At 38.5% G+C, this 284,120-nt stretch overlaps 2 protein-coding genes across 2 annotated transcripts; one reads left to right on the top strand and one right to left on the bottom strand.

The window, feature by feature from the left end:
* Positions 1-20,802: 20,802 nt before the first annotated feature.
* Positions 20,803-40,427, top strand: SEC22A (SEC22 homolog A, vesicle trafficking protein). Its single transcript, XM_026707944.2, has 7 exons — positions 20,803-20,864; positions 27,066-27,269; positions 29,216-29,379; positions 32,170-32,364; positions 36,607-36,725; positions 38,902-38,967; positions 39,733-40,427. The coding sequence occupies exons 2-7, from the start codon at positions 27,088-27,090 to the stop codon at positions 39,931-39,933; spliced, it is 927 nt and encodes a 308-aa protein (XP_026563729.1). The 5' UTR covers positions 20,803-20,864; positions 27,066-27,087; the 3' UTR covers positions 39,934-40,427.
* Positions 40,428-47,883: 7,456 nt separating this feature from the next.
* On the bottom strand, positions 47,884-268,538 carry ADCY5 (adenylate cyclase 5). The gene is made up of 21 exons (XM_026707994.2): positions 266,561-268,538; positions 117,471-117,620; positions 114,106-114,227; positions 103,433-103,544; positions 103,163-103,290; positions 96,884-97,042; positions 96,223-96,364; positions 90,649-90,789; positions 86,228-86,250; positions 81,772-81,916; positions 79,582-79,679; positions 73,572-73,659; positions 68,501-68,617; positions 67,752-67,910; positions 65,083-65,258; positions 58,478-58,510; positions 56,454-56,586; positions 55,462-55,725; positions 54,253-54,457; positions 52,775-52,899; positions 47,884-50,705 (listed from the first exon to the last, which is right to left on the bottom strand). The coding sequence occupies exons 1-21, from the start codon at positions 267,569-267,571 to the stop codon at positions 50,577-50,579; spliced, it is 3,660 nt and encodes a 1,219-aa protein (XP_026563779.1). The 5' UTR covers positions 267,572-268,538; the 3' UTR covers positions 47,884-50,576.
* Between the last annotated feature and the right edge of the window lie 15,582 nt (positions 268,539-284,120).

Here is a 284,120-nt window from a genome sequence, read left to right as displayed (position 1 = left end):
TGGTTTGGTTGCCTTTAATCTGCTGTGCAGAAAAAAAGAGGTATCACTACACTGTTAAAATATGGGCCAATAGGCACACGTTAGACTGCTTGCATAATTCTGTATTTATTATTTTGGATTCGATACAGAATTCATGAGGGTTTTTTTTTTAATGTTTCTTTGCTGTGACTGATGAGGATGTGAAGTGATTCCAAACATTTACAAATGTGTTGTTGTATTCTTTTATTTGTTCAAAGAATAAAAAAATAGTTGTGCTGTGTTTTTAAATGAACAGAAGTACAGGAACAATGCCAGATGGAAAAAAAAGTCTGGAGTTAATCAAAGAATGAGATGGAGCTTTGCAATGGATATTCTTTCACAAGAAAGTAGTATTTTCCGTTAAATGCTAAATAAAGGGATGTGGACTTGTTTTTGAAATTCACATGTTTAAATACAATTTTAATTTTGGATTTCTGAGATATACTTTATTTTCTTCTTAGATGTGCCTTCCTTGGTATAGGTGGTATTTTCACTGCAAGTTTCTCTACGAACATCAAACTACTTGACTATAAATCATTTACAGGGAAAAATATTTAGAATAGCTTTTCTCATTTACTTTAATTGGTTAATTAACACCTAATTACATTGGGGAGAGAGAGCACTCAGGAATGGATGTGTTGAAATGAGTTTTTCTCTCTTCAAAGATAGACAAAGGAGTGTACACAAAATCTGAAAACATGTTCTACTACAATAACAGAAAATTCAACAAGACTACACAGTAACTATCATAGCAGCATTGCTGGTACATAGAAAGAAAAGTTGGGGATGTGAAATCTCTCCCAGAAACCTATTGCATCAACACATCTCGATTCTGCCTCCTAGCTCCTGCCATCAACTTTCTTTCAGGGGATGGCTCAACTAATGTCCAACCCCATTATGTGAGAGAAAGGAGCTCCCACAACCTACTATGCCTTTCTGGCATGTACTAGAATGGAAAACAGAAATAATGAAATTATTTCTATAGCATATGCTTCTGGTCTTGTAAGAGACTAGTGTTTCATCCCTCCCTCCAATTTGAGGCAAATCAATCTCATAAAATGTAAACAAAATTAAACTTTACTTGACAACATGAGCCCCTTGGGGTCATCATTTAGATATATTTCCTAAATGGAGAAACAGAATGACCATGGATGAGCAAAAATGGCAGTACGATCAGGGGCAACTTCTAACTTCCTTGAGTTTTCTTGTGGGAAGCTGCCATGTAATCGATAATTCACCTTTCCTCCCTCCCCTCCATCTTTCCCTGCCTCTCTCTCTCTCTCTCTCTCTCTTTCTCTTTCTCTCTCCCCCTCCCCCCTCCCCCCTTCCTTCCCTCCCTGTCATCCTGTCATTTCTTTCCTTCCTTCCTATGTTCCTTCCTTTCTTCCCTCCCCTCCCTCCCAGATTAAAGTTCCTGCCAGCTTCCTCATTTAATTTTCTTGTGAGAAGTTTACAGGAAGAAAGTCAATGGAGAAGTCAGTAGGACATTTTAAATCCGATTTGGGGTTGCCCAAGAGATGCTGCATGACCCATGGAAGGTGCATGGGAGGGGCGTGGGTTGAAGAGACACCCTCTTCAAGGGGGCAGTGAGGGGCAGTCAAGAGGTACTGTGTGGGTCAGGGAATGGGTGCATGGGGAGGTACAGACTAGAGCATGTGGGGCAGTGGCATGGGTCAGGAGGGGTGCGCAAGGGTTTCTTCCTCTCTGTTCCTCCCTTCCTCCCCACTTCCCTTCCAACCATAACCTGAACCTAAAGTCTCCAGATTAAACACAGAAATTTTTTGTTCGGTATCCCAAGAGTTGGACTTTTCTTTTCTTAAAAAAAAACCAAACCCTTTATCTCTGGAAAAGGTACAGCTGAAATCATTTGCTTAGCAGCCCATACCTGAGGGAAGGTGTGTGTTCAAACTTAAGTTCTTTCTACTATTTAGATTGGCAGGAAAGCTGCACTTTTGTAAATATTGGCTGGCCATTTGCAAAAGTTATGAATTGTATTAATATGGCTTAAGATTTGATTTCTTTAACTGGGCAAAATAGTCACGCATCAGTGCTACAGCTGTATTGTGGTGTGATATGAGAGATTGTGGAGGGGCTAGAAAAGCAGGATCAAATCAGTTGTTAAGATTATCTCATAAATCGAACATCAGCCCAAGTAGGGAGACATCTGGGAAAGACCATTTTGAGGAGACTCCACCTTTGTTAATTGACTATAAATTGGAAATTCCTATTACGGTTTCCAGAATGTTGTATTTATCCCAGGCAAGTATTTAAAAAATATTGAAATCTGTCTTGTTCTTACTTCACAGGTCTCACCAGCGAGGTAGGGCTTGACACCTGCTTATCACTACAAGACAGATTTGCTTTGCTTGGCTAAAAGCCCATGTGGCCATGACACCAATAATGAAACGGTACCACTAGTACATCAATCTGACAAGAGTTGTGAGTTCCTTAAAAGCAAACACCATTTCTGTCTGCAGCACAGTTCAGCTGGAAAATAGTAAGAGGCTTTTATGGGCAGAGATTTTTGTCTCTGGATCCTCTGAGTATCTGTCTTCTAATTTCGAGAGCTTTAGAGAATAAGTTGGGATCATAGCCTCCTATTCTCCTTAGCAATGAGGTTCTCAAATGTCTACCCACCCCTGGTAAATCTTTCTTTAAATGCAGTAGGAAAAAAGGGGAAGAAGCGATTTTTACAGTTTACCACAGGAAGGATTTATTTTGTGGCTTCTCTCACCCTCCATTTTATTCCACACACAAGTTTTGTATTAAGTGCCTCTGTCCTATCCCAAATGGAAGTTAGCTTGTGGGGATGGTTCACATCTATTGGCTGGCTTGAAACAAAGAAAAAAGTGGTGTGTTTCCATGTAAAGTGTCATTTTCTTTCAAAAGATTGATGGGATAGTATCCACTTAGATGACAGTGATCACATGTGGCCTACACATGCATCCATCTCTTGAGTAGTCCCTAAACTATCTGCGTTATTTGTAAGCTGGCTGCCTCATTCTGCCAAATAGTTGAAACAGTGATAGTGGGGTTTTGGGTGTTTTTTTTTTTTTTTTTTGACAGACTGAAAAGGCATGAATTAGAAATCTTCCTGAAGCTTAGCAGGTCCAACTTTGGTCAATAATTGCTTCAAAAGAAATCTGACACAAGAAAAATATGGTGATGATAAAACAGGAGTTAAAAAGCAAAACATTAAAAATGTATCAAGCTTGAGACCTAGCTTTCATCTTTAGGAATAAGCAGTTAACTAATACATATGGTCCAGATCTACCATATGTATCAAATGCGCAACTGTACCTTCCTCAGTGGTTACTAAAGAGCCAGATTGGTCTAGTGGTAAAAGTGCTGGACTAGATTTAGGGAGATGTGAGTTTGCATTCTGCTTTAGATAGAGGAACCAACTGGATGACTTTGTTCTGTTTCTTATCTGTAGGTAGGAAGCAAGAAAACTGCATGGACTTATTGGCACATTTACCAGGAGTCAAGACTGATTCAATGTGCCGCACACCAATACTTAGGGAATTGTTTTGAGTTGTAGCCCCTAAACCCACCATCAATATATCACAGTCTCCTTTCAGTTAAGAGCAAAAGACCATTTTAAGAGACTCTTCTCAATCAGGCTTTATGTTGGGTAATATTAACATAAACTAGTGGACCTGCTCTGATTTTCATGTTCAGAAAGCAGTATCTGATTGTAGCCCTTGAGTTTGCTGCCCTCCATTTTCTTTCTCATCCCAGTCCTCTTTCTCTGTGTCTCACTTTCATACACAAATGTAATAAATGTAAGTTGTTTTTTTTAAAGGGGGGAGGAATATTGTTCAAATTCTAAGTATCAAAACCAAATGCTTTTAGGGAATACTATGTATAGAATTATCTTTAAGTACTTTGTGCGTATCTTACATTGACCGTCATAATTTTTCTATAATGTTTCACGGAACATCATGGAAGTGGAAAATAGTCTTCATCAAAATGATCATAAGAGTTGCTATTTTAATAGCTCTAGAGATTCTATCAAAATTAATGAAGACATGTGTTAGAGTTCCAAGTAACAACCTCCAAGAACAAAGAGTCCCAGGCTAGCATTTCCTCAAAGTTTCATTTTATTAGAGATGTCATATTGGCAGACCTGGAAAAACCCGAACCTGAGAATTTTGGGGTCAAGAATCCATCCCCTGCACCCACAAGAACATCACATGGTCCAATCATATCTTCATCCCAACTGGAGACTATCCACAGACACTCCCCTCCAGGTGGAGGGCAATCGTCCTTGACTCCCAGAGAAAGGAATGTTGTTGGGGCTAATCTTCCATCGCTCCCTTCCCTCTTTCCCTGTGTCAGCCTCGAAGCTCCAAGGAAAAAAATGGCTTCCAAGGCTGACAACATGATAATTCAAAACATTCTTAAAAGCCAGCCCTATCTATTAAGCGTTTTGGATTTTACATAAAAACAAAACAAAGCTTTGAGTTTTGAAAAACACTCAAGCTTAAAATACAATTGCACAATAGTTGATTGAAATAAAAACATTGCCAGATAGGGCTCTTCAAATACCGGAATGTTTACCATGAGCACTTTTTGTACAGTGTAATAAACATGCTACAGCTATTTAGCAATGCTCTTGTCAAATGAAGACATTGCACTTCATAACTTCACTGCATTTGTTTTGTAAGAAACTGTGATTTCCCCCATCCTTAATCCTGGCAGCAACTGTGTTCATACCACAGGTGGTCCTTGCTTAATGATAATTTGTTCAGTGGCAGTAATTACAACAGTGCTGAACAAATGGTAGTTGTGACCTGTAACCAAGTTTCAACCATTGTGGTGCTCCCATGGTCACATAATCAAAATTAAGGGCTTGGTAGTCCACCTGTATTTATGACCGCAAAGTGCACTTCATTTCTCTCTTCACCCACCTAACTCTATTCTTTTGGCCAATCCCTGATGACATTTGTCATCTTCTTTTTTCTCCTACTGACAAGGTGTATCTATCCAAGACAACTTCTGGCCCCGCAGGGGCCTCAGCTTCCTCCTATAGCTGACAAGGAAGATGGCAACAGTCAGCTAGGGATGATATGAGAAGGGGCAGTGGCAGAGTTCAGGATGGCCAAAATGGGATAGGCGGAGGTGAGGGTGGCAGGGCATAGCAACCCCAAAAGGCCATCACTTAACAATCACAAACAGAGCTACCACAGGGGTGCTTTTCTACCGGTTCAGCCTGGTTCTGGTGTACCAGTAGTGCTGAAGATCGGAGGAGACCAAAATGGTTCTCTCAGCCACTCTACTGTTGGGCCCACCTGCCCGCCTGGGCTCCCATACTGGCATTTATTCCCTGCTTTTGAAGCGCAGCTGCTTTGCGCAGCAGAACAGATTGCCGCGGGTCAGCTGCTGAAGCTACAGGGAGAGTGCAGGATCGCAGGAGGTGAGTAGGAAAGCCTCTGCGCATGCACAAAGTGTGCATTTGGCACAGTGGCGGGATTCAAATGTGTTTACTACTGGTTCTGTGGGCGTGGCTTGGTGGCGTGGCAGGGGAAGGATACTGTAAAATCTCCAGTAAGAGGTGGTATTTGCTGGTTCTCCGAACTACTCAAAATTTATGCGACCGGTTCTCCAGAACGGGTTAGAACCTGCTGAATACCATCTTTGGTTTGGCATGCACACCCACACAACGTGTGTGCGCACACGCAAAGTGTGCCCACCAAGCCACACCCACTGGGCTACCAGAACCACAGTCACTAAGTGATCTGATAATATATTTTGCCTAATGATCACTTTACTTATCAATGGAAATTAGGGGCCAAATTAGGGTCTTTAAGCAAGGATTAAAGGATTAGTAGTATTGAGTAATATTACCTAAGATATTGAATACAAGTTATTTCAATTTCAGTTGAAATATAACCGTCCTAGAGAAATACAGTATTATTATATTTAATCTTCCCTCATACCATGGAACATTAGTCTACAGCAGGATTTGTCTGTCAGGATTCCATGGAAACTTAGGGCCTATGAGATATTGTGAAAGAAAAAAGAAAGAATCAGCCACTACTTAGTGCTGTACTTGCAATAGCTGAAATTTTTATGTGCCACTGGCCTACTGCTCTGTTGTTGTAAACATTGTAAAATGCAGATTGTGCAGATTAGAAGTGAATTGTATTTTGAAATTTTTTCTTTTTCTTTTCTTTTTTTTACAGTTTTTATGCAGGTGTTCCCTGAGACCTGAACATTATTTCAAGGATTCCTGCAATGTAAAAAAAAGTTGAGAAACACTGCTCTACAGTAAGAATCCCTAAAAATGCAGAATTCCAGAAAGCAATTGAGGCATATTATAACTATTTAAAAGGAAATCACTCCGGCACACATGATATAGACTATAACCAATACTGAAGCATCTGGATGTTTTCTCTATAGTTGTGTGAAGAGATGTACATTCACAAAAACACAGATTGTCAACACTGAATTTAAGCTAGTCTAATTAATTTCACAGATAACTGTCACCATTTCCAAATATTCGTACAGGTAGTCCTTGATTTATGACCACAATTGAACCCAAAAATTCTGCTGCTAAGGAAGATTGATTGTTAAGTGAATTTTGCCCCCTTTTATCATTTTTCTTGCCCCAGTTGTTAAGTGAATCACTGCAATTTTAAGTTAGTAACATAGTTGTTAAATGAGTCTGGCTTCCTCATTGACTTTGCTTGTCAGAAGGTCACAAAAGGTGACCCCCAGGACACTGCAAAAGAAATGAATGCCGGTTGCTAAGTGTCCAAATTTGATCACATGGGGAAAAGCGCTCCTAAGATACTTTTATAACTGTTATAAACTTCAAACTGTTTAATTTCAAACAGTCACTAAACAAATGGGTGTAGGTTAAGGACTATCTGTATATACAGTATTATCGTACATCTCTGTTGACCTCAAGGCTTAGGGTGTTTAGTAACAAGCCACCTAAAAGCACTGCTTTGCAGATGCCAGGAGCTGGCTTCCCAGGAACCAGTAAGGTATGTTGGTCCATCAGTGTTAACGATCGATCAAATAAAAGTATGTTCTGTTTCTGTATGTTTTTTGATTGAGTTCTTGTGTTCTTCAATGCGTGCACGTGGAGGCCACACACACTACTGAGTCTCATTTTGATTTGTTTTAAGGACATTACATCAAAGTTGGATCAGCCTATAGTGGTTTTTTTTCCACTTTAATTTTGAGTGTAAGTCTAAATCCAGACCTCCATGGGTTATGAAATTTGATCTCCATTGATAATTTTTGTGTGATTTAGTTGTCAGCACATTCAACTATGTCAAGAACGAAGTATTTAATAAGAATATTTCATTCATTCAGATCTAGAATGTCTTATTTCTGTGTTCCCTTTATTTTTTTGAGCAGTGTATGTATCGATATATATATACATATATGTATATGTACATATATATGTGTGTGTGTGTGTGTGTGTGTGTGTGTATCTTTGGTTATTCGGGTTTTCTCCCGCGTAAGATTAATCCCGCGTAATCTTACGTGGGAGAAAACCGTAACAAAGATCCCATACTAAATACCCGAGAACCTCAGAAAACAAATATATATATATATATATATATATATATATATATATATATATATATATATATATATATATATATATATTTTCTGAGGTTCTCTGGGTATTTGTATGTGGATCTTTGGTTGTTCGGGTTTTCTCCCGCGTAAGATTAAGTATCTAGGCAACGTTTCGATGAAGCAAACTGACACCCACTATGAAGATGCAGCACGACCACGAACTCGAAGCCAAACAGCAAGATCACAGCTCACCAGCTCAAATCCCCCAGCAACTAAGACTAACCTGAGCACAACCAAGCCCCAACCTGAACAGAACACGCCTCCAACCAATCAGAACACTGCTAACCCCCCAACCAATCAGAACACAGCCAAACCCCCTACCAATGAGAACACACCCCCACCCAATCAGAACACAGCCAAGCCCCCACCCAATCAAGTCCCACCCCTACTGGCAGTTAAAAGGAGGAAGCAGCTGCAATCTCCATTACTCTGAGAAGCACAGAGCCGGAGACAGAAGCCTGAAGATGATGAATGAGATGATGATACTATTCGTGGAAAACCGAACAACAAGATATATATATATATATATATATATATATATATATATATATATATATATATATATATATAATGAGACTTCATCTATATATATATCTATATATATGTCTAGGTGTGTTCGGGTCTTTTCCTGTGTAAGATTAAGAGTATCTTGGTGACGTCCCGGTGAGGTCCCATTCGCCATCCTCAGGTTGGTGCTTTCAGCTTCGTGCCAGTGCAAGCACTGTACCCGTGAAAATCTGTACCCGTGAAAATCTACAAATATATATATATATATATTTGTTTTATATATATATATATATGTTGTGACTCGGAGGTTTGAGCCTGCTCTGTTAGAAGACACAGACTTGAGCAATGAGGAAGAGGAGGATTTGGCCTTGAGGTTTGAGCCTGCTTTGCTGGAGGACACAGACTTGAGCCAGGAGGAAGAGGAGGATTTGGCTCTGAGGTTTGAGCCTGCTTTGCTGGAGAATTTGGAATTGCCTTCCTCCCCAGGACCTTCCTCCCTGGTTGTGCCTCAGGTGTCGGCAGATAATCAGGAGAGCGTGCCGGAGTACTTGGTTGAGGATCAAGCTGAGGAATGCTGGTTTGATGCAAGGCAAAGACGCAGGCAGAAGCGTAAAATGCAACATAAAAAGAAAGAACAAATCAGAGACTGAGATGAGAGACTGACAACGCCCCACAGGGAATAAAAGTGGGTGTGTTAGCTCTGATTCCTTGTTCAGTACAAGTTGTTGATTTATGAGAAGAAGCTTCTGCATATTTTCCTGTGTGGCGTTGGCAGATAGCTGGCGTGAGACTGCCAAGTATGTTTTAGGATTAAGGAAGTTAACCCTGCAATTACCGGACTTGCCTGTTTATTTGTGTTTCACCTGGAAATTTGGACTTATTACTTTGTTTATCCAGGTGAGACATAACATTTATATATGTGTGTGTGTGTGTGTGTGTTTGTGGTATTCAGCTTTGCTCAAGTATTTTCCCACATCATTATAATTGTTATTATATTATAATTATAATTATAAAAGCACAACTATAATGACGTGGGAAAATACCCGTGAAAACTTAAGAAAACATATATATATATGGATCTTTGGTTGTTCGGGTTTTCTCCCGCGTAAGATTCGAAGTATCTAGGCAACGTTTCAATGAAGTCTCATTCATCATCTTCAGGCTTCTGTCTCCGGCTCTGTGCTTCTCAGAGTAATGGAGATTGCAGCTGCTTCCTCCTTTTAACTGCCAGTGGGGGTAGCACTTGATTGGGTGGGGGCTTGGCTGTGTTCTGATTGGGTGGGGGTGTGTTCTTATTGGTAGGGGGTTTGGCTGTGTTCTGATTGGCTGGGGGGTTAGCCGTGTTCTGATTGGTTGGAGGCGTGTTCTGTTCAGGTGGGGCCTTGGTTGTGCTCAGGTTAGTCTTAGTTGCTGGGGGATTTGAGCTGGTGAGCTGTGATCTTGCTGTTTGGCTTCGAGTTCGTGGTCGTGCTGCATCTTCATAGTGGGTGTCGGTTTGCTTCATGTATGGCTCGGAGGGGTTTGAAGTGGGTAGTGATGCAGCTGCAGTGCAGCTTCTGGTCCATGGTCGTGTCTCATCTTCTGAGTGGGTGTGAGTCTGTTTTCTACATGGAAGTGTGGTGGTGGCATCTTGTGTGGCTCTCATGGGTGTGGGTCTGGTGTCCTTCTTCATGTTAGGTACTCGTCTGTTCATGAGGGTGGGTTTCCAAATGGCTGGAAGGCGGGAGGTGTCATCTCGTTTGTTCATGCTGTGTGGGCGTTTTTCTATCTATATGGCTTCTCTGATTATTCTGCTGTTGAAGTGTTCGGTTTTGGCGATGGTTCTGGTATTTTTAAAATCAATTGCATGTCCTGTGGCTTTGAGGTGTTGGACCAGGGAAGAGGTCGTTTCTTCTTTTTTGATTGAGTTCTTATGTTCTTCAATGCGTGCACTTATTCTTCTGTTAGTTTGTCCAATGTATGTGGTAGGGCAGGCAGTGCAGGGGATTTCGTATACTCCTTGGTTTTCTAATTCGATTTTGTCTTTGGGGTTTCTTAGGATGGTGGATATTTTTCTGTTTGTGCAGAATGCTGTTTTGATGTTGTGTTTTTGGAGGATCTTGCTAATTTTGTCTGTAGTGCCTTTTATATATGGGAGGAGGGAGGAGGACATATATAAAAGGCACTACATATATATATATGCTATTTGTTACTTCATGAACCTGGCTTGGGAAAGAGAAAATAGGAGATTGGTATGAATGTCGCAAAATTTATTGGGTCAGTTTTCGTTCTACAAACAGGTGGCAACCTCTGCTTAACTTTGCATAAAGTAGCTTTCCACACTATACAAGCTAGGAGAGATAAATGTAAAGATCATTAGCAGAAGGATTCCATTTGGTTATCTCCTTTCCTTGTCCAAAAATGTACTTTGTAAATCTCCTATTGGTTAGACTATATCCCAGTGGGGTTTTTAAAAAATTCATCTCTCAGTTCAGCCTTCTCTCTCTCTTGTGAGTAAACTTGTGCAGTTCAGATATTTATTTCATTTCCCTGTCTGTCTCTCTAGAGCAGAAACCCAGAATACCATTTTTTTGTTACAAAACTTACACTGCAAATTCTAGTGTTGCCCCCCCCCGCCCAATTCTTTCTCCTGTATAAAGCTACCTATTGTCCCCTCCCCATATTTCTGCCAATTTTTTTTAAAAAAACTAAGCTTTTCCGCCTTCCCTCTCAGGCAACTACAGTAGTAACTAATTGGGAGTTTCTGCTCTTGATACCTGTTCCAGCTCTTAATTCCAGCAGTCAGCCTAGCTATGCAAGTGATTCCAGCTTTTAGATCTTTAATATAACCATCAACTACCCATGTTTCATCTTCCATTTAAATAAATTCAAGTACGTGGTCAAACAGTAATTTAGGCAGAAGGAGAAATTAAGCTTGCTGTGGAGAAAGCACAGAAGCAAGATGAGACATAATGGATGAAAGTTTATTTGGTATAACAGAGCACAGAGAAGTGGCAAACCAAATGAAAATGGGAGGGTAAAATCCTTTCAACACACTTCAGAAAGCAGAGCTTTCAGATAAACATGAAATTCATCAGGGAACTAGGTAATTGGATATTGAAAATCTTTGTTCAAAGTTGTCAATTCAAATCAAGTGCAGTTAAGTTATGATGCAGCGTTACTAAGATTTGAAATTTGTTTGTTGGCCTTTGTGAGATTTATTAGGTAGTCAAACTCTACACACTTGGGATAGTTGTATATAGGAGAAAAAACAACAACTTAATAGCTATTACTGATTTCCAGGCTTCTTTTCCAAAAAATAATTATACAAACATTTAGGTAATATTTAAAGATGAATTATTCTAGGCATTTAAAAAGAAGCAAACAGCTCCATTCATCCAACATTTATATCAGGGGTCAACGCTGAACCATACTGTTCTTTAATGAGATTAGTTTTATTCCTATTAGATTTAGTTCATAATGCCTGGCGCAAAGTCACTTGTTTATTAGAGAGTAGGTTGTTTGTCTCTAAGTGGAGGATGATGGATTGGTTAATAATTGATTCCATGACTTTACAAGTGACGCAGCATAAGGAGATTGGTCTGTAATTTTCAACTAGGCTGGGGTCTCCCTTTTTGAAGATGGGGATGACCATGGCTTGTGACCATAGTTTTGGCAAGGAGATGGTCCTGAAAGATTTTTCAAAGATTATGCTTAGAGGTTCGACTATGGTGGTGGATAGCTTTTTAAAGAAGTAGGCACATATTCCGTCTGGTCCAATAGATAGGGATGGTTTTAGATTGCGCTGTGCTTTTTCAACAATGTTTTCTGTAAAATCGATATGTATTAGATCATTATAGTTTTCTGTGGTTCAACTAGGAAATACTGGGCATGATCCATTGCTGTTTACAAATACTGAGCCAAAGAATGGGTTAAAGAGGTTGGCTTTGATGGTGTCGTCGTTGCAGTCTTGTAAAGCTTTACTCATTCTTTTAAAAATATATTTAACCCCTTAAAAAAGTTGCTGAAGTAATTTGTTTTCAAAGTAAAAGTCCTTCAGAACTTTGTGAACCACAGTAAAATGTACGGTAAAATCCCATTGAAAATGAAAATGAAATTAGGGTCTGTTTAGACTCAGAATCAAAAACTAGTATGGGGTGTGGGGGAAGATTGGTAGCGCTTCTCTAAGGATAGGGGAGGTGACATCTTTAAATTGGCACATTTTTGTGTACCACAATAAAATTCATGGTAAAATCCCATTGGCAATTAATATTAAATTAGAATAGGGTTGAGGTTAGGGTTAGTTATGTTTAGACTGTTAGGGTTACTTTAAGGATAAGGAAGGTGACAGATTTTTGTTCAAATCCTTACCCAGCACCAGTTTTTAACCTTGAAACTGAACTGAGCTAACCCTGACCTTAATTTAATTTTTGTTGCCAATGGGTTACCAAGAATTTTAATTGTGATGCACAAAGATGACCGAACAAAAAGGTGCCACCTGCACTAATCTTCGACAAACTGTAAGAATCTTTATCCCACATCAGAGATATTCTAAGAATATTTAGCACCAGTTTCTGGCCCTGAGTCTAACTACAGCTAACCTTAATCCCCCATTTAATTTTAATTGCCATTGGAATTTTACCATGAATTTTACTGTGATACAGAAACATGTCTGAATGAAAAGCTGTCACCTACGCAATCCTTAGGGAAGCTGTAAGAATCTTTTCCCCACACCAATTTTTCCTTCTAAGTCTAAACAGAGCTCACCCTCACCCTAATTTAATTTTAATTGCCAATTTGGGTTAGGGTGAGCACTGCTTAGACCAGGGGTGTTAAACTCATGGCCCATGGGCCAGATCCAAATACTGGCCCGGAGTGCCTCTGGCAGCTAAAATGGACTGTGTAAAGATGTGAACGAAAAGCTGTCACCTGCCCTATCCTTAGAAATTGTGACAGAGGTGACCCTAACCCTAATATAATTTTAATAGACAATGGGATTTTGCCATGTATTTCACTGTTATGTACACTGAAGTCCAAACGAAAAGCTGTCACCTGCCTTATTCTCACAAAACCTCCAAGAATCTTTCCCCCACACCAGTTTTTGGCCCCGAGTCTAAATAGTGCTCGCTCTAACCCTAACTCTAACTTAATTTTAATTGACAATAGGGTTAGGGTTAGCTCTGTTTACACTCAAGGCCAAAAACTAATGTGGGGAAAACATTCATAGGGGTTCTCTAAGGATAGGGCAGGCTAGGACTTCTATCTGCACCACAGTAAAATATATGGTAAAATCCCATGGTGTATTAAAATTAAATTAGGGTTAGCTCTGTTTACACTCAGGGCCAAAAAATGGTGTGGGGATAGATTCTTAGAGATTCTCTGAGGATAGGACAGGTAACAGCTTTTCATTTGGAGTTCTTTCTGCACCACAGTAAAATACATCAATTGGCTATTAAAATTAAACCAGGGTTAGGGATGGGATCAGCTCTAGTTGGACTCTGGGACAAAAACTGGTGCTCAGATAAGATTCTTAGACCATTTCTAAGGATAGGGCAGATTATAGCTTTTCATTTAAATCTTTCTCCCACATGGGTTTTTGGCCCTGAGTATGATTTGATTGCTTATTGTAGCCTATGACTATCATTAAGTGTTGTACCTTATGATTCTTGACTCTTGACGAATGTATTTGCACCAAGACAAATTCCTTGTGTATCCAATCATACTTGGCCAATAAAGAATAAAGTAGGAAAGAATAAAGAAGAAGGAGAAAGAGAGAGAGGGGAGGAAAGACAAGAAAGAAAAGAAAGAAAAGGGAAAGAAAGAAAAAGGGAGAAAGGAAGAAAGGGATAGACAAAGAAAAGGGGAATGGAAGGAAGGGAAAGAAAGAAAGAAGAAAGAAAGAAAGAAAGAAAAGAAAGAAAGAAAGAAAGAAAGAAAGAAAGAAAGAAAGAAAGAAAGAAAGAAGAGAAAGTGAATGAGATATATGAATGGATAGACAGATACGTGGAAGGAGGGAGTGAGGGAGAGAGAAAAAAAGGAGAGGAAGGAAGGACACAAACCCTGGCTGCAGAAGATTCTTTGAATCAGCACAGCAATCTAGGGCAATCTTGGGCTGGCCTGCAAGGGATCTCGGAGGTCATCTTCTAGTCCAATGAACTGCTCCAGCAGGGTTAGAAGGGAGTGTATGTGTAAGGCCATTATAGCAGACCTCTCACACCCTGGCAATTATCTTTTTGACCTGCTGCCGTCTGGACGGAGTTTTAGGTCAATAAAATCCCACACCACTAAACTAACAAATAGTTTCTTTCCCTGGGCCATCCAAACCGCAAATAAACACAAAGTCACTACCTTATTAAGATGTGAAAAGATGTGAAATCTCAATACCCCATTCAGATGTATAATAACATATTACAGTACAATCCATCTCTTGTGTATTATACTCAGCTAAGTGTTACAGTCAGTGTTGGATGTATATTTTGTGTATATTCGTAGATATTGTACTCTCAAATTGCAAATGGAGATGTGGGTACTCTATTTCTCTTACCTTCATTTTCAAGTGCTTTGGTTTTATTGTATTGCGAACAGCTGCTGGGGTGCATCCACAGTTTTGTTGTACTTGTACAATGACAATAAAGTTCTTCTAATTCTAATTCTAATGTGTGTACATGGCTGTCAAAACTCCAAAAACAGGTCAAGTAGCTCTGGGGAGATTAGTCATAAATAGAACACTTGCTAAGCAACCGGTCATTAAGCGAGGACCACTAGTATTTGATTTGCCAGTCACATGGCCACCTGGCCACACCCACCCAGCCAAATGACCACCAAGCCACACCCAGCCAATCATGTGACTACCAAGCCACACCCAGCCGATCATGTGACCACCAAGCCACACCCAGCTGATCATGTGACTACCAAGCCACACCCAGCCAGCCACATGACCAAGCCACACCCACAATTTAAGCCACACCCACAGAAATGGTTGTTAAAAAATTTGAATCCCACCCCTGACTGTTTACCAATTCCCCAACATATAACTGACAACCAAAGGGAACCTTGGGGGTTAAAATTTTGCATACGTGTTTGGTAATTTCACAAGCTACTATAACTCATGTTCCACTGATATAATTGGCACACTTTCCCACTTTATTTTATTGAACTTTTTTAGCCTACAATGCGATTTTTCCACATTTCATTAGCTTTTTTCCAGAAAAATTCTCCACAATTTTCCTCTTCTGATTATAATTAGAAAGTAGGGTTGTACCTTAGGCATTTATCTTTTATCCAATCTAATTTGTGTAAGATTTACATTTGGAGTTGGCAGTAAATCACAGCTTTCCAACATTTATCCTCCATTCAGCTTTTGGCTTGACTTTGGCTTGACTTTCTTGACCATATTAGAATGCCGTTGATGTATTTGAAGCTTTATTTTAACAAGAATTCAATCTGTGCATAAGTACAGGTGAAACTCAAAAAATTAGAATACTGTGCAAAAGTTCATTTATTTCAGTAATGCAACTTAAAATGTGAACCTAATATATGAGATAGACTCATTACATGCAAAGCAAGATAGTTCAAGCCATGATGTGTCATAATTGAGATAATGATGGCTTACAGCTCAGGAAAACCCCAAATCCACAATCTCAGAAAATTAGAGTATTGTGAGAAGGTTCAATATTCTAGGCTTAAAGTGTCCCACTCTAATCAGCTAATTAAGCCATAACATCTGCAAAGGGTTCCTGGGCTTTTAAATGGTCTCTCAGTCTGGTTCAGTAGGAATCACAATTATGGGAAAAACTGCTGACCTGACAGTTGGGCAGAAAACCATCATTGACACCCTCCATAAGGAGGGAAAGCCTCAAAAGGTAATTGCAAAAGAAGTTGGATGCTCCCGAAGTGCTGTATCAAAGCACATTAATAGAAAGTTATGTGGAAGGAGAAAGTGTGGAAGAAAAAGGTGTACAAGCAGCAGGGATGACCGCAGCCTGGAGAGGATTGTCAGGAAAAGGCCATTCAAAAGTGTTGGGGACTTTCACAAGGAGTAGACTGAGGCTGGAGTCAGTGCATCAAGAGCCACCACACACAGACGGATCCTGGACAAGGGCTTCAAATGTCATATTCCTCTTGTCAAGCTACTCCTGAACAACAAACGTCAGAAGCATCTTACCTGGGCTAAAGAAAAACAGAACTGGTCTGTTGCTCAGTGGTCCAAAGTCCTCTTTTCTGATGAGAGCAATTTTTGCATCTCATTTGGAAAGCAAGGACCCAGAGTCTGGAGGAAGAATGGAGAGGCACACACTGCAAGATGCTTGAAGTCCAGTGTGAAGTTTCCACAGTGTGTTGATTTGGGGAGCCATGTCATCTGCTGGTGTTGGTCCACTGTGCTTCATTAGGTCCAGGGTCAATGCAGCCGTCTACCAGGAGATTTTGGAGCACTTCATGTTTCTTTCCGCAGACGAGCTTTATGGGGATGCTGACTTCATTTTCCAGCAGGACTTGGCACCTGCCCACACTGCCAAAAGCACCAAACCTGATTCAATGACCATGGGATTACTGTGCTTGATTGGCCAGCAAACTTGCCTGACCTGAACCCCATAGAGAATCTATGGGGCATTGCCAAGAGAAAGATGAGAGACATGAGACCGAACAATGCAGAAGAGCTGAAGGCCACTGTTAGGAATAACATAGGTTACCTAACGTAGTTTGGGTAAAATAATATATATAAACTATGATTGTAAGTTTAAGTGTGTGTCACTTTAAAACTGCAAAGCATGTAATTTTGGGTGCGGTGTGAAACCACCATAAGAGGGAGCAAGAGAACCTGATTGATTGCTGACAATTACTGGATTGCATGGATTGATGTTTTGTTAACTGCGTGTTTCCCCTACTGCTGAGTTGCTGAAGGAAGAGAGGAGTTTTGACTTCTTCATATCTCTACTGCGAGGAGATATATTACTGGACTGATATTTGTAAGTTTACTGACCTCTCTTTTTCGACACTGGAATTTGCAACTGAATAATCCCTGGACGGACTGAATTAGTGAATGATATATGGACTGTTTTGACTATGCTATAACTCATACTGGAATAAACTATTTAATTAGCACTGTGTATCTGTTTTACTGAGTGTAAGCTACAAAAATGTTTATTTCACATATTTTGCCTGCCTGCCTGACTGCTGTGCAGATTCTGCTAGGGTGTATCCCTAACAGCCACTATTGAAGCATCCTGGTCTTCCATAACACCTCAGCAGTGCCACAGGCTGATAGCTTCCATGCCACACCGCATTGAGGCAGTAATTGCTGCGAAAGGGGCCCAGACCAAGTACTGAGTACATATGCATGCTTCTACTTTTCAGAGGTCCAATATTGGTCTATGTACAATCCTTGTTTTATTGATTGCATGTAATATTCTAATTTTCTGAGATTGTGGATTTGGGGTTTTCCTGAGCTGTAAGCCATCATCATCACAATTATGACAAATCACGGCTTGAACTATCCTGCTTTGCATGTAATGAGTCTTTTTCATATACTAGTTTCACCTTTTAAGGTACATTACTGAAATAAATGATCTTTTGCACAATATTCTAATTTTTCGAGTTTTACCTGTATACGCTCTGGCGTTTTAAGTTCTCAGCTGTTTCTTCCTGTCTTTTCAAGTTAATGGATATTTGTTGGTTAACTTGGATGGCTGAGATAGGTTTATATATCAAATCTTTCTGTCCATTGGGAACCATTTATTCTTACTCTATCATCTTTAGCTCTTAGCATTTCCACTTTTCATTGAAATTAGATATTCTGGAATTTCATTCCAAGCTTGCTACTCAGATAGAAAATGTGTTATATTCCCTGGATTTTCATTGGGCAATAGTATCTCATTAAAAGTCTTTTTCTAAAGCTAAGCATTTGTGTTTATATTACAAAGTCTCAAACTATAAAATGGTTGGTCATAATGTTTATCAAGTATATATTTGACTAATGGCAAATTTAAATGTTTTGCCCTTATCTAGAAGTATACCCCAGTAGTATATTCATTTGATGCTTATTTTCTGGAAAATATGTTTATTTTAATTATGTTTAATTGTCAGGCATATATAGTCACATATCTATATTTTTGGTTATATGTTCACATATCTGAATAATTTGTTAATAACATGGTAAGTCTTTTTAGACGAGGACAAAAAATTCAGCTACTCTATTTAAAAAACAGAGAAACCTGTATCTAAGGTTTATTATACCCAGTATAGTAAACAAGGAAAAACTTATCTCTGACAATTATCCATCTGAGATAGATACATTTTAATTTGAAAAAAAAAACTTGCATGCAACAAGTGACTAGCTTCTACTATAGCTTTCTTTTCAAGAATGACTCAAGTGTTACATAGATCTGAAACTGATTCTTAGAAAATAAACAAACAAGATTAATAATATACCTGTTTAAAATATGCATATATATGTCCAGAAAAAAAGACGAAGTTGCACACCTGAAATTTCCCAAGATTTAGATGGGTTGGTAAGAAGCAACTTCAATAATTTCCCTTCTGGTAAATGGGTATTTATTGAGCAGGGGGTTGGAGTAGAAGACCTTTAAGGTCCCTTCCAGCTCTATTCTGATTGATTGATTGAGTGGTCTTATTCTCCATACCGGCCATTTTATTAATGAGCAAAGCTAGGACTATCGTATCTTGACTTTTATAATCTGGACTGAGTGGCAGTAAAAATTACTTTTTTGGTCATCTGGATTTCTGCAATAAAGTAATGATGACTCTACCATATCTCCTTCCACAGTGACCATTTTGTGCACTACATGCTTTAACATTCCAAAAACCGTGATCCAAAAAAATTACCTATCATTTCATGCCTTAAAGAATAAGCTCAAATATGGGCTCTGGCATTTGCTTGAGTGAAGCTATCATCCCATTATAGGGAGTCTGGGTCTTATAAATAGAGGATTATAAATTGTTCTTTCTCCTCAAAGGCTAGGAAATCATATGACTCTAATAACAACTATCATACAATACTGATCGACAGTCGTTTTGCATTAAAAAGCTGTTCTTTCATCTGAAGCCATCCCACTCTTCTAATACATGACTAAATAATATAATTATTCCAGCATTACTGAGAATGTCTTACCTTTTCCACAGATTTCAAATGGAAAACATGCTTTCTTCTCATTTCTACCTAACAGAAGTCTGAAAACATTTAGAGCTCACCCATTTATTCATGTGAATTCACAGCAGTTGACTCACAATGTCAATAAACAAGTTAAAGGATGTATTTATGTCATCCAAAACTAAACCATTTGGTTGAAGAGGAAATATATACTTTAATTTTACTTCCATGATACATGTCTTCTTAATATCTTTGTATCTGAAATTACTTCTGTACTGATCTATTACTGTTGTACTGATTGGAAACTGGGACCTGCAACCTATGAAAAAATTTGGAAAGATGGTTAGTTTTTTTGGAAGTTACAAAGAGATTGCTTTGAGGTTTAGATAACAAGACTACAACATTTGGTTAATGAGCTCTGGGAGTAAAATGGTGGCACGGACATGCTCCTTAAATGAATTTTCTGACTGTGTTGCGCAACTTTTTATCCAGTTTCTAATAAAACACTGAATGGGGCTGATACTCAGCAACCCTAAAACCACAGCCATGAATCTATTGTTTACTCATTTTCATTCCAGTAATTGTTTCAAAATAACATGGAGCAAAGGATTTAATCCAGATTTTAAAGATCTTTCTGAATAAGCCGATTATATTTTATTCCTTCTTGCCCAACAAATTTGTGGAAATACTGTCATCCAGAAGCCAAAATATTTCTTTCTTTGCTATTCCAGTATAAATATTCCTAATTAAATCCCAAACCCACTTTGCAATGTCAGCTCTCCGTGATCCTAGATATTACGAGTAATCCTTGATTTATGATCACAATTGAGTCCAGAATTTATGTTGCTAAGTGAGAACTTTATTAAGTCAGTTTTGCCCCATTTTACAACTTTTCTTGCCACATTTGTTAAGTGAATCACTGCAGTTGTTAAATTAGTAACACGGTTAAGCGAAACTGGTGTCCCCATTGATTTTGCTGGTCAGGTCACAAAAGATGATCCCATGACCCCGGGACACCGCAACTGTCATAAATATGAGCCAGTTGTCAAGCTGCCAAATGTAAATCACACGACCATGGGGGAAATGCAGCAACCGTCATGAAATGTGAAAAAGAGTCCTAAGTGACTTTTTTCCGTGCATTCTAACTTCGGTCACTAAAGGAACTGTTGTAAGTCGAGGACTGCCTGCCTATCAGGTCGAGATGTGGCTGGAAGTTGCTCATCAACCTGGCCCAGACCTGGATAAGGCAAAGGCTCTTTGACACCAAGATGGACTCGAAAGTATATAACAGGGATCCCCAAACTTGGCAACTTTAAGACGTGTGGACTTCAACTCCCAGAATTCTCCAGCCAGTTGCCAAGTTTGGATACCTCTGATCTAGAATAAGGGGTTGGGATCTCTGTACGCCAACGGTTAAAATCCGTTCCCCACTCACGGGCCGATTATCGGCCTGTAGACCCAGCGGCCGCTCTTCTCGTCAGAGCAACGCGGCCCGCGGAGATCACCGGGCGCCATTAAGGCGACGTCAGGTGACGTCCACTTCAACGGGCCAGCGCGAGGAGTGTGACGTGTCAGAGTCCCAGAATTCCGCACGGGAGGCTTTATACCCGTGGCGGTTCGGCGGCCGGTGGTGCCGAGTCGACGAAGCCAGGTAATTCCGCCTCCTCGCGCTCCCTCGCCCCTCCAGCCTTTTTTTTTTCAGTTGCCTAGCAACCGAGGCAGCCGCCAGGCGAAGCGCGGGCCCTCAGTTAGCGCAGGCCTGGGCCAAGGGTGTAGTGGTGTGGACGCGGTGGCACGCTTGGGTGAATGTCGCCTTCCTGGATGACAGCTGTCGTTAGTGCCATTTAACTTCTACGCCCGGAGAGCCGGGATGTCGTAAGCGCTCGCCTCTGCGGATGGGATGAGACCTGTCGCAATCACGGCAACAAAGCCCTGCTTGCCGTTTGTGTCTTCGTGCACTTTCTGGGCTTCGCAAATTCTTCCGACCAGGTTCACGAGAAAAACGGGTCCTCGTCAGCTTAGCATGTCACCTAACCCGAGGAAAAATCCCCGATTTCTCTTTCTAAGCGGAGACACCACCTCACCATCCCGCGAAGTGTATATGGGGGTGAACCGCGTGCTTGGCTAACCTTTCGGAGAAAAAAGGCTGTAGGAAGAATCTTGAAAAATTAAATAAGTTCATTTTACAAACAGTCGGATAAAGCCTGCTTCTTAAACTCGGTGCTGGTGAACTGTGAGAGGGCCTGTTAATAGCTGTGTGGAAAAACTGGTTCTCTCCCCCCACCCCAATTAAATTGGATATTAAGCGAGAAAGGGTGAGAAGCTTGTGGACATCCTTCTAATCTTGAGCTACCCAATTTGGGGTTCAATCATCTAGACAACCACTAGATCATGGATCTTCAGACTTGACAGCTTTAAGACTTGTGGACTTCAACTCCCAGAATTCCTGAGCTAACATGACCGGAAGAGGAATTCTGGGAGTTGTAGTCCACAAGTCTTAAACTTGCCAAGTTTGAAGACCCCTGCACTAGATGAGGACAGAGGTGGGGGTCTATATCCTTTTGCTGCCATCTCATGATTCGGTGGCTTTTTACAGCCCGGATATAGTAGCTCAATTTTTCTGCCAAGAAAGGCATTGCTTTCTTGTTAGTGAAATGTATCTTGCAGCAACCAGGATGCCCAATGGAGAGTGAAGCTGGGAATTTAATTCAACGTATGAGGAAAAAAAAGTTACCAACTTTCTCTTACTCAGGGCAGCTCTTCAGGCATTGCAACTGAAAGTTACTGTTGCACAGATTAGTAAAGATAGTGGTGTAGGTAAGACTGTCTTGCTCACAATGGTGTCTTCCAGATGTGTTGACTGCAATTCTCATCAACCTGAAATAATATTTAATGGGAATTTTGTAATCTTGTACGTTTGAAGACCGCCACATTGTGGAAGAAATTATCTACTTTAGCATTCAATTGAGGTTGAATGACGTATTATTCAGGAGTTCTTTATTCTTTTGTATATCATCTAGTATTGGAAGTTTTCTAAACAGGTGTAAAGCAAGATGAAAAACCAACGTACATCTACTCATAAGTACTATTGAATATATAAAATTGTATATGATTGCTGCTTTTAAAGCTTTCAGAGGACTCATCTAACAAAACTGCTTGTATTGTTTTAACATCAGTTTCAATAATCAAACAATAAAGTAAACAATAAAATATTAGAATATGCTTTCCTTTAACTGAGTCAGTTACAGTATTACATTTTTGAAACATTTGGAATGTATCTGTATGAATATGTATATTAATGGTTGGCTGATTTTTGGTTGGTTGATTTTTCACATTGTTTTGTTATTACTTATTACATTACTTATATTTACTATTGACATTTAATATATGTGTTCATTTACTGCTGGGAGTCCTCTTAGTAAATTACAGGTAGTCATTTAATGACCACTCATTCAGCAGCCATTCAAACTTAAATGACAGGACTGAACCACTGGAACTACAACCAGTATTAATATATATATATATATATATATATACTGGTAGAGATAGAGACAGAGAGAGTTGGCTTTATGTTACCAAGATCCCTATCCACATCATAGGCATTATCAATTGAAATTGATTTCAGATCTGGGTTTGATAATGAGGCAAGTTTGATTGCTTTGGTGAATGATCTTATTAAATGGAAGAGTACATTTCTGTTGCTTTTCCCCAACCTTTCAGTTGTGTCCAGTTGGGTCAACCATAGTATCCTCCTGGACTACATGACAGAGGAGATTTTAAAAGGGGAGTTCTACCGGTATCTAAAGATCAAGATAATGACAAGTTGATAAAAAAATCTGATACTTCTTCAGGTGTCTACCATCTCTAAGTTATTAAGGCCTTGAGACAACTGTAGCATCTTGAAGTATATCCAGAAGCAAATAAATAATTAGTATAGTGCTTTTAGAATAGGCACAAAAGTAATCATATTCTATTTACTGTTCTGTTTACTTAATGATTTTTTTGTCATTTTCAACAGAACTGTAAAATCTGAGACTAGCAACAAAACTAGAAATACAAACTTGGAAATCACTTGGTAAAATTTATTCACAAAATAGTGAACTTAGTGTAGACTTCAATAAGGGAAGAGTTGACAAAAGGGAGAATATCTTTTAAGTAATGAATTGTGTCAGTTGCGATATACTCTATATCACGGGTGTCAAACTTGATTGTATCATGTAACATATGAATTTTTGGCCTTTACGGAGCCGGGGTGGACATAGTCAGTTGGTGATGCATCTGGCCCATGGACCTCCAGTTTGACAGGCCTGGTCTATATAAAGCATGTAGGATTAGGTAATATTAGACACCTGTGACCTATGGGTCATCATTTCAGAGATATTTCCTTACCAAAAACCTCACCCCCTTCAAGAATGGTAGTTTCTAATATACTTGAAAAGCTCTTAAAAATCAGGAAGGTATTTAGAGATAGATCTGTTTTAAAAATAGTCCATGTTGAACTATATAGCACACTCAAATATCAAAAGTTGATCAAAGGAAATGTTTTCTGACATTTTGTATTAATGTCATAAAATACTTTATGATAATGTTTATGTCATCAATTCCACAGGACTTCATTTTGGACTCATTTTGTAAGTTTGCCCATAACTTGGTTCAAAAATTGTTGCCCTATGATGCACTGTTTTGCCTGGTCATAGATTACACACAAACAAACAGAGTTTTAGTAGTCTATATAGACAGATGTGATTGAGTAGGCATAGCTCAGAGTTTAATGCAAACTGAGCAAACATGTAATGCCATAATGATTTTGGGGGGTAAAACTACTGGTAGTCCTCAACTTGCGATCACAATTGAGTCCAAAATTTCCATTGCTAAGCAAGTCAGTTGTTAAATGAGTTTTGCTCCCTTCTATGACCATAGTTGGTGATTTGCCATAGTTAAGCAAATCACTGCAGTCATTAAGTGAATTTGGCTTCCTCCATTGACTTTTCTTGTCGGAAACTGACTAGGAAGGTTACCAACGATCACATGATCCCAGGACAGTGTGATTATCATAAGTACCTACCATTGCCAAGCACCCAAATTTTGATTACAGGACTGTGGGAATGCTGGAAACTGGTCGTAAGTCACTTTTTTCAGTGCCACTGTAACTTCCAACTTTAGCAACAGCAATACCACTTAGGCTTATATACCGCTTCACAGTGCTTCTCAGCCCTCTCTAAGAAGTTTACAAAGTCAGCTTATTGCCCCCAACAATCTGGGTCCTCATTTTACCCACCTCGAAAGGATGGAAGGCTGAGTCAACCTTGAGCCTGGTGAGACCCGAACTGCCAAACTGCTGGCAGCCAGTGATCCGCAGAAGTAGCCTGCAGTACTGCATTCTTGTAATCACTGCGCCATTGCAGCTCTTCAGCACCACAGTAACTAAACAAAGGGTTATAGATCGAGAATTACCTGTATATTATATTTTTCAGCATGCTTAATTTGATATCTAAATGAAACATCAAGAGGTGGAAAAATCTGTGTCTGAAGTGATTGCGTGAATATCATATACTCAAGAGGCTATAATGGTTGAATAGACAACCACCTAGACATGTAATAGGTCCTTATTTGTCTGGTTTTTCTTCTCAATATAAAGAAGATCCTAACTTGGTACTATTTATTAAAGTCGTCCCAAATATTTTCAGATAGCAGCATCTGATCATCTTCAGAACCACTCTTCTTACTCTGTAGAAGTAAAGTTGTCTTGTCATGGAAACATGCAACACTGGCTCAATAAGGCAAGGATCTGTAGGCATGTCATCATTATACTAGTAAATAATCTGCAGTCTTCATTCCAACTTTGGAATTGAAAAGAATTATGTGGCTGCTAAGATGTTCCAGGCCTAAACATTGTAGTATTAAAGTAAAGAGAAAATTTAATTATTCATCAGATGGAAGCTGTAACTTTACGTGAGAACTGCAATTGTTTGAAATAACAGATATGGACTCTACCCAGGGAGATAATGTATTTTTTTAGTGTACTTTATTGTCATTGCACCTCGTACAACTAAATCAAATACCATCTTCAGTGCACATCATGACCATGACCATGAAAATAAACACAAACACACATCCTTCACACTCCACACATTGAACCAAAACCCCCGACACCACACCAATACTGCACTATACAGCAGAATTCAAAAGAGCTACTGTCCTGGGATAGAAGCTGTTTTTCAGCCTATTTGTCCTTGTTTTTATTATTCTGTACCATCTGCCAGATGTTAATAGTTGAAAAAAAGGGTTCCCAAGATGAGATGGATCTTTGAGAATGTTTTGAATTTTCTTAAGGCAGTGGGAGCTATAAAGCTCTTCCAAACAGGGAAGAGGGCAACCAATGATCTTCTGGGCAATGACTTAACCCTCTGGAGTGCTTTCCTATCTGCCACTGTATGAGGTGCAGAGGTGCAGTATGTTAAAATGCTCTCTATGGTGCAGCGGTAGAAGGTCAGCAGCAGTTTATCATTCAGTTGTTGTTTTCTGAGAAGTCTCAGGTAGTATAATCTCTGCTGGGCCTTTTTGACCAGGGCTGCAATGTGGGCACCTCAGGTCAGGTCCTCTTTTATGGTAACACCCAGAAACTTAAAACTGGCCACTTGCTCCACTCCGTCTCCATTGATAAGCAAGGGCTGGATGTCTGATCTGTTCCTTCTATAATCCACTATAAGCTCCTTGGTCTTATTGGTGTTGATACTGTCTCCACACCACGAAAGCAACTGGCCCACCTCATCTCGGTAGGCAGACTCATCCCCCGCCTGGAGATAAGTCCCACCACTGTTGTTTGTTTATTACAATTGTTTGTTTGTTGGAATTATTTCCATTAAGCTCCATTCCAAAATGATCCCTGGTGAGTAGTATGTTACTCTGGTGGTTTCCAGTAGTGTTAAAAAAAATCATAAAAAGGCAATTAAAACTCAATTAAAATATCCAATTAACAGCATCACCTCTCAGCAACCAATCTCAATCATCTCCTTTTATAAATTCTGTAAATTGAGACTTGAATGTTTCTTAATTACATTTTGTGTATTTTACCAAATGCTGCCTACAATGCAATTTAGATTTCTATTATGAATTATTACTAGCGATACCTTTTGCATTATGAATGTTTTAATAAACTCTGTTTTCAGCATTATAAAGTATAATATATTTAATGACTTGGAACAATATCTCAAACTAAGTCATCTGATATGTAGCATAGTGCTGATCATCATATAGAGAAAACAGGAGTGGGGACACTTAGATACATTTGTACGGAGTTCCCCTCTCCCACTAAAATCCCTAAAGTGAGGCAAACTCCCCAAACAGCCCAGTATGGGAGACTATGGAATCTTGGTGGATAGAAAAAGGATAGAAAATAGAAAATATGGTAATAGTAGAATGCAGTACCTTGGAAACAAATATTACTGCCTAAAACACTTAGCTGGAACATTCCTGGTATCATGTATCTGTATGTTAGTCTTCTCTTTGTGTTTGGGTCCAGTTAAAACTTCTTAATGGAACAATTCTAGCGAATATATGCTGTTTCTAATTTAACCCAGACTGGCAAACTGCCAGTTAGGTAGTCATCCAGGTGAGAAAGAATAAGCTCCAGGCAACCAGTTTTTGAAAGCTAGAGAAGAACTCACATGCAAATAGTTTTGATAACTATATGAAAAAGAGTGGATTAGTACAGGTATTTTTGTAGCTTGCTCATGTTAAATATTGTGAAACTAACTCAGTCTTCTCAGTCATCCAATAATGATAAATCCAAATGGTGTTATGAACGAAGGGAAAAAAATAAATATAATCTTATTTGTGTGCTCTGTTCTAGATTTTACTTTTTATTGTTGGCGATGTCCATTATCTTGTCTGCCTCAGTGGTCCGTGTGAGAGATGGACTCCCTTTATCTGCTTCTACTGATTATGAGCAAAACACAGCTGTACAGGAATGCCGAAAGTACTTTAAAGGTCTTGCAAAGAGACTCACAGAGCTTCCAGACCGATGCACCTTACAAGCAGGAAAGTATAACATAAAGTAAGTTTTCTCTGGCCTGTGTATTCTTTCTGCAACATTGTTCTTTAATGTTTCATATAACCTAGATACAGTAGTTGCTCTAAATAACAATGAAGAAGGCATCTTTTTGCCACAGTGACATTTAGAAATTACATTCTTCTTAAGAAGCATTCCTCCTCAAATCTGCAAATCTATTATGCTTACCTGCAGAATAAGGTAAGCATAATTTTTAACTTCTGCTAGAACAAGGAGCTAAAGAGGCAGGGCAATCCTTTTGAGGAATGTTACTTATCACAGATTGAATTGCCCTGATGATTTCTGTAGAATCATTTTAAGCAAGATTCTTCTGGGCCCATCTCTTATGTCTCACATATTGAATCTTTGGACAATACAGGACCCGACATAAAAAACTGCTTCATTGCATGCTAACTTTGTTAACTGCAGTGTTATCTATAGCAGTTCTTATTGTAGACTCGATTGTATCTTTTACATTATTTAAAGAAAATAACTCTCTTACACATCTTAACCTTATGTTTTATTGTACCAATATTATATTTTGAAATGTTTATTTATAAAGAAAAACCAAGGGAATTTTATAAAGGCTTTGTGTTCCTAAAAGGCATCTTCTTTATTATTTATAAGAAGAATACACTGGGTATTCCAATCTCCCCATTTTTCTGTACTATTTTTGTAATTCTTTAAAGATGGGAGGGGCAGATAGTATATTTTTATAAGATGTGCTACATATTTTTAAGATGAAGTGTCCCCTAGGTTAGATTTTTTCAACAAAATAAATGGGAAAATCTGTGTAATTCTGTGCAAAGGAATGTAAATTGCCTCTATAGAATATCTCATTTACATGCAAAGATAGAATATCTCATTTACATTCATAACTCTGCATTTGATTGATTCAACCTTAATACAATATATAAATTTCCTAAGATACTTCTGATAAATTCTTGATGTTTCAGAAATAAAACATAATTATTTCAGCAATGTTTAATATATGGCATATACATAAAATTGTCTTAGAATTGCTGTTTTGGGTGCATAAGAAAATGATGGATTAATGGATTATTGTAATGGAATTTTTAATAAATGAAGAGCATAAACAAATGCTAAATTTTAATTAGAAGGCAGATTTTTACATTTTATAATAAGTTTACTTAATGTCTTTGCTGGATTCTGATGAAGAGGCATCCTTGCTAGAAAAATATTTCACTCTCTCTCACTCAGTAAAATAATTCTGTTGACCTTTTTTTGTTATGGAATGAAATAGATACGTAGTTAAGAATAACTGATAAATAAAATATTTTGAAGACCATAGCCTTTATCTATTTCCTCTCTTCCTCTCTGAAGGGAAAACACCCATCTTCATTCTTCTGATGTCTTAAAGTATATTTGTATATGAGAGAGCAAGTGAGATACATATCATGCTACAGCCATACTTATCCACCATCCCCTGCCCTCTTTTTAAATATTTATATTAACTATTGATAGGCAATAGCAAAACATTAAACCCAAGTAAAACTTCATCGTTCTGTGAAAATAGCATTATAGTTAGAGACGTAGAACATTATATTCCCCTTAGGGGGGTGGGGGGAATATATGCTGGGGCGAGTTTAGTGGCCTCTGGGGGTATATTCTCTGAATCAGAAATAGTCTGGATCCAATATATGTCCGGCATCCTTTAAATTGCTTCTGGTTCAAAAGATTTACCTCTGGGAATCGCTTCCAGAACAGCATGATCCAAGAGGAGGTTCAGCAAGATCACATTCGGTTTCTGATTCAGTGAATTTTGTATGCCCTTAATTTATTTTCTCATGAATAGTATTACTTTCGTTAGACTCATCATGATTTCTCTTGTTGTAGTTATGTGTAAAGCCTACCTAAGCTAATCTGTGAATACATTATTTTAATTTTAAATGTTAAAAAAGACACGTTTTCCCTCCCCCACCAAAACACAGCTTTATTAGTTCCCTGGGAGTGAGTTACATGATGCTCTGCACTGAAAATTACCCCAACGTCCTTGCCTTCTGCTTCCTGGATGAGCTTCAAAAGGAGTTCATTACTACATACAACATGATGAAGACAAATACGGCCGTCAGACCTTACTGCTTCATTGAATTTGGTAAGGGTTCATTACTTTCTTCAAGAACTGCCTTGGTTTTGGGCTTCTAAACGTGTCTAATACATTTGCTTCAGCATGGTTTACAAACTGTAGTATTTTGCATTCTTTTTATTTATGACATAAAAGAACCCAACTTGGCATTAAAATATTCATTCAATCATTGTTTGATTCACAAACAGTGTACAGTGATCTAAAAATAACTTCCAAATGCCTGACAACAATATTATTTCATAGGGATTTGGAGCAGCCCAATGGATCTGTTTTATTCAGGAGTAATTCTCCTGCAGAGATGGAATCCAGATCTTCTACATTTATGAACAAGGAGGAAAAGGTGCTTTAGAATATCTAGGAGGTTTAGATTTTTGCTGCCTCTTGCAACTTACCATGAATATGTATTACTAATACTTGGTGTATATATTGACCTGTCAGTTTCATTAGGGGGTTACTTTCTGCCTAATGTTTAAATAATTCTTGTTAAATGTTTACCATGGGCATGCTCTCTTTTTTGCACTCTGGCATCATCTTCTGCAGCCTGTTAATACCAATTTAAGATGCCAGTGGTTTATTGTTGATTGAGTGCATGGTTTTATAAATATCCTGCCTTTGTATGGATTCTCAAGGCAATGTTTGTGGGAGTATCCTATCATGTTACCTTCAAAACAGAAAGCTTATGAAATAGGTAAAAACCAGTGAGTGGTGAGGGCAATTTTAATATAATTAGTGTGTCATTAAATTATCTTGGAAATGCATTTAATTTCATTATTTGTGTTTGTAAATCTACAGACCATGATCTTACAGAAGCTTTGTAGTCCTAAAAATTCTATTAATGGGATCTGCCATTTATATGGAATAACCCAAAAAGCAGCTTTACTTTAAAAAAATCAAACTCTAATCTAACAGAGGTAGAGAGCAGAGCCATATTTTCTATTTTTTTCAGAGATCCAAGGCTTAACTTTCATTGAATTTGTAATATTAGAAATATATTATAACAGTATATACACCCTTGGAAACCAGAATAGTGCTTACTACTCAGAATTGTAGTAAACTTTAACATGGACAAATGTCTGGAATACTGGTACTAGTTCATATTACAAAGCCTTAGAAATTGGTGTAGTCCACAGTTTTCAGAAACCAGAGGAATGTACATTGAGACATGGGATGACTGTATTTCACACAGCTTGATGTCTCTTATGGCCCTGTGTTTTGCTTATTTTATGACCATCTCACTTAATGCCTACTGTTTCCATGGGGATGTAGTAAAATTTATTTATTTCTGTCATATAGTACAATAAGATTCTGCATAGATTCCTGGTGGTTCGCAAGAAAATAATATTGAAACCAAGGCAACAATATAGTAATAATGTTTTGCAGTAATACAGATGGCATGAATTCCTCATTCCCCAAATACTGTCTGGAAAAGCTTTGATTTTAATAGCTTCTGGAAGGCTGTTAGAATGGGTGCTGATCTGAACTCAGTGGGGAAGCTGTTTCTATAAAATAAAGACTGCAGCAGAAAAACATGGCCTCTGAGCCCTTCTTCGTTAACCGCTGTTAATAGGAAGCAATTAACATATTTTTGGAGGGAAGCATCCCAGTTATCCCCTCAGATCCTGTTCATTCTGGCAGGGTGTGTGTGTTCCTGGGGTGGATGAGCAAAGAACATCTGGAATATCTCCCAGCAGGTTCCCCCAAGGCCTAAAATCCATCCCAGTCACTAGCTAAAGAAGTAAAAATTATCAAAAGAAGAAAAGGAACCCAAACCAAGAAAGACAAAGATCTCAGGAAGGAACTTAACCAAAACTTTCACAGAGCTGTTAGAAAGATACAAGAAGTATTACAACAACTTCTGTAAAGACGTTGAAAGCAGACAGGAGTTCAAAAAGATCTCTGAACTCAGATTTCATCCTCCAATTTGCATGTCAAAAATGCCAGTAGATAGACAATGCTATGCAGCTCCTGGGTAGTCTTCAGATGCTGCTCCATGTAAAGTACATTGCAGTAATCTAGTCAACTGGGAATAAGTACTTAAATCACATTGCCAGTAACAGTGAAATAGTGCATTTAACTTCTCAGCTTTATAATAATATCTTCATTTAAAAAAATTTTTAATTGATAATAAAGGGTACAAATCTAAATGAGATTACACTGGGGTAAGCTTGTAAGAATTAAATGGAATATACTTTTAAGTCACTGTGTATAATGGCGCATCAGATTTGATAAGCACAGTGATAGGCTGAGTATAAATAGGATGTGTATAAATAGAAATTTTTTAAAACCCACCATTTCACCACTCTTGCACTCACTGTACTGTGTATTTTGCTAACTATTAATTTGTAATTGTTATGCTATGCTTACATTCTATGGGAAAGTATTTCATGCTATAGGAGATGGCATTCTAAATATTATGAATATAATGTTATAATTCAGAAAACTGCCTGGAGCTCAGAACAAATGCTTATTTTTCCTAAGAAAGTTTTCTGAATTACAAGAAAAACTAAATCAAATGTAATTAATTAATTATATTAGTTGCACTTTCAGGCTTGCCAATGCATGCAACATTAGTTTATTCATAGTTAAAATTGTAGCGTTTAATCTCCTGGTGTTGCAAAATTAATTAGCCCATGATATAGTAGGTAGAAAGCAGCAGCAAAATTTTCCATAGTGAATCTAAGAAATTTAAATAATGAATTTAAATGTGTGCATCTGAGATGTATGTTGCCCATAAAGCTATGGGGTCCTCAGTGATGTTTTCATCAAAAATCTAAAGGGGATTGCTTTAATTTTATACAGATAATTTTATTCAGAGGACCAAACAAAGATACAACAATCCACGCTCTCTGTCTACAAGGATAAATCTTGCTGACATGCAAACAGAAATTAGACTGAGACCACCTTACCAGATTTCCCTGTCAGAACTCTGTTCAGCCAATGGATATCCATACGGATCCCTGCAAGAAAGCAAAGATACAAGAAAATTGTCTCCAGGTGAGATGATGGATTTAAATTTACTTATTTTGGGATAAAGGTAGAGATTGATCTGCTTGGTTTACTGCATTCCTTTTGTAAATTTCATGGCCAGCTGCAACATGAGGACTTTGGTAATGTTGCATTTTGAATGACTTACTCAAGTCAGATTGGGGGGGAGGGATCCTGAACTAGTTTATCAGTGCAGTGTGAAGAACTTTTTTTCCTTGGTGTCCCGATGAAAAGTTATTGTTCACAAGGATAGTTTCATCACATCTTGAATGATGTGTGTGTGTGTGAGAGAGAGAGAGACAGAGAGAGAGAAAGAATTAGGGACCTTGACCAAGAAAAAGATCAAAATGCTGTCTCCCAGGAAACCATAGTTCTGACCAGTCATTATTCTCCCTAAAAATCAGAAGACGAGATTGAATGATAATGAATACCCAATCCCTTGCCAATTGTTTCAGTGACATAATAAAATTCTAGATTAAAAACAATTCTAGAACTTGATCAGTCAGTCTACAGTATAGCGGTCATCTATAAGAATTCCGTGTTGTAAAGGGGATTGAGAACTAATTTCAAAGCCTGTTTTATTACGATGGTTTTGACAAGTTGAGTTTAGATATATGTTTCAATGAGTTGCTGTATTTAAAACTGTTCTTCTATCCCAGCAGCTTCTCCCCCAATTTCATGTTAAGCTGTCCACAACTTAGTTCTTGGCAAAACAAAAAGGCTTTTTGCCTTATCAAGTTTGGAAAGAGCACTGGTCAGACAGAAGCAGCCCTCCTCTTCTCTAGAGAAATCACCTTTGTCATTTGTGAGCATTTTCTGACTTTATGAACTACTTTGGAGAGCCTTTTCTGTTGCAGCTGTTCAGTGCGCACCAGGTAGAATGGCACCCCTCTTTCTATCAATGTTCCAGCTCATTAACTTCATTGTTGGCACCTTTACACTTCGCTGATTTAGACAGAATGATTTACATATGGTTCATTCACCTTATTGTCCCTCTCTCTATGTTGCCTAGACTACGGGGGTGTGTGTTGCCCTGTGTGTTTCCCCCCTACATTCCGTTTCTGTCACTTGTAGAATCTCATAATAACACTTGTACACACATTCAGTATGAATTGGCAATCATTTGTGCATATAGTTGGCATTTCGTGGAAGAGATGAGTATCAGCAAAGGTGCTTACAGTCTATATTCTCTTTATTTTTGCCCTAGAGATCATGGAGAGAATAGCAAATTTGGAGCTCTTTTGTATCCAAGGAAAATAAAATGCCTACTAGAGTGTGGGGTCCTTGGGGCTTCCCTGAGCTTGGTGGTTTTCTTGTAGACATTTCGTTACCAAAGTAGGTAACATCTTCAGTGGTTTTATTGGTAGTGACATGTCTTCAAGAAAACCACCAAACTCAGAGAGACTCAAGGATCCCACACTTCAGAGCTGCAAATATTCTCTTCTATTGAAATGTAAGTGTTTCAAAAATTGTCATGTATCTTTTAGCTTTCCTCTGATTCATTTCACGATGTTCTGTTTAACAGAGGCCTAAAACCACACCCATGTTGCAGAACCCCTTTAGGATCAGCATGGCCTGTCATTAGATGGAGATATCCATATAGTTGACCAAGGAAATATTGACTATATGTGCATAGTAAGTTCATTGGGGGGAAAAAGTAGGAAATGAGTCTGATAGTACTCCGTATCTTTGGAAATAAAGAAAAATATATGCATATGTGGTGTTTGTAATCTTCTGTACCTCTTTCAGGAGCAATTCTCATTGGTATATCGATGCCCTCTGAATAAGTGTATTTAGCATGGGCTTTAATCACTCTTTAGACCTGTAACATGCTTTAACAAAGAAAAACACTGAAATGTGAAAAAGTATAATTTTAAAAGCCTGATTTACTTAGTCATTGGCTAATTGTTAAAGTAACTTTATGTCTAAGTTTTTATTTTGTTAATATGCTGCCTAGCTTAGGTACATTAGTTTGATACTGATAGTTCTTGACTTAAAATCATTCGTTTAGTGACCATTTGAAGTTACAACGGCTCTGAAAAAAGTGACTTATGACCATTTTTCACACAACTTGTAGCATGTCTGGGGTCATGTGATCAAAATTTGAATGCATGCAATTGGCATGTATATACACTGCTCAAAAAAAATAAAGGGAACACTTAAACAACACAATGTAACTCCAAGTCAATCACACTTCTGTGAAATCAAACTGTTCACTTAGGTAGCAACACTGATTGACAATCCATTTCACATGCTGTTGTGCAAATGGAATAGACAACAGGTGGAAAGCATAGGCAGTTAGCAAGACATCCCCAATAAAGGAGTTGGTCTGCAGGTGGTGACCACAGACCACTTCTCAGTTCCTATGCTTTCTGGCTGATGGTTTGGTCATTTTTGAATGCTGGCGCTGCTTTCACTCTAGTGGTAGCATGAGACAGAGTCTACAACCCACACAAGTGGCTCAGGTAGTGCAGCTCATTGAGGCTGGCACATCAATGCGATCTGTGGCAAGAAGGTTTGCTGTGTCTGTCAGCATAGTGTCCAGAGCATGGAGGCGCTAACAGGAGACAGGCCAGTACATCAGGAGACGTGGAGGAGGCCATAGGAGGGCAACAACCTAGCATCAGGACCGCTACCTCCGCCTTTGTGCAAGGAGGGACAGGAGGAGCACTGCCAGAGCCCTGCAAAATGACCTCCAGTGGGCCACAAATGTGCATGTGGCTGCTCAAACTGTCAGAAACAGACTCCATGAGGGTGGTATGAGGGCCCGAGGTCCACAGTTGGGGGTTGTGCTTACAGCCCAACACCATGCAGGACGTTTGGCATTTGCCAGAGAACACCAAATTTGGCAAACTCACCATTGGCACCCTGTGCTCTTCACAGATGAAAGCAGGTTCACACTGAGCACATGTAACAGATGTGACAGGGTCTGGAGATGCCATGGAGAATGTTCTGCTGCCTGCAATATCCTCCAGCATGACTGGTTTGGCAGTGGGTCAGTAATGGTGCAGGGTGGCATTTCTTTAGGGAGGTGCACAGCCCTCTATGTGCTCGCCAGAAGTAGCCTGACTGCCATTCGGTACCAAGATGAGATCCTCAGACCCCTTGTGAGACCATATGCTGGTGCGGTTGGCCCTGGGTTCCTCCTAATGCAAGACAATGCTAGACCTCATGTGGCTGGAGTGTGTCAACAGTTCCTGCAAGATGAAGGTATTGACGCTATGGACTGGCCCGCCCGTTCCCCAGACCTGAATCCAATTGAGCACATCTGGGACATCATTTCTCGCTCCATCTACCAACGCCACATTGCACCACAGACTGTCCAGGGGTTGGGGGATGCTTTAGTCCAGGTGTGGGAGGAGATCCCTCAGGAGACCATCCGCCACCTCATCAGGAGCATGCCCAGGCGTTGTAAGGAGGTCATACAGGCATGTGGAGGCCACACACACACTACTGAGCCTCATTTTGACTTATTTTAAGGACATTACATCAAAGTTGGATCAGCCTGTAGTGTCTTTTTCCACTTTAATTTTGAGTGTAACTCCAAATCGAGACCTCCATGGGTTGCTAAATTTGATTTCCATTGATAATTTTTGTGTGATTTTGTTGTCAGCACATTCAACTATGTAATGAACAAAGTATTTCATAAGAATATTTCATTCATTCAGATCTAGGATGTCTTATTTTTGTGTTCCCTTTATTTTTTTGAGCAGTGTATCATGGTTGCAGTGTCCCAGGGTCCCATGATCACCTTTTGGGACCTTCTGACTAGCATAATCAAAGGAAAAGCCAGATTCACTTTACAACCGTGTTACTAACCTGATAACCACAGTGATTCACTTAACAACTGTGGCAAGAAAGGTTGTAAAATGAGGCAAAATTCACTTAACAACTGTCTCATTTAGTAATAGAAATGTTGAGTTCGGTTGTGGTCATAAGTCGAGAACTACCTGTATGTTATTACATCTTGGAGAAATGAAGTTCCTACACAAGCAAAAAATATATATCTTTCTGTTGGGGAGAGGCTGCATTGTAATCTGCACCAAAATACAGCAATTTCTAATGTGCATTCCTAAGTAAATATAAAAGTTGCAAATTGACCACTCATGCCCTCAATTAGCTGTGTTTCTTCATTTAAAGTATTTTGTCTAGAACAAAACAAAAACTGAGAAAAATAACCTTAGCAGGTTTTGTTCAAACATTAAAGAAAGCTTTTAAAATATTTATAGTGTTTCTTCTCTCTGCTACCAGCCCCTCACCAACGACTGGAACCTGTGACACTACCGGGAATTGTTTCCTTTCTTCTTAGCCTTTTATGTGCTGCTTTGAATTTAATTCGTGGTTTTCATGCTATAGAGAGTCTTCTACAGGTACCGTTGTTACATTCATAACTTTGAAACCGGAAAAAATATTTTGAAGATTAAGAGAGTAAATTTATTTTTTTCAAATTATTTAGCAGTGTTTAACAGAGTCAGATCACTCTGGAATAGTAATTGGATAAGAACATTGTCTTTCCCTATCAGGCTGAGTTTGCATCCCTGAGCTGAAGTGTTTGCCATCTCATTTTCCTGGTTTGGTGAAAGAGCAAGAGAGATTTTTGATGCAGACATGTTACAGGCAGAATTCTCTTTCTCTCTCCTCCCCGTCCTCATTCCCTCCCTCCCTCTTCACCCAGCTTTCTTAAAAGGATATAAAGGCCACAGAGAAATCTGGAATGAACTATGTTTAAATGTCTAAGAGCTGCATTCCTTGTTAAATTGTCGAGGGGAGTGGGAACCTGGGTTGGTGGTCTATGTGTCTCACATAAAATAGGGTGAAGCTGATATGTTTTAAGTTTTGTCCTAGTGCATGCTAATATAGGCTGCTGATTAAAAGGGAATTCAGGATGCATTAATCCAGACAGATGAGATATTTCAGACAATTCCTTATGAAGGGGTAGAATCACTATAACCATGGTGAGACTGGGTTCAAAGCCTCTTGCACTCAAACATCACATTTGCGCGCTCTCTCTCCTTCTCCCTCTCCCGCCCTCTCCCCCCCACATCATTCTCTCATTCTGCCTCTCTCGTTCAACTCTCCCTCTTTTAGAATGCAGACATGCTACAAAAACCGTGTACTTTTGAAGATGATAATGTGTACATATTGTCCACCTATTAACAAAGGCTATACCAAGATTGCCTTAGTCTTTCCTTATCCTATTCTATCACGCATATTAAAAAGTTAAAAAGTTTGATTTTCAAAACCGTATTTTATCAATTGAGTTAAATTTCTGCCTTTTGTATTACCATTAATGAACAGTACACGCTCTGGGCACCATTCCAGTCTTCCTCTGCATTTTTCTCCCTCCCCTGAAACTTCTCCTGAAAAACCTTCTCTCTCTCACCCTTTCATAAGGAAGAACTCCTTTTTCTGGGAAGTAGGCCAACTGTAAACAATTATATATAATCCATTTGTACTGTGTGGTCATATAAAACACATATGGTGGGAAGGCAGGAATTTTGTTCTGGGTTAAACAGTCAGGTCCATTGCAAAACAAATGGAATTCGGATCTTCTGGGTCCAAATCCCCTGCCCAGCCTCTTGAGGTATTCCAAATGACAGAAAAGTGCTGTGTTATTCTTAGCTCTCTTGCCAAAATAATCGAATTTATTCTTTGGGTTCTATGGCTTTTTAGTTTAAAATTTTACTTTGTGAGAGCATAGCACCATCTGCTGGCTATGTTCTATTTTACAGGATTCTCATGTAAACTGCTCTGGTTTAAGGCCAAACTAAACATAAAAACAGCTGATCAACTTATTTAAAGGCAATAGGCAGAAATTACTTAAAGCGGTAGCAGGGCTTGTGTCCAGTTCTAAGATTAAAAGGTTAAAAATCAGGCAAACTGCTAAATTTCCCATCTCAACCCGGTCTAGACTTTACAGAATCTGTCATGGAAACTTTACTTTCCTCCCAGGCTGATGATGGAACAGTTTACAGGGCTTCAGGGAGAGGAGCCATGGATGGGAAACCAATTGACCCTTCTCACCCAAATGCCTCAAACAGATCTGGCTGCTGCTAGAGAAGATTTATAAAGAAGGGGCTACCATACTTTATTTTGTCCCCTGGAAGTTCTTTTTATTGACCCATCAGTAAATCCCCAAGAGCTGTCAATAAATAGAAAAGAGAACACAGGTCACTCCTAATTATTTGCCTAACCCCGGTAATATGGTCAGCTGAGCAGATATCAGGACCCCTTGAATTTCAGTTTCTAATTATAAGGATCCTCACGTGTCTGTTAAAATGAAGGTGGATGGCATCCAATTCATGCTTGGGGTTCCTGATTAGGGAAGGAAACTGCTACTACTGATGATGATGATGATGTGCAAGCAATATTGATACAATTGACCATAGAAGACTGCAAACTTCTAGTCTCAATACAGGAAAAACTTGATTGAGTTCTGGAAAAAAGCTTCCAGAATTCCAGTATTTAAGTATGTGGTAGTCTGTCTTCTTTGCCTACCATAAAATGCGTTGATTTAAGAATGCTTTATTGTGTCCATTTTTTCAGAATGAAGAAGATGACTTCAGTTTTGTTATTGCCTTTTTCCTCGGCACAGCAGCTTGTTTATATCAGGTATGTCCTTAAGTATTTTTAAATGTTATTAGTTTTGTCACTAGTCACAGCCCAAAACATGGTTTAGGTTGTAAGTACTCTTAGGACTCCACTGGATTTGGTCATTCTGCCCAGATGCTTGATTAATAAAAAAATGGACCAAATTGAATATATTCTAAGGGGAATAACTTGCAAAAATTATTTTGGTGGGTTTGTACAATAAAATACAAACTTTAAAAGTTTGTTGGTTTTATATGGTTGATTTAAAATGATGCAAGGTGTGAGACTTATTGTTTTCTGTTGCAAAGTAAAACTCTTTGAGTCCCGGAAGAGCATTCAGAGAGAAAAGAGATATCTTCTTTATCTTTAGAACACACCTTCTTTTGTATTATGTGTGATATTTGATAGAATTGCAATTCAAGTCAGTATAAACATTCCAGTCAGTATAAAACACATTTTGCCTGAACTCTCTAGTTGCCTAGAACATCCAGATTCTAATAGTCAACCAAGAGCACTGTTTTCATCGCTATATGGCTTCGCAAGGCAGACTTGAGTGACAAATTTTAGTTTTCTGATGTGAGAATTTCTGAAAACTCTTCAAAGTCATAGGAAAGCAAACAGGTCTTTTCTTCCCTAAAAGAATAACAGTAATATTGAAAGAGGTTTTTTTCCCCCCTTTATGTTGGGTAGAGGATTTTTTTTCCCCCTTTGATTTCTTTGTGCTACAGAATCGAGTAAAGTCCTACAAGCTGTCATTTAACTATGATCGTTATTTTTTCTTTGCAGTGCTATCTGTTTGCATATTGCACGAGCTGGCGGAACATCAAATCTTTCCTAACGTTTGGCTTAATCTGTTTGTGTAATATGTACCTTTACGAATTGCGCAATCTCTGGCAGATCTTTTTTCATGTGACTGTGGGTGCTTTTTTAACGTTACAAATCCGGCTAAGGCAGCCACAAGGGAAAGCTCCTGATTACAATGTGTGATGGATGTCCTCTGATAGTTTTACGGCAAACTTCATCCGAACAGTATCCTTCTCAGGAATGAAAAGCTTTGCTGTACGAAGAGAAGTTCCATGTACTTTAAGGCACTAATAAGTCGGCAGTGAAATTCTTCCTCAAACAATTAAAAAAAAAAAAAAAGGTTCAGGAACTAATTGAGGTACAAACGCAATCCAATGCTGGAGAATATACCCCAAGGATAAATGAGAATTTGGAGGGTAGCATGAAAAGCTCCATATTCAGAACTCTGACAACGACAAGCATCTGTATTGGACCTGCTCGGCATATTAAGTGATTTCTCCAGTCCCAAACCAGTTTTGCCTTTTGTGAGGCAAGAGAAAAGGCTGAAATAAAGGGATGGTATTGCATATTAACAAACAGTTCGGTATGAATGAATTCCTAAATGTCAGATTATTGGATTGCACATAAATTTAATGGTGTGTGTCTGCATTTTCCTTAATTAAAACCTAACCCGGAAACCATCTGTTCCTGGGGATTAGTTCTTGAGCCCCAAAGGCCTGCCATCTAATGCTGAGTTAATTATGAACTGCATTAGTACTTCTGTTCCTTCTGCCTTCTTTCATGGGCTTTGAGAGAGAGTTAGAAAATGATCTTATCTGCCCCAATGCATCAATAACATCATCACATTTTCTCTTTGGCTCCTTATCTAAAATTTGAAGATTAAAAAAAAAAATCACTTTGTGATGATATAGTGGGAGGAGACAGACATTTTCTCTATATAATATAAAATCAGAAAATGAATTAAAACAGTTGTCTAGATGGGATGCAGGCTAATTTTTAACCATTTCTCTATCTTATGAAAGTATTTGGAGTGGAAGAAACAGCTTTGGATCATTGCAATTTATTTATTTATGTTATAACAGACTATAACATTGACAGGGCTCTAGGCAGTGCGTTAATCCACCTTTCTCATGAATTGCATGGCTTGGTCAGAGAGAGCATGGCTTGTCCAATGTCACCCAGATGATTGCTGAGCCTAAAGATGGACTAACATCTGGTCTTCTTGCTAGATCACTGTGGCTATCATTGCCAACGTATAAACTGCAAGGGGAACCCCCTGTGCTAATTAACTTGTGCATTCCCTATAGAGAGGGTACAAATAATACGATAAGATGGAGGCTACAGCTATTTTTTCCCCAAACACAGAGTTTAGGCAAAAAGTAGGCCTTGGCATTTAAAAAGATGAGTGCTAAGAGCTGAATTCCAGATGAAATTAGAAATCATTAAAGTTCACTGAAATCAATAGAGGACCTTAAAGTTCATTTGAGATATTATCTCTGACATGCGGGAATGCAAGAACTGTTCAGATTTCTTAGCCTCTGAGTGATACTAATTTCTTAGTTTCTCTGGTTGAATTCTGTTGCAGAATAGAGTAAGACAGTGGTTCTCCACCTGTGGTCCGCGGACCGTTGGAGGGTCACGATGCCATCAAGGGGGAGTCCCCAAAGCCTTGAAGGAATATTACAATTTAAATCTTGAATTAAGTGTTGGGGGATACGTGGCCACAAAAGATACTTTAAGGAGATCCATGGTGAAGAAAAGGTTGAGAATCACTGGAGTAAAATCATATTGTCAACATTGGAAGAGCTGGACAAAATTTGGTTCCAGCTAAAACTATTATTAAACATTCCTCCTTGCATTATTAAATTCAAATTTCTTACATTTGATTTTAAGGAAGAATTATATTGAAGCAGGTGTGCTAAAAGATAATTGGAAAATTTTCTAAAAAGATTTCAAAAGAGGTGGATTTGTTTTTGGAGTACCTGATCCCCACTAATAGCCTATTTGTCTCTTGGCTTGAATTGCATGTCATCTGCAAGTAGTGATAATTGTACACTGATTCAGTGGAGGAAAAAGTCTTTGCTTGGGCTCGCATAGTACATTAAGCCATGATTTGCTTAATCACAATTCTAATAAGCCATAATTGCTCTGGTTAATATAATACAAAGCCAAAAAAGTAAATCTTCCTTTGTGGCTTGGGTTTATACAAGCCCAATTTCTGAATTTTTGCCCACAATATGCGATAATTTTCAGTGTTTCATATATTAGATTCTTTTCTATGGTAATGTGATTACGAGACTTTGCGGGACTGCACTAAGCCAGCAATGAAAAGCCAGTGTTTTAATGCCTTAATTAAATTTATGGTGTGTATCCATGTTCTACTGGAATAAGAAAGTGTAAAACAGCTCATGATAAATATTTCATTGAGGACCAAATGATAACTGTGTGCATGTTCCTGAAACTTTAGATGTAGAAAAATTTCATATATATATATCATTGTTCCTACATTGCTAATTTTCCATTTTTCCAGAAAGGATATATCACCAAAAATGTCTCCTGCTTTTTTTAAATATAAATTTGCCTGAAGCTATTGTTACCAGTTGTAGATTTATTCAGATAGATGCCGAAGAGTTATTTTCAGTTAAGTATTGGGCAACTTTCATGAGTTTTAATTTCTAGTGCCTCCCCCAAGTATGAATGCCATGTACTTCTGGTCAAAGATGAATGCCACTGTATTCAACTATCTTCCCACAAAGCTTGGTAGTAGATTTTTTTTGCTTGGACTTCAAAACTGTAGCTAGAAATGCTACTGCCATGCATGCTTTATGATTTTTTTAGGTATCCAGGGTAGAAACATATCATCTGTTGCTGATGTCAAGCCTATCAAATACAGAAAGAAATTCTCTGATGGCAATACAGCCATTCTGTGTTGTACATGCAGAATGTTGTATTTTTGTAGTTGTCCAATTAGTGATCATTGGTCTGAGCTATTCAGCTTTAGCTACCAGCCCAGGCAAGTCTAACATCATGATCACTAGTTCCAACCAGCTATTTCCTGGAAATTTTGGAAACCTAGTTTATAACATTTCCTGTGAAAGAGAATTGTTTACTGCTTGCACACAGACTTGATTTAAAAAGACAAATTTAAGGCTAAGTTTATTCCTTCTAGGCTGCTTAGAATGTTCTCTAATGTATAAGCTATTTGTGTTTTTTTGCTCTGTAGATAAGAGCAGGAGAACAACTTAATAAGAAAATGTTTTCTCCGTTGGATTCCATATTTCTTTTAACACCATTCCACGTGCCTCTTAATTTCTTAATTTCTTCACTCCCCCTTCCCCATTCTATTCATTTATTATCCAGCCTTCAATGTTCTCTTTGTGGAGAAGGTTGTGAAAAAGGTATATAGCAGCTACATAGGATTTTGGAATAAATTGTTTATCTGGACCTATTCCAGTTGGAATTCAGACCAGGGTACAGTATCAGGAAAACAGGGTCACACTTGTTGATTACCTTTGGCAGTTGGCAGAAATTGAGATTGTGCATGCATTCTTGTGCAACTTGACTTCTCAGGTTTTCAATATCAGTGACAGTGTCCATTTGGATTGGTTATAGAAGATGAGAGTGGGAGGAACTATATTGCAACCTCAGCCTCCATTGATGGGGATATATTGTTTTTGCCCCTGGCCTCTCATTTTGGGATGCCTCCAGGCTCAACATTCCACCCCGCTCTCCTTTTTACATGATATCATTGGGTGAGGTCATTTGTCAGTTCAACATCTAGTATCAGTAAGCCAGAGATACCCAGTTTTATATCTCAACCCCGACTGCAAATGAAGCTGGTGATGTGTAGCTCCAATGTCTGGAGGCCATTTGAGTCTGGCTGTGGTGGAACAGGCTTTGCCTTAATCCTGGCAAGGTTGACTAGGTATGGCTGTGTGACACCAGGTTCGGAGACGATTTCATTGTTCTTGGCTGGGGGAGCAGCAGCAGCAGCACTACCACCCCTTTGGTGTGGAACTTCCTGTTTTCCCAAAAATACTGGAAGTGGCAAAACGGGGTGAGTTTTCGGCCTGCAAAGCCTGCAGAAGCCTGCAGAGAAGCCTTCTTCAAGCCTTTGGGAGGCCAAAAAAGGCCTCAAACCCACCGAAAATGAGCTGTGAGGCGTGCGCATGCCTGGTGAGGTAAGTTTGTCTGCAGCTCACGTGCCAGCACAAATGGCTCTGCATGCCATAGGTTCGCCATCACGGCTATAACCATTATAAATACCTGCCAGTTGCCCAGTGTATGAATTTTGATCACATAACTAAGGGGATGCTGCAGTGGGTGAAAAACAGTCATGTCACATTTTTCAGTACCATTATAATATTTGAGGGGTCACTAAATTAATGATTGTTAGTCGAGGACTACCAGTATTACTGTCATCTTAAGAGATTGAGGAAGTGTGTCTTCTCTGCCATGGCCCCTACCCTTGGAAGAGGATCCCCCCCACCTCCTCAAGAGATTTGAACAACACCATCTCTGTAGCATACGCAAAAGTCCTTGAGACCTGGCCTCGGTCCCAATCTTGTAGTTCAAATATTTGTCAGTCCCCATTTGTGGGGTCAGATATTTGTCATATGGCTATTACTATTTTGACAGTTTCAGTCTGCACTGTGTTGTTTTATGATTTTAACTATTTTTACTGTTTTGAATTTTGTAAGCCATCCAGAGTAAGCATCTGTAATAAATTTAAATAAATAACAACCAAGAACAGCACAGGAAATAGCAGACCAGCAACAGAGGTAATGATAATGACTTCAATATGCTAGAAGGATAAACATTCATCTGAAGCTCACTATTTTTTTTTTATTGAGAAAGGAGATTGCTGCTTAATCAGTTATCTAAAAAGTAGCTTTAGGCATCTGTATCTTTTCAGAGCATGAACCAAACTTAAATAATATGCTTAGTTCAAGATGTTTACAAGTACAGTTGAGTCCTATAGTGATAAATGGAAGAGATATGCAGTCATCTGAATAAGTTAAGTGCACTCCATTAAAAGTATTGATATTTTCAACACATTTCAGCATAGAAATGTGACCTTCATTTCAACAATCTTTATTTGTTTAGCATATGGAGACTACAATGCTAATATAGACTAGTAGTTTGGCTGCCAATTTACTAGCTATGTTGTGCTACACATTCATGCATTTGCCAAGGTGCGCCTGCAGTGTCATCCAAGATCCTCTCCCTCGCAAATGTGCATCACAACCAGGAAGGTTCAGAACCAGTCGCATCTGACTGCCTGCATGAAACACCAGCTCGTCTCCCCACTGAAGTGGTACACACTTATCTCCTCGCATAGAATATACTTTTTGTATGTTCTATGCGAGGAGCTAAATGAGCAACGGTGGCTCAGTGGGTTAGAGTGCAGTCCTGCAGGTTACTTCTGCTGACTACTGGCTGCCTGCAAATTGTCAGTTCAAATCTCAGCAGGCTCAAGGTTGATTCAGCCTTCCACCCTTCCAGAGATTGGGAGAGAGTTCTAAAAAAATACCTCCTTGAAGATGTTTCTGCCAATGCGGACCCAGATTGCTGGGGGCAATATGCTGACTCTATAAACGGCTTAGAGAGGCCTGTAAAGCATTGTGAAGTATATAAGTAAGTGCTATTGCTATACTTTTCGAACCGCTAGGTGGGTAGAAGCTGGGGCAAGTGACAGGACTTCTGGAAAAATGAGCATTAGATAGACAAGGCAAAGCTAGAGTTACTGGGCCCTAGAATTAGAAGACATGTATAGCAAAACCCAAACACAGCATTTCACCATAATCTTATCCAACTGTAAAGCACTAAAGAGTAATGTGAGACCATCTATCAGAAGATTGCACTTGAACAGAAACTGGACCTTGCAACATGACAATAACCCTAAGCATTCCAATAAATCAACCAAGGAATAGCTGGGGGGTGGGGGTGGAGAAAGATTCTAGAATGGCTGAATCAAAACCCAGATCTAAATTCCATCAAGATCTAAATTCCATCAAAATGCTGTGAGGCGATTTGAAACTGGCTGTGCATACGAGAACCTTTGGAAGATTTAACAGCTTGGGGAAAAAAAAATCTGCATGGATGATGGGAAAAAATTCCAGTCAATATCAGAGATTGGGAGAGAGTTCTAAAAAAAATGCCTCCTTGAAGATGTTTCTGCCAAAAGGGACAATAACAACTATTAGAGCTAAAGGTAATACCTTTTCAACAGAAAGGAAGGGCATCTTTTTAGTCAAGTGATCGCAAAGTCAACTTTTCAGTTGTTTTGTCCAATTACATCAGTTTTGGAATGAAGATAAAGTATTTCTACAATGTTAAAACATTTTCTTTTTACACAGTGTACTTTTTTGCATGACTTTAGAGTGTGGTGGTATCTGGCACTGAATTGCAAGAGCGAAAGGCTCTTTCCCAAGGGTCTACAATAGACAAATTAGCACCGGGTCAATTTTATGCAGACCCAGAAGGGGTATCCTCCCTAAACCTTCACAGGATTTGTCTGGTGGTTACACAGCGTGCTTTAGTCTGGGCTAGTTTCTTGTGTCTATAGGCAAACAGCACTAAATAAACTACTCTGAGTAATACATTGCGTCACACAGGGCTCTCTTGCCAGACAAAAGCACACCCTGAATAACTATCAGATAAATCCTGTGAAGCTTTAGGGAGGATTCCTTCTAGATCTCTGCAGACTGAGGACTCAATGTTGGTTTGACTTGTCTCTTGCTTCCTTGGGAAAGGGAACTTCGCTCTTGCAATTCAATGCAGTGGTGGGATTCAATTTTTTTTTATTACCAGTTCTGTGGGCGTGGCTTGGTGGGCGTGGCAGGGGAAGGATACTGTAAAATCCCCATGCCCTCCCCACCTGACTAACCTGCTTTCCAGCTCCATTCTCCTGTGCAGGGCAACAAAAGAAGACCCAGCCGATCAGCTGAGACTCGGGAGGCAGAGAATAGATGTAGGCGGAGCCAGTCAGAGTTGGTATTTGCTGGTTCTCCAAACTGTTCAAAATTTCCACTACCGGTTCTCTAGAACTGGTTAGAACCTGCTGAATACCACCTCTGAATTCAACAGATTTCAACAACTAGAATCAGCAAAGAACAATCTTATACAGGTAGTCCTTGACTTACAACCACAATTGGGATCAGAATTTCTATTGCTAAGCAAGGCAGCTGTTAAATAAATTATGCCCAACCTTATGACTTTTTTTTTTTGCCATAGCTGTAAGGTGAATCATTGCAGACATTAAGTGAATCCAGTTCTCCCGCTGATTTTACTTGTCGGAAGCTGACTGAGAAGGTTGCAAATGACAGTCACATGATTCCAGGGCGCTGCAACTATCATGAAATACATGATAGTTGCCAACCACCTCAATTCTAATCATGTGACCGTGGGGATGCTATGACAGTTGTGTGAGGTTGGGTTGTAAGTTACTTTTTCAGTGCCGTTTTCACTTTGAATGGTCACTAACCGAATGGCTGCAAGTATGGAATTTATTTATATGTGTACTCAAAATGAGATTTTGTTTTAGCTAGGGATGCAGAGGTGGTATTCAGCAGGTTCTGACCAGTTCTGAAGAACCGGTAGCGGAAATTTTGAGCAGTTCGGAGAATGGCAAATACCACCTCTGACTGGAGATTTTACAGTGTCCTTCCCCTGCCATGCCCACCAAGCCACGCCCACAGAACCAGTAGTAAAAAAAATTGAATCCTACCACTGTAGGGATGCCATTTAATGCAAAGTGCATTGCATTTATATACAGGAAGGGCTACTGGCCTGTCCTCCCACGATACTAGTCCCCCTTTTAAGTTCCTATAAAGTTCAGTTTCAGGCTTTGATTTCTTTGTCCCAGAGACGAATAGCCATTGCTTCCATGTCCACCTGATGGGTATGGCAATGTTTTTGTTACGATCTTTTGCATGAATCTTTTGCCTAAACACTCTTTCTACTCCAAAAGCATACTTGGGTATCATGCATTTCTGTCTAGTTCACTATATCACCTTGTAAAAATATTTGGGAGATCATCAAACTAAAGTCCAGTTGTCATTTTAACGCATCGTGACAAACTTCTTTGTTTCTTATGAGCCAATAATAAATAAATAAAAACTCAGAAAAGACTGACAAGTGAAACAGTGTTTAATATAGTTGTTAAATTAAACAGATTGCAATTTCCATGGGAAATCCTAACTGTATTCATCTTGCAAGAGCCAGAATAAAGAGTGCATACCCCTTGAAATGATCATGACACAGTCAACAATCACAGTCAGAGATACAGGCGACTGAAAATTTCATTGACAACACAATTGCGCAAGGCGGTCTGCTCAAATGTTAATGCACACTTCAAAGCAGGAGGCCAACTTAAAAAATGATCCTATATTGTGCTATTAATTAAATTTTGGAAGTGGTAAATGATGCCAGAAAGAAAGGGTGGAAGATAATGAACAAGCTGCAGTACCATGTAAATTAAAGACCTTTGGAAATCAGATTTTGTTTAAAGGTTAAAAAAACATATAGTACAAGGACAAACTTGGCAGTTTTCTAGAATCGGGCTGTATTATGTTCCAGGATGTGCCTTACTGGAAGGGAAACCTACATACCCAAGAGAAATAAGATACTACTAGGTTCTTGTTTAAAAGAGCTCCACTTAAGAATTATGTTAAGCAATTTAATAAATTAAGAACGTGGATTATATTTAATTTCTTGATCAAAGATCAGAGCCCCTTCTCTCATGTCATAGGCATACAGTTTATTAATGTTACTACAAATCTATTTTGTAAAATGGAAAAAAATCTGTCAAAAGTTTTTAATCATTTTGGAGATAGGCTTAATATAAATTCCTTTCCTACACTGAAATATAAAAATATATGCTTTCTATACTTTTAATATTTTAATAAAATGCATGGGCATTGAAAATTCATGATGAACTCATTTATAAATGCGTATCAGTCACTCCTTTTCTTAAAAATTGTTAGATCATCCCAGCATCCGCAGTCAATTTTGTTTGGTTACAGGAAAAAAACAAACCCAACCAAACCTTCCCAAGCCTTTTTTTAACTAAATGCCATGTACAATGAATTGAAAGTAGAATTTAATTTCCCACCTCTTCACGATAGCAACATTTCTCGATTCCACAGCAATTCGACATTCCACAGCAATTTGATACACATTAATTGAACAAACCATTAAATATTTTAATATTTGTTCTTTCGGTTCTTTGAACATTGGAAATTGTTTTTATCCCAAAGTATTTCAAAAGCTACTTCAAAATTGGGGATACATTTTATCTTAAATTTTATCTGGGCTAGTTCCTGCTTTTCTTTGTTTTTGTTTTTGAGCCTAAGTTTCATCACCTTCATCTATTTTTATTTTTAATTTTTATCCTGGAGCCCCTTTTAAGCTTCTGCTTGCTTCCTGGACTGTACAGAAATTGAAAACTGCCAAGTCTGCAACTCTGAAAAGAACAAAAAGAACACCCACATTTTTATAACTTATGTACACCTCCCAAGATGCACAGTTTCGACTCTTGTGCGCATCCAGCAAGAGGCTTCCCCTGGTCAGCTGAGTTAAGAAAGAGAACAGGGGAAAGATTTCTCACTGATCAGCTCTCTTGCAGACTGAAGAGGCCCAACCTGGACTTCCCGTTCCCCCATCTCCTCCCAGGCAGATTATGACAGAGAAGGGAATGTATGTCAGGTGTGCATGAATGGATCAAGATTGCTTCACCCCAAAAATAAAAGCAGCTGTACCAGGTGTTCAGTGCTTGCTTAAGTGCTGCATGTGAGTCTCCCCTCTTGCTACCTTTTCACATAGTGGTCATGTGTACTGCATTACAGCGGGTACACAACTGATCACGATTGCACAATTGGGATGAAATTTTAATACATAAAATCCTCAAAATATAGAATTTTGGTATATTTGTTAGTGTCAGTGTCTCCCATATTACAAAATACAAAACCTCCCCAAATAATCCCACACATATCAGAGAAATCTCCCTGACCAACAGGAAGATTTAACAGCTAAGTCTTTCGCCTGTGAACCAAAATGCACTCAGTAGGAGTTAGGTCTTTTCCTTTAATAAATACATATGAAAAAATTCTTTTTCCTCGCTTTAAACAATTACTCTCCCTCCTCTCTTGCTAAAATGAGGAAGCCTCACATTTGTGTAAGGGTAGGGATAGCAAGAGTACATAACAAGGCAACTTTTTTCCATTTAAAAATATTACCGATGGCATAATAAAAAAGGCCCTTTATAAAGAGTTACAGTGAGAGCAACATCTTTAATTTTAAAAGCCCACTCAAACAGCTAATATAAGAACAGTGGCACATTCAGGGAGCTGACAGCACAGACCAGAAATAGTATGGGAGTGCACAGCCTTTCCAAAATAATGCTGTTCGTTTTAGTTTTCCTTTTGTTGATGAATCATACTTTCCTTCCACCAAGTAAAAACACTGTGTTACTTCAAATAAATACTTAAATAGTTTTAAGTCCTGCGTAGCAGCCACAAACGAAGATCTCAAATCCACCTCTTCGTCTCCGCATTTCTATGAAGCATAAATCTTTGGTCAATTCACTTAACGTTCATCTTCGGAAAAAAGGTCTGCAGCAGTGCTAGGTGACTTCTGAAGTGTGTGCTAGGCAGCCCAAGCTGTGTTTCTTTTCTTTTTTTTCACCCTTCGCACACAATCCTACTAAAAAGGCATCCCATGAAATATTCAACCGTGCCTTGGGATCAGATTCACTGTGAAACAGTGACGTTTTCTCCAACGTGCTATTGTGTTTGAATCAATGGAGTCATCCTTGCCCACTGTCGTTAACTTGCTGGCGGGCCTTCATTTAAGAAGTAGGTGGTCATTTCTCCTTTACCTTTGACTTTCACAACCCCTCGGCATTCTAGTTGGTAGTTGTTGATGGTTAAAACCTGATACATGTCCGTAGTAACCTGTAGAGTATTCAAAAAGAAGAATCAGCGTTTAGGCCCCCCTCTCTTGTTGAAGTTATCAATTGAACATTTGCAGAAGGCATATTAAAAGTTTTATCTAGGATTACTGGAGAGAAAACTTTGCACTCCGATTGTGTTCACAGTACAGAGGCCTTTGCATTCACTGAAGCATCAGAGGAAATGAGGGAGCTTTTAAAAAGGCCTTTAATTCTGCTGAAACCATGTTCTGTTTCCATATAGAAGCAGAGATTGAAGACCTGATACTAGGCAAGTGTACCAGATTGAGTAGATTACTTGATTATACTCAAGAAGTCTTATTAGCAAATGCCAGGCATAAGCATTCAGCCTCTAAACACAGAGTGCTGGTTCTGTTAAAAGGAGGGTACAGAGTACAGAGTGGAAAGGCTGTTGCATTAAATACACTGCTCAAAAAAATAAAGGGAACACAAAAATAAGACATCCTAGATTTGAATGAATGAAATATTCTTATTAAATACGTTGTTCATTACATAGTTGAATGTGCTGACAACAAAATCACACAAAAATTATCAATGGAAATCAAATTTAGAAATGCATGGAGGTCTGAATTTGGAGTTACACGCAAAATTAAAGTGGAAAAAAACACTACAGGATGATCCAACTTTGATGTAATGTCCTTAAAACAAGTCAAAATGAGCCTCAGTAGTGTGTGCCTGTATGACCTCCCTACAACGCCTGGGCATGCTCCTGATGAGGTGGTGGATGTTCTCCTGAGGGATCTCCTCCCACACTTGGACTAGAGCATCCCCCAACTCCTGGACAGTGTGTGGTGCAACATGGCGTTGGTGGACAGAGCGAGACATGTCCCAGATGTGCTCAATTGGATTCAGGTCTGGGGAACGGGCAGGCCAGTCCATAGCATCAATACCTTCATCTTGAAGGAACTGCTGACACACTCCAGCCACGAGGTCTAGCATTGTCCTGCATTAGGAGGAACCCAGGGCCGACCCTACCAGCATATGGTCTCACAAGGGGTCTGAGGATCTCATCTCGATACCTAATGGCAGTCAGGCTACCTCTGGTGAGCACATGGAGGGCTGTGCGGCCCCCTAAAGAAATGCCACCCCAAACCATTACTGACCCACTGACAAACCAGTCATGCTGGAGGATGTTGCAGGCAGAATGTTCTCCACGGAGTCTCCAGACCATGTCACGTCTGTCACATGTACTCAGTGTGAACCTGCTTTCATCTGTGAAGAGCACAGGGAGCCAGTGGCAAATTTGCCAATCTTAGTGTTCTCTGGGAAATGCCAAACATCCTGCATGGTGTTGGGCTGTAAGCACAACCCCCACCTGTGGACCTCGGGCCCTCATACCACCCTCATGGAGTCTGTTTCTGACTGAGCAGTCACATGCACATTTGTGGCCCACTGGAGGTCATTTTGCAGGGCTCTGGCAGTGCTCCTCCTGTCCCTCCTTGCACAAAGGTGGAGGTAGCAGTCCTGATGCTGGGTTGTTGCCCTCCTATGGCCTCCTCCATGTCTCTTGATGCACTGGCCTGTCTCCTGGTAGCGCCTCCATGCTCTGGACACTACGCTGACAGACACAGCAAACCTTCTTGCCACAGCTCGCATTGATGTGCCAGCCTCAATAAGCTGCACTACCTGAGCCACTTGTGTGGGTTGTAGACTCCATCTCATGCTACCACTAGAGTGAAAGCACCGCCAGCATTCAAAAGTGACCAAACCATCAGCCAGAAAGCATAGGAACTGAGAAGTGGTCTGTGGTCACCACCTGCAGACCAACTCCTTTATTGGGGATGTCTTGCTAACTGCCTATGCTTTCCACCTGTTGTCTATTCCATTTGCACAACAGCAAGTGAAATTGATTGTCAATCAGTGTTGCTACCTAAGCGGACAGTTTGATTTCACAGAAGTGTGATTGACTTGGAGTTACACTGTGTTGTTTAAGTGTTCCCTTTATTTTTTTTGAGCAGTGTATATCTTCTCCTCTTTCACTATTACAAGTTATGTAAGTGCTGCTGCAAGCAGAGTTTGGGAAGGCAAGAAAAAGGTGTGAAGAAGACTCACCTGAATCCTATCAGGGACTCCTGTACTGTCCATTCGACTAGCTACATTCACAGTGTTGCCCCAAATATCATACTGGGGCTTACGTGCACCTATGACCCCTGCTACTACGGGACCAATATTGAGCCCTAGAAACAAAGCGGGAAGGAATTAAGACTTCCAAAAATAAATTGCTGCTTATTAGTTTTCATCTGTAAATCCCTTGCAGAAACAACACATCCACCAGATTCATCCCCAGGCCTCATTCATCCCTACTAGGTTCGAAGAAATTACCTTTTAGCTTTGTATAAATAAAAGGAGGAAAGGAAGCTTTTTGCTGCACACCCTTATTTCATTTATTTATTTAGCTGTTAACTAGTGTAATTTATACCAGAATCGTGGTTTTTTAGATAGGCCATATAAATATAATAAATAAATTATTTTTAGATTCATATTTTCCCACAAATATTATTTAAAAACAATATTTTAACATTTTTTAAAAATGAACAAAGAAAGAGAAGGGAGAGACAGAGGGAGCGTGCACGCAGGGGAAGAGGGAGAGAGAAAAGAAACGATGCATCGTTTGCACAAGTTTGCAATTAAAAAATTATAAGCATTTGGAAACCAAAGTGACAATTTGCTCCCACTGACTTCAGTGGAAACATTCAGAATTTTCTTAAATCTTTTCCATCAAAATCAATGAGGATTTGATTTGATCACAACCCTATTAAGGTGTTTCTGAAGCTACTGAATTTAATGCCAGAAGGAATATTAAATATGGAGATTACTGTCTTGCTCTTTAGCCTTCTGCGCCTCCTACAGGTCAAATGTGAAAGAAGTATTTTGTTGGAACATCTGAACTGAAGAACCATTATTTTTCTTCCCTCCAGTATGTGCCCCAACGAGAGTGAGAGCAAACCACGCCTGCTCTGGATATTACCAGTATTTTTTTCTTTCCAGTACGTCAGTGTGAAGGAAATTGTATCAAGAGAGAAATCAAAAATGATGATGATGACAACGACAATGATATCGCTCCCATATTTGCATTTTGGGTCCTAGTGAAATGTAGGCCTATTAGGATGCAGTTACAAACCTACTTACTGGAAAGATTGCATTGCTACTAGTGTGTATGTATGGGTGAAATTCTGGAAGCTGAAAAGATCACCGATTACTTGCCTATCTTATTGTATGCTTATTCTTAGATATATTTTTGTATCCAGAATGATTTATGCTTGTAGCTACCGTACTGCAAAGAGCAAAAATACTTTGTGATGCAGGGGTGTATATTGAGTTTCCCATTATCAGTAGGACATGTTATATAATTTGTATAAGCCATAATTGGCACTGCCAAATGAATACTAGTCAAAAGAAACCACACCCAGGATTACTTGCAATCAGTGGCTTCATGAAAAATATGGCATTTGATTCTTTTTTTTTTTAATCATAGAGAGTGGATTCACAGGGTGAATTTCTGGAGCCTAAAGTACAACCGCAATATTTACCTATTTTCATTTGGAAATTGTTGAATGAATGCTCGTTGATGTATTTCATTTGATCCATTAACCTCATTGCAAAGTCCGCCAGGGCCTTGATATGTGTTTTGCCCACCTTGTCATAGGTGGAATCATTAAGACCCGAAGCAGCCATATATGTGCTCCCTATTGTTTTGATCTTTTCCAGCTGTCGAAATTGGTCTTCACTGATTATCTACAAATCCAAGGAAGGAAAAGGACATACATGTAAATAAATCCATGCTCTGTAAGTGGTCTGTGCACAGCCCTAGGCCCTACATGCATTAACCCACAGCGGGAACAATCCAGCTTGATTCATATATGAAAAGAAAATAGATGAGCTATTCGGATCCTGAGTACAAACATAGACATTGAAGTCCTATATTAGCTATTTCAAAATAATTTGAAAACAGTTATGGTTGTGCTTTGAATTATTAAGTCCTAGATCTGATGCAATATTCTAGTCTGGTATAATATATCATAATATAATATAATTATAATATGAATACATTCCTGTCTGTCCAAATTCTTGTGTCGCTAGTATTACAAATGACATGTGTCAGTGCTTGCTATCAACACAGGTAATTGAATTACACTATTTGCACTTTTAATAATATGGCAGAGTTTATTCCCTTATAACAGGAGTGGGAAACAATGACCCTTTTATGACATGTAGACTTCAACTCCCAGTATTCCTGAGTCAGTCATGCTGGCTCAGGAATTCTGGGAGTTGAAGTCCACAAGTCATAAAAAGGCCATAGTTTCCCATCTCTGCCTTATGATGTAATTCCTTCTTTGCAACAAAAAAGATTCAAGAAAATCCATGCTAAGTATAACGAATAAATCTCCTAGCAAGTGCACATGCTTATTTCAGCTGTCTTGGCAAAATTCCTACTTGTCCCACCCACTCTAAGGCACCAGGGACCAAAAGACTAAATAGGTGACCAGGACATGCAATCACTCAACTGGGATAGGATAACTAGTTCCATGGAGTTTTGAGGGACTATAATTGTAGAGAAGGTTCAACTAAATTTTTGCATTAATCTCTAGTATTGCAGAAAGTTTTTAAAAAAAGACACTTAAACCCCCTGAACCTACACACCCCAAAGTGTCAAAGACAATATTGTGTGGAACAGGGTATTTACATAGTGATCGGTCCTCAGCATGGAAGAGACCATTGCTCTCCTTGAATTTGCTCACCTCGTCGAAGTCAGCAATGATTTCATTGAGGAGCCTCAAGCACTCCACCCCTTCATTGTTGGCCTCTAACTCCACGTAGAATTCTGAGAAGTTGCTGATGGAAGCAAACATGACAGCAACACATTCACAGGACTGGTAATACAGTTCATCGTTTCTCCGTTCCTGTGCAAGGAAGTGGGCTGCTACATCCTTTGGCAAGATATTATGGAGAAGCCGTCTGTTGTAGGCCTGCAGCTCCTCCATCTCCTCCTTTTCTTCAGTAGCCTGAAGAGAGAGACAAGGAGGTGGTTGCAAGTTAACTTCATTTATAAGGGAAATGGGCTGGAAATAAATATGCATTAATAGACTGGTATCAACAGAATTACATTTTACACTTCATTGGGTTCTAGTTTTAAGCATACATAGAAGGCCTATTACTGAAATTATTAATTCTGTCCTCAAAATTGAACTCTCAAATATCGGTGGAAGCTTCGTTTTAAGTTCTGATTCAGTTTGGTGAGCAGATCAATAGGAGCAGAATTCTATGAAGAATAAATAATCAACAGATGTTCGTAAAAGCAGAAAAATTTCCAAAATTGTTATCCTTGAGATGTAATTTCATCGAGTAAAAGTAATTCGTTTTTGAAAAGGACTCCCACTGAATTACAAAACTCTTTCTTTACTCAATTTACAATATTCGTGTAACACTTTTTCCCACACAAACGTTCTGTGTGGAATATGCTTGTCAGTATTGCTTAACTAAGCTATAAGCTGATGTCAATCAGCCCCCTGTAGATTAAATATTACAAAGCAAGATATCTGTGATCATGAAATGTAAAAAAAAATATCCTGCATAAGTTTCCTCTGATCTGAGAATTCTAGTTCTGATTTATGAGCACAGTAGCCCAACAAAATAACAGCGTGAGCAGCAATCACATACTGATCGTAAGAAGGTATTCTAATATAATATTAAAGACAGGCATGGAAGAATAAGCACCTGCGGACATACGCACCTGAAGCTTCCAAAGGAAATCCAACCTCGCTGTGGATTCCACCTGCTGTGCATGTAGATAGACCGCCAAGACAAAAACAGTGATGACAACAGGGGTTACAATCTTCAAAGCAACCCTGGACACATGGGAAGGACTATACAGGAAACAAAATGCACAAATCTGAAAATTATAATGCAACAGTGACTCAAGCATAAAGAACATAATGCTTCGCATGTTGTCAAATCAAACCTTCCAGTCTTTCTCATCCCTAGAAATGCTGCCAGAGGGCTTGGAGTTCAATTTCTCCGTGTCCTGAGTGTCCCTTGTTGTGTGTTATTATTTATGCATTTGTTTATTTACTTATTTAATTTATTTGCTGCCCATCTCATAACAAAACGACTCTGGGTGGCTTCCAGCATTAAAATCCTAACAAATAAATATTGTTAAAAGAATAAAAAAAAAGAAAAGAAATCCCAATTAAGATAAAATATAGCTAAAAGATGAATGGGAGGGGGGAATGGGATTGCCTCTTAATTCAACAACCACCTTCTAAGTGATGCTCCACCCATTGGGACCCCAAGCCACCTGGCAGATCCAGGTCTTCAGGCTGCTGAGGAAGGACTGAAGGGTAGGAGCCAATCTCACCTCAGGGGGTAAGATCAGGGGTGGGATTCTACCAGTTCGCACCTATTCGCTAGAACCAGTTGTTAACATTCTAAGCAGTTTGGAGAACCGGTTGTTAGAAGAAATTACTGGCCTAATCCTGTAAGGAAGGCAGGAAGGAAACATTCTGGTGTTGCTTACAGAAACTGCCTCTCCGTTAACCCTTATTACGTTCTTGGCAGGACTAGACTTCCTGTCTCAGGAACTTCTCTGGAGTTTTTTTCCCCTCCTTTACTGCTTGTGTGGAGTGAGCATTGAAAAAAGTGACTCATGACCATTTTTTACACTTAACAACTGTTGCAGCTTCCCCACAGTCACGAGAGGCCAGGTGAGGAGATGCGTGTCTCAATGTGAGTGATGTTGAGTTGGCCATGTCCATCCAGTCACATGACCACCAAGCCATGCCCACCACCTAAGCCATGCCCACAGAACCAGTTGTTAAAAAATTTGAAACCCACTCCTGGGTAAGATGGACTAAAGGGCAGGAGCCACAGGAGAGAAGGCCCTAGAATTCCTTCACCAAACAGGGTCTGCAGCAGGTCTCCTATGTTGGTGTGGGTGAGTGGGCCAGTCCCAGTGGGGTAAGGCAGCTCCTCAAGTAACCCATGAACCCATGTCATGCAGGGCTTTAAAGGTAATAACCAAAACCTTGAACCGCAGCCAGTGCAGCTTGTGGAGCAGCGGTGTAACATGGGTCATCCTAGGGACCCCAAGAATTGCCAGTGTTGCCATACTTTGCAGCAGTTGACGCTTCCAAATGCTCTTCAAGGGTAGCACCATGTAGAGCACATTGCAATTGTCTAGATCAGAGGTGGCATTCAGCAAGTTCTGACCAGCGGAAATTTTGAATAGTTTGGAGAACTGGCAAACACCATCTCTGACTGGCCCCACCCCCATCTATTCTCTGCCTCTTGAGTCCCAGTTGATTGTCTGGGTCTTCTTTTGTTGCCCTGCACAGGAGAACAGAGCTGGAAAGCAGGTTAGTGGGGTGGGGAGGGAATGGAGATTTTGCAATAATCTTCCCCCAGGAGTGTGGTAGGAATGGAGATTTTATAGTATCCTTCCCCTGCCACACCCACCAAGCCACACTACGCCTAGCAAGCCACACCCACAAAACTGGTAGTAAGAAAATTTGAATCCCACCAGTGGTCTAGATGTGAGATGACCAGGACTCGAACGACTGAGTGCAAGGACTCCTGATCCAGGAAAAGATCAGGTGTGTCCTGGGTAAAAGCGTGAATGCAACCAGCTGCAGTCCAAGTGCAGCATCTTGACCCAAGACCACCCTCCCTCCTTCTGCCACAGATCTGTACCAATACAAGCTTCCACAGAGTCTAGATGAATTGTTGAAAATGCAATAACATCGCCCTTCATTAACTCACCATATCCCATTCTCAGTCTCATTGGAAAACACACTGAAAGAACAAGAGGGACATACTTTAGGCAAAACAAAGAGATCTTTCATTTCTTTTAAACATCATTAGCCTGTGGAGATTCTCAGTCATCAGGTCAAAGTTGTCTCAAAGGTGCTTTATCAAAAGGCAATGTGAATGAATCGCAACGGATGAAGCTTCTTGGATGAGAAGCAAAAGGTTTGCTTCTTCTTCCTCAAGGAAAAACACTCAAGTTGCTTTTCAAAAAAGCACCTTTGAGGTGATCATTAGAGTGATCATCATCACTTGCATTGATAAGCTTTTGCGTTCTGAGCCATGTTAGCCTCATATCTTCTTTCACTAAACTGCTGTAGGCCACACAAGGAATAAGGGATGGAAACTGAACAAGGAGAGATTTAACCTGGAAATAAGAAGGAACTTTCTGACAATGAGAACACTCAGCCAATGGAACAGCTTGCCCTCGGAAGTTGTGGGAGCGCCATCACTCAAGACTTTCAAGAAGAGATTGGACTGCCGTTTGTCAGAAATGATGCAGGGTCTCCCGCTTGGGCGGGGGGTTCGACTAGATGACCTACAAGGTCCCTTCTAACTCTGATTATCTGTTAAATATGTATCTTATCCTTGTCTCCCCACTGGCAGAATGGGATACACACATTGCCCTGTTGTGAAGTGGGAAAGAAATTTAAACAAAAGGAAGTACAAAAATTGTTCTGGGCTACATGTTCCCTTTTTTCACCCAATGAAAACATTTATCTTGCATCCAATAAATGACTATAGCCCGATTCCTTATGAACACTGCATTTATTTCCTAGCTGGAGGGGTGCAGGCACACATGAGCACACATCTCTCATGTCTGAGATTCAAACTGCCAAACTGCAGGCAGCTGGCAAGAATAGAATATAACTTTCTTTATTAGACCAGCAATAGACATCACTATTTACAATATATATAAAAAAGTACTGACACATTATAATACATTAATAGTGGATAAAAACATCCCTGTTAAGAAAATACATGTTCTCAAACAGTTGGGGGCACTTCCTAGTTAATATGAATGGAGAGCCAATACGTATGTGTGTAAATATCATTTTCCAAAGATTGTTCTATCCCCTTCATGTCTGGAATGTAACCAGTTCAGTCAACAAAACTGCATTCTTTCCCAAGCCCCATCCATCATACATAAAGCCATTTGCAAATTCAACCTACTAACCATCTGGTTGAAACACAGACATCCTATGCAATATGAAAAATATAAGAACATCCCTATGAGAGATGCATTTAGGCAGCAGCATAGAACGTTAGGGACTTCTTCCTCCTAAGCCTCACCCCTTTCTCACCCCCCCGCAAATTTGTCAATGACCCAGAGTGAAATGTTCACAACCCACCATCAGCTTCCCAGAGGACATTTAAACATACATGCACACCAATGCACAAAAGAAAATAGTGACACTTCTTATGATCATGGTTGATAAAGAGGTTGAAAATAATTTCAGAAATGTTCCCTGACCTTGTTCAAAGAAATGTTCCCTGACCATTCGGTTCAATATGCTAATAAATTAAAGAAGCATACATTTAGGACAGAGATTTTTAATGTGCAAATGCTCCATGATAACATTCTTTCAGTTTTTCACTTTGGACACTATGGGGAGCCATAACCACTTTGAAAGAATGTGTTCGATGAGTATGGTTAACACAAGAGGTTTAATGTGGACTTTTTGGATTTAATTTTGGTTGAAGGGAAGGATTTACCGGGAAGGATTAGAAGGGAAATTATAGAGTTAGACAAGACATTGTATATCTGCTTAGAAGTTAAGCAAATAATTCCAGTGATGTGTAAATCTAAAGATATCTATACCCAAATGGGCATAATGTATTGGTTGTGAAATATTACATTGACAAAATCCCTTTTAAGGCCAAAGTATTTCACTGAATTATGTGGAAAATGTGATTCTTCATATCTACCAAATTGTATTGGAAGCCTGGAAGCCTGGCACTCTGACAAATCAGCCATCAATAGACACATAGACATCAACAACATCTATAGACTATGAAGAGAGACAATTAACCAGCCCAAAAGAGACCAAAAGACTCCAGCACCTCTCCATCAGGAATCAGCACCCAGATCAGCATAGATTAATTCCAAGGTTAACTTCAGACCAACAATCAAATAAGCAACACCCTAATCAAGAAACTGCCAAAGAGCCATCAGTAAACAGCCCAGTCAAAGAATCTCTAAGATTGCCCACACCCACACAGACAGTCAAGTCAGCAGAATAGAAACTGACAGTAAACAGCACTCCTTACTAGCACTAATCATGTTACCTAATTAGGATTATGAAATGTCTGCAAGAAACAAGCAAGCTCAGAGAGCACCAAGGAACCCTCGTTTCAACTCTGAACTACACGTATTCTCCTTTATTGACATGATTTCATTCAATGGAAGAATATCTTACAATTACAATTTTCTTCATATTTCAGGAGGAGGAGTGTGTACCTTCCTGGAAATTTTATTTATATCTTGTCACAGATTTAAGATTTCATTATAGTAGAATCAAATTGTTACGTCAGCCTCAGCAAAGGAAATGTGTCATCAAATTAATGCCGTTGTTTTCCTTTCTTGCGGTTCAAATTAATTTTTCAAATTAAACATATTTCAATTAAAGTATGTTTAAAATTTCTATTTAGCTAACATCAAGCTGTCTGTGTATGTAGCCATGCCTTTGACTATCAGCTGCTGGGTCTGCCCCGCCCCGGCTCTATTCTTACCTTTATTTCCAGGTTTTCAAATGTTGAGTACCACCCAGGAAAGCGGCTGAAATCAACAGTTCCTTAGGTACCAACGCGCTTCAGCATCACGACATCTGTTGGCGACATGCTGCCTGCCCCCCTGCCTCACTTACCTTTTTGCTGAGCTGCTTCACGCGGCACAGTGGATTGCCATGCGCCAGCTGTTTTACACACAGGGTTTGCAGCAGAAGATGAGTTGCAAATGCTGCCTGTGCACCAAGCATGCATTTGGTGTGTGCATGTGCGAAGAGCACGTGTGCACGCAATGTGCGCACCCACACCCTGTAGGAAATTTTTTTTGAAACCCACCAATGTGAAGTACCACAGTAGTTTGGTGGATCGGGAATGCATATTAATTCAATTAATTCCACTTCCTTGTTTTCCACATAATCATCCTCCTCTATAAGGATAATTGTAGCAACTTCTTTTGTGGTAAGATCTCTTTTCTCAAATCTCTGTGAGGGAGGGAATGATTAGCCCAAAATCACCAAGGAAGCTTCTGTAGTTGAGAGAGTACAATGTGCCATTCCTAGTACACCTTAACGACTACACCACACTGGATCTTAATAGAAGAATTGGGCTCCCTGGGTCTGGAAGCAGGTGCACATAAGCTGTGCTTGGCTGTCCTAAAAGTTTCCCACCAGCCATAAATAGTATGCCAAGTAGTGAGTCCTAGCTATTATGAAGACCCAGATTCTTGGGGGCAATATGCTGACTCTTTAAACCACTTAGAGAGGGCCGTAAAGCACTGAGAAGCCATATATATGTCTAAGTACTCTTGCTATTAAAAGAACTTTCAGAACAAAAGTTAATACATAGCAAAATGCAGCTCCAACATTTATTTCTTGAAAAAGATGGGCTTATTTACTTCATCTTATTCCTGACATCTTGATTGTGAGGTGATGCAAGTAATTGCTTCAAAGTGCTCTAATTTAGCCTGCTCAAAATTCCTGGCACTGTAAAATGTCTAAAAGAGGGTTTGTTTTCAGGTTACTCCTTGCTTCTAATTTGCCATCAATTTTCTCTTATAGGAAGAGAAAAATTATGTTCAGGTGGATTATCTCAGCAAAGCAATTAAAAATATGATTCCCCCTCCCTTTCTGTGAATCAGACTGAGAAAGTTTTTACTTTCTTATCTTTTTTTGATGCATTACTCATTTATCGAGTTCAATCAAAATGGCTATTCAGGGTATTTTAAGGGCATTATGAAAATAATAAAACATCACTGGACTAAATAATATGAGAGCAGCGAGGTAGCTAATCACCAAAGGAATCAAAATGTTGCAGAGCAGGAAGCCAGCTCTAATGAGTCACTAGTCAAATTAATGAGTCATCAACACATCCAGGCAACACAATCCAGGGTGTGTGCTATTTGAAAATAAAGCCCCTCTATGTCGAAGGAGGCTTATTCCCAAGAACTGCACATTTAGAAGGCATCTTTGCGATCACTTAATGTCAATTTTAAAGAAATCCTGCAAGCCCAGAGTCACCCACAGAATTCAATTTTCCACCTCTAGTATCTATGCTGAATTCTTGTATGCCTGGCATGGGAGATTTTGGCTGGTCTGAGTAAGATTTATGGGAACAGGTCTTGTATATGGTGCCCTATATGGTTATATGGTGCGTAGGCAAGACCCAGTCCTGCCTACGCAGAGCTGGTTTGAGAGTGGAATGAGATAGATTCCACTAATCAGCCTCAATAACTTCCGGTTGATATTGTAGGGAGTAATGGAAATGCAACCATTTTGCAGGGATTCTACACCATTGCTGCTACAGCACCATTAGACATCAGTTTCTGAATTGGATGCTGGATGCAGCTGTGTCAGCTTCATCAAATGACAGACATGGAGCCGCTGTACTCAATTGTCTCTATATTGGCAAAAACTTCACCTTACGACCTGCAGCCATGAAGGTCAAGCAGTATTTAAAAACGTAGACAACTTAACCATGAATAGTTCATCTTTTGGAGCTTAACTTGAGAATCCTTCCTTCCTTCCTTCTTCCCTCCCTCCCTCCCTCCCTCCCCACTATCAAAATAGATATCACTGGCTGGCCATCAAGTTGCCACCAGCCTTGTCACGCTGCTTAAATTTAAATGGGAAGAAATTAATCCTCACATGAGAAAACAAGCCTTTTGTAGCTAAGCGCTGGAAGCTATCCCATGCACCAACCTTTTGTCACTTCACTGAGAGAAGAATGGAAAGAGTGACCCTTATTTTTCACCACAAATTCTAATAACTTGATTCCTGGAGGCATTTCAATCCCAAGGGAGGTTCCCTTTCTGATATCATAGCGGTTCTCAACCTTTACTTGACCCCAGATCCTTTTAAATATCTTTTGTGGCCACAGACCATGGCCACAGATCCCCAAGACTTAACTCAAGATTAAAAGCATTAGACTGCATCAAATATTTATGGGCCCCCTGTGACCACATCGCAAATGCCCAGGAGTCCGTGAATCAAAAGTTAGAACCACTGCAATATAACATACAAGATGGGAAAGGGATTTGTGGCAGGGATTTAAGGCTAGAAAATAATTACTTCTCCTGTTCTGCATCTCTTACATTCATGTTTTTCTCTTCACTATCAGTGCCTCCCCTTGATACTATGTCTACATAAGGACATTGATGACATTCCCCATGGGTCAAGGGGCTTCCCATCCTTGGGGGGCAAGCATTCTAAGAATCCTTCTGGAGCAGTGCATGATATGATCTCTCATATATATTGCCCTATCCCCACACTTAGTTGGTCTTGGTTTATTGATCTGCATGGGATGTGGCCTCCCATACATTTTGCCCTACGTGCAATGGGAGAACCACCTGCAACAACCTATTCAGGTGGCTGCTGGGATCTCCTTGACCACTTGGAGTTGGCCTATAGCTACTGCAGATTTGCTTGAAAAGCTGTACCTGGCATTTGCCTGTAGATGGGTGAGATACACCTTTGAAAGCCAACTGATAAGGTTATAGCCTGCCTGCAATCCATACAGCAGCACAGAGCTCTTCCCTTAGCAAATACCGCACAGCTTTTCCAACAGCTCCCCAAGCCAATGATAGCCATAACTTCAAAAAAACAAGGAGCTAGGCTACCACAACATCCACCTTTTGCTAGCCCAATGAGAACGCCATTCTCCTACAGCCAGCTGCAGTTGTATCACTCTTGATTCTAGGATATTTAGGATTTCCCTCTATACTTTCCATGTTCCCTTCCTTTGCCTCTACTCCTCAGATGGAAGTGGCAAGCAAAGGGTGCCCCAAAATCCTGGAGATTCTCAGCATGGTGTGAGGCAAATCAACATTTAACTCCAGGCTGACTATTATTTTTTTGTATTCTCCTTACTGCCTGTGAAAACTTGGAGATATATTTGTATTTATTTGTATCCTGCTTTTATCATTATTATTTTTTTTATAAATAACTCAAGGCAGCAAATATACCCAACATACCTTCCCCTCCTACTATTTTCCCCAAAACAATCCTGTGAGGTGGTTTGGGCTAAGACACTGCTGAAATATATTGGGTAATGGCACCAATTTGGCATGTGAAGTGATAAACCTGGTTCTGGACTATTCCATTTCATTTGGTAACACTTCTTGATACGTTAAAAAAAATTGTAATAATTTTCTAAGCTATGTGGATTTTTATACACATTTTGTTTTTAAAAATGGAAAGTGTTCAGTCATACATGTCAAATGAAGTGGCCCAATCCAGATAAAAATATATCAATTTACAATGGTTCTTCAGGAAAATTTCACACCACCAACCATGGCCGCCTTCCCCTCCCCTCCTGGACTCTTTATGTTTACCTACATGGCGTTGGCTGTAACCAGAAGGTCTGCATTATCGAAGAGAGTAAGGCCTGGCACTTCCACAATGAGGACATATATAAATTCAATAATCAACATCAAAATGAGTTTCCCGATGCAGCTGATCTGAAGGAACACGGAGCAGGCCAGAAGGGTCAGTAAAACACTGTAGGTAAAGTACTGGGAGGGCGCGGGTGAGGAAAAAGGGAATGAAAACAAGAAGAGAAAAAAAATCAATAAACTAAAGGTCATCTTAGCAGATTTACAAAACATGGTTAAAAAGGAATAATGTGTTAGTTGCAAATTAAGACTTGTCAGTTTCAAGGGTCTCCATCCTGAGGGCAGCACAGGCTAACTAACTTTCTTTCCAGGAGACCCGTGCAACCTCTGACCAAATGGGAGTTCACTGGACTTGTAAGATGCTTCCCTGACAACTCAGTGGTCATGGAGCTCATTCTCCCCACCTGCCCCCATGCCCCATTCTATAAACAGCTGGCAGGGCATCAACCTCCAGCATATTCAGTTGGATAGTTGACAAACGGTGCTGATAGTACACAGAATATGGAGCCTTTTTCTTTTTTCCATTGCTAATGGAGGAACCAAGATTATTTTTGAAATGATTTCTAAAACTAAATTGAATTTTACAACTGCAAATTACCACACAGGCTAATAGAACATAAGCATATTTTAGGCCTAGGAAAAAAAAGGTAATGAGTTTAGAGGTTTATTTAATCTTTTTTTTTCCAGGCCAAACTACTCTCCAATAATATGCAGTATTAGGCCAAATTCCCAGTGATCTAAAGAAATATTAGATACATTCTTCACTGTCAAAAAGAGGCATTTCTTTGAAAAGCTTACCCTCCAGCTCTGTGTGATGTGTATGTATGTCAGTACACAGATGCATGTACATGTATAAACTTTGCAGCATGCAGGAACAGAAATGTGCCTGCAGCTCCTGAAAGCAGGCTGTTGGGATTTGAAGGTAAAAGTTGCTTTGCATTGCCTGTAGATGCAAATATGGCACCTTTATGAAACACCTTGAAGCAACTATGAGTTCTGCAGGGGTTATAGAGCAATTGCAGAAGGCCCACCTACAGTCCCCAGAAAAGATGTAGTTGTGCTACATGTTTGCCTCTCCATGCTTTGAAGCAACTGCTCTGGAATTCCTTCAATAACATTTTCTAGGATTGTGCAAGGTCCCTAAAATACCCTCACAAGCATGGAATAGACTGGAGTCTTTTTAAGTTGGCAAATTTAGGCTGCAATTCTGTATATATCTTTGCATACATATCCTTATTCTTTTTGGTGGGACTAATGTCCAAGTGTTTGGAGAGCTGCAAGCTTTTTATCATCGGAGGGGGTCAACAGAGGCCTTGCTGAATCTCCCCTCCCATGATGAGCTCCTCCCTCTGTCCCCAACTACAATTTCTGCAGGCTAAGATACATAGAAAAACCTCTATGTCATGCCCCTGTTGGAGTCTGAATCTGAGGAGAAAGATACACAGCTGACAGGGAATGGAAGTGTGGCTCCATTGGCTGTGGAGGAAACTGCGGAAGGGCAAAGTCAGGCTGGGCAGAGCAGGGAAGAAGTAGAACAAGGGAGAGGGAGTTCAGAGGAAGACCCAGGCTCACCCCTTCTTCATCCTAGAGCACACAGGGAAGAATGGAGAAGAGAGCAACGCAGGTTGCATGGCTTACAGGGGAGGAAAGGACCCTGATTCCCTTCACTAGGCACACCTGGGAAGAGAGTTTAAAGGAGAGGCAGCTAAGTGCTGCGTTTGCCAGGAACAAACGTGAGTTTATCTTGTGTTGACTGTGGCTCTCTGCGTTCCTGGCATCTTCCCAACTGGGTTGATTTACTGCCGTGTTATTGCACTTCTGGAACTCCTTATGCTGCCCTGCCGAATTAATTACCTCATATTGCCTTGTTTGGACTTATAGTTAAAGTTTTCTGTTGACAACATTTTGGACTTGAACAGCTCTGAAGAGTTTTTCTCCAGACCAGAAGGTAACCAGAACCTTGGGGGCAAAGTTTGGAGCTAATAAAGGGATTCCTACTTATTATCTGGCTGTGTTGCCTTTGTGCCATGTCCTGGGCCATCACATTCTACACAGTTCAATTGGAAAAGCATATTGCTTTAAGGGTGTGGGCTCCGGAATGGGACTGCCTAGTGATTGTGTTCTTGAAAGTTATTCAATAAGCTCATCTTGCAATATGAATGCATTTAATTTTATATAAAAGTGCATGCGTCCCAGCACTTAGAAAGCTCCCAATTCATTGCCTAGAAAATGGCAATTCAGAAGGGAGCTACGCTAACGCTTATCCTGTGGTGTCCTAATTTTACAAGGCAAAGTCTGATTACACACAGGAACATTCTGAAATAAAATTATTCACTCCTCAGCCTGAAGGAGTTTTCATTACTTCATTGTATGGAACATGAAGAATTTTTCTTAAAGATCATACGGAGGGATTAAGAGTTGAGTGGCAAATGAAAGTACAAAAACCCAAGCCCTGTTTCAATAAAGGATTCTAAGGAGCAGATGATGCCATTTTAGTAGACTATATTGATAAAAGCTGAGAGAAAAACCAATATAATAATGAAGACCCCAATAGGATGTTACACCATTTTTACCCAAAACAAAGGCACCCACATTACAGCACAAAGCAAATACCTCTGGAAAGTTACAGTTTGGCTGGGAAGTAGCACAGAATCCTTCTGTGGTTTCCAGGCTATAATTGGAATAGCCAACATGGCACGAATTCACCTGAGGGGGAGTGAGATTATACTCTGCAGCTATACAGTCACGAAGGTCCACAGTACTACAGGTGAACTGGTAGAAAAAGAAGAGATAAACATCAAACAAAGACAAATCCAAGGAGAAAACTAACCAAAGCGGCATTCTTTGTGCCTCATAGTGTATACATGTCTTCGGCGGTAGTTCTTTATACCAATGCACACAAGATGGAGACTTTTCCTACAGTATTAAAATCTAGGGTCTTCCATTGAAGATAAATTGTGGAGAGCTTACGAACAAACAAAAGGAAATATTTCCTTCCACACCATATGGTCAGATGGTACATAAAAGTGACACTTTATATGATTTTAATCAGGGGCTGAGAAGTTTATAGAGGATTGATACATATCCACAAGTTTATAAGGAAATATTCTTCTAAAATCAAATTACATGCCAATTACAAAAGAGACAGAATAGCAAAGAAAGGAGATATGTAGAAAGTAAAATTTAATAGTTTTTCGTAATTTATATTAAATCTAATCAAATTGAATACACTGTGTATGATTATTCTATACGTTTATATTAATAATTACCAATCCACAGCAACATTTTGGCCTTGCTCTTCAGCTTCTGCAGCACTAATAATTCACACTAAAACTTAATCGTAAAAGGGAAATGTAGCATACCATATTGACAAAGGCCGAGAGGAAAACTAATACAACAGTGAAGACTCCGACTAGGGTGTTATTGGTCTTGCACTGAACAATTTTCCGTGAAAGAGTCTGGAGTGGACCTGGAAACAGCTGAATAGAAGGAGAAAATAAGATATTTAAAAGTATGATTTTGTACAAATCTATGGCATGCTGAAATGCTACAGGCATTAATATTTAATTGCCCAAGAATGAATGAATGGCCAACTGTCTCTCCCCACATCCATGTAATTTTTGCAGTGGGAATATACAATTGCTGAATAACTTATTATATTGACTTCATTCTCCCTGGTAGTTATAATAGATTTTAGGTGAAAATCAGAGAATGGCATCCAAAATTAGGAATGTTTTATGATCAGATCCACACTTGTTTTCACTGTGTGATCAAAGCCTAATTTGGGAAAGATGTATCAACTTGAATATGCTTACAAAAATCTTCAGCATTCTGTTCTGTTTCTAAATTGTAAACTATTTAGACTTTTCTAATATAAAAAGGGTTAAGGGAAATCAAGGTTAGGTGGACAACAAAGGCAAACAAAATAGTCAACTGATGATATCGATGCTGACAAATAAAAATGCCCTGAAACCTCAGAAATTTTATGTACTACGCTGACCTAAGCATAGTACATAAAATTATCTATTGCAATGTCCTACCTGTCAATGACTACTTCAGCTTCAACCACAACAATACACGAGCACACAATAGATACAAACTTAAGGTAAACCGCGCCAACTCTGTAATACGACTTCAGCAACAGAGTGGTCAATACCTGGAATACACTACTGACTCCGTGGTTTCTTCCCCAACCTCCCAAAACTTTAACCTTAGACTGTCTACTGTTGACCTCACCCCATTCCTAAGCAGTCTGTAAGGGGCGTGCATAAGCGCACCAGCGTGCCTACCGTCCTGTCCAAATGTACCCTTTTATTTGTATATGTTTGGCGTAGAACAAGCAAACTACAATTAAATCTGATCATCCTAAAAATTGATGGAAATGCTACCAAAGATACCAAAAGTGGCCTGATAGTTACCAATATTACCTTGAATAAATAAAGTCCAAAGAATGTTGACACATGAATTTGGGCTCCCTGAAGTGTATGTGTGCTGAAGTTTTTATCCTGGCTAGAGAGTCCTTTTTTCCTTTGTTTCTTCCTCTTCTTCTCCCCCACTTTTCTCCTTCTCTTACTATTACTAGGTTTTTGTTTGGTGTTAAGTGTTTTTTTCCCCTTCCAACTCCCCCACACGCATTTTTAATGTCACAAATCCATGGAGACCAAACAGATACTTTAGGCTCAGAATGCAAATGCAGAAATTCTATAGAAGTTAAAGGCCTCCCTGCTGGGTGTTAATTTCAGCTCATCATAGTCCTCTCCACTGCCATTCCTAGAGAAAAACCCAGAAACAAAAGAGAAATAACAGCTCCCATATCCATCACTATTATTTCATCAACTAGCTTCTAAGCATTTTTTTTAAAGGGGGGGGGGGAACCCAATTAGTCTTTTAGCAATGACTAACCCATCAACCTCCCCCTTTTGCACTTAGAGAAGGACTTTCACTTCCTTCAAACACAAACATAATTATGAAATTATTTGATGATAGGAAACATGGATTTGCTGGCAAAAGAAAGAGGGGAACAATCCACATAAATGTGGATTGTTTTTAAGTTGCTACTCTCCCTGACATTGAATATAAAGATTTTTTTCTGTGTTTTCTAGAATAGGCAAAGGAATGGATTGGAAAGGAGGAGACATATAAGAACGTGACATAAGACACAGCAAAATGCAGTATCATATTGCTAGTGGTGAAGATGAAGATGATATGAAAATAATGGAATGTGCAGAAATGAGTAAATTGACATTAGCAATTAGACAGCAAGAAGATAAAGAGTATTATAAAATTTGGGATTTATTTCATCAATGGTTAGAAAAGAGAATAGGGAAATAGGATATAATACAATATAAATACAATGATAGAATAAAGATAAGACAATGTAATATGTTATAATGGATTATAATGAAATGAATATTATGAATTGAGATATCTTAAAAATTAAAATTTGCTCAAAAAGGATGATATAGTTTAAAAGTAAAGTCCAATAAGTAGTTAATAACAATATAATATAATATGCATATTCATGTAAAATAAATTTTAATAATGTAGTTAGAAGGGAAGGACTATTGATATTGTGCACAAGAAGATTTGTAACGGCCAACACACTGTACAATGAAAAGAAGGTTTTATGTTTTGTGTTTATGTTTGTTTGTTTGTTGTTAAAAAATAAAAAAATCTTTATAAACAAAAAGAAGATGAAGATGATGATACTAGAAACAGCAACAACATTTGACAATACTCTTGTGGTTAAACTAAGAGTGTAGCACACCAGCAGCTCTTACTGTTATGGATGAATCACAGTGAAATACCACGCCATTTTATATTGGCAGAAATAAATTATGCACCAAACCGAGAACAAAATTACAGGCAATCCTTGACATATAACCATTTGTTTAGAAACCATTCAAAGTTAAGGCAGGGCTAAAAAAAGTCGCTTCCTCGCACTTGTGACCATTACCCTCCCCCGTATTCATGTGATCCCAGTTTGGGCAAGCAACTCAAATGTATGACCCACTGCAATGTCCTGTGGTCAACCAATCGTGATTTGTGACTTTGTTGCTGTTTATTTCTGGCAAAAAGTTGCCATTTGGAAGGATGAGTTTGCATTTACAACCCATTCAGACCCATACAAAGGAGTTTGCTTAATGACTTTGGTGAGTGATTCACTTAGCAACCATCGTAAAAAAGGTCGTAAAATTGTGTCTGATTTGATTTATATCTGCAATGATCTATGATGGAAATTCTGGTTCCCACCTGTAGTCATAAGTTAAGGACCACTTGTATTATCAGCACTACTTATAAGTACTGATACCTCCCTTAAATCCAAGAGTATTTTTTAAAGCCGCATAGGTAAGTCCTCTCCAATCTGGATGCCTCTAGATGTATTGGACTTCTGTGTCAGCACTCCCAAACTGCATGATGTGAAAAGGACTGCTCTTTAGACTACCAACAAACCTGAAAACAGCCTGAAAATGGCCACAAAAAACAGCCTGAAAATGGCTCAAAAACCAGGCCGCTTGGGGGGCATTTTCAGGCTGTTTTGGGGACATTTTGGGGCCATTTTCGGTCATTTTCCAGGCCAAAATCGGCCCCAAAAACGGGCGTGTGAGGGGCCAGCCAGTGGTGGGATTTGCCGGTTGGCCGAACTGTACCTGATCTTAACTACCAGTTCACTAGAATCGGTGCGAACCGGCAGCAGTCCACCTCTGCTTTAAACCGGGAAAAGAGATCACTCTTTGTATTTGTCCAAGAACCTACATGCCTGTCATTTGATCATTTGGTAATATTTTTTTCAAAACTGCATAACTGAGCAAAATAGCCCATATAAGGAAGTATAAAAACAAAGTCTTCATATCAATGAAGGAGAAATATAATTTCATGAAGCAGTAGACTTTGCAGAGAACAATAATAATTTAGGATGGAAATGTTTAATGGTTAAAAGGCCAACAATGCATCCCAAGATTTGACATTGATGGTTTCAAAGATATGGAAAAATATGCAAGAAGGAAGGAAAGCAAAGGACCATGAAGGTGGTAAACCACGAGTTTTGCAAAAATGGGGCAGGGAAAATGGGTGGTTGTTTCAGAAATGCAGGAGTTGCTTCAGAGTACCATCAGAACTGTCTACATCAAAATGCTTTTGAATAACAGTTCAGAGTCTAAGCATTTAAGTTAACATGCCAAGGAGCTGGAAAGTTCATAATTTCAACTCCTAGATTTGTCCCCGAGTCTTTCATTAGCCAATGTTAGCCAAAGTTAACAGTTTCTTACTGACTTTTTTCTCCTTGTAAAGAAAATCAGAGAATCAGAAGAAAATCAGAATATTTGTGTTCTGGCTGTGTTTGTACAGCAGACAAAAGGGGAAGGGACTGATGAGGCCAGTCAAGGATATATGGCGCCCCAGGCTATATTGACTGAGTATCATCAGATGGAAAGATTTGTATTTTTGGAATGCTTTGGAAGGAATGGTAGCTTTAGTGACCTTCAAACTGAAGTCAACTGCCTACTTGGCTTTAGCCTGAAGTCTGTCATGTTGCTGGATGATATATATATGTATCTATTTATTGCTTGTATAAACATAAAATTTTGTGCTTTATCAAACCAACTGTTGCATACAACAATGATAATAATGTGATATAAAATTTTAAAGACCTGGAAATCTACAGTATATTATACATAAAACAATTCCCTACCCCTAACCTCTGATTTTGACCAAATTGCTTTATTAAGCCTTATTTCTGGAAGTTCAGTTAAAAAAAGGTCAAATGTTGGTAAACAATGCATATTAGCAATGGTGCAAACCAGAAGTTTATCTTTCCAATACTGTATATTTATGTTGGCCATTCCCCATGCATGGTTTTAAGCATCCTGATAAATGCCAAAAGAAAACAAGAAAAAGAAATTATTGAAACACAATCTTTCCTCTGAAGTTATGTTAAAAATCCTATGGATTTCAGCCCTAAATATTTCAGTAGTAGAATACCAAACCATGTGAATTGATGTACCAATAGGATGGGCATTGCTTCTAACCTATCATATATTCACTGAAAAAATACTGTTCTCATATTTGAGGAATTGTAGTTTCTATGGTCTTCATCTCATTTTAAGATCAAAAGAAATTTCCAATTTTAAAATCAACCTTCTACTAATTTACAAGTATGGGACATATAATCTCCTATCACTTTAATATTTTCTTGTTTCAGAACATAACTTTCAACCCACAAAAGTCATCGGAAAAACTGCTGCTGAGTTGTGATGGGAAAATGTATTAAGTATTTAGGGAGATCAAAATTTAACTCTTGACTTTCTTCACCATTTTCCTCTTGTTTGAAATATGGTTCCTACTATGTTACTTGCCATGCCCTTTTCCATCCAAACTCTTGTTTTAGTGTTTTAAGATTAATTAATTAAAACAGTACATCAGGAATCAACTTACCTTTACACAGGAGTAAATGACTGAAACAAACACTAGTGTGGTCAATATCACAAAACAGGATAGGTAAAACGCCAGCATGAACACTGAGCTGAAACCAGAAAACAAAGTCAGGTGAGTCTACAGCTTGCATTATCCATAAATCATACAAAATCTCTATTATCATCCTAGATCAGCATAAGGTAGGTAAGGTGCAATCAATTAAATAGCGCAGAAGATACATTAGAGACCAAAATGAGAAAAAAAATCAATAAAAATACAAAAAATCAAAACGTATTAAAACAGAAAGCGTATGTATACATGTTTGTCTAAAAAGTATCTAAAAGGAGGGGTAGGAGCATTAGAAGGGTAAGGAAGCATAAAAAGTTCAAATTACTCTAATAGGCACACTAGATGCTCATTAAATTTAATTGATGGCACAGGTCACCATCCAATGAACTTTGAGCACTGCTGTGCAGAACCTGGCAACAATGCCTGTGAGCAGCAGGGAGATGTGAATTGTCCTGGGTGCCCTGGATATTTATGCAATAATGGTGAGATGAGACTAGTATGGCTATCTCTATAATATAAGCACTGGAGAAGCATATGCTCTGTTGTTTCTGTGTTTTCCGAATCACAAGGGCATTGCCTCTTCAGGTAAGGAATTTTCTTGTATCAGCCTTCGTACCAGGGTACCAGTCCTCCAGCATTTAGGGATTTCCAGTTTAGATATATAGAGTCCCTCTTGGATTCCCTGGCAATAAAGGTTAGTCCAATTGGCACTCTGAATCTGCTACATACTCTGGTATCCTCCACTTCCTTGAGATACAGATCACAACTTTATAATGTAGATATTAGCTGCACCTTCAAGACAACTTCTCTAGCACAGGTCAGCTAGGTGCAGCAATCTTCAGTTTAAAAGAGAAACAAAGAGATGGTAAGGGAAAGACTTTCACATAAATTCTATAATGTAATTAAGAGAATGGGAAAACTCATTTGCTGGCTTTCTTAATCAGCAAGAATCAGGTTGGGAACATCAATACCATTCCCCTTGGTATTTTATATAAGCTTTCCATTACAGAGGTGTCTGCAGCAATAAGCAAACCAGTGGTACAAGGCCCTTCAGTTGCTGCTGGACTATAATGACCCATAAACCCCAGGTGCTGATAAATGTCAGGGGATACTGAAGATACTAATTCAACAGCACATTTTGAAATATCGTAGAGGCAAGAAACTTGCCTTTATATATCCCATTTGACAAGACTTTATTGCAATATCTTGTTGGTATCACGTACGAATTCTTTATAGCACATGCAATATTGGGTAAGCTGTCAATATTCCTATTTCTCCATCATTCTTCTTTGTCTCCCCTACTCTGAAAAAATGCCTGTAGAAAGACAAAAGGACACCAGAGCAAAGGCACAACATGGTTGCGTGCCACCAGCAATGCTGCTGCCTTCAGAGGCATTTCTAATGACCACTGGAGCTAAACTATATTTAGATCTTTATTTAGTGTTATCTGCCATTTCAGTTTTGAACCTCATTACCATATATGAGTGTACATTTTATCTTGACAATTTTTCTGACTTATTATGTATGCAATCCACAAACCGAGCAGGCTTGCATTCCTTCTGCCATGCAACTTCATCCATAATTAAAACTACAATGATTATCAAGCTCAGGAACATTAAGGCTAACCTCGTGAAAGCCAGCAGGGTTTCAAATTCGTTTTTGACTACAAAGAGCACTTCCACTTGCTAATTTATTCACCTCTTTCCTGGCATTCCTGCTGATTATAATGGAAGGATCACGGCAAAATTTTCAAGAAAACAAAATACCCCACTGAATTTCAAAGACCCCTTCAAAGCATATTCAGTGTCATAAAGCATCTATTCCCCCTATCAGATGAGCAACACAATCAATCCTATAAACCATTTTGGGAGCAGTGCATTTTGTGCCTACAATCCCCTCCTTATTCCTTCACTACTTGGAGAACATCAGAGTTTCTAAAAACAAGATTTTATGTTGCATCTGACCTGATATTTTATGGCTGAAATATTACTTGCAATAAAGATATAAAGCCAGGGATTTTCCCCTAAGAATATAAAGCTGACAAAAGGGAAAATGTAGGTTAAAAAATCTGTCTGAAAAACGACTTGATTGGGCAGAGACTCTTTGTCTAAACAGGGCTCTTACAAAATATGATAATGTTGTCGTTCTGATCTGCTTTTAGAGACCTTTTGTATTCATTGAATGATAATACATAACCTACTTGTTTTGGGGAGTGTAGCTCATAAAACATAGAAAATAGAGTTGGAGGGGCCTCAGAGATCTTCTAGTCCAACCCACTGCTCAAGGAGGAGACCCTGTATCATTTCAGGCAAATGGTTGTCCAGTCTCTTTTTGAAAGCCTTCAGTGATGGAACACCCACAACCATTGAAGGCAAGCAGTTCCACTGGTTGATTGCTCTCACCGTTAGAAAATTTCTCTTTAGTTCTAAGTTGCTCCTCTCCTTGGTTAGTTTCCAACTGTTGTTTCTTGTCTTGCCTTTTGGTGCTTTGGAAAATAGTTTGACCTCCCTCATCTTTGTAGGAGCCCCTCAAATATTGGAATATGCTATCATGCCACCCCAGTCCTTCTTTATCAAGTTCCATCAAGCTCTATCAAGAAGAACATTTGCCAGTGCCTGTAACAAACCACAGCTCCTAGACATGGCAAGTAGAAATCAAGATGGCATCATGGGTGTAAAAACAACACCGCTTTCTATGGTAGAATGCAGCGGAAGAATCTTTTCCAGTGTGTTAACATTCCCCAAATTCTTAGTCAACTTAGCCAGCACTTTGTACTACTTGAAGGTTGGGAGAAGTCTACTTATGCCTTCCTGCCTGCTTGTCTGTCTCTAAAATCTCTTTGAGTTCTAGTACCTATCTTTTATCAGGGTTAAATCACATAATGATCAGCTGTAAGCTGAGGGCATATACTGGTCCAGTGTCTGATTTTTTTAAAATATAAATGATGTTCTTGAACATAGAACTTTTTAACATTTATATTTTATTGCGTTTTACTATTCCTAATGTAATGTTAATATATATTGCTAGACCATGTAAGTATGCTAAATGAAATAAATAAGGGTTAAATTTCAATTCCTTCAAAATAACTATTGATATTGTTAAAGTATGGCTCTGTTTTAAACCATCTTTTGTTTCTGTTGTTGTTCAGCCAGTCAGCTGAAGTCCTGCTCTAATGGACCTGCTTGAAGATTGCAGAAAAAGAGCTGGTTTGGGTTTGCAGTGCTGTAGATAGTGAATCTAAACAGCTTCCCTGATCCAATGCTTAATAAAATGCCCTACATCTCTTGTAAATTCCACCCAACTTCACTGATGCAGTTCCAACTCTTGATACCTTTTTTTAGGAAACAGGGACAACTCATATAGCGAGTTTTTAAGTAGGTTGCCCTTGCCTCCTCCCTAGGGCTGAGAGAGAATGATTGGCTCAAGGCTATCTAAAGTGGAACTGAACTCAGTCTTCCAGTTTATAGCCTACTTTCTTAACCACGACATCAAACTGGTTCTTAATTACCACGATTACTTCCATTTTTAAAATATTTTTCTTCATCTAGAAAAGGGGAGTCAAGCTCGTGTTGTCATGGCAGTGTCACGTGACATATCGGGACTTTTTCCCCCTTCACTAAACCGGGCGTAGGCGTGGCCAGCATTTGATGCATCCGGCCCACAGCCGAGAGTTGACAGCCCTGATCTAGATTAAAACCATGGGTTGTAGGCAACTTTTATATGGCTCAGAGTTGTTGGGTTATATAGAATATATAATCTTCTGCATAACCATATGCAGGTACAGCTTCAAGTCCAACTCCCACTTCATCCATTTAAATATATTCTTTTTTTATCACAACATCCCTTCAACATGGTTTTGTTACCTATTAATAAATATATACTTATTCTATTTCTATGAATATGCCTTGTATCTTAATAATTATATAAATTACTGTATCAGTTTACAACTGTAATCTGCAATCTTGTACTTTTATGAAACATCTTGTGATTTAATTTATTGTCTGAGATAAAATGGCTGTCAAGTGCTTCTGTTATATTTATTTATAAAAAATGTATTGACTGCCCATCTTATCACAGAATAAGATGCTATTTTACACAAGAATTAATATTAATACATTAACATTCAGAAACACATAAAATGGGGATTACAAACACATTTCTACTTTGTTTTTTGTTTTTTTGACAAAATGGGTTCTCCAGACCTTATCTCAGCAATAGATGCCCAGGACATATTTCTAGCGCTGCACAATATGGTTGGGAACAATCAGAAGCAAAATAGTAAATGTTCTTGTTTTTGTGATTGCTGGGGCAGTTTTTATTAAAGTGGCAAATCCCGTGAAAATCCTCATTCAATGAAAATTATATATCTGCATATAAAGATTCCAAGATGCTAAACTCATCTAGAAGGAAACACTTTAATCCCTTTTAATCATATATTCAGTGCAGAGATCAGGCTGATTGTAGGTGCAAGTTTCATGTGGATTTCTGTTAAGTTTTCCTAGATGAAGCCCTCTAAAATGTAAATGATACAGCTTTGATTACTGCTGCTTTTTGAACCAGCTCTGCCTTTTGTGCTCTAGCACAAGAGTTCACAGTGGTAGTTAAAGACCGGGGAAGTTTCATGAGTAAGGTAGAGCAGGCATTCTTGAAGAGCATTAGCTGAAGTGGACTGCATTTAACCGAATAACAGAGTTGGAAGGGACCTTGGAAGTTTTCTAGTCTAACTCCCTGCTCAATGGTATAGGAGACCCTATACTATTCCAGACAGGTGGCTGCCCAGTCTCTTCTTAAAAGCCTCCAGTGATGGAGCACCCACAACTTCTGAAGACAAGCCATTCGACTTTCATGGCAACCACTCTTCTTCCCATCTCTTTTCTTCTTAAACATCTCTCCCTTCCCTTCCCTTCCCTTCCCACATATTCTCCTTCACCAAACATCTCCTGCCTCCTTTGATGGAGAGAGGCAGATGGGAGAAAGGCTGGAATTATCACACCTGATGCTTAGATCCCCCTTTGGAAAAGGAAGGAGACTCTTTGACATACTCATTTCTCTTCCTTTGACATACTCATTTCTCTTCCTTCCAACCAGCTTGGAAGGTATCAATTCCATTCAACAGCATGCTTTCTTCTGAAATGTTTTTCAACTTTTGATCCAGCCTACAGTCCTGGGGCTACAGTCCTACAGTCCTGTTCTGAGTACTAATCAGGTCAAAGTTGGCGAAGATGCTATCCCTCACCATTAACATTTTTCTTCATTTCGGATCCTACTTTCCTACTGCCCTAGCTTAAAAAGTCACTACAATGTTGGTGTAACCTTGCATGTTCCCTAATTCTTGACTCCTTGTTTCCAGAAGCCCTTCTTTGCTTTTCAGTTTGAAGTACAAAACATCTCCCTTATTTGTAGCAGTTCCACCCAAACTGAAGTTCTCAAGATTCTTTGTCTGCAGTTGAGGTGATTTAAGCACAGCTTCTTCTGCCATATGTATTCAAAATATGGAGATCAAAGTGTACAGAAGGCTTCTTGACAATATACAGTATCTTGCATAGTTAACAGGAGTGAAACTGTTCGGAGCAAAAGTTCCAAAGTTCAACTTTTAAAAACTCTTTTGTATCAATTAAACATTTCCAAATGGGAAGGTTCCTAAAGATTCTACCTATCTACGATCTATTCCTACTTCTATAATTCTTATAATTTATCATTTATAATTCTTGTTTTAAAATGAAAGCTTCCCTTCTGTGTGCATATTAAATGCTAAAATGGTGAGATACTGTGCTGCTCATTTTGGACAATTGTGCCATTGAGATTTAGTACAAAAGGCAATGGAGGTTTCAAGAACCATAAAAAGCATTTATGGGCCACCAGTTGCTACCCGATTTTGCTTTAGTGCAATAAAGCTAAACACAGACAGACAGAGAGACAGTAGATAGATATTAAATAACCAAATGTACAAAGATCTACTTACTGCGGCACTATTGTGATCTGAACAAAGCAAATGAAGAGGAAGACTAGGGAAGCACAAGCCACATATGCACCAAATCGATCATCCACCTGTTTGGAATACTGCAATGAAAGAAACCATTCCATGTTTTTAAAAAAACCCTGAAAACTCCGAGTCATAGGCAACAATTTATGATCTACTAGATGTTGTTGAAACTCAGCCCCACCATCTGTGGTAGATCAATAGCCAAGGATTTTATAAAGTATAACCTAGCAATTTTAAGAGAGCCACTAGTTGCCTTCTACCTACAAGCCCTTCTTAGCAATTTTGGCTTATATTGACTGAGCTGTAAGATTCCCTGGACACTGACAAAAAGATTTTCAGATTGATAGCAGGGATTTCTGAAACAATCATCTTTATAGGTATCTGAACTGCTTGGAAAGAAGGCAAAAGATCATAAGCCAATTATATTCAATGCAAGACCACTTCTTTCAAAAACTTTTTGAACATTACCTTTCCTGGAAAGAGACTGCAACATAAACTTGTTGCCAATATGAAAAAATAACTTTTTTCTAGTTGCTGCGGCAAATTCTAAAAAGAAAATCTTTGAATGAAGGCCTAAATAGATGTGAAAAGAACAAACCCAAGTCCTGAAACACATGTCTCCCTAAATCTTATGGAAGGTCATGACAACCAGATTTCCAGGTGCGGTTCTATGGCAGACGACTTGCGTCCAAAATCGCAGAGATGGCACTGCAAACTATGGCCAGTGATGATTTTTGCCTTGCAAAAGTCTTTCTGGATAAAAGAGAAGCAAAGACCTCTTTTCATGTTCCTGTACCATTCGACATTAAACTAATCACTTTGGGATGAACACCCTTCAAATGGTGGTGAGTATGAACAGATTTCCAGAAAAAAAATGGCTGACTACAGGATGCAGGTGACTCTGAGAGCACAGATAAACCTCCAAGTGGCCTCAATGACTCTCAGAAAGAAGGCTAACAACCAGATGACAGTAAGGAATATAAATCCATCCATTCTCCACCATTCAGTCAGAACTGGAGAAGTTCTTGAATAAGAAGCAAAACGTCTTCAAGCAAAACAAGAAAATCCAGTTGTCTTTTGAACATTGCGTTAGAATATTAGAATACTGAGAGCATTGTAGATATAAACATTCTATGGCCAAAAATGCCTTTTATGAGTTTTAGCACCAAAGCATTTTATAGGGAAAAAAACATGGGGAAATTATTTTTATATATGATCCCTGCTGCGAAACAACTAAGGGGTGTGCATAAGTCTACCATCGTGCCTCCCATCCCTGTCCTATTGTCCCCATTTAATCATACCTATTTTTTGTATTCTTACTCATGTTTACACTTATACCTATTATTTTGTAAGCGACTGACAAATCAAATAAATCAAATAAAAATAAATAAATAAACTATATACCCCAAAATAGAAAGATTCTAAAATACCCACAATGGAAGCATGGTTGATGAAAATAACAGAACAGAGATGGCAAAATTAACTTGTTTGCTTAGAGAAAGATCAATTATTAAATTTATTAGTTATCAGAAACTCCATATAGACTTTTTGCTGGAAAAAGAAAAGACACGAATAGGTAGATTATAGAAAGGAAAATTTTATATCTTCAGACAGAGAAAGTAAAATATAAATATATTTATGAGTGCTGTTAAGAAGACTGGACCTACTTCTTGATTTTTCTTTTTTTTCTTTTTCCTTCTTTTCTCTTTTCTTAATTTCTTTTTAACTTTTCTCTTCTTTACTTCTCTTATCTTTAACTTAAAGTTTGATATTGTTTTTGTTTTGTGGAAAAACTTACTTAATAATACATACAATACTTACATATACATACATACATACATACATACATACATACATACATATATGCAGTGCATGATGGCCAAGTAAAGAATTGTTATTTACAGTATAATTGCCTAATTTAATGCCCAATTTTCCATCCATTTGTCTACTGAAAATGGGTTTTTGAGGGGGGGAAATCAACAGAATTACTGAGGTAAAACTATGTTTTCAAATGGAAGGAGGTTCTAAAAAATTCCATGAGGTACTTTTTCTGGACATTCATATGAATTTTTACACAGAACTATGATTAAACACACCAATTTGCTGCCCTGATATCTAGTTTGCTCTTGCTAGTATTTAACAGACCCATACATTCTTATGGAAGTTTACCTTTTTCTCCAAATCAAGTTCCCTGAACGTTAACAGAAACTTGCGAACATGTTCTGAACGTAACCGATCAATACTTCTTGCATCAATTGCACGACCCAGAAACTCATCTACCTCATCTTCTGGATTCATGTTTTCCTGGATATTCCTGAAACAACAGAATAAAGTAGAGGCCAATTAAGTGGTGTTTATGCAAAAAACGTTTTTTAAAGTTGCTACTTAACTGACTAGAACTTTCCAGATGTAAGATCCCACTCTAAGGAACACCTCTGCTATGTCCCATTCTACAGTTCTTTGGCTCCTTTTTCTATAGCAGACACAATGCGCCTATCTCATCCAGGGGGTTGACAAAAATGTGGTGGAAATTAATACAACCATATTTATAACCACAATATGTAATTTAGCCTCTCACTCCTTTATTCAAACTTTTCTTCTCTTGAGTTCTTTTTTGGGGTTTGTCATTCCAAAACTGACAATGGAGGCATCTCCTCCCCCAGGTAGTAATATCATTTCCTCCCCTAGGCCTGCCTCTGGAACAAGTGAAAGAAAGATAGAATACTTGACCTATGATGGCAATTGGAACCGGAATTTCTGTCACAAAGCATGGCCACAATCACTTTGCAATGACACTCCCTGGCTGTCCTGGTTGTTACTCTAACCAGGTTGATAGGTGAGACTGCAAGGGTCAGGGAGGATGCATGACGGAGGTGTAATGAGGGTAAGGGAGTGTGCATGAGAGTGTGTGTGGGGGGAGCTACTCAAGGCATATTGAGGCATATTGAGGAAGGTGTATGAGGGAGCAAAGGAGGTGCAGAAAGGCTCAGAGAGTGTTGAGCAGAGCTGCACAAGTGATGAGGGAGGCTCGGGGTTATTTGGAAAGATGCACAGGTGTGTGTGAGTGGCCAGCACAGCCCAAGTGGAAAGGGGCTGGGATGAGGGTGACTTTTCAGAGTGATTTGTAACTTCCCTGCAGGCTTCCCAATTGACTTTCTGAAGAAGTCAGCAGAGAATATTGCAAATTGCAATCACGTGATAGTGAAATGCTGCACCCAGTCATAAATGCCAGCTGGTTTTCAAATGCCCAGATTGCAATTAAGTGACCTTGAGATGCTGGGATGCGTAAAACACCAAGGATTGGACATAACAGCATTCATTGAGTACCATCGTAACTTTGAACAGTTGCTGAATGAATGGTCATAAGTCCAGAACTACCTGTGCAATGAATCTTCACCCCCTTCAGTCATACTCTCCTTCAGGATACTATAAACTGTAAAGGACACAAGCAGATCAAGGCACTCCAGTACTCATGCGCACTTAAATCACCTAATTAAAGATTTCTAAAACTATTTTTATTCTGAAGACATATTTTATTCTGAAGACATATTTTGTCAGAAAGGACAAAGAGATTTGTAGTCTACATTCATCACTGGTTGGCATGTAATGGAAAATATTAAAAGGCATAGCCATTGCACACCATACAGAATTCAAAATATTCTGCCGTAACCTTCTGCGAAACCTCTAAAAGCTATTTTATTCCTAAGAAGGTAGTAATTTAGTATAAACCACAAGATGTTTTAATAAATGGTAGTCTGGCCCAGTTCTTCAATTATTCACTGCAGATTTTCAGAGCCAATGTAGCACTCATTACATTTTCTTTGGCATCATCACAATTAAAAAAAAATACTATCAAATATCTTTAATTAGGCAGTCACTCGTCTGATTATTTTGGAGTTCTGTCTCTCTGCCATTTTTCGCCTATGCTAGATAACTGCTTTCCGAAATTTGCCAGCTGTCATTGCAAATTTAGTTGGCACCCATAATATAGGCAACAGCAACCCAAACATGCTCTTTGTTTATTAAAATCAGTCTTATTTTCATAAATATGGATGATGCAGGTTGACAGAGAAGTAATATCAGGTAGAGCATTCTCTTGGGTAACATGAAAAAAAAAATTAAAATATGCCTTACTTTTTATTAAGCAAGAATTTTAATTAAAATAAAAAATAATGTTCATTTCAAAAGAAAGAGTTTTGGTCTAAAAACACTGAATTGGATTCAATGTAGAAGTAGACTCTGATTTTTGGAAGGCAATAAGAAGGGGAAATCTAAAAATATCACTTCTTTCTGCCAACATAATTGGTCTATTTAGTCAGACACCTTCTGCAATCCAAAGGAACTGTTCCATCTGTAAATGTAAGACCCTACTTTTAAGCCAATTTTTTTTTTCAAAACAGAAAAGACTGTTACATTAAGGCAGTCTAAATTGGCATCAATCCCAATTCATCAATTTTTTAGAAAAATTTCTCTTGTTAATGGTAAATTAGCAACAGAAGGGTATGCTTCTGAAAATGTTTCCTAATTAAACTCCCTGCAGTGTTAGTTACCATACTATTCACATACCTTTTATTATGAAACTAAAACAAATGGAGAATTATGAAGGGTAGGGATAAATGGGATTTTTAATTATAAAAAATGTATTTAAAATATATTAAAAGGAAGAAATTAGATTCACATTATATTTATCCCGAATAAATACTTTTAACATCTCTCTTTAATGCCATAATTTTGAACACTTTAATGTGATTGTCAAGAGCTAGTTTGCTGTATGGATTAAAGCACCAGAAACCAGAGTCCTACCCTGAGGTGGTATTCAGCAGGTTCTGACCAGTTCTGGGGAACTGGTAGCAGAAATTTTGAATAGTTCGGAGAACTGGCAAATACTACCTCTGACTGGCCCTGCCCCCATCTATTCTCTGCCTCCCAAGTCCCAGCTGATTGGCTGGATCTTATTTTGTTGCCCTGCACAGGAGAACAGAGCTGGGAAGAAGAGAGCGGGGTGGGGAGAGAATGGCGATTTTACAGTATCCTTCCCCTGCCATGCCCACCAAGCCACGCCCACAGAACCAATAGAAATTTTTTTTGAATCCCACCAATGGTTAGCTGGGTTACCTTGGGCCAGTCCCTCTCTCTCAAACCTAGAAAAAAGTACAGGTGTTGCCTGTGCAATCGATAGGAATCAACTGGCTCAAAGTTATAAAATATTGTATTACTGTTTTCCTTCATAAATTAAATTGATTATCTCATGTAATACATCTCTATAGTTCCTTATGTGAACCGTGAGTCCTTTTTTCTTCTATGGGTAAGCAAGTGCATATATACTCTTATAATATGTCATAATTATTCAACCAGCGGTTTTCAAACTTATCCAACAATATGATGATACATTTTGTATTCTAGGTTTTACCAGCATGTCTTTTCAATTATAATTTTGTCAGAGTGCCAAGGATATTTTTGCTTTCAAATTTCTTTAGGCTTTCTCCTTCCAAAACTACATGGCAAGAAAGAAAGAAAGAAAGAAAGAAAGAAAGAAAGAAAGAAAGAAAGAAAGAAAGAAAGAAAGAAAGAAAGAAAGAAAGAAAGAAAGAAAGAAAGAAAGAAAGAAAGAAAGAAAGAAAGAAAAAGAGAAAGAAAAAGATGCTCAGGTCTTCTGGTGTAAATATGTCCCTTGACATTCATGGAAATTGGTATCTTGGTAGACAAAATAATAAGAAAGGAAGATCTGTTTAATGTTTTTTATCACCCTTATTCTCATATTCATATAATTCTAGGATCTGGTGAACTATATATCTCTTCTACTTTGATTAGAAATAGCTAATTTACTACCAGCTCAACATACTATCTCCAATAAATTACATTTTACAGATGAATCTAAAAACTATTGTACAAATTGAAAACGTCAAACTTTAACTTTCTAAGATGTAGGAGGCATTTTCCACAGTCTTCTATAGACTATAATCAGCAGTCAACAAGGAAGATGACCAAACATATAGGGATATACAGAGATGAGTTAAAGGGTTCCTATATCTTTCCTGCTCAGTCATCCATTTTTATGCAATTTGAAATGACTTCTCTAGATGTGTCACAAAGGAGGGATGGAATGAAATCAACTGCTTGCTTATCATCCTAAGAAATGGCCTCTAAGTACACAAAATTAATTACAAAAATCTTGCTGTTTTTTGAAAACCAAACCATCTTTTTAAAATCAAGATTTACTGAACAAATACTATATAGGTCTAGTTTAATGTTTTTTTTTAAAAAAGGATTAAATAATAGTATTTGCAAGTTGGTACTTTGTCCAAGGCAAATTCTTTACCACAACTACCCTTCACTCTTCCTCATTTATAAAAAACATTTTAAAGTTATCATCCCTTCTTTTGATTTTTTGTGTGTATTTTAAATAAATTAAGATTCTGTATGATTAATTATTAAAGCTTACATTAAAAAAATAAAAAAGATACAATCCGTAGCACAGTGATATGATGTATTCTAACCTCTAACAAGTATTTATGGAGAAAATTACAGCAAAAAAAGCACCAAAATAAGATTGTACTCTATTTTGTACAGTGACAAACTTCACATATTTCAATAAAAAAGAATAATTAATGTTTCCTTTTCTTACTTGTCTTTTGGATCTTCAAAACCCTGAAAAGAAGAGAAAGAAATGCTAATTAGCCAAACAAAATGACACTGAATACATTAGAGTTAATGCAAAAACACTTAGGGGACATCCATTTGTAATATCATGCTGATAAGTGTCTTGCCAAGAGTATGGAGCATTATCTATTCCAGGTCAGGGCACCGAACATTTTGCAAACTTGAACTTAATGGAACAGAGTTACTATCTCAGTCAGCTGCTATGTGCAACATCTGCATTTATTCTAAGAGTATCTTCTTTTCTCAGAAACGCCATGCTTCCTTTTTTTGTGCTCTGTATAGTTAACGTGTATAGTTAATGTGCCTAATATTAAATAGATAGCGTATGGATAATCCCTTAAAAAACATGAAATAATCACTAACACGTCAGTCAACACACACTGTTTACATCTGGCTTATGTACTTAAGACAGGAAAGTGTAATTGTGGTATACACAGCTAGGTGACAGTATTTCTCTAATATTTGCTTATCTCAAAAAATAAAAACATTGTAAGTATTTGGACAAGAAACTACTAATTCCTAGAACTGTAGACTGGAGAACAAGAGACAAAAATCTCGGAGGAACATACATAATGGTAATTCATTTCCATAATTTTGCAAAGAAAAATCATATGCATGTCATCAGGAACTAAACTTGAATGCTCAGAGGCATTAAACATGTTACAATCATGAATATACAGAAAACATATTAATACCTATAATACAGTGGAATGGTTGAGATCATGTATTCTTAACTTTGAGCTGAGAGGACTCAGTCTCACAATTGCAGAGCACAATTTTCCTTCAGGAAAGTGTTTCCCACGCTTTTAATGCACATGGAGTTGGTGCAGTTCTAGAGGTATGAAAGGGTAAATCGACAATTTTCTCAGAGTGCAGGGCCTTATGAAGCAAGTACCTTGTTTTTTTGTTTTTGTTTTAAATAAAAGATACTCTGAACTGGACTTACTGCTATTCCATTCCACTGTTTTCAAAACATTTATCTGACTTCAGATAGCTTTCACGTTTATTTATTGAGACATACAGGTAAACCACAACTTACAACAGTTAAATTAGTGACCATTCAAACTTACAACAGCACTGAAAAAAGTGACCTACGATTGTTTTTCACATTTATGACCGTTGCAGCAATTCTTTCCCTATGGTCACATGATCAAAATTAATATGCTTGGCAACTGATTCATATTTATGACGGTTGCAGTCTCCCAGGGAGTCAAATGATCCCCTTTTGTGACCTTCTGATAAGCAAAGTCAATGAGGAAACCAGATTCACTTAACAACTGTTGCTACCAACTGAACAACTGCAGAGATTCACTCATGAAATGGGGCAAAATTCACTTAACTGTTTCGCTTAGCAACAGGAATTTCAGCTCAATTCTGTTCGTAAGTCAAGGGCTACCTGTACATGTGTTGCTGATTGGTTTCTGTTCTTAAAACGTTTGGAGCTTTTGATTACACTTTCCAACATTGGACTGCCAAAGTCATCTACAAATTCTCTAAAATCTGAAACCTGTGTGATTTATAATCTAGTTTCCAAAGAATTTATTTTTTAACATTTTATTCTTCCTGAGAAACACCAGGTCCCCAAGATTCTTAAGCCTCTTTTTGTGTGTGTGTTTGTGTGTGTGTGTATACATCTTTCTTTGGTATGATTTTTAGTGCTGAATTTTAACATTTCAATCTTAACTTCATTTGTATTTTATCAATAATATTTTCATACTATTTTTGATTGAAATAACTAATAGTACTGAAAAATACCCAAAGAAACAGTGAAGTGGAAAGGTGGAGGTAAAAGTAAGAGTTTGATAATACTGGAATAAAATTTAAAATTCCAACAATAAAATTTCAAAATAAAATTTAAAATTCCATAAATGAAATTCCAGAATAAAATTTAAAATTGCATAAATAAAATTCCAGAATAAAACTGAAAATTCCATACATAAAATTCCAACCAGTGCTCTTATTGGAATATAACTGACTCAGCAGTCCTTCTTTCTCTGGCTGGAAGAAGATTCCAGAATGTGTTTTCCTCTTACTTTTGCAGTGTGAGAACTAATGAACAGTGTCAGGTGCCTTTCTAGATGTTGTTATATGCAAACATGTATTTCTTTTGTTTATAATAATTCAATTAGTAATTCTTATACATTATATAAATACATAGGCTATAACTTGCTAATTTAGATTGTACAATTGAATGGAATTATGGTATTCAGTTTACTTTACTTTTTAGCTTCTTGCAGTAGTTGAATTCTTTCCATTGCTAATTGGGCAATAGCTATATTATTTAAAATTGGGAAATTGTTAATGTCAGAAAGAGATAATAATAATTTTTAACTCATTAGTTTACATCTACTTTAAATAAATGCTTTCTTTTCCTTAAAGCAGAATGGGGGAACTTATGACCTCTAGATTTTGAATTTCCATAGTCACTTAAACACTAACTAGGCTAAGGCTGCTAGGAATGGCACAGCAGTAACAACTGGAAGGCAAATGTTTCCTTATGCCTCTTTTGCAGATTGTCAAGGAAACAAAGAAAATCAGAAAAGATGCTTTTAATTTTTTTAAAGATAATTTTAACAAGATACTCTTGAACAATCAGGTTGTTGAACAGAACTGTTTGGGAAAGGAAAACTGAATTTAGAACGCTATAAGAGCCCTTTGTTGAAAAAGAATCATGATGTTTCTCCTATTCTAAAAGCAAACTCTCATTGTATATTGTGCAAATCAGTTTGTTGGGTGCAGCATAGTGGCCACATTTCTGATTAGGCTCTAAGTTTGTAGTTGAACATCCAAAATTTCTAGTCTCTAAGTTACATTGGAAAAAGCAATTGCTCGTCATTGAAAGATAATCCTTTTAAGTGTCTGGGTCTCCTCAATTATCCAGAACTTAAATGGACGCTAATAAATATGCTATCTGTAGAATACTAATTGTCAAAACTGCCAATGGATCCTGCTCTAGTTCCCGGATTACTATCAGTATTGAAATGGGGTTTGGGTTATTTTCAGTCTATATTCTTTTTTAAATATATAGTTAACACTATTTGCTAAGGCAGATATTAGTTATTTGCAAGTATTTTGGAATAAACATTTTGTACATTCCATACTGATAAGTCAATGGCTAAATGAATGTCTATTACTCTCTAAAAAGAACCAGTGTTACAAGTAATTAAAACTTTTGCATCATGTGCAGAAAGAAATGCAATTACAAAGTGTTTACAATGTTCAGCTTAAACATATAGCATTTCATACCTGCAAAAAGTTAATGACATAATTTGCATTTCCCTACTGAATATCTGCTTTTAAAATTAGATCTGTTGCAAGGTGCAGTGAATACATATCCTGTAAAGTCGTTTTCTAACCAAATTTCAAAGATACATTATTAAAAGGAAAATCGATTTATTGGGTATTTTGTTAATGCATAGTTAATATGCCAAACAAAACGGAGCTTATGCGAAATAATTGAATTTCATAACCAATGCAGGCTCTTGTGAAGCATTTTAAATTGAACAGACACTTCTTTTTAAAGACTGCATTTATGGAGATAAAGCACCTTTTGTATACAATAACCTGTGGATTTACTCTCCTATTTGTATCTCTAAAGATAACAAAGAATGATAACATATTAATATTTTGTGAATTGGGGCTTCAGAAGATGGTTTTAACAATGATTCCTGATATCCATAAGCATATTACATGCTTTCAAAATCAAACAAGAAGTTATCACCCATAAAGGCCTAGCTTATGACTAAAGTATGTCTAGCAAATCCCCACAACACCATTTTTTCTTTAATTTGGATGGTTTCTCTCTCTCCGTGAGGAGCTGATCTATAAGTTATGATCTGTGTAGTATCAGCTACAGGACAAGATACGCATACTGAATAATGAATGCTTGCCTCTTTTAGTTTTTTTACGGTACACTGTTAAAGTTTTCTCCCATTGTTTCTTCCGATGCTTTTTTCCTAAATATGGCTATTCAAATCATGAACTATATTGCTAGATGCAATTTACATCTCAGAAATTATTTCATGCAGTGAATCTAAGTAAATCTCTCTCAGTCTTAGTCACCCATTTGTAATAGGTGTGACAAGCGAGAACTAGTGTGGTTGTGGCAATTTCTAAACTTCAATCTTTAATTAATTTTCACAAAGCAACTCATTTCAGTATAAAGACAGAGATATTATACATATATGAGGGGAAGGGGAATCACCAGAAGCTCTTTCTGGCAACTTGCAACAACGCATAATGGTCAGAATAATAAAATAGAAATTACTTTCATGAGTAAGGACAATTCAGGGAAACAGAATATCAAGGAAATTGAGGAATCCATATGTACACTTCATACATTTGCCAACAATGGCAGTAATATTCCATAGATCTGAACATCCTTACCATTCTTTTCATCTCTTTAGAAACTTGACTGGTGCTTAAGTGGTTATAAAAAGAGCGATCTACTCCCCAGTGAGGTGGGTTGTGACCAATAGAATTAGTACGCTGGCGATTCATTTTTGCTATTGTTGCTTTCTCATCTTTCTAGAAAAAGGAAACGAGATAAAGAATAAAATTTTCAACCATTACACTGTAGAAATGAAATTCAGCATACAAACAGGGATTAATCTGGGAAAAAACTTAAATTTTGCTTCCTAATTTGTCTTTAATCCCCTCCGCCACTATAATAGCCAATTAATTTTTTGTTAATTTTGCCTATCTAGACATTCCTTCATTTATGATTTTCTTGGAAAATAGAGTTTTTGTTTTGTTTTCACCATAATTATACTGCTGTTTTTATCATTATTAATTATTTTAAAAACTCTTTTCTTGGGATACCCAAAACATTTTCAGTTTGCAAAGGTCAAAATGACCTTGTTTCAAAGTCATAATCAGGCCATGAAAAGGTTGCCACAACCAGCTCAAAATAGGGTACTTCAAGCTCAAAATATTTCCAATGTAAAATGTTTTATAAATTCCTATCCTTTCTACTAGACCAGAAAAATCATTGTACTCATCTGTATGTGTGCATGAGAGGAAGACTAGAAAAACTGTAAGTACAGAAAAGGGACAGCAGGCAAAGAAGTAAGGCAAACTTTTCCTTTGTTCTCTGTGCAAAAGTACAGTTTTTACAGCCATTTCAAGTTTAAAACAAAACTTAAATATACACACAGTTAGTTAATTCTCAGTTTGCATTAGACTATACAATATACACAATAGTTGGATTAATTGTGGTATACAGCATATTCTTTACATTTCTAGAGAACAGATTTTCGCTTTTAATTCATAAAAACAATTACATTTTAAATTTGCATCTTTGGGGCTGTATTCTCTCTCCGAATCCTGTAATACTGAAATGTATTACCCATAGTTCTCTACTTCAGGGACACTTATCTTGGCCATGGCTGGTTACAGCAGGATACATGGAAAAGGCCATCTAAATCAGCACAGTCCTACTGCTAGTTTTTGAGATACACAGTTTGGGAAGCTTTTTCTTAGAGTACAGTTTCTTAGTCAAAGATACTCAGGAAAATGGAAAACTTAATATAATGCAGACTTATCCATACTTGTATCTCTGTGGAGTCCTAACCAATTGGGGTGGTGTGGTGTGGAGACTATATAATATTTATATATTAAATAGGTAAAGAGACTTTATAATGGACTATCAAATTTGGTACCTCGAATGTTTCAGGTGATAATTCTCTGCATATTGGTTTAGGATACTTGGGGATAAACAACCCCTTTAGAGTAAACTTATGTAAGAGTATATAAAGTAACAATTAACCAATCTGGGTAATGATCAGAGATGGGATTCCACCAGTATAACAACCGGTTTGGTGATTCGTACGCTCCACATTTTAAAAAGGCAAGCCCATATTTACCTTCAACTGCCGCCTCTGTGAACAAAACAGCTGAGGCGCAGCAAACCTTTCTGCTGCGCGAATCAGCTGTGTTCTAAACAAAGGCATAAAGCAAAGGAAAGAGCAGAGGCGGGCGGGCAGGCCCCCTTCCTTGTCACAGTGAACTGGTTCAGAGCAAGCTGAACATGGGAACAAGGGGTTCTCCTGATCCGGTCCGAACCGGTAGAATCCCACCCCTGGTAATGATCCAATTTTCAAGCTCCTGTTCGCTCAGATGGAAATATGCATAAGGGAGAGAAAAGCATTGATGTGTGGAAGAAATGCCACACAGAGCTAGAATATCTGCATCTCCTGCACCCATTACCTTATGAACCCACCCTTGTAGATCAGTCAAGCCAGTCCTTCAGAAAGGAGCTCAGCTGTGCAGGAATCATTGACATTGAAAGAGAGGATCAAGAAGACACAGAAAGAAGAAAGCAGAGTAGCTTTAGATGTAGCTAAGAAGTAAGCTAAGGCAGAACACAGTACAGATTATAGGATTTAGGAGACAGAATACAGAAGGAGGTTTGGAATTAGTAGTAAAAGACTCTTAACAACATAATAGGTAAGATCTAGTAGTACTGCAAGTTTAAGAATCTTGTGTCCTTACTAATGACCAATGAGAAGAAAAACAACAGCTCCCAAAAGAAACCAGCATGGCTGCATAAAGAACTCTCTGATAAACTGAAGGACAAAAAGGACAAGTATAAAAAGTGAAAAGAGGGGCACACAACTAAGGCAGAGTATCAGCAAATAGCCCGAGCCTGCAAAGATGAAGTGAGGAAAGCTAAGGTTTGTGACAAAAGTAAAAAAAAAACCCAAGAAAAGCTTCTTCCAATATGTTAAAGACAAGAAAAAAGTTGAGGAAACAATTGGTTCATTGCTGGGAGAAAGTGGTAAGAAGGTGACAAGCAACAGGGGGAAAGCAGAACTACTTAACTTGTGTTTTTTGCATCTATCTTTAGACAAAGGGGAAAAAACAGTCCAACCTATCAAAAACAGCACCACAAAAAAACAGATTAGGAACACAAGTTAAAATAGTGAAGAAAATGATCCTAATTTTTCTGATTTAGGTGAAATAAAATCCTTCCAAATCTATGGAAAGATGGATTTCTGATGTTTCATGTTAGCATATAATTCAGGGCAACATAAATTATTGGTGCAAAGGTACACCAATTAAATACTGAGGTATTTAGAAGGGACAGGTCCAGAGATGGGATTCTACCAGTTCTGTCAGGCTTTGTAGAATCAGTAGCTCTGAAGAGCAGCAGACATAGAACCAGTTCTATGTCTGATGATGTTTTTGCCCACCCGCCTACCCGGGCTCTTACCTGATCTTTATTTCCTGATTTTTCAACTTCAGCTGCCGTGCGAGGCACAGCTGCAGTTAAAAAAGCAGGAAAAGAGGGCTGTTTCAAAGGCTGCTTCTCTGCACGCAGCGTGTTGATGACGATTTACAAGCGCACGCGCACAGTGAAGCACATCATAAATCACTGAACCTCGGCGGTAATTAACTTTGTCGTATCCCACCCCTGGACAGGTCCTTATATGTTGATGTGTTACTTATACAGATGATGATTATGATGATTTTCTTTGAAACTACTGTATAAGAAAAAAACGCCAGAATGATTTCACCCATAGTGAATGTTTATTCAAATAATCTAAACATGACCACAATAAAACAGGAAAATTCCAAAAACCAATTCATGGAAAATCTTATTCATGCTCTTTACTTCTATATAGCTATATTAGAAGCACTGTGTACTCTATAACAGCTCCAGCTATAGACCTTTTGTGCCAGAAAATAAGAAAAACATTGGATAACCACCAACACAGAGGTTTGGAGATTCTAAAAATACAATAACATGAAATCATTTTTAGATTATGTATTTGGTTAATTTTTTTTTACATTTTGAAATAGCCACAGTGATTTATTTTATATGCCTAGCCCATCTGCTGCCCTCCAGCTAAAACTGATTCTAAATCTACACATTTCAAAAAATATATCTCATTAGATGCCAAAAAAGGAAGCAAAAACAAAACATTATTCTATGGCAAATACTATTCTGCAAACATTATTTATCTAAAAATATTTGAAGTTTAAACACTACTGATGGCTTGCTTTATGAAATGAGTAATGGAAAACAATAGGTTCATGTCAGAAAAGGAAAAATCCCTTACTGCAAATGAATGTTTATCGATTGTTCTTATATGGAATGAAACTAAGAAAAGACAAGGGAGGGGCATGGGGGGAAAGGCTCATTATGTTGCTATGGCAAAAACGAGAATAACTATTCAAGCTAATAAGAAAAACTTCTGCATATTCTGGGTCATGAACAGATCCTGCCATGCTGCTTGCTTCCATTCAGTCAATACACTATGGGAAAATGTGTGCACTTTTTGCAGGTCAAGCAGCTTGCACCAAATAAAGCTCACTCTGCATACTTGCCAGTGTTGCTGGGAATTGTAAAACTTCTCTGCAAAAGCCTTCCCAAATTCAGATTGCTGGCAAGTGTGTTCATAGTTCTCTTGAAAAATGTAGCCCTTGTAGCAACTCATTTTGTCTGGCATTAAGAATTAGAAACTGAAAACTTACTTACTCCACTCCTAAGACTGATCTCAACTATCTTTCAAAAAGTTGAGAAGTGAGTTCGGAAAATGGTAGTTTCATTCTGGACTTAGGGCAATGATTACAAAGAAGCACAATTAAATAAACCAGGTTTATCATGAAGAAGTATCTGTTTAAGAACCTCAAGTCTTCCAACATAATAATGCAATATTTATAAAAGTCACAACGTTCAAGTAGATTTTTCTCCTTTATAAATAGGAAAAGAGGAATTCAAAAATTCTAAATAATTTGTGTGGCGACATATAGGTGCCCAGACTATTTATGGGAGTAAACCTAGAATGCCATCTAAGAAATATTGCATTATTCAGAAGCAAACATGGTTGAAAGAAAAGCACTTTTACCAGGGGTCAGAAATTAAGTAATGCCCTCACCGGTTATAAATCTATACCATAAGGAAAACAGCTGAAGTCATGCTTGAGGCTATTTATAGAACTTCCTTTTCTTTCTCCGTGTGCCTTTTGCTCTACTGTGGGAGATTTATTATATTATAAAGTCAAATTCTAGTAGTATAAGTGACCTTCAGAGTAGCCAGTAGCTATTTTCTTTTCCAGAAGAGACTATGTATGTACATGAAACTAAATAAGGTCATCACTTTAGAAAAAGAAATATTTATATATTATGAAGCAATGTGCACACTGAACAACTAAACACCACAGAATTACAGACCAGAAGATTAGCAAGTTAAAAACTCTAATGGAGGGGATAATGGAAGCTAGAGTTGCTGGTACAATTTACATTGGCACTCAGTTCATGTAAATATGCAAAAGAATTTTCCTCTATTGTCTCGCAGCAGAAGAAAAAAAAGGAAACGTAGCAACATTTTATTTATAACATTTTATTTATAAAACTAAACAAAAATGCCTCACAAAATTTATGTTAACCAAATAGGGATGGGGTGCTTTGTAAATACCCCGAGAATGTGAATTTCCCCAACAATGAGTAACAATAAAGGAATATATTTTAAAAAGTCTAATAAATATTGACTCATTTTTATTGGTGGATAATTTTTATAATTTTGTGCTAAATTTATAAACCTACAACTTTCAATATTAGACTTTCTGAAATCAGAATGATTTGAGTTTCAGAAGAGATGGTTAAAACAGTAATGAAAGCCTTAACATTTCATTATATAGATGTCACATGTTCAGAATAATTTAAAGTATGGCAGAGCTTTCTGATTGGAGAAGGAAATCTCTATAAAATAATTCAAATATTAGTTCCCCAATCTTCTATGGAAAAGTAGAGATTGAGGAGCTGAAATAGAAATTTCCTGCACTGGATGGGATTTGTCAATATCCTTTTCATCCTAGGGGCAAACATTTCAGACAGAATGCAAACAGAATAAAAAGACTATGAATGTATACAAACTTATTATAATGACTCATCAGCTGTAACACTCTGCTATATGCCATTTCAGTAATGATTACTTCAATCCTATTTGGTTCTTACCCGTTTTTGGCTGCATTGGACAATGAGGAAAGTCTCTATACTATGCTCCTTGAGGTAAGCATTGCGTTCCCCTCCAAAGCCCAACTCCACTTCATAATCACCATTCAGGTAGTTTAGCGTAGCTTTTGTTATGTGGATTCGCCTTGATCACAGACAAAAGACAATCAAATTGTAATATTCATTTGTTAGTAACAGGAATCAAGTAGTAAAAATTTTAGAATGGGTTAGATTGCACTGCATTGCTACCCTACAACTACATTTTTTTTTCCATGATAATTTTTTTCTCCACTGTGCAGGGCAAAAGTCCTTATATGGGCAATTTAAAAGAAAACATCTATTTGTGTTGGTGAAGTTTTCTTCATGGAAAAATACACGTATTTCACCAATTTTGTCTCTCTTTTCTAAGAGGGATACCTGAATGTGAAAACATAGCACAAATCTATGTTTCATGGAATATTTCTCCAATCAAAGGAACTGCCTGAATCGCTGGTTTATAAAGAGCAACTCAGAGAGATGTGTTTCAGTCTCCTTAATTTAGTAAGAACATGTGAAAGCACTATGTGGCTCTAGCAATTCTTTGGAGTTTGCCAAGTGTTCCTCTCTGATATAGAGACAGATGGAAATATTTCCACTGATCTGCATTCTGACTGAGAGCTCTTACCCTGCTTTGCCACCGGCTTCCATGTGATTGGCTAACGTGACATCATTTGACCACACATCAAACTGCCATTTCCTGAGGCCCAAAACTCCGCAGTGGACTCTCCCGCTGTGGATTCCAACTCGCATATTCACATTGACACCCGTCACTTCTCGTACTAATCTGAGGAAAGACATAGGGATAAAGAAAGACCATTCCCAGACAAATAAAACTAAAGGAATGTAAACATTTATAATAGCCGATTTTGCCTAAATATACGTAAAGATTGCAATTCAACTCAATCAGACAGAAAAAAAATGGCAGGCTAGCTAGACAAGCGGGTCAGAGGTGTTCTCAGAAGATGAAGTCAGTGAGCTTTCAAGTGGCAAAGACAAAACAAAAAGCATACACAACCCTCTGGTTTCCATTTCAAAGCCAGCCATAACTTGCCGATTCTAATGAACTTTAATAGCCATGTTGCAAAGACAGAAGGGAAAGTGATTACAGAGCCCCATTTGTTCATACTACCCCAGCATCAAACTTCCCACATATGAAACACAATACATATGTGAAACAACTGCTTCAGTGTGATATATCTAGAGTTCTGTTATAATTGACCAACAGTTATTTCTTCTTTAGTTGTTCCAACAGGGTCCAATGTTTTTTAAAAGATTGCTCCCAAAATTATCATGTGTAACCTTTGTGGAATTTTGATTTCGAGAACAAATGTTTATTAGGAGGAACACAACAATTTGAAAGCAGATTATATCTCAGGATTAGGGAGAAATCTGTTAAGATTACTCTTGCCCTTGGAAGACCTTAAATGATTAGTTGAAAATGTTGCTATAGCTGCTTAGTATTGTATTGGCCAGGATTAGTATTGTTGTACAACCTGGGGTTTAACAGTCCTTTTCAAAGGACAAAACATATCTCGTAGGGCAGATTCTTTCTCATATCAAGTATATAACTTTGTGACCATAATCTGTATCCTTAGATTCTCTCCAGGTCCTGCCACCTTCTTGCAAAATGCAATTTATTGATAGAGCAGATCATTACAGACTACTGTAATGTTCCAATTCTTAAGCCACAAATGGAAAACTTATAGCCCTCAGGAAACATATGACCCTCATATTTTCTTTTTACAGACATAGACATACACACACATTTTAAAGGATTTTTAAACACTACCCCCCCTCCCAAAAAAAATCCTTGAAAAAAATCCTTAACTACAGAAAGATTCTGTGGTCATGCCTTAAGCATTTCTTACATAAGAATTTTATGCAATATACTGGCTAAAACAGATCTTCATACAAATTCAGTAAAGTTGACCATGTCTATTTTGCAATAGCAACAAGACTTATATACCATTTTATAGTGTTTTACAGCCTTCTCTAGGCAGTTTTACAGAATCAACATGCTGCCCCCAGCCATCTGGGTCCTCATTTTACCCATCTCAGAAGGATGGAAGGCTGAGTCAACCTTGAGCCTGGTGGGATTTGAACAGCCAATAGTCAGCAGAAGTGGCCTGCAGTACAGCACTAACCACTGTACCACCAAGGCTCTTTATATATTTCAAACATAATGGGGACATTAGAGGATAACACCAGCTTCCTCAGATCCTAACAATCTATCAGTTATCTCTGCAAATGCATTAGTAAAATGCACAAGTCCTTACACAGTGATAGAATTAAAGGAACTGATGGCATCTATCTTTGTCTTTCTAAGTTCTCAAAGAAGATGAAAGACAAATATATAAAACAAGAATTTGCAGTAGATCCCTCAAACACAGCTTAGTCCTTCCCTTTCACAATTGTACTATTTAAAAGATAGATATATACACTGGTGACAGCTGGATTAATTGTTAGCTTCATGCATTGGACAGAGGATCATTACTCATTACTGCATTATTAACTTATATAATTTTGCAGATAATTCCTTAGTGGCCAATCACTGCTATACACTGGTCTCTCCTATGCAGTCGCAATACCCAGGATGTGGATGTAAAAAGGAAATATATGGATGAACTCTATGGAGGAAAGGAAATCTAATTTGAAAAGGAGATCTATGGAATCTATGGGTGCTACTTGCTTATCTGCATGAGCATAGACTATTGTCATTTTTATCATTATTAATTTATCCCAGACCTTTTGCATGAACGAAAACAACAGTACTGAGAATAAGTAGAAAAATCAGGGAAAGTAATTATGGGCCACTTGCTAGAAACATGTGCAACTAAGTAAAATAATGCCCTTAAGAAGGGATTCTTTGAAAACAATTTACAGCTATTATGGCAAATTAATCCCATTTAACTTCTTGAATGTTATTTTAAAATGTGCTTTGTAGTTGTGGCTAATGAGCAGATTTTGTTTAAAGCAACAAATCTTTAAGAATTAGCAAATGTGTTGCCAGGTTATTTAATTGCATTCCAAACACTACAGGAAATCTGGAAGGGTCGTGGGTCACATAGAAAACAATACACTGATATAAAAATTATATGGAGAAAGTTATACCTTTGAGAATAATACAAACTTTTTATGAAATTAAAGATCTGCCAGGTACTGTATACATCACTATAATTTTGAAAGGTGGCGAAGATCCACTGCACATCTAGAATCTCTGTTAGCTGTTTGACACTAAGATTTGTGGAGTTATGTTAGAAAGATTACAGAAGGTATTCCCTCTAACAATTCATCCTAAACAGTCAGTCTCAAAAAAAAGCATTGTGTCTCAGTCAATACAAGACTTGAGGTTTCTGTAATAGCTTTGCATGCAAATAAACATCAACCATTTGGGCTGACCTCACTCTATGCAGGCTTTGATTTGATTCAAATCTAATTCTGGGTTCAAATTAACAATGTATTATTATAATTCATCTGTTTATGTAATTACTAATAAGTACATCTGGCTAGTGATTAAACTATATCAAATATGTCCTAATAGGTACATCTGGCTAGTGATTAAACTATATCAAATATGTTCTTTATCTCCTCTAATTTTAATTTGATGCTGGAATTGTTGGCATGTCTAATAAAACAAACTGGTGAAATTCAGGGAGTCTTAAATTTAAATATAAGATATTATATGCAATTTTTTTCCAATGATGATTAAGAAAACTTTTATTTCAATCTGAAAGTATTATACTGCGTAAATAGTAACGCTGAATAAATGAAATATTATCCTAGTCAACAAGACATTTCTGAGCAAATAGTTGTTGTTTATTGTCCAGAATCTCTTACCATATATACCTGGAAATTATTGCCTCCTGGAAAATATCCTGTTTAAGGCATAAGAATATTTCAATAGTAATACTCAGATGAATTAGGATATTAAAAGATAGATGAATATCTAATGGTTTGTGGGGAAGTATTAATATTGTAAAATTAATTTTGCACCAAAATTGATATATTAATACAGAAATGCCTACTTTCCACTTAAATATTTTAAATATATTAATACATTAATGACCATTTCTTTATGAAAGTAAAAAATTCTGTTCAAGTACAGCTCCCTTATGATCAGGGTTTTAATTTTCTAGCTTTAAATAATGCCAAAAGCATATTTGTTAACCACAATCAAGTCCTGGAATAAAAATGATATCATCTATTTATAACTGTGGGCTCAGCTTCAGAGTTAATATTGAGCGCCCATATGATCCTGGAAAGTTTTTGGTACTAATCATAGCAGAAATTTGGTTACTCTTCAGTGGTCAATTTCATTCAATTGGACAAAAAAAATTTAATTTGATTTTTTTTCTTGTGAGAATATAATACTTTGAAGCAATTGTTATTAAAAATAAACGGTAACTTTTTTGCCTAAAAAAAAAAAAGAACCATCTTTTAGTAACAGTATTTTTAAAATGTGAGGCTTTACAAAAAGAATACAATTTATCCAATGGAATAGAATGATAATGAACACGGATGAAATGTTTAAGGTTAATCATTAACAGGTTCTCACAAAGTAGCATTCTAACATCTCATCCAGTTCTGTTCCTTTGATGTGTATGTGATGGTATATATAGAAAAGGGCCTGTCACACAATCCAGAGGTCTAAATGGAGTTTAGTGAGGTTGTTAATAAAGTATGTGGCATTTGCAAAGACTTGCACTATGTTTACAACAAGAGTTGGAAATAGGTGTGGAGGAGTACTCCATTCTTTGTTTACAAATTGTCCCTTGTCAGCTTTCAAAAAACCTGGTTCCTGTTTTGTGTGGGATTAAAATTATTTAACAATCTTTACCTCATTCTAAATCTGGAGTGAGAGACTTTCTGTTCTCACTACTCCTCCGTCTTCCCTGATGAAGAGAAAATGCTTTTCAGATAAATGAAAGTAATAAAGATTAAAAAGCTGAACTGTGAGGCATTATAATTGCTGGACCGTTCAGGAAGCTCTTTTGATAATTTAACACAGCTTTTTTTGCCTTGCAAACTTTTAGCAATTAGTTGATAAAAAGAGTAAGAATTTAGAAAGTTATTAAATTCTTTACCTTTGAACAGAAATCTACAAGTTTCCCTGAAATAATAGGTGAAATTTAGAAAAAGTAGGGTGCCTCTACATTCTATTAAAATTAATGGAAGTAAACAATCAATCAAATACTTGTGTTACATTAATTTTAAGGTACCTTTTGGTATCCAATAACATAATAGGTCAAAACAACTCTAGTGTCTTTCCCAGATGATGGGATTGCAATTTCCGGACTCTGTGTGTGTGCGCGTGCACACACACAAACACACACACACATGCCTTTTGAGATTTGGCATGCCCTGGAATCAATCTAGCCTTGAGGGAATTTAACTGGGGTGGGCATAGCCTATTATTATGGCTTACATGGAAGCCAACCTACCTGCAGATTTTCTGACTCTGTGTTCATATAGAATAGATGCCAGAAAATGTTTTTAGCATGGTTTATGCTATGTGAAGCAAATTGTTAGCTAAGCAAAACCCCTCACAGCTCCAGTTGGTACAATTTTAGCTATGTATCAGAGTATAGGTAGTCCTTGACTTATAACCATTCATTTAGTGACTGAATGGCACTGAAAAATGGCACTGAATGGCACTGAAAAAAGTGACTTATCATTGATTTGCACACGTACGACCACTGCAACATCCTGATGGTCACATGATCAAAATTTGGTTGCTTGTCAACTGGCATTGAATTAATGACAGTTATACTGTTCTGGGGTCATGTGATCTTCCCAACTGGCTTCTACCAATGAGGAAACCAGATTTGCTTAATGACTGATGATTCATTTAAAAACTGCAGTGATATGCACAACTGTGGCAAAATAGGCTGTAAAATGCAACTGATTTTTAGGCTCAATTGTGGTCATAAGTCGAGGATTACCTGTAGAGGGGAAATGTGGATATTGATGTGGAGCAAGATTTCAATCTAAGTGTCATCCAGATTCAGACTGGGCCTCTAAATAATATCTACTTCAGGTCAAAAGCTTCTATTGACAAAGTTGTCATCAATGTAACATTTTGAAGAACTGGATATGAAACAAGTTCATGATTATTACTGATATTAGGATTTATTTTTTATATTTTTATCTTGCCTTTACTCTAAGGAACCCATAAGCACTCACTCCTTTTTAAAAATTTTCATTATAATAACCTTTGGAGCAGCGATGCATTCAGCAGATTGTTCTGGAAAACCAGTAGTGGAAATTTTGAGTAGTTTGGAGAACTGGCAAATACCACCTCTGACTGGCCCCTGCCTCCCAAGTCCCAGCTGATTGGCTGGGTCTTCTTTTGTTGCCCTGCACAGGAGAACGGAGCTGGAAAGCAGGTTAGTGGGGTGGGGTGGGAATGGAGATTTTACAGTATCCTTCCCCTGCCATGCCTAAGCCACACCCACAAAGCCACACCACGCCCACCAAGCCACACCATGCCCACACCAAGCCACGCCCACAGAACTGGTAGTAAAAAATTTTGAATCCCACCACTGCTTTGGAGGTAGGCCAGACTGAGCTCCAAGTTATCTACTAATCTCCATGTTTAAACAAGGTTTCTACAGCATCAATCCATCCCTTTAATTGCTACGTCACATCACCATACAACATTATGGAAAATGGTGCCAGTATACATTTGCATTGTTACTGAATGAGCATTCCAACTGAGGGTGTTATTAAACATCAGTCTATATCTAACCTCTCCAATCTGGTGCCTTATCATGTGGCACCACTACAAAACCTAGAATTCCTATCAGACTGCTGACTGGGAATTTCAGAAACCAAAGTTTTAAAGCATTTGGAATAATCATTTGATATATGGTCATTGCTCCACCTTGGGGATATGTATACTTACGAAATGGCTTCTATCATATCCATTCCCATTTCAACACAGCAGTGTGCATGATCTGCTCTGGCCTCAGGTAATCCAGATACACAGTAATAGCAGTCACCTAAGATTTTTATACGTAAACAGTGATTCTCCTGCAAAACAAGCGGGGGGGAATGTACTTTTATTTCACGATCCAGGATTTTGACATGTTGCCTTTGAAGGCAATGGACAATTTGCAATAGACCAAATACAACACCACCATAATTGAGGAAGCAAAGGATGAACCCTACTTACAGCAGCAAGCTTATCAAATCTGGCGAAGAGTTCATTCAGTGTCATGACCAACTCCTGAGCAGTACACTGGGAAGCGAGACTGGTAAAACCCTCAATGTCTGCGAAGAGGATGCTGTGGGAGAGAGAGTAGGAAAAAGAAGAGGAGAGGCAGACAGAGTTCAATAAAAGATACACTTCAACTCATTTTAATAGATTCTACTTTATCTCCAAATGTGCAGATAGTTCAGGAAGGGTGTTTATAATGAACATGAGCAACCTGGTCAAGGCATACGTTATATCTACTGCAAAAGTCTTGTGATAGTCAACAATTAGCAGACACTTGTTTGATTGTTTGCTCTTTGCTGTACAAGTTCCAGCCTAAAACAGAGCAGGGGTGCTCAGGTTTTTCTAGAAGAGAGCCCTTCTTAGCCTTGGAATGCATTTGAGTGAATTCTCCAAAAATAGTTTTTTAGAGTATTAATTTGAGTATTAACACATACACACACACACACACACACACACACACATTATCCATTCATAATTGTTTTTGCCTTCTTCTGTCACATTAACAGTTACAATTAGTTAGCAATTCTAGAGCTTTCTCATTACTGCACCCAGGGTTTTCATGTGTGACTTTAATCTCTGACTATATAGTATATACATAGTATATGCATAATATATAGTACATACATAGTATATACATAATATATCATAGTATGTATGTATGTATGTATGTATGTATGTATGTATGTATGTATGGTATTCAGCTTTGTTAGGGTATTTTCCCACATCATTATATTGCATTATACATTATAATGACGCCGGAAAATACCTGAACAAAACTGAATACCATACATGTAAGTACCCGCAAAAACTTAAGAATATATATATATATAGTATATAGCTTCAAGACAATATTTTACATATTCTAAGAAATTACAATTCTCATATTTTTAAGAATTATATCCAAATTCTTCAACTTATATGAAATATACCGTATACCTTCATATATAACATAATGTCACACCCATATACCATTCGTGGATAAGTAAAGTAAAAGTAAAGGAGTCCCTCAGGATTTTACTTCGCTAGTTGTTGCTGACTCTGGGGGCAGTGCTCACCTCTGTTTCAAGGCCATTGAGCCAACACTGTCTGAAGACATTTCTACGGTCATGTGACCAGCATGACATCATGGGGAGTGGGTACCTTCCCACCGAAGTGGTACCTATTTATGTACTTGTAATTGCATGCTTTAGAACTGCTCAATTGGCAAGAGCTAGGCTGAGGATAAAAGCTCACCCCACCATGTGGCGCTCAGGCTTTGAACCTGGTTTACTAGCTTTCCAATTGACAAGCCCAGCACCCTAACTGTTGAACTACCATATTGCCATTCATGAATAAGCTGCCCCTCATGTATACTACAGCAACGTAATATATTTGATATCTAATTTAATAACATTAACTCAAATATTATGTACAGCTACATTAATCTGGATAATATCGAAGGTCAGAACATAAAACTCATCCACTTTCCATTTGTGACTCACCTAACTGCCCACCACTGAATGCTTCAATACCCTTTCCACTTATCACTTGAGTCTGCAGCGTGAAGTGACACTTAAACTTCAATTCAAGGTTAATGGATAAATATATAAAATAATTCCACTCATTCTTTTCAAAATTGTGATTATTTCCAGTGAAGTAATTCTCAGAAGGCTGTGGGTAGAGTTTATCCACAGAGCAACAGCAATGTAGTTTCTCCTGTCCTTGAGATGGGAGGAAAATATACCAATATGAAAAACACTGTCCCAAAGTTTATTTTTATTGCATGGCAGCAACAAGGCTGATCAACGCAATCTGGAAGTATCATCAGAACAAAGACTGGTAAACCCCTTTCTCTTCTTATACAACATCACATATTGACAGGAAACTCAACCATTGACACTAGTCTTAATACATAGTAGGGCAGATTTTTAGACTGAGCAAACATGTTTATTTGTAGAGATTTCTTGTTAATGTTTCATAACATCCTTATCATGGGCAGAAGTCAGGTCACAGGGCCTTTTTAGAAACTAACTTTGGGAGAGCCAAAGCGATTAAAAATAAAGATTTCTGCACAACACAATCATTCAGCAGTAGACTTCTTAAAATATGGCAGCTACCAATCTTACGCATGGGGACTAGACAAATTCTCAAAGTGTATAACTATCAGTTATACTAGCATGTGGGTATCAGTTATTTATTTGTATCCTGCCTTTATTATATTTACAAATAACTCAAGGTGCCAAATATATTCAATGCACATTTTTCCTCCTGTTTTCGCCACAACAGCAACCCTCTGAGGTGAACTGAGCTGAGAGCAAGTGATTGGCCCAACATTACCCAGCTGGCTTTCATGGCTAAGGTGAGTCTTAAACTTACAGTCTCCTGCTTTCTAGCCTGGTGCTTTAACCACTAAACCAAACTGATTATACTAGTATGTTCATAAGAATTGTTGGGGGAAATGAGAAGATATTACTACCCCATGCCTCACTTGTGGGCTTCCCAGGTATTTGATTGGCTTTAGTCTGATCTATCCGAATTTGACATTCTCACATGGGTAAGGGTTGTTGTCATTTCTCAATTCCTATGTGGCTGATTTTATTTTTTGCCAGAACAACACATTAGAACTCAACTGACCCCTGGCTTCCCACTCTATCCTGTCAGTTCTGAGAAATAAGATATCAGCTGTTAAATAAGTTTGCCATCTAAAAGTCTGATTCTATCAAATCCTATTGAAACCAGATTTTGCCACATACCGCCTGTCCCATTCAAGTAAAATGTAACTGAAATACCGTGAAAGGAGCAAAGGAACAACATCACTTCAAGGAAAGAAAGAGTGCCACAGACCAAATAATTCTGACTAAATAACTGGCCTAGTTTCCCGAATAATACCCTGAACAAAAATAGAAACCAATTGACATACTAAAGCTAAGAGCTTTATTTAAAGTGCTGGGGAACACTGCCGATTCAGCCTTAGTTAAAAGCAGCTGAGTATTGTGGAAGCACCTTACAACTTTCTTATTCCTAGTCCTGACAGGAATAGCGTCAGCAATTTCTGCTCTCCCTTTTTTAAAACCCTGCAGCAGAAAACTAAAAAAAGACTTTTAAACAAAGCAGGGACTTCCAGATTGGGTGGCCTGAATCCTCGGAAGAGCCGTGGATGTAAAATCAATCAAACAAATAAGAATAGGGCCTTAGGTGCTCAACATTAAAGGAACTGGGGGTGGGGAGGAGGGCAGGTAGAAGACAAAAATAGACAACATCTTCCCCCATCTTTATTTTCCATTTTTTCTGAACAAGTGGTTAACTTGTTCAGTTTTGACTTTGCACTAGGGCAGGGGTGTCAAACTCACAGCTTGCGGGCCGAATGCATTACATGCTGGCCCCTGCCCAGTTTAGCGAAGGGGACAAAAGTACCCATACGTCATGTGACGACGGTGTGATGATGCGAGTTTAACACCCCTGCACTACGGTTTCATACTAGGGACTGTATTACGCAAATACTCTGCATTTCAGATAATTTGTATCAGGAAGAATGAGAATGATGAATGCAGGGGCTCAGAGTTCAGCTAATGATTCAAGATGCTCCTCATAATTAAGATGCAAGGGGAAAAATATGTTCTTTATCCAGGCCTCACTTCCATTTCCAGGCCAAGCCTGAAAGGTCACCTCCAGTCACTCACTCTGAAATCTTCTCTTAAGGACAGAAGGTTGTCTTAAATGTTGCAATTGATATTGTTAAGATTATTCTTTCCAGCCAAAGCGGTTTCAACAAGAAAAATGCCAGAAAGAAAAGGTCCAAGACAAATGTCATCTTAATAAGGGACTCCAAGGACAGCAGGAAATCCACCTTATCTGAGATCGCCAAGGAGGATCCCAGCAGAACCTTTTCTCTTACTGGTTCAAAGAAGCACCTCTTACCGGGTTCAACTTCCTTTTCAGGTAATGGTGGACCAAGTGCAGCCTATACTCTTCAAAACAATTGCCAAAAGTACTCCTGCTTTACTGCTATTTTAAGGATGCCCCAACACCTGCCAACTCCAAAGCCCCTCTTTTCTCTGATCGATAACGTGTTAGTAAGACTGTAAGAGAGTGCATTATGAATTTGTTCTCCTCCATAGCCATTCTTGTAAGATGGTGCAGGGTACTACATGAGGCGATCCACAGAGGGCAAAATATAATCTATTTAGTTGTAGAATTATAATGATGCCTGATATTCATAATAGCTTTTCTGAGTGGCTGAAGAGCTGATTCACACATTAAATTATCATATAAGAAAGACATGAAAAGTTGACAAGAATAAGAAATACATATTCTGTTCTCTATGGTTGCAGAAGATATAAAATCAGAATATAAGGTTTATCTTGAGACCTTCTGCATTTGAGCCTAAAGGAATTTTATGGAACAACTCAGATATTCTTTCCACTCAAAATGTCACACTGAGTTAGGATTTAATTTTGTTGGTTCCTTTGTGCAAGTATCTGCTTAGAAACAAATTATTTCAAAATATAAGCTTTTGAAAAATATCTGCTCACATTTTATTTGATTCATCTTGGTCTTTCTGTTCTTCAAGAGGAGCATTTGACATTTAAAAGTCTACAAAATTCACCAAATGCTACTGTCCTTTTTCAGCTTAAACCAAGACCATCATCATTCTGGAGTCAGGAGCCCCTTCTGAATCTTAATGATCTCAAATCTGACAAATTCTCTCCCCCCACCACACACCCAACAATTCTTTGCTACCATTCATAGTTAATTTACAGGTAGAAGTGAAAGAAGGGCTATATCAGTGAAAGCCAGAGCTCCTTTATTTCTGCAGCAGGGATCACGTAAAAAATAAAGCAATTCTGATTGGCATAATACCAATCCTCTTGTTAACTGATTATTTCTCCTGTTCATAGCTTGTCACATCTAATCCTTCAGTTCAGTCATCCCAATATTTTTCTGTCTTGCTGCTTATCCTTCCCCACCCCAGTCTTTTTTCATTATTATTTTTAGGTGTATAAGAACCACTGCAATCATTGGTATGTTTCCAATGCCATATTACTTGGTCAAAAGACCTATGTCACCCAGCAAGGAACAACATATTGATTCACCATCTGGGGAAGCTTATGTTGGCATAATAGAAACAGACATCTCTCATTTTCCAGTATTACCACCTTTTATCTTCAAAATACTTATTTTATGTTTATTATTAATACTCGCACTTATTATTGTGACATTCATAAACTTCACAGAACATTATGGATGAGGGCTATTGTGTGAAGGACAGTGGGGTTTCCCCTCCCTCTTCTGTTCAATTATGTCTGATTCTCAGAAATTGCCTGGATAAGTCTCTGCTTTGCAAGTTTTCTTGGCAAAGTTTTTCAGAAGTGGTTTGCCACTGCCTCCTTTCTAGGGCTGAGTGAAAGTGACTGGTCTAAGGTCACCCAGCTGACTTTGTGCCCAAGGCAGGGCTAGAATGCACAATCTCCATTTCTAGCCTGATGCTTTGACCGTTACACCAAATTGGTTCTGAGGGACAGCAAGTGCAGATTAAATTCACATAGCCTGCTTTAAAAGCTACTAGAGTCTGCAGCAAGACCACCCAGCTCTGACGATATCATCACTTTGCACTTGCTGATGCTATCTTTGTTATGCTGATGCTATCCAACATTCTTTTTTTATTTTCTGGAACATACAATTGTCCCTTGCTTACTTGAAGAATTTAGACATCTTTATTTGTTTCCCTTACTTGAACTTTTTCTCTTTTCTTTCTTTCTTTCTTTCTTTCTTTCTTTCTTTCTTTCTTTCTTTCTTTCTTTCTTTCTTTCTTTCTTTCTTTTCTTTCTTTCTTTTTCTTTCCTCCTTTCCTTTCTCTACTTACCTACCTATGCATGCCACACATCTCCCTACAAGGTGAAAAACTATTAGAAGCAAAATCATGAAGACAAAAATGCTCATATATCCAAATGCTCAGCAATACATACAGAGAAGAAATTTCAACACCAGTTTCTATAAAGAGGCATGTGTGTGGAAGATAAAGTTCAGTTTGGATATTGCTATTGGGACTAGGTCTATCTTATCAAAACACATGCCTCTACTGCCTGGATAGGTTCACTCTGGCATGTCCACAGGATGTTGGAAAGACTATTGTTGATTCTTAGATCTTTTAAGTGAGATGATAAGGTCCAGCCAAGAGGATTGTGTGGCTACATTATAGGAATACAGTCTTCTTTGGGGAAAAGATCCAACACTGTATGAACCTTCTTAAAATCTATATTTACAGCAGGTTTAGATTCGATCAAGATTTAGTTATATTTAGAATACAGGAAGTCCTAAGTCAACGACTGCCCTATTTAGCTGCTAGTTTAACTTACAACAGTGCTTTAAAAAGTACTTGAGCTTACAATAGTCACAGTGTTCCCATGGTCATGTAATCCCGATTTGGGCTTTTGGCAACTGATGCACATTTACAACAACTGCAGAGTCCCAAGGTCATGTGATTATCATTTGCAACCTGCACAAACTGGTTTCAGATAAGCAAATTGAATGAGGAAGCTGGCAATAAGTTGCAAGCCGCAGTCACATGAAGTCTCACTTAATGACCATGAATGATTTGTTGAACAATTGTAGTGGAATTTATGTCGTAAGTTGGGTGTGGTTATGTGAGGTTTCATTTAACAACTGTGTTGCTTAGTGATGGAGTTCCAACTGCAGTTGTTAAATAAGGGCTACTTGTATATTCATTGTCATGACTAAAACTTAAGCCTGTCAAGAATAATATACAATCCATTAATTTAAATAGATTTACTCTGTTTAGATATATCTCAGTTCTAGGGGACAATTGATACTTGTAGATGATAGAAAACAATTAGGATAACGATTCATCCATTCTAGTTATTTTTTCATATTATTTTTTCAAATATGATTGTAGTTTTCTTTCGTGCACTTTTGAATACACGTTGATCATCAATAGACTATTCTATGTTCACTTCTTAGGAAACCACAATGATCCAAGGCCCTTTTCTTCTATTCTGGTTGAAGGGTAGTCAGTCGGTATTCTTTCAGGAGAAACTTCATTTTTTTCCCCTCCAAAGATATTTCACACTTCTTCACAAATGACCTTTCTGCTTATAAATGCTTTCTATAAAGTCATGTAAACTCAAGAAGAAAAACTTTGGCACCAGCAATACTCTAAAAATATTTCCTTTAATAGCAGATGATTCTTCATCTTCTTTTAATATACTGTACTTTTGAAGCTACTTTCAAATCTATTATAAAGATTGCTGTTAGGTGCAGACGCCCTTTTAAGCCATTTTCTCTCAAAACTATTCAATGTTTTCCTCCATCCCTCTAATGGGGAAACGGGGAGCAGAACTAGTGATTTCAGCAGAGACTACCAGGCAGGCTATGGCCTACAATTTAAGGTCATAATTACATCTCTAGCAACAGATTACTGCCATAGAATGGTAATCATTATAAAAATGTTAAGGTTCCTTTAACTTCCCTTTTGAATCTGCCTGGAATTTTAAGTTCAGTGCTGGAGATCCTCCTTCAGGCATCTTCTTTGGCAAAATTAAGATAACTGACACCCAAAAAGGGGTCTTTTCACTGAACAGTGTGTTAGTCGAGAACATGAGGCTGTGATGTACCACTTAAAGTCCCCTCACTTAAGGCTGGATATAGCCCAGAGCTCAGTGATGGGATTCAAAAATTTTTACTACTGGTTCTGTGGGCATGGCTTGGTGGGTGTGGCAGGGGAAGGATACTGTAAAATCTTCAGTCAGAGGTGGTATTTGCTGGTTCTCCGGACTACTCAACATTTCCGCTACCGGTTCTCCAGAACTGGACACAACCTGCTGAATACCACCGCTGCCAGAGCTCCTACACTGGTTTTGCTCTTGTTCTACTTCTGAATAGGAATCCCTGTTGTATAAAATCAATGGGCAGAGACACTTACACTGTGTTGCATCAAGTTTTCTCCAAAAATGCCTTTTCATACAGACATTTTAATTGTTTCATTTTGTAATTCACAGAAGAGGCTGTGGAATTATGTCTGAGGAAAGCAAAACTGGAGCAGGACTATGGATGTCCTGAGTGGACAGTTCAATTGTTATGTAGTATTTGTTTTGGGATGTTATGTGCCAGGACCATTCCTCATACAGACATGGGTTTCACAGCATTGCCATGAAAAGTAAATGCACATATTTAGCTTGTCATTATCTTCCCAAAGTTCACATTACAATGATTTCACAGAAAGAAGAACTGACATATATTTGGCTTCTGGACTTTTACTCAAGATGGCACTTTTTTTCCAAATTAATGAAAAGTTATTACTCTAACAATTCAAAGTTTTTCTGTGAATAAAAAACTAAAACCTTTTCTTCCGCAAAAAATAAACTGAACATTAAATAAATTGTTAGGGTGATTGAATCTAAGCTAGGTCAGCTACTTCAACCTAAGCTTACTTAAAGTACTGAATGATGTATTAAAAATCACATAACCTTCATTATTTGCATAGGTGACCATACATCAACAGTTTTGTTTGTACTAGACAAACTTAATTTCTGAAGAATCATTTATATCTCAGTGCAATGAAACCTACTGAAATTGCAAGTTCTTAAAAGCCCATATTTGTTCTTTGGGTTACATCAAAACTTGTCAGAGGAGGAGGATGAAATTAGAATTTTCCACTTATATCCTTAATTGCCTTAGAAGATATCTTAGTCACCAAAAGCAATTGGTCACATGCAGATCTGCATAGGTAGACTAAGATAAGCACAGTATGAGCAAGAATCGTGTGTGTATGGGTGTGTGTGTGTGCGTGTGTATGTTTTCTTATGTTTTCACGGGTATTTATATGTATGGTATTTAGGTTTCTTCGGATATTTTCCCACATCTTAATAGTTGTGCTTTTAAAGTACATATATATGTATGTGTGTGTATGTATGTACTGTGTGTATGTGTATATATATAAATATATATATATACACACACACACTTACTTTATATATGTGTATAAAGTGTATGTACTTTATATGTGTGTATACACACATACACATACATTATTTGAATTGTAAATTTTATCTTTGGATGGTTAAGAGTCAAATACTTTGTAAGAGCTATTGTTTTATTGTTAACACAATTATCTAAATATAATAAATGATTTCATCAGTGTATATTGAAGCCTTTGTTCTGGCTTATATTATCTTTCTCAGCTATTTTTGTTTCCAATGGCCTATGAACGACCATGTATTCATCTCCCTGCTTTGCAGCAAATTCCCCTTTTTAAATGCAGTTGTCTGCTTCTCTGGTATCCATAAATATGACTTAAAGGCAGTGATGGTGCTGTCTAAAGGCTCTGATGTTGGTGGTCTAATTCCAAACCCAGCATAAAAGCCCCAAACAGTTGCCAATCTGGCATTAACCACACCAATTAGGGCAGGCTATTTCTAATTCAAAAGCGTAAACAGTAACGCATTGATGAGCCATGCTGTGCTATTTTGACTTCAACTGATTTCTTTTCAGACAGTTTGATGAGACTAAATTCAAGCATTTCTATTTGTGTGCTGGTACAGAACTTCTTCATCTGCCTCTTTGGAATCTGGCCAGTTAAAACCAAACATTCTAGTTTTAGTGTTTTACAAATTAAGATACTCAGATGGATAAATGATACAATCACTGCTTGCTAAGCAAGAAAAATACCTCCCGCTTACCACTCAAATAAAGGAGATTCAAACCTTTAAAAGTAAAACTAACTATAGAGCCAGGCTTTCCCTTTCTACTTCTTTCATAGAGAAATCCATCAGCATTTCACATCCTAAATTCTATGGATTTTGCTGGTTAAATATATAAGATAAATAAAGATCTATAAACCACCCAAATGTAGCTATATGAAATATGCACAAAATATGCACACCCTGCCCCTGAATGATCTTTTACATAAAAGTGATAGCAACAAAAAAATCTGCCCTTCCTCCAATTTCTACAGGCCATGAATTCGGGAAAGAGAAAACCGGTAAATACAATACCAATTCATTCAACTCCAAGCTATCAAAACCAGAAGTTTATAGCTCAGTTCAGTTTTAGCTTAGTAAACTGCATCATATGAATTCAGCCCCTGTGGTTTGGAAACTATAATTTATGGCTTAATATCATATTTGAGCAAAACTAACTAATACTGCTCTGGTCTTCCCATGCAATTTTTCCATGCAAGAGATATCTAGGTGTTCTGAACTGGGAAGATATACCAAACAAAGAGGAACTCTTGAAACAATGCCTAATTGCTACTTTGGAATAAAAAAGTATAGCCTGGGAATATGTAACCTAAAGTGCCAGGACCTCAGGTAGTCTTCCAAAGTCTTGGCTATCCAAAATCCCTTCAAAATTCCTAACCAACTTGTAATATTTAATGTGGCAGAAGACGGAAAATATTAAACACATAGGAAATAATCACATTCAATGTACTTCATGTGCTTATCTTTCCTTTATCTACTTTGGCTCTGGTATGCCATTCAAACTCACAAGCAGACACTCTTTGTGCACCTCTGGCATGGGAATACAAAAACTCAAGCAGAGGACATGCATATCTCATGTCCTATTTCCTTCCTTTTTACAAAATTGCTATGCTGAATTATGGACGCACCCCACTCCTTTCCCTCAGTACATACCTGACATTGTCATGTTTCTGGATATAAATTTTATGAAACATCATATCTTCTTTTTTGGCATTAATGTCAGCTTTCATCTCCATGGCAACATGGCGAGGCAGTACAGAAAGCAGGAGACGCTCCTGTGGAATCAGACAGATAAACCAATTAAGACACCTGCTCTTGTTTCAATTTACAACACAAACATGTTTCTCTTTGAAGATCATGGTAGCAAAATTAAAGTGTTATTTCATTATGGAAACATAGAACCAAACGTATTTCCCATAAAGCCTGCCCTTATCAAGTCATCTATGATTCCGTTCCACTTAGTCAAATAAGAAAATCAGGGATATCATCCAGAAAGGGATTTTCTCCAGTTACAGCTGTCCATAGTCCCCAACTCAGTTGTGAAATTCAACTTTCTTATATTTGCTAGGTTTTGTCTATATAGCCATAAGAAGATAGGCAAGAGCAAGTATTATAAAGGAGAAACAAGTCATTACTTGAATTTTTTTTCTTTGTATGCTATAACAGAGAGATCCCCAAACCCCTGGTCCATGGACTGGCACTGGGCGCAGCATGAAAGAAACTAAGCTGCGCAAACAAGCAAAGCACCATCTATGGGGTGCAGGCAGCACACAAAACTACATCCCATCCGGCCCATGGAACGACCTCTCTCCATGGAACCGGTCCTTGATGCTCAAAAGATTGGGGGCCACTGCTACAACATATAGTCACCTTCAAAAGTGTAGGCACTCTTTGTGAAATGTTATGTTCCAATAGCTGAACAGAAACTGTCACAACCTCCTCAAAGTTAAATGCAGCAAATTTCTACAAATCTGGATATTGATATTACAGAATCAAAGTAAAAAATAACAAATATGGCAGGTTCAAACGTTTCAACACCCTTACAAGTCAGAATTTTTTTTTCCACAATGGAATTAAGCAAAGATGATTCGGACTATTATGCGGCTTGGAATAGATAGGTGGTACAAATGGGTGGAGGATAGAAATAAGAGTTGGTGTTTATGTATAAAAGGAGATGTATGTATTAATAACGAGACAAACACTGTTAATGTGAATAGAGATTTGTATTTTTGTTTTTTAAAAATAAAATAATAATAATAATAAAAAACAAGTCAGTATTTTTTATGAAGCTCGTTTGGCAGGAATAACAGCTTTCAAAATAAAGAGTTTCTTTTCACCAGTTTAGAATCTTTCTATTCTTGATTTTGAAAGCTTTTCCCACTCTCCCTTGCAGTCCCCCCCTCCCCCTCCAACTCTCCCTTGCTAGCTTAGTATCATTCCCTGGCCTTCTTGCATGCATCTTTTCAAGAATGCTCAAGTCTGGGAATTGGGAAAGTCATTATCTTTCTTTTCTATAAGGACGATTGGAAAGTGCATTTTGGATTGTTGGCTTGTTGAAATATCCAATCTCTTTTCCATTTCAGATTCTTCACTGACTGTGGCAGTGTTGGTATAGTAAAAAAAAAAAAAAAAAGCCTCCAATGATCAGCTGAGAGGAAAAATATCCTCCACAATCAGCTGAGAGGAGAAAGAAGAAAAGTGCAGGATTGGCCCTTCCCCCCCACCCCTGCATTTTTCTCTTCTTTATCCTGTCAGCTGATTGGCATTGCAGGCCTCAGCTGGTATGGGGAAAGCTGCGCGCGTGCGATCACCAAGCCAGTAGTGGAACAAGGTAGGATCCTACTGTTGGACTGTGGGATCTTTACTTCTGGGACACATTGATAATTTGTCTCCAAAACATCATTGAAACCATTTTTCCTTCCAATATTTCCTGTGTCACTGGCTGCCAGAACACCCCACAATATAACAGAGCCCCTCCCCAAACGACAACCTTTTAATAAGTGCAAGTTTTATTGTCTTGAAATGTACCATCCTTTTTTCTCCAAATGCATCTTGGATGGCTGTGGACAAACCCAATTTTATTTCATAAGTTCAAAACACTTTTTCCAAAATATTTCAGGTTTATCAAGGTTTTCTTTTGCACGCTTTAAACAATGGCTTTTGGGGTGAGATAAGTGGAAAGGTTTCCTTTTGTCAACTCTCTTATACAGTTCAGTGTTTCATAAGCAAAACTGTACCGCAGACCCACGGACGGCTCTTTTAGTGTTAACTAAACCTCACAGCAGCTTCTCTGTAGTCAATTTGCAGATCTGATCACTTTTTCCTAATTCTCCAGATTTGGCCTTGATTTCAACAGTTCTGTATGCCTAGCATTTCTTAACAGTGTTTCTCAAAACCAAAATTGCTAGTTGGAAGTGTTTAGACATTTTTACAGTCTTCCCTGGCTTTGTAAGAGTGAATTATTTTCAAATGCTCAGACAGCTGCTTAGAGAAGCCCATGACTGTTGAAAGCAGACAGAAAACAACACTCAGACTTGAGAGGTGAGAAGGGTCACAGTATTTGTTTATCTATGAAATTGTTCTTGTGTGGCATCTTATGCTCTATGATAGCTTGTTCCAACTCACAAAAACTGATTGTTAAAAGTTTCTGGAATTTTTGCAAGCTGGTTTGAGAGCACAGATGCCACAACATTTAAGGCTGAGCAGTGCTTCGGTCGTAATGAAACCAGTCGTTACACTTTCCAGCACATTACTGTAATATGTTTTGGTTATTCACCCAGTGCAAGATGGTAGGTACAACATTTTGATCGAAGACTCACCATTTTTGTACATGCATGCCACACCAGTGCATGTGCAAGAATCGCTATGTCATGCCCATCACTGTTGCAGTTTGACACCTCTGCACCCTATGGATTCACCCAAAGTTGAAGTCAAGTTTCACACTGGCCACAGATAATGGACTTTTCTAATCTGATAGGGATATTAAATAGGGGTGGGATTCAAAAATCCCAACAACTAGTTCTCTGCCTGGTTGCTGGTGGGTGTGGCCATGGTGGGTGTGGCCTGCCAGAACTACTGGAAGGACCATTTTTTGCCTTCCCCAGAGTCCGGAGGCTTCCCTTGGGCCGCTGGGAGAGCGAAAACAGCCTCCCCCAGGGTCTGGAGGCCCTCCAGAAGCCAGAAACAGGGCCATTTCCAAACTTCCAAGGGGGCCATTTTTTGCCTTCTCAGAGCCTCCATGTGTATCCTGCACACACCTGAATCCAAAACGGGCCACATGGAGATTCCTGGGAGAGGCGGGGTGGATGGGGCCAGCCGGTCAGTTCAACTACTGGTTCAGCGAATCAGATGTAAATTTAACATCTGCTTTGCCTGAACTGCACCAAACCGGCTGAATCCCACCCCTGATATTAAAGCTTCGAGACCTATTGGGCTTTGCCCATGGAGCCTGAAAAGTCAGAGGCAGGCTTTAGAAATGTTACATTTTCATTGTCAAATTAAATTAAATTATCATTTACCTGTTGCTGGTTTTCTCTCTGAGAATGTAGGCGAGCTTGAATGCATTCCCTTGTTTCCTGAAAGGCCTGTCTTTGGGACACCTCAGCTGGATAGTGTGTACACACCCCTACAATGTTTGTGCAGATGAAGATGAGGATGTTGGACACCAGCTGCAAGGGTCATATGGGTAGGAGAGAAAGACAAAACAGGGTATGTTTCATAAATATGTTCTAAGAATAGACATATAACAACTATATCTCTTTGCTCTGAGAGCATAAAGGAAGATGTATACACCATTCTAGCAGCATCTATATAAGCTCTTCTTTAAAACCACTGACTTCTAGGACTCAAGTAGTGATTAAAGCTCATGTACTGTCATCCAAGTGCAAAAGTCTGTGAGTTCAATTCCTAGTAGAGTACGAACCCTGTAGAACAGCATCTGGCTATTCATGTAAAGTTGGCAATGCAATCTCTTCTTTTGATAATTGTTGCTGTTATTACATACTGCTTATAATTTATAAATAATTACCTACCTGCCAATCAACCAACTTTTAGTGTTATTATATCTTTTTCTGAATCTTTATGAATCAAATTATTTTTTTCAAGTCAGCAATAAAATATGGTAATTATGAGTGTCCCAGAATGTAGATGGAACAATGGTTAAAGATTTTTATCTGCTTTTCCTCATCTACAGAGAATCTGGCAAATCCTTTATTATGATACATTATTGCTTAATCAGGCACTAGGGCCTTGTACTTGAATTGTTCCAGTAAAATATAGGGCTACATGGATGCCCTCTTAGACAGAGTCTCATGCCACAGAGATAGTGCCTTTGTTGAAACAACATTTTAATTCAATGTTTCTTTGCTGATCCTTATAAATATATTGAACACAGTATCGTAAATGTACAGTATATGCTTATAATGCATTTCTAAATACCATTGCTACATGTCGTTTTCAGGAAATAGTTCCAATCCTGGCCCGCCTATCAAACATACATTTGACCACTAATGTGTCTTAGACTCTATACATATTTCTACATGATGACTTGTGGAAGTAAACACACTAAGTTTTTGATGAATTACTCCAACTAGTAAGCACTGATAAGCATCTCTATATATGGCACCAAGGTTATAAATGGATCACATCTTCCTTTTCGCATATGCCTTACATTTCATGATAGGGTTTAACTTTTGTGAAGAGTTCTAAATTTAATTTCAAATAAATAAGCAGAAAGTTGTGTTACTGTGAGTCAGCTACTCAATCACATTAACACTGACCACAGATTGACCATTGTGTACGTAAAATCAGTCACTGTGGTTTTAAATAATAATTTATAATTCTGTATGCTACATAAACCTGAGCAAATATGATTTGTTTTAGTAAGCCATAATAAAGTATGGCTTTAGATAGCCAGTTAACCCAGTCTTCTGAAATCGAATTAACTACTTGAAGATGTTAAAATGGGACTGATACATTTAAAATAATTTTGCAGATTGTATTGCTACAATCAATTTTCTGAGGAAACATTATTTCAACTTATGGCAATCATTTATCAGGTTGCAATAGTTATAGATAAAGTCTACATCTTATTTTTATCTTCTGCAAATAAAAAAAAGACAAAGATGGACATAGAGATATGGTTGTTACTGCAATATAGTTTTTTAATGCTTAAAACTTAAATGTTCAAATTTGAAACTTTCCTGGCCTAGTAGAATTGTTGGGATTATTCTCTAAATTGTTTATTTTAGATAATAACAGACAACGCTAATGTAAAACTGTATTTGATATTGTATATTTTTAACAGCTTTGTACATTACCCATGGAAATATGCTATCAAGGCAGTTTAGAAATATAATTAATAAACAGACGCTTACAAAATTAATAGGTGTTATTTATAGCAGCTGTGAATGCTTAGTTTTATTTAGGCCACGAACAACTCATTGTACTTGGAATCTGGCTGCAAATCCCTGCTCATTTATCTGGGTATAATCCTGCTAACCTCACCATTGCTTACTGTATGTATAAGAAGAATTGTTCTGTAAGTAAAATTTCAATCAAGGCTGATGCCTTCTGAATTTATAATCATTTCAATGTTGTTCTCTTGGCAACAATACTAAAATGGCTCGCCATTGTTTCTTTTGAGATGTTTTGTTGATTTTCCAGTCTCTTCCAAGTACTAAGATTCCTGGTGGTCTCCTGCCCAAATATTAATTAACACCAGGGCTAAACGTTGACACTTAGCAGATGGAAGCTTCAAGTACCTTTCTTAGATAGCAACATCTGAGCCCTCTCGCTCCACTAGAGACATCTGCGCTCCACAAAAGTCTCTCTAGATCAGGGGTGTCTAACTCATGGCCCGCTGGCCGGATGCATCACATGCTGGCCCTGCTCCCACCCAGTGTAGCGAAGGGAGAAAAAGTCCTGATACATCACATGACGATGCTGTGATGCCATGAGTTTGGCACTCCTCCTCTAGATCTTTGGGAGTCTTCCCGAATAACTTGAGAGGTGAGCGAGTGGGCTGTTGGGAGAGGAAGAATATAGGATCTTATGGATCCCAACTATTAAGTACACACAACTATTATGGCCACATTTGAATCCAAAATTTATGTTGTTAAGTGAGACATTTGTTACGTGAGTTTTGTCCCATTTTACAATCTTTCTAGCCACAGTTGTTAAGTAAATCACTACAGTTGTTTATGTCAATTGCATGGTGAATTTGGTTTCCCCATTTGCTTGTCAGAAGATTGCAAAAGCTGTTCACAAGACCCCAGGACACTGAAACTGTCATAAATATGAATCCGCTACCAAGCATTTGAATTTTGATCACGGGACCATGGGGATACTGCAACAATGGTAAGTGTGAAAAATGGTGATAAGTCACTTTTTTCAATGCTGTTGTAACTTTGAATGGTCATAAACAAACTGTTGTAAGTCAAGAACTACCTGTACTTATTAAATATATGGACATTTTCATTTAATGACTCCATAATCCCTTGCGGGGTGGAGTCCGGGCTAGTGAATGGAGCTAGTAGAGTGTTTTAATGGCTGGATGCCCTTCCTGTTGCCAATCCGGAGTTACATTCAGCCAATACATTCTCAATGTCCCCAGAGAAAGAAATATCTGCCTCTAACTAGGATCGAACTCACAGCCTCCTGATTGTGAGACGAGAGCTCCACCTCTATTATTAAATATATGGGCATTCCAAGAAAATTTGAATACTATTTTGCTTTAAAGATCTGCAGCAAGCAGTGGCCTTATATGGTCATAATTAAAGTTAAATGAGGTAGAATGCTTTCTGAACTGTTAACGAGGAGTAAGCCTTTGAAAACAAGGAAGCAAAGTCTGAAATGTACAAGATAACAGAACAAATTACTGACTGCATTGCCTCCTTCTGTGATGATTAATAGCAAATGGTGCACTACTGTCTTTTTTTAAGCTGACAAAAAACATTATGTATGTTCACCCTAAATCTAAATGAAACGGCTTGCTCTTTGTAGTTTTTCCAGTTGATGGATTTATTCTCTGGAGTCCATGTATTGAAGGAATCAGGGAGTAATTCCATAATGTGTGAGAGTGCTGGCAAACCATCTCATCAACTCAGCAGTCAATTAGAGTGAATTCTTCCTGGTTTTAAGAACATCAGTGAAAAACCACCCATTCAGGCCTCCAGAGCTTTTTATGTACCAATGAGAGCAGCAATTATACCAATTACCCTGTTTCAAATCTCCATAAAGTCGAGGTGATGAGTTATCCCAAAATAAATAGGAGTCTTGGTTGAAACTATATTTCATGCATGGCTTACCTAATATGAGACAAGAATTAAACTTTTAAAATGAGATTTCTGCACCCTACTCCTACCCTGAAAGCAAGCACAACTCATAACTATAAAGGGATGGAATTCAAATAAGACACTAAAAAATGAGCTTCAAATTGATTTCTAAGTCATGACTAACATTACTACGATTGAACATGTTCCAGACTACCTGGCTATCACACAGAAGCTACTTCTTATGTAGAAGAAAACAGAATAAAAATTAATTTTAGAAGCATATCTAAAAATCACCTAGCTGATATTATTCATATCATAACTATAATATTGCACATAAATTATTACAGAATTTAATCCTGCCACTCTTCTACCTGTAATTCTCCATCTTCCAGTTCTTCTGTTTATTTTGCTGTCCAAATATCTCCTGATCCCTGATACAGTTCTTTCTTCGTTGCTCAACCTTCATGCTGGAACTACCTCCCAGAACAAATTGTAGAAAAAAGTTTTCTTTCTTCTTTCATTTCACTACACCTCTGGAACAAACCTCCAAAATAACCAGCATGTGACTATCAAACTGAGGTAGAAAATATCATGAGGGGGAAGTTCTAAAGAGTGTTTGGAAATGATTTACAACAGCGTTTCTCAACCTTGGTTATCTTGAACATGGGTGGACTTCAGCTCCCAAAATTCCCCAGCCGGCCAGTAATGTCTGGGAGTTGAAGTTCACCCATCTTCAAAATGCCAAGGTTGAGAAACACTGATATACAATATTGTGAACCATAGATGATTTTTAACGTATTTATCAGTAGGATACAAAATAAGATTCTTTTCTCATTTCCATGACTTTTTAAAAATGTATTAGTTGAACACCACATCATTATCACTGCAGCCCTTCTCTCCCTCTCTCTCTAATTATGCTAATTAAATTACATCCAGACACACATGCCTAACCATAGTAATTCATTAAAAGTGAAAAGGAAAAATATAAGCTTGTGTTTCTCTAATTTTATCTTTCATCAAGTAGAAAAAGAGATCATGAAAAGGAGAATTGTTTGACTTGTAGATCTAGAACCCAAAATTATTAATAAATTTAGAATGTAGTCACTTCAAGAAGGTGAAGAAACAATGTTTGGTTGAAACCTAGATCTGAATACATATAACTGTATATATATCAATGGCGTGGCCAAAAAAAGTGATGGCCAAAAAAGTTTTTGCCACAATTGCCACAATGCAAGCAAAGCTCTACTCTTTTATGTGAGCAGGGCTTTGATCACACCGCAGTAACCTCTGTCTTGCAATATTTCCTCCAGAAGCCACTGGCAGTAGTATCAATGGGGGAAAGGGATCAAACAGGCCTGATCTGTGAAAGCAGTACTGTGCTACTAGCCCTGCTGCTTTTGTAAGTGTATCATAATGTCACACATTTGTACCCAAAATGGCAGAATTTTGTAGAGTGAAGGTGTGATCATTTTCAGAAAAGCAGTGGGACCCCATGGACACCTTTGATGATTACTACTGTACGACTAATCTTTTCTCAGTAAAACCATTCTTACCTCTACTTTACCAATTAAGTCTACAAGATATATCTACTGCAGAACACAATATTCTACAGAAAGGCTTTAACTTCCACACAGATGATCCCAATCAGCTAGAATTCTTTGCAGCCCTAGAAGGAGCTTTTAAAACCACAGGACCTCCCACAGATCCAAAAAAGCATAAGACAATCATATCAAGAACAGAACCAACTCAGAGGGAAAAACAGCCCTCAAAAATCTAAAGAAGGACCAATCTATCATCATCCTACCGGCAGACAAAAGTCAAACCACAGTTCTCATGGACTTATCACAATACATACAAAAAGTCAAAAATTACTGGAAGACAAGGAAACTTAACACCCCAGTGAATACCAATCCAATACAGAAACTAGACAACCAGATCAAGAGAATGCTCAGTGACCTTACCAAGAAAGGTCAAATCACTAACTGATTCCCCACTAGTCATTCCCCACCAATCCCTCACTCACTCCCCATCAGTCAGTTAGAACTCAAGAAACTTTTTGGATGAGATTCAAAATATTTTCAAAGAAAAAAAACAAGGAAGTTCAGTTGCCTTTTGGAAAAAAAAACCCTTTGGGATAAAGTTAATGTTACCTAGCTGGGTTATGTAATGTCTGCAAGAAAACCACCAAGCTTAAAGCGCACCAACAGTCCATTCCTGAGCTACAAATATTCCCCTATACAAATAGGGAGAGATAGCACATTAGAGCTTTGTAATTGTCATGACGGATTCCAAGGAAATAAAAGATACTCTGGAACATGCAAGAGCACCGTTACTGGAGCCCCTGTTTGCATTGGCTTGACCCAGGTTAAAAGAACACCCTCAGCAATGGAAATCTACTGGCTACCTTTGAGCCAGAAATTCTTCTCATCTCAGCTAACTTCATAGGATTATTGTCTGAGAAACTACAGCACTACATTTGTCTTCTTCAGCTCTTGAAGAAAAGGTGGGAAATAAATTCAACAAAGAAACAAGCCAATAAATATATTCCTTAAACCAGTGGTCGCCAACCAGTGGGGCAGAGACCACTGGTGGTCCACGAGAAAATGTTGGTGGTCCGCAGAGAAATGTCACCCCCAAAGCAATTAATCCAGGCTATGCGGGAACACAAGGCTGCGCTGCCCACATGGCCAGAGAGAAAAGAAGACTTGCATCCCTTGATTGCGAATAACACGTAGTGAGGGGAGGGGGGAAAGAGCAGAGGGGGGGAACTTGCCCCACTCGCCCCATGTGCCACCAGGCTGCTTCTTTCCACCTCTTTCTTCTGCTTGTGGATGCACACAAGGAAAGCAGCAAAAGTCTTTCCTTCTCTCCCCCAAACTCTGCCAGAAATGAGTCTTTGGGACCCTGCAAGGCATCCTGCTCCAAGAGGCTTCGCCGGCAAAGACTCATTTCTGGCAGAGTTTGGGGGAGAGAAAGAAAGACTTCTGCTGCTTCTGCTGCTTTCCTTGCATGAAGCCAAAAGTCTCTCTCTCTCTCTCTCTCCCCCTGAGAACGGAGCTGGAGATGGTATCCTGCGATCCCAAATAAAGAATAATTATTTGGTGGGAAAACGGGATGGGGAATTTTCCTGCAGACTTTTTTGGGGGGATTTTCCCAGGGTCTCTGGTCCGTGGAATTTAAAATTATGAGTTTGGTGGTCCCTGAGGTCCAAAAGGTTGGCAACCCCTGCTTTAAACCAGGCAGGCAGTTGCAGACAGGATATAGATGGAGATGCTTTAATATCTGGATTCTGAAAATTATTCTTTTTTTTTTAAAGAAATAACCTTCTGCTAATTTCCATACCAAAAACCAAACAAGGCCACTGAAAATTCTTAATTGTTGAATAGATTCACACAGACCCACAGAGACACTCATTCATACATACATAATTGCATCTTTCAGCGATAAGTTAACACGAGAGTGATTGAGCAGCCTGACATCTAATACTAAGTAGATTTACACAATCTATTAGACTTGGTGAAGAGAAGGTTGTCTGGTGTCTAGACTGTATATTGTTTGAAAATGAACAATTGTTTCGGTCTGTTTGAATAAATCAGGTTGTTACATTAAATCAACATGTAGTTTATTGGTTTTGACATTTCATGTCATGTCAACAGAACAATTGTGGTTTGTTAATTCAAGTTTAAGGTTTAGCTTTCCTCAGACTTCATCACAGGAACACACTGGTTCTCTGACTGATCTTTGTAGAGAACTGATTGTATTGTTTTTGCAGTGGATGAATCACTGAAGGAACATTTATATGCTGTTTAGTTTAGTGAGCATTTTTTCCACTTCAAAACTAGAACTATCTTTAGTATTGTCTGTCACTTAAAATCCTGAAGGGCCTGGGTAGTAGCTTTGTACTGTAATTATTCAAAGGGAAGCCTGGTTCAGCCACCACAAACAGAGTGACAGACCAGCTTGTGTCAATATGCTGCTCCCCTCTGTTGCATTTGTATTTGATTATTCAGACACCAGATGCCATTCAACAGGCAATTATGGGCAGAAATCATGGTAAAAGAGAGATGCTGTTAGGATAACCTCTGATATTTCCTAATAATGCAAATCTTCAATTGGATAAAACTAATAGAAGCAAATATTACTTTATTTTTAGAGTGGTAGACTATTTCCTGTATCTGAACCACAGGCAACTGTTTACTTCACTTCATTTGTTTCTTCTTAAGGGAAACAAACATATAGACAGAGGGAGGAATGGAGGGTGAAATCCTCATCCAATACTAATACTAATTCTGAGAACGGACTGAAATAAGTAGCCACTTTGTAGCTATTCAAAACTTAGGAAAGAGAATGACTGTTTGCAATCAGCAACGATAAAGCAATGTTCCCCAATCACAATCAGTACCATAATGAGTTATAATTGTTGGAACATATTGTTGGAGACCTATTCTCTCTGCATGAAAACTTTTTCCACAGTATAAATTACACTTAAAATATGTCTCCTCATGCCTCAGGTGTTTAATATCCAGTTCTCTTCAGGCTGTTCTGTTCTAGCTTTCCCAGTATGACACCCGTAATTGGTGGCAAATCCAAGATGGCTGGATTTTTTTTAGACATTATACTTCCATATATATCTTAAGGGAATCCAATTGAGCTTGGTTGTGCTCATCTTGTACAGCAGTGGTCCCCAACCTTTTTTGTGCCACGGCCCGGTACCGGCATCACAAAATCATCCGCAGCCCAGTACCGGCATTAGCATGCATGGCAAGGCAAGCCGAGCGACCGGCCAGCCAGCCATCCCCTGCTTCTCCCCGCCACCTTCAACTTCTCCTTTGTACCTGTGTCGATGGGCTTCACGACAGCTTTGGGACGGTCGCTCGGCTCGCCTTGCCATGCGTGCTGAAAGAATCCTCGCACCTTAGTTTTGTTTGAAGCCGCCCCCCCCCCTCGATGAAACTAAGGCGCGAAGATTCTTTCAGCACCCAAACGCCGCTTTCTACCTGGAAAAGCTCACCGTAAGCACTTTTTCATCAAAACCAAATGGCGGCGCCCAGCAAACCGGCGGCCCGGTAGAAATTGTTCCACGGACCGGTACCGGTCCGGGGACCGGTGGTTGGGGACCCCTGTTGTACAGTACAACCTATTATCTAGGAGTGAGAAATTTATTTCTTATCAGTAACAGGATTACTTGTAGCATAGTGAATGGAAATCTATGGCCCCGTGAGTGAAAGCTTTTTTGTCTCATGATTCTCAGCCCTCTGGAAAGACTGCTGTCAGTAAGATGCTTTCAAACCAGTTCCTCACTGGGCAGTCTAAGATGCTTATACTTGGCTGCTCTGACTCTAAGCCCTGTAAAACCCCAGGATTTACAGCCTAGGAGATAATAGTAGAATATTTTAAAAAGTGCTCTCTGTGAAAGTTATCACCTATAGTACAAAGTCCTTGCTAAGGAATCCCAAATGAACAGTTGAGAAGTCAACACTGCTCTTTGGAGATAATCACAGAGCAGCAACGGTTATAGTATAGACACTCAACAGAGACTGATAGGAGAACTGATTAACATTAATCTACAAAGCCTATTTAAATTCAGGCACACTTACAATCTGTAGGTTCTCAGCCATGTTCATTGATATTGCTGAACTCAACGGCTGCTTATGATACAACCCAGCTAATTAGAAATACACATCAAAGCACTTTCCTTCCAGAGCTGGATGTGCAGAGACTGTTCAAAATAATCATCTTGGATGATGTTGCTAACAAGGATTCATACAAATTGCTTTGCAAGAGTTAATGGTTTTACAAATTTCATGCCCTTGAGGATTTCCATTAGGGAGACGCTTGTTGCAATTACGAATTCCACAGGATTTCTTTTCATACCACAAGGGCACAGAGGTCTAATGCCTAATAATACTTTTCTTGCTTCATATAGAAGCTCAGAATTTATCAGCTATAAGCAGTATATCTCCAACTGAAATGGGGAGAAGAGGACTGATAGAAATGACTGGACCTTATCGACACAGACAAAAATCTGTGCTCACCTCAAATTGGAACTAACCTATATTGCCCATCCTATGTACTAAAACATGGCCTAACACATAATTGCCTGATTTTATTTAAAAGCAAACGATTGTGAGAAGAAAGAACATGTCACAGCATGAAGGCTATTTATCAACATTTCCAAAAATGAAAATAGAAATATAAGGGTGGAATGTACAGGTGAAACTCAAAAAATTAGAATATCGTGCAAAAGTTTATTTATTTCAGTAATGCAACTTAAAAGGTGAAACTAATATATGAGATAGACTCATTACATGCAAAGCAAGATAGTTCAAGCCGTGAGTTGTCATAACTGAGATGATTATGGCTTACAGCTCAGGAAAACCCCAAATCCACAATCTCAGAAAATTAGAGTATTGTGAAAAGGTTCAATATTCTAGGCTCAAAGTGTCCCACTCTAATCATCTAATTAAGCCTTAACACCTGCAAAGGGTTCCTGAGACTTTAAATGGTCTCAGTCTGGTTCAGTAGGAATCACAATCATAGGAGAGACTGCTGACCTGACAGATGTGCAGAAAACCATCATTGATACCCTCCATAAGGAGGGAAAGCCTCAAAAGGTAATTGCAAAAGAAGTTGGATGTTCCCAAAGTGCTATATCAAAACACAGTAATAGAAAGTTATGTGGAAGGGAAAAGTGTAGAAGAAAAAGGTGCACAAGCAGCAGGGATGACCGCAGCCTGGAGAAGATTGTCAGGAAAAGGCCATTCAAAAGTGTTGGGGACTTTCACAAGGAGTGGACTGAGGCTAGAGTCAGTGCATCAAGAGCCACCACGCACAGACAGATCCTGGACATGGGCTTCAAATGTCATATTCCTCTTGTCAAGCCACTCCTGAACAACAAACAACTTCAGAAGCATCTTACCTGGGCTAAAGAAAAACAGAACTGGTCTGTTGCTCAGTGGTCCAAAGTCCTCTTTTCCGATGAGAGCAACTTTTGCATCTCATTTGGAAACCAAGGACCCAGAGTCTGGAGGAAGAATGGAGAGGCACACACTGCAAGATGCTTGAAGTCCAGTGTGAAGTTTCCACAGTCTGTGTTGATTTGGGGAGCCATGTCATCTGCTGGTGTTGGTCCACTGTGCTTCATTAAGCCCAGGGTCAATGCAGCCATCTGCCAGGAGATTTTGGAGCACTTCATGCTTCCTTCCACAGATGAGCTTTATGGGGATGCTGACTTCATTTTCCAGCAGGACGTGGCACCTACCCACACTGCCAAAAGCACCAAAACCTGGTTCAATGACCGTGGGATTACTGTGCTTGATTGGCCAGCAAACTCGCCTGACCTGAACCTCATAGAGAATCTATGGGCATTGCCAAGAGAAAGATGAGAGACATGAGACCGAACAATGCAGAAGAGCTGAAGGCCACTATTGAAGCATCCTGGTCTTCCATAACACCTCAGCAGTGCCACAGGCTGATAGCTTCCATGCCACGCTGCATTGAGACAGTAATTGCTGCAAAAGGGGCCCAAACCAAGTCCTGAGTCCACATGCATGCTTATACTTTTCAGAAGTCCGATATTGTTCTATGTACAATCCTTGTTTTATTTATTGCATGTAATATTCTAATTTTCTGAGATTGTGGATTTGGGGTTTTCCTGAGCTGTAAGCCATAATCATCACAATTGTGACAAATCACAGCTTGAACTATCTTGCTTTGCATGTAATGAGTCTATCTCATATATTAGTTTCGCCTTTTAAGTTGCATTACTGAAATAAATGAACTTTTGCACAATATTCTAATTTTTCGAGTTTCACCTGTACTTGAAACAAAAAAGAGATACAGAACTTGATTTCTGCCATTTTCTCCTACCTCTTAAAAGCCGCTCCAGTTGAGATCATATGACCAGAAGGGAGGCAGCTTAAAAACAGCACTTTAAATAATATTCTGAACCACTTACCAATGACCTCTCCCATAGGGATGCATAGGGTTTTTTTTCTTTCTTTGCAGCCCCTGACCGGATCTTTTCAAACTCAACTTTTCTTTTCCTGTTTCCCCTTTGCACACCAAATTTGGTAACATTCCATTCTGTTTTTGGAAAGTCATCCTATTGATGGAGAGTTGACAAGACTCTCAAGGCCCTTTACGTAATTCTCTTCCAATATTCTGTAGAGCTGGAAATATTTTAAAAGGAGGATAGTCACTGTTCAAAAGCATTTCTGCCTTCAGGAGGCCTTAGAATAAGGGCCACAAGCAGCTCTCAGCCAAATTCAAAAACTCTCAGCCATGTCATCAGTTCACACCAATGGAAAAGAATAATGTGTCTTTTCTAAGAAGACCAGTGGTTGAGAAGACAGCATGGGAGCAGTGAGGTGCTGGGAAAGAGCTCCTCTGGCTAAGGATCACTGTCCTCGATGTGTCCATTACCCACAATGATGCCAACATGTTGAAGTATGAGCTGTGGCATCATCACTAAACAAGTTTTGTATCTATGATGTGATATTATTTATCAATGTCCCCCTTGCCTGTCTCCATCTATGCGCAGGGTGTGGTTTCCCCCATATCCCAATATCAGCTTAGTTACTTGTTCTTTCAATATCTATCAGACAAAACAAAAAAACAACAACCCCCAAACAGGATCATTTCCTTTTTTCTATCTTTCAAAATAATAGCATAATTGTGTTATAGTATATTGTAATAAAATAATAGTAGCAACAATAAAATAGGACATCCGATTTCTGGGCTAACAGCTCTTACAAAAGAAAGAAAATAACTTAAATTGTCCTCTTCCGTCCTCAACAAATAGTAGAAACTCACAGCTTTTCTTCTTCCTTTTATTGCAATACGTTTTATCCTGGGTTTATGACTGTATAGAGTTTTGGTTTTGTACTCACCATTTTGATTCTCTTTATATGAAATTGGCAAGCATGTCTATAATTTGTCCAGCCTTTTATGTGTAAGGAAATATTTAAAAGTATTTAAAGTAGTCTAGCTATTTCTTGCTCTTAAAATTGAAGAATTCCGGTTTTGGTTGGATGTTTGGATGGTGGTGTCAGGATTCCAGCGGTCGCCCTAATGAAATCATGAGCCTTGAGCCAAACTTCAAAAAGCTTCAAAGATTTCATTAGGAGCAGCATATTGGCATGACCGGTATGTAGCCGATTCTGAGACACGTAATTCACTGTCACCCTTGACCCTGGTTTTCCCCCATCCCTCTGGGTGTATCATAATTCATATTCTCCAATGAAACACCTCTATAGCCAAGAGTCATCAATCATGTTCTCCAATTAGAGATTTGCATGGCAGAAACTCCAGTCGCTTAGTTACAATGTTTGCAAGGTATGCATGGAATGCACTTTCGCTTCCAAACTGCTGCATTGCTCTTTCAAACTCCTTTCGGTTGGCAACTATGAAATGGGCATAGAAAACATTTTATGAGTTGACAGGTGGTACTCTAAGTCCCTAGAATGAACTACCCACATTCACATATTGTTATCCCAGATTTAAAAAATGATTCGCCATTATGACTTTTTGCTAAGATTCCTAGAAATAGAAAAATAGTTGACAACAATGATACATTTTTCATTATCAATAATGTTCTCCTTTCTTTTTTAATTCTTTTGCAAATTTGCTAATAGAAGAATTTCTCATTATGCCAAAAATCTTTCAATCTGAAACTTTTTCTTGGTTGTCAGGAGCTCCAATTAAAAGCTCAAATATGCAAATGCCTGCAATTAATAATGTAAAAGGCAGCCTCAAGCTCTCTTTTGTCTTAAATCCATTTTCCAAAATGCCCATTTATACACTCAATCTACACTAAAAGTCTCTACTCATTGTGCAAGATGATCTCAATACTCTTGCCTATTTAGTAATATATGAGGGTCACTTCAAGATCGCCTTTTCATTTTCTTGCTGATGTCTTAATCAGTTTAATAGAAAAATATACTCCTACTCCCGTTCGCTTTTCAAGGGAAAAGTATACTGAAAGCAGATGGATGAGGCATCTTATTTCAAATGTTCTCCAAAAAGCCAGTATCTGAAGGCTGCTATCCATGGAATTAAGGAAAAAAAATGCTAGCAACAGATGAGAGCTGAAATAGAATTGGGGCAGGTGATCTGATAGATAGGAAGAAACAAAAGAGTGTATTATGTATTTGCTAGTAGAATGCTCAAGATAGCAGAGCAAATAAGGTTGTACATACAAAGCAACAGCATTGCTTATGATCAATGTTGTCTCCTCTGAATGGCTGAGATTCTCCAGAAACTTTGACTGGGAGGTGTCAAGAGGTAAGGTCTCATGCAGTACAAGTGTTCTACTAATATAAGGATGGGTAACTATGGCCCCTTTATGACCTGTGGACTTCAACTCCCAGAATTCCTGAGCCAACACTCTTAGTTTAGGAATTCTGGAAGTTGAAGTCTACAAGTTGTAAAGGGCCCATTGTTGCACACACCCGTACTAAAGTTATGGTTTCTAAGTGTTCCATCAATCTCCTTGTTTCATCACAGCAATATGTTACAAAATGAATCAAGTAATTTAATTTAATTTTTTTTGCATAAATTGGATCTAAACTAAATGAGATACTATAAATCTGTGATTGTTTTAATCTTTCTTTACAAATTTGCATAAGGCAACTCTGGAGAGCCAAAAGCATATCCAGTCTAGAGTGTAGATCAGAGACTTCACTTCTCCTCTTACATCCCAGTCTAAACCACTTTTTACTATTGGTGATATTTGCTTATTAGTTGTTGTTGCTCTTGTTAATCATGAAGTCATGACCAACCCATCACGACCCCATGGACAACGTTCCTCCAGACCTTCCTGTCCTCTACCATCCCCCGGAGACCATTTAAGCTCATGCCGACGGCTTCAGTGACTCCATCCAGCCACCTCATTCTCTGTCATCCCCGTCTTCTTTTGCCCTCAATCGTTCCCAGCATTAGGCTCTTCTCCAGTGAGTCCTTCCTTCTCGTTAGGTGGCCAAAGTATTTGAGTTTCATCTTCAGGATCTGGCCTTCTAAAGAGCAGTCAGGGTTGATCTCTAGGACTGACTGGTTTGATCGCCTTGCAGTCCAAGGGACTCGCAGGAGTCTTCTCCAGCACCATAGTTCAAAGGCCTCAATTCTTTGGCGCTCAGCCTTCTTTATGGTCCAACTTTCACAGCCATACATTGCAACTGGGAAAACCACAGCCTTTACTATACACACTTTTGTTGGCAGGGTGATGTTTCTGCTTTTTAGTATGCTCTTTAGATTTGCCATAGCTTTCCTCCCCAGGAGCAACCGTCTTTTAATTTCTTGGCCGCAGTCCCCAACTGCGGGGATCTTGGAGCCCAGGAAAATAAAATCTGTCACTACCTCCATTTCTTCCCCATCTATATGCTTATTAGTACATATCCTTTCAAATCTATAACCTATGCAGGTAAACCTCAATGTATGACCACAACTGAGACCAAAATTTCTGTTACTAAGCAAGACCATAATTGTGAATTTTGCCCCATTTTACAGCCATTCTTGCCATGGTTGTTAAGTGAATCACTATAGTTGTTGAGTGAATCTGGTTTCCCCATTGACTTTTCTTGTCAGGATCATATGACCCTGGGACACTGCAGCCATCATAAAAACATGCCAGCTGTCAAGCATCCAAATTATGGTCACATGACATAGGGATGCTGCAACAGTTGTAAGTGTGGAAAATTGTCTTCTTTTTTCAGTATTGTTGTAACTTGAAATGGTCCTTGAATGAATGGTTGTAAATTGAGGACTACCCGTATTAGGATTAGAGCCTGGGTAAGGAAATACACATATACATACATAAACAAATGTGTTTGGGGTAACTGCTTTGAACACATTATTTTTGTCAATTTCCTTGGATATAAAATAGATGAATAATTTTACAACATCAATAAACTGAACAAAGCGCAGGCAAAATCATGAAAAATCCTGCCTAAATCCAAGTTCCTGTGTTTTCTGGAAAGTAGAACTCTTCAGAAAACATAGTAAAAAATCATCAATGATGACCATAACGGTAGATGGGTGTGATATTGGGGAGCAGAAGGAAGACCTGTAGCCTTAGGCAGGCCCAATAAGAAGCAATTCAATCTGCAGGTGGGGAGAAAAGCATGGGAAGCAGGTCAAAAGGGAGCCTTCCTCGTTTTCCAGAGACTGAAAAGAAAGGAGAGAAATATGTCCATCTTGTAAGGTTCTGCTATTGTAACCTTATAATAAAGTAGGATTATAGGATCCAATCTGGGTCGGTCACCTGAACCAGAGATTTAGTCTTCTGAATTTTCAGACTCGTGCTGGAGCCAGAGGTGTAATCAGCCAGTTCTGACAGGTTCTGGAGAACCAGTAGCGGAAATTTTGAGTAGTTTAGAGAACTGGCAAATACTACCTCTGACTGGCCCTGCCCCCATCTATTCACTGCCTCCCAAGTCCCAGCTGATCGGCTGGGTCTTCTTTTGTTGCCCTGCACAGGAGAACGGAGCTGGAAAACAGGTTAGTGGGGTGGGGAGGGAATGTGGATTTTCCAGTATATTCTTCCCCTAGAGTGGGGTGGAAATGGAGATTTTACAGGGGATTTTCCTTCCCCTGCCATGCCCACCAAGCTATGCCCACCAAGCCACGCCACACCCACCAAGCCACGCCCACAAAACCAGTAGTAAAAAAAAAATTGAATACCACCACTAGCTGGAGCCCAACTGCAGAGAACTTCTCTCTAGCAGTGTGCCTCTGTAGGATTAGTTCAACGATGTATGCGTCTTGTTTGGATGCCACTGCAGGATTGACAGTAGCCAATGAACTGCTACTGTTCAAAAGGCAGTAATCATTGCCTTTACAGAGCTGCATTATCTATGACAGCTTTTAATAAAGTTGAAGAGAAAATGGCAGAGGCTTAAATTGCCTGTGATTTATTTTGTAGGAGTGGGAGAAGGCAAGATTAGTAATTTGACCTCTTATACTGATGAAATGCTTTCCATCAATGGGTGGGGTCTGATCTCTCCCACCTCTTGCAAGCTTCAAAATCTGTCAGAGAGACTGTGGACTCTCTAGCTCACATCTGGGGTGGTAGAAAACATGAAGGGGAGAAGAAAGCCTAGTTGTAAAAACTGAAGGCATAGGATGCTGAATTTTGTTCCTTTTTAGCTGAAGACATTTTCCAGGACATTTAAGAGTCACCAAGATGACCTTCAATCACTTCAACAGATAAAATAACATTGTTTTATATAGTTCTCCACATATTCTTCACCACAGTGACAATGCTCAATGTTCAGTTTTTATTCTGGCTGAAGATATTTAAAAAAAATATGATTGCACCCAGAATTTAAATATGACAAATATAGGGTCCATTGAGCCATAAGCCTCTCTTTTTAACCATTAGTCAAAATTATGATCTTCTGTTCCAACCTTAGGCACGCTTTAGTTGAGACAATAATAAAAAAATTCAAACAGTAAAAACTGTTTATAAGCTTTGAATTCCATAATGCAAAAATGTTCTATAATTTCTAAGGCCTTAGCTCCAGCAGAAATTTCTATTAATGAAAGGTAGAGAGAAAAATTTTTCTGCTAACTCTCTTCCTCTTTGCCTTTTCTGCTGTAGGACTTCTACGTGTTTAATGAAAATAATTTTTGCAGCAGGACACCGAGAGCCAAATAGGTAGAAAGAATCAGTTAGACGTCCATTGACGGGAGTCTAAGCTCCATCATTCTGTTCTTTAGAGCAGCAAAATTTAAATGAATGTTTGAAAAGGTTGGCACTTGACAGGAGCTATTCATGAATATATGCCACTCTGAAATGAAATTTACCTGATGATTAATACATTAAAAGGTTAAGACTGCAATTTATGAATCCATCATAGCAGACGCCGCAAAGCAGAAGAAATTCCAGTATTTCCTTCTTTATCAGCATGTTACAGAATTTAAAATGGTGTTGCTGCAACATGAAAGCTTTTCAGAATCAAAGGGTATTCCAAACTGTTATGTTTAAACAGGCCACTGAATCTTTCAATAAGTATGACTTTCTTGCATGGTCATAAAGGAAATGATTAAATTTATTCTACAATCAGAGTGTCTTTTCATCACACAATACTCTCACAGATGTACCCAACCTCACTTCTTTTTCAGACTATCTTGTAAAGAAAGAAATATGCAGCAAGATCTTAATTTAGTCTTTTCTTTGAATTTTCAATATCAGGGTTTGGGGACTACAGTTGTCAGAGCCCCCAATAATCATTTGGCTAAAAGTTTTACACGTCCCAGTCCCAGACTCTTTGGAGAATGAGAATAGCAGGGTGACCTTGGGCCTGTTCTCTCTCAGCATAAGTCACCTCAAATGGCTATTATTGTGGGGAAAATCTGCTGCCCCGAATGTAACAATAATAAAGGTGAGAGATAGATATGAGAGAGAGAGAGAGAGAGAGAGAGAGTGGATGGATGAACAGACGGAGTACTTGAGCAGGATAAGCTAAAATGAAAAAAAGTCAACATTAAGAAAATGTAGTGGAAGGAATTTCTTATAGAAGCTAAGAGCTATACAAGGTTTCTTCCTCATCTCAAATGGCATCTAGCCACTCGCCACCCAGATACTTTGAAAGTGACTGCACATACAAATGGCATTTGCAAAACAAATGTTATTTGCAAACCCTGGATAGTTGTTATTCCTGTTAAAAGTATTTTTTCACTAGAACAACCTCCGGTTTGTGGACCTGCACCAGTTCATGACATGCCAAAAACCAGGCTGTGCAAACAAGCAAAGCCCCTCTATGTAGCATGGCCCCTCCAGTTCACAGAAAAACCTCTCTCCGCAGAACCGATCCCTGGTGTCCAAAAGATTGGGGGCCGCTACACTAGAATATAGTCCCGTCTCTCTCATTCGCGCTCTCTGACTCTCTTTCCACAATTTGCTAGAGACTTTATTCAGGAACCAGTCATGATTGCTGTAACTATAGCTGGTGACAGTAGCAGGTATACTGTAATCTAGTACTCATTTTTGTTTTCTCAATCAGGTTCAGATCTGACAATATTTATGGTTTCATTTGAATCTATCATACAACATGATTTCTTATACTCCTTCCATGTAAGGAAGTATACCACCTAGCTATACTTATGGGAATACATATTTTTGACAGTAGTATTTCTAGGAAAAATATGTGACTTGAGTAAAGGAGGTTGAGAAAGACAGTAAAGAAACAGTTCTAGGAGAAGATTGGTGATTTTTTTTTTCCATTGAAGAAAACAGATATTTCTCCAGAAGCAAGCAGAATGATCGAAAGCAAACAAAAGTGATTGATTAATGAAATGAATAATATAAAAGCAGAGTGTGAGCCAAATCAAGGCAGGTATATAAGACATACCAAGAAAGGGTGTGTGACTTATTTCCCCCCCACACTTCTACTGGTTCTGTAGACCTTCATCTCACTTCTAACAGCTGATGCTCACCATATAGCTCAAGCCTGCTTTAATTTAGCAGCAACGCTTCATAGCAAAGGAAATTAAATGCTAATCATAAAATGGTGTTATTGAAATAGTGACAGAGTTGGCTTTCTATGTATAAATACTAATCATATTACCAAAAGGACAAAGACCTCAACATCCACAAACGCTTCCAGCTGAATGAAGTTCAAAAAGTCTCAGAAAATGCCATCTTGTCTATCCTTGTCTCAACCTAGAAAGGTCTTTGTCCTTTGTTCTAGGTTGAGACAAGGATAGACAAGATGGCATTTTCTGAGACTTTTTGAACTTCATTCAGCTGGAAGCGTTTGTGGATGTTGTAATCCCCCCAAAAATGGAAGGCTGGAAAATGCCCACTGAAGCATCAAGTTATTTAGTCCAAATGCTTAGCAGGGGAATAAAATGCTGGAATACTCAGAGATTTCCAAGTGCAATCTATTTACAGGGCTAGAAACCTGTTCTGCGAGAGTGAATTTTTGACCTACTATGGTAAGGTTACATACATCTGAAAGATTGGGAAGACTAAAATAAATGTTATGCTTGTAATGATTAGAAACTACAAATCTGATATTTCATTACCATCTCAAGAGATTGTAGAGAAGGGATGAACAAGTTGGCTTTGTGTGGCTGGCTGCTTTTTTCATTTCAGTCACATATAAAAAAAGCTAACATTGCTATTAGCATCTGTTATCTTGGGTAACACTGGAAACTCTGAAGATCCAAAAATGGCAGGGCAAGACCAAAGGAATGCAGTGCTGAAGATCCTTTTGCTCTAAAAATATTCACCAGCAAATTGCTTTTTTGGCTTGCATGATTGTTCTTGGAGTGACAGGCACTTTCCAATGGACACATTGTGTATTTGTTAAAGGTTTTTTCTCTCTTAAAAACAAAAAAACTTGCAAAATCCATTATTTATTTTCAAAATGAACACAGGGATGTTCATGTGTCTTCCCAGAAAGATAAAAAAATTGTACAAAGGGTGTTATGTCAATAAAAGAGATTTTTGTAGGTTAGGGTTGAACTGGGAGGGATGGTGCTTGGTGCTCTCTGAGCTTCGTTGCTTTCTTGCAGATATTTCATTACCCAACAAGGTAACATCATCAGTACTCTACACTCAGTGGGCACCATGGACTCCACAGGGGTTATGGTCTATTTACCATACATACATCTCACTTTAAGTACACAGTTCAGATATACTTGTAAGCCCTCAACTTACAATCACAATTGAGCTCAAAATTCCCATTGTCTAGCAAGACAGGTATTACCCAAGTTTTACCCCATTTTACAACCTTTCTTGCCATAGTTGTTAAATGAATCACTGCAATTAAATTAGTAACATGGTTGTTAAGTGAATCTGGCTTCCCCATAGACTTTGCTTGCCAGAAGGTCGCAAATAGTGATCACATGACCCTGAGACACTGCAACCATCATAAATACAAGTGTCTAAATTGCTGATCATGTGATCTTGGGGCTGCTGCAATGGTTGTGTGAAAAACAGTCATGAGTCACTTTTTTTTCAGTGCCATTGGAACTTCAGACACTCAGTACATGAATGGTTGTGCATGTTTTCTTTTGGTAAACTTGTTGGTTATAAGGGGAGACAATGAATATACTTTCACCCAAATAATGCAAGGGCAGGGAAGAAGTTGCAAACCTACAGAATCTTTCCTGAACAAAGATCCTATATAACAGTTGTAGGTATAGTGTGGTCCTGATTTCCCAGTTTACAGCCAATGGAGAAAAACTGCTAGTTTCCACCCTGTTACAGAACAAGTTCTTGCCAGCAATTTCCACTAGTTTTGGCAACCTTCCAGAAGATTGTAGTTTCTCTGGTCTTTGTGTTATTTACTGATGTGTCTATGAGTATACAATCCATGAACAAGAATCAGATGTAGACCTCAGAAGTTTATCCACATAGCAATACCAAAGGGACAATCTTTGAATTTCACTCTATTGCATAATGGTTAAAAATACAGAGATAGTGTCAAAGAATCCTATTTTCTTAAAAGTAAAATTTATAACTGTAGCCCAAAGCAGCACTAGAAAGAATAAAAAAATATAAATATGTACACATATAGAACAAAACATCATTATATACAAAAGCCACGAGTGGCACAAAGTCATGGAAAGCTACAGGCTCGGCATTACAAGACAAGACATAAAGATCTGCACATGGATTAGAGAACAAACAAAAGTATACAATATCATCAAGAGAGTAAAAGAATTGAAATGGAAATGGGTTGGTCCCATAGGAAGAAGAACTGATGGCAGGTGGACCAAGGCAGTCCTAGAAAGGATCCCACGGTAAAAAGTGTCCACGAAAGAGACCTAAAACAAAACGGTTCAAGTATATCAGCAAGTTTTGCGGGTCCAATTGGTGAAAGAAAGCTCAGATCATATAGGTTGTAAACATGCACAAGAAGCCTTCATCCTGCAGTGAATAGACAATGGCTAAAATGATAATGATAACAAACATACCCAAACATAGAAATAAAGGTCTTCAAAGTTAAATAAGTATTGACTTCTTTGGTACAAATGTTTTATCGTAATAACATTTCTGTCCAGAAATCAATATATTTGTAATGATTCTGCATACTGAATATTATTTTGTAAATGAACAAACGCACCGAATATTGTTGTTAATGTAAAGTATCTGGTATCTCAGATTCAATCTGAAATTATGTATGGCGTAATTTAGGTAGCTGAGTCCATGCAGCCATGATATTTTATCAAGTGGATTTGATTTGACAATATGTGACCCTACCATTTATAATCTGTAAACCATGGTCTATAGCTTAATGTTATTGAATATATATTTATGACACTGTATTTAGTTACAATGATTTTTGAAGCTGTCAATAAATCCCTATGGAGGGAAGATATAATTGATTGTAGATGTGATAGCAAAAGTTAACACAAACATGGTTGATTGGGAATGATGACAGCAGTAGTTCAATATACCTTGGAAGGTTTACATAGGAGAGGTCTGTTTTAAAGAAACAAAAATATCACACAAATATCATATCTACATAAAGTAGTAGATGTAATGAATAGTATGAAATATACTGCAAAAGTGACAACAATAAAACTATATACACATCAAAATAAACGAGGTTTATAAAAAAGAGAGAAAATTGTATTAAGTATTAGTTGGTATATTCTATGAAAAGTATCATTTCTCAATAAGTGTCAGTTTTACTGTATTTGTTTCAGAAGCTTTTTAACTAAAAGTTCATCTCACTGAGACCAACATGATTGTTAAGTGAATCTGGTCTCCCTTTGCTTGTCAGAAGGTCACAAAAGGTGATCACATGTCCCTGGGGACACTGCAACCGTCATAAATATGAGTCAGTTGCCAAGGGTCTGAATTTTGATCACACAACCATGGGGATCCAGCAATGATCATATGTGTGAAAAATGGTCATAAATCACTTTTTTCAATGCTGTTGTAACTTTGAACAGTCACTAAATGAACTTATGTTGAGGACTACCTGTATAGTATGACAATAACATTTACTTGAAAGCATACGAAACTCTGGGTCCAGTTTTGGTCCATATTTAAAAAAAAATATTTGAAAGGAAATGACATGGCTCAATCCTTCTAAAGGTATTTTAAAACTTTCTCTCTGTGATAATTCAACGCAAGCCATTAAAAGCTTTTAAAAACTATTTTTGTCCCATCAAATAACTTTAAATCATTAGGCTTTCCCCAGAGAAATGACACCCTGCTTTTTGTTCAGAAAATAAATTAAACCAGACCAAACTACTCTATGGTAACTTGACTTTTTAAAAGTAATAACAATAACTACTGTACATTCTCTCCCAGAGATTTCAATGGTTGTTTTTTTTCTAGAAGAAACTAACACTAGCATTTTTTGCTTGAGTATATGTTATTTTGCATCATAGGGGTAAAACAGTCACTCTCTCACACATTAATTTTCACCCTCTCACATTAAGCAAAATATTTAATCTGAAGTTTTTTGAAGAGTTGATGTTCGCCCTCTAAAATCATTGCTACCACATGATCATATTAAACAGACTGTCCTCATCATATATTATGAAAGTCTATTTTCTGATGAAATGTTTTTTTAAAGTCTATTTACTTATTAAGCTGAATTATATTAACTAAACAGAATTATCTTTAAAAACAAATAAATCTGTAAATGGAATCAATATTTTTGTTGAAAAAGGATTGTGGTACTTTGACTACAACAAGTGCTTTTTAATCCCAGAAAGTAAAGAAATGGCAAGAAATTATTAGATTATATGCAAATACCTTCCCTTATCTTTGCCTAATGAAATGTTTACGTTCAGTTTTGTTGATCTGAAATCATTCATAAATATGTATAATGGGTTGTATCCAGACTAACTTAGTCACCTTTCAGTATCACTGGAAATTTTATATTCTAAGGCTTTTCTACATCCAAGAAAATAGACAGCCGTCTGTTTTGGGACTTCAATGCTCTGCTGAAACAACAGAACAGCTGCACTAATAGTATTCAGAAGAGCCTTGACATCATACGCTTTCATGTCATACAGTAGCATAAGATTAAATCCAGACTCTTAATTGGGACTGAATTTAAAAGAATATTTCAGGCTGTGACATCAAAGAACTTCCGTTAGCTTCCCTCCCACCTCCCCCCCCAAAATAGGGTGCTTCAAAATGGTCTTTGAAAATACTATGAGGCTAAGACACATGGCAGAAAATGAATGACTCAATGTTCATTCGTATTGTTAGAAATTATATTTGGCTTACCATTCCTCAATCTTCCTTTCTAATCTACTTTAATGCAAAAATATGACAAAAAAGAAAAGGATTTTAAATCCCCAAATATTGTATAAGATCTTTTTTTTTTTTTTTTGAGGGGTGTGTGTCTCTTTTTCTTCTATTAGGAAAGCACCCATCTTAATTACCCAAATTTCCATCTTCCTAAATTAGTTCAACAGCACATCAATTTTATGTTGATGATGTGTTCATTTTGTCCGTAAGTTTTGGTGACTTTCCATAAGTGCAAGTTTGCGTGTTCTTTAATTTCACTGCAAAAATGAAGAATTGGTCAAAAATTATTCTAAGATCATTTTATTTTCCAAATGTCCCAAGCCACACAATTGGCAAATAGAAGGATACACTGTCAAGCAAATTAAAATATCCAAATGTTTAGAGATGTTTCTCCAACCTCCAGAGCCCCCAAAAGGTCTACTGGGACTATAAGGACACAAGCTCAGCCTCAATTATACAACCTTTTCTTTGTAACTGAGGCATATAGGTCATCCCAGCTGCTGTTAAGTTATTTACAGCCAAGGCTTGTGCTCAGTTACTGTACAGGATTCAAATAGGCCCATGCAGTGATAGCAATATTAAAGAAAATTTAATCTAAATCTTTGATTATTTTTCAGGTCTCTTTTTCTGTCCTAAATATTGCAATTTGTCAAGAAGCTAGAGAAACTAAAGTCAAATACATTTAACTTTGGTTGTAATTATTACATTGCTCAGCTGGATTGTCCCTTTAACCATATTAAATTATTTTGAACCCTCCTGGAAAAAAATCCATTTTTAATAAATTACACTTTATGGTTTTTCCCAGAGCATTGGGAAAAAGCAAACTAGTTCAACTGTGAAACAAAAGATTCTAGATGTGGAAGGCCAATTACATTGTGCAGATTGTTCCATAATGTATTTAATAAACAGTGTTCAAATTTTAATTGGCCAGTTATCTGGACTAGACCACTGTTGTGAAATTTAGAAGAGTCCAAACGTTGGCCTATTTTAATGCTTTTCCTACAACAGTGTTGAAAGAGAAATCCTTGTTGCCAATAAATGGTGTCCCTATGATGGAAATATGATAGAAACTACAGTCCCTGTTTTGCTATTCTTCCAATTCTACAAGGACTTGGTTTGCTGTGATTTCCCCTCTCCTTTATAAATTCCCATTCTGCTTTATTTTACTTATATTAGTTATTAGACAAAAAACAATTTAAATGTTGCTAAATTCCTGTTACACTGTTTGAAAATTTTGCCCTATTATGGGCTGTGATTTTGTTTGTCTTCTTTTTCTGGTCACCGAACCTCATGAAGTTTGTCTAAAATTTATCTATTTTAAGGCATGCAGAAAACAGCTCCACTTTTAAACGGTCATCAGCTTTAAATTTCCCATTCCTCCTCCTACTAAAACCAGGCTAACAAGCAACACTTTTCAACTGAACGTGAAACACCATTATTCCTAAAATTTAAAAGATTATTTAAAAGTCTAAATGGCTTTCAAAACCATGCATGTATTGCTGTCCTTTGTTCTCAGACATTGAGTGAACTAGAAAGTTAATTTTGTACCCTCAAGAACAGCGCTGACAATCACATGTTGTCCTACTTGCTCATTAATTTGTCAAATTTTGCATAATAAATCTTTTAGGGATTTATCATATGCACAAAAGAGTTATCAAAGAAGGAATGGGAAGAATATGACAATTATCATAACATGCTACAAATAACATTCCAGCTCTTTTGTATAAAAGGCACTAATCTCCACCCAGAAATGTTCTTTTATGTGTGTGTGTGGAGTGTGCCTGACTAGTCTGTACATCTTTTCATTAAAGTCAACTCCTGAACATTATGCCTGCTGCAATTTCTACCTTAGAGGGCAGGATCACTCTAGAAGTTGATAACAATAGCAATAGCATTTAGACTTATATACAGCTCCATAGTGCTTCACAGCATATTGTAAGTAGTTTACAGAGCCAGCATATTGTCCTCAATAATCTGGGTCCTCATTTTACCAATCTCGGAAAGATGAAAGGCTGAGTCAACCTTGAGCCGGTCCTGATCAAACTCTTGGCAGTGGACAGAGTTAGCCTGCAATACTGCATTCTAGCCACTGCGCCACCACAGGTTGGATCTTATAAGGTAGATTTTTGAATGGTGCCTTTTCACTTTAATACATAGATGATATAGGTAATACACAGATAACCCCCAACAGACAATGTGCTGATCCACTGCTTTACACTAATTTTTAATTGCCTAGATTCTTTTGAATGCAGGTCTTCTAGAAGAGGAAGTACAGAGAAGTCCAGTATAATCCAATTATTACCAATTCAACTAGCTATAGGAATTGATGTACAGAAATATGGCAACAACTATTTCATGTCCGACTCAAGGGGGCAGTATCCACCTCCTTTTCTTAGCTGAGGGAGTCAGCATTGTCCAAAGAACTTCTATGGACATGTATAGGTGCTCAGACAGTTGCGCACAGAGCATTGTTACCTTTCCATCAAAGTGGTACCTATTTATCTATTGCATTTGCATGCTTTCAAATTGCTAGGTAGACAGGAGCTAAAGTAAATAATGGGAGCTCACTCCATTGTGCGGCGCTTGGGCCTCGAACCCGGCCTATCAGCTTTCTAGGCATCATGCCCCTTATATGATATGTAAGCTTTACAAACATGGGAGGCGGGCACAAATAATTATAATGAACTGCAGTTTTCAATATACAATAAAAAGGCCATTTGCACCTAAGCTGGGGCTTAAACATGTAGAATAAAATACATGTAGATATTCACATAGCTGGAGCGGAATCTGTCCAAATATAGGGTAAGTACAGTTGTATTTTTAGGACAGGCTTTTAGGGAACAGATAAGTAATACATGGTGAGAGACACATATTCAGGAGAGCTGAGTTCACATACTTCTTGAATTATTTAAGAAGCTTATCATCATTTCAAAAATAAGATGGAGTGGTCTAGAAAGAATCCCCAAATAGTAAAGCCAGCATTTCTTTGGAAAAGGAATAACAGCCTCAGCGTGTGCCAAAGGACAACTCTGCTGTTTTTAATCTGCTCAGTTGACTCCCTCTAACTCAATTTATCTACAGCAAGGATGTGTTAACGTTATCTGACAGTTACTATTAAAGTATCACAGGCCCCTGTCTTGTTTATACAGCAACTTTACTGACTCTTTGTGTTACATCAGTCATTTTAAGCAAAACACCCAGAAAAGAACACGTTGTAATCAAGTATCACGCTGAATACGGTATTGTAAAGATCCTTATGTAGTAACTCAATACCCCATTACACATACGAGAGATATCTAAGCAGCATTATGAGATTACCAAGGTTTACAGAAATAGGAGAATACTGTGAAGTATACATTGAAAAAATAATTAAGAATTATATCCACCCCACAAAATTTTTACAAGGAGTAAGCATGCTCAAGCCTGACAGAAATTGACTGGCAGAATTATAAAATAAAATAAAAAAATGAAGTAGAATAGAATAGAATAGAATAGAATAGAATAGAATAGAATAGAATAGAATAGAACTCTTTCTTGGCCAAGTGTGATTGGACACACAGTGTACATAAAAGAAAGATACATTCGTCAAGAGTCAAGAATCATAAGGTACAACACTTAATGATAGTCAAAGGTACAATAAGCAATCAAATCATCCTAGGAAACAGCCAATATAAATCGTAAGGATCCAAGTGACAAAGTTACAATCATACAATCACAAATGGGAGGGGATGGGTGATAAGGTGTGATGAGAAGGTTAATAGTAATTGTAGTACAGACTTTGTAAATAGTTGGACAGTGTTGAGGAAATTATTTGTTTAGCAGAGTGATGGCATTCGGGGAAAATCCTGTCCTTGTGACTACTTGTTCTGGTGTACAGTGCTCTATAGCATCATTTTGAGGGAAGGAGTTGAAACAGTTCATGTCCGGGATGTGAGGGGTCTGAAAATATTTTCACAGGAACGGAGAAAAATTGAGAAATATTTTGAAAGAATATTTTGAAATACATTTGGCTGGCCCTGATTACAAAGCAGGAAATAAAAGTCCTCTCCTTCCTTAAATCTGATTAAATCTGGTTTGCAAAATAATTTAACATTATTTATAAATTTCCTCAACAACTGTTGTGGTGATATGGTTATGTAATGCTTAGAGCAATTTTACCTAATGTAGTGTCTTCCAACATGTCAGACTTCATTGTGACACTGACTAGTCTATTGAAATGATGGCACTTGCTTCATGGTATAGTTCATGACCACAATTGAGCCCAAAATATCTGTTGCTAAATGAGACAATTGTTAAGTGAATTTTGTGCCATTTTACGACCTTTCTTGCCACAGTTGTTAAGTGAAACACTGTAGTTGTTAAATCAGTAAAATGGTTGTTAAATGAATCTGGCTTCTCCATTGCTTGTCAGAAGGTCACAAACCTTGGGACACTGCAACCATCATAAATATGAGTCAGTTGCCAAGCAGCCAATTTTTTTATCACATGATCATGGAGATGCTGCAATAGTCGTAAGTGTGAAAAATGGTCAAAAGTCACTTTTTTCAGTGCTGTTGTAACTTTGAACAGTCACTAAATGAACTGTTGTAAGTCGAGGACTACTTGTATATGTAGACCAGTGTTTCTTAACCTAGGCAACTTGAAGATGTGTAGACTTCAACTCTTAGAATTCTCCAGCCAAATTTACACATCTTCAAGTTGCCCAGATGAAAAAATACTGATTTAGAGAATAATTTTCTGTGAAGGCCAGGTAAGAGATTTGCACTGGGAAAACTCTCTAAAACTGAAGTTGCTGTAGAAGTGGTTTGGCATTGCCTTCTTTCCTGATTTTTAAAAACCATTTAGTCTAGTTTCTTAGGATTTGCTAATGGTCTAAAATCTTATTATTGGGCATTTCTATTAATTATACACAGTATATTTGAATAGAAGACAGCAATGCATGTAAATCAGGATTAAGGCAAATCTCATGCCTGATTTTGAAGTTCCAATGTCAAGAGTTTTAAAGAAGCAGAAAATGAAAGAAATTTTCTTGAAAAAAATTAGATATGGTAAAGAACATCAGTAGTGTAGGAGCCCAGTTTATTAACCCCAATCTTAATTCATTCAAACCATGAAATGTATGTTTTATAAAGGGTTTGGGACTACTATATAATAAGAATGAAGTGCAATCATAAATAATGTCTCATCCTCCACTAAGAACCTCTGGGATATGTTTTGTATAAATTCAAAGAATAAATCACCCAGAATAGGGTCTAATTGCAATCTTAACATTTTTAATTGGGTTGGAGACCACTTCAAAGACAGATATTCTCCACACAATCATACCAGGGCTGTGCTTCTACTGGGATCATAAATAAGTGTTTTTCACATGATCCAGCTTCTCGTGTATCATAGTTTAACATTTTTATTGAGTTATAAGATAAAATAAGATACAAAATATGAAAATAAATAGGAAAGCAGTGGAGAGGAAGAGGAGGAAGAGAAGTGAAGAAGGATTAGGAAAAGGAAAAAGAAGAATTGACTTCCAACTCTTTTGCAGTAAAATAAGGCATTAACATCAAATCACAACTTTTTGTTTTTTCATAATAATATAAACTAGCCATTTCTATAAGGATCTAACAGTCTACTCGGTAAAACCAAAAATCAAAGTTTCATTCTTTTCCACTTCCAGCACAAAGTTCAGAAGCGATCTCCATATGAAAACAAAAATACTTATAGTACTTTTAAAGTACTTAGTCTTTTCTTTAATCAAAATAGTCAATTTTGCCATTTCAGCCAACTCCATCAACTTCTGCAACCATTCATCCATGATTCCATGGTAGAAATCAGAGTGTCCTGCCATTTTTGTGCATACGATAGTCTTGCTGCTGTCAACATATACAGTAACAAAATTCCTTTTTTTTTTTTTGCTTTTCATTTATCTAACCTGTAAAATCATTTTGAGGGGATGACAGTAAGTATTTGAAAGAAGATGTCTTAAAATGATTAGGTTATCAATCACAAACTTTCCTGACCCTGTTAGCCCAGGTTACAAACCTCCTTCATTACAGTAATGGGGCTGCCTTGAAAACTATATGAAAATTGTAGCTGGTGTGGCCACCCGTTCAAAGTTAAAGGGTTTATATGCAAAGGTGGTATTCATCAGGTTCTGACCATTTCTGGAGAACCGGTAGCAGAAATTTTGAGTAGTTCGGAGAACTGGCAAATACCATCTCTGACTGAACCCACCCCCATCTATTCTCTGCCTCCCAAGTCCCAGCTAATCAGCTGGGTCTTCTTTTGTTGCCCTGCACAGGAGAACGGAGCTGGAAAGCAGATTAGTGGGATGGGGAAGGAATAGGATTTTACCTTCCACCAGGAGTGCGGATGGAATGGGCGTTGGTAGAAGTTACCCTGAATGCCCTTTCTATCTATGCTGCGAGAGAGACCAGGATGGGTTGACTCCTTCCTATGATGTCATTTAGCTGAGTCTGTACTAAGATATAAAAGCCAGCCCCTGGGAGAGACCCCAGCTTTGGCAAAGATACTTGACAGACTGAAAGGTGTCTCTGAAAGCACAAAATGAATACAGAAATATGACTTACCCTCTCTGGACGAATCAAGGGAGGGGCTGGGCTCTCTCGCAGCATAGAGAGAAAGGGCGTTCAGGGTAACTTCTACCAACGCCCTTTCTCCTCCATGGTGCATCGAGAGCCCAAGATGGGACATACCAAACCTTGCATGTCCACGGGCGGGTCCTCGTCCGGTTCATCACACTGACTGTTAAACCACTCGTTGAAGCACCCGTCTGCAGAAGGCTGCAGTCGCCGAGGCAAAGGCATCCAGACGGTAGTATCTGATGAAAGGAGATGGAGATGTCCACATGGCCGCACGACAGATCTCCTCCAAGGGTGCTTGGGTCGCCCAGGCAGCAGAAGTGGCTGCGCTTCTGGTAGAGTGCACCATCAGACCTCGAGGAACCGGAAGGGCCGCATCTTTGTACGCCTGCTCAATGTAAGATCTGACCCACCTGCTAATAGTAGGAGAAGAGGCCTTGTGCCCCAAGTGAGAAGGGAAAAGGAAACAAACATGGCTTCCGACTTCCTGAAGAAGGAAGTGTGCTTAATGTATATTCTAAGAGCTCTTCTTACGTCTAGCCTGTGCCACTGCTGCTCTAAGTCATGGTGCGGGAGGGGGCAGAAGCCAGGCAACATAATGTCCTGGGACCTGTGAAACCAGGTGTTAACCTTTGGAATAAATGAGGGGTCCAGATGGAGAACAACCCTATCATCATGAAAGGAACAAAGGTCCTATCTGATGGAAAGAGCAGCAAGCTCGGATACCCACCTGGCTGAAGTGATGGAAACGAGGAACACTACCTTCAGAGTCAGAAAACGGAGAGACACTGTTCTAGGGGGTTCAAAAGGGGGGTTCATAAAGGCATTAAGGACCACATGAAGATCCCAGGAAGGATACCTGTGAACCACTGGTGGGTGCAGGTTGGAAGCCCCTTTCAAAAACCTCCTGATTGAAGGGTGATGGGATAAGGAAGCAAACCCCATGAAAGAACCGAGGAGAGGGCCTCAACCTACCTGCGTAAGGTGTTGGGGGCCAAACCTTTCTCCAGATCATGCTGAAGGAATCTAAGAACCTCTGTCAACTCGGCTGAAGCAGGAGAGAGACCCACCCAAGGCACCATCAGGAAAGGGCCTTTCAGGTGGCATCATAGATGTGCCTTGTAGAAGGTTTACAAGATGCCAGGATAGTGATGATAACTTTTTCTGGAAGATCAGCCTCCTCTAGCCGCTGCCGCTCAAGTGCCACACAGTCAGCTTGAGCCACTGGGGCTCTGGATGGAGCAGAATCCCCTGATGAAGGGAGATGAGATGGTCTGGGATCCTCCAAGGAGAAGCCACCGATAGGTTGACCAGGTCCACAAACCAGGGCCTCCTTGGCCAATAGGGAGCCAGGAGGAGGAGCTCCGCTCGTTCCTCCAACATCTTCCGAATTACTGCCAGAACGATGGGAAGAGGGGGAAAGGCATAGAGGAGACCTTTGGGCCATCTGCACCGAAGAGCATTGGTCCCCTCCGCTCCCTGGCAAGGAAACCTGGTAAAGAATCTGGTGACCTGGGCGTTTTGAGGAGTGGAGAAGAGATCCACCTCCGGCATTCGAAATCTTAGGGAAAGGTCCCTGAATAGAGTCGGAGGAATGGACCATTCTGCCTGGTTGACTAGGCTCCTGCTGAGCCAGTTGGCCTGGGAGTTGTCGACCCTGGATATGTGGTCTGCCGAGATCGACAACAGGTGTTTCTCTGCCCATTATTCCTACCGTAGAGCCTCTCCCAAGTGGGATCTGGACCTCGTCCCCCCTTGCTGGTTGACATGAGCCATTGTGGCCATGTTTTCCAAAGGACTAGAACATGAAATGCTTGAGAGCTAGAAAAATGGCTCTGAGCTCTAGCCAATTTATGGGAAGGGTCTGCTCTGACCTGGACCAAACGCCCTGAGCTATCTGGCCCTGCATATGGGAACCCTAACCAAGGAGGCTGCCAACAGTGGTTATCACTAGCCTGTCTGGGACCCTGAACAAAAGTCCCTTCCAGATTAACGGGGAATGCCACCAATTGAGAGATCTCCATATTTGTGGTGGGAGTGGGACCTTGATGGATGAGTGGGTGGTTCCTGCTGGTTGGTAGGGAAGCAGGAACCATTGGAGTGGACAGGAGTGGAAAGATCCATGGCTCTGGAGGTATGACATGTCCTGATGGGCTGCATCGGTGGAGGAGGACAGAATCAAAATGTTGTCCAAGTAGCACTGGATCCTCACTGGAACAGAACACAGTGATGCCATCAATGCTGCCAGAACGTTCGTGAAGACCCTTAAAGCCAATGGAGGCCAAAGGGAAGTACTCGATACTGGTAATGGGTATTCTGATAACAGAAACGGAGAAACTGGCGATGATGAGGCCAAATGGGGATGTGGAGGAGAGCCTCCATGAGATCAATGGAAGAAAGGAGATCGCCCTCCTGAACGCTCTCTTAAAATAGAATGCAGAGTCTGCATTTTAAGTCGCCTGTATTTTACAAATTGGTTGAGAAATTTTAGATCAAGGATGGCTCGCCACCCCCCTGAGGCTTTGGTAACGATGAAAAGGCGAGAGTAAAGCCCCCGTCCTCGTTGAGAGGGGGGAACAGGTTGAATAGCTCTGATTTCAAGAAGGTACTGAATGGCCTGATTTATGAGGGCTTGCCTTGACATGTCCCAAGAAACAGGACAGATCAAAAAAATTGGGGGGATGGGGGGTGGCATTAGGAAGTCCAATTGTAACCCAGACCTAATAGTGCTGAGCCCCCAGGTGTCCGTCGTTGACTCCTTCTATTTGAAAAGGCGAGACTAAAGCCCCTGTCCTCGTTGAGAGGGGGGAACAGGTTGAATAGCTCTCATTTCAAGAAAATGCTGAATGACCTGATTTATGCGGGCTTGCCTTGACATGTCCCGAGAGACAGGACAGATCAAAAAAAATTGGGGGGGTGTGTGGCGTTAGGAAGTCCAATTGTAACCCAGACCTAATAGTGCTGAGCACTCAAGCGTCCATTGTTGACTCCTCCCATTTGGAGGCAAAGAAGGCTAGGCGACCTCCGATGGGTGGGGAGAACGAGGGATTACTTAAAGTGGCGGAACCCCCTTCCCCCCGAAAGGGCCGTTTACCAGTAGAAGGTTGTTGCCTGCCAGATGCTCCACACTTCCACATATTGGCTTTGGCATTGGGAGTACGGCCTCTGAAAGTGGGGGAAGCGAGATGAGGTCTCCGCTCGAAAGGCAGGAGGGCGATAAGGAGCTGGGCGATAATCGGATTTCTCCCCAGAGGAAGAGAGAATTTTACGTTTATCTCTGGTTTTGATGAGATAAAGTCCCAGAGCATCGCCCAAAAGCTTATCGCCTGCGAATGGAACTGAAGCCAGCTATCTAACAGAACGCTTTCAGAGACACAGCTACTGACTGAAAGGAGCTGAGACAAAAGCCGGGGTCTGTCCCGGGGGCTGGCTTTTATATCTTAGTACAGACTCAGCTAAATGACATCATAAGAAGGAGTCAACCCATCCTGGGCTCTTGATGCAGCATGGAGGAGAATGGAGATTTTACAGTATCCTTCCCCTGCCATGCCCACCAAGCCACACCACGCCCACAGAACCATAGTAAAAAATGTGAATCCCACCACTGGTTATACGCTATTTATAATGAAATATCTGAACTGCCTGCCAATTTGCTTTGGGGGCATAATTTAAAAGACTGGTGTTGAACTTTAAAGCCATGAACAACTTAGGCCTCCACCTCCTAAGCCAAGCTACTTAGATCAACAAGAGAACCTTTTGCCAGAAGTGCAGCTGTCTGTTCTGGGGAAAAGTATCTTTGGCTTAGACTTTGCCAGTAGGAAAACAGCAAAGACCCGTCTTTTTTCACCAGGTTTTAATTCTCTTAATTGATTTTTATGGCATTGATTTTATTGTCATTGTTCACATTATGCATTTAGTTTTAATTGTTCTAATTACTTTAAGCTGCTGCCTTGAGTGCATGCATAAGCAGAAAGACAAGGCGTAAATCCAAATAAATGAAAACAAACAAATTAAAAAAAACAACATTGCCAATAGAAGGCTTCAATCAGTGGAAAGGGGAAAGGAGCATTTTCCGCCTCTCCTCTAAAAACATCTATGCTTCTCTTTGAAGCAGAAAGGGGATGAAGGATACCTACTGTACTACAGTGGAAGAAAAAGAAGCAACAACACCCACATGCACGTGCAATATTAAGATTTACCTTTAATGATCTATGTTTCATGCACCAGCTGAACAAGTCTTCCCCAACTTCAGTCTCTTTCTGAAGACTGAATAATAATAATAATAATACGATTGTATTATTACTTAGATCATCCCCAATCAATACATAGATAAAATGGAGACTACCAGGTTGGGGGAAGCTGAGCGAATGGATAGGCCATTAAAAACAGCAGAGCCATTAATGCTTTTGGTGAAAGCTAACTTAATATTTAAAAAGTGCTCTAAAACATGAATAAAAATATATCATTTGGTTTAGTGGTTTAGAAAAATTTATGTGGAATTTTATTAAGTACTTTATGCAGGCAATATTTTCAGAACACTTGAGATATATGGCCCACAATATTCCCATGTTAGAGTAATTCTATAATAGGCAATTTTCAACAAATAAAATATATTACTAATTAAACAAGCAGGAAGCCGAGTCCTGCAATATGAACTATGGATATTAATAATGGTAGCTCCTGAATTCTGTTAATAATGCTACTTTTGTTTTGTTGTGTACATTTTAATTAATTTCATTAATTAATATGAAAAATAAAAACAGAGGAAATCAGCTCAGATTTTGGATTCCACTCTAAACTGAGTAATATTGTTTTATATGTGTGCTCAGTTAGATAATTATAGTTCAACGATGATCAACCCTTTCGACCAGAACATTGGGTTTCATTTTTAAAATAAATTACCTACATTGTTAACAGAGAACCCCAATGTTATTCGACTGGGCTGTTTAAAAGAGAGTGTGGAACATGTGAATATAGAATTTAAACTGATTGTATCATGAAGGATTAAAAAAGGGTATTCCATAAAAATGAAAAATAACAGCACTACATTCATCTATGAATTAATACAAGCTTTATATTGCTTATTTCATTAACACATTCTGTAAGAGGCCAATGGAATTCAGACAAAGGTTATGCAAAAGTATTCTTTACTAATAGGGTTTAATCCCTTGCATCTATTTTTATTAAAGTTACGATGGTCATGCCAAAGATGCTTTTCAAAAGGCAATTGGACATTCTTGGGTTTTTTCCTTGAAAACATTTCGTTTCTCATCCAAGAAACTTCTTCAGTTCTGCCTGAATGGTGAGGAATGGAAGGATTTATATTCCTTAGCGGTTACCTGGTCATTAGCACTCTGAAGGATAGTCATTAACTCTCTAAGAATTGTTTAGATGCCTCAATGATCAAATTATTGCTAAGGAATATAAATTCTGCCATTCTTCACCATTCAGCCAGAACTGAAGAAGCTTCTTGGAGGAGAAGCAAAAAGTATTCAAGGAAAAAAAAAACCTCTAAGAAAGTCCAGTTGCCTTTTGAAAAGCATCTTTGGGACAAGCATGACTTGAATTATTGAGAATCTCCATAGACATTATGATGGTGGGTTTATGCTTTTTAAAAATTTCTCTCACTCATACTTTTTATCAAAGAAAAAAGAACGACTACATTTATAAAAATTAGACATTGATTAAATAATTTACAGTTGAGTAAATTTGACTGTTTGATCAATTTAATATAAATGTGTAAATTATTCAAACCTTAATTTAAGTGTTCTGAGATTCCAGAATATAAAAATAGTATATATAATTGTAAAAATAAGAAATACTGAGAACAGTTCATCATCAACATCTGCTTTTTAAAACTCCTTTTACAGTAACATACTAAAACTAAGAACATCTCTCAAATTGTAAAGTACCGCAAAAGTCAGCACAAATTAAATTCACAATCTCTCAACAACTAAATTGGTCCCTAGCAATTTATCAAGAAAACCTCCCCTGCTACCAGCTTACTAGAGAAGGAAAGGTAAAAGATGATTGCTGAGAATTCATTTCATGCATAAATCTGAACTCTTAACTTTTGCAGAACAAACTAAACCTTTCTTCTACAGAAGATTAGGAACCCTTTCTGTGACTTAGTTAGAAATTCATCAGGAAAAATAATACATTTAAAAACAAGAGGAAAAACAAGCAAAACTAAATCAGGGAGAACAACAATATATTTATACAAGAAAATATTTTCCTTGAAAGTCTGGAGGGAAAAATGTGAATAATACCCAATTCTGGTAGTAGCCAAATTGTGTCTCTCCAGATTTCTGATCACGATCCTGCATGCATATAAATTTCACTGAATTCAACAGTATTTGACACCTAAACAGGCCAGATAGACCATAACTTTCACACTTGTACATGGAAATAAAAGTAAGCACTTGTAAACATACAAACTCGTCATGCCACAGTACTACACAGTCCAGATTTCTAAAGCAAGTTAACATATGCTTCTTCCCCCATAACCTCTCTTTTCCCTGAGCCAAACTTAACTTTCCCCCTTCATCTCTTCAACCTCAATGAAAGAGTTGAACAAGAATTTGAACATGCTTCAAACGAGTTAACCTTCACTGAGTTAAATATTGCTGCCAATTAGTTATTTCATCACCATTTGGAGGAAATTTGCTGGCAGTGGAGCAGTCTGAAGAAGCAGGCTGCAAATTGGTTAGTGTAACTTAATAAAGAGTATTATAATTGTCCCTGTCATGAATCCTTAGCAAAGATATGATGAGCTCTATTTTCTGTTAGAGATTTTACACATTGATTTATTTACTTCCTACATGAACAATCTAGTCCAGGGGTGTCAAACTTGATTTCATTGAGGGCCGCGTCAGGGTTGTGTTTGATTTTTGGGGGCTGGGGTGGGCGTGGCCAAGGTGGGGGTGGCCAAGGTGGAGGTGGTCACTCATGTCAGGGGGGGTGCCTGTGGTGGCCCGAGCACTCTGCCAGCGAAAATGGGCTCCCAAGCTCCATTTTCAGCTGTGACTGTCTTCTGCAGCTCCGTGACAGCAAAAATGGAGCGTGGGGGCCTGCCTTGAACTCCATTTCTACTGGCAGGAGGCTGCCATGGCTGAAAATGAGTCTGGGGGGACCTGCATGGCCCTCCTGAGCTCCATTTTCGCTGGCAGAGGCACTGCAGGCCAGTCCTTCACTGTTTCCAGGGCGGCCCCATGGGCCAGATCTAAGCACACCATGGGCCGGATCTGGCTCGCGGGCATTGAATTGACATGCCTGGTCTAGTCAGTTTAGATCAGTGTTTCTCAACCTTGGCAACAGACTTCAATTCCCAACATTCAGGCTCAAGAATTCTGGGAGTTGAAGCCCAGGTATCTTAAAGTTACTAAGGTTGAGAAACATTGGTTTAAATGTCTTAAAATGTTTCTTCAAATCTTCCTGTATTTTTCTATATGTAAGAATTTAGATGAAGATGGAAAGAAAGGAATGATGAAAAATGTATAGATAATACAATGGGTTTTTTTAAAAACCACAGAAAACTAAAATAAAATTCTAAGCTTTGACACATTGGCAAAATGGATTGTAAATAACAAATAAATGAAATTTAGCAAGGAGAAATACAAAGTTCTTAAGAAATAAACATAAAATATGCAAGTTAAGAATGGGTGACACTGTTACTATTTGGTAGTAGCACTTGTCAAAAAGATCTTGGAAAGTGGTGGACTGGAAACAGAGTAACGGCCAAAAGAATGATTTGGATCTGAATGACGTTTAGGCTGAATAAAAAGAAATGTAATTTTCAAAAAAATAATAATGTAAGGTTCAGGTCACGGAAAGCAAATTTTTCTGCTCTTTTGTGATTTGGGCAGACATCCCATTGAGTACTATCACTTTAAGAAGAATTCAGCAAAATTGGAATGGGTTCAGAAAAGGACAATAAAGATGGACTATCCTAGGGAAGAGGACATGATTTATTCCCCATAGCACTTGAGGGCATGACAAGATGTCATAGGCGAAAGCTCACCAGAGGGAGATCCAACGCGGAACTATGGAGAAATTACCTGACTAAGAAAACAATTAATCAACTGAACAGCTTGCCACCCAGAGTTGTGAGTATTTTATCACTGGATGTTTTCAAGGCAAGATTGGACAACCATTTGTCCATGATGGACAAGGCAGAGGTCTTCAAACTTGGCAAGCTTAAGGCTTGTGGACTTGTGGACTTGAACTCCCAACATTCTCTAGCATAGCTGGCTGGAGAATGCTGGGAGTTGAAGTCCATAAGTCTTAAAGTTGCCAACTTTGGGGACCCCTGGTATAAGGATTCCTGCTTTGGGCCGGAAGTTAGACTAGAAAACCTTCAAGGTCCTTTCCAGCCCTATGATTCTATGATGATCTTAGGACTTGAAACTAAGCCCTATGAGAGGAAAAATAAAGAGCTAGGTATGTTTAATCTTGAGAAGAGCTGAATAAAGGGGACACAATCACATTTCCAAATATCTGAAAGGACATCACAGAGAAGAAGCCCATTATCTCTCATGCCAACGTGCAAGACATGGAATAATGGGTTTAAGTCACAGGAAGACAGATTGCCATTGAATGTTTCTGAGCAGTTGGATAGTCAAATCAATTATCCAGACAGGTGCTCGGCTCTCCACTGGAGGTGTTCAAACGGAGGCTAGACAGCCATTTGTCTGGGATGTTTTAATTTGGATTCTTGCACTGAGCAGAGGCTTGGAGTCCATGATTAAATGGCCTCTTCCAACTTTTAAGTTTCTGTGATTTTTACAGCTTCTGCATACCAGTGGTGATATTCAGCCAGTTCACCCATCTGAACTGACATTTACAAGAAGCGAAATTAATTCTGTGAATTTGGACCTGAAGAATTCATTGCCTACATACATTACATATTGTTCCAGGGCACAGAAATAAATTACTTACTTAATAAGAGCACATAACACTCTTTTTTCATACGCTGGCTTTTAAGGTTGAAAGCAAAATGGCTGATAGCTAAATATCAATCATGGAACCCAAAGAACTTTATTACTAGGCAGATTCTCTTCTACAATGGAATTCACCCAGTACAAGGTATTCTCGGATTTCTTGTTTGTTGTGTTCTTGTAAAGTATAAATACACAAAATGACTTTCAGGTCTCGCCCTGTGTGTTCTGAACCCATCAGCTGTACCGAGCTTCATCTGGTGCCTGTGGAGAACAGAAACAATCCCAGGGCCAGGATTTCTTGAAGAAAGGGAGGGAGTCGGCATGCATGAGAGAGGGAAAAACAAAAATGTTGACTCTAAAATGCTAAAACATTGATGGAGTTCATTCCTAGATTTGGCTCAATAAACAAACACATTGAAATGCACTCTCTTAAAATAATGGAATTTAGTACTCTAACAGCACCCTCTGGGGAAAAAAATGCAAAGAGAAGCCCAAGAGTTAAGATGTTAGCTAGGAAACAAATGATCTCAGTCTGGATGTTTGGCACTATCTTTGCACGTGTTCATATACTCGGAGCCCAGTTTTGCACATGTCAGCTCCCATGTACACAATATGGCCCTGGGAAAAAGGAGGATTAAATCCAAAGATATCTGTAAAGAAAATGGAACATTCTGCGGTTCACCAAGCAGAGCCAAGGGAAGACAATTGACACAAGATCCTTCTGTTAAGGCAGGGACTCCAGGGAGGAACTAGGAGTCCCAGTTCTGTGTTCCTAGATGCCTTAGAATCAAGCAATCAACATCCAATTGTAAATCAGTTTCTCAGACATGGTCTGTACTTTTGTTCTTCCAAGTGAATTATCTCTTTTAGGGTTCAGATGCCTACCTTTCTGAAATAAAAAACCATCTCTCCCAATTCCTAGCTCTTCCCCTTCAGAACAGACTGAAATGTCAGACCCTTAATTTCTATGGTATCATCACATAGTTGCAAGGTTCCAATTGAATTTGAAGACCAATTAACAAAAAGATCACACATATCAACTCCCTATCCTGTTTCCTGACCATACAGCATACCTGGAGTCTTGCTGAGAGATTTTCATATAATTGATAACGCACTAATTTTGTGATCTGGCAACTCTAATGAGAACCATTTATTTCTTCTTTTTATCCTACTGTCACAGGGTCTTTTTACTGACCCTTTGATAAAGCTTGACCCCAATTTAGTTGATGGGGAACACTGAACAGAGATTTGCAGAGAACAGAGAAGTGGCAGCATGGTAGGTAAAATCAGTGACAAAACATTAATTAGATGAAGGGTAAGGTTGCTTCCCCACCACTTTAGCTTTTAGCTTCTTGGCATGCTTCCTAAGTAAATATTGGGTTGCAATATTGTCCCATTTTTGTTTTCTATGATTATTCAGGTGGTCTTTGTGTGGCCCTAAAGCATTCAGCGATGTAAAGGTAATATTGGAAAAAAGATGCTTTGATTTATTGTTTATTGTTCTTCAATTTATTGTTCATATTACTGATTTAAAACAACCTTAAAAATGTAAAAGCCAGGAGGAGGGGGAAGGATTTGGTTAAGTGCTGAAGACAGTATCTATGCTTGGATGACGGTGATGGACGAGCAAAGGAAAAACAACCAATGAAATGTATGTATGTCACATGTCATATATTTGCATCCAATGTCAGAATTCAAATACAAAAGGCCAGAGTTTGTCTGTGATGCACAACTTGTCAGGTTTTCTAAACTTATTGGTTTGTAGAAGATGCCTACGGGTATGCAGGTATAATGCCTATCCCCGAGTTGAAACATTATCTACTAAATGCCACAGGAAAAGGGAGGAAAAGTGAACTGAAAAGCAAATTCCGAGAAGATGCCAAAATGATAAAAAGCTTCAACATTAAGAAAAATATGTTCAAAAACAGGCACAGTTCTTAAGGAAGGCCTATTAACTTGTTGTGGAGAAACATATGGAATACTGTTTTGCATTAGAAATAGTCAAAGCAAGCAGATACCTGATATGGGAGTATTTAGACACAAGGGTTCAGATTTACCTGAAGCTTAATCAAATTAATTCTTTGAGAATGTAAAGACTACTGTAGTGCAAAATACACAGGTTGCTAACTGGGCTGTGAAAGTTTACACACAATCTAAATATAGTTTGCACTTGTGAAATCATCAGCGCATACATATTAATCAAGCATTGTAAATATAGTATTTCGGCAAAGATATTCTTGGCTCGTATTAACAAACAAGAACAGTGCCAAGAAGGTGTGTGAGGTAGAGTGCACAGCTTAATTTAAGACCCAAGTCCTATTCTGTTTGCCTTATATGTGAGAATAAAAAGATAGAGATCCAGGATTCTTTTTATGAGGAACCTATGAAGGTTTGCCAATAAATTTTAAATAAATATACCAAAGACAAAAATAGCATGAATAAAAAAAACATTTCCTCCCTGAAACTGAAGAAAGAGGAGGATGCGTTTTTTTAAAAAAGGTGCAGTAACAATTAGGATGACCAACCAAATGCAACCATCTTTGGATGGTTATCCTGTCTTATTCTGAAAATTAGGCTTAGTGGCTTCCTGAGTGAGAAACCATTTGGAAGTGTGGAAAGTGCATTTCCCTAAAGTAGAAATACAGCAGAAAAATCCTCACTCCTTTAGAAAAGGCTGGGCTATTTAGAGACATCTAAAGGGATAAGCCAGCTGAGATCTAGTAAGGCACTTAAAGTGGGTGCCATTCCTCCCTGAATAAGTGATGAGCCCCAATCCTGGCCTCACTTTTTACATAAGCCGGCAGCTGAACTAACTTCCTGAAAGTTAGGTCCCAGAGATAAGTGTTTTTATTTTTCAGAGGCAACAGATTCCCTGCCAATTATAACCAATGGTGCCATCACTAAAATCTAGGCTGAACATCAATGGACTTAGAAAGGATCCTGCCAGAAAACCAAGCTGCATTAATAGCTGTCATAGAATAGAATAGAATAGAATAGAATAGAATAGAATAGAATAGAATAGAATAGAATAGAATAGTTGGAAGGGACCTTGGAGGTCTTCTAGTCCAACCCTGTTCAGACAGGAAACCCTATATCATTTCAGACAAACGGTTGACCAATCTCTTCTTAAAAACTTACAGTGTTGGAGAATTCACAACTTCTAAAGGCAAGTTGTTCCACTGGTTAATTGTTTGTTAACTGTTAATTGTTTGTTAACAATTGTTAATTGTTAACTGTCTTCTTAGTTCTAAGTTGCTCCTCTCCTTGATTAGTTTTCATCCACTGCATCTTATCCTGCCCTCAGGTGCTTTGGAGAATAGCTTAAAATAGTTTTAAGTCATTAGAATTGATTGGTAACTAATATTAAGTCCTCCAATGAAAAAGCATACTGAAAAGCTCTGATCTGATCTATATGTAGCTTTTGTCAATATCAATCAATCAATACCATATATAAATTAAAAGATAAAGTTGCTTCCTGTAATTTTAACATTAAATTACTTTGAAATTTAATTAAAAATTATATTATTAATTATAATTGTTCAGTCGCACAGTCAGCCAGAAGTTCAGACCGGATTTGACATTTTTATCCACCCATTGAGTTCTTCCCAAAGACCTGGGATAGGCAGATGTTGATGTTGTGAGGTATTTTCTCAGGATGTAAGGATTAAGTATAATTTATATATTTATTTTAAATTGAGAATACTGTGAGAATATCTGTAATATATAATTCAGCAGATAAGAAAGAGTTCAGTGAGGATATATGCTTGCCCTACATCTATGTGAATTTTATATTAAATGTTAATATCATAGTCATGCATGTCCATGTGGGAAGCCAGAGGGTCAGTGATAAAACATTTACAATAACATCATTGTTTATATGTACTATAGATCTTAAGTTATTGTTTAGAGAACAATTGCTTCAAATAAATATTAACAAAATATAAGTTATCATGTTATTTATAATATGAAAAAAAGCTTGTCTAAATGTTAATGATCTGCATATACAGCAGGTGCTGTGCTTTAAACAACTGAGGGTGATTTTACATCCAATGGCTGAACATGAAACTCACAAAATTTATGTGACTCAGAATGCCCCAAAGAGCTCTGCAACTAACATGTCATATTTTTAGCATACTGATTCCAGTGGCAAATCAGTTTTTTTGCTATGTAAGAAACTCAAAATTTATATTGTGCAGAACAGCATATTAGCTATCAGACTTACTGATCAAAATTTTTGGGGGGAAATGGTTTCAGATGACCTACCTATGTCCCCACTGTCACCCTGTGAATAAAAGTGGATTTACTAACAGTAGAGACAGAAATATGATTTAGTAGTTTTAATACATGATTGAATTGGAATCCTCGGTTCCAATTCCTTTCCTATTTGCTGATGATTTTACCTCCCGATGGAAATATGAGAGCAAATGAAAAATGGGTCAGTAAAGGTGTGTCCCCCCCCTCCCCCAATTGGTTGTGTTAATTTGTCCATGTGCAAGAAAAGGTTGCATGAAAACAAGAGAGTGGTACAGATTAACAATCTATGATATTGAGGAGTAGCAGATGGCAGAAGTGCTTAAAAGGAGACAAGGGAACATTTATGGAGGAAAAAAAGGATTCTGAGATTTTAGCTTGTAAATCTGTGTCTGATGAAACCATCTAATGATATAAATTATAAGAGGTTATTTGCAGAGTTTTTTTCCCCAGCCAAATCACAGCAGATAATGGCAGTGTCAATATGAAAGACTGCGAAAAACACCATACATGTAGCCTTCAACTTACAAACATTTGTTTAGTGACTACTCTCAAAGTTATAATGGCACTGGGAAAAAAAGACTTATGATCACAGTTTTTACCCTTAAAACCAGTTGTAGCCTCCTTATGTTCATATGACCAAAATTTGGGCACTTAGCAACTGGCATGCATTTGTGACAGTTGTATTCTTCCAGGATCATGTGATCACCATTTGTAACTTTCCCAGCTGATTTACAATAAGCAAAGTCAATAGGGGGAAGCCAGATTCATTTAACAATGGTATGATTCACTTAACAGCTGCAGTGATTCGCTTAACAGCAGTAGCAAAAAAAAAATCATTAAATGGGGTGCAACACACTTAAAAACCGTCCTGCTTAGCCACAGAAATTTTGCTCTCAATTGTGGTCATAAGCTGAAGACTACCTGTGCTTTACAAATGGACGTAAACCCATCTACCTATCTACACAAATGCCACAGGAAAAATTGATTTTCTTGCGGTTGTGACATAGGCAGAGAAAGTCACCATTGTTTTTCAGCAGTAGCAATCTTGCGAAAACTATGTTTGGAGGAAACAGAAACATTTCTTCACCTTTCTCTGCTATGTCCCTCAGTGTTGGGACTGAAAAATGAAGGCTTAAGGCTGTTAGTTAATTTGTGGCTGTTACTGCTTGAGGTAAATGTTCATTCATGAAAGAAGAAATCAAAATACCAGAGGGGAAAACTATTTAGCAAAATGGTAAAACACATATCTCATTAAGACGTAATGGTTAATTATTTAAGATTTATTTTAATTCAGATATATTTTATAGTTGTTTTATAGTTCATAATGTCAACAGAAGAGAATATATGTAGCTCAAGGTAAATCTATGGTCTCCTTGGTGTTTTGGTTGTTTTCCTGCAGACATTTCATGATATTAACTAGACATAAAGACAGTTTTCCCTGAATACCACCACTCTGCTAAACAAATAATTCCCTCAACACTGTCCAACTATTTACAAAGTCTGCACTACTATTACTATTAACCTTCTCATCACATCTTATCACCCATCCCCTCCTACTTGTGGCTGTATGACTGAAACTTTGTCACTTGTATCCTTATGATTTATATTGTGACTCTTGATGAATGTATCTTTTCTTGTATGTACGCTGAGAGCATTTGCACCAAGACAAATTCCTTGTGTGTCCAATCACGCTTGGCCAAGAAAGAATTCTATTCTATTCTATTCTATTCTATTCTATTCTATTCTATTCTATTCTATTCTATTCTATTCTATTCCTATTTCTATTTCTATTCTATTCCCCAACTAGTTAACATCATCAGTGCAAATGAATGTGGAGTATGCTGCCTGGTAATAATTGTAATTTACTCTGCTAGTTTTGGGGGGCAAGTGTTTTCCTCCTTGGTTGTTCATTGATTTGGACACTTTTTTATGTTTGATTCTTCCTCTGGTGTTAATCCCTGCTCATCTGGGTATTGGCTGCTGGAGAAAATGTATTCTGGTCTTTTTCTTTCCTTTTTAGATGTTATTGTTTCGGTCAATCAGAATGTAAATATTTAGTTCTATGTATTTATTGATAGCTGATTTCTCCGAATGCCAAGTTTCCAGGAATTCCCTAGCATTTTTTGGATTTAGCTTGATCTAGAGAAGGCTCACAGATTTCCAGCTGAAACTGTAGTTGAGTCTTTCAATGTATTGTGAAGTAAGGAGTTTTTAGGGCATCTTCTGATTGGTAATTAGTGTTCATAACTGACACAACCATAGCACACAAACCAACTAAACCCTTCCAAATCATCTTAAATAAACCAAGAAAAGAAAATCACCTACAACATGCAACATTAGAACTGTGACGACCTCAATGTAGAACAGACAGGCAATAAACTAACACAGCATATCCATGAACACCATGAACATGAAATATATTCACCTATGCAGGGGGCAAAAAAACCCCAAAGATGTATCCTATTCCCAAGGACAACCTCAATAGCGTCTTTGATGTGTTGTCCACACTTATGCAGACCTTGATAGTCGCACTGTCAAAGCATCTAAGAATTTCTAAAAATTCGAAATATATTCAGCTTCAGAGGGTGTCTAAGCCTGAATTATAAGGCAGATCTGCAGCATAATCACAAAACCACCATTTTTAGCAACTCCAAACAAGTATAAAATAAAAGCTTGCTGTCAAGCTTCCATTAATCAAAACACTCTCTTAGACAACATATGAAAATACATTACAAAGTTTCCTTACAGTCCTGTTCTGAAATCAATACATGAATGTTGCAGGAAGAGGGAAAAAATCCCAAATTTTTCTTTGTTGTCTTGAATTTGATTTTTGAAAAATAATTATCCCCACAATTTTGGAGTCATTATTTCATTTCATTTTTAATATACAGCTTAAAATATAAATGTTGTATAAGACTGAAAAATTTAAACTAAGCAGAAAGAAAGGGAGACACAAGTCTGCCATGTAGAAGTAACTATGGGTTTTTCTTCCTTTTTTTGGCCAAGAAATAATTGGCTGGATTTTATTATCATAGGCCAACATTTATTCACAGATTTTTAGTTTCTGGAGTTACATAACACATTGTCAAGATGTTCGTAGGATTTTGCCTCCAGAAAAGCGTAGTTAAGTAAATTTCATCAACTCAGTGCTCCAAATAATTCTTCCAAATCAAGAAAATTAATTTTGTCACAAGCCTAAGGAAGGAGATTCAACTTCAAACTTTTTTCTGATTATAAAATTATATTGCCACTAATGTCTCCATACTGAGATGAGCTGCCAATAATGTGACAAATAAACGGCAAATGCAATTAAAAAAAAATTAATGGGCAGGCCAAGATTACACAGAAATAGCATACATATTGCTTAGCTTTGTGGATCTTTGTGCCTGCAAAAATGGGTGCCAATAAAAACAGAACTCTATATGGAGAACTGTAATATACATTAAGTATTTCTCACTCACTGCAACAGTAAAATTGGGACTGGAATTTCTGTTGCTAAGTGACACAATCACAAAGCACAATGTCCTGTAACTGTGCTGTAGCAATTCCAGAACTTCTGATTGTCATCATTAAGCAAAACACAGTGGATTGTTAAGTGAGGACTTAAAATGGCTGCCATTTGCAGCCTCCTGTTGGCATCCCCACTGATTTGCAGGGGACTGGCAAAATGATGTTCATGTGACTGCAGGAAGTTGCAACAACATAACTGCTGGGAGAGAGGTCATAAGTAATAGTACAACACCATCATAAGTTTGAATGGTCACTGAATGAATGGTCGTTAAGCAAGGACCATCTGTAGCAAGAGAAATATCTAAAGCAGGGGTTCCCAACCCCTGAGCCATGGATTGGTACCGGTCCTTGACCTGTTAGGAATTGGGCCGTGCAAACGGCAAGCAAGCAAGCACACGCGTGGGATGTAAGTTGCATGGGAAACTATCCCCCTGTCCTCCCCCCAGATTTTCTTCCAAAACTGGTTCCTCATGCCAGAAAGATTGGGGGGGTCACTGATCTAAATATGATTTTAAAAAAACAACAACATCAAGATGATAGCCATGACAGTGTGATTGAAACCGCCCATTTTTCCTGTGCGACCCTGATTCATATTTTGATGTGTGGATTGAAGATTTCCTATGAGTGGTGCGGTGGCCTAGAGATGGAGCTCTTGCCTCACAATCAGGAGGCTGTGAGTTTGATCCTCGGTAGAGGCAGCTATTTTTATTGTGGCCTTCCAGCTGTAAGCGGAGTTGGCGACAGAATCAAATGATGAGGAACTTGGGGAGGAACTTGGGCCGGTTCTGGAGTCTGGAGAAAGCTCTGATGGAGGCTCTGCATCGGACACAGAGATAATAGAGCCAGAGCCGTCCAACATTTCCCAGCCAACAAAGACGCAGCTGCCTTTGGAAGCTGATATAGCGTGAGGAAGAAAAACAGCTGAGGCCTGTTCCAGATGCACATATGCGCAGAGCTGTTAGGAGAGGGAAACAGTGAAGATTAAGGAGTCAATTCAGGAAGCAAAGCACACATGGACACTGAATGGCCCCTCCCTGGCTGGGGAATAAATAGAAGGAAAGGGGAGTGGTTATTATAGGAGACAACAGTATTGCTGAAGAGTTTGCTCATTGTATTTCGTGCCACAGAGACTTCTGCTGGGAGCTCAGGGCCTTGTAATTATTGCAAGGAACTGATAAGGTCTATTACTGCAGTTAACTCTTTGAAGGGCTATTGCCTGGACTTTTCAGTGGGTGTATGCCATTAATTCACAAAAGGGAAATAATGAGGGGCTTTTCATGATAAGGAGTATGTTTCTTGCTTCTGCTAAGGCTAGGTCAGAACAATTTCTCTGTCTGGGCACAATGAGAATATATCTGCTGAACAAAACTCCACACTGGCGACAGGAAGGGTATCTAGCCAGTAAACACTCTGCTAGCTCCATTCAGTTGCCCAGGCTCCACCCCACAAGAGGGTTAAAAGATTATGATGGTGATTGAAGATTTCCTTCTGCAGTTTCTAATCCTTCCAAACCCCACTAATTTACTTTTCCTTTCCTTCAAATAAGAAGCAAACAGGACATTCCCTGGCTGGATTCCTTTCTGTGCAGCTACATGCAATGTATGAATCTGGCTAGGAGAATTTAGAAGTCCAGCTAGTCCTCAACTTACGACCACAATGGAACTCAATTTTTCTGTTGCTAAGCAACACAGTTGTTAAGTGAGGCTTGCCCCATTTTACAACCGCTCTTGCCACAATTGTTAAGCGAATCACTGCAGTTAAGTTAGTAACACAGTTGTTCATTGAATCTGTTTCCCCCATTGACTTTGCTTGTCAGAAGGTTGCAAAAGGTGATCACACAACCCTGAAACACTACAATCATCTTGAATATCGGACAGTTGCCAAGCGTCTGAATTTTGATCACGTGACCATGGGAATGTTGCAATAGTTGTAAAATGGACACTTTTTTTCAGTGCTGTTGTAACTTTGAACAGTCACTGAACAAACTGTGGTAAGTCAAGGACCACCTGCCCTCTTAAAAAAAAGAAATAACGGCTTAGACTAGACAGATGAAGCAAGTCAGTTATACCAGGAATCCTTAATTTTGCTCTTTGCCCTTGTGCGTCCCATCATCTGCATTAAAAACAAAAACAAAAATACACAGAGAAAATGACATGCTGTAATGGAAAGAAGAGAACTTTTCAAATTAATTGACAGCCTAATCCCTGGTTCTGTTTTTTCCACAAACGAGAGCTATCTACAAATTTGGCACCCAACTGATGTGTTCAGAGGGCAGATCTCAGAATCTGAATCTACAGATCAGACAAGGCCAGTCAGGATCCATCTTTATTGGGGTAATTAATCAGGACAAAGCAGCAAAGCAACCTGAGAGAAACTCTAAAGGTAAAGGGTTAGAGTGATAGGCAGTAAGTATACAACAGTAATGTTAACTAAAAGAACATGCTAAAAAGCTTCATTTAAACAATAGGATAAAACTGGAAGTATTAGAATAACTGACAGTGGATAAATAAAGCACTAATTTTAATTCAAATAACTTTAAAGAAAAAAGCATCACAAAGAATCCATGCATCTGTGTGAAAGACAAAAAAGGGACGAGAAACATTCTCCTTTTAACAAGCCACTTTAAGGACAATCTTATCAACATGAGGGACAATTCGAGCATTTTACAACCTCAGCTTATCCAGATTCTAAATAGCTAAATCTATTGTGAATTTTATTGCACTGCATTTTTTAAAAACATTTGCAACAGATTACATGTTTTGTAATCTGTCTTTAGCTTGGTATAGAATTTGATAGGATATTGTCACAGTCCAAATAAAATAAGACTTACAGAATTTGTGTGGCTAACTAACTTCAATGTGGTAAGACTGTGTCTATCTTTCAGAGTTAATTTTCCATAGGCATCTATAAAAGCAACCCCAGCCGATTCTTCCTATTTTATATAATTACAGACAGCACAAAGTCATCTTTAATTCAACCAGAATGCTGCTGGAATGCTTCCAGAATGTTAATTCAGTTACAGTCTGTAACCTTATGCTTTGGTCTGAAAAAGCACAAGTTAAAAAAACAAATCCTAAAATTCTCATAAGTCATTATCAAAAATCCGGCAGTAAAGGGTCTTATCAGGAACTATCTAGAGTTGAGCACCAATAGTTGAATTCCATATATTTCTATATATTACCAGAGATAAAATAGCTTTATTATAATCATTATTCTTAATTTGTAGTTACTCTTCTGTGCAGTTATTGGAAAACTCTTCTGTGCAGTTATTGGAAAACCTTTAAGAATTAATTAACGGTAAGTAAAACCTTTTCTTTATAGATTAAGAACGGGAGTAAAAAAGTATTCTGACCAGGTAATTACTGAACACACCATATATGCTGATAGCATCGTATGGACATAGAGAGATACAAATGAATAAAATAAAAGCCTATATAACCTGACCATTATCAAACAAACAATAAATTTACTGCTCCATCAGATCACCATAATTAGTTCCATAAACCTTCAGATCCTATGGGATTTCAGCTTTCCTGGGAATGATGGGAACAAACCCAATCTATCTGGAACCTTAATAAGCAATGTGGATTCTCAAAGGTGTTTGCTGATTTCATTAGTGATGTTTTGATAGGCAAAGGAAATATATGATACAGTACCTGTTCTGCAAGATGCACACTCAGAGCTGCAAATTCTTACAATAGAAGGTGGAGGCCCTAATTTTCTATCAAAAACTCTTGACAGTTTTGAATTCCAATGTTTAAATATAAAACTTACTTTTGATATAAAATCAATACTGAAATTTTTATTCCAAAATTTTATTTTATTCCAAGATACATGAGAGACAAATCCATATTTCTAGATTTCACATGCATAGTTTCCCAATAAAGAATCTATCATTCTTGTACAACAGTTGGCTTCTAATCTGATATTTTAGAATTATTTTTGAGAAAGATAAAGAAAGATCTTTGTATATCCCTAAGACATCACTGGCCTTTTGGAAAGTCATTTTTAATTCCTACTGTGACAGACAAGCTTTCAAGCAGAGAAATGCCAGATGGAAAATTTGTATCTGCTTATTAAATATTTTTAGAGGATGTGAAACAATGCTTTCGTCTTTAAAACATGCTATTTAATATTTCCGCACATGAATCATGTCTTCTTTGAATAACAATTCCAATTATAAACTGGAAGTAAACTTAAAAAAAAAAATCTGCACAAGTTGGAAGGCACTGCAAGATGAAAAAGGGTGCCATTCAAATATTCAGGAGCCCAGAAAGTTTTGCATTTTTGCTGGGATGTCTAGATTTTGATCAGGGGGGGAAATGTGTAGTTCCATATGAATTTCTGCCTGCTATTACAACAGATACTTCACTAGGCACTCTCCCAACCCACCTTACAGAGTTGTTGTGCAGAAGCTAGTAGGAGAAAGGTGTGCTGGCTGTTTGCAACTTTGCATTATTTGTAAAAATAATAAAGGTGGGATGTGAATGAATGAATGAATGAATGAATGAATGAATGATCTGTGATCACTAAACAAACAAAATGATGAAATTATCACAGTCTTTTGGCCACTCTGAGAATCCCCTGATGGATTCTCGTCAGTTGTGAGAAATAGTGAAAAATTAAGTCGGGAGCTTATAAACCAGAGCTTTTGTCTACTTGCGCCATAAATAAATAAAAACTTCCCACTGATGTCATCAGGATCCAATTTCATTCATATATTTCAGTGTATTTCTTCATTTGGTGCAGGGGGTATTTCACCTATTTCTATAATAAGCTGTTCACTCCAGTCCACTGTAACTACATACCCAAAAAGGCATTAAGAGTTGTTAATCTAATCCTACGTAGCTTTTTCTTTGGTAATATCACACTACTAACTAGAGCATACAAAACATTTGCTAGACCAATACTCAAATACAGCTCATCAGTCTGGAACCCATAGCATGTATCTGACATTAACACAATTGAAAAAGTCCAGAAATATTTCACAAGAAGAGTTCTCCACTCCTCTCCTCATTGTAGAATACCTTATGCCACCAGACTTGAAATTCTAGACCTAGAAAACCTTGAATTACGCCGTCTTTGGTCTGATCTAAGTATGGTATATAAAATCATACATTGCAGTGTCCTTCCTGTCAATGAATACTTCAGCTTCAACCAAAACAATACAAGAGCACACAATAGATACAAACTCAAGGTTAACCGCACCAAACTTGATTGCAGGTAATACAACTTCAGCAACAGAGTGGTCAATGTCTGGAATACTCTACCTGACTCTGTGGTTTCTTCCCCAAACCGCAAAAACTTTAATCTTAGACTGTCTACTATTGACCTCACCCCTTTTCTAAGAGGTCTGTAGGGAGCGTGCATAAGCGCACCAATGTGCCTACCTTCCCTGTCCTATTGTTTCTTTTATTTTCCTTATATGTACCCATTTCATGTATTCATAACTATGTATATATAGACCTATTATCTTCTAAGCGATTGACAAATCAAAATAAATAAAATAAATAAATTATACAGTAACCGTAGAGTACCAACAGTTATTTTGTCAAATAGACAATGGTGTATGGAATGAATAGAAGGCATAATTAGGAGAATTCATCCAACCAATCCAATAAAGGAATTGAGAAAAGCCTAACTGAAATGTATTTAGGTATTATTAGGTAAAAGAGGTCCAGATTTGCCAAATTAAATGAATTTCATTTCCTGAAAATGGAAGAAAAGGTAAAACATACGTCTGTGTGTGCTTGAGCATACAAAGGGGTTGGTAGTACTGTTTTAAGAAAGTCAATAAATTAGTTTTTGGTACAGCAAAATCCAGCTAAAAATAATTATTCTATTCATGCATGGTAGTTTATCTTCCTTTAGAGTGTGAAACTTCATGAAATATTGGGGAAAATACCTCCAAAATTACAGCTTTGTTTGAATGAATGTCTTGTGCTAGTTTCTAGCATTTCTAGTTTCAAAAGGCACTAATATTATTATGGAAATGATGTAGATATCAGAAGCAAAGGAAGTACATTATTTCATTTGTTTTTACAGCACTGAGTTCTTGGTCAGGGTACTAGAATCTCAGTTTTCTTAACAGCCTTTCTGAGCACTGAAATTGCTAAAACACCTAAGAAAGACTTCTAGACAGATAATACTATTGCAGTAGATTGTACAATTATTCAAAGTTGGAATGCAACAGACGTTACTGATTCAGAAATAGAAAGGAAATAAAGATCTGCTTCTCCCAGCATTTCAAAAAATATAATTCTGTTTGAACAATTCTACTTCTAAATGAATCTGGACACAAACTATAAATGCTATTTATGACCTCTACAAATATTAGTGTATTTTGCAAATTAAAAATCACTGTAAACATTGGCAAGATTTGGATAATTCTACACACATTGATTCTTTGATAACTAAAGTTTCAAAAGACTTTCCCTCTAAGTTTTCAGGTTTATTATACTTAACAGCTGGAATGTGGCTTTATTTAATAGAAAGGATGGTAAAATTGGTACTCTGTAACCATTTTTATACATCTTTAATAAGTTCACCTATGCACTAATTGCATTTTCATAAAGCAGACTTTAAAAAAGCTTGTTATATACCAAACATTTTAGCATGATATTAAAATAGAAGGAAAAATATCCATAAAATAGCCACTCTAGAATTTTTTTTTTATGGAAAACAAAGATAATTTTCAAAAGTGTTGATACGTAGTCACTGCTAAATTACAGGTAGAACTAGCTCTACTATTTGATAACTTAAGTCCATATCAGGTGGCAAAATCTGGTGTACACAGTGAAAGACTTCAAAGTAAACCTTTAGGTGGTTTTTTTAATGTAATACGTTTCAGAACAAATTCACCTAGCTCCGGTCACAGTAGTAATTTTAAACTGGTTCATACAGTCCTTGAAAACTACAGTATTAACCAGAATTGCACACACACACCCCAAATAACTGTCCAAACGAAAGCAAAATGCCCTGGTCTATTTCTGATTTAATCAAGTACAGATAGACCTATGACCACAACTGAGCCCATGATCATGGGGATGGTGCAGTGGCCATAAGTGTGAAAAAATGGTCATAAGTCACTTTTCTCAGTGCCGTTGTAACTTTAAAAGGTCATTAAATGAACTGCTGTAAGTCAAAGACTACCTGTACACAATTGCAAAGCAATAAGAAGATCTTTCTTAATATTGCTAGAATAATTCAAGGCATCCTTGGTATAATGTAGAAGCTATTTTAATTATACTCTCCCAATTCTTTGAAAATAAAACATACTTCAGTGGAGAGCTGATTCATGTTATCATTATCTTGTACAAAGTCTTTAGACAATAATAGGCTGAACACTTGTTAAGCTATTTTTTTAGGTTGTTGCAGTTGGAGTATAGCATGATTATATAACTGGAGGAGCATGACACATTTTTATTGTTTTCAGAGGATGGAGTGTATCCCTCTCTTTTATAGAAAGACTATGCCTATCTGCTGAAATCTTAAATCATCATTTCAGAAACAATAAGGACCATATCCACAGCCCTTACCTTGGCCCCTGCTGCATATTTCTGTGTTAAGTACAAAGATTGCAGATGACATAGAGAATGGCTTTGAGGGAGAGGAGGAAGAGATACTGGCAAAGGTACCAGTCACTTAAAAGAAATCTGAGGCAGAACAGACATACGTTAACAGTAGCATACACTAACATCTGTAATAAGCCCCTCCTTAGTTCACATGAAGATAAAAGGAAGGGAGTGGGGAGGCTCATTCAGGCTTACAAGATTCTATTATCATAACTTTACAATAACAATAGCTAGCACAGGTCTATATGAACTTGGTTTCCTAGTCTGCTCTAGGAAGGGCTGACAAAGATAGTTGCAGAATTACCATCTCAGGCATCTCTTGCTCACATGAAATTCAAGACCTCACCCAATTATTCTTCCCACATCTCAACATTTTGTCTTGCAGAAGAAAAATCAGTGCAGCAAACACACAGGGCAAGGAAGGATAACAAGTAAAAAAAAGAAGAAGTGGAGTATATTGTAGATTGCAGTATGCTCTGAGAAATAGCCAAAGTGTTTCAGTTAATAGCAGAAGCCTGGAATGTACTTAGAAGCCAGAATGCTAAATATAGTTCTCTGGGCCCCAAGATAAACCTCTCAGACGGACCCCACCTGGTGATCCTGACCAATAGTGAGAGAGTCCTGATGCATCTGGGGTGGAAGGAGAAAAGGAGGAAACTCACATGGATGCTTCTTCTCTGGTGCTGCTGAAATATTCTTCAGACATCTGAAGGTCTCCACTCACTTCTCAGTTATTTCCAAATCCCATTCTCCACTCCTGACAGTAGAGACTCCTCATATGCCTGCCTGAAATCCTTTCCTTTTCAGGCATACCTTATGTGGGCTGAAAAGATCCCAGTGGTCACTAGATGACAGCAAAGACTTGTCTTGAGTCTTTCTGAATCTCTGCTGCCATCTAGTGGAATCCTGTAGTCCATGCTGTCACCAATGGATGACTCAGGAGTCCTGGCAGAGGAGAAAATCAATAGTAATGGATTTTCCCTCACCTCTTTCCTTCTATCATCACTTTTCCTCTAGGACTCCTATTGGGTCTTTGTGCTTAGACAACTGTGCTTAGGCTCCAGAAATGTGAATGATCCCTAAACCTAGCAGCCTGATACATTCTTTGGACGTAGACCTTTTTCAGGCCAGATATAGTGCCCCACAATCAAGTTTGTGAAAGGCGGAAATCAAGGAGGAGTCCCCCTTATGCCATGGGCCACAAGATGGCTACCTCTTCTATCTTTACAATATTTGCTGCACTGAATATCTAAGGAAGCCAGCTATGGATAGTTGGGTACTGGACCTGTTGGCTACCAATCTATATATCAAAAATGTGTATGAATTAAAGTCCAAACATTTGAGATCTGTTTGTTGAGGAGTGAATGACAGTGGCATAAAATATAGCCCAAGGGATTAATTTTATAACTATTACAGTAGTTTGTTTGGGCTTTTAACATCAACAACTCGGCTGATTTGTAAAATTATAGTTTTCTTTTTCCTTGTGGAATAAATGCTTCCTTTTTTTCTGTGGATAAAATAAAATTCATACAGAATTTTTCTCCAATGCGCATAATAGGAGAATCAAATATTCTGCATACAAAAAAGGCTTGGCAGATAATAAAAGGCCTTGTAGCCAGTATCTTTCATAATAGCTCTCTGAGGTTGCCTGATGAAAACTGATAGAAAGAAAGGGTTTCCCCGCCTTTGAAGCTCAGTTCTTTATGCCAGAATGAGAGAATTGTTCCAGCTCTTTAATCATGTTGATTGTTGTTTCCCAACAACATCTTTTGTGAGATATCAAGTCCAGAAGTACAATAGATTGCAAAGGAAACATAGGTATGAAAATATTAGTACTGAAGACATTATTGCTATGACAGCTTTTGCTTCAATTTTTTTCCTAGCTACCACAAATGTAGAATGTGGATGAGGCTCTCAAGACTTAACAATAATTTACAAACCTTCCACCCCACACAAATTTACTCCCCTTAGTTTGGTTATCTAACAGAAAGCTCCCAAACTCAGCTCAGCTAAGTAAAATTTTTAACTAGGGACAAAAATAAAACCATTTAAAATAATTGAGAGCTCACTGCTAGTGAAAAGATATAAAATGACTTTTAGAACCTTGGCATTTTTAAGTTGTTCTTTCACCCTTTTGCCTTTCAGACAAATTAAGAGGCTCCCCATGGGACACAGTGCCCTTGAAACCAATCAATTATTAACTGTTTACCCATCAGGCCTCTGTGGTCTAAAACCTACTGGTCCCATATAAGCTTTCACAGATTTTTGCCTTTCTCACTGTCTCCTGTTTATCAAACTAGAAGTGAATAGTTGCTTCCTGCTTGAATTTTAGCAAAAGCATTGCCTCTCTAAAACTGCTTTTTGAATATCAAGATAAGCATCCTCTAGTCTAGCACTAATAGAGACAGAAATAGAGACAGAATTTGAAAAAGAGACAGAATTTCCCAAGTGCAACTACTGACCTAAAACAAATCCAGGGATATTAGACTTATTTTTGAAAATGACTTGATTCCTGAAATGCTCGTTTCTATTAATTCAGCAAGGAGTGAGAAGTATTATCTCTGATGAATTCCTTACCAACAATTTCCATTAGTGTTCTAATAGCTAAAAGGCTGCCTCAAAGAAGAAGGGTTCAACCTATTCTTCAAAGCAAGACAAGAAGCAATGGGTGGAAACTAATTAAGGAGAAGTAACCTAGAACCAAGGAGAAATTTCCTGACAGTAACAACAATTAATTAGTGAAATAGCTTCCCTTCAGAATCTGTGGTTGTTCCAACACAGCAGATTTTAAGATGAGGCAACCATTTGTCTAGAATACTATAGACTAGACGACTTCCACAGTCCCTTCCAACTCTGTATTGTATTATTCTATTAACATGATTATATCAACCTGAGTTATTGAAAAAAATGTTGAACTGATTCAGAATAAAACATTGAAATTTCCATAGTCTTATGGCAGCCATACTCAAAGAAAAATTAAGACAGGTGAGGAAGAGTTAGATTTTAGGTATATTACTAGTTTCCTTCTGCTGGTTGAGTGGCAGCTGGTTAAAATGTTACCAAGATGAAGCATGAACAACTCAACTTTGCTTTCTGTAAGTTCCACTATAGAATTAAGGGTATCAGATGGGATTTCTAAACTCTGAAATTTCCATAAAGAGCAGAAAAAATGTACAAGATTCAAAGCTGCTCTGAGAGATGCTCTTTCATTTGCATTTAAACTAACCAAATATATATATTTACAACTGTAGATTGCTTTACACATACAGGTAGACTGCAACTTAATAGAGCCTGCCCATCACGGTCATAAGTCATGATGGTCATAAAATGAGTCCACATGTGATCCAATTTTACAACCTTTTTGTGGTGATCATTAAGGAAATACCATGGCCATTAACTGAACCTATTATTTGCTATGGGGAGTTTTTGCCCCAAACTGGTTTTCAATAAAGATGTCAAAAATCATGACTGTGTGACCACAAATGGCTGAAAATATGAGCCAGATGCTAAGTACCCAAAATGCAGGGGGTGAGACAGGACAATCGCCAGAACAACAGACCTGGGTCAAAGTTCCTTTTGATCAGTGGTGGGATTCCAATTTTTTATTACCGGCTCTGTGGGCGTGGCTTGGTGGGTGTGGCAGGGAAAGGATACTATCAAATCTCCATTCCCGCCCCACTCCAGGGGAAGGATACTGCAAAATTCTCATTCCCTCCCCACCCTACTAACCTACTTTCCAGCTCTGTTCTCCTGTGCAGGGCAACAAAAGAAGACGCAGCTGATCAGCTGGGACTCTGGAGGCAGAGAAGAGATGGGGGCAGGGACAGTCAGAGGTGGTATTTGCCGGTTCTCCGAACTACTCAAAATTTCCGCTACCGGTTCTCCAGAACTGGTCAGAACTTGCTGAATACCACCTCTGCTTTTGGTACTGGGGGTGGGGTGTCTGTTGTAACTTTGAATGGTTGCTAAGCAAACAGTTGTAAAACAAGGACTGTCTGCATATTATACAGGCTATGTCAGGAACCCCAGACAGATATATGTTTCCTTTCCTTTGGACATACAGTACCATATCCAGTAAGGTTTCCATTCAAGTGTTATAACTTTAAAAGCAGCTATTTATGAATGTTACATACAAACATATATAAAGTTAGAATAATCTCACATTTGAACTAAGGTACTAAGAGTAATAATTATTATTATTACTTCTATGTGGCTAATACCGAGACAATCAAAGCTTTGAGATAGGTCAAATGGAAAGAAAAGGTAATTCAGAACAGTAGTATTCCAAAGAATCTGTACATTTCCTGCAATAAAATGAATTTAGTGTGTGCAAAATCTGTGCAGAATCAAAAGCTAAGAAACAAGTGTTTCCTTAACAGTGCTTAGTCAAAAACCATTGTTTGAAATGTGCTTTTCATCTTCATCACACCTGTTCCATCTGTCTTAGCTGCCTAAATAGGTCTCTTGTAAAACTTTTCTTTCAAACAATACACATTTCCAGAACATGGCAGGAAGTTATGCAATAAATGTTTTTGCTACGAAATATTTCTAAAACACAGGTGGGGCAGCTGGGATTCATGAACTTTGTGGAATTGTGTATAAATCAATGGACACAGGAGGGAGGAACTCTATACTATCTAGCCAATTCACAACAATCATTGATACTAGGATTGTGATTATTAACACTATGCCTGACCATGGTTCCGACCTTTCAAAATCACAGCTGTGTATCTTTTATTCTGGTTTTCTTGTCCTGTCTCAGGACAGATTGCCAGGTCACTGTAAGGAGGATGCCCTGCATTTCTTCATTATCCACACTCAGGACTGAGTACCAAAGAAAAAAATTGTCTCAGTATTCAAATTGCTTCTTGATATGATGGATCAAAGCAAAAGTCTACCACCCAGCCACATACAGTACCCCTTGCATGATTTTGCTATGCATCTATTCCAGGGCTAGGTAGATAACTAAGCATAATCCAACGGCATTATGTGTCTGTTGTAATGACACAAGAGAGAAAGTACATCAGCAGTTCAATGTTTCTGATTACAACCTTCCTTGGGGAGGGGAGCAGGTGTGGAGATCCACAAGAGGTTGGAAGGGGTGCAAGGGTGTAAGTGGGTACACAAGAGGTACAACACAAGGACTGAGGGGACACAAGTGTTAGGTAAGAAACTCTCTCTGGAACAATGACGCCACAGGTTTTAATATTGACTATTAAATATTAAAAATGTAAAGATTTATTTTGGAAATGCGTACTGAAATTTAATTGCAAGTGTGTTAAAATTTTAAATTATACTTTACAGAGATTTTAAATTAGGCATGGCTAATTTGAATTTTAATACTGAAGTTGAATTTTCTCCCCTGACTGTAGTTATATGATAATCACATACTGCATTCAAGTTAGAATTTCAGTACAAAATACCTAAAACCAGGCTTCTTTTTATATTGATACCCAATTGAGACATAGCTGCATTTTGTTTGAATATTTAGGGTTTTTTTTTCTGATTCAAAAGCTACTTCTATCTATAAGTTGTTTCTACCTGTGGTGAAATGTCTAAACATTTACACTCTTATGAAGAAATATGTCAGTAGAAATATATCAGTAGAGCATGCTACAAAAGAAAAACATTAATAGCAATTAATTGAAATGGCATATTTTGGATAACAAGGAATTCAGACTTCATTTTATACATACCAGAAATGTTCTGGATTTATATCTATTATCAACCCAGACTTCTTAAAAATGAGTTCCTCTTTTATACAGTCTTCCTTGTTTAGGAGTTTTTCAGACAGCAGTTTTCAACTGCTTGTCTCAGGTACATAAATGGATAAGAAATGAAGCCAGCTTAAAAAGTCCCTTTCTGAATTTCAGCCACTTCCTCTGCTTTGGTCCCAGTGACAGCCTCAGGTTTTATCTGGGCCATATTTACTAGTGGAATTCCTCTAATTCTTTATTCCTCCTAGACGGTTTTACAATTTTTTTCTTCCATTTGGGCTAGAAAAGGAAAGTGGCAGAATTACCCATTTCACCTGGTTAAAAAAAAGCCCCGCCCCCATGGTTTCACTGTTGTAACAGGAACATCTAAATAATAATAATTATGAAAGGCAACACCGGTGACTAGAGAGGAGACAGTATTCTTGCCATAATGTGCCACAGTCAACTGGCATGGAGAACTTGGCTTACAATAAGATGAAGTACAGCAGATGAAACAGGCAGTATCACGTGTGCCTGCAGAAAACACTACTTTTTATGTGTAGCGGGAAAAGGAAGGGTGTGAAGATTGCCTTCCTAGAGAGTCTGGATACAGGTAGAGCATAACATTGGCCCATTTTTTTCTGGTTTCGAAACTGGCCATGGGACAAGCTGATCATATATCAGCCCTTCTTCATAAAATGATTCATGGTGAGAAGACAGTAAAGCTCTAAAAAAAGAATCTGTCTATATATCTGTGTCTCAACCTAGCACAGCAGTCCCTTGCTAAAAAATTTGAAAATTGATTGAAAACTTCTCATCTTGCAGCCTAACAAAATAAGAAGAATTCTGTTGATTCAAAGCTCCCAGAGCAACCTAATACCACGTTTCTCCAACAATACAACCTCCCTGAATAGGAAGACCCAGCATGTTTTCTAGGCATAAAATCAAATTAAGCCCCTCCCCCCAAATTTAGGCCTATTTTAAAACATGCAAAATGGGGGGAAGGGTGGGGGGACTTGCCATTAGGAGCGCCCCACGGGCAGCAATTCTTTGCCACCAGCTGCTCCTAATGGGCGATCATGGCAGAGCGCGGAGAGCTCCCTACTCCTGCCAAGCACCTTTGCGGCAGACCCAAGACCTTCAGCGCCCACCACTGCTGATTTCCCTTCTGCCCATGCCGCCGCCGCGTTTGGAGCTGCCACTTCCATGTTTGGAGCACCACTGCTGTTTGGAGCACCACTGCTGTTTGGAGCACCGCTGCTGTTTGGAGCTGTCGCTTCTGCATTTGGAGCTGCCACTTCTGCATTTGGAGCTGCCGCTTCTGCATTTGGAGCTGCCACTTCCACATTTGGAGTGCTGCCACTGTTTGAAGCACTGCTGCTGTTTGGAGCTGCCGCTTCCGCATTTGGAGCTGCCGCCGCATTTGGAGCTGCCGCTATTTGGAGCACCACTGCCATTTGGAGCGCCGCCACACTCCAAACACGGCGGCAGCTCCAAACGCGGAAGTGGCAGCTCCAAACAGGACGGCGGTGCTCCAAATGGCAGCGGCACTCCAAATGGCAGCGGCACTCCAAACATGGAAGCGGCAGCTCCAAACGTGGTAGCGGAATGGGCAGAAGGGAAAGCAACAGCGGCGGGTGCCAAAGGTCTTGGGTCTGCAGCAAAGGTGTTTGGTGGGAGTAGGGAGTTCTCTGCGCTTCGCCATGATCACCTGTTAGGAGCGGCTGGTGGCGAGGCTGCCCGCGGGGCGCTCTAGATGAGGATGCAAGGGGAGGAATTAAGTCACCCCCGAAAAGACGGCCTAGCCGTATTTCGGGGCTTAAAAAAATATAAGACCTGGCCTTATTTTATGAGAAACATGGTAGATAATGTGAAAAGTACACAGGCAGGAGACGAGGGCAATAAACCCTCTTGTGTTTCTCAGCAACATTATATTAAGAAGGTTGTTGATACAAGCAGAATGCTATTTTGATGTAGAAGATATCATCATAGTATCCATCAATAGCTTTCTGTAATTCCTTTTAAAGTTGTTCAAGTCAGTGACCATCACTTCCTGTTATGGTATAGCTTTCTTAAATTTAATTATGTGGTATGTCAAGAAATATTTATCTATCCTCAATATTCCCTCATTTGGCTTCACTGGAGACCTAACTCTATACTGTAAAGAAAGTCAAACCACTGCCTATTGACTTTTAGCATAACATATACTTATGATATATGATATATTCTGATCAGTCTGTCTCTTCATCACTTGCCTTCAAAGTTTAAAAGCCCCAAACAGTGTAGGAACTGCTTACTTAACAATTAAAAAGATAAAATTCTTAGCTGAGGGAGCCAGCATTGTCTGAAGACACTTCCCGTGGTCATGTGGCTGGCAAGATTATATGTCAAAGGCATAGAACACTGTTACCTTCCCACCAAAGTGGTACCTATTTATCTACTTGCATTTATATGTTTTCAAACTGCTAGGTTGGCAGGAACAGGAGCTCACCTTGTCACACAATACTTGGGTCTCGAACGGCCAAGCACCTTTTTGTTTAGAGTTAATGAATGCTTATCTATAGGTTCATGCACATCTGCAGTGTGCCATGTTAAGAGAGAAACTTTTGTAGGATCCTTGCCTCTTAATGCCTGAGTTTTGAAATCCCCACAATTTAAGTAAGTAAATTAAGTAAATTAAACCAACTAGTGGTACCTGAACCCCCTTGTAAGTGGATCATAAGCTTCCTAACAGACAGGAAACAGCAGGTGAAGCTAGGCAAAATCACATCTGGGAGCCCTCAAGGCTGTGTGCTTTCTCCACTTCTCTTTTCCTTATATATCAATGACTGCATCTGAAACGATCCATCTGTTAAAATGTTGAAGTTTGCTGATGACACAACAGTGATTGGTCTCATTCGAGACAACGACGAATCCTCATACAGACAGGAAGTTATACAACTTGCTTCATGGTGTAACCAGAACAATCTGGAACTGAACACACTCAAAATCATAGAAATGGTGGTAGACTTTAGAAGAAATCCTCCCATACTACCACCTCTTATAATATTAGACAACACAGTATCAACAGTAGAGACCTTCAAGGTTCTACTATATCACATGACCTAAAATGGACACCTAACATAAAAAATGTCATCAAAAAAGCACAACAAAGAATGTTCTTTCTGTGCCAACTCAGGAAGCTCAAACTGCCCAAGAAGCTGCTGATCCAGTTCTACAGAGGAATTATTGAGTCTATCATCTGTACTTCTGTAGCTGTTTGGTTTGGTTCTACAGGACAGACACAGACTTCAGAGGATAATTAGGACTGTAGAAAAAACAATTACTATGAACCTGCCTTCAGTTGAGGACCTGTATACTGCACTAGTTAAAAAGAGGGCTGTGAAAATATTTACAGACCCCTCACATCCTGGGCATAAACTGTTTCAACTCCTCCCCTCAAAATGACGCTATAGAGCACTGCACACCAGAACAACTAGACACAAGGACATTTCCCCCCCTGAAAGCCATCACTCTGCTAAACAAATAATTCCATCAACACTGTTCAACTATTACAAAATCTGCACTACTATTACTGTTAATCTTCTCATCACTCCTTATCACCCATCCCCTCCCACTTGTGACTGTATGACTGTAACTTTGTCGTTTGTATCCTTACGATTTATATTGACTGTTTCCTTGTATGATTTGATTGCTTATTGTACCCTATGACTATTATTAAGTGTTGTACCTTGTGATTCTTGACTCTTGATGAATGTATCTTTTCTTGTATGTACACTGAGAGTATTTGCACCAAGACAAATTCCTTGTGTGTCCAATCACACTTGGCCAATAAAGAATTCTATTCTATTTATCTGTCAGGTGATCCGCAAAAGGATCCACCTGAAGCACATAAGTGTAAATTCAAATGAGCATCTGAAAAACTTGAATTTTTCTTCATTATCCTGTTTGCATGACATGAACAGCTAATTCATTTACTTTAAAGCTGAGAGTTCAACTGAACAGGAAATCAAGGAAGCAAAAAAAATATTTGATTAAAGGTTGCATCTCCCCTAGAGTGTCTTTTAAAAACAGATGATATGTTCTGATCGCCCTTCGCATATTTCTGTGTGAAAACATGATGAAATGCAACAGGCTAAAGATGGCTGTGGTGGAATACCTTCCGATGACATCAGGTCAAGAAAGATTGGCTAATCGGGAGTTGAGTGTGACAAAGGCTCAACCAGAATAACAAAGAGATTTTACTGGGAAGTGCTAATGATAGCAAATGAAGAGGTGGGAAGTTTAGCACCTGGAATACAGTAGGGCTTGGAAGATAATTTGAGAAGAAAGAAAAGTTGATTCATCCAATTTTTTTAAAAAAAAATCTATACCTGGTGCAATATATTTCTCATTTTTGATTGCACTGGGAGACAATAGGGAAGGTAATCCCATTAACCAAAGATAATAGGAAGACTTGATGTAGTGAACTATTTTCCTTTGTGCTTGGCCTAATGAACTTGTCTTTTGATACATATGCACATATGTATCTAGAGGTAGCCCTCGTTTCAAGGATTGTCTCATTTAGCAGTCAGTTGCAGTTAAGATGGCAATAAAAAAAACTTTGCAACCAATCTTTACATTTGCGCCCTCTGCAATTATGTAAAGCAAAACAAAGCTGATGTAAAATCATAAGAACAGTTGTGGTTTTGCATAGTGACTGCTTTGCTTAATGGCCAAATTGCCAGTCCCAAATGTGAGGACTACCTTTATTGCTTTTATACCTTTGACTTGATTATTCAATTCAAATGTTTCTTTTCTTCTAAAAATCCCTTAGACTAAACAAGGTGTTCTTCAGAAGTTCAAAAGATAAAACACAGAATGTACTATAGGATATGACAGGTTATTGTTTTTTTAACTTGTCCCAAAGTTCTCATTTTGGATAGAATTTATGTTTACTTTCATAAAGTTTATTTCTCCCATCAAATTACAAATTCCCCATTTAGCTAAGTCAGTTCGTTTTGTCCTCCAAATCAGATTAACAATACATCATGATCATTGCAGCAGTCCAGTCTGACAACTGGTTTAACAATATAAAATCGCAGGGGGTGGGGGTGGGGGGAATGAGGGAAGACAGTTTGTGCTTTTGGCACAGGCAAGCTTGGTTTAATAGATTCAGACAAAAATGCAGTCTCTTTGATTTTCTTACACTAAACATTACTTGTGTTGCAAAGCAGGCTCTTTTTCCCCACTGACATACGGATCAGTTGCACTTCTAACACACACTGGTGCACATTCGTTTTTGAAAAAAATGACCTAATGAGCTGACAGCCGCACTGCATGCAAACTGCATTTTCTAAGCTAAAGATACTGACGTGTGGGAGTGAATTGAGGCCTAGGTCAGAGCTTAGACACGAACTAGAGTGCTCTGTAAATGTGATGCATCTTCAACTTTTCCTTTTATTCAGTTGTGTCTGATTCTCAGAGACTGCCTGGATAAGTCCCTGCAGTTTTCTTGGCAAGGTTATTCAGAACTCGTTTGCCACTCCTTCTTGCTAGGGCTGAGAGAAAGTGACTGGCTCAAGGTCACCCAACCAGATTTGTGCCCAAGATAGGACTAGAACTCACACTATCCTGTTTCTAGCCTGCTGCTTTAACCTTTACAGCAAACGGCCTCTATCTTCAACTTACAGAACTGTATACATCACATATAAACATTCTCCTGAAAATAGGGTGGATATGGATGTAGAGCAGCCAGTGGGTGGGGGAAGAGATAGATGAATATCTGACAGCTGCATTTTCAGGATAATGTCCTCTAAATGTCCCTGGGAAACACATTTGTTATCTGTCTGGAGAGTGCAGTTAGTTCCATTAGAAGTGGATTGATTCTTATGTTTGCCAATTAGCTAATGGAAAAGTATTTCACTCATCTTATAAAAGTAAGGTTCTTTCTAGGGAAGATAGTAAAAGAGGGTGAGAGGGAGGGAGGGAAGGAAGGAAAGAAAGAAGAAAGGAGGGAGGGAGGTGGGTGGATAGTGAATATTAAGAGATGGGGGCATGCTATTCATTTCATGATCCAGAGATCATTAAAATTAATGGAAGCTTTGACAGAAGTGAATGACAACCCACAAAACATTATTTTTAAAGCTCAAATTTGTGCATCTCCTGAGGAACTGGCTCACAGGACTCAGATCAAGGAAACTTCTAAAACCTTAAAAACTCATTGTTTGCAAAACATTAAAACTAAAAGGGATGCCTCTGGAGTTTGAATGGTGGCATATTATCATTGCAACATTCCAAACCGAAGACACGATACAAGGGTTTCTAGGTAACCCACGACAATTATTAAGTGAAGCAGATGGACAGCAACAACTGCCACCAGGTGAGCTGGGAGAGCTCTGGTTTGGTTTATCCTTTGAATGTCAGAATTTACTCAGCCAAGGGGATTACTTTTGTCCAGCATCTGCTTGCAGGAGAAGATAGGCAAATGTATTCGAGAACTTTCAAGGAAGGCTGGGCAAGAACGGCTCTGGTATTTTGGCCTTTTGAACAAGATATATTGTTCAATGCATTAGAAATTCCATCTCCAACGCTCCTTTATTCAGTGTCTCACAGGTAGACTACTTCCACTATAAAATGCTAAGTTTGGGATGAGGTGACAGAAACGTGTCAGCTTTTCTGCTTCAGATGACGTTAATCTGCTTGAGTGATCAGATGGCACCTTTGGCAAAATCCAGAGAGATTTTCTGGTTCTCATTGAGATATGTTCTCTAATGTCAGGTAAAAAGCTTCCATATGCCTTATTTTATAGCTTCAGAGAACTGTTTCAGATGATACGAATAAGGAAAAGCATCCTGCTTTAGGAGAAAGAACTAGATTATTTCTCGAATTTATCTAATCCAGCTCAGGCTGAATGAGGCAGTTTCTCTGACCCTTCTGGCAAAGGTAAACAAGGTTACAGAGAAGACTGTCGCAGTGATGTTTTTAGCCACATAAACTCAAGAGGTACCCCAAGGTGAATAATTCCACAGTTGTTGTGTTCACTAAAATCTCATCCGTGCCCATTCCTTGGACTAAGTTGGGAGGTGATCTGTTTACCAAGTCATGCCCTCACATATGAGACTTCATTTTGGAGCCTGCGAGGCTGAAACCAGATCAAGATACTGTGGCAGGATAGTATTTTCCATCAGAAAATCTGACATACCTTGATTATGAAGATATACTGATTCATATAGGAAATAAGCCTGAAGCAGATTGGAAATCTATAGGGTTTCAATTGATATGTAGCAGAATCATCCCCTCCCATCAGGCCAAAGGCTCCATAGCCATTTCTGCTTTGTGACTCCATAGCCATTTCTGCTTTGGCTGCCAAAAATAATACGTCTCACTTGTCGGTCAATTGCATCTTTTGAGTCAATGGAATATCATCCTCATAGAAAACGTTCTGTGAAATCAATATTTCCATTTCTGCCCCCTCATAAATATTTATGGTACTGGCTGCCCTAAATGGGTGGTGAGAGAGATGGGTAGGCATGAGGTCTCTTCCCCTAGCTCCATGATGGTGAATCTATGGGACGCGTGCCACAGGTGGCATGCAGAGCCATTTGTGCGGGCATGTGAGACCCAGCCAAACTTATCTGCACTGTGCAGGTGCACGCCTCCCAGCTGATTTTTGAGCCGTTTGAGGCCATTTTCACCCTCCTGGAGGCTTGAGGGAAGCCTCTGCAGCCTTGGGAGGCCGAAAAATGGGCCTTCCGGAAATACCGGAAGTGCCAAAACGGCCCTGTTTTCAGCCTCCCAAGTCTGCAGAGGCTTCCCTCAAACCTCCGGGAAGGCAAAAACGGCCTCAAATGGGATGAAAATCAGCTGGGAGGCATGCACATGTGCAGTGCAGTTAGGGGGGGCGGGCCATTGCACGTGCATGCGCAGGGGTGGGGTGCATTGTATTGTGGGTGCCAGCACATGCGCACTTTGGCACACCACAACAAAAAGGTTCGCCATCACTGCCCTAGCTATCAAAAGTAGTTGATTGCTTTCCTATATTGCTGCTTGGGCTTGAAAAGGCAAGACTGTGGCAACTTGGAGAGTTTTCCCCATACCAGACAAGTTCATGAAGCCAAAGACTTAGCAGCACATGTGGTAGTTTGTAAACGATCCATCATATAAAATAGCTTTCCATAATGGCAATTTTGGATACAGCCAACTGGAGCAACTGTCCAGCCTGTTTCTCTAAAGCAGAACTTCATCCTCACTTCTTGGGGAATATAATTTAAAGTATTCATTTACAAAAATAAAAGAACAATTATGGTATTTACAAACTGGAATGGAAGGAAGAAATATTATCAGACTTTCTCACAATTAGTGAGGTATTATTTTTTAAAAATAATCACCGTACTCCCAAAGACCAAGTGATATCCAAGACTGCTTCATGATCTGCATTCAAGCCCTGGAGCAGTCTTCTTTGCCTTCTAGGTTATTAATGGCAAAATCAGTTGGAGGGTAGAACTAATTTGTAGCTCACTGGCATGACATTTTAATGCCACTTTTTAAAAATAAATGTCAGGAAAACTGCCAAATCTAAAATGGAACGCATCATCAGCGTAGCAGTAGTTTTGCTGGTAATCTATGTTGACTCAAACTGTGAAGTTGAAACTTCTGCCTTTCTCATTGAGCACCAACTATAAAAAGTTCAGTCAGTGTAGAGTTGTCTATGGAAAACAACAAGCTTATGTTCTCATCCCTCTGTTTGAGGAAAACTTCAAATTATTCATCAATGTATGGTAATTCTGAGCCTTAGCCGAGAATTCATTCACGTGAATGAATCAGATACTCTTTGCTAAACAATAAAATTTCAGATGTGTTTTTAAAGCATTCTTACCTGTCTCTTTTTGGGCCTGACACAAAAGTTATAAGGAAGATTATTCAAGCTTAGAGAATGAACCACTGACGCCTACTATTATTGATTTTACATTTCCCTATTGATTTGCTACTTTGACAGATGAAAGCAGGGAATCTTAAATAGAAACCTTTCAACAATGAAAATTATCATTGTTTACATTACAGGTAGTCCTTGACTTCTGACCGCAATTGAGCCCAAAATTTCTGTTGCTCAATGAGACAGTTGTTAAATGAGTTTTGCCTCAATTTGTGACCTTTCTTGCCACAGTTGTTAAGTGAATCACTGCAGTTGTTAAGTCAGTAAGTGAATCTGGCTTCCCCATTGATTTTGCTTATCAGAAGATCATAAAAGGTGATCGCACGACCGTAGGATAATCCAACTATCATACATATGAGCCAATTGCCAAGCATCCAAATTTTGATCACATAACCCCAGGGATGCTGCAATATTTGTAAGTGTCAAAAACGGTGATAAGTGACTTTTTCAGTGGTGGTGTAACTCTGAATGGTTACTAAGCAAATAGCTGTATATCAAGGACTACCTATAATTTTATGCAATTTGGTTTCCCAGAGATGATTTGCAATCCATAAAATACAAGAAACCGAGACTAACCAATGTTTGTGGCAGTAGCCAAGCAACCTTTTTTTTCTACAACCAAAAGAGACACATTTCCTATATTTCTTTGCAGAATGTAATATCAAGGTGAAGGAGTAGCAGGAGAAGAACTAATACACTGCTGGCCATGCACCTGGAATACAATTCTGAAATGTTTCTTATAAACTGAGACCAGTCTCAACATAAATGCTTGCTCAATCGATCTCTCATTCCTTAGTTTGAGGAAAATAGTATTTTAATCACTGTTTTCTTTGCTGTATAAAATGAGGTGAAACTACTGTAAACATACCTATTCTGATCATTGTTCCATACTATTCCACCCTCCTATTTCTAGAGATATTTTAGAATGTTTTAGTTATCCTGACTCAAAAATAACGAAGTGTAAGCTCAGCCACATGCAACATTAATACAATTGAGTGAGTCCAGAAGTATTTCACGAGAAGAGTACTACACTCCCCTGCTCGCAACAGAATATCCTATATCACCAGGCTTGAAATATTGGGCTTGGACAACTGTGAACTATGCCGCCTATGGTTGGATTTAAACATAGTACACAAAATTATCTGCTACAATGTCCTCCCAGTCAATGACTACTTCAGCTTCAACCACAACAATACAAGAGCACACAATAGATACAAACTCAATGTAAACCGCTCCAAACTTGATTTCAGAAAGTACAGCTTCAGCAACAGAGTAGTCAATGCCTGGAATGCACTACTTGACTCTGTTGTTACATCCTCTAACCCAGTGGTCCCCAACCTTTTTTGCGCCATGGCCCGGTACCGGCATCACAAAATGATCCGCAGCCCGGTACTGGCATCAGCACGCATGACAAGGCAAGGCGAGCTGAGCGACCGGCCAGCCATCCCCCGCTTCTCCCTGCCACCTTCAACTCCTCCTTTGTACCTTTGTCGATGGACTTCACTTCGGGACGGCTTCGGGACAGTCGCTCGGCTCGCCTTGCCTTGGGTGCTGAAAGAATCCTCACACCTTAGTTTCGTTTGAAGCCCCCCCCTTCGATGAAACTAAGGCGCGAGGATTCCTTCAGGACCCAAACGCCACTTTCCAACCGGAAAAGCTCACCCGGAAGCACTTTCTTGTCAAACAAGATGGCGGCGCCCAGCAAACCGGCGGCCCAGTAGGAAATGTTCCACGGACCGGTACCGGTCCGCGGCCCGGTGGTTGGGGACCTCTGCTCTAACCCACACTCTTTTAACCTTAAACTATCCACCATTGACCTCACCCCATTCCTAAGAGGTCTGTAAGGGGTATGCATAAGTGCACAATCTTGCCTATCGTCCCTATCCTATTGTCCCCATTTATTCGTACCTATTTCCTGTATTCTTACTCATGTTTATATCTATTATCTTGTAAATGATTGACAAATAAAATAAATAAATAAATAGTTTTCAAGAAGAGCTTCCTGCCATCTTTTCACACAGCTCTTCTTGAGAAATGCTACAAGGTTGAAGGTGAAAGAGAAGAACTCAGCCAAATCATTTCAGGAAAGGCAGTGCTTAGTCACAACATGGAAAGCAAGGTTTTAAATGAAGATTTGGCATAGGTACTGACTTGGAGCCTCATTATGGTTCAGACAAAGCCACGGGAAGCAAGCTAAAACTTCACCTGCAGCACTGCCAAGATTGAGATTTTACACATGCAAGCTGTTGGAGAACAGAATGGAAACAGAATTATTAGGTAACACAGCAGGCAAATTTAAAGAGAAGGTGCTTTTTTCCTCTTCAGGTGTTCAGAAAAGCAGGTAAAAGTGTCAAGAAAGAATTGCATTCCAACAACGCAGGGCAGAAACTGTAAGCAAAGAGAGGCTGATGTATCCAGGTGATTATGCTGCATCCAGCATTTTGTCAGCTAGGAGACAAAGCAGCCTAGCAACCAAGACATGTCCTACATCTGCTTGGACATTTATCTCCAACACAATTAGAAGGTGGCTTGCATGGCTGAGTTCTACTCAACATGTACACACAGAGTATTTCCCACTTAAAGAGCAGGTCAATTAAAAAACATGAATCATAACAGGAAAGGAGGGGAAAAAAATCTCCAAAGATTTCACCAGGCCCATGCTCCCTTGCCATTTTACTTATTTTTCTTCTGCCTTCCAGGAGAATGTAGAAAAATGTAAAACTGCAGTTTCCTTTATCTTAGAACAGAGCATGAATATTCTTGCCTTGGCTACCAAAGTTTTCAAGTAATTAAGGAAAGCTTGGAGGAAGTACAATAAATATGAATACATTTTAATGTTAACTAAATCAATTATTGTGGTTAGGAAACAAGATTTCACCATAACTACCACATTCTTCCTGAAGACATCCCCAGAAGTTTTTCTGATCATTTAATGTCTATGGAGATTTTCAATCGTCCAGGACATGGTTGTTCTGAAAGTGATTTTCAAAAGACAACTGAACTTTCTGGGTTTTTTCCCCCTGAAAACATTTTGTTTGTCATCCAAGAAGCTGAACTGAACTGAAGAAGCTTCTTGGATAACAAGAGAAATGTTTTCAAGGAAAAAGACCCAAGAAAATCCAGTTGCCTTTTGAAAAGCACCTTTGGGTCAGATCTTTTAAAATCTGGGCTAAGTGGTAATGTTGAAGAATTACAGTAGATTAATGTTCTCATAGATTTAGTAGACAAAATGTGTATAGTGAGATCCCCTGTGTCTTGTATTCAAGCCAATTTGGTCTAGTGGTGAAGACATCAGGATAGAAACCAGGAAATGGAATTCTAGTCCTGCCTTAGAGATGAAAGCCAGCTGGGTAACTTTTGGTCAGTCATGCTTCCTCAACCCAACTCATCTCACAGGGCTGTTGTTGTGGGGAAAATAGGAGGACAAAGGAATATTATGTATGTTCAGTGCCTTCAGTTACTTATAAAGTAATAAAGGCAAAAAAAATCAAATAATAAAATAAAAAATAGAATAGAGTAGAGTAGAGTAGAGTAGAGTAGAGTAGAGTAGAGTAGAGTAGAATAGAAGAGAAGAGTTGGAAAGGACCTTGGAGGTCTTCTAGTCCAACCCCCTGCTTAGGCAGGAAACCCTACACCATTTCAGACAAATGGTTATCTAATTTCTTCTTCAAAACTTCCAGTGTTGGAGCATTCACAACCTCTGGAGGCAAGTTGTTCCACTGATTAATTGCCCTGTCAGGAAATTTTTCTTAGGTTGCTTCTCTCCTTGATTAATTTCCAACCATTATTTTCTGTCCTGCCCTCAAGTGCTTTGGAGAATAGCTTGACTCTGTCTTCTTTGTGGCAATATTGGAACACTGCTATCATGTCACCCCTAATCCTTCTTTTCATTAAACTAGAGATAACCAATTCGAGCAACCATTTTTGATACGTTTTAGTCTCCAGTCCCCTGATGCTGATGCCCAAAGAAAGCTTTATTGACTTTACTTTCTTCAATTATTGTGATACCTATTCTGTGGACTCTTTTAAAGATGGTATTGGTGTATTTCAAAGCCTTCTTTTTCTCCTATTTTATGAAGATATTTTGGAAAAACGATTTATGGCTGTTATAAGACAGGATCCAGACAAGGAATCTACGGTATTTCCTAATTTATATCAGCCCAAAGGTCCAGCAGGAAAGAAAAATTCTATGCAATCAGTTGTCCTACATGTTACATATACAATTTCTACATTTCAGATACCCAACTTTTGGTAAATTATTCTGTTCCCTATCTTTGGTTTTGAGTTCTAAAATACATATATCAGTGTGATATTTTTTACAGTATTTTATATTCTGGTCTTTGTTTCAACTAGCTATCTTTTTTATTTGTGGTAGAACAACAACTAACTTATTTGTAAAGTTAATGCCAATTTTATTTGCAGGACTCAGTAAATATATATATATATATCTCACAGTTTCAAGAACTCAGCACCTGGGACTCTTCTCAGCTTGACAGCACATTATTGTTTTGTTCTCAAATTGTTTATTAAATATTTCCTACATAAACACACACACAAAGTAATGGAAGATAGTAATTCAAACCTGGTGCTTAATGACTGCCAACATTTACAGATAAAACAATTGTATATAGGGCCATGTAGCAAATGTCAGAAATCTGTGATCATAACCTTTCTTTCTGTCTTTAATAGTCATGGCATACTAAATGTCGGGTAACTGTAAATGAAGTAGACATTTCCATATTTGCTGAGTACCTTCAGTTAGCCTTGACATTTTTACTGATAAATTTCTTTCAGCAGAGCAGATGGATGGATGGAAAGTAGCTGCTACCAAAATGGATGAATGTATATTGCCCACATAGATTCCTTCTCATCCATCAGAAGGAAGGGAAATAAAGAACTCTTATATCGCATGATGTGCCAACAACGTTTAGCACGTCTACTAAAATGTGTGGTGAACTGGAGCAACATGTTCTATATAATTAAAGCAAAATCAGCCACTCTTCTGATGGCTGGAAGCAATATTTCTTTGTGGGAAAGCTGAGGGCAGCAGAAGTAAAATGAAGGCAGTCACAAAAGACTGCAGAAAAAGGGCTTAGAGGATACAGACTGTCTAACCGCTCACTAAATCATGGCTAAGCACTATATGTACAAGTTAAAACAAAACTTGGATTCATGCATTTCCCCCCATCCCCTTTCTGTGCTGCTCTGCAGCTGGGAATAAACCAAGATTGAGGGTGTTTTTTTTAACCCCTTGATCCATTGTTAGAAGCAAAGCAATAGGCTCTGCTTAGCAACCAACTGATGTTTATTTTAATGAAATGAAAACTCCTTATTATTTAACAGGATTCCAAGTTATAGGAGCATCTGCAAGTGGGGGACCCGGGAGGACAAATGATGAAACATGCTTGACCTATCATCACATAAATGCTACAATTTACGTACTTGCATTCAGACGTCAGGACACATGCATATACTGACGACATTTGTGTGATGTCATTGATTGTGCATCAACGGGTTGGCATAGCAATTTATTGCAGAAGCTGCTGCTGGATTTGCATACCATGATATTATAATGCAAATTGGCTAAGGCAACACTGTTTTAGTTAATTACTCCTCCCTTTGTATAGAACGGGGAGACGCTAGAGATCATCTGTCTTCTCAAACTCATATGAATTAGTGTTACGAAGAAACATAGAAAACACCTGTATTTATATTGATATGTAAGTACATAACATCCTTAATTTTTCCAAATTTAAAACTCCAAACCAGAATAGCAATAGCACTTAGACTTATATACCGCTTCATAGTGCTTTACAGCCCACTCTAAGCAGTTTTACAGAGTCAGTGTATTGCCGCCAATAATCCGGGTTCTCATTTTACCGACCTCACGAGGATAGAAGGCTGAGTCAAACTTGAGCCAATGAGAATCGAACTGGTAGCAGTTGGCAGAATTAGCCTACAATACTGCATTCTAACCACTGCGCCACCACGGTGCATGTCATTTATGTCATTTACTTATTATATGGCTTTAAAAGTTTTATTGCAGCTAGTTTTAAAACAAAACACATAACTTTGGGCCAGGTAAATATAACTAGCAAATAAAGTTTATGACTCGATCTAATTCAGCAACCATCTACCTAATGGAACATAAGAGCAGCTGGCAAATTATGAGAAATTCATATTTTAAAACATATTTCCCAGACATTCCTTATTGCAAAATGCTTTATTTTACATTAAATCCTTGGTTTTTCTGGTTGTACTTCAAGAAAGCAGTCAAAAATCACTTAACTACTATTAACATCCACCCCCCAATCTACCCAGATGGTTCATAGTCAATAGGAATCAAACTTGAATCAGCCTGGTTTTTAAGCCACCTCTGCACATCCATGCACCTCTGCATGGATCCTAACCGTGACATAAATATATTTGTGCAACATTTTTTTTTCTTCCATGTCCACATTACATCACCAACCCAAGAACAACACAGGATTAAGACTTCCTTTGCTGTAATGCTGTTAAACAGTTAAAGTATAATTCCTCCCTTTCTTATGAAGATGCACCTTATGCGTGTAGAACTGATACACACACACACACACACACACACACACACACTTTCTCTACCCTACATTTATTAACAATGATTCACAAAACTGCAATAGTAACCCCTCAGTAATTATGCTCAAAGACTACTCGGATTTTGATTACATTTTTCTGCTTAGTTAAAACACTTAGAGAAAAGTGTTTTCTCCTATTACTCCAAATAAGTATGACATTCATTACTACCTCGCCTTAACATTTCCCGAACTCTATAGCAAGCTGTTAGCTGCTATGTACTACAGTACAGATGAAGTGGGTGAAATGAATCATGCTTTATTTATAGATCTGTGGTCTGTATTTTTTCACTACTATTTCTTTTAAAATTGACTCAATCTGTGCACTTAATATGCTAAATGCTGATAAGAATTTCTGCTTTACATTCTACTACTTTTTACATTTATCCATTAAGTGTTTTATAACATTAAGTGTTCTTCAACAAACCTATATCAAAAGGAGGGTGGATGGGAGAGAGGGAAACTAGGCTTAATTCAAAGGAGTATAATTTTAATGTCCCTTGTTTGTCATACCTGACACAGGCAGATCCCTTTATGATGCAGCAGTTGTGGTTCACAATTTCATTTAAATGTATACCTGTCCCTTTTCAATATGTTTTTAAGGGCACTCTGCAAGCAATAAGTAACGATACAAAAATAAGTTCCAATGTTTTCTCTCAGATTCAGGCTGTTATTTCCTTGCCAAAATGTCCTTCCTAAGAAAAAAAATTCATAGGTTTTCAGTATAACATATTCTAGAAAAACATGGCAACCTAAGTTTTTATTTTCAGGAGAAAAAGAATAACCAATGATAACAACAAGGTTCTTTTTACCCCTGATGCCCCCCCCCCCAAATGATTATATATGGTTAATCACTAATCAGTTAACATTTATATCTTGATCACATAGAAAAATACTAGGATCACATTTAAAAAAATATTGTCCTTACCTAAAAGGAAAACTAGTTTTTTCCCCGTCCTGAATAATTTACGTTTAAAATAGAAGGATTGTATTGGATATGCTAAGAACATAGTAAAGGAAGTAACTCAATTTTTTTAAAATCTAATCTTCAGTAGGTTTAGCTAAAATTTGGATTGTTTGCCTTTTTGGTAAATATAATGCATTTCAATTCCAAGATACAATAACGTGTGGATTCATTTAGCCATTCTTCATGCAATTATTTTCCTCAGGCTTTATGTTTTAAACAAACAGATGTTTTAACAGATATGGGGAAGGTCTTTTTATTTCTTTGCTTTCTTGAACTATTTTTTCTTTTTTCTTATTTTTTTAATAGTTGTTTCTAAAACCTTTAATAAGATTTTTATTTAAAACAAACAAATGTTTTACTGAGTTATGCTGGTATGAGGTAGCTTGGAACTCATAATGAATTGAATTAGTAAGAGTCCCAGAGCAATGGGTACAATAAAACGCTTGAAATCTTGTGAATGATTTCACTCAACATTTCATGCCGTTTCAGATAGGAATTGGAAAGTCAATGAGATATTATTCATTTGTATATAATTATTTTTATTACCAGATCATCATGTAAAATAGTTGTTGAAATAAAGGCCAACTTTCATTATAAACAAATAATCCCTCAATGGCTTTACTTCCCAAATTAATATTTTAAAACTTTTGAGAAGATCCACTAATGTTATTTCCCTTGTGGGCTTATGTTCAGGCTATGTTCTTCCTTTCTTTCTTTTTCAGTTCATAACTGAGAAATATACCCCCCCACCCCCCATTTTACTTAAACTGTTCTCCCTCAAAATGCAATCAACATTTTATGAGCTTCTATATTTGTCCCAAGTTTTACTACTCCTGAGAATGGCTGGGATTAATCAGAAGCTGCCCGAGAGCAACACCCTCTGCTGTACTTCCCAATTTTTTCCCTATTTTCTATGATTGCCAAATGAAAAGTCCTAACTTAAGATTTTGATTTGTTTCACTTTCAAATTCTGTGAAAGATCCGAAATAAATGTCACCTCCTACAATGGGCTAAATGGCTTGCTATTTACCTTCCTTAGGATTAAGCAGAAATATGCAAGTTCTTTTATTCTGCAAATAATATATTTATATAGTCGAGGAAAAAACGAAGTTGAGGGCACTTTAGAACAGCAGAGCTTGTCAGATAGGTTTACTCCAGGAAAAAAAAAAAATCAGAAATGATACTAGGAAAACCAAAAGACCTTTCCATCTCATAAGATGAATAAAGTAACAGCTTCCTTATTGGTTGCATTGGTTAGCTCCTACTTATTGAAAAAAGGCCTCTCAATAAAGCAATTATGAAAAGCACTGAAAGAAGCACAGAGACGGTGAAAGCTAATATTTGTTTGGTACCAAAGAATTAATGGCCACATTCTTCTTACAGAAGGAGTAGATGTCTCTACAACTGTCTTGCCAGTGGTACTTTGGATTTCAAAACAACCTCTTATAAACTACATTTGTAAGCTATGATTTAAAAAAAAAACATTAAAACACATTTTCTTATAAACAATTGGAATCCAAGCTACTGCTTGAGGTCAGAGCAAGGAAAACAGTTGTTACATTTCTGTTCAAATATTACCTTCAAAGAAGTTGCTTTAAAAGTGATAAATAAATCTCATTCATAGAGACCTGCTTTAGAGGAGTAAAATAAAGCAAAAATTCCAGGGTATTTGATGGTTTTTTTTACAGATATGATTGGTCCTTTATGACTGAGCATAAAGAATTTGAATTATGCTCTTTCTTGATTTTTAGATTGCATTACCTTTGTACTACTTTTTATCATTTTATTTATTTCTGCAGTCCTCAACATACAACCATAATTGAGCCGGGCAATTAAAGTTGAAAGTTGTGATAGACATAACGTGAGTCATTACATGACCAATTACATGATTACATCATTTTACATTTTTTGCAGCAGTCATAAAGCAAACGCCACAGTCATTAAGTCGCTACAGATTGGTTTTGTCTGAAACCAGAATTAAATGCCAGTTTCTGGCAAAAAATTTGTAAACCAGAATTTACATTACCAAGGGATGCTGCAAAGTTTCTGAGAGCCCAAATGTGGACCTGTGACGGAAGGGGACAACAGCCAATGGAACTTCGGAACTGGGTTCTAAATGGCTCTGGGGAATCCACTGTAACTTTGAACAGTTGCATAATTTGAGGATTACATATATCTTACTTTTGGGTTCTTTAAATAAATACTTACTAAATTAATATCACCTAGTAAACCTAGTTCAGAAAGCTTAAAGTGATTGCCTTTCTAGCAAGAACAGAAATAAACACTATGCACCCTAATTGGAATGAAAACACCTCAGGTAAGAAACAGAATAGCCAAAAAGAGAATTAGCCTGTATTTACTTTGGTTTTTTTACAATGAAAATAATGTAAAGGTATATTTAATTCCTTCTTTCATCCTAAAATAAATACAGTTATAGACTGTTTTTCATTACCTTTGTATTATCATATTAGATGTTTTCCCTTGTAAAATACCTTGTAAAATACAACAGCAATAGCACTTAGACTTATATACCACTTTACAATGCTTTACAATCTTCTTTAGGTGGTTTACCGAATCAGCCTATTGCACCCAACTATTTGGGTCCTCATTTTATCCACCTCAGAAGGATGGAAGGCTGAGCCAACCTTGAGCCTGGTGAGATTTGAACTGCCAAATTGCAAGCAGTCAACAGAAGTAGCCTGCAGTACTGCACTCTAACTACTGCACCATCGCAGCTCATATTTGCATGATTGTGCAGTTAAAATAATCCAACAAACGAATAATTGATTAATTCCCAGAACCTTTTTAACCCATTTTTTCTAGTAGAGATACATAATAGGAAGAAAAAATCCTTCTGGTTCTGTCGGACTGGACATTCTTGGTAAAATTGGAGGGGGGAAATCTGCATTTCCAGCTAACCTCTGCACAAGAATAGGCAACCTATCATTTCAAGAGAATAGGAACTAATGACATTGTCCTTGGATTGCCCCAAACCTACTTGGAAAGCTACCTCCATCCACGTTTCCTTGCTTCACAGTGAAAATACTGATTTTCCTCTTTCAATTGGAACATCTGGTAAACATCTCTCCCCCAGTCACTATTCTGTACCTTCAATGGCCATTTCATATTTAGCCCTGTTGTGAAAGACCACATCTTTGCACTCCCCACTCTACCCCAAATAGTGAATAGTAAAATGGTGACGATTTTCTTTTACTTTTTGATGGGTTCAGCAAAAGAACATACTTTCACACTCTCTCTCACACACACACCCTTTTAACTGGGTGAAATTGACAAGAGTTGTGCTCTACAGTATCAAGTTTCCCTTTTTAGTCCAAATCTGAGTTTGAGGGAGGTTAAAAAAGGGGGAGGGGCAGAGGAATCCACCTCTCAGCTTAACTGCCATCCAACAGAAGAAACAGAATATCTTAAAACGCATTTCCGAAACCAGCTTCTTTTCCAGCTAGTTTATGCATGTGAGATAAGCAAGGTGAAGGTTGCCATGTGGAAAAGCTCTTAAGATAATTAATGTAAACACAGAAAAGCGAAATACTTTGGAGTGTATTTACTCAAAGTAAAGCTTTATGGAAATATAGACATGCATGGTCTACCGTAGAATAAAAATATGAAAGCTAATTCTTTGTTAAAATAGGAAGAGAGTGAAAATAAATGCAATAGTAAAATCTGCATATAGAACTGGGGAGGGCAGGGGAGAGCTGAAATGCTAGGATTTTATAATCTGCTGAATATGGATAGAACTGTTCAGAACAAAGCGCAACATGGAAATCTAGTGTATTTTGTCGTGTAGTTCATTTGCAATGCTTCTAATCATTTCACATTCTGCTCTGTTGCAATCAGCTCTCACTTGCAGAACAGCAAAGCTATTAGCAATGTTCAACACAGCATTACATTTGGAAACTCACTATACCTGTTCAGGTAAGAGCAGGGATGTGGAAAAAAGCAGGCCACAGGATGCACACAAGTCCAATATCCCATATGTGGTCCTCCCCATGCCCAGGATCCTGAAATTGTGCCACTGACATTCCAAATAGCACAGTATAGCAGCAGAAAATTGTCTTTTTAAAAATTCAAGGTAAAAAAAAGAAACCCAGCATTTTTGTGATTTTGAGGGGCTTAAAAATGGGAAGCCATTGGAAAGTAAACCACTCCCATTCTCACTTTTAACTCTACCCCAAACACAGGACATGTGGACCAAAAACAGGATTCCAGACCTAGAGTTAGAGTTTAAGGATGGGAATTGATGTGTTTTGATTCCCAAAACCCCCCTACTTGCAAATACAACAGTAAAAATAGGGGAGATTTTCATATAATCCCTTCTGGAAGTGTCATTATTGTCATTGGATGGCCTCCTGTGGCCTTCCAGAAGGCTGGGAGGTTGAATCATAGCCTCCATTTCTCAAGCATTACTCATCCATGTTTGAAGGAGATGCTGTGATTTTGAATCAGAGAATGATGGCATAAACCTTTTATGAATCTGCATAGGCTAGAAATGAAATTCATTATTTATTCAGTGCAAACTGGCCTGTTTCTTCATTTTCCTCATTGTGAATGTTCCGTTGCATTATAGTACCCATAAAATCAAAAGATAACAATTGAAACAATGTATATATGAAGGCTTTGCTCTGCTCTCAAAGTACATCATGTTGGCTAGATATTGGATGAAATTTGAACAAATAACAGCAATTGGTACATGCCGAGATCCAAGAGGGGAAACATTTTGTTTTATTTCACTTTATTTCCTTTCATTTTATTTTATTCAAAAATAAATAGACTCTAAGAAATTTACATTTACTTGTACATTTGGCCCTTTAAACCTTGATTAAACATTTACGCCATTTTTAGCCATTTGCCAAAGTAAAAATCAGAATTTGGGGTTTTTCCCCAGGCTTTTACTGAGTTGTTTATTAGGCTATGAGTTCCCATTATATAATTTTTCAATATTTGGGGGGAATGTTTGGTTCTTGAGGTCTCCACAGAAACTCAGCTTTACATATGTGTTCCTCAGAAGCAGGGAAAAAACTAGTTGTGCTGAAGCCATGCCGTTGGTAGCTAGAGGAAATGCCATTTCTAAACCCATAATAGCATTACAGGCTCAGCAAAGTCTTTACAGCTTATGTTATAAGGTTATTAAGGTTATTAATTTCCAATCTGCTGGCTTTTTGAAGCATGAGTGGAATTGCAATGAGTTTAATTCTATCATTTAACCTGAAATTTTTTTCTCCCATATAATAAATATATGAGTAACTAAAGCTATGTGTGAATTTAAAGTCCTCCAAATTAGAATACTTGTTTGCTTGTACAAGTTATTTCTCACTTCTGGATAAAATAGCAATAACAAACAAAGCAATCAAGGAAGAAGGACAGACTACAATATAAGTTTACTTGTAATGAGCATGTATGAAATACTAGAGCAATTTTTTTGCATAATCTGCTGCAAAGGGTTACATAATTATGAACCACAGTATTAGGGTAATGACAACCCATCAGATTATGAATTTCTCTGAATATAGTGATGCAGCTCACAGTACTCAACCAATATATACTTTTATGTTGATAATTTTTTCCAAAGAAAGTCTCTACTTAGGATAAATGAATATTTGGAGAAGGTTTTCTTTTAATTCAGAATTAATGCAGGAATGGGATAGGTTGGAATGGGATGTGATGGGAATAAAACTTTCTGATAGTGATACAATGGGAAAATCTACCTATCTCATATATCCTGAAAATGTCCTTTGAAAATAATGTCTGCCATGTATGTATGTATCTCGAACTGAATAGCCAGAGAAACATTATAAGTCGTCCTCGACTTATGACCATGGTTGCTAAGCAAAACAGCTGTAAAGCGAGTTTTAACCCACTTTGTCTTTCTTGCCACAGTTATTAGGTGAATCACTACAGTTGTTAAGTTAGCAATACGGTTGTTAAGTGAATCTACTTCCCCATTATTGACTTTACTTATCAGAAGATCATAAAGGTGATTACATGACCTTGAGAGATTGTAACCATCATAAATGAGTCAGTTGCCAAGTAGCCATATTTTGATCACATGACCACAGGCAACCTGCAATGGTCATAAGTTCCTTTTTTTCAGTGCCGCTGTAACTTTGAACAGCCACTAAATGAACAACTGTAAGTCAAGGACTACCTGTACTTTGGTTTAAAAAAAAACCCAATTTCTACCCTTAATATTTCTAGACTGAGGATATTTTATATGCCAGCATATCAGGCCATTTGAACAGTAGACCATTTACAAGGAGAAAGTTCCCAGAAGAAACATTTGGCTGTCACTATAGTAATGAATTAGCAGCCAGAGGTACACCTGTCTTCAAATGCAAACATAAATATCTGTACAAATATACAGCATGTCAAGTGAGAAAATAGATCAGGTGTATATACTAAATCCAAAGGCAAACAGAAAGCTATTGAAAGCAGCAGAAATGGTCTACTATCCTTCACACCCCTATTATTAGATCAACCTAGTGGAAAGGTTGGTGGCCCACAACAGATGTAAGACAACAGGCATAATAAAGAAGAATTCATAAATGTTAGCTTCTTTGATTATAAATGAGACAATTGCCAACCTGATCCCTGTGCATTCTTTTGACTCTGTGGCTTAAATAATCTGAAGACCTCGTTCTCTGCTAGGAGCCAGTTTCTTCGCTATGTTGAGGTCTTTTAATGATTTGCCAGTTGCTCTCTGCTTTATTTCTCATTTGTGTGTGTGTGTTATATATATATGTGTGTGTGTGTGTTTTCTGAGGTTTTTGCGGGTATTTGTATGTGGATCTATCTATCTATCTCCATCCATATATTATCCATCCATCCATCCCTAATATATGCATTTATCAAACAATTTCTCAACTACCAAGATCTGGAAAAAATGGCATCCAAAGGATAATTGCATAATAGTTCAAACAACAAGAAATTGATCAGTTCACTTGATAGAAACTAACTAAAGTAAATTTTCAGGCAAATCTATCCTTGTACAACACATAAGAAAAAATATTAAGAAAATATTAGCAGATTTGGATTTGCAGAAAATAGATTTATTATTTTAAGCTTAATTTTAAGAAGTGGGAAAGAGAATAAGCCAGTGAAAATGAACAAACTATTAGTCAAGAATACTGATAATCTTTTTATTACAGAAAACTGTAGGAGATGGAAGTCACAAGAATGAGAAAGCTGTGGTTATTGGCTGGAAACTAAAACAGAAACAAGTTATTCTGCAAGTCACAGATCCCACATATATTTAATTTTGAGGTCCAATTTGTGAATAAGCTATGCGCACTAATTTGGAACTTAAGGTACAAAATATGTGTCTGTCAGCTCTGACACTAATTTAATATTTGCAAGGAATACCAAAAAATGAAAATGATAATACACTACATGGATCTTTGTACTCTTATTAAATCATGGTTCAAATTATAGCAGTATGATTCCCAAGAGTTGCCCAGACAATTAACTAGACAGTATTTTGAAATCTGTGTTATAAGCATTGTACTCAGTGGAGGGATTCAATTTTTTTTACTTCCAGTTCTGTGGGTGTGGCTTGGTGGGCATGGCAGATAAAGGATACTGTAAAATCTCCAGTCAGAGGTGGTATTTGCTGGTTCTCTGAACTACTCAAAATTTCCGCAACCGGTTCTCCAGAACTGGTCAGAACCTTCTGAATACCACCTCTGATTGTATCTGCAGTAGAACAGCAGAGGCGGAGCTACACATGTAGTCTGTGACATACCAGAGCTTGAACACCAGAGAAGTAAACAAGTCAAAGCTCTAAGTGCAGAGCAAGAAGCAAGAATGATAGAAATACATGTGTGGTGTTGGAAAATTGTTTCTCAGAGAGATGCAAGGACAAAGCTGCTTTTATATAGCTCAGGTATTGGTGTTAATGGAATATTGCCGCTCTTCCTTCTGAAGGAGGTGAGCTGATCACATTTGTTATGCTCCTTTTGGCTGGTGGTTAGGCATCCCAATCCTCATACTCTGAATCAAGTCCCACCTAATCAAGCTGAGAATTCCTAGGGTTCCTAGAGGTGCCTGTCTATTGGCTTTTCAGGCTGGGAGTCTATCTGGCTTGCCTGTTCGGCCTTTGACTAAGAGGATTCAGAGGAGGCCATGTAATCGTCAGTAAATATGCTTCCTGAAGATCATGGGTTGTAGCCCAATATATTTGGAAGCTTCCATTTTGAGAAAGGCAGATCTATAGTATTGCATGCATGTTAGGCTTCTCTAGTGAGCACAACCCCACCAAGAGGACCAACAGGTGCCAGAAGAACATGGTTTCTTTCATTCTTTCTTACTTGGATGCCTCCTTCTCCAAATTTCCTCCATTGGAATCAATATATCATCATAAAGAAGATTATTTTCTGTTTGTAGTCATTGTATCTAAAAGCAACATGGAATGAATTTTGACTTTTAGAAAACAATGTTCAACTGAGAAGAATGAATGCTGCACATTCACATTCACTTTTACCCTGAATGATTTTTATATGTCTTTATTTTTAAATTTGATGATTATCTGAATTTTCATTTTCGTTAATGAAATTCCTTGTTTGGTTGAAGACGAAGAAATTCATTGACAAGCAGATTGTCTCTCTTCTGTTTTCAAAAGGCACATGGGAAAAGTTTTGATTCAGGTGGGTAGATAGCTTTTCAAAACATACATATTTAATGCTAACTTTTTTTTCAGAATGAGCAAGTTTCTTTTTTGAAAATCAAATTATCTTGTTGCCCACTTATTTTCTGCCATAATCTGCAAAATGCTGCAATGTAAATTATCACTCACAGAAACAAGAAACAAATGCTTTCACAACTCAACTGAAATTTTGATATGTACACTGCTCAAAAAAATAAAGCGAACATAAAAATAAGACAACCTAGATCTGAATGAATGAAATATTCTTATTAAATACTTCGTTCATTACATAGTTAAATGTGCTGACAACAAAATCACACAAAAATTATCAACGGAAATCAAATTTAGCAACCCATGGAGGTCTGGATTTGGAGTTACACTTAAAATTAAAGTGGAAAAAAACTTTGATGTAATGTCCTTAAAACAAGTCAAAATGAGGCTCAGTAGTGTGTGTGGCCTCCACGTGCCTGTATGGCCTCTCTACAATGCCTGGGCATGCTCCTGATGAGGTGGCGGATGGTCTCCTGAGGGATCTCCTCCCACACCTGGACTAAAGCATCCCCCAACTCTTGGACAGTCTGTGGTGCAAAGTGGCATTGGTGGATGGAGCGATACAGGATGTCCCAGATGTGCTCAACTGGATTCAGGTCTGGGGAACGGGCGGGCCAGTCCATAGCATCAATGCCTTCGTCTTGCAGGAACTGCTGACACACTCCAGCCACATGAGATATAGCATTGTCGTGCATTAGGAGGAACCTAGGGCCAATCGCACCAGCATATGGTCTCACAAGAGGTGTGAGGATCTCATCTCGGTACCTAATGGGAGTCAGGCTACCTCTGGTGAGCACATGGAGGGCTGTGCGGCCCCCTAAAGAAATGCTACCCCACACCATTACTGACCCACTGCCAAACTGGTCATGCTGGAGGATGTTGCAGGCAGCAGAACATTCTCCACGGTGTCTCCAGACCCTGTCACGTCTGTCACATGTGCTCAGTGTGAACCTGCTTTCATCTGTGAAGAGCCACAGGGCGCCAGTGGCAAATTTGCCAATCTTGGTGTTCTCTGGCAAATGCCAAACGTCCTGCACAGTGTTGGGCTGTAAGCACAACCCCCAACTGTGGACGTTGGGCCCTCATACCACCCTCATGGAGTCTGTTTCTGACCGTTTGAGCAGCCACATGCACATTTGTGGCCCGCTGGAGGTCATTTGGCAGGGCTCTGGCAGTGCTCCTCCTGTCTCTCCTTGCACAAAAGCAGAGGTAGTGGTCCTGATGCTGGGTTGTTGCCCTCCTATGGCCTCCTCCATGTCTCCTGATGTACTGGCCTGTCTCCTGGTAGTGCCTCCATGCTCTGGACACTATGCTGACAGACACAGCAAACCTTCTTGCCACAGCTCGCATTGATGTGCCATCCTGGGTGAGCTGCACTACCTGAACCACTTGTGTAGGTTGTACACTCCGTCTCATGCTACCAGTAGAGTGAAAGCACCACTAGCATTCAAAAATGACCAAACCATCAGCCAGAAAGCATAGGAACTGAGAAGTGGTCTGTGGTCACCACCTGCAGAACCACTCCTTTATTGGGGATGTCTTGCTAACTGCCTCTGCTTTCCACCTGTTGTCTATTCCATTTGCACAACAGCATGTGAAATTGATTGTCAATCAGTGTTTCTACCTAAGTGGACAATTTGATTTCATAGAACTGTGATTGACTTGGAGTTCCATTGTGTTGTTTAAGTGTTTCCTTTATTTTTTTGAGCAGTGTATTATTTCTTTATTGGCTTCAGTACACGAAGTGTTTATTTTACAAAGCAAAATCAAACACAAGTATTCCAGAATAATTATTTCCAGCTTCAGAGTCAACAATTAGATGAACTTGTTATATTTGTACACTTTTATCTTCTTCCCAAAACCCTCTTGAATAAGAACAAATACACGGATATTACTAACTCCTCAGATCATAATGGCTGTTATTCTTAAAAGTATCACAAGTCTGGAGAAAAACTTTTCAGATGAAGAAGAGATGTGTATTTTTCTCTGGACATTTTGCTGATGAAACCAAATCTTTCTAGGTTCTTTAAGAATTTTGCAAACAAATTCCTAGAACAGGACTCTTCATTATGCACAAAAGCAAGTTCTCATTAATATTACTACTTAAAAATAATTACTGACTTATTACAATTGAACCAGCATGCTAGGAGTCAAAGTGATTTAATAGTTAGGGCAATAGATGAGCAAAAAGAAAACCACAGGAAATTATTCCACATAAGATCTAGTATTTTGGGTCATGTCATCTTTCAGCCCACTGTTTTGGGGGCATAGGCAAAATTAAAATTAAATATATGCCATCTTAACTTCCATTGGAAATGCTAGTTATAAATGGAGTGATAATAAATACTGTTTATTTCAATAGAAGTCAAAAACAGTTCCCTACCCACTCTGTCAAAGTTATGGTTCAAGGGTCTTCAAACTTGGCAAACTTAAGACTAGTGGACTTCAACTCCCAGAATATCTGAGCTAACATGACTGGAACAGAAATTCTAGGGTTTGAAGTCCACAAGTCTTAAAACTGTCAAGTTTGAAGATCCCTGCTGTGGATACATCCTTCAAACCCCTTCCAATAGTTACTGCTAAATTATTAATTGAGGGGGGAACTTATTCAACTGCCTTTAATGCATTTAATTAACAAAACAGAATGAACACACATAAATCAGATCAACGTTTCAAAATCCATTGGAAATGTCCATTCATTTTACTTTCAGAATAAAAATTTGTTTTTGTAAAACATGAAGAATCATTCCTGATGGGAGGAAGGAAACTCCTGATGGGAGGGAGAATGGAACTATTGTAAAACAGAATTCGAATGTTGGTGGGAAATGCTTAATAGTTGTATATGTGATTTATCATCAGTAATTCAATCACAAGCATTTTTAAATAAAGTACTTGAAAAATCTGAAGAGCAAGAAAAAAGTGTTATTAATCTTCTTGAGCATGGTGCCTACAGATATACTACAGATTGGGTAACGTACCAAAGATACACACACACAAGGGCTGTGAAAAGATTCAAAATCTAATTTGAAAGACATTTAATTAAATTTGCATACTGCAGTGATTTTCTGAATAGGATCTCTCAGATCAAATGGTCTAACTGAACTTCTTGTCGATGACCTTAACTATCTTTTGCATATCTAAAGTATGTTTTATATTTCATTAATTCCAGTCAAAATTCCAAAAAGTTGCTGTTTAAATCTGATTCAATCTGTATGCTCATTCTAGTATATGTTCAAGTCTTGATTATTTCAAGGTTCCACATTCCTTTGAAGATACCACTGGAATTTATTTTTATCTTAGAGGCAATGTTTCTAGAAATTACCAGGGAGAAGGAAACTACCCTTAAAAAAACCTGCCATAAAACTTTCAATCAGCTACATTGAACAATCATCCCATTTTGTTTCCTGACTTTTTAAAAGGTCATTGAAATGCATTGCATGCTGACATGGCCAATTACCAGAATCAGTTTCATTTGTTCATGAAAGTATTAAGCAGTTAAACTGAGAAGAATGAGAATTCATTCTTCATTTTCCAATTCAAAATAAATCCTTTTTTTAAAATTACAAGAAAATATGTTAAGGTTTTTGGATTGGTTTTAGACAGACAGAAATAAATGGGTATAAGAACATTTTTAAAAAATTACAAAAACAGGAACTTCATAGTATGGTTTTAATGTTTTGTGTTTTAATATGTTTGGAGTCATTTTGAAAGGCAGCATTTGAAATTAGATTGTTTTCAATTTAAGGACACATTTTGCTTCCCTTCTATCTTCCCTGCCTTCCAAAAATTGCAATACTTTCACCTGTATGCAAAAAACGAAAATGTTCTGCTTAAATTTTTTGGTAATATCACCAATGGTTACCAGGCAACCACTTTCCCTGCTCTGTTACCATCTAACTTCCACGATAATTTCAACTTGTTTACTTAAAATCCATTAGAAAGGAGGAGGAGTGGAAGAGACAAAACTACCGGTGTCCGGCTTTCACACCATCTGGGAAAATGCATGGCCAATTAATAAGTTTGCTTGCTCTCACCATATACACAAACTTTTAAAAAGCTGGGATTTTAATTCACAGGTATCATAAAACAGCTGGCATATTATTTCATCAAGAGCTTCATCAAGGATTGGCAAAACTTTTTAAATGAAGGTAAAGGAAATCCAAGCGAATATCTCTTTAACTTTAGAAATGTTGAAGATGACGATGATGAAGAGGAAGAACATGGTATTTTTTTTCAGAATATGAGGCAGAATTAATGAAGCAATTCACAACTTACACCTATATCTGTATACCAAAACTAAGTCCCAATGAGTACCATGAAATTTACATTGTTCAAAACTGCAGCCTTATTTCAGCTTTTTCAAAATCCTTCTGGGAACAGCAATCAGAAAAACAAAATAATCCTTTCAATTATTGTTCTTGTGCTTCTCCCTAGGCTTCCTTACTGAAGCATAACTTTGGTATTTTATGCACCAGCTCTTTGCCTTTCTATCACATCAACCATCTCTAAGGACTGAAAAAGAAGATGTTAGAAGCGATGCAGAAACAGACCCAACCTTGATTTCGTCTTCATTTCTTAGTGCATTTTAACATTGTATGTGCTGGGCCCATAACTGTGATTGTAAAATATATGTATTACCCCATAATAATTTTACAGGTTACCAAAATCTGGTAATAAATTAGGATATAATCACCATTAAGAATTTCTCAGCAGAAATAGCAGATGTCAAAAGAAGAATAAATCCCTTAAAATGCCATCAATGTCAGAAACACATTACAAAACAAATATTCCTGATGTCAGAAAATAAACCCCTTAACCTAACTACCATTGTAACCTCTCCCTAGTGTCCGGCATATATGTCTGAGAATTAAGATACCTCTGATCATGACTGCACAGCCTTGAATGAAGTATTTTGATCAAAGGATCTGCAAAAATTGCCTCATATATTCAAATTATGTTAATACATGCAGTGAGCAGAGAAGGATTGCTATATTGCTAAAATCATCTCCTGTATGATCTTCCTGAAATCACACACAGCCTTCTTTGCCTTGCCTGGACTTCCATTCTGCCCATGACTGTTTGCAAATGTACTGATGTCCCACAAGCTGAAATCATAATTATTAATCCAAAATACTGTCTTACAATCTCCTCAAAAGTGTACCATTCTCCCCCACCCTACCCCTCATGTAGCATTTAACTGCAATGGAAAAAGGGAGAAAATGCAGAAGCTTTCTTTATTTTCTCAGATTGCCCTACCATGCCTACGTTTTCATACCTAACACTCTCATTCCCGAGGTATGTGGAAATTTAGTGCTTCTGTCACATAAAAAGTGACAATACAGCTGCAACTTTTAATGAGGCTCTCAAGATTACCACCAAACCACATGAGCACGGAAATGGTGCATCTGGTGCTATTCTGTCACCGAGGCTATAACAAGAATAGATGCAGGGAAGGGATTTCCACCATTGCACAAATAACGGTGCAATGTTTCATCTGTTTCAACAAACATTAAAACAATGCTTATTAGTAATAGGTAAAATTAAGACATAGTATTAATGTGCACTGAAGTTGGAATTCCACAGAACCTTTACGAAGCAGAAGCTTCATGTAGATGGACAGCACATCTCATTGCCCAACCCCACTTTCTAGTAAGTGTACATTTTCACACTGAATCTAGCTCTTGCTTCTATCAGCCATGGTGGCACAGTGATTAGAATGCAGTACTGCAGGCTACCTGCAATTTGGCAGTTTGAGTCTCACCAGGCTCAAGGCTGATTCAGCCTTCCATCCTTTCGAGGTCAATAAAATGAGGACCCAGATTGTTGGGGTCAATATGCTGACTCTGTAAACCGCTTAGAGAGGGCTGTAAAAGCACTGTAAAGCGGTATATAAGTCTAAGTGTTATTGCTATTAAGTATATATACCAATGTAAACCCTGCACCGTCCAGAGTTTCATTCTCATTACCATTGCCTCTTCCCTGCTTTCACGATCTATCTTTATTCCAATCTGAGCGCTTTCGATTTTGTTCAACCTCAGGTTTTCTCAATCATTGATGAGAGATGACCACTCTGGTTTATTAATACAAACTTAGAGTTATATTTATGGACAGAAAAAGTTGTATAGGCAGAGGATAATGAATGGAATAACATACGTCCCCTTCTTCATTTTATTCTGGAATGCTGCCGACATGTGCTACAGTTCTATAAGTAGAGTTTTGAATAAGAAAGTACCAGATTTTTTCATAATAATTTCCCTCTCTAGAATGCTGACACCCTTCCACATATAGGCAATATTACAGGAACAGAATGTGAAGCCACTCCATATATGTGCATAGAAATGGATCCACACCAAAAGCAATTTAAAAATCAAGAGAAAAGTAACTCTCAGGCATCCAAAGTTTGAGGCTCAAGAACTCATTTTAATGGTCACCAAACCTCCACACTGTAGAAAGTATCAAGCAATCCATTAAAAAGGCACTCAAAGGAATTAAAATGGCCTTAGTCTGGCATTTTGGAATGCTGCTGCCAATCAAACTGGGTCAGAAAAGCCAAAAAGTGAACATGTTGCAAAATGGTTATAATTCAACTGTGATTTTGCACCTACCAAATGCAAGGCCTCTCTTTTTAGCTGCACTTCTAGGAGGAAGGGCCGCTACTACTGTACTGTATTCAAAATCAGCAGAGCCAGGAAAAAGTGATTACTTTTTTAAATGTTCTGCAGTCTTTCAAAACAAAGCTATTTTTGCCATGGCCCTAAAAGTGGGATCTTATGAGTAGCTCCCAATCTTTTCCAAAATAGTGATAGGCCTTGAATCTCCCATAGGAGATTCTAAATATATACTCTCAAAGAAGTGAGCAGGACCACATGCTCACTTTCTATTATTAGCAAAATTATTTTTTGCTTTCTGCATTTATGATTTTGCTGGGATTTAACAGAGGAAAAGACTGGGAGGGGAGAAAAGCTCTCTTGCTTCTCATGCAACTCCAGATGTAAAGTGAAATGCAGAAAAAGTCACTGCATAAGCTGTACATTAGTACACAGGAGCGTAACCCTCCACATTCTAACATTTACTCTACAGACACAAGAGGAACATTTGATATTTGTACAGCCAATAAAATCAACATAAAACAATGTGACTGATTGTAACTTAAATCTCTCTCGGAGCCTCAGTGTTCTGCTAAAGAGAAATTTCCTAATGGTGAGAGCAATCAACCAGTGGAATAGCTTGCCTTCAGAAGTTGTGGGTGCTCCATCACTGGAGGTTTTGAAAGAGACTGGACAGCCATTTGTCTGAAATCATATAGGATCTCCTGTTCAAGCAGGGGGTTGGCTAGAAGACATCCTAGGCCCCTCCCAACTCTATTATTCTATGATTCTATTCTATGATTTCACATTACAATACTGAGGAGATGTTAGAATCCTACAAAAAGGCCGTTGGTACTTACCTGATATGCCCGTTCTCTGTGAAGAGCATCCAGAAGTGGGAGGTGCTTCAGTTTCTTCTGGAAAGGCTGGGTTTAAAACTCTGGGACGCTCCTCCTCCACAGGACACCTCCACAGCGTCCCGCAGTTTTGCGAAGACTGAATGCCAAAGTCCAGGAATCATCACCTAATCTAGATCCCTGACTGGAACGGAACCCCACCAGATGGAAAGAAATGGGTGGGGCTGGATGCTCTTCACAGCTCACAGAGAACAGGCGTATCAGGTAAGTACCAACGCCCTTTCTCCCATGAGCTGTTCAGAGCATCCAGAAGTGGGACATACCAAAGCTTGGCCTGTCCTTAGGGAGGGACTCAGTCTGGATCGAAATCCACTCCTAAACTCTGTGGACCCTCTACAGGACTCTTCTGCCAAATGAAGCATCCGCTGAGGTATAAACATCAATTTTACAATTTCTGACAAAGGGAGATGGTGAAGGCCAAGTTGCCACTCTGCAAATTTCATCTGTGGAAGCCCGTGTGGCCCATGCTGCTGATGTTGCCGCACTCCTTGTTGAGTGGGCCGCAATGCCCTTAGGAACTGAGATGGACTGGCATTTGTAACTTTTAGCTATGGTGGCTCTCAACCATCTACCGATGGTCGTCGACGACACCTTTTTCCCTAAAGTAGATGGGTTGAAGCATAGGAATAGAGCCTCAGATTTTCGAAATGCCGCCGTGCGGTCTAGATAGATGCTTAAGGCCGTTCGAACTTCAAGTCAATGCCATTGATGCTCCAGTCTATGAGATGGTTTCAGACAAAAATTTGGAAGCACCAACTCCTGCACTCTCTGGAAGGCTGAATTTACTTTAGGAGTGAACGATGGATCCAATCGGAGAATCACTCTGTCCACATGAAACACGCACAGGTCCTTTCTCATTGACAATGTCGCCAATTCGGAAATCCTCCTTGCTGATGTGATTGCAATTAGGAAGGCCATCTTATATGTCAGGAATTTAAGACTATCGGTTCTTAAAGGCTCGAACGGGCCAGTTGTAAGTGTGGTTAACACCTTATTGAGGTCCCAGGTGGGATAGCGGTGAATTACAGGAGGTCGTAAGTTTGCAGCACCCTTAAGAAAGCTGCAAACATGCGCTATGGACCGGAGGTCACCCCAGGCTATCACTGAGGCTAAAGCCACCACCTGTCTGCGTAAAGTATTTGGAGATAGGCCCTTGGTCAACCCCTCCTGTAAAAAGGCCAATAACTGTCGTATTGATGGGGCAGTTGGATCGATCTAAGACCCCTGGCACCAGCGACAGAAGGCGGACCAGGTGGCCTTGTATATACGATTTGTTGAGGACCATCTGGATGCTTGAATGGTGGCAATAGCATCCTCTGAAATCTGTTGGGCCCTTAAGTGGCTCCGCTCAACCTCCATACGGTTAGACTGAGCCATTGTGGGTCCAGGTGAAGTATCAGCCCTTAGGAGAGGAAAACCTTCAATGGTGGAATTTCTCGACAGGTCCTGTAAGTCTGCGAACCATGTTCGCTTGGACCCATAAGGGGCGACCAATATCAATTCCACTCGTTCCTCCAATAATTTCTGGATCAACCTGGGTATTACTGGGAGTGGAGGAAACACATATAGAAGTCCGGGAGGCCACTGACAGCGCAGGGCATTGACGGCCTCTGCCCCATGAGTCAGGTACCTTGAAATATACCAGGGCAATTGGGCGTTGAAAGGTGAGGCAAATAGATCAATCACCAGTTGCCCAAACCTCCACACTGCTTCCTGGAAGACAGACGGGTATAGGCGCCACTCTGCCTGATCTATCGAGGCCCTGCTGAGCCAGTCCGCTTGTGTGTTTAAGGCCCCTGCTATGTGTTCTGCCTTGAGCGAAAACAGACTGGCCTCAGCCCACTTGAACAACTTAACTTGGCTGTCTCCAGCATCAGAAGTTTGGAATGGGTACCCCCCTCTGTTTATGTGGGCCTTGGTTGTGATATTGTCTGTCACAACCAGAATGTGGCATGATTGGAAAAGGGGTAGAAAACTGCATAATGCCAGATGAACTGCTCGCAGCTCCAACAGGTTGATGCTTTGTGATTGTTTGGAAATAGTCCAAATTCCCTGCGCAGTGTGGGATTGGAAGTGAGCTCCCCAGCCTACCAGGCTAGCATCGGTTGTGATCATTGCCCTGTAAGGTTCCTTGAAAGGACACCCCTTGTTTATCGTTTTTTCCAACCAGCAGCGGAGCGATCGGAGAACATTGTGTGGTACCTTTATCCGGACGTTGGAAGTGGCTCTTCCGGGTCACTGGAAAGGTAGGAGGAACCATTGCAGCTCTCTAGAATGCAATTGAGCCCAAGGCACAATGGAAATACAGTTTCCAAGAAATCAGTTTCCCTAACAGTTGAGACAGAACTGCCAGGGAAACCCTCCCTAAGGCTCTGATCTTTCTGGCCAAAGACTGGATACTGTATCTATCACTGCCCCTAAATGAACTAACCTAGTTGAGGGGATCAAATGGTTTTATCCCAATTTATGGAAAAGCCATGACCCTGAAGGGTCTCCAGAGTAATCTTGGTATCCAATTTTGCTTGATGTCTGGAAGATGACAAAATTAAAATATCATCCAGATAACATTGTAAGTGAACAGATTTGATCCTGAGTGAGGCAGCCAAGGCCGTGAGGACCTTGGTAAAAGTCCTAGGGGCTGAAGCCAGACCGAATGGTAGGGCGATATATTCGTAGTGCCGATCACAATAGCAGAATATAAGATATTTGTAGTGAGCAGGTCTAATTGGTATATGTAGATAAGCCTCTGTGAGAACTATAGAGGTCAGAACATCATTCTCTCTGATGCTGAGCAGAATGGACTGGAGAGTAGTCATCTTGAATTTTCGATAAACCAATGATCTGTTCAGATGTTTGAGGTCCAGAATTGCCCTCCAGCCTCCCAAACTCTTTGGGACCACAAACAATAGAGAGTAACAGCTGTGACCCCACTGTTCAGATGGGACCTCTCTAATGGTCCGAATATGTAGATGATTGATAGCCTCCTGCATCAATGCCCTCTTAATGAGGTCCGTGGACCTAGGGCCCCTAATGAAAAAGTTCGGGGGGGAGGATTGAAACTCTAGCGCCAAACCAAACCTAATAGTGTCCTTGACCCACGCATCAGAGGTGGAGCTGTCCCATTAATCAGCAAACAATTTTAGCCGCCCTCCAATGGGAACTGCTGTCAAGGACTCACTTGGGGCGATGAAAAAAATGGCCTCCAGTGCCTCTGGAGTTTCTTCTGTTTTGGCCTCCCCACTGACCTCTATCGGAAGATTCAGACCTATCCTGTCTAAAACTGGGTCTGTAGCCTGATGTTCTCTGAGATCTGGGAACGTATGGGCCTTGATAGTAGGGCCAAAAGGAACCCCTTCGAAATGACTGGGGTGTTCTGTTTTCAGACCTCCGAAAGAGAGGGGGAAGCACTTTTTTCTCAATATGGAGGGGCTCCAAGACACTGCCAAATAATTTATCCCCCGATATTGGGGCTGATGCCAACTTGCATTTATGCTTGGTATCCGCCTGCCAATGTCTGAGCATAGCAGTCTCCGTGCTGATACGTGAGATGCTATGGCCCTAGACAAGAATTTGACTGCATTAAATGTGGCGTCGGATGAGAATTCTGCTGGTGCAATAATTTTAACTATGTCCTGGTGGGCTCTGACATTTGACGCTGGCAATATATCCCTCAAGTGGAAGAGCCTTCATAGGGAGGCCTGTGTAAAAAAGGACACCGCTGTAGCTGCCCTAATGGCCTGGGCATCAGAAACGTGCACCCTACAGAGTGCCAACTCTGCTCTCTTTTCTTCCGGTCTCAGGGCTTCCTCGGCCTCGTTGGGAAAGGTTGAGGAAGAGGCCAGTGCCACAATGAGCTCATCCACCTCCGACGTTTTGAGAAAATTTCAAAACTCTGGTGCCAAATTATAATATTGTTTATCGTACCCTGTTAGGGCTGGGTATGATGCTGCCGATGCCCATTGATTTTGTACTAATTCAGCAAACATATGAGGGACAGGAATAGTTTCCACCTCATTAGCCAATTGTGAGAATATTAGATCCTCGGATTCATCCTGAGACCCTGTTGACAATGGATGAGGGTTTGATGTGCCTAGTTTAACGGTGTTCTTTGCCTTGAACAGTAAGGATTTAAAGAGGTGCGGGCAAAAAAGGCCAGAAAAGGTAGGTGGGTCCGGAATGAAGCCTTCGTTGTCTGATATTCCCCATTCTAGTGGGTCAGCCTCTGACAACCCCAAGTCCATCTGATGGATTGACCCCACCTCCATGGGAACATCCTGATCCTCAAATTCTACCTCCTCCCAAAGGCCCAGGGCTGTTATGTTAGGAATATTGGGAAATACCTGAGTTTGATGTCCCATATGCGGAAAGGATCGAGTGGACAGGGATCCCGCATCCGAAGCGGCCGAGAAGTATCTGGCCCTGATGAATTGCTGAACTCCAGCCGCAATGCCCCTTTGAATCGCCATCTCCATCCATTGCCATTTTAAATTTCGATGGGGATAGTCTCAGGTAACCCCTCCTCCTGTCTTAGGCCGGCGACCGTAGGGATGAAGGTTGTCTCTGGGATTAGCCAGGCAGTGATCATTGGAGATGTGCCTATGGGAGGTTGTCCTGAAACAGCCTGCCTGGGCTGGGTAGATAAGTCCTAGGGCCCCAACAATGGACTTGGGTCCTGATCAGATTGTTGTGTCATAGCCATCTTGTCTGCCTTCCTGGCTCGTTTCTGAAATTGCCTTTCCAAAGCTAGGTGCCCTCTATGGGCATCCTTATCCCCGCCTTAGAGGCCTTTTTGGAGCCCACTGGCTTATCTCAGGACTTATCTGTCTTGGAGCGGAAAGCGTTGTCACCTTCCATTGTGGATGACTGATTCTCTTGTGTCTGACTTTAATTTTTAATTATTTTTTTTAAATTATTAGTATTAGTATTTGTACTTTGGGGTGATGCCTTCCCCTGTGGTTGAAAGTACAATGCTCCTCGGACTTCCGGTTTGCAAGCTTCGGCAGCGGCAGGAATCCGCGATCGTGCGTGGTTCCTGCTGCGCTCACTGCTGGAGTGCCCCCGATCCAGCTGGATTTGGGGGCTAATAGTTACCCTCTAGAGGTGACTGAAGACAGGGAAGACCCAGCAGGGGTCTGGGGAAAATGCAATCCCCCTCCTCAGCTGGCAAAACTCCCTTTTCCAAAAGCGGTGGAGCGGTGGTCAGCAATGGCCGCCAGAAAGAAGCTTTCATCCGGACAAGAATGTGCAGGAGGAAGCTGAAGAAAGTGAAAGTTTTTGGCTGAACTGGGATAACAAGTAACATCTAAATACCTTGGAAACTTAACTTCATTAAAGATACATTGTTCCCAAAGAAGATCATAAAAAGCGGCGGATGAAAGTTAAAAGGGAAAGTTTGTTTTCTCTCACTCTCCTTCCCTACGGAGATAGCAGATGGAAATCGGAAAAAGCCATTTTGGCATCAGCAGGTAATCAAATTTGAAAACTAAAGCTAAGGGGACATTAAAGTTTTCTGAACATTGGAATTAAAAAAAAATCTTTTTTTGCTATAAGTGAGAAGGGAGAGGTAAAGAATTAATATTAAGACCTCGCTGGAGGAGGCTGCTTGGAACTTATAAGATCAGAGTTAAATTGTAACAAGACTTCTAAAAGATACATTTTGGAACTTTGCAATGGAACTGTACCCCAGGAAGAGAAAGTATAAAAAGAAGAAAGTGCTAAAATAGCTTGTGTTTATTTGGATTGCTTGGTGACTTTGGGACTTTTGGAAATTATTATTCGAAAGATTAAAAACATTTGGGTTGTTTAAAAAACTTTCACAATGGCATTATCTGTTGAAGAATTGAAAATTGAATTTAAAAGCTAAAAGAAGAGGAACAAGAAGGGACGGGCTTTTCCAGATCTGTTTTTCATTTCTTAGAAATGGCGATTTCTACCTACCAGGAATTACAAGAACAAGAAGATTGGGATGAAGAAGAAGCCATCTTTAATGAACAAACAAGTTTAGCTGGGGAAGAAAAAGGAAAGAGGGGAAAGAGAATGGAGAATTTAAGACTTAAAAGAACAACCAAAAAAGGGAAAAATAAGGTGAAAAATCGATACAATGTCAGAAAGCAACAGAAAAGAGGAATGCAGAAGAGAGTGGAGATTAAGAGGGTGGAGATCAAGAGATGGGGGAGTAAAAAGGCTAGATCGGAGAAAGAAAGGGAAAAAAGGAAGAGAAGTTACAAAGATTTGAAACAAGATGTAAAGAAACAGTTTTTTTTCAGAGATAAAGGGTAAAAACATAATTAAAAAGAGATTCTGCAAAAGTACATAAGACTGTATTGTTGTGTTTGTATTTGAAATAAAGTTAGAAAACTGTAACATTATATGATTTAATTAAATATTAAAGGGTATGTGTAAAATGCTTAAGATTTAATGATAGAGTTTAATTTGCTATGGATTATTGTTTTAATTATATTATAAACTTACTATTTTCTTATTTTAAAATGTAGTATGTAGTTTTAGAATGTACTAAGCAGAATCAGAATGAAAATTATATATTATTTTAAGTGTTAAATTTAGGGGAAAGATATAAAAGCGTCATACTTCAATTAGTGATTGCAGGAGAAATTAGGTGTTAAAGAGAAAAGATAAGTAGATAATTACAGAATGGACGAAAGATACAAGAATAATGATTTAAATTGAGATGAAATATATAAAATAGAATTAAGAGAGTGAAAAGAAGGGAGAAGCCATATAGAAAATATAGAATGGTAAATAAGATATTAAATGGTGAGCATGAATTTGATTTATGTCTGTGCAAAAAGATGTAACCCAGGACTAAGCCACTTCGCAAAAAGAAGTTTTATGTTTTCAAGGTTTGTGTTTTGTTTGTGTATGTTTGCTTATTGAAAATTAATAAATTTTTATTAAAAAAAAAAAGAAAGTAGAATGCTCTTCCAGGAGAGTAAATCTCTCTCTATATATCTATATATACACGCCCGTATACATATACATGTGCCTATATCTATATGTAAAACTGTGCATATGGTAAACAGTATCTAAGGGTCCCCAACAAGGGAAACCCCCAAGCGCTCCAAGCGAGAACTTTCTGGATCCCTGGTCCCCAACAAGGGAAACCAGCTATACAGGATCTGAGGTGGATTCTTTCCTGTCAAAACGAAATGTCCCACTGTTTAAAATGGCACTTGTGGCTTCACTCCAAAGAAATGATCCAAAGGCAATTGCAAGGAAATGCCTGTTTAATGACTAGCCTGCTTATACAACATCAGCTAGACAAGGGAAAGCTAAACCCAGGGAGAACGAAGTGGGAAGGTACTGCCCCAGTCCCCAAAAAGGGAAACCAGCGGGGAATGGCACCTGTGATATTTAGGCGCAAACTTGAGCCAGCTGTTGAAAAAGGCGGGAAGCCAGAATCTCCGCTGCTAATGTCTGAGACGTCTAACGAGCCTCTGCTGCTGAGGCTTTCATTTGCAAGTTAAATGCTCCTGTCAGACGAAACGGCAAGGCAAAGTGAGCCATGGCTGCGAGCACTCCGCTACGATCGCAGAGAAGATGATCGGAAAGTTAGATAAGGTAATTGCCTGAGGCGGTCACCTCAGGCTTCCCGCAGAGTGGCAGGCTCTGCTAGTTACAAAGAAACTGTTTTTAAACTGATCGAGGCAAGCTAATAGAGGCACAAGCCTGAAAAAAGCCAAATTAAATGGGGAAGATTTTTACAAGCCGAAATAACCCAAAAGCAAACCTGAATCAGAAAACCGTTCCAGTCAGGGCGTGCACAACCTCTTACCATGAAGGCTGAGCTAAAACTGGGGGGCGCTGAGGAGGTGTCCCGTGGAGGAGGAGGAGCATCCCGGAGTTTTAAGCCCAGCCTTTCCAGAAGAGACTGAAGCACCTCCCACTTCTGGATGCTCTGAACAGCTCATGGGAGAAAGTGAGATTCACTTCTCTTCTCTCACTCTAAGAAGTGGCAGACTCCTCTCTTTGTACATAAAAATGAAAATATGAACTCCCAAAGGAGGAAATAGTTTTCATAGGTCCTCATTCACCCTGGCTTAATTATTGGCTTGCCCTCTGGGACTCAGAAAAAGAAGAGAGGAAAGTTCACATTGCTATTAGACTGGCTTACCAGTCTAATGAATCAATAGCAGAAATTGCTTTAGCTCCAGTGAAACTCCCAAAGAGAAAGTCATTTGAAGCTGCCCATTAATATGATTATTCTGCCTGCTGATTATATAATCTTTTGTCAATCTTTTCTGAGCCACAGTTCCCATAAATTCCAACCAGCATGCTTCCAGGTGTGCTAACGTTTACCACATCAAAAAGGCTCCAGGATGCAGAAAAGTGGGAATTTTTTAAATATGATCTAGTGGTTCTTCCAAATCCAGATGGATATTCTTCATAATGATCTATCCCTCACCTGGTCTTTCAGCTCTGTCAACCATGCACTCATCATTACTGCATTTGAATCTATTCACTTTGCTGCTGGTTACCCTCTTCTCTTTCCTTCTGCCTGTCCTTCTGCACCAGAGTCTTCTCCAGATGGCTAGGGTTTCACATACTGTCTCCAAGATAAGTTAATTTGAGCCAGACATACATAGCTCAAATAATGCAGATTGGAATGGAATATTTCACTAAATATTCTCATTGGCAGAGTTTTCTTCCTCCTGTTCGTGCCTCCTTTCCTTTATCCCTCCTTTGTTTGCTTCTGGAAAATCAGGACAGGGACAAGCAGCCTTGTCCGCAAAGGAAATCAGTGAGAATTCCCTTTATGCAATTTCTTTCCCTTTGGGGTCAATCACTCTTCCATGAACAAAAGAAGTGCTTCCATTTATGGAAAGGCAATTTGCATTCCAAAGTACAGAACTTTCAATTCCTAAATATTTATTAGGTCCTCAGCACTAGTTGAATAATGTTTGGGTCTTCTCAGACCCAAATTGCACATTTATAAGAAAATAGTATTGAATTTTATAACACTGAACTGAGTGTCAAGGTCTTATTGAGTTTGTGATGAAACAAATCTGTCTGATGACAACAACTCTTAAAATTAATCTATTTTAACAGAAGACAATTGGGGTTTAGAGAAGCAGTTATAAGTGCAGCATTCAGCAAAGCTTAACTGAACAATATCTAAAAGATTTAGACTAATATATATTGGGGAAAATTATCAGAAAAACTTAATTTAATTTTAATTAAACTTTAATTAAACTTAAACTTTAATTTTAAAACTGATTAATATAAAACTGATTTTAATTGATCGGAACATACTATTGTATTAGCTTAATTATATAGACCAATGCTGATTTGTGACCGCAATAAAAATTGATTGATTAGTTTAGTTATATAGAGCACTGGTTCTCCAAGTGCAGTCTGGGGACTGCTGGTGGGGATCTCCAAGACTGTTCAGGGAATCCACAAAGTCATATATATATATATATTGATTTCTTAGTTTTAATTTTGATATAGTAAATGTTGACAGATATAACTCACATAAACCAAAACTCTTTGCAGCCCTCCAAAATGTTAAAGAATGTAAAATGGTTCCGAGTCCAAATGTTTGAGAAAGGGCGTTGGTTCTTACCTGATACGCCCATTCTCTGGGAGCTGTGACTAGCATCCAGGTCAGGGTAGTACCTGGTTGCTCAGAACAGCTCACTGGAGAATTGCTGATACAGAGTACACCTGCATTGGGACACATCCAAACATAATTGGATAATGAGATTTCTCAATCAATGCAGAATTTTATTTGTAAAGGGAAATACTCCAGAACATTATGACAACTGCAAAAGGGAAGTTGTTTACATACATACAAAAATGAACTATGACAGATCTAGTATGCTTAAGATGTGTTTATATGCTGTGTATAAAATGAGTAATCACAGAGGGAGAACTTTTGTACATTCTGTGTTACATCAGGTACATCAGAACAGGAAGGATAAATAAACACAGCTGCTTTATGAATGGAGAGTTGTATTCTTTCTCCCTAAACCCTCTAAACTAGAGAGAGATATTAAGTAGGGTGCCAAAAGATTTGTCTTGAGTCTTCTACTTTTTAATATTCTAATTAATGGTTGGGATGAAAGGGTGGAGATAACACTTATCAAATCAGCATAAAATTATGCAGGATAGATAATACCTTAGAAGACAGAAATAATATTCAAAATAATGATAATGTAATTATGCAGATACTTGTCCTCATTAAATTAATATCTATTATTTGAAATCCTTTCTCCTATGTATTAATAGAGAAGAGTGCAAGTTTTTGACTTAAGAGGGAAAAAATCCTAGGAAATTTAACTCAAGGAACAAAAAACACAGTTATAGAATGAGGAATAGTACTTGTGAAAATGATCTTGGAAAAGGAGTTGATTACAAACTAAATATAAGTCACCTACATGATGGGGCTACAAAGAAGACACAATTTTTAGCAGCATCAACAAAAATTTCCAAACCAGTCCCTGCCCTTTATATCATTCATATCTAATCCTAATCTTCACTCCCCAATAACAGGCTAGGAAGAAACAGGGATGTCCTATTCAAATTCCATTTATGGATATATCCAGGCATTCAAAAAATAATACCAAAACAATCTCTCTTTATTGGAAGCTATAAATCCCCAGCAAGATGGATAATATTGCTAATACCACATCTATTCCCTATAAGATACTGTACTGTGGACTAATTCAGAGACAGATACTAGACAAAACAGATTGTTGATTTAACCTGACTGGAGAAATCCTATCTCTCATTAATCAAATGAAGCACAAGATTTATTTAATATCTTTTAGCTAAGATAAATTGCTCCACTACTGACACGATTATAGAACTACTAATGGAAGTGTTTGTGCAATGTGCTGCACTCATCACATCATCCATGTGACAAGGCAATCCAAAAATGTATGCAGCAATTTAATTTGTGTATTTTTAAATTAGAAATAGATGCCTCTAAATATTCATACTATCATATGTACACTGCCATTATATGCATATACTTAGAGACCTGTGCTATATATTTATATACATGTGTATATACACTTTGAGAGACACACAGACAAGACCCATATTAGATGCTGGACTATTTTTCTCTAGTGTTTCAATAAACACAAAACCCTGTTCAAATGTTCAAATGCATCTAATCAGCAAAGATTTCTGAGGGAGGAGCATCCATGTTCATTGGCTCCACCCACTCATGCCTTCTGTTCCCCAGGAAACAGATTCATTCAAAATACAGCAGATTAATCTAATCTGGCCCAGCTAAAACAGTATAATTTTAGACCACTTTTACAAAACATTTTTATCCATCAAATTTGCAGCTATAAAATCTTGTTTTTCAGGAAATTGATTGTACTACCTTTTAATGTTTGTTTATGTTTCATTATAGCTGAAAAAAAATGTAAGCCTCCAAGCAACTAACCAAGGGGTGTTTTTTTTCAGAACCTTCACTTTAAGGCCACCAAAATCAATTTACTATGAATTTTTAATATTACATTATAAAACAAATAGCACATGTAAGCATTTTAAAATATTTAACATGAAATTTTAAAAAAATGTCTGCGTGCCTATCTACGTCTTGAATTTAATTAGTTAAATTGAGAATCAGGGGACACTTTTTGACATTTAATTTGTAGTTAGCTATTTGTATTAAGATTTAATACACAGAAAGGAGTCTATATTATGACACTATAGATAAATTATGACATATATAATATACCACTCCTAGATAGTAAGAAAATATTTTTTGGTTATTCTGCAGTGTGGAACAGGCTATTAATAAAATAAATATGAGCAGCTATCTTCTAACATATTATTGGTTTTCCCCCTCATAAAATATAGCAAAACAGCCATATCAAAGTATCACAGGGCAAAAGATGCCTTTTTGCAGTTGTTGCTCAGTCGCTAAATTGTTTCCAATTCTTTGTAACACCATGGGCCATAGCACACTAGGCCCCAACCCATTTCTCCTCCATCTCCTGGAGTTTGCCCAACTCATACCCACTGCTTCAATGACATTATCTAGGCCAGGGGATGTCAAATTCAAGGCCCAGGGGCCAGATCTGGACTACGGGGTGCTTAGATCTGGCTTGCAGGACTACCCTGGAAACAGCAAAGAACTGGCCCGTAGTGCCTCTGCCAGTGAAAACAGAGCTCATGAGGGCCACGGGACGCCCCCCCCGAGCTCCGTTTTCACTGGCAGAGGGTTGCAGGACGCTGTCACAGCCAAAAACGGAGCTCAGGAGCCCTTTTTCGCGGGCAGAGTGCTCAGGCCATCACAGCCATCCCCAATTCGAGTAACATCGAGCTGGCCATGCCCTCTCTGGCCACACCTGCTTCAGCCCCATGGTCAAATACAACACTAATGCAGCCCTCAATGAAATCGAGTTTGACACCCCTGATCTAGGCATTTCATCCCCTGCCAGCCCCTTCTTCTTTTGCCTTCCATCTTTCCCAACATCAGGGTCTTTTCCAAGGAGTCTTCTCTTCTCATTTGGTGGCCAAAATAGTTGAGCTTCACCTTTGGTATTTGTTCTACTAAAGGACAGTCAAGGTTTATTTCCTTTAGGAAAATATGCCTACATACATTTTAAAAAGTGCAATGTTTCTCACCAATTTTATAATTTCAGGCAGTGCTTCGTTACTGTAAATTTACAAACCTATGTTTCTGAAACACGGCCAACAATGCTTCATGAATTGTTACTTCATAAACTGTTTTGTGAGCTATAAGATTTTATCCTGACATTCTTTTCAAGCTCTCTAATGTTCAAAGATAGAGATTTGAAAGATTACATCTACATTCTTTGTTCTGTGTTTGCAGGTAGACCTCAATTCTATTTTCTGATATAAGATAGATAATACCCCTCTTTTGTTTGCTAAAAGGATTTAAAATGAATAATTTGGTTTTAAAAAAATCTCACTCCTGACTCCAAATGCTTAAATTGCCTACATTACTCCCTAAGCAAACATAAATCCCTTGTAAATTCTTGCAAATGACTTTTTAAGCTATTATCCCAATTCTGTTCAAGTTGTTATAGAACTGATACTTTTATTTCTCTATTTTCAGGTGTAACTCTTCCATCTAAATGCACTTGCAATACATGATCTCTATTGGACTCGACACATTCGAGTCCAAAATAATATATTACAAACTGAAAGACACAAACTGAAACACAACATAGCCAAGTGAAAAAACAGGGTTTCCACAAGTAAAAAAAACTCTGAAGATCTTTTCCTGAAAAATGCCCAGTCAAGATGTCACAGAATATGTTTCTTGTGTATACTCTTATAGCTTCCTCTTCTTTTACTTTACCTTTTTACTTTACCCTGCTGCCTCTTGCTACCGCCATTCTGCTTCATTAGCCAATATAGAGAGCTGCTAATCTAGACCGCTAGCCAACATAGACCAATACCTACTGCTCCTGAGAACACAGACATCATTGTTTAGCAGCAGGAAATAAGAGTTACACACAATCTGATATTTTGTTATACACTTCCCAAAATAAGACGATAACCTGCAGAAATATAGGAATAATCAGATCTTTTTGTAAAAGAATAGACCTGAACCAGAGTGTTGATTTCATATCTCTGAAGACCAAGCTCATACATTATGTTAGACTTGATTTGTTGGATTCATAGAATTTTTAAACCACAATTCATGCCTTCTAAATCACAACATAATGGCTTTGGCTGTCTGAATCCAATATGTCATACAGGGACATAATGGCTTAATGGTTTGATTTCCCTAATTACAAGAGATATATTTAAATCTAGATGGCAAACATTCACAATAACTAAAATAAGCTTAATAATATTATTGCAAAAGACTCCCCAACTATTGAGAAAAGGGTTGCACCCATAAAATATATGTATTGTGTTACTTATTCCAATTACAGATGGGCACGCTTTGAGGGCACTCTCTCCCTTCTGCAATATTGGGAGACACGTTCCAAAACATTTCAGTATTGTACTGACAATGTTTTATGTAGATCAAGTTTATGGAGCACAATAATTTATTTTAGTAAAGATTTTACTGAAATTATTTAAAAATAGAGTTCTTTTAAAAATAGCAATTATGGGATAAATATTAGGCACCATAAATAAAGGCTACTTTTTAAAGGGAGATTCCCTAAGTTCACGGAGGATAAAATACTCAATGGTTACTAGCAGAGGTAGTATTCAGCCGGTTTGGACTGGTTCTGGCATACCAGTAGCGAAAATTTTGAGTAGTTCAGAGAACTGGCAAATGTCACCTCTAGCTGTCCCCGCCCCTGCCCTTTCCTGTCCTTTATTCCCTTGTTTTTTAGCTCAGCTGATTCACGCAGCAGAGCGATTTGCCGTGCCTCAGCTGAGCTAAAAAAACAGCTCACCTCACTAGCGCTGATAAGAGAAGACGGGTTTTGAATGCAGTGTGCGTGTGTGAAGTGTGCTGTCACAGAACTGGTAGGAAAAAATGTGGAATCCCACCACTGGTTGCTAGTCAGGATGGTTATATTTTGGAGGCCTTCCCACCATGTGCTGGAAACGTGACCAGAAACCACATCTGCATTCATACAATGTGGTTTCTCATCCTCTTCCTTCTCCCTCCTTAAAATCAGAATCTCTGACTTATTTTTCTTATATGTATCCATGTATTCATAACTATGTTTTTACTTATACCTATTATCTTGTAAGCAATTGACAAATAAATAAATAAATAAATAACTTTGCTCTGATGCAGCAGGATCCTTCTTTATTCTTTCCAGGATTATTCATTATAGAAATAACCATGCAAACACACACACACTCACACACACACACATTTCTGGTCATCTTGAAGCAGAATTAAAAAATGGCAAGTGTCATTCTTAGAGTAAGATTTCCACGGAAACCCTGTATAGCAGCTCAGCATAACATGATATTGAAATCGGTTACTTTATGTGGTATAATGCTTTCCTTGGGAAAAATAAATCAATACTTTGCATCTGTCTTTGCTAGTGTGTAATTCATGCCCGTGAAGGAAAATAACAAAAAGGACATACTAAATTGTATAAATCCATCACGCTTGCAAAGGAATTGCAGTACAGGTGATTTGACAATATTATTGTTATCGTGAATAGAATTTTCAGCTTCTGTAATTATGGGGTCAACACCTTTACTTTCAATCTTTCTTAGGTTCAGCAACGAAGATGTCCCCAGTCACTCCCTTCTTGATCAAACTGCTCCAAGCCTATTGCAGACACTTTTGGGAGAACTAATTTGCTTTCCTAAGTTTTGCCTGATTTACAATGCCTTTTTCTTGTTGCTACTGTTAAAATATTGGTTTATTTATATTATTGGTTTAAAAATGTTGTTCTAACATGTCTGGATAAAATGACAAGTAAGGCTTGGAGCAGATATTCTGGAGCTTACCTTAAACAATTACCAATTGCTGATGACAGGAATCTAGTGAATTCTGTATCTGAAAATTTTAAGTACAGTAATTTAACTTCCCAGGGAACTAAATGACGAGGCTGTGTGAAGTATTTGAACAAAGTATTTTCTGATTTAAAGGAGGACAGATCATAAAAGTAGCTACAACTTTTGCAAGGTTGCACATTCATAATCATTGCATATTCATGCTCAGAAATATGATCAAGGCTAGCTAGCTATCCATCCATCCATCCATTCATGTATGTTAATGGAGAATCTTAAGAAAGTCAGTGCAATGTTAAAAGTAAATTAAGTTACATACATATTCTGCTCATACCGTACAGCCACTCATATAAACCTTGTCTGCTCATAGCATAGTATAATTCACATTTTAAACCCTTCAAAATACAGGGTGAAATTTAACTGTGATTGATTTCAGAAGATTAAACTGGGAGTAGATTTATTACTTTAAAAAAAAGTTTTTAGGGTAATAGATTGTTGATGTGTAATAAACAAAAACCAGAAATTCCACTAATATGTCTAAATCAAATAGTACAGTATTAAGAATTTTGACCCATCTCTAACATCACATTCCAAACTACCACCTACTATGAACATAATAGTAATTAAATTTCTAAGTTGTTGAACTTAAGCAATATGCAAAGAATTTAAAAAAAATATTGTTTGTATTAGTACATTCACAATATTTGTTTTAAAAGTATTGTTTGTATAACATGCCCCATTATGTAAAAAAAAATTCTTGACAGATATTTTAATGCATCAAGCAGGTATATAAATCTCTTTGTGACTTAAAGGCAATGCTTGGGAGTACGTTTCTGTTATGATTTATAAGCAAATACAAAGCAGCTACTCCTACTCAAATACACACACACACACACACACACACACACACACACATACACACACAAAACATGATTTAAGGCAATGACAATTTATAGTATAGCTTTGACCTTTTAAATTCCCATTCATTTCACCAGTGATTGAAGAGATTCATTTTATGATACATATAATTTAGAGGATGGAAACAGACAATCTCTTGCGTTTTCAACAAAAACTGAGTCACACCTGTTGCTGGTTGATAAGTAAAATAATCAAATATAAGTCACAACAGCTCATTAAAAGCTGCACTAATTTACTGCATTATTTAAATTCTGCAGACATTTGAGAAAAAATTCAGACATAAATTGAACCAAGAAAGATAATTGAAATATAATGCAACTTATAGTATTCAGTATAGTATATAGCATAGAATTCCCAATCAGCATGGTCTTTCCTACACCAACAAGGAATTCTGAGCTGTGTGCAATTCCAACATACAAAGGTTCTAGGCTGGGAAATGCTGATTTAGATACAGGTAGTCCTTGATCTGCAACCATTTCTTTAGTGACAATTCAAAGTTACACCACCACTTAAAAGAGTAACTTATTACTTTTTTTCACACTTAAACTATTGCAGCATCTCCATGGTCACGTGATCAGAATTCGGGCGCTTGGCCACTGGCATATATTTATGACAGTTGCACTGTCCTGGGGTCATTTGATCACAATTTGTAAACTTCCCAGCCACCTTCCGACAAGCAAAGTCAGTGGGGGAAACCAGATTTGCTTAGTGACTGCATGATTCACTGAACAACTGCAGTGATTTGTTTAACAACTTGGACAAAAAAGGTTGTAAAATGGTATAAAACTCACTTAACAACTGCCTTGCTTAACAACAGAAATTTGAGATTCTATTGTGGTTGTAAGTTGAGGACTACTTATATCTCTATGCTGAATTGTTAGCACATCAACAATACAACTATTTGTTTTTGTTTGGATAATCAAATGAAATTTGTCTTGGATCATACTGACAGTGTTCCTAATTTCTTTCAGAATTTACACATTTTAATTAGCCTCTTCCAGTTACATAAAATTAAAGGTCAATGTAAGGGATTCCAGAAGTATAGCAACATTTTCCACCGCCAGACTATCAATCTGTGTAGGTACTAATGACACTATAATACATAACTTTTAACATTTCAAGAGTGGCTTCGAGGAGGAAGGAAGGAGAAAGCTCTTGAGTGCAGATAATATTCTCACCAATACTTTTCCATTGAAGACAAATATCCATAATGTCTTGCTGGAGTCATAAGATCATTGATAAGTATCAAACTCTCAAATTATGGATTGAATATTACAAAGTGTTTTGGAAGTTACTGATTAACAAAGAAATAGAGGGAAATACATGTATGAAGAACAAAAGGAGACTGAACACAAGGGACGCAGCCTTTTATCATATACTTCTATTTATTAATACACAAGCAAAATGAACTACATAAGGCCTCATATCAAATATTCCACAATACAGAAATATGAGTGGAATGAAGCGTTGGGTATGATGAGCATACCTTGTTTCAAGGGCAACACAAAAGAAGAGTTGTATAATACAAAGGAGGAGATGGTAAAACGTGTTTCAATCATTTCAAAATGATTGAAAGCACCTTGGTTAAAATAAAAGGGAAGGCTAGAAGAAAGTATACTACCCTGGGGGTCTGCTATAGACCACCAAAGCAGTCAAAGGATATAGATGAAGTTTTGTACAGAGCTGAAGGAGCTTCTTGGATGAAAAGCAAAAAGCTAATGCAATCCTAAGTTGCATTAACAGAGGGATACAATCGAGATCAAGGGAGGTATTAATACCACTCTATAAAGCCTTAGTAAGACAACACCTAGAGTACTGCATCCAGTTTTGGTCACATTATAAAAAGGATGTTGAGGCTCTAGAAAAAGTACAAAGAGCAACCAGGATGACTAGGGGACTGGAAACTAAAACATATGAAGAACGGCTGCAGGAACTGGGCTTGGCTAGTCTAGTGAAGACTAGGGGAGACATGATAGCAGTCTTCCAATATTTGAGGGGCTGAGGAAGGGGTCAAGTTATTTTCTAAAGCTCCTATAGGCCAGACAAGGAATAATGGATGGAAACTGAACAAGGAGTGATTTAACCTGGAAATAAGGAGAAACTTTCTGACAGTGAAAACAATCAATCAATGGAACAGCTTTCCCTTGGAAGTTGTGGAAGTGTCATCACTTGAGACTTTCAAGAAGAGACTGGACTGCCATTTGTCAGAAATGGTGTAGGGTCTCCCACTTGGGCAGGGGGTTGGACAAGATGACCTACAAAGTCCCTTTCAACTCTAATTATTATCTGTTAAGATTTCCACTACCCAGACATCTGTTGGAAAAATTATTTCTTCCAAAAAGAAGATGTCAGATAAATTATTGACTTTGGTGGGTGATAATTTTCCCTTTCAAAAAGATTAATTAATCTGATACCTTGGAGTTAGTCCTTATTACTGGGAAGAATTAACTGAAGATATTTCAGTAGTGGAAACTAAAGTAGCTACATATTTTAAAGTTTTTAATTTTAACAAAATTAACCTTGTAATATAATTCAGCCTCTATATCCACCATTTACTATCCAGAACAGCAGCTCCCCAACCTTTTGGATGCCAGGGACCTGTTCCATGGAAGGTTGTTTTTCTACAGACGGGTGGGCAGTGTGGTTTTATGTGCTGCCGGAGTCCCGTGCATGTGTGGATGGGGCTTTGCTCACTTGCGCAACCCGGTTCCTGGCAGGCCATGGATCGGTGCCGTTCTGCAGCCCAGGGTCAGGGACTCCTGGTCTAGAACACAAATTATTCCCATTTCCACATGGAATGTTTAGCACCTTGTTATATATTTTTCCCCTTCAAGTCCGTTTGAGACATTTGCTTAGAAATAAATCCAGTCAAATGACTCTACAGCATACCCTTCTCAGTATTTTTTTTTCTTCTTATCCTTTTACATCTGCTGCACTGCATACATCCAAAAGCAGGACTTGGTTGTTTTCCAAAAACAACAACACCCCTGACCAATACAATGGAATGGACTAAATTTAATTAACTGAGAAGACGACAATGGAGCTCCTGGTGGGATGCATGATCGGCATAGTTCGCAGAATCCTGGATTCTATGTTGATGAAGTCACCACGCTGACGCATGAAACCATAATCACCCTGATGGCAGAAGTAGCAGCTACCATCAAGGGTCGACCTTTAGTTCCGGTTTCCTCAGATCCTGAGAATCCAGATATTCTCACTCCAGCCACCTTGCTAACTCAGAAAACCGGTGACTGGTCCATACTGTAAGGGAACTTTGATTCTAAGGACTTGTACAAACAACAATGGAGACAAGTCCAACGGCTTTCCGACATTTGAGAGAGAAAAAATTAAACTCAGGATCATTTCTCTTTTGAGTACATATGGTTTTCAAATCTCTAACCACTTGTTTTTAAATTCATTTCTGAACTGATAATAGTGTTAAATTTTCGAAACTTGCCCAGAGCAGCTGGTATTTGTTTTTGCAGATGCATTTCTACCTAAAATACTTCATGGATAGTAACTTTTTTTAATGACAAATCTGAACAACAACAACAAAAAATCCAAACAACATATGCTTTGAATTAGTACTAAATAATCAATACAGCCAAACTACAGTTATCAAATGATGAATTAAAATAGGAAGTTTTATGAGGAACTAGATTTACACACCAAAAGCAGCCCTTTGGATGTATTGTATGGGGAGCAACAGTATGATTACAGTTACTATGAAATCCACTCATTATTTATTTCTATAATACCTATCTTCTTCTCTTTTCTAAAATAATGTACATTTTATATAACTATTAGATAAATAATTTCAATTCTACCTTTTAGTATAACCAATGAGCAAATCATTTGTACAAATGAACCAACATTATGGGAAGGGAATATTTATGATGAGACTTTTCACTGATAAGTATTATTTTTAATACTTTAGTATTTGATTTGTGGTATCAAATCAATGAATTCAATGAGAATTATAAATATTGCATACTATGAAAATAAAAACACATCTACCAATTATCAGACTTTCCAAGATTTTAAAATAATTCTTGATTAATAAAGTTTGACCAATGCAATAAATTGGATAGTCCTTAGAAGTAATTGTTTCCCCTTTTTCCAAATTCTGGATAATTTCAAAGAATGTTCACATCAGGCTGTGAAAAGCATTGAAAGGATCATCTAGGTGAGACCAAAGGTTCCACTGGCAAGTCTTTCTCTGAATGAGTATTGTCATTCTTCTCCCACATTTAGAGACTGTAATTCCAAATACAGTATAACTGGAGTTTGAGAGGTAATACGTTGATTGTGCAGCATGAAACAATTAAAACAAGTATTTGGACTCATTCTTGGATTAATCTGTTTTGAAATAATACCGAATTGCAGATAAAGTCAGCAGATATGATGAAATGGTCTTCCACTAAAACCAAAAAACCTTAGTCAGCATAGCCATTACTATATGCTGCAGAGGTCTGCTACAAACCTTTTCTTTAGAAGGTTTTAAATAGAAGACAACTCAACGTATTGAACTAGTCTCTGAAGCCCAAGGTGAGAAAATCATTCCAGATATAAATTTATCTTCTACTCTGTTCCTATGTTTCTATTGCTTGTAGTCCAGGAAAACAGAATGCAAATGACTGGATGCCTGCACAATATGAAAATTATTTTTTAAATCATATTTTCCTTCTGAAAAGTAATGAGGTTTGCCCTGGAACAGCTAGCTAGCTCCAGTCTATCATGGCACACAAGCCAAAGCTTGACAGTTTGTTTTGACCCAGAACTAGACAGAAAATGGTGGAAATAGAGGCTGAATTATATTACAAGGTTAATGGATGCTGAGTTTATTTTTATTAATTGAACAGAACATTTTTCTGCTTATGTCATTATTTCTAAATTGCTTTTCAAAGAGATCTCAAAAATGGATATTCTAGAAAGATAGACACAATTAACAGCAGAAACTATCAAGAACAATACTTGCTAAATAATATTAAGAGAACCAGTTTTAGCTCGCTGGCTAAAGGCATTGGGCTAGAAACTATTTGGAGACAGTGAATTCTAGTCCTGTCTTTACAAAGGTCAGATGGTTAGAAAAAAAGGCAAGAGCCAATTTCCTCTAAAACTCTTGCCCAGAAAACTGCAGGGACTTACCTAGGCAACTGCCAGGAGTCAATAGTAATTTGAAGCATCACCCCCAAGACGGGAACAAAAATATACAGATTTTAATATAATAAGATATACGTAATAATAAGAGGGAGGTTTAGAAATTGAATGGCGGTAGCATCAGATATGTTTAAACAATATGAAACAGTGAAAATGAAATGTAATAATCATGAGTATGCCTCAGTCCCAAGAGAGCAGGGTAGAGCCACACTGAATATCAATGTGAAGATGGGGCTCATTCCTAGGACAAGCACCTATCTTAGGGCAAATGGATGCATGTCAGTTCATCTAGGCCAGGGCTGTCAAACTCCCAGCCCAAGGGCTGGATGTGTCATCAGCTGGCCACGCCCCCACCACGCCCGGTTAACAAAGGGGGAAAAGTCCTGATATGTCACATGACACCACTGTGACAATGTGAGTTTGACACCCCTGATCTAGACATTTACAGGCTACTCCTGACTCAGGCTCGCTCCCTTTTATAAATGACCTTTAAATTAAAATTGATATTTTTATTATCTTGCTCTAGGACAGCTTGTTTACTGTTCTTATCTGTGGTGCCTAGAACTTTTTTAGGAGAAAGACAAAAACATTGTTGTGGTTGCTATTATGTTATAGTTATTTCCATCTCCTAGAATAATTGAAAAAGATGCTGGCTTTTGATAGTATCCACTGGTATTTGGCAGCCATAGAGATGCGCTGAGATTTTTGCCTCAATATCCAACTTCAAAATGGCTTTTCAGGTGAAAGGAATTAAAGAGTTCTCTACTCTTTAGCACCTCTTGGCTCTAAGAAAATGAAGCATTTTAAGTAGCCAAATATGCGAGAAGCAGAGAGGTTTCTTGCACTTTTAATAGCAGAGAGAAAGAAAGATTTCCAGAATGAAAAAGGGCAGGAATGAATAAATTTGAGCAACTGGGTCCCACAGTACAGCTCCCCAAATTTCTTCAACTAGTGATTTCTGGCAGAGTTAGTGTTTTTATTTTATTTTTTCATTTTTTTCAAATTTTTTGAACACTTTCTTCCACAGGACAGCTGAAACTACAAATTTAAAATTCAGCCATCTTCAGCACCTCAACTTGGAGCTGCTTTGAAGGATTTTAGGGACTTTTAAGGGTAAATGCAGGAGCAGTTTCCCTCCCAGAGGCCTGCTAATACCACCTCCACTTTTCTTAAAGCAAACAAATGCACATTCCATAAAGGAACTACCTTAACATAAAGGAAATAACTATAACATAATAGCAACCACAACAATGTTTTTGTCTTTCTCCTAAAGGAGTTCTAGGCACCACAGATAAGAACAGTAAACAACCTGTCCTAGAGCATTCTGCCACTGAATTTCAATAGTACAATCTTGGATTGCTGGCAGTAGAGGGCAAATTACTCTTTAGTGGTATAATCTGACATGTTGCTGAAAGTTTTCCACACAAACTTTAAAAATACAGACACCTTATCATGTTTTGGTATCTGTCCTACATCTTAAGAAAAGTTAGCTTGGTCCAGTGATGGTGAAGAGGAATAGTAGGTCTTTTTGAGTGGTAGCAATGGCGCTAGCCTGAAGTGGAGGGGCAGCTTCAACACTCCCACCGAGTGCTACTGTTTAGGGAGCCTGGATGGAAGGAAGAAGACTGTTTCTCTTTTGTTTTAGGGGAGGGTTGAGTTCATAATTATTAGAACAGAGTCAAATTAGGCATTTTCTGAATTTTTGACTAACAAGCCCAAAAAGTTCACCATCACTGGCTTAATCATTGTTTGACTGGTTCCTTATTTCACTAAACCACTACAGGTTAATCTAGACCTGGGTATTTTATGATCTCCAGGCCACATCTGGCCCTCCAGCAGTGCCTGTCTGACCCGTGGCATCAGTGACGTTGAGCAGGGCAGGATCAACAGCGGGTGGGGCAGCATCAGGGTGAGGTGGGATGGGGCAGCAGCCCTCCAGAATAGTCCCAGTTTCTCACATGGCCCCTTGGGAAAATTAATTGCCCATCCTGATTTAGTCACTGAATTAGTAATGTATAGTTTAATCGCAAACAGTACAGTTTAATCTCTAAACCACTATCGTTTAATCACTAAAATACTATTATTAAAATTTAATCGCTATAGACAATCACTTATTTCAGTAAACCACTACATTTCTATCAGATGTATGAACCCCTTAATACCAGCAAATTCCATACAAGTTGCTCTACGATTTTTGGACCTGTGTGAGATGCAGCAATGGCAAGTTTTCTTTTCTACATTTTTCATTATTAAACTTAATTACATTATTTTAAGCCTATTTCTGTAATCTATGCAGACTTTTTAATTTTATTTCAATCTTCAAGAATATTAGCCATTTACAGTCAATTTTGTATCAGCTTCAAATTTGGTAAGCATTACTTCCATTTTGCCATCCAAAGTATTAATTTAAAAAAGGACTGAAGAATATAGAACCCAGCACCAAACCGCATTACACCCATTCAGTACCTCCTTCTGGTTTGATGAAGAACTGTTGATAACTCTTTAGGAACTATTATATATCTCTTAGCAAATCCTTAACTAGTTTGCTATCAAAACATCATAAAGTATTTTGACAAATGTTTTGCTGATATCAAGATGTCTGTGGTATAATCAGCCTACCTATAATCAAGTTATCCAACAAAAATGTGATAAGGTTGCTCTAGCAGTGCATTAACACACCTGCAATTCTTACTTATCCAACTATAAATAAACCCATCATCTGATCTGATAAAGCCAAGTGGAGCCTCAATGGTGCGTTTCTCAGTCAAAAAAAGGAGAGCAGGCTCAATGTTTCTGCCTTTTTACTCAGCATCATCCTTTGTATAATGAGATGCAATACTTTTATCAGTATCTAGGTGACTACCCAATCTGCTTTTTCAATAGACTGACACGAGTTATTAAACCATGGAAGCTGCCGGAAGCCTGATAAAGAAGGTATCCAATGTTGCTCTTGTAATTTAAATTAGCCCAATGGTTTGAGAGGGCTGCACACAGTGGCACAAAGCAGGAGATAATGACTGCAGCATTATGTTGCATGTTTCCTTTTGCCTCATTTTTTTTCTTTCCACCCACAACTCTGAGAGGTGAATTCTGAATAAGTGAATGCATGATTCTAATGCAAATTCTATTTACTGAACTTGGTTGTCTCATCCTTCCTATGCCAGAAGGTTAGTACTTGAGCTGTTACCTTCTGACACAAACCCAGCTGCCATTTAACAGGCAAAGATAACCCACCCTCCGGGTCAAGGCCTCTATTAGATACCACAATAATTAAAATCCAGATGATTCATCTCCAATTTCTGAGAAGAGGGGATAACATTACCATGTTTTTCCACCTCCATAGTGATTACGGGTTTTTCTTTTTATTAGGAGTTGGGCCTGAGAGGAACATAGTTGATACAAACATCTAGAAAAGTATATGGTTTTGAGGCTGAGCCAACCTTCCTTGGGATGAATTTGTATGGAAAAGATAATCAGATCTTGAAGAAGGTAGATCAAAGAGAAGGAAAAAGGCAGATACTTTTTCCATGCAAAACTTCTTTCTTGCTTTTCCCTTCTCCGAGGAAGCAACAAAAGCATTAACAGAAGTATAAAGATCAACACAAAGATGTAATTAATAATTCCACATTAAAAACAACATAAATAACACAGAACTGAAGACTGAAAACAGCATTAAAAAGGCAGATCAACGGACAAGCCAGAATAGAATGAAATAAAGGTTAGCACCTGTGAATAAAGAAAATTAAATTAGTGCAACAACTATATCATGTTTGTTTACTTTTGGTTCTGCTTCTCTCAGTATAGTTCCTGAAAATAAAGTAATGAGAAGGCTAGGAAAACTGTTGTATTCTAGAAAATGTAACAGATTGTCGAACAATAAAATGCTTCAAGGGAATCCACCACACCGTGGCAGACTAAATCAGCTGCATAGATGTGGACACCATCATATTGTACTGACCTTTGAGAAGTCAAAAATGGGCTTCCTAGCAACTCACTTCAAACACAAGGTCAAATCATTCATCTCATGCTTCTCAACCCAGGCAGGCAAATGGCACACTTGACCAGAGTTTTAAATCTATTTAATTTTTAATTAATGTTTCCCCTTTCTAGACCCTGCATTTCTGATACTCATAGAGGAGACTCTTAATTGGCCCAGGATACTCTTTTTCTTCAGAATGAATTCAGTCATTCTGTCAACATCTCTACCATAGAACTTCCCAGTATCATAAATCTGCTAAGTCAAGAGTTAGATCTAACTACTCCAGATGATTACAACGAAATGCTAGGAAACTAAGTGGAGCCTTCTCACTATAACAAAATGACTCAGACCATTCTAGTATCCTGAAAAGTTTGTGGTGAGTCTTTTTTAGATAGGCCAGAAGAAATGGAGCTTCTCCAACATCAGTGTTCACCATCATAGATTGACACCATCTTTGTCCTCATTCTTATTACTAAAAGATTTCTAAAAAGACCTCTCATTAAGAGCCATTACAGGACCTCGACTTACAACAGGTCACATAGTGACCATTCAAAGATATGACAGACTCTTCCCCAAAGCTATTTATATCACAATTCCAGAGTTTTGATGGCTGCAAACACATTCCATGGTGACATGACTACATCATGGGTGCTTAGCAACTGGCTTACCTTTATAGCTGATTGCAATGTTCTGCAATCACATGACCACAATTTATTACAGTTGTTGCAAGTTTCCACCACAATAATGCCCATATAAATACACTGATTCATTTAACAACCATTGTATTTTCTTAATAAATATTGCATTCATTTAATGACCTCTGCAAAAGAAGTTGCAAAATCGGGTCTGGTCATGTGAGTGCCTCAGCTTATGACCATCATGATGTGCAATGAAAATTCCCGTCTCCTTTACAGTTGTAAGTGGAGGACCACCTGGGCACTACCATGCCCAGGTATCCATTATGCGTTCTTCAGCTAATATTTCAAACTCTAACTCAAATCAAGCTACAATTCTTGCTTAAGTCAGCCTTACAGCATCTAGCACGGAAAATGACTTTCCCGGCAGCCTATTTTGATCAGGCAAGTATCCAAAATATGGAATCTCTCAGGAAAGAATTTTGCATCATCCAACCAGATACTGTCATTCTGTATCCAATCTTGATGACTAATATAACCCTCAATTTTCACAGTGCCAGGAAATGACCCTTTCTTTCTTCTGTTCCAAGCCCAAGACCAAACTACACAAAGTCAATGTCAGGAGAGATAACGAGAAGAATACAAAAACCCTCCTGGTCTCCTGAGCTGCAAACTTCACCAACCATGATCTTCAGATGAATCTATGTCTGTATCAAAGTAGCCCACAAGACACAAAGTAAGATTAGCCCACAGGGAATTGAGGCCCACTCCATTAGAGGTACAAGTATCCTGGCTGCCTATGACATTCATATTCTTCTAAGAGACATCTGTTGGACTACCACATGATATTCTCCTTTTAAGGCCAATAAGCTTATGATATGCTTGGGTGAAACCTTTGACAAGATGGTGCTGAGAAAATAATTCCTAGTTAGATCCCTCATTTAGGAACAGCACTGGCATGTCCATTATAAAATGATTATGGAGATTTTCAAGCATTCAAGTCATAGTTGTCCCAAAAGGTGTTTTTTCAAGAGGCAACTGGACTTTCTAGTTTTTCTTTGAAGACATTTTTGCTTCTCATCTAAGAAGCTTCTTCAGCTCCAGAAGAACTCTAGAGCTGAAGAAGCTTCTTGGATGAGAAGCAAAATGTCTTCAAAGAAAAACCAGAAAGTCCAGTTGCCTCTTGAAAAGCCACCTTTGGGACATTATAAAATGACTGGCTCCTCTGTAGGAAAATGGTGCATTGGATTAACCATGAAGGTACATATATTCTACAATGGAGAAAGGACATCCTGTCAATTTCAGCTATCATTTGTATATGTTTTATATACTTATCTTTCAATTACCATTTCTCAAATGACCTTCCTTTGAACTCCTGGCTTCCTGTTCTGAAATTAGGGGTGGAGCATCTTATTACAAGAAGCAAACTCCTAGCTCTTCCTCCGGGAAGAATTGGAGGGATGTATCCCACTGTATAATGCTGTCTTCACCTTCACAGTAAGACCAAACATCTGAAACACCAGCTTCCAAATATTTCCTAACGTGTCATTTCCTCTTTGACTTTATAGCAAAACATTGGTAGAATATCTATTGGGTTTATTGAAACAGCATTTAATGTTTGCTCAGAAGCAAACCCACAAATTCAAATAAAATATAATTTATGAAACTAAGATTCTACCATCACTGGCTTAATAGTTGTCTTGTTATTAGACGAATGGGTATACTGAATTGCTTGCTTATTTCCAACATAACCAACTGTCTCCTTATTTGTAGCTATTGTATTAAATGCTGACTTTTTTATTATTCTGCGTGAGGAAATAAATCAGAGTCCCATTTAGAATGAAAACAAGGCACAATGTAACTTGCATATCAGCTCTCCATTTCCTGTTTCTTTGTCTACATTGCATTCTTTGAAATGAAATATAGTAGAAGATAACACAATCAAATTATTAGACTATGAGGACTTCCTCAATAGGGATTCTAAAATAATGACCTCAAGCGGACTTGCAGTGACTTCAACATGTCCCTCCGTACCCAGGATATATTTTGGTAAAGTTCCAGAATATTTCCCCTGAAACAATCATACACGCAGGCAAATCTTGTGTTGCGTACAAGGGAGAGTGAAATGGAATCACTTTTCTCAAAAACAAACTGATTATGGTTAATGCTGAAATTCTTGCTTATGAGGGGCATCATACTTTAAGGCATGCCTTTATGTGGCCCTCAGACATCCTAAGCTAGGAATTCTGGAATTGAAGCTGGCTAGTTGGGAGAAGTTGCTTTAAGGTAATCCAAGTCACAATGGAGATGGAGATAAATGCAGACTTTAAACTGTGAAGAAATTTAATGTCCAAGCTGTTCTGCCTACAGAGTGGCACACAAGAAACATTACCCTCCTTTCTCTTACAAATTGTTTGAACTAGTGCAAAGCTCCCTGGATTGTCAACACAATGATTAATGTGTCTAGCTGGTAAATGGGTTTATGCTGCTATTTGAGGAAACTGGTGAGGGCATACTCCTTCAGTGCTTGAGTACTGTTTCACTTCTTTAATAAACAATCTTGTTCCTTGTCCTTCCATCAGCAATACCATTTCCATCCTCTAGAAACAGGGAACTTAATATTGTCCTGTTGCAGTTCTGAATTTCCAGATGTAATAAATTGATATGGATTTGTAGCATGGCTACCTCCCTCACTTCAATTAAGAAAAACTATTATTCTAATTGTTCAAAGCAATTAGAATTTGTATTCCTTGCCATTGAGTTATTTAATTATTACCTGATTTTATAAACTGCCAACTTCAAACCAACGCCCGGTGATTTACAACCGTTAAAAAACAATATAAAATCCTAACATAATCAGAATAAAACAGTAACACCTTCAGAGATATGATTACCCCACGCAGGCTTTGCTTGAAACTACACAGTTCATTGTAGCTGCTCACTCTGCTCCACTTGTTTATATATGTATGAAGTTAAATCAAGTCTTTAAAAAACCTCAATGGATGGAGACCATTGACTTCTCTTTGCTCAAATTCTTTGTTGCTGGAATCCTAATGCACACATTTTAATTTATACTTTTTAAGAGAGGCTAGCATTCAGGGCTGCCTGCAAACTGCAACCATGCAAATATCACACAGCAGCCATTTGTATTCTACAATCAAAAATAGCCTTCTGACCTTCCAACTACTTACAGGGTTCAGCAGAAACTGTAAGAAGGAGGGAATCTTATCAAGAATACTGAGAAAACTGTGATGCCCAGTACTTTTCAAGTAATCCTACTAATATTTAGCTGTACAAAGGCAGGGAAGATATTTATATTAGATTATGGTTTTATTCATTTATTATAATGCAATACAGTTGTGTATATTATAATGATTTGCTAATTATTAAATTAATTATAAATTAGTTAATTTCTTCTGTCTTACAATAAAACACTTACTTTCCTTCCTCTCTTCCAGGGTGAAACTGGAGCAACTACTGCAGTGTATAAACAATTGAGAAGTAGAAAGTCAGTAAATCCAAAATAGAACAAGAAATCATAGAAGTAAGCAAAATGAATACAGTAGCAGTGACTCAGTTTTAACTTTAAGCCACCTACTACCAATAGCAAATGATGAGCAATATCTCAACATCCGTTTCTGCCAAAGACTGATACCCAGATTATAAACTTTATAATCTGGGTATCAGTATCCAATCCATTGTATTCCTTTTAGCATTTTACCCGTTAAAAGATGACACAAGTATTCAACACAAACATTTCTGTACAGATAGTACAGATAATTCCCACTTAGTGACCATCTCATTTAATTAGAATTTGAAGTTATGGCTAAAAAACAATATATTGTTTTTTAAAAAAACAATACAGAAAGCAGTCCTCCCCGTTTATGACTTTCACAGCATCTCTCTGCTCATTTTCACTTGCTTATTTACCTCACACCAAGATGTCCTCAAAGAGAAACAGAAGAACCCCAGTTCAGCTGACGGAAGTAGCAAGAGACAAAGGAAAACTGAAATAAAATCATAACCGTGCTAATGTGACTGTCAATATAGAACCGCTTTGCTTCTTTCAAACCTTATTGCTATCCAACTTGCCATTGAACTGTGGGGAGGGAAGGGTGAAATAGAGTACTAAGAATGTGTGCATGGACAGTGACAGCCTGGCAATCATCAAGGTCACAACTGCAGGTACTTGAGAAGGAGGTGGACTGTTCCCATAAAAAGGACAATGTTCCCATAACATTGTCCCATCATTGGACAATGTGATCATCCAGGGATGAGGAGAAAGGGAAGTACCGTTTAACCAGACAAGTAGTTGCATGAGAAAACCAGAGCTGGTTTTGCTTCTTTAGTACCAAAATGGTGTATCCTATAAAGCAGGGGTTGCCAACCTTTTGGACCTCAAGGACCACCAAACTCATAATTTTAAATCCTGCTGACCAGAGACCCTGGGAAAATCCCAATAAAAGTCAAGTACTTTTCAGTGCTAAAATGCATAACTCCAAGGCAGATACTGAGGCAGTCACATATGAATTACAGCATTTTCATAGCAGTTGGTTTTATTTGGATTAACTGATAAATTAACTTCTAAATTGGAATATCAGACATCCAGATATGAACTGTAACCTAAATCAGTAATGACACTTCACACTGTAAGTAAATGGTGACAATGAGTATTTTTCCCCTATATTTTTTTTTTAAATATTTGTACATAAAAGCCTTCATGCCTAGAAGGGTTAAATCCTGTCTATTTCTGTAATTTGCTAGTTATCAACATGGATTAGTCTTTTCATGGAGAAATCCCACCCAATTACAAAGGTGGCAAAACACAAAAATTAATTTGCCCCTTTATCTGTTATTGGCCAATCTACTGGCTGATTTCAGAGTAGCTCTCTGATTCCATGTCAGTGCTTCTTCACCTCTCATCTTCTTCCTTGATGTGTGGTCCTAACCACACAATTCTGTGGAATTATAGTCCACACATCTGGCACTTGCAAAAGATAGCAAATTCTGCTTGTGAATTGTCAAATTTCAGCTCTGCATTCAACTAGCTAGCCACGCAGAAAGTTATCAGTCACAAACTCATATTCCACTCCATGTCTAAATTGTCATGTTAGCTTTGTAAAGAGCAATTAACTACCCTGGACTTTGAACTATAATTATGCAGCTAAAGGCACAGTTAAGAACAGATGAGAAACTACTGTACCTGATCCACGTTTTACAAAGCTTTACAGTTACTTATATATTTTCCCCTTCAGGAGAGCTTTGGAGAATCCCATTTTTTCCACTCATTTCTTAAAAAAAGAAAACCTTGACTAGAGTCCAGTTCTATGATAATTTTATGTAACATTAAATTTTTTCAAGTGGTTATCTGCTTTCCTCTCAAGCATTTTATGACACTATTAAATTTGTGTATTTGCTCTTACTCCCAAATAAATATTTATTTCAAAAATATTTTGAAGGTTTGTGCACACCCCTTCAACCACAAAACAGAGCTTACAAGTTTTTATTTCTGTCCTCATTAACTCCCTGTTAGCAACTATTTATAATCAAAGGATAAAATCAGCTTATTTCAACAACCTGTGGTTAAATAAATTGGAAACAGAAATTTCTAGTTCTACCAAGAAAAGGGAGCAGAGATAAATGGCAAACCAAGATATGGTCGCATCACAGCCTGGTGCCATCTAGATACTTTGCGACTAAAGTTCCCAACATTCCCAGCTTGCAAAACAGATAAGAGAGGGCAAGGCCACCATAAAACATGATTTATATTGATGTCTGAATGTGACTTATGATTAATGAGGGTGGCGTGATTGTTAGGAAAGAATGTACACTGTTATATACAATGTTCAGCCAACAAATTTATTTTCTATAATATCAAGGAACGGACCTCAAAGTTTTTAGAAACAAAATATCAATGTATGTTGGCTAAATTTGGAAATGCTGTTTACTGAGCAAAATGTAATCATGAGCAACTATTTGGTCAGATCTGATAGCCATTTTAGATTAGCTGTACAAACAGATATATTTTGTTTGCAAATTGCCTGTCTTCCTCTCATCTAATTTTAGTATGAGCTGTTGTTAAAATGAGTACATAAGGCCTCTAGACTCTTTTTTTGAAGCCAGTCAACTCTGAGCATCTATATGCTCAGGTTAATGTTCCAGCACAAGTATCATAGAGAGAACATTTTATCTTGAGAAGTTCAAGAAGCATTATAGCTCCATTTTAGAATGGAGTGCTAGATGCTCTTGAACTCCAGTAGGCAAGGGGACATCTGTGGAGACTCATATGCACGGAAACTTCACTGGTGCCACCAGGTTTACAGCCCCACCCAACTTAAAAGCCTTTCCAATTTTAATCTTAAGGGATTTTGCCATGCTACAAAACAAGACCTCAGCCCCAACAGCCTGCTATCCTCCCTTCCTTCCTTTTCTCAGAGGTTGATCCTCTATTTACTTCCCAACCAGAAAACAAAAAAGCTATTGTTTGCAGCCTGGAAGCAGAACATCTGAACAGAAAGCAGGCAGAAACACATTGGGGTGGCTTACTAGCAGGATAGAGAGGGGCCAAAAGGATTGACGGATAACAAATTGAACAGTTTGCCATTTTATCATTGTGGGCTTTGTGACTAGCCACATCTTTTGTGGGAGCCATTTTTAAGAACACTTGTGACCTGTTCTTGTATCAATGTCTTTTGAGGAAAAGAGCTGGATCAGGTTTGTGCTGGCAAAAAATGATGGTCTCTGAAAGTGATTCCAAATCTTGCTTTTGTGGTCTGCAGCTCACTATAGTGATGTAGGATTTAAATTTGAGGGGGGAGGAGAAAGAGAAAGACAAGTTGATTATGTTGATGAAGATTACAAGAACCTTGTCAACTAACCATTTAAACTGTTAAAAACTCATTGTGTTTGTTGAGATTGTCTGAAACCTTTCAAGGTGAATTGAATTTCTCACTATTAAAGTGTCAAATAATCATTTAAAGATCTGCCATGGAATATCCTGGGAGGCTGAAATGCTCAAAACAAGGGCTTCAGGTGTAAACAAACAAATCCTGGAGACATATACCCCGTTTTTTTTTTTCATATTGTATCATTAAATTTAATGTGGCATGATGTCTCCATGGATTAAGGATACTGGAAATGGTTTCTGCTCCAGTGGTTCAAGTCCTAGCACTGTGTGTCGGGGTGAGCTCCCACGGTCGCCTCAGCTTCTGTCCACCTAACAGTTCAAAAACATGTTCTATATGAGTAGATAAAATAAGCACCATGGTGGTGGTGGGAGGGATGAGCTGGTGCTCCATGCAGGCAGGCAGATTCCTGCCCTCTGAACCTCCCGGTTATGGCACCCATTTGCGAGGCAGCTCCAGGTAGGGAGGGAGCTTTGGATGCTGCTGCAGGAAGAACTACTTGTCTTTCTTTCTGGTGCAAAGCCAGCTCATCCCCTTGTGGTGCACCATGGGAAGTGTGTAAGTGTTTCCTACAGCAGAGCTGGCGCCTTGGCAGCCAAACTACTACTCTGCAATTGCATTGTAGTCTCCTGGTTAATATAACAATGCCATACACTAACAACAACAACAACAACAATAATAATAAATTAATACAGGTGCCTTGCAGGGAAAGGTCCAAAACTTTGGAAAGGGGATACAAGCCCACCCCCATAAACGTGTATAATGTCAACACGCATACAAACAGTAGTGGCTTTGATTCTGCAGCCATGTCCATTATTTTAATTTTTTAAAATCTCCTCACCCAAACCATGGATACCTTTGGAATCTAAAAGATATTGGTGCTTCAGTTTATTTCACTGTATTTATTTGTCATCTAGAACCCTCCAAACTTTACTTCTTATCCTATCATCCCAGATTAAAAAAGGATGGTTTATTCTCTAGGATAGGGTGAACAATAAGCTAAGGATTGTTTGCCAGAGATAGTTCCTCAGGTATTTCAGTGCCCACCCCTGAAAACTGAAACAACCCTGAATTATTTATCAAAAGATAGAGGCTTATGCTGCAGCTTATGCATATATTTGCTATTTTGCCAAGTAGAACTCTACTTCTTATAATGTTCCCTCTCCTGCTTGAGTGCGGGTTAGACTAGAATACTTCCCTTCCAACTCTGTTATTCTGTTATCTATTTAACCCAGGAGAAATCCAGAGAAAGTTAAACTGAGGAATTAGTTTTTGACATTATTTATAGAAAGTGTGTAAACAGTTTTTCTTTTACAAACTGATACCCATAGTACTTTCCAACTATGATTTCTTGGATTTAAAGAAGCCACATTCCTGTTTTCCTTTTCTACTCCATATCTTCCACTGGTTTGGTTTTCTATCTTGGCTTCTAATTCACAATCACATCAGTTTCTTTCTATATATATACTATGGTTTCATGAGCCAGAATTCACTTAATTTAATTTGCTGGGTAATTTTTTTCCGGGAGTTGAGCCTGGGCTAAAATAACAATTTGTTTTATCATATCAAATTTTACTATCTGGTCTAAATTAAGCCATTCTTTTGACACAAAATTTAGAGCCCTAAAAACTAAACCAGCTGTATATAAGGATCTTTGCCACAACACCCCGTATTTCTGAAGTTTTAATCTTTCCATTTAATTTTTATTCCGTGAACTAACAGCGTGGGAAACTCCCAGGCTGGCATATTCTCTAGTCGATAGGGCAAACTTGGCTTTAACCCAAGCACTCAGAAATACCTGGCTATGGATAGTACATAAACAAACAGCATTTTTTTTTAAAAGGCACTACATATCAATAGTACAATTACTGAAGACGAAGGTGAAAAATATCACTGTGGGAATCGTTTTCACAATATATGACCGTGTTAAAGCAATCTCTTCTGTTAGGCCCGAGAATAAACAGCATTCACAGAGCAGGGATGTCTAATGCATTATTATCTTTCCAACAGAAGCTGATTTATTACAAGATTAAAAAGGACTTGCTGAGATTTTCATAGCACACTGCTGTATTGTCCATTCTTTGGGTTTTTCTTATCCTCTTGTGTCCATTAGTCAGCACTCTGACAAAAGGATGAACACTAGTTCAGAATCTTTGTAAATCACAGTTATTAAGATGTTGCTGTTATCTCTTTTCACCTCAAATCTTCTCATGTCAAACTGTGTATGCAAAAAGGAATGATGGAAACTTCTCCCCCCCCCCCCGTTTCCCCCAAGAGCAAATTAAGGAAATAACTGACCTAGGAAAATGGGGAACAGCTCATTGTTCCATACTGAGCTCATGAACCAGCATGCAAAAAGGTTCCCAGTTTAACATCAGGGATTCTTAAGTTAAAGACCTGCAGGTAGGACTAAAAGAAATCATAACAAAGCTGATAAAAATGTCTTTACAAGCAAAAAGGAGGAATATACATTTAAAACCTTCAACAGCTAATGCCTCTCAGAGTAAGTAGTAATGACCTGGTACATTCTGCCTGGTGATAAGAGATTCTGGAAGGAGAACATCCATACCTCTGAAAAGCAGAGTTTGAGAAAGTTTGGATTACATTGCCCCAAACAGCTTCATCTGTCCACAAATTATTTCAGTGTGCAACAAACAATAGAAAAGGGCATGATGATAATACTAAAATTCATCCATATGGGCTCAAATGCTGGATCAACATGTACAAAAATCCATACCAGATCTTGGATACATATTCAGCAATTATATTCTAAAATAGCTTTCTTAAATCAAGTGTCTGCCAGGTATGTTGACTGTTTTGGATGCCGATGGCCAGATATTAAGGAAAAAGTCAACGTACCTGGATGGCTCCAAGTTGGGAAGGTGATGTTAAGGTTTTGGTGAAGAAATGCCTGTTCCTATCTTACTTCCTGCTCACTTTACAGACTGAACAGAATCTCCTTATTCAATTTGCATTTATTTTCATGATTTTGGAAATATAACTTCCATTTTCAGTAATTTTCAACTCTCATTGCAAATCCATTAATACTGTTTTAATGATGCTCAATCTCTCCAAACTCCATTACTGCCCTTGGCCTCATTTGTCCTGATCACCTTTTAGTTTGATTGGCAGGGTAATCAAAGGGTAGCTTTGTCATAATATTGCTAAACAGTATTATATACCGATTTCATTAACACCAGAGGTTTGTCACAAAAAACCCATGTGATTGCTCATGTCATCTCAAACAAAGGAAAAGTGCTACTCAAAGCAGACAAATAGACAAGAATGACAAAAATACTATAGAATGAGGAAACTTCAACTTGAAACCCATCAAGATTGTCTCAAATGATACAATCTTTGGCAGGAAAAAATATTTATTTTGCAATTACCAAATTTAAAGCTGACAATCCAGGACTGTTCTTTTGTCAGTAAAAGAGAAGGGCAAACTCTGCTACATATTGCTAAAGCAAATTAATCCAAAAATATCAGTTTAATTTTACAGGCTGCAACTGCCTTTAACATACAAATACTTTGATCACAGGACTCAATCAGCTGCCATGTCATGTACCAATCAAAAATCATGCATTTACCCCAGGACCTTTATCATAGGAAACTCAATATATAAACTAATTGCAGTTAATTATGTACAGACTGATAAATTTCTCTAGCTCTTTGCCATCCTCTAGCAGTCCTCCAGATTTTTGCAGTTACTTATGGTAATTCCAGTCATGTGATACGACAGGAATTGTTAACCCCTCATCTCTGCAGCAAAAACAGCTTATGGAAATCATTACCTATACACTGTACAATTCAAGTATTTCAGATCTCAAAAGACATTCAGTCATGGAAATATAATACAACGCTTGGGGATTGGACAATGCGACAGATGGGAAAAAAGTCAACTGTTAATTTTCCTTGTCCTTCTTTTTCAATGTTATTTTGTTATTATTGTGTTTTCAGATGTTGAAAATGGTGGGAAGGAATATAAAGTTTTTATACACTGGGGAGCTAATGTAATATGTTGGCCTGGGACCAGGGAGAACTAAAATCAATCTTTGCTCAGCACTGGAATTCAGTGGTTGATCTTGGATTAATCCAATCTAAGAACACTGGTTGCTGGAATATATCAAGGAAGTCTCCTGTTGATGCTGCCTTGAGCTGACAGTAAAAATGTAGGATAGATGCATTATAGTAATATAATAATTATAGTAAAAAGAAAACTGCTTCCTTACAATCACTTTATTTGCATTATTAAATGTGTGTCCTGTCTTTCCACCTAACAAGGCGCTTAAGCATCTTACACCAAATTACATTTTAAAGTATGTTAGTTTTTTAGATATATATTCTATTTTTCCTTCAGTTCACGACACTGCACCCATTTTTCTCACAACCCCAAGGTTAGTTAATATCTCACCAGAGCTAACTCAATACTACATACACTACACCATGCGGCTAAATGACCTAATTACACAAAGTGTCTGTTAAATGTGAAAGTAAAATCAGGATTTGCATTCTCACCTGCAGAAATGAAATGGATATTTAATGAAATCTAAAATCCAATTTAAATAAATAAAAGTAATAAAAATCATTAAAGCAATTCAGAAGGCGAGAGGATGAAGAGATGGGCTCAATTCCTTTAAATGCAGTTTCCACAGGAATACAATCCACAGTGTAGAAATGACCAAGGAAAAGGCACTTTCATGTATATCTAACCAATAAACTTCTTCTGTAACGGAATCCCTACACTGGCCTCCCCTATATTATGAATCTGTAGAGATCTTAGTATCCCTACAGGTTCATAAGAAGCAGTCCTTTAAACAATTAGGCTTTAAGCTATTTAAAATTTTAGAAGTTAAATCATCAGCTTAAAAGGGCTCACAAAAAAATTAATAACCAGTCTGAGTTTTTAAAAATCAAAAGATCTAAGCCATGCTTACAGAAATAGTAAAAAGATAATTGTTAGAAAGTATCATTCAATGTTAATTTAATATAATTTGAGGTGTGTAATAGACATTGAGAGCAGAGAACAAATCATCTGCCCATTAAAAAATCCAACTTCTCTGAAGTCAATCATCATACCTTCATCTAATTGGAAGACTACTGTAAAGGGAGAATATACATAATTTTGCCATCCTGGGCTCCTTGTAGCAGGGATGTGACAAAACAAAAGCAGTAAAACTTAAATGCCATTGTTTGGAGATAAGTTCTGGATTTTTATTAGATGATCCCTGCATTTAGATGAGCTTAGCCTGTGTCTGGTTGAGCAGTTATTTTGGGGGGCAATGCAGCTACCGAACTGCCAGCTTTGACTGCAGGAAAGGGAATGGTAGCAAAACAGATGGCAGCGCCATATTAAGTGTTAGACAAACTCAATTAGTATTTTCAAAATAGCTCCTTCCTTTGAGACCCTCCTTTAATTATAGTCATTAACAGATAAGGAGAGAAAGGCACTTGCTATTTTAATGACCACACTGGGAATATAAATTGTTCTCAAGTACATTAACACAGGCTCAGAACTGCCCTAATCCTGGGCAGAAGAACAAGCTAGTGTAAGTCCATACTTATCATCCTACTATGTTTAATTCTGTCCAACTCTGTCACCTGAAGATCCAACAGATATACAGCTGTAAGAGTTTTTTTTTTGTTTCTGTGCCATCAAGTCATCTTTGACTCTAGCAACCATTAAATTCTTTACCCAACCTTTCAACTTTACATCCATTGCCAAGTTCATCCACCTTACTATTGTGATCATCCACTTTCATTCTACTTTTTCCAATACTTGAGCCTTCTCCAAAGGGGTGGGACTTTGCATAATGTATCCAAAGTAAGATAATTTTAGTCTGGTTATTTTTTTCCTCAAATGACAAATTCTGGTTGATTTGTTCAATGATCCACTTTTTCTTGGCTGTCCATTTTCAGAAGACTTTTCAACACCAAAGTTCCAAGGTGTCAGTAGTCTTTCAATCCTGTTTCTTCAAAGACCTTCAAAGGTTGAAGCATGAAAACCCCTGATAATCACTAGATGGCAGCAAAGAATTAGTTGCTGCCATCTAATCGTTACTCTGATTTGTAGAACTCAGGTAGCCCTATTCTGTAGATGTAGACTAGGTAAAGCAACTTCCAAAAACTAATTTACCAAAGCAAAAATGTAACCATGTAGTATGTTGATCAGCTTTACTACTTTCCACAATAAAAATAAGGCCGTCATTCGACTATATTTGGTACAGAAGTTGTCCATTTGTGGAATACTGGTACCCTCCATAAGAAAGTAGACTTGACTTTTATCCTTTGGGTTGCTGACAAGGAACTCCTCTGTATTTGATACTGCTTTTTCAAATTGTTTTATGACTCAAGAATTTTTTTCATTTAATCTATAAATAATGTTGTAGACCAAAGCTAATAGAAATCACACAAAAAATATTCATAAATACTGTATCTTCCTCTGGACGATTTCCCAAAGACATTAAAGATTGAAGAAGAGGGCATTTACCTTGGATATAGGGAAAAGTAGCAGAAGGATGCCTTTCCTCTTAAAAAAAAAACACTGCTCATTTACGTGTAAATCTTAATCAGTCTCTTGTACAAGTGCTGTCATTGTCACAGGCATACAGAACATCTCTGAACCCTGTGAGATCTCCTGGGCATCAGGAAAGAAAGAAGGAAAATGTTTTGTTTGCCTGTTTTATTCTCCTGACATTTGTTCGTAGACAAAATCTTTAATTATAAGCCGAGATAGAGAGAGAGAGAGATAGAGAGAGAGAGGGAGGGAGGGAGGGAGAGAGAGAGAGAGAGAAAGAGATGAAAAGAATTTAACATTTTTGTCAAAAATTAAAAACAGGTCAGCATGTTCCAATTATAACTGACTACATATGTAGTTCAGTTCACTTTCTTTAGCAGAAGAAAGTTACCTAATGGTTCTGTCCTACAGAGAATTCCCGATTATACCTTTTCTCAGCTCTGCTATTCAAAGCTCCTGCTCACCTTCTCACCATTTACCGCACAGAGGTTTCTACTATCAATCTCAAGAGCGAAGTGGAACTTCATATTTAAGGACTATGAAAACACTGGAGAATTCCGATAGCCTTCAAACCTACAATCTGCTCAAAGTATTTTGCTGATTGTAGCTATAACACAAAACTGCCCAGATGCGGGGAAAAAACAATTATTTGCAATCATGTGCATCGGGAAAAGGAGAAGAGGAGAAGAGGAGAGAATGCAAATGATGGAGTGTGCATAATGACAGCATTGTGCAAATGCTGTGACTTGTCTATTTAAAACAACAATCAGGACACCAATCTGTAATAGCAGCATTTGTGTAATGATGTCATTGCATCTGTGATGTTCTGGTCTCATTGCCACTTGTGATGTGGAAGGAAGGTACATATAAGATCCAAGTGTTTAAAACAACAAACACATGCACCAGTATCAACTTTAGTTAATACTTTCTAGTATATTTAATAAAGGAGGAAAAATTTCCTTTCTTTTTTTCTCAGCCTTTTAGTAGATAAGAATGACCGGAAATGATACGAGACCTCAACGTGATGAATTTCTTTCACTTTTATACCGTTTGCCTGTCTTCTGGACAGTGCAGAGAATTACAACTGAGTGAGGGCATAGAAATTTCTGCCGCAGAAATTCTGAATAGCTCCTTCTTCTTTATCTACTCTGATCACAGAACTACAGCCTTTAAGGGAGAAACTGTCATTCCATTTCTTTCAGTGTTTGGCAATAGCAGCTGAGGAAGGCAACTGGGCTCATATAGAATTGATTACTAACTCTCAAGAAAGTGTATGGCACCCAATAGCTGGGAAGATGGATCTTCTGCTCTGTGCATTGATGTCACACTTCTTTTAATTTTAGATAATAAACTTGGGTTTAATGAGATAGCCAATCTTGAGGCTCACCCTATAAAATATACATTCTCTCACAGTATAAAATATATGTTCTGTGATTATCAGTGAGCTTGATAAGATGTTAGCAACCAAGCAGCATGTAACAGGCAATAATAAATAATAGGAGTGTGGAAAATGTTATTTAATACTTCCAGATCTACACTGCTTAAGACTTTAAAATATACAGAAGCATAAGAAATTGGGTGCCACCAAACCAAGGGTACCCAATTAATTTCCCCAAGGAACCACATGAGAAACTGGGATTGTTGGAGAGGGCCAAACCAATAGGGCTATGAAGGTTTGTAAGCATGCACAAATATACGTCAGATGAAAACAGTAGTCACCTTCAAAATAAAAGCAATGCAGTTGTGCATGGCATACTTATTTATAGTTGATATCTAATTTCCAATTGATCTCACACAGATGGGACAGACAGCAAAAGGCCCAGATCTGCCCTAAAATTTTGAGAATTCCATCTTGTAGACTCCCAGTACCTGCAGAAAGTTTTGCAAGCACCATGAGGGAAGATTACTTGCATCCTTGCATCTGGGAAACCCTGAATTCCATGTTGGGGGATTTGCTTCAGTTGTTGAGACTGTAAATGTGACAGTTGAATCTTCTATCCAACTAGATATATGCTTGACCCTTGCCTATTCTTGCTACGGAGAGCAAGCACAAGGTGAGATCAGGGAGTGGTAGATGCTCATTACACAGCAGAGGGAGGTATGTAATGAGCATCTACCAGCCACACCTAGTTTGGATGTTGCTATGGAGTGAATGAGGGTCAATAAGCCACGAAGATATCTTGATAAAAGGCACAAACACTATGGAGTAATGGCTTATGAGTCCAAGAACTGGATAAGTCTCTATGGATGATTTTTCATTCCCTATGAAAAGATATGACATTTTGGAGTTCTTGTTTATTCACTTCTATCTGTCATGGCTGCCATTCTGCTAAGCCACGCCTTGCAAGTTGACAGTTGGACATTAGTAATGGGGGAAGGAAGCAACAGGGTAGGGATGCTGGGTGGGGGAAGTAAAGAAGAATCAAAACCAAGCCATGTTATCCCATGAAAAGTTCCAGGTATTTCAAGATCATACCAAAAGAATGCAGAATCTGTGAGCTCGGGAAGCCAGGGACCATTTCCCAAATACTTGGTTAATACCTAATTGAACAGCCACGGATAATCAGGGAGTTGGCCAGGAACAAGGGAAAGCTAACTGTATCATTTGTGCATGAAAGACTCAGATCCAGCTTTGCTTATTCTGTAACCACTTTGGCTTTAGGAAAGCATACTTTTGGTTAACCATGGGCCAGAAGTCCTTCTTTCCTAACTGACCAAGTCAGGACAGTTGACACTATTGCTTGAAGCCCAGGTACTGCTGGTAATCTGAAGCATATTCAACAGCAGTAGTTGATCTACCAGCTGTAATATTTCCTTGATTAGGATAGTCTTGTGGTCAGACTAGGTAGTGTTCAATTATCTTCTCTGGAAGGACAATCTGAAACTGCAACTGGTGTAGAACCCATTAGAGGTAATGGTGTCTGGAAAATTTCTTAGAATTTTTCTAGCATCAATGCTAACATTCTGACATGGCCTATATCTTACTGGCATTTCCAATAAGGAAGAAGAAGATGCATTAAGTTGGAACAAGGGAAAGTGGGTTCTCGGTTGTGGCACATCAACTTTGGAATGTCCCACTGGATGGCTAGTATCAATTCTTTTAACTGTCAAGAGAAGATCTGGTTTTTAGGCTAGTATTCAGAATTTAGCAATTATAGCTGGCCATAACATCATCCCTAGGACAACCTGTGCCTCTTTACTATTGCATTAAATTACAGTACTATTGTATAAAATCTTTTAAAATACAGTTTATTTTTATTTTACTTTATTCTAAATAACCAATCCTAAGATCTGAAGGGTGGGCTAAAAATGTTTAAGTAAATAAATAAAAGAATTACCCACTGCAGTTTATAAGCATCAATCAGAGCAGCTGCAGTTTGGATTTGCTGAAGTTTCAAAAACATGTTCAGCATGTAGCATTTTAAGCAGCAGAATAAAAACTTTAAATCTGTACCAAAGCAATATGAATCCAGGTCTTCTCCAAAACATGTTTGCTTGTTTTGTTTCCTTGGGGGGGGAAGAACACCGAGCGAAAACTGCATCACAAAAATTAATAATTCTAGCTCAGAGTACCCTGCTTGTAAGCAACACATTTTGACGAGTTATGGAAAGCCATACATACATATTGGCACTGTCACGAGATTGGTTTTATTGCTACTTCCTCCAAAAGACAACAATAAACGAAATGAAACAAGAGATCCTGTTAATCTAAAGCAAAAAAGATAAACAGTTATGCCAGTTATTGTGTGCTACAGAACTTGTGTAATTTGGCATCAGGCACCACTTAGTGTTGTTCAACCATTCAGCAGAAGGAGATCACTATGGACCAGCACACTGATTTCCCAAGTGCATTTACATGTTTAATCAAATACAGCTTTTTTATGACTGGGGAGAGGCTCTGTAGTCAGACCAGGGTGTTTTTTTATCTCTTTCCTTCTAGAAGGAGGAGCATCACAGTTCTATAAAAAAAAACAAGTCCTTTCTTTGATGGGAGGAAAGGAAAAAGAGAAAGAAAAGGAATAAGAAAGTACTCTAGACAACATAATCAAGAATTAGCACATTATATGTAATGAGTTTTAAAATATGAGCGTTGAAAGCAATGTAGTTGTTACCTCTGTAAAACATATTACCCAATACATTACAGGTAGTCCTTGACGTACAACTACAAACAAACCCAAAATTTCCATTGCTAAGTGAGACAGTTAAGTTAGTTTTGCCCCATCTTTATGACCTTTGCTACCACAGTTGTTAATCAAAGCAATTGTTAAGTTATCAACATTCAGGGGTGGGATCCTACCAGCATAACAACCAGTTCGGTGAGCATGCGCTTTGCTGTGCGTGCGTGTGCGCACTATTTACAAATTAGCAAGCATTCCCCTTCTCCTGCTGACAAGCGGCACTCAGCTGTGCCGTGCAAAGCAGCTGAGAAGGAAAAAGCAGGAATAAAGCACAGCCTAGAGCCTGGGCAGGTGAGCGGGCCAAGCAGAAGACCAGAAGATTGTTGCAGTGAACCGGTTCGGTGTCACCTGCTCTTCGAAGCTTCTGGTTCTATAGAACCGGGCCGAACCGGCAGAATCCCACCCGCGGTAACATCACTGTAAAGTAAATCTGGCTTCCCCATTGACTTTGCTGGCTAAAAAGTTACAAATGATGTTCACGTAACCCCCATGACAGAGGTCCCCAACCTTTCCAGGCTTGGCGGCCTGGCCCAGCACAAGGGAGAAGGGCAGGCACATGTGCACGTGCATAGCTCCATTTGTGTGAGCGGCAGGTGCACGTGCCTTTCAGTCACACAAGTGCAGGTTTGTGAGGGGTGGGTGCTTGTGCTCATGCGTAAAGTTCCACTCGCACAAGCGGCAAGCACTTGCCTTCGCCTGCGAAACTCCATTCATGCAAGCAAAAGCCCCCTCTGTTCCTGTGAGTAGAACTTCATGTGCACACACATTTGCCCATCTCTTCTGTGGCCCGATTTGAAACAGGCCGTGGCCCGGTAGTGGGCGGTGGCCCAGGGGTTGGGGACCCCTGCCCTATGAGACATCTTCCCAAGTCCTTGAAAGATCCTGTCGTATCTCCCCTCAGTCATCTAGAGACAACACTGAGGAGTCCTCGGTGCTCTCTGCGTTTCCATGTTTTCTTGCAGACATTTCCTCACCGAAATTAACATCATCAGTGCTAGTTAAGGAATGGGATTAATTCTCAGTTTATATTCTAGTGGCTTGCCCTGTCAGTGTTGGGAGGAGTGAAGGTTCTTTGGGTTGCTTACTGTAAGCTTGACTGGAAGTTCCTTCCTTGGGGCATTGTTTACTTCTTGTTAGTTGGATGTTAATCTTGGAGTTAATCTGTGCTCATCTGGGTGTTCATTGCTGGTAGAGAGATGTTTGGGTCTTTTTGTTCCCTTTTTGTCTGGTTGAGACAACACTTCTCAGAAGCCCATCCTGTTTGATATGCTAGATGAGAACTCCAGAAGTTATGGTCCCAACACAGTTAGGGGATATAAACTCATTATCATAACACTAATAAACAGTTACAGTGGCAGACCATAGAAGATAAAAAGTCCTGCTTGGATTTTGAAACCCATAAATAGTTTAGCGCATCCTCATGACTACAATCAAAGATAGCCCAACATTTGGTTTCCAGCAATAGGTCCAATCTGTGACCAAATAAACTCTATAATGTTTACTCAGCATGCAATTAACAGCTCCAGTTAATGGCATGGACTCAAGGCACTGCTGTTGACTCGACCCCAGGAGGAATAAAAATAACATTCCAGAAACGTTCCAGCTTTATAAGAAGAGCCACGCAGGCTACAACAGATAACAAGTTTTGACTTACTCCCAGTTTACAAAGTATAACAAGGCGGCAAATTATATTGTTGGTTTAACCCATCTAAGAAATGGCCTGATGGGAGAAAGTTCACATTCCAGATGTGTAAACATCCCATGATAATTTGCCTTTCTATTCCTAATCTTAGGCCATTTCCTCCCTACTGCTATGCAACAATTTCTACCACCATCAGATCATTACTGGACTGCTATATACGGTTACATTGCCTCAATGATGCCTAGTTAACCAGGGACCAGAGGGGAACAGAGTGAAATGATCAGAAGGCTGATACTTACAACTCTTCGTTTAGTGACCGGTTACAACCGCACTGAAAAAAGTGACTTACGACCGTTTTTCACACAAAATTTGGATGCTTGGCAACTGATTCATACTTATGAGGGTTACAGTGTCCTGAGGTCATGTGATCACCTTTTGTGACTTTCTGACAAGAAAAGTCAAGGGGGAAGTTACTTAACAATCTTGTTACTAACTTAATTGCAGTGATTCACAAGAACTATGGCAAGAAAGGTCATAAAATGGGACAAAACTCACTTAACAACTATCTCACTTAGCAACAGAAATGTTGGGCTCAATTGTGATCATAAGTCAAGGACTACCTGTAATCTGGTCCCATACCATATACAGTGTTTATCTTTTATATCCAGGACTACCTGTAACATCATGTGAATGCCACATACGTTCACTGGAGATCATGACAAACGTATTTAACTGCAGCGTTGTGAGATGATGTCATCGTATCTATGTTGCTGTTTGGATAGTACTGCGGTGTTATAAATATGGCTGCATTGTGGTGACGCAGCATTATGGATCATAAATATTCATGAGGAAACAGCCTTAGTAGCCATCCCACATCTTTGTGCTTCAGCATAAGGAATTCACTGTTCCCAGGGCATTATCTGACTCCTTTCTAGATGTCATCCAGTGGGATCCAGAACCCGTGTTTTCTGTCAATACACCTGCCCCATAGAACATCTTTGACCCGCCCACCAGCCCCTCCAAGATCTAGATATTTCTGACCTTCTCTTCTTTAACATCAGTCCTACACCCAGATTTTCCCCAGTATGGGGTCAGATTATTTTGTGAACCTGTCTGGATTGCTTGTTTTTGATTGCTGCGTTGCCTCTGGTGTAATTGCTTTATGTCAGTTTATGTTTTTCTTAAAAAAATCTTACCTATCATTGTAAAATTCCGTAGAATTGCCATTTAACAATGGCAGAAACGTAAGATTTTGATGCCTACTGCCACTGGCGCTACAATTATTTCTCTTTAGTCCTTCAAATGTTTTAAAAGACAAACTTTGTCCACCAACAAACAGAACAATGGCCTCTGCCTAATACTGTCCATTTATGAGAGGAACTGCATCATTAATTAGCTTTCTTTGTCCCAAAGAGAATACTCAGTTTATAGAGATCAATCCTAAAATTTATTATTGCATTATTGAAAGCACAGTATAACCACTATAGATTTAATTTTTATACTGCCACCAAACTAATAGAGCATACAATCATTTGTGATGAGCTTACAGAAGTGAGCATGTATATTTCTAAAGAAAAATCACATCCAAGACTTTTCTATCTGGAGAAAGCCTCTACTAACAACTATTATTTTATTAATATTTTACTTTTTCTCTGCAACCTCAAGCAGGCATACGTGATGGTCTGTCTTCATTTCATTCCCACAAACACTATGTGAAGTAAGCTAGGCTAATAATTGCTGGTTCAAAGCCATCTTGTCAAACCTGCATTTGTATTGGACTTGAATCACCACACTTCATTTCTTCTATAGAATAATGATAGACATTTATATATGGAATGCTATCCCCTTTTAATGATTTGGTAATCATGGGATGGATAAGTTCTCACAGCATGCTAGCCTAGGCTAAAATAGGGTTAACTAGATGGTAGCTGTAGCGCCCAGACATCTGAGCACGCTCTGTGGCTGAGACCATCAAATGAAGACAGCCAGTCTGGTCTAGTAGTTAAAACATCAAGGCTAGAAACTGGGAAGCCATGAGTTCTAATCCCAGACATGAAAATCAGCTGGGTGACTTTGGGCCAGTCACTCTCTCAACCCAACTCACCTCAGAGTGGTGTTGTTATGGGGAAAATAGGAGTATTAAATTCACTATTTTGAGTTGTGTATGACAAATTGATAAGTATGAGGTGTAAATAAATAAATAAATTATGAAGCAATAATTAGGGTTTTTTTTTTGTTTGGGCACAGGTGTATTATAAGAATAGCAACTACGTTTTATTAATTTAAAAAGAGCATTAGCTTTCATGAGAACCTTGCCAAGGTTCAGTGTCTAAACTAATCCAAGTCAAATTTTAGTAGATTTGGTCATTTGGCCATGAAAAAAATAACAGCTTAGCTTATGCAATTAAATAATTAGAAGCTATTTAAAAGGATTGATTGACAAAAATATTAATTACTTAAACAAGCAAGAATTGTGAAACTATGAAATTAGACTCTTGAACATGATTGTTTAAAGTTAATAATATACCGGTACTAACATAAAACTAGAAATTAACATGTACACCTTTGAATCAGTCAACTGTGAATTCTATTACAATGCTACCACAACTTGCTAGTACTGGATATAAATAATCTTCAAGGCATTTGGTAGCATGGGTGTCTGCAACTGACCATACTGATAACCCCACCCCCACCCCCCAGCCATTCGTATGTCCCAGTGCAAATCCCACCTTCTATCCTCAATTCCGATGTTAGCATTTATTTCAGAACCACAAGTGTCACCCAAGTATGACAAACTCAGATTGGAACACAATTTTTTAAAAAACGTTTAAAAAAAACTGTTCAAACCAACAGGGGTGTAAATTTCCTTGATGTCAGCAAAAATTTCTTCCAAATCCCTAATCCAGGAACTTCTTATTTCTACGTCAACTGAATAAAATTAAGATCAAATTTAAAAGGTAGACTATATTTTTATAATGTAGTATATAATTTTATATTTTAAAAGGCAGACTAATATCCATTGCTTACTAACTTAAGAGTCAAATGATTAGCATCCCACTCACCCTTATCGACCCATGGAAACTTTTCTTTTATTTATTTACCATATTTATACAGCAATTCATCACACAAACAGGAGACTCTGGGAAGCATACCCCATAACTGCACTATAAAATTCTGTAACAATTTTTACAATTAAAATAAAATAAAATGCACAGATAAAGCAAAACAGATAAAATAGGTAAACTCAAGAAAACAGGAAAACAAACATCACTTAATCTCGTACAGCCACTTGCAGGCTCTCCCTGGGATCCCCACAGCTGGTAATAAATTTTTATTTTATTTTTTTTTAAAGATGTTTTAAGGATTTTCTAGGGAGGCTAACAGAGATGGGGGCTAACCTCATGGGAGGTGGGAGACAGTGTTTCAGAGGGCAGGGATCACAGCAGAAAAGCTCCTCTGTCAGGGTCCCATCAGATGAAGACCTATAGCATCCTCCTCCTACCTAACCTGGTGAAATCTGTGGGTGCAGTCCCTCAAATACAGGTACTCCTCGACTTTCAACAGTTCATTTAGTGACCTTCCCAAGTTACGAGAGCACTGAAAAAAGTGACTTAGGACCATTTTTCACCGTTATGACCTTTGCAGCATCCCCGTGGTCACGTGACCAAAATTCAGACTCTTGGCGACTGACTCATATTTATGACGGCTGCAGTGTCCCAGGGTCATGTGATCCCCTTTTGTGACCTTCTGACAAGCAAAGTCACTGAGGAAGCCCGATCCACTTAACAACTGCGTTGCTAATTTAATGATTGCAGTGATTCACTTAGCAACTGAGGCGAGAAAGGTCGTAAACTAGGGCAAAACTCACTTAACAAATGTCTCACTTAACAGGAATTTGGGGTTCAATTATGATTGTAAGTCAAGGACTTCCTATAACCTGGTCTCATGCCATGAAGGGTTTTTATATCTTTTATATCCTGGATACTGATATAACTTAGAGAATGGCTTCAACTTGGACAGATAGTCCTGGTTCTGGAGAACAGGAATATTCTTAAACCAGCAATAAGCTTGGTGTTAAAACTCTGTCTTTCTCATTATTTTGTCTACTTGTAGGAGAGATGTTCCTGAAGCAAATGCTTTTATCAAGCAAGATCCAGAGAAAGGGTTTTTTTTTTTACAACTAGTAAATGGTTTGTCCAACAGCCTCCATACATTTCCCATATCAAAAGAACAAGAAGTCACGCTGCTGACTTCCAACAACTGTAGCTGGAGGGCATTCCAGGGCTACAGAAAGATGAAAAACAGACTCAGATGCTACAAGTACTCCTTGGAGCTCCTGGGCTGCTCATAGCTGGCATGGAAGAGCAGTCCCATCATATATGGGAATCAAATCAGAGCTTAGCTTCAAAATCAGCAGAATTGCTATAAAGTTCACAATGAGTTCATATAATACGCATGTGTTGTTAAAGCCATTATCTCTAGCCATTAAATCTCAACAACTCATTTAATAATACTCATTTTTTTAAAAACCAGACAATTCAACATCGGATTAATTTGTTATTATTCATCAAAGCATTACATAAAGCTGGTAGTCATAGGAATGATTTCTTTTCATACAAGAGATAAAATAATTTTGATGAAAACGTGGTCAACAAAAGTAAAGGAACTAAATGAATCTAGTGGTGAGTTTTCCCACGGCAAGTTGGCCATGGCAAAAAAGTGATGAGTTGGCCGTGGCAAGTTGGCTGCCGCAAATTAGCTGCTTCAAATTAGCCGCGGTGAGTTGGCCATGGCGAGTTGTCCCATTCAATTCAGAAAGGGGCAGGTGGGCTTTTATTACATTCTTCATAAAGGTAGCCATATTACAACTAGGTTGTTTCAAATGAGCCTGGGTTGTGGGCAGAAGAGACACCACATTGTATTTATTCTCACACATGAAAAGTCAAGAGCACTGAAGGGGGTTATTGTGATACAGGGCTTAGTAAAAGGTCTAAATAGCTGAGAGGGTGGCTTGGATAAGAGAAGAGTCATAAAACAGAGACACATGGTGATGCAGCTGTTTAGAAATGGTGCTATCAGGCTCTGCCCAGAAAGAGGACAAATCTGAATAAAAATGCAAGAGTTGGAAAAGAAGATTGTCGTCAAATCTCAGGTCACCAGGAAAGCTAACAGTAGATTAAAAGTATTTACAGATGTAGGTTTGTTTTAGATTTTCAGAGAGCTCTATTCCAGGGCTTGGATCTTTGTATGATACATTTTATATTCCAGGAAACTGTATAATTATTCTGTTTTTCGAGATGTGTGCCCAAATAAAATACACTAAAATAATATTCTAACAAAAAGTACAATATTAAAGCATACATAGAATAACATAGCATCTGCAATATGGAACATTTGTTGGTCATGTACAATCATAAGTAACCCTACACCTTACTCTTTAGCAAAATGAATCAAGAAATTGCCACTGAAATCTCACCTAAAGAAAAACTAGAAATGAAATTTAGGATCCTTTTTAGGACAGGTTTTTGAAGGGAGGCATGGTAAATGATTCTAAAACAAGTTCTCTAGGCTTGTAAAACCAAGATGTATGAATCACAACATAATGCATAATTAAGTATACACTTTTTAAAAATAAAATGGGATGGTTTTTTTGGCTTTATTGTTCCTAGTAAATCATGTGAGCCAACACACCTGAGAAACACAGAGCTGTTCAGGTTATGGCTATGGAATCAAACAGAGGAAGATTTCCTGCTGAGAAGGTCCTTCAACCAACACTCCTGGGGGAAAGGAACAAATGCATCCTGCAAAATCTGGAATAATTTGGAAATCCTTAATATTGACATTTTTGTGGGAACACCGCCAGAGAAGTCCAGTAAGACAGAGTTTCCGAGCCTTGGCCACTTTAAGATGCGTGGACTTCAACTCCCAGAATTCTCCAGCCAGCATGGCTGCTGGGGAATTCTGGGAGTTGAAGTCCACAGATGTTAAAGTGGCCAAGATTCAGAAACCCCGCACTAAGGCAACATTGGGTTTCATCCACCAACCTTATCTGCATGTGATGCCGTCCTAGATTAGTTTACCCATAAATAGAGTGGAGAGCCTCTTATTCCCATGAAAATAGAGGCATGTCAGAACTCTGCAAATGTCAGACTTCCAGTTTGAAGGGCTTTGGCAACAGACAGAAATCCGTGATCGTGCGCAGTTTCTGTCTGGGCTCGCCGCTGGAGCGCCCCGATCCGGCTGGTTTCGGGGCTAAGCCACCCCGTAGAGGTGGTGAAGAGGGGGGAGACTGCCAGCAGGGTTGAGGAGAGCCGCATCTCTCCTCCTCAGCTGGCCATTATTCCCTTTCCCAAAGGCGGTTGCAGCGGTGGTCAGAAATGGCCACCACAAAGAAGAACTTGACTGGAAAAGAATGTGCAGGAGGAAGATAAGAAGTGAAAGTTTTGGCTGATCGGGTTAAATTGTAAAAGCAACAACCACGGTACCCTGGAATTTAAACTTACAAAAAATAACATCGCTCCCAAAGAAGAGTCGGAAGCAGCGAAGGAAAGGGAAAAGGGAAAGGTTTGCCTTTTTTTTCCCCTTCTCTCTCCTTCCCTATACTGACAACTAAGAGAAATAAGAAATCAGAAAAATCCACTTTGACATCAATAGGCAATTAAGCTGAAAATAAAACAAAATGCCAAAGGGATAATAAAGATTTCTGGACATTAAAAACTTTCTTTTTCATAAGCAGGAAGGGAGAGAAAAAGAATAAGGGCAGGATCTGGAAGAGGGAGGAGACTGCCTGGAATTAAAAAGAATCTAAAGTAAAACTTCAACAAGACTTCTAAAATATACATTTTAACTGAAACTTTGCAACTAAATAGTAACCCCAGGAAGAGAAAGTGAAAAAAAAGCGCAAAAAAGAAACAGCTTGTGTGTATTTGGATTATTTGGTGATCTTTGGATTTTTGGTTATTATATTTGAATGACTAAAATCAATCGGGTGGTTGTTTAAAAATTTATACAATGGCACCACTTCTGGATGAATTGAAAATGGAACTTAAAAAGTACAAAGAAGATGCACAGGAAGGGAAGGGTTCTTTTGGCTTCGTCTTTCAATTCTTAGAAATGGAGATTTGGAACTATGAGAAACAACAAGAAAAGACTGCAAAAAAAGAAGAGTGGGACAAAGAAGAAGCCATCTTTAATGAACAAATAATTCTGTGTGGGGAAGAAAAAGGAAAGGGGGGAAAGAGAATGGAGAATTTAAGACTTAAAAAAACAACCAAAGAAAAGAAAAATAATTCAAAAAATAAGTATAATACTGGAAAGCAACAGAAAAGGGGAATACAGAAGAGAGAAATAGAGGTAGAGAGACAAGGGGGTAAAAAGGGGAGAGAGAAGAAGAGAGGGAAGAAGGAAAGGAAAAGACGTTACAAAGGACCGGAGTAAGATATAGAGAAACAGAACCTATTTAGAGATAATGGGTGAAAATCTAACTGAAAAAGGATTCTGTAAAGGTACATAAGATTGTATTGTTATATTAGTAATAGAAATAACTTTAGAAAATTGGAAACAATGTATGATTAAAATGAGGGATAAAATAGTTAGTGTAATTTAGTGAAATATTTGTGAATAAAATAAGTGAAATAAAATAAATGAGAAAATTGAATTAGGAAGGAACGGGAACAATTTAATTAGTTAATGTTTTATAAAATATAAGTGAAGGGGGGGAATTAACTATGGAAAGCTTATAATTGTTCCCATGGAAGTATGATATTTAATTGAAAAGTAATGTTAAAGATGTTAAGACTTTAATGAATATTAATATTAATGATAGAATTGAATTGGAATGGAATGTTGTTTTAATTATATACATTTATTTTTTTTTTCTTTTTTTTAAGAATAAAGTGTGTATTTTAAGAATGTACCAAGCAGAATCCGAATGGAAGTTATGTATTATATTGAATGTTACAACTTTAAGGAAAAGATATAAAGGCGTCATACTCCAATCAGTAACTACAGGAGAAATTTCGTTTAATGAGAAAAGATAATAGATAATTGAAACAGGACAGACAAAAAATATAAATACAATGATTTGAATTGAGATGAGATAATTAAAATAAAATTGAGAAAATTAAAAGAGGGGAGAAGCTATGCAGAAAATGTAAAATAGTAATAAGATATGGAATAGAATATAAAAATGAGCATGAACCTGAATTTGTGTCTGTATGAAGAAATGTAACCCGGGATTATGCTGCTTTCAAAAAAGATGTTTTATTTGTATTTTTTTTTTCTCTTTGTGAAAACTCAAATAAAATTTACAAAAAAAAAAACCTCTGCAAATGTCCTGTCTATATGGATTTCATTAGGAAAGAATGAAACGAAAACTGAAAATAGCGGAAAATTATTAGAATAATATTTAGATTTGGTCCATTCCCATGTTTTCTACCCCCACCCCAGACTTTCTTATTTGGAAGGAAAAAAAAAGGATATGCAACAGCGGGGCAGTATCAGAGAAAAATTAGATTTCTATGGTAACAATCTACAGTCTAGGTAATAAATGGCCTGTTAAGTTGTGAGGTAGTTGCCAATTTAAATTTTAGTATCAGATGGCTCTAAATATAAGCTTCGTTTATAGTTTGAAAGGCAACATTTTAGACTAGCTATCAACTCTTCTGACAGAAAGAAGAAAAGATGTGAAGAACTAACCTATAATTTAAAGTAAATTAAAAAATAATCTAATTGTAGTACAAATAATTCATAGGATATAGCTGGCTAAAAGTTTCAAGCGTTACAAACACTTTATATTCTGGGTCACTTCACAATTAAACTAAACCACTAAGTCAACATAATCCCTTTTTCTTCATGCATGCCAGTTGATTTACAATTTCCTATTCTATCTGTGAAACGATTCTTTCACTTCAGGTGTTAGTGTATATGTGATATGTGCTAAACAGGAAAATAAACAAGGGAATCAGGTAATGTGATAGGAAAAAGCACAAAACTGAAGCTCAATCAGTCAGTTAGTAGAAAACCTTACAAGAGTCCAACAAAGTAACGGAGAATTATCATCTTCATTTTGCAGATAATCAGTGGGAGAATCAAGGACATTTATTTAAAGTTTAAGTGAAACCTCAACACAAGTTGACTTATAGCAGCCAAAGTTTGAAACACAAAAGTGCTCTGAAACCGAAAGCTTTACTAGGCTCCTTCTGAGGAAAAACAGTTTTTGAAAGATTTTCTAAGTTTAAAAGATAGAGGCAAGATATGACAGCCCTCCTTGCTTTCTTTGTCAACTAATTTTGTTTAACAAAGATGAAAGTGTTGTAAAATTAGGAAATGATCTGCTGAAGTGTTATTTCAGCAAAACTGCACAACTTTAGCAATTCCCTTAGTAAGTTTCATGTAGCACCTATACACGTAATCTTATTCCACAGGCTGGTTGTTCCAAAAAATATTAATAAAGCCACTCTGTTACTGTTACTATTTAATGTTCGTGCTAATACGGCGAAAGGAGAAAATTAAATAAACTAACCACAAAACTACAGTCATGCTTTAAGGAATCTTTCACAACAGAACTTAAGAGTTTCTCTATCTGGATTGAAAATGTCTAGATGTACACTAAATGATAATAAAATCATATGAATTTCTTCTAGTCGAATGGCTACTGTGATTTTTGCAGCACAGATATGGTATACTTTGGTATCAATTCCCAAATGAAAGCACTGGGGGGTGGGGTATAATAAATATGGATGTGCAAAGTGAGATGAAGTTAGAACACAAAGCCCCTGTGCATAAAATACAGTCCTGTATAACATGTTCAACTGATGTAATATCAGACATTCTCTTTAATTATAAACTGATACTCCAGAGGAATCTAAGCACCTGGATTCCTATGTTCGTGAAAGGAAAGTTTACATATAAGAACGATATATAACATTCAAGATTAAATCATGTTTTATTCTCTGGTCTTGACAATAGTGACATAACTATAAACAAAATCCTCCCTACACCCACACAAAGAGGAAACTGCTTTATCAGAAAGAAAATTTCCTTCCAGAGCAACAAGCTAATTTGGGAGGTTTGCTATGCAATATACTTATTAGAAGCTTTTTTTTCCTCCACAACTTTGTGGAATTTCATTGGGGGAAAAATTAATTCTGACAATTGCCACCGAACAATGCAGTTCTTGGTAGCATGGTAATCATGTATTTCCCAATTGTTTTCACCTCTTTAATTAACAATACTATTGTATCAATAATCAAATCCAAAGAATTCTTTAACAGCAAGAAGCTATGTTTCTCTCCTATTGGCCAAATAACCCATGCCTCAACCCCGCTTTCCGAGTGTTCAGTTAAGGTCAATTAGGCATATAAATAAAAAGAAATGCAAGGAAATCAAATGACAGGGAGCATCAACACAGAGAAAGGACTAAGCCTGGAGCCAGGCACTTCCAAAAACAATCCCCAGGTATTGCAAGTTCTCAGTCCGAATTAGCAGCCACACATCCAACAGTTCAGCCTTACCTGTCGTAATAAGACTTTGTCTTCTGCATTGATTTTGAGAGAAATGGCCAGGTGGATGGCAGACAATACCACACCACTGATGACTGCTGCCCTCATCCTGATGGGTAGCAAAGTGTAGATGCTGTAGATAAAAAAGATGGTCCACCAGATGCCCTCTGATGCACTTCTGGGCTGCATTAGCAAGCAGCCAACCACTTGCACAGCTAACACCACAAGGATGACAGAGTAGCACATGAGCCACATGTGGTCCTGGTGGAAATCATTGCGGTTGCAGATGGCCCCCAGGGACACCATTAGCAGGATGGCCAGGGACAGCACCACCACGTAGGGCACTTGGTAATGGCCATGACCAGTGTGGAAGAGCAGCATGACCAGGCACACCAAGACTAGCACTGCCATCAGCATGGTCAGGCTGCTCTGGTTGAGACGGAAAAAATACCGCTGGTAGAGGTGCTCCAACTTCTCTGACTGGAATTTCTTAGACCTGAAGATCTGCAGCAGGCTTCCACAACAGCTGCCCATTGAGAAGATCATCTCGGAACCCACTTCATCACCCCCCTGCTCCTCCTCCTCCTCCTCCAGCTCGTCCATCTTGGCCTTGATCCGTTTCTCCTCCAGTCCCAGCTCCACAGAACGTGGATGCACCTCACCCTGCTCACTACCATAGTGTCTTGGACTTGGGGCAAGGGAGGGATCTCCTGCCCGACAGGAGTGCTGTCTGTTGTCTCCACTACGATCCTGCCAAGCAGATTTGGACCTGAAGCTCATCATCCTGCAGCCACTTACCCCATGGTTCCTGCTAACTGGAAGGTCATACTCCTCCTCATTCCTCCACCTGCTCACCATTCTGGAAGATTCCTTGACTGAGGCCCTGGTAGGGAGAGGGTAGGAGTAGCCATTGGCTCTGGATTCAGCTTCTCCCCAGGCAGAGCGATGTGGCTCTGCCCCTCCACCCCTGGGCGCAGCAGAAACTCCAAACCCCGGAGGGCTTACGCTGTTGGAGCGGGACATGCCCTGCTGGGGCAGCAGAGGAAAGGCAGGAATTCCAGGAAACCAACAAGAGGGTGGGAGGGAAATCAACCAGAAGACATTGGGTGGTTCATGACACAGAACCAAACGGCATCTCTCCGGCTCTTCCAAATAGCATCTCTCCACCAATGAACGGGAGGGTGGAAGCGAGGGCAGGAGACCAAACCTCAAATCCAGAACCAGATCCAACAGCGTCCCCAAGGATACTCAAATCTCTCTTAGTTGCCAGCTGGAAAGCCACTCGTGTCTCCTTCCCTTCCCAGGAGTCCAGTGTTTCCTCATGCAGGATTTATATAGCCACATAGAGAGCTGGCTGGGAAGCAAGTTTCCCTCCCCTCCCACGGAAAGAAAGGTGGGCTCTCTGGCAAGGATTCCCCTTCTGTCATTTCCCGCCCCCGCCCCCCAAAGAAAGTCCCCGGGGTTTTGGCAGTTCGCTGGCCGATCAAGAATTCAAATCCACCACACCGGCATGCGTAGAAAACGGAGACAGAGGAGGAAAAGGCACCTGGAGTGTTGATCCCTCCCCCCCCTTCGCTTTAAGCCACAATCACTCTACAACCAGAACGTAACTTTGTTTAAATCATCACTGTGGAGCATCTTGGCATGTCTCTCTCTCTCTCTCTCTCTCGGGATCTCCTCCCCGCGAAAGACCTGGCTGTCCAAAACGAACTCAAAGAGGCGGCATCATCTCCCCGCGATCTACTCTCCAGGAAGCGGAGTAAAACCATGCAGAAGCGTCATTTTTAATTTGGCCTGGAGGCAACCCGCCTATGCGTTGGTCATCTGGGCAGCTGTGGCAGAGGGCAGCCCCAGAGGCAGCGCCCCGGGCGCCTGGCAAGCCCCTGGCTCATTGTCCGATCCCCTCCAGTTTCGAGAAGGGCGCCCTAAGGATCGGCTTGAGGAATCGCGAGCGAGCCAGCCGCCTCTCCGAAGCCCCTTCTCGGTTCTTTCCCCAACCACCCCCACCTCCCTACCCCCACCTCCAATTGCTCTTGCTCAAGGCAGCGGCGACATTGCTGCAGTGGAAAGGGTTAGCGAAGCACCACCAACCCCGGAGCCGGCACTTGAAGCGTTATTTATTGGAAGCGAATCGGCCGCCGGGTCGGCCCGGGTATCTCTTCCCTCTTCTCCCTGCTTGGAGGGAGCCAAGTGGGTGGGATCGCTGACGCTTTGCCGGGACGGGCGCCGCTATATTGCCCTTGGAATGATGGAACCCGGAATCCGGTGGATCGAAGGCAGAATCAGGCGGGGTGGAAGCAAACCCCCCCCAAAAAAACCGGGCAGGGCGCAGGCGGAGAAAGCGAGAAGCTCCTTCTTTCGACCGTCGCTTCAGCCAGCGGTGGCAGGGAGTTCTTTCTTCGGCACACACACACACACACAAAAAAGCCGACGCTTGCGCTGCTGCCTCTCCAGGCGAGGATGCGCCGTTCTCCGCTGCAGCCAAGGAACCACCAGCCGTTCACCAGCTGTAGCGGCGGGGCAAAAAAAAAAAAAAACCACCCGCACAATCATAGGCTAATTGTGGGGCTGGGAGAGGTTTGGAGGGGAGGGGAGGTTGACGAGGGCGCAGGAGCTGCCTTGTGGCGCGACTTCTTCGGAGACCACCCGCCCGCCTGCCGCCGCGCTAGACCTCCCGTGCCTAAGCCTGCAAGGCGCTGCGGCGGGCTGAGGAGAGGCGACCTTCCCCTCCGACAACGTCAGCCTGGCAGCGGCTGCCCGGTTCTTTTTGCACGAGGAAAAAAAAGGGGGGGCCTTTCCCGCGTTACAGCTGGCCTCTTCGGCGCCACGCCGGAGGAGCTTCCCCTCAGTTTCAGCGGCGGCTCCCTCTCCTTCGCCCCGCGCTCGCACGCTCTTCTTGCGGGGAACGGCAGCCCGCCCCTTTCAAACCAACCTTTGTACGGCCCCTCTTCCACCCGAGCTGCCGCCTGGCAGAATTCCGCCTCGGTCTTGAAGCTATTGGCTGGTCGGTCGGCGGTCGCGGTGTAGGATTGGTTGGCTTCGCGAGTTACTCTGCTGGATTGGCTTCTCCTCCAATGGGTAGTTTGGGAGGCGGGGCAACGTTGATCTGGTGCCCTGCTACTCATCACCATCGCCAAAGCCTAACCTGGTTGTGGTTGAATTCTGGAACGCTTAAAAAAAAAGAAAACGAGGGAAAAATAATCATGGCAGTTCCAGAACCAGCCTTGCAATACAATCAAAGCCAAAACTGAATAGTTTTCAAGAATACCGAATGTCTGCTATGTAGAATTAAGGGCAAAACTGGAGATCCTCTCATGGGTGGCTGTAGTAAAATTCTTCAAACGGTGACATCGTGGTAGGGTTGCTGAAATGGTCCACTAGAGGTTACAGGAAGAAATTCTGTTGCACTGTTTGCCAGAAAACCATTGGCATATGATGTACCTGAAAAAGTTTTGCAAAATGGGCTGATAGAAATTTTGTGAAATTTCAGAAATCAAACTAATAAACCATAATGCAGTATAACCAGGGGTGGGATAGGACAGGATTAACTACTGGTTAGGGATTTACGAGGTTCCCTGCATGCTGTGAGCCGCGTGCCTGTAAACCGTCATCGGCATGCTGCCTGCAGAGAAGCAGCCTTTGAAACAGCCCTCTTTTCCTGCTTTTTAAACTGCAGCTGTGCCTCGTTCCACAGCTTAAGTTGAAAAATCAGGAAATAAACATCAGCTAAGAGCCTGGGTGGGTACGCCAAAACATCAGCAGACATAGAACCGGTCCTATGTTTGCTGCTCTTCAAAGCTACCGGTTCTACAGAGATGGACAGAACCGGTAGAATCCCACCCCTGAGTATAGCAGGTATTACTGTTGCAGAAAAGAACAAATGGTTCCCTGATGTGGCAATGCCTCAAGACAGTGAAGCAAATCAGCAAAATGGAGAAAATATCAATATATCATGATTTACTAATTGAGCTTGAAAATTATGAAAGTAAAATCTGTTATCGTACCCATTGTAATTGAAACTTAATGCAGTATTAAAAGGATTTAGCAAATATTTAGAAATTCCAAAATGGATGGATTTGACAAGACCAATTTTCAATCAGCATATGTTTTACCAGACAACCCATGGCCTGTTGGTCAAACTTTCAAAGATATTTCGTTACCTAAACAGAGAAACAAAATGGCCACAAGTGTACAAAAACACAGTGGCTTCCTGACGGCTTACCCATTGATTTTGCTTGTGGAAAGCTGGCAGGCAGCATCAGAAATTACACCTCTTCCTTGGTGACCCACAGGACTGCCTGACACTTTGTTGTGGGGATAAAAGGAGCTGCAGAATGCAAAGAAAATTGCATCCCAGCTCTCTGGTGTGTCTCCAAGGTACCCCGTCCTGTCAGCACCTCCCAACCAGCCCTACCTAATCAGCAAGCTTCTGAGTGGTTTCCTCATCCTTCCATCACTGTTTTTAAAAAAAACATATTTTGGAGGGAAATTTCATTGAAGGTTACAGACCCAAGAATTTCTTCCTTACCAGATGACTCAGTGCCTTCAACAATGATAAAGCCACTAATATACTGCCTTTATTGATGTAGGAAGTTAACACCCACCGTTCTTCTAGAAAAATGAAATATCCTGGGAAATATAAAAAGGCAGAATATTTCCCCTAAAAAGAGTAAAGTAGAAACTCAGAGAGGCAGAAACTCAGCCCCCCACACCTTTGTTAATGGGTGGGCCATTAAGGCCTGGGCCAGAATACTTTACATAACAAAGATCTCCAGGTAAAGGTATAACAATTGCCCAAGAGCCCTTCCAGTGCATCATCATCCAGCAAGGCTCAGCCAAGCCTGGAACTCAGGAAAGCCTACAAAGTTAGCTAAGACCTCCCCATCCCTGGGAGTTTGACAGCCAATGGGATACATTTCTTGCACAGGAACAGGAAACACTAAGATAGGGTCCAACAGAGGGTTTATAAGGGTCTCAGCATCTTGGCCGGCCCCTTTTTTCTGTTTTCCTTCACCTTGGAGCATGTGATCATCCTTCTTTGGAGCTTTGAGCCATGTGGTCCTGTCAACCATTAAATCATCTTTCCAAATAGCCTCCATATTTCCAGTGTCTTTTTCCCCACTTGGAACTGAACCCAGAAGGATATTTCTTCCAACATTGGAAACGTGATACATTCAGAGATCTATTTGAAAACAGCCCATATCGAACTGAATAATACAATCAAACATCAGCATGAGAAACAGTTTAGATTTTGGACACATTCTTAAGTTAGCCCATTTAAGGTACTGTGGTTCATAAACTGTTACCTTACAATGCACCATTTTGCCCAATTAAAAGTTATGAGAACTAGAGTTTTAGTAGTATATGTAGATGTGATACTTTCATGAATCTCAAGTTCTTGGTGAGAACCCTGATCAATGGTGTTAACATGAAGCAAGCGTTAGGTAAATTATGCCGTAATAATCATTTTGATGATAAATGAAGATGGCAGTGTTATTTTTACTCCTTTAGGAACCTCACAATTAATTGGTCTGCTGTTGTTACAACTTCACTGCTTTTTTTATGCCTGATTACCTGGAAGGGAGACCAGAATAAACCACATGTGTCTAAAACTACTGTATTTTGATTAAGATTGGCTACAATAACAAAACCTTACAGGTCCCAACAAGTCTCTTTTACTTTTATCTAAATCTTGGAAGTGTCTGAGATACTTTCTAGCCCTTCTGGGTTTGTTTACCTACTCATTGCCTTGGCAATGGATCATCCCTCTCTCCATCGTGATCATCCTCTTTAGTCTCTACAGGTACATGCCATCCTTGGGCTAGTCCTTTTCGCCTGATGGCATCACCTCTCACCAATGTGAAAATTTGCATTTTCAGAATAACTCTGGAAGACCTGAACAAGCAGCCTAGTGTGACTTGTCAGAGTTGTTTTTTTTGAAAACTGAACAAATCCACTGCCTCCAAACATCACAGGAAGGGCCCCCTGCCACCACCTATTCTTTTGCAGACACCTCTGCCCCAAAATCAGAGGTGCCATTCAGCAGGTTCCAACCAGTTCTGGAGCAGTGGAAATTTTGAGTAGTGGAAATTTTGAATAGTTTGGAGAACCGGCAAATACCACCTCTGACTGGCCCCATCCCCATCTATTCCCTGCCTCCTGAGTCTCAGCTGATCGGCTGGGTCTTCTTTGGTTGCCCTGCACAGGAGAACGGAGCTGGGAAGCAGGTTAGTGGGGTAAGGAAAGGATAGGATTTTGCAGTATCCTTCCCCTGGAGTGGGGTGGGAATGGAGATTTTACAGTATCCTTCCCCTGCCATGCCCACCAAGCCATGCCACTCCCACAGAACTGGTAGTAAAAAATTTTGAATCCTACCACTGCCCAAAATACACACTGCCAAACAACTTTAATGCCTCCACATGTCACTGCCAGTTCCATAGCTCCAATCCTATCATTGCATCACTGCTGCCAAAGAACGACTGGCATGCCAAATATTCCTTTGGAGCCCATGATTATTTTTTCAGGTATCAATATGACCTTTTTTGTTTTATTAGTTGTTCAGGGCTGCCCTAAGCTTTGGCACCCTAGGCTTTTGCCTAAAGCTGGCCCTGTGCCTATCTTGATGGCAAGCAGATACTCACCTACTTTGATTTCATGTGGCAAAGTTGAAAAGACTAAGACTAAGTCAAGTTGGTGGATAGAATTAGAGACATTATTGAAATGTCCCTGGAAAAGCTACTGATTGTTGCTATGGGGACAAGTTGCAATCTGACTGGGGATGCTGTGATGGTCATTTCTGCAAGGACAAGTCATAAGTCACCTTTTTCAATGCCGTTATAACTTTGGACAGTTATTAACCAAACGGTTGTAACTTATGGACTACCTGTATTTAGTAACCTTCTCTCTAGCTGGCATTCCTCAACTGGTTGTATGATCAGGAACAAGTTTGGTAAGGAAAAATGTTCCCTGATTTCTGATCGGATTAGAAGTCACAATTCAGCAAGGGTTACTAAAATAGAAAATCAAATGCCAGGAAATGTATATGCTGGCTATAAAAAAAGAACTATTCCTATAGTTTTAAGCACCATATATGCCATGCTGAGCTCAATCTCTTCATACTAATTCTCATTATTGCATCCATACAAAGCAGAGGATTTGTGAAAGATGCAGTTGTATAGTTCTATTTGAAAAAAAAAAATCAATGAATAAACTCTTCCAAATATTTTCTAGAATTTGACATTCTCATTAAAACTATAGACATTTTTTTAAAGGAGAGTAAATACACTTGGGTATATTTACAGTACAAATAAGTTACTTTATTTTTTGGTGTATAAGACACACTTTTTTCCCCATAAAAAGTGGTGGAAATGTCTGTGCATCTTATTCAGCAAATATGGGTCCCTTTTTGGCCTCCAGACAGAGGCCTCTGCAGGTCCCATTTTTGCCCACCCCGGCGTCCAGAAGCACTTTGCAGGCCCAAAATGTACCTGTTTGCCCCAGGGAGGGCAAAAATGGGACCTGCAGAGGCCTCTGGAGGCCAAAAATGGGCATGTTTTTGGCCTGCAGAGTGCTTCTGGACATTAAAGAGTGCAAAGATGGGATGCGCTGAGGCAAAAAACTATTTTTTTCTTGTTTTCCTCCTCTAAACCAAGGTGCGTCTTATAGTCTGGTGTGTCATATTTTGAAAAATATAGTACTACAGCTTATTTATACATTGCTCTAAACCAGTGTTCTTAACAGGTTTAACAGATGTGTGGACTTCAACTCCCAGAGTTCTCCAGCGAAAAAAGACCATTCCTGAAAATTCTGGAATTTGAAGTCCATGTGTCTGGAAATTACCTCTATTGGGAAACACTACTTCAAACCATAACCAAACAGACCATTTATGGTTGAATGTAATATGTGATAAATGTCCCAGAGCATACTGTTGGGGAACAGCTGCTGTTTCCTGGGCTGAGGAATTGACCTACTTTCTGCCCTGCTTCTGGAGAGCTTGTGGGGTTTCTTTGTTGTCAGTTGCAACTGCGATCACTAACCTCTACAAATCAGGTCACAAGCAGTGAAACTGCCATTATCTAAGTCCCTGAGTTGGCTTTTTGATAAACGTTCCATATCGAGTGAGCCGACCTAAACCCAAGCTTTATGTGTTTGTACTTTATGTGTTTTGAATCTGTGATTTTATTTAATGGCAGCTTCATCTGAACTGGGTGATTTCTGAATTACTTCGAACATCCTCTGGTATATTTTATGTGAAATTATTCACTACATACAATGCTAATGAGAAAGAACCGTAAAGGGTAAAGAGTTAGCCCAGCCATTTCCAACTTCAGAAGTTGCCTTCCAGAAGTTTTCAGTTGCAGTTTCCAAACTGACCCTGTTGTCTAGATAGAATGGAAGATCCAGTCCAATTAGATAGGTGCTAGATCAGATTGGAGAAGGCAATTAATTATTAAACAGGACTCAAGAGCATTTGGTGCCAATGTTAAAATACCTTAACAACATCACATTCATCTATGAAACTTCTTACCTTGTTAAGTGGTGAGCTCCTTTTTGCTAATTATATTTAAGTGGAAGGTAGTCAAGCATCTGCTATAAATATGAAAAGGCAAAAATGAACAATACACAGTTCATTGAAAACTAGGATTTTAGAAATGTAGTCTATACATTTAAAAAAAAACAGTTCAAAACCAGCAGTTTTAGACTTCGCTTCACATGGTATCGTACAGTAATTATGGTAGTTTTGTTTCAGAAATACTTTGTGCTTCACAAACTCATGATGTTTGTTTGTTTATATTTTTTTTATCTGAAATTTAGTAAACATTGTCACTATCATTTTTTTTTGTGTGTGTGTATATTTCCTTTATTTCAGAGTTGTCTGTTTAAAAACTGATTATGACATCTCAAACACACAAACTGGCAGTTTTAAAATACATATTATTTTAAAATTCATATTCTCACTGTTATTACAACTACCTATAAAAACTGGCAATGAGAAGCATTATCATCTATTTCTCACATATTCGTTGCAAGAAAATATCTTTGAGGTGTTCATCTCAAAACAGCAAACATTCTGCTTTCATTTTTTTTTAATTGCAAAGATTTGATAATCAATCTCATGAATTTTAAGCCATTAATCAAAATTATGTAATTGAGCAATAATCCTGAGCAAATAAAAACAAAAACCTTTGTTCAGGCATGTGCAGAAATCTATTTAGAAACTAATTCAATTATATTTGGGTATAATAATTGTGTACAGTATGTGAACCAAATAATCAAAACTGACCTCAATGGAATATCTTCAAGCTCCGTGTTCCATAAGCAAACTGGTGAACAGAGAAAGCTCTTTCCCCATTTTTCATGCAGGTTGAATTGACTTGAAAAGAGCCTTCAGAGGTGACTTCAACATATAGAAGCTTGATATGGATAATTATTCCAACTGATAGATAAATACCATAATTTTCAACTGGTCCTAGATATGGAATTATTAAAAACTTTGTGGGCTAAAACATATTCCAACAACCAGTTCTGGTAACATCTGTAACAACTTTGTGTTGGAAGGTATTTCCGTCCAAAAATAACTATTTCGCAAACATCACTTTTTAAACCCTTTCCCATCAGGATTTGGAATTCTGGGAGGCTCAAAAAAGCATATATATTTATTTGTTTGCTTGCTTATATCCCACTTTTTAAAAAATAACTCAAGGAGGCAAACATAACCAACATACCTCCCTCCTCCTATTTTTCCCACAGCAACACTGTGAGGTGGGATGAGCTGAAAGAGATGACTGGCCCGAGGTCACCCAGCTAGCTTTCATGGCTAAGGAGGAAGTTGAAGTCATGGTCTTTGGCTTTCTAGCCTAGTGCTTTAACCTCTAGTCAAAGCTATCTCAGTAAGTTGTTATTGCAAGGGAAGCATCGTGGGTAGGATCAGGTGCCTTTGAATTGCTTTGAGGGCAGTTCAGAGATTTGATCAAATTTTCTGTGGCTTTTTGGCTTATGGCATCTCAAAGCACTATTGCTACTTTCTCTCCATGTATGGACACAGCTGAGTAGGATGGAGTTAGAAAGAAGGAATGAGGTAATGGTATCTGATATAGACAGCAGTTGCTGACCAATGAGCTTGCTGCTCTGCTATCTGTTAGAATTCAATTAGGCAGGTGCCCTAGGAAGTGTCTATGGAGATTCTCAATCATCCAGGTCATGGTTGTTCCAAAGGTGCTTTTTTCAAGAGGCAACTGGACGTTCTGGTTTTTCTTTGAAGATGTTTCGCTTCTCATCCAAGAAACTTCTTCAGCTCTGACTGGATGGTGGGGGAATGGAAGGAATCCAATCAGAGCTGAAGAAGTTTCTTGGATGAGAAGCGAAACATCTTCAAAGAAAAACCAAAAAGTCCAGTTGCTCTTGAAAAAGCATCTTTGGGTTCTCTAGGGAGGCAGTTTCAAATCCATTCAGAGCTTTTTGAAAATAGAAATCTATTTTGCTTTTTCTTCCAAGATCATCTATGTCAGGGGTGTCAAACTCAAGGCCTAGGGGCCAGATCCGGCCCATGAGGTGTTTAGATCTGGCCCGTGGGGTCTCCCTGGAAACAGCAAAGGACCTGCCCATAATGCCTCTGTCAGCAAAAACAGAGCTGGGGAGTGGGGGATGGGAGGCCCTCCCAGGTTCCATTTTCACTGCCAGAGGGTTTCAGGAGGCTGTTGCAGCCAAAAATGGAGCTCAGGAGTCTGTTTTCTCTGGCAGAGTGCTCGAGCCACCACAGGTGCCCTGACACGAGTGACATTGAGCTGGCCACGCCCACCCCAGTCCAAGGTCAAACACAACCCTGATGCAGCTCTCAATGAAATGAAGTTTGACACCCCTGATCTATGTTCTGCAAATCCTTTCCATTTTATCTTTACCGTAACCTTTTAACCCTGACCCTTTCTTATGCCTCAATTTGTCCCACTTCGTTTCTGTACCCAGTCTGCCATCACTTTGTCATCTTGTTCAGTCCTCTCTTCATTCTTCTACTCCCCTAAAATTTGAACAAAAATAAATCATCTGTTGTCTTTGGAGCAATTTAATCTGTCTTGTTTTATACTGAGTGACTGAAATGTCACTGAAACTTCCTTCTATGGACAAGCCTGAGGTAGTATGATTATTGTTTGGTTATTAAGTTTAATACAGACTCTTCATGTTACAATGCATTACATATTAAGACAGATACACAATCCTGGGAAAAGATGTTAACTATTTTTAAGTTTTTCAAAATTTCGAATTTTGAAAAAAGCAACATTTCCTTTTCAAATCCAAGATGCCACATCGCCATATCGATAGTTCAAAACACATCTCACAACAAAAACATTTGTTTTACTAATAACACGTAGCAGTTGTAGCACATAATTCCCAGAAACTACTGTAGTAACCTTGTCCATAATCTTATTCACAAACCTTTGCATTTTAATGGAATGGGGTCAAGAACAGTATCTTTATACCTGTCAAATACTGATTGTTGGCTTATCCTTTTTCTGGCTACATTCCTTCTCCTTAATTCAGCACCACACACAAATAGAAAGGGTTGGATTAATGTGAAATCAAGGATTAAGGCACAATGGCACCCTGCCTGTTATATGGACTCCTGTACTGATCGATTAGTAGCCCTTCTAATTAAATGTATTATTAAGATGGAAATGGCCATGGAGTCCACCAACTGTAACAGGACAGATTGCTAAATTCTGCTCTATTGACATAGGTTTCAGCAGAAATCTTAGCATTATAAACTTGACTCTTTGCTAATGCTTGGGTATTGATATGTAATGCTTTTTACATTGATCCATGTGAACAAGATTGTTCTCAAAGAAAAACAAACTATCACAATGTGATGGACTTTCCCCTTTGTTATGAATGCCTACTTTTAAAATATCCCTTGGTACTCAAAGCCAGAATTGAATATTTTGGACATTGGTTCTCTATGTAGATACAGCTTCTCAAGTCAGCTCTTTGCTGGACAATTTGGATGATTCTACGCATCCTTTTCTCATCACTACTAGTTCTGCCTTAACAGCATCCCTTATAGTAAAACTGCATTTAGCCATCTGAACTGGATAAAATGATTTCTATCCTATTCTGTCCCCCCAAATGAAGTGGTTCCATGCATTTTTGCCTCTCCATGATAGCATATGCTTAAGTCTAAAATTTTATTCTTGAATTTTAATTTATTTGTATGCCTTTCTTATTTTTACAAATAACTCAGGGCGGTGAACATATCCAATATACCTTCCTTCTCCTGTTTTCTCCACGACAACCTTGTGCGATGGGCTGGGCTGAAGGAGAGTGGTTGTCCCAACGTCACCCAATGACTTTCATGGCTAAGGTGGGGACTTAAGCTCATGATTTCACACTTTCTACTCTGCTGCATTAACTTCTAGAGAAAACTGGCTCTAGTCCATTTAAAACAAATTTTATTTTGCTATCCTGAAAAGCTATGTAAACAAGACAGTATCCTGAATTCCCCTCTGAAGCTAATTTGCAGTATTTTACTTTGAAAGGGTAGATGTGACCAATGTATATGTGTTTGTACTTTGTACTAGCTGTAACTTTCACATAAAGCTTTTGTTGTTGTTGTTGGGGCAGGTTCCATACAGGTTGGATTACTATAGACCTCCAAATGTGTAAGCTGTACAAGAGTGACTAAACCACTTCATACAAGGCCAGGAATCTAGTGTGACTCAGCCAATGCTAAATAATAGGCAACTACATCCAGCTATTCTAGATAATAAGGGATCTCAGAAGCAATTCTGAAAATACTTCTTTGAGGAGAGCAGGCAAGGGTCAAATTATACTTTGAATATACATTCATATAATAAAGCCCCTACCTTTTTAAAATGCAAAGTAGATGCAGAAGCCAGAGATGTTTAATTGAATAGCAGTAGCAACAATGCACAGACTAGATATTTGATGGATTACTTACAATTCTATATTTAACTTTGCAAAAAAGTATCTGAAAACATTCATAGAAAAACCATCTCAGGTTCGAGGATGATCTTAAGTAGAAAATTGGTTTCACATATGCAAATAACAGTAAATTACATTCAGCATCTTCTCAAGAGAAGGCAAAGACAACAATGTAATTGTGTAGAAGAAATCATCCATACAAATTAGCATGCTTAAGTTAATGTATTTGTCCTAGGTTAATGTCCTAGGAGCATTTTATTTGGATTATCCTGCTCCAGTAATACTGATTACTATTCCAAATTCAAGCAGGCATAATTACTTCAATACTACAGTACTGAGGGAAAATGTACTCAGTCAACCATTTCACTACACAGCAAGTACGATTTTTTTTCTCTTTCAAATGCACATACATTATCTCTCAAAGCCCCAGTTATTATCAAATTTCAAAAATATTTGAAAACATTTGTGCTGTAAAGTATTTATTATAAAATTACAATTGTATTGTTCACAACATTAAAAAAATTACAAAAGACTACAATTTCTATCAAATTCTATTACAGGAATATGGATTAAAAATCCAGTTGTATATCAATAACAAACATGTTACCTGAAGCATAACAATTTTATAAACTGGCCTACACATACATGCTGCAAATCTTTCCTGCCAAACTAAATGAAATTAAGATTATTTATCATAATCAATAGAGATGAAATCGCCATCTGTAAGTTCAGTGTAAGATACAAACTAGATATCCTGTTTATACTATCATTATATACATCACAAAAATTATCCCAACATAAGCACATGGCTTCTGCTGCAGCCTTAATATACATGCAGAAGAAAAATTAATAAAATATATGAAGAAATCGTACAGGAGGAAAATCCTCCTAACAGAATCCCATAAATAATTCACTAAAATATACTTCAAAGGACAAAATTCAACCATTTCAAAAAGTACAACTCAAACAATTTCTGATGATTGAGAAACTAATATTGAAGTTGTGATATGGTTGAAGTAAAATGTATTTTAATAAAGCAACATTGCAGCTTAATCCAGATTTTAAAGATTGTCTTTACAAGAATTGAAAAATAAGGCAAATTTATCTTGAAATCAAGTCATCTTAACAGCCATCTGGTAAATGGAAATAGTACAAAGGTATTAGATAAGGATACTTAACACTCAATAAATTCTCATTTGGGATACATTAACCAAGGTGCAGTTACATGTGTATACTTGGGTCTGGTAATCACCATTGTTTTTTCTTCTTCAAGGAAGCATGCATCATATAGACAATTAACCTAATTAACTCTTCCTTCACAAATACAATGTGCCTAACCTCAACCCTCCACAAAGTATTATGTGTGTAGAGCCCTGGCTGCCATTTACATTAATGAGTACAGTGCCCATGCACAGCACTAATGACTGAAGAATTCATATGGCATTAATTGATCAACTAAGCAAGAGCAGAGCAGAGCAGTTCAGCTTTCTCCAGATACTGGGACAGCAGCTCTCAGCAGTCCAACCACAACTCTTCCAGAAATTTAATTGAAAAAAGTCTTGCTTACTGCATTGTTGTATCCTAAGTAAATAGTATCAAAGGCACTGATACACTGTTTTTGCCTTAGCTCACTATAAGTAAATCATTCAAGTCCTAATAGCAAATCTGTAATGGAAACCAATGGTACATAATTCAATGCATTTTCCTCCTTAGTGATGTTCTTCAACAACCTAGCAGTTGTCATTGCTGTAGCATGAGAAACATCAAGTTCAAAAGCAGTGCAGTGTTTAAATGTACAGAATCCATGGATTTAAGGGCTGGCTGTAGGTTAAATGCAGAACGCACGCAAAGGTCTCTTTCTTTCAACACAAAGAGGCTCAAAGGTTCCAAATATTTTTGATACAAGAGAAAAATTAATATCTCCTTCCCCCATTTGCTTTCTCCCTCCACCTGGGTACTCATAACTCTTATGCTTCAAGGGGAAAATGCTTGAAGTAGCAAAATAACCTACAGCATGGACCTCAACTGTGATTTGGAGCACCTGGCAGGTTCAGGAGTTTCTTAGAAGGGAGTCCCACTTTTTTTAAAAAATGGAAGTCCAACTCAGATTTTTGAGTATTACTAACACAAAATTGAAATCATCAATTGCACTAATTAGTTTAACATATTAGGGGGTCATGTATCCCAATTTATAACCACTGGCATAACCAGTAAATGTTAATAACTCTACTAAACCACTCCTCCTATTCTAGTAGTTGCCTTCAGAGAGTAGTTTTCTTACACATACAATTAACACTATTGTACATACTGTATCTGTTTCAAACGTATTTTGGCAGTGTGATGAAATGTTGAGCAGGAAATTTTATAATAAAACAAGGTTCCTTTGCTGCTTCTTGAACAGCCTTAGTAACAACTCAGCTTTATACAATGCCACAGCTGGCAGCGTTTTTCATTAATTACTGGAATGCATGGACCCAATATATAGGAACTTCAAAAGTCAACTTCTAAATAATTGGTCCTAGAAATCCATTTTCCAGTCTTACATCCTAGTCTGGCTTCTACCAAGCTTTGGTATTTGCCTAGTGAAAAAGTCATTTCTAGCTGACCCAATGGGTAGACTAATTTCCTCTAATCACAAGTTAGATGCTGCCTCTCCCTTTTTTCCTATCCATCTCTCTATGGTAAAATCCATCTGAAGAGTCTGAACACTAGTCTATCAGAAGGAAAAATGAATCTAAATATAAGTGAATTAACTGCTTGATATCCTTCTCTCCCAGGAGAAACTTGCCATAGCAGTACCCTCAGGCAATAAGTTTGGTTAGATGGAAGTAAATAATGCAAAGCAGGAATATAAAATATATGGTTCAAATTAAAATGACATTTCTAATCTAAGGTTAAGGCAGACAAACACAATTTCTATCTTTTCTGTTTTAGAATTATGCCCAGATTAATGCTGTTTACGAAGGTAGGTGTTTTATTAGAATTACCTTGAGGTAAGATGGGCAACCAATCAATTTTACAAATGAATATATTGTGGAAAATACAAAGCCAGCCATCTTACTATGGCCTATTTTTATGGCCATCATAACATGCCATTGAGGTGTTCTCTAAGAGCCTCTTTGATGCCACGTTTAAAGGGTAAGCATAATCTATATGGGTCATTCAGATACAGAATTCTTTATGCCCTGATTATATTGGTTAGGTAAAGATATGAAATAGAGGCTCTTTAGTCTAAACTGGTAACATAAGAGCAATACTTTACACAAAAATGGATTTGCCTCTCAATAGCTGTGGGTAAAATGTAATTAACAGCTGTTTTACTCTTTTAGGAGTTTTCCATATACAGTATTGGTCAATATGTTTTTTACCAGTAGCTGGGATCAATTGACCTTCAGGATTGGTCTTCATCCGGGAATTCACAGTAGAAGGGATATTGAAGAACGTTAGTAAGAATCAAGATGGGGTGGGTGTAAAAGCTCAAAGGTGTATAAAACAAACAGAATTAAGAGTTTGAAATCCAGTGCTGCTTCAGCCACAATTCTTAGACCAAAATTATTTTAGAACACGATTCTACAAAACTTTACAGAAACCTTATGTCAGATGTGGCCACTTCTTCACAATTTCAAAAATTTGTTCTACATTTAATAGAAGTTCAAAAGGAGGGCATTAAAATGTTTCTGAACTGGTTTTGTTTCCTAAGGATGGTTATGTTTCTTTTCTCCATCAAGGGCTTCAGAAACAATTTATTTGGACTAGAAAAGGAAACAACTGAATTTGGCATGTTTCACCCAACTGCTACAAAAATATCTTATTAAATTCTAAAACCAAACGTGTTTACATTTTCCTTTTTATTACAGGGTGGACAACTCACAGCCAACCTCCATTGCAGTTTTCGGAATCCAAAATACCCTAAAACAAACGACATATGCCCATCTTTTATTTGAAAGGATTCCTATTCCACCAAAATGGAAAAGAAATCGATAAAATCCTGTCCTTTGTTCAGTGGCATTATTCACGGTATAAGTCATTTCCCTTATGGCTCTTAATTGCAAAGCAAACAAATACAGAACAGCTCTCAACAGTAAAGAAATTACCATTCTCTGCTGTAAACTACCAGGGCAATTTTCAAGCAGCTTACAAAATATCCTTATTGAACCTATGCAAGCAAAGATATGACAGTAGGAATAGCAGAAGCAAAGCAGCTTAAAGAAAGGACTGTTAAGGATAAAATAAAATCAATCACATCAATACAGTGTGTGCTGCCATATAAAAGTAGGTAAATCTGTTTAGGGGATAGAACTAACCCATCAGAAATAAAACCTTGAGCTGTTGTCTTGGGTCCAGTTTGGAAGAACTATGGAATATGTAGAAACATTGATGCATAGTGCTTCTCGGTAGTTCAACAGACACATCAATTTCTAAGCGCCCAGAGTGTAAGGATTGGAAAAATAATCCTGGAGATTATTTAGTCCAATCTCAGTCTGATGCAGAAATCTATCAAGCAGCAGCTATGCAATCCAGGGGCAGATGTAACTATTTTCATGAGCTGCACGGTAGCTACACCTGCATTCTGGTGTGCGGAGATTTTTCCTAAATCAAATCTAAAACATTACATACACCAACTGCTGCCCCGTATCAT

The sequence above is a fragment of the Pseudonaja textilis genome, chromosome 1 (assembly GCF_049901715.1).
Source record: "Pseudonaja textilis isolate UNSWEBS1 chromosome 1, rPseTex1.2, whole genome shotgun sequence".
In the NCBI taxonomy this organism is placed as follows: domain Eukaryota; kingdom Metazoa; phylum Chordata; class Lepidosauria; order Squamata; family Elapidae; genus Pseudonaja; species Pseudonaja textilis.
Note: the sequence above shows the minus strand (reverse complement) of the source record. Positions and strands in the feature narration are given on the sequence as shown.

Bases quoted from the DNA above. Each gene is read 5' to 3' on its own strand.
- SEC22A (XM_026707944.2), top strand. From the start codon at position 27,088: ATGTCCATTATCTTGTCTGCCTCAGTGGTCCGTGTGAGAGATGGACTC. The intron at 29,380-32,169 runs GTAAGGGTTCAT...AATTTTATACAG, and splicing joins TTACTGCTTCATTGAATTTG to ATAATTTTATTCAGAGGACC. The intron at 32,365-36,606 runs GTGAGATGATGG...CTCTGCTACCAG, and splicing joins TACAAGAAAATTGTCTCCAG to CCCCTCACCAACGACTGGAA.
- ADCY5 (XM_026707994.2), bottom strand. From the start codon at position 267,571: ATGTCCCGCTCCAACAGCGTAAGCCCTCCGGGGTTTGGAGTTTCTGCT. The intron at 97,043-103,162 runs GTAAGTATACAT...GTCTTTCCTCAG, and splicing joins GATATGATAGAAGCCATTTC to ATTAGTACGAGAAGTGACGG. The intron at 68,618-73,571 runs GTAAGTTGATTC...CCTTCTATTCAG, and splicing joins TCATTTACTCCTGTGTAAAG to CTGTTTCCAGGTCCACTCCA.